At 40.6% G+C, this 272,461-nt stretch overlaps 2 protein-coding genes and 1 long non-coding RNA gene across 3 annotated transcripts; 1 reads left to right on the plus strand and 2 right to left on the minus strand.

The window, feature by feature from the left end:
* Positions 1–29,467: 29,467 nt before the first annotated feature.
* On the minus strand, positions 29,468–48,870 carry ETNPPL (ethanolamine-phosphate phospho-lyase). Its single transcript, XM_074950732.1, has 13 exons — positions 48,648–48,870; positions 44,675–44,793; positions 44,348–44,507; positions 41,386–41,460; positions 40,123–40,216; positions 38,864–38,980; positions 36,898–36,980; positions 36,231–36,456; positions 34,689–34,843; positions 34,105–34,194; positions 33,619–33,749; positions 31,916–31,983; positions 29,468–31,268 (listed from the first exon to the last, which is right to left on the minus strand). The coding sequence occupies exons 1-13, from the start codon at positions 48,701–48,703 to the stop codon at positions 31,134–31,136; spliced, it is 1,509 nt and encodes a 502-aa protein (XP_074806833.1). The 5' UTR covers positions 48,704–48,870; the 3' UTR covers positions 29,468–31,133.
* Positions 48,871–80,386: 31,516 nt separating this feature from the next.
* On the minus strand, positions 80,387–243,247 carry COL25A1 (collagen type XXV alpha 1 chain). The gene is made up of 34 exons (XM_074950733.1): positions 243,236–243,247; positions 220,940–220,966; positions 220,748–220,774; positions 205,361–205,432; positions 204,352–204,459; positions 200,846–200,881; positions 185,870–185,896; positions 182,934–182,978; positions 168,188–168,241; positions 166,636–166,662; positions 164,409–164,453; positions 158,813–158,845; positions 158,625–158,660; positions 153,102–153,146; positions 136,720–136,782; positions 135,207–135,275; positions 134,133–134,177; positions 130,826–130,870; positions 129,389–129,466; positions 127,048–127,071; positions 125,499–125,543; positions 122,778–122,822; positions 122,405–122,485; positions 119,919–119,981; positions 117,767–117,817; positions 117,417–117,443; positions 111,822–111,857; positions 110,545–110,598; positions 101,578–101,631; positions 97,463–97,489; positions 96,628–96,681; positions 90,716–90,793; positions 88,095–88,133; positions 80,387–86,336 (listed from the first exon to the last, which is right to left on the minus strand). Exons 4-34 carry the CDS (start codon positions 205,430–205,432, stop codon positions 86,334–86,336), a joined length of 1,509 nt encoding a protein of 502 aa, XP_074806834.1. The 5' UTR covers positions 220,748–220,774; positions 220,940–220,966; positions 243,236–243,247; the 3' UTR covers positions 80,387–86,333.
* Positions 243,248–258,563: 15,316 nt separating this feature from the next.
* Positions 258,564–269,621, plus strand: LOC141985800 (uncharacterized). The gene is made up of 5 exons (XR_012639022.1): positions 258,564–258,753; positions 259,609–259,685; positions 266,044–266,134; positions 267,906–267,938; positions 269,485–269,621. It is a non-coding gene; the product is annotated as an uncharacterized LOC141985800 (long non-coding RNA).
* Positions 269,622–272,461: the final 2,840 nt, after the last annotated feature.

A 272,461-nucleotide genomic window follows, 5' to 3' on the forward strand; every position in this document is an offset into this window, starting at 1 on the left:
CCCACGCTTTTTTGTGGAAACCTGCAATTCTTTTTCATAGTCAAAATCAGCAAAAATCTCTCCCTTTCCTTCCCCAGCCTTCGCAGCGCATGAGAGGCAAAAAACATCTAGCTGATAAACGGCATCAACACTCCAAAAAGCAACATCTAGGTCAATGGTTCTCAAACTTTTGTATTGGTACCCCTTTCAGAAAACCTATGAGTGTGACCCCTGCCTTAGAAATTAAAAACACTTTTAAAAATATTTAATAAATTATATTATAAATGCTGGAGGCGAAGCATGGTTTGGGGGTAGAGGATGACAGCTCACGACCCCCCATGTAATAATCTTGTGACCCCCTAAGGGGTCACAACTCCCAGTTTGAGAACCCCGATCTAGCTGACAAACAACATCAACACTTCAACATTCACTTCACTTCCTCTGTTCTAGTCCTATACAGGTTTTTAAATGGAGCTCGTCAGTGTAGTATCTGAACGCCTTCCAGTACTGCACTAAATGATGAGACTTGTTCTCTCTCTCTCCTGGGCAAGAACTGTGTGTGCAGTGAATTTTGTTTTGGGTTTTTTAATATAAATGCATAGCCATCTGTACGTTTAAAAGAGAGAAGGCAAGCAGTTGGACTTTACAGATGGCCTGATTCCACCCTCCTTTACAAAAACAAACTATCCAGTGAGTTCAACAGGCGTCTTCCAGAAGTAAGGACTGCAGAATTAGGCTCAGCAGGTGAAATTTGCTCTTGTGCAAAAAGGCCCAGCATTGAGTCTGTGCTTCACTTAAGCCCCTATGTAGCCCTCAGAATAGGACTTATGTTAAGTGGCACTAGCCCTTGTGCTGCTCTGTCAACATGGAATGTCCCAACCTAACAATGAGCCATTCTCGACCTGTAGCCATTTAATTGAATGTAAGCCATTTTCCTTCCCTGTTTCTGCTGGAAAGCTCAGAAGACCTTAACTTTGAGTAGTATCTCCTGCCGTGAAATGTTATCAGTGTAACTGAACCTGGAGCTATCGCAGACAGGATAAAACCAGTCAGTTTCAAGAACACAGCTGAAAGGTCAAAGAACTGAAAACTCAGTACTGCCAGGGCCAGCTTAGGTTACAGTACAGGGGAAGGGGAAGAATGATGCGGTAGCTTGGCTCAAAAATAGAAAGTGACTTTGATTCTATTTGGGGGGAAAATCTGAAGATACTATATTGGATATGTACACCTGCCATTATCACTCTCAAATGCCAGGAGATCAGGTTAGAAACCAACTGTCTCCAAATCTCTCAGCTCTTAATCAATTACATTTATTAGTTTAATGAACTGTTGGGCTGGGAGAGAGATGTTGGAATTAGCACAAGCACTACAGAAACACGTAGTTGTCTGTGTGTCTGGTTCTGCTGTCCTCACTCAGGCAAAATTTCCAGGGATTTCAACTGGAGCTTAGTTTAGTATGAACTGTGGAATCAGGTTTTATACCGTTTTTGTTCATAGAAGTAAGAGGTAAGAACACCTTCTCTTCCTGATATAATCTGATCCTAACTCCATTTGAAGTACTCCTTTTGTAAAACTATCACATGCTTCTTTGTACCCAGGATGCCATAAATAACTTCTACCAGAGAGAATCCCCTGATCCTATATTCTTCTCTTCACACTTTTGAGGCAAGCTCCAAAGGGAACATGTGAAACTTTGAATGAAAAAACTGTGCTAGAAAACCAGCAGCTGCTTCCACCCTTGATTCACTTGCAAGGAAATCTAAAACCCAGTATGCTTTCTGTGTCACCACCCAAACTGTCAGCTGCATCCAGTGCTTTTCAGGGCAGCAGTAGAAAAGTCTGTGAATTGCCCTATGCTTGAAACTAAGTGGAAATAATGTTGGGATATGTAGCAGTGAAGTCTCTGTTTACATTTTCCTGGTAGGTAGAAAATACCATTCTGTTTGGCAAACCTGTGTGGTATTAAACCAGTAGTCTGATTTACCATTGCAAACGAGGGTCCTAGTGTACTGCAGCTATGTTTTTGAGTCAGCATAACAGATGAACAGGATTAATCAAGGGATCGAGAGGCTGGAACTCTGCTGAGGAATTCTGCCTTTTGGCACATGTCAACACCACGCTGTCCTGACAGTTCTGACTGGGCTGGGAGGGACTTGGGTGCCCAGGGAGCCATGTCTGCGGAAAGTGCCAATCAGACAAATAAGATTCCCCCACTAAAAGATCCTCTTTGGATTATGGAATCCTGCCTGTGGAGCACCTCAGGGATAAGGCTGTGTCCTTGTCTTCCACACGCAGTCTCCATGTCCTCTGCAGTTGGATATCAGGACAATCCATCAGCCATGTGACTTTATTTTGCCTCTGGCTGTCTTCCACCCTTGGGTGGATCCAGCATGTGTAGAGCCCCTTAGTGATGCACTAGCCCTTTAATTCGGCATAAATGGGCAAAAGTAGGGATGTGGGTCTTATCCACAGACTTGCACATTCAGGGCAGGTTTTGCAGCCATTCAGGTGCTTCACAGCTCCCTTTTGTGAGGAAGAAATTTTCCCTCCTCAGCACTTCACCTCAGCACTTTCCCTCCTCTGCACTGCAGAAACGCCTTAACAACAGTTCAGCCAGTGACTTTGGCTCCCCAAGGACTGGGTCATTTGCCACTATGATAGGGTTACCATACGTTTGTATTTTCCCAGACATGTCCAGCTTTTTGGTTCTTAAATTGCCGTCCAGGTGGAATTTTTAAATATCTAAAAATGTCCAGGATTTTGCCATTATTATTTTTCCCAAAGAAGAGTTGTTCATTCGAGAAAGAAAGTGAATGTTGATCACTCGAGAGAGTGCCCGCTTTTCCCCCCTAGCTGCCAGTGCTTGCGCCGCAAAACAGCTGTTTTGTGCAGCGGGGAGGAGGGGGAATGCGGCACACTCAGGGGAGGAGGTGGGGCTGGGGCAGGGATTTGGGGAAGGGGTCCAATGGGGCAGGGAGGGGGTGGAGACTTTGGGGAAGGGGTTGGAATGGGGGCAGGGAAGGGGTGGAGTTGGGGCAGGGCTGGGGCGGGGGGTGCGAGCAAATACACCCTCCCTCCCCATGGAGTGTCCTCCTTTTTGAATGTTCAAATATGGTAACCCTACAGTATGATGATGTGCTCTTCCCCTATTCCATATTGAACTGATTTAAACAAGTTGATTTTGAGGTTAGCCATGAACTCATGCTCTATTGATAAGTTGTACAAATTTTGAGTGCCCTGAAACAGACTGACTGACACGCAAGTGACATTGATATGCTAACACATACAGTGCTTCTCGGAATATTCTAACTACTAGTTCCTTCATTTTTTTTTCAAGAAGGTTTGTTATGATTCTGAATTCTGGATGAAGCAGCTCTGTTTTTAACTTAATAGGGGCTGTGTAATCATTTTAGTTACCTGAGCCAAATTATAATTTTACCTGTAATGCTTTGGAGTTTGATCATCTCTTCCTAACCCTACTCCAATGTAGCTTGATGCAAGTGCAAACATAATAGATTTTTTGCTTCTGTGCAAGGACAACCCTGCCCCAAAAAACTGATTATTCCCAGTAAATTGTGAAAGATTTTACATAATACAGGCCAATAGGAGACTTTAATGATTGACTTCTTAAATTTCCATTGTAGTCTCCATCACAAAGGCTAGCAGAGTGTTTTACAAGCTTAAACCAATACATAGATTGTATTCCCATTATGTGTATGAAGTAGCATCTAAGAGCTGCATTCATGGACTAGGACCCCCTGGTGCTGGGTGCTGTACAAACACAGAACAAAGGCAGTCCCTGCCCCAAAGAGTTTAAAGTCTAAGTAATGAAAACAACTGCAGCCACCTAATAAAAACATACTACTAAAGAGATTTTAAGGCCAGAAAAGACAACTATAATCTTCTAGTCTGACTTCCTGTACAACACAGGAGGTAGAAGCTAAGTCATGCTGGTTGTTTGCCTTGGTTACTATCAGCTGTATTCCTTGCATCTAAGGCTCTCTGTTGTGACATTGATAGTTAGACTTCACCCTCTCCTTGCTGCTGAGGTAGGGGGTTGGGAAGCAGCAGAAGTTTCCTGAAGCTAGTCAGATCTAATCTTTCTGGAGACTGTAGAACAGCTTGTTAGATAGTGGGCTCAATTGGTGTTGCAGGAATGGTGCCAACAGGGCATTCTGGGGCCCAGGGCACACCATCACATGGTGCTCCATGCCTCTATCACCCACTTGGGGTTGTGATGGCAAAAAGCCCTCTCATTTTTAAAGGCAGGTGGCAGGATGTGTGTGGGTGGGTGGGGGGAGGAGGGGGCTTCTTCTCACAGGGAGCAGTGGGAGAGGTGCAGCAGGGCCTCTATCACCCCAGCTCCACCTCTCCTTCAGGTGAATGTTTAGGTGGGTGTGTGGAGCCCACTGCACTCTTCTGCCACACACAATTCTTTGCTGGGATATTGTCAGCAGGGTCTCCCAGAGCAGTGAGGCTTGGACTTAATTGTTCTGTAGCTGTTGGTTCAGGCTCTCTGTAGACTCAAGCAGATGTCACTGCATTGGTCACACCCATCTTACGTTTTCAAGGTTTTCTTCATAAATCTTATTTTATTTTGTAAATGAAAGCTGGGATTGTAACAAACATGACTTCAGGAGTCGGGAGGCCTTAGGCAAATGCTTATAGTGCCTATGCTTTAATGTAGCCCTGTTCCTGATTCTTCCTTGCTCCTTGTGTAGTCATTTACACCTGTGCAGAAGTGAGTGTAAAACACTACTACTCTGATCTGGTAGCTGTTTACACCTGTTTGGCCCATTGACTTCAATGAAATTGCTCCTGACTTCGCCTAGTGTAGGTGAGACCAGAAGCAGGCTCCAGATTGCCAACTGCAGGGATGCAATTCAATATGAATTACTGCTGGGGAGAGACAGTCCCTAATTCTTCTAGCAAATTATTTTCCATGTCTCTGCTCCATCCCTCCAAAAAGCTATTCTAGTCTAAAGGAGTTTTATGGACTTGTGCCTATTTCTCTCCTTAAAACGTCCCCAAGTATAACTTTCAGTGGTTGGCAGGTATTTGTCTGGTTAAACAACCATAGACTTCAGAACACACAAGGCCATGAGTTCTTATGTAAGAATGTTACATGAGCATTTTGAACAGTATTAGGAGGCTAGACTACTATGACAGCAAGACCTCTATGTAAAGTGCCCAGGTCTGCAACTGCTCCTGCAGTGAATTTCCACTGAAACCAACAGGATCTCTGTGAAGTTACAGAATCGTGGACAATATCAGGAAAGAGCTAACCATGAAAAACAGCCTTACGCTGCCTCTGTCAACTTAATTTTACTTCAGTGCAGTTTCAAATCTTTTTAACAGATGAAACAGGAATGGATCAGAGCTGCTCCAGCCTTGTGGATAATTAGTACATATTTTAGACCAAATCCTTCTCACCTTACTCATACATATGTCTCACTGAAACCATGGGATTTCTCATATAGCTACGGTGAGCAGTATTTGGTCAGTTATCACCAAATATGCCATTTCTTCCTGGGGCGGGGGGCGGGGGGGAGGGCTTGCCTTCACTAGACTGAAGTACCTTAAGTTAGTTGGCAATCATTTAACCAAAGATACATAACACATTTGTAAAAGTTAGTGTGGACACTCCTACGCATTTGGTCCAGCTACAAAAGAGTACTTTACACTAGCCTGATCCCTAGGTTAGTGGATAGAACACTGGACTGGGACTCCGATGATATCGGTTATATTACCGTCCCTGTCCCTGGCTGCTGGGTGACCTTGGACAAGTCACTTAACTCTCTCTGTGTCTCAGTTTGCCCTTCTGTAAGCCAGAGTATGATATTTGCCTTCTTTGTAGAATACTTTGAGATCTACTGATGAAAAGTGCTATATAAAAGCTAGGTGGTATTAGGTTAAATTCAAAAGTAAAGCTCACATCTCCTACAAGTTTTACAATGTGACTGACCCAGTGTGAAATAAAAATCAGGCCTGTCCTGTTTTTTTAAATTTACACCATCTTACATTTATTCCATGAAGACCAGTTGTAACATAGGTTGTTCACAGAATGCACCTACTCTTCTTGCTTTATACAGTTTGCACTGTGCTCTCTGTACAGAAAGCTAGTGAGCATGAACTTAATGCCTTATTTCGATGCATTTTAAAATGAATCTTGTTATGACTCAGGAGGAGAAACATTTCCTGGACTGAAGCTCCGAGGAAGGAAACAATGCGTTGTCCTACAACACAGGACATGGGCTTCAAAGATTAAAAAAGTAATCGGACAGATGGACAGCTTTTTGCAGCTAGGAATGGGGTGGACAGCAATGCCCTTCGGGAGATGGATCACGGCTCCCGTTTCTTCTACGCCCTGGAGAAAACGAGGGGGGCCAAGAAACACGTCACCTGCCTTCTAGCAGAAGACGGCACCCCCCTCACGGATCCGGTGGAGATGTGTGGGAGGGCCCGTGACTTCTACACAAGCCTTTTCTCCCTGGATCCGACCGATCCTGGCGCTTGCAGGGTGCTCTAGGAGGAACTCCCCACGGTCAGCGTGGGCGACCGAGACCGACTAGAGCTGCCTCTCACCCTGGCCGAGTTCTCGGAAGCCCTCCGTCGCATGCCCACCAATAAATCTCCGGGCATGGACGGGCTGACCGTGGAGTTCTACTGCGCGTTCTGGGACATCCTTGGCCCAGACCTAGCCACTGTCTGGGCTGAGTCTTTGCAGGGCGGGGTCCTCCCTCTTTCGTGCAGGCGAGCAGTGCTCGCCTTGTTGCCGAAGAAGGGGGACCTCCGCGATTTACGAAACTGGCGTCCCATCTCGCTCCTTAGCACGGACTACAAAATCATAGTGAAAGCAATCTCACTGTGGCTAAGGTCCGTGATGGCGGACATGATCCACCCAGACCAGACCTATACTGTCCCGGGTCGCAGCATTTTTGACAACCTATTTCTAGTCCGAGATCTTTTGGAACTCGGGCGTAGAGACGGTCTGTCGTTCACCCTCCTGTCTCTTGATCAGGAGAAGGTGTTCGATAGAGTGGACCATGGGTACCTCCTGGGCACTCTGCAGGCGTTTGGATTCGGACCTCAGTTTGTGAGTTTTCTCCGGTGCTGTACGCTTCCGCGGAGTGTCTGGTTAGGCTCAACTCGACCCTGACCAAACCGGTCAGCTTCGGGCGAGGAGTACGGCAGGGGTGCCCCCTCTCGGGCCAGCTGTACGCTCTGGTGATCGAGCCCTTCCTCTGTCTCCTCCGCAGGAGGTTCATGGGGTTGGTGCTGCGGGAGCCGGAGCTGCGGCTGGTCCTGTCGGCGTACGCCGATGACGTGCTCCTCATGGTCCAGGACCCAGGGGACTTGGCGCGGGTGGAGGCTTGCCAGGCCATCTATTCAGCAGCCTCCTCCGCCCGAGTCAACTGGGTCAAGAGCTCTGGCTTGGCGGTGGGGGACTGGCGGCAGGTGAGCTCCCTCCCACCCGTGCTTCAGACCATCCGGTGGAGCGTGGGTCCACTGCTCTATCTCGGCGTTTACCTTTCTGCCACGCACCCTTCTCCGCTGGAGAACTGGCAAAATTTAGAAGGCGGGGTGATAGAGCGGCTCCGGAAATGGACGAGGCTACTCCGATGTCTCTCCCTGCGAGGGAGAGCACTGGTGCTTAACAAACTAGTCCTGTCCACACTCTGGTACCGGCTCAACACCCTGGTCCCGGCCCCGGGTTTCCTGACCAACCTCCGGACATCGATTCTAGAGTTCTTTTGGTCAGGACTGCACTGGGCCCCTGTTGGGGTTCTTCATCTACCCCTGAAGGAAGGAGGGCAGGGCCTGAAGTGTCTGCACACTCAGGTCCGTGTCTTCCACCTCCAGGCCCTGCAGAGGCTCCTCCATAGTGCAGGTAGTTCGACGTGGAGCATATTGGCGCACGCCTTCCTGTGCCGCTTCCAAGGGCTCCGATACGACCGGCAGCTCTTTTATCTTTGTCCGAGAGGTTTTTCACAAGACCTCTCCGGGCTGCCGGTCTTCTACCAGGACCTCCTCCGGACCTGGAAACTGTTTTCAACAACCAGGTCCGTGGCGGCCACTGTGGGAGCAGATCTCCTTGCGGAGCCCCTGCTACACAACCCCCAGCTCCGTGTGCAGGCGGCGGAGTCCCGCTCGATGTGCCAGAGTTTGGTCCTGGCAGAAGTCACGAGAGTCGGAGACCTCCTGGACTACGACCGGGGAGACTGGCTGGATCCCCTGACGCTCGCTCGGCGCATGGGGTTCTCCAGACCTCATACCCCCCGGCGCGTACTTCAGGAGGTGAAGGCCGCCTTGACGCCCGCTGCTCGGGCTTATTTCAACCGAGGCCTGCGCGAGGGTGCACCCCGCCCACCCTCTACCCCAGGCCCGCCGGACCTTTCAATTGGGCCCCTACCCCGTAGATCCCAACAAACCCCTCACCCTTTCACTGCGAGCCGGCTGCATGAACTGCAGCCAGTGAGCTTCCAAATCGCGCCACGGAAATATCTATACACACTCACGCTTCTCACCCTTCACGCCCACACCCTGGTGTCCCGCCCCGATACAAAGTGGCGGGACCTCCTGCCACCTTTGGAGGGTGAGCAACCCCGGTGGGCCAGCCTGATATTCCACTTTGGTCCTGAGGCCCGTCGGGGACATTAGTTGGCGGCTCCTTCACGGAGCTGTGAGCACGGGCGTGTTTTTGACACAGTTCACCCCCATCCCGGATACTTGCCCTTTTTGCAACATGAGGGAAACCCTGGCGCACGTATATTTAGAGTGTGCCAGGCTGCAGCCCCTTTTCCGGCTCCTCACGAATATTTTATTACGCTTTTGGCTACACTTTTCCCCTCACCTTTTTATCTACACACTCCCAATCCGTGGCCCCACAAACTTGCGAGATCTCCTGGTTAACCTCCTCCTAGCCCTAGCTAAAACAGCCATTTATAAAACCAGAGAGGGGAGGTTGGCTAATGAAGCGTCCTGCGATTGTAGGGCCATTTTCCGATCCTCAGTACATTCACGTATCCGGGCGGAGTTCCTTTGGGCGGCATCCACCGACTCCCTTGACACCTTCGAGGAGCGGTGGGCGCTGTCCAAGGTTCTCTGCTCGGTGACCCCGTCTGGTTCCCTCCGTCTGACCCTTTGATTGAGGGGAAGAGCGAGAGACCCCAGCCCCAGCCATTGCCGCTGTGGATACCATCATCACTGTCACCTAGGAGGGGTCCTATCACACGTGGTGTACGTTCTCCCCACCCCCAAACCGCCCACCCCGCAGCCGTGCCCATCTTGTCGGGCACTCTCAGGAGAGGAATAATCGGTGACACTGGGCATGGCACTAGGTAACTCGAAGGGGTGGAAGACCATGAGTGTCGAGGAAGCCCCCCCGCTCTAGGCCACCAGGTAACTCAGGAGGGTGGAAGACCACGAGTGTCGAGGAAGCCCCCCCACTCTGGGCCCAGGCTAGCCTGAACACTTCCCCCTCCTGAAGGCTGCTGTGTTATACCTTGTGTTTGCTTTTGTTTTGTTGCATAGTTTTGCTTTATCCTTTTTGGTGATTTCTTGTAAGTGTTACACAAATAAAATTCTTTTCTGCTTCAAAAAAAAAACATACAAATAAAACACTCTCCTGCTGCCCTTTGGCTATGCTGTATCACAGTGGTTTTGGATGAGGTGGGAGACCAGAATATCGCTGTGGTGCTGACCATGTGGATATTGCTGGAGGAGGCTAAAACTGAGCAGTTATTTTCATGATTTCCTGGGATGGCTTTATAGACGCTCCCCGGGTTATGCAAGACCCAATTTACGCAAATCCGCACTTACGGAAAAAGTTCCATAAGCTAGAAATAGGAGGTGTTGTTTTGGGGTTTTTTGCGTAGCGGTAGGGTAGACATTTCCAACTTATGCAAAATTCAAGTTATGCAAGGCATTCTGGAACAGAACAATTGCGTAAGTCGGGGAGCATCTGTATTTGATTTCTCCACAACCATGTGGGTTAGAAAAGCTTGGACGTTTGACCTGAGTGGACCCTGAAGGCTCAAAAAACAGATGGCAAATAAACACATTTATTTTTTATAAAAACCTGATTTTTAACTGAAGTCCCAATTTTTGGGACCTAACTCATGACCTTTGGGATTCACAGTACTGTGAAAGAGAAACTACGGTTGGCTTTTTATATAGTGGCCATTTAACAGAAACAGTTATAAATAACTGAGGGCTTATCTTCATCTACAGCAGCAGAGCTATACCAGCGCAGCTACATTGCTGTAACGCCTAGTGAAGATGCTCCTACGCCGATGGGAGAGCTTCTCCTGTCAGCGTAGTTAATCCACATCCCCAAGAGGTAGTATCTATGTCAATGGGAGAAGCTCTCTCGTCAGTAGAGCTCTGTCTACACGGGGGTAGGGGGAGGGTTAAGTTGGTATAACTATGTCAGCCAGGGATAGGAATTTTTCACGCCCCTGAGTGATGTAGTTATACTGATATAGACCATTAGTGTAGACCTGGCCTGAGAAATATAACATAGGCCTGGTCTACACTAGAAAATTAGGTTGATTTAACTGTTGGTTAGGGGTGTATAAAATCCACACCCCTGAGTGGCATTAAGTCCACCTTAAAAGTCACAATGTAGACAACACTGGACTGACGGAAGAATTCTTTTATCACCCTAGCTGTTGCTTCTCAGGGAGGTGGATTACCTACCCTGCTGCTGATGGGAAAAGTTAAGTAGACATACCCTCAGGAAAGTTAAGACTAATCAAGTACTGGGGTGAAGTTAAAAACTCAAATGAATGCTATTCTTCAGAAATAAAGAGGCCTTATTTTGATTTAGCTTAACACCCTTCACAGGGTGAACGAAGGCCACTTTACTTCTGAATGAGAGCATTCAGACAGGTGTTGAATGCACTTTAAAAGGATATGACATTGGAACGCATTAGTTATTGTCTTAATTTTCCTGAGCGTCGCCGTGTGGACAAGCTCACAGGCTCAGTGCTTAAATCCTATTGACGTCACCGGGATTTAAGCATATGCTTTAAGTATGTATGTGCTTCCCTGACATGAGGCCTCCAGGGGTTGGAGAAAATGTAGGTTTGTATAAGGTTTCAGTCACTTCCTGGAAAAAGTGAAGCTGGTCTGTAATGTGTGCACGCAGGACAGATCTGGTTTTGCAATGGAACCTGGGTGTGACTCTTATTGTAATGACTTATATGAAGAGAGAAGCTTCAAAGTGGTTATTATAAAATAGCCATGAGCAACAATGGTCATGAGTTCACACAGGCAGCATTTGCTTCTGTTTTTTTTAACACTTTCAGTCAGTACAGCTAACTGAAGTAGACTATCAGGTATGAATACTGCTCCCAAACCTCTCATCCAGGGTTGCAGAGGTGTCCAGATTCAGTGGAGGCAGTCAGACTCTGTTCCAAGGGGGAGGCTGGATTTGGGGAGCACTTGTTGGACCTTCCACTATGCTGCTGTGCACAAAGGGCTTGTAAGGAGGGCTAACGCAGACTGGGGAAGATCTAATGGATCCGTTGCTATGAAGATCCATGAGCCATGGCCATCAGCAGAGGGGGAGAATAGGAGCAGTGAGTTGGTGTAGCCTCAGAGCTGTAATAGGAGCCATGGATCAATTGTTGGGGAAAAGGAATCCTTTATACCAAGGGTGGCCAATAGGTGGACCGCGGGGCCAAATCCGGACCTCCAGATGCTTTTGAACGGACCCCAAAATCTTTTTATTTACTTCTTATTATCAGTGTTTTTGTTTTTTTAAATTTTCTCTGGAGTCTGGACCTTGACCAAGAAATCTGGACCTTGACAAAAAATAGACTACTCCTGCTTTATACCCTACAGCACATGCGACCCACCCCTCCCACCACCACCACAGAACCCAACCACTTAAACTAGATGGAGACTGAAGCTAGGTGTGAAGTGGGGCAGGATGTAGCTTGTACACAAGTTCTCCACCCCCTCACTGTGCTAACTTGATTCATTTTTGTTTGTACTGGTACCGAGTCTGATGTATTTTAGTCATTGGCCTAGAGCCTCAGCTAGTATAACTTGACATGCTTCTACTGAAGTCAGTTGAACTATACTGATTTACACCAGCTTTGAACATCTGGCTCATTGTAGCTGGTTTAAGGCCTGTGTGTTTTATTGGATTGGATTCATTATTTCACGTGGAAACCACTAGGAAGCTCAGTTGTTTTGTCTGAATGGTAGGGGCTCCTCTTTCTGCTAGGTTGTTCCAAACTTAAAACCTCTGGGGAGGCAGACATTCCTCAGGAATCACTTCAACACAGGTCTATCCCAATGCATATACACAAGCCTGTCATTGGAAAGAACAGTCGGGGAGTACTGACTATATGCAAATGCCTAAAAGAAACACTACCTGCTTTAGTTAAACGGGCTGAATGGTCCCAACCAGACTGTCCCTTCTGGCCAAATATTCAAAGGCATTTTGGCACCTTACTTTCATCAATCATGTTTCAAATAACACTAAATTAACTAGGGAATTCTTGTGTGTACTAGCAGAGGCCACATGGGCCAGCTAGTGTGAAACATACTAGTCCACACTGTAGGGTTGTGCACTGATGCACCATGTAGACAAGGTCTTAGGTAAACCCAGATGAGATCTAAGATTGCAAATCAGTTTCCTAGCCTAAAGAGCAAGAGATTAGGAATCAAAACCAGGCTGTGCACATAGTGGTGTAGAAAACAACTTCTTAGGCCAGTCAAAGCCACAAGTGGGAAAAATGAATACAGATTGTTTTGATTGGCCTCCCAGAGTCAGGCATCGCACCTGCTCTTTCCTTGTATATCAGTTGTCACACAGCCTAAACATTAAGAGTGACCACCTATGCATGTGACTTCATTATTTCTTCTTTGAGTTTATGAACTGTCTGGATTTACCACTTTGCTATAGAAGTTTCACAGTTCTGTACTGTCTGGATTTGTAACTAAGGATGTAAGAAATTAAGAAAATAAGTCTCTTAGCAAGAGATAAAAATTGTAATCTGTTTTGCTAGACTCAGTCCCTCTCCCAGGGAGAGCTATTCTTTAGCTGCCAGCCTCGAGAGCTACTGAATGTGTCTGTCATCTGTGTACTGAATCGCTGCTGGAGTTTGTTCCTGAACGATGACACAGCTGTTGTGTAAGACTACAGGCCTATATTAATGTTATCAACTGCTTGACTCAGTTGTTTGTTACACTTTTATAGGCCAGTGCTAATCTGCCTCTTGCCCCCTGCAGAGCTATTTGTTCAGTGCTGGTTATGCAAGTTACATAGCTCTTTGCCTTCTGTGGTTCTGAAGTTGTATATGTAAAAATAATCAGAAACCCTAGTTTTTCTGGAATCATTGGTTGCAACATATATCACGGTATTCAAGGACAGCAGTAGAAATTATTTAATGAAAGGGTTTCCCTGCTGAGCTCCCTTGTCTTCTCTGCTGTCTCACTTTTGTTCTCACTGGAGATCCTTATTAAACAAATGTTAAGACCTCTGAAAAGAACAGAAAAGAGAGGGCTGAGTAAGGGAAACAGAAAACCAAGCAAAGGGGGATGATAAGACAGTTCAGGCTTTTAAAATTATTTATGTAAGGTGCAGGATTAATAATATGGGAGAACACTGCAAAAATTCAACGAATAGGACATGCCAATTCACCTTGATGGCTTTCATGACTCCCCCCCCCCCTTGATGTGATTTCCACAAACATTTATGTGAACAAATGAAGAGAGAGAAAGTGTTGGGAATATTCATGAGTACCCTGTGTATTTGCACAAGTATTTGTTGTGACTAGTGTGTTGGTATGACCATCCTGAAAGCTCATTTTGGATGTGGGAGTTATCAAATCAAAGAGCAAAAGCAACATCATAGATCTTACAAAACTGAATACAGCTAAGGGGTACTCAGAGCAATAGTTATCCCTGACCAGCCCATAGGGTGAAAATTAGGACTGTCAAGCGATTAAAAAAATTAATCCCTATTAATCGCACTGTTAAACAAAAAGAGAATACCATTTATTTAAATATTTTGGATGTTTTCTACATTTTCAAATATATTGATTTCAATTTCAACACAGAATACAAAGTGTACAGTGCTCACTTTATATTTATTTTTATTATAAATATTTGCACTGTAAAAAAACCCAAAAGAAATAGAATTTTTCAATTCACCTAATACAAGTATTGTAGTGCAATCTCTTTATCATGAAAGTTGAATTTATAAATGTAGAATTATGTACAAAAAAACCTGCATTCAAAAATAAAACAATGTAAACTCTTAGAGCCTGCATGTCCACTCAGTCCTACTTCTTGTTCAGCCAATCGCTCAGACAAACAAGTTTGTTTACATTTGCAGGACATAATGCTGTCCGCTTCTTGTTTACAATGTTGCTTAAACTGCAGCAAGGGAGGTTTAGGTTGGACATTAGGTCAGGGTAGTTAAGCACTGGAATAAATTGCCTAAGGAAGTTGTGGAATCTCCATCATTGGAGAGCAGGTTGGACAAACACCTGCCAGGAATCACCTAGATAATACTTAATCCTGCCACGAGTGCAGGGGACTGGACTAGATGACCTCTCGAGGTCCCTTCCAGTTTTATGATTCTAATAGGTTTCAGAGTGGTAGCCGAATTAGTCTGTATCAGCAAAAACAAACAAACAAAAAAACAAACAAAAAAACCGAGGAGTACTTGTGGCACCTTGAAGACTAACAAATTTATTTGGGCATAAGCTTTTGTGGGCTAAAACCCACTTCATTGGATGCATGCAGTGGAAAATACAGTAGAAGATATATATACACAGAGAACATGAAAAAATGCATGTTGCCATACCAACTGTAATGAGACTAATCAATTAAGGTGGGCTATTATCAGCAGGAGAAAAAAAACCTTTTGTAGTGATAATCAGGATGGCCCATTTCAAATAGTTGACAAGAAGGTTTGAGTAACAGTAGGGGAAAAATTAGCATGGGGAAATAGTTTTTACTTTGTGTAATGACCCATCCACTCCCAGTCTTTATTCAAGCCTAATTTAATGGTGTCCAGTTTGCAAATTAATTCCACTTCAGCAGTCTATCGTTGGAGTCCGTTTTTAAAGTTTATTTGTTGGAGAATTGTGACTTTTAGGTCTGAAATTGAGTGACCAGGGAGGTTGAAGTGTTCTCCGACTGGTTTTTAAATGTTATAATTCTTGACATCTAATTTGTGTCCATTTATTCTTTTGCGTAGAGACTGTCCAGTTTGGCCAATGTACATGGCAGAGGGGCATTGCTGGCACATGATGGCATATATCACATTGGTAGATGTGCAGGTGAATGAGCCTCTGATGGTGTGGCTGATGTGATTTGGCCCTATGATGGTGTTCCTTGAATAGATATGTGGACAGAGTTGGCAACGGGCTTTGTTGCAAGGATAGGTTCCTGGGTTAGTGGTTCTGTTGTGTGGTATGTGGTTGCTGGTGAGTATTTGCTTCAGGTTGTGGGGCTGTCTGTAAGCGAGGACTGGCCTGTCTCCCAAGATCTGTGAGAGTGAGGGGTTGTCCTTCAGGATTGGTTGTAGATCCTTGATGATGCGCTGGAAAGGTTTTAGTTGGGGGCTGTAGGTGACGGCTAGTAGCATTCTGTTACTTTCTTTGTTGGGCCTGTCCTGGAGTAGGTGACTTATGGGTATTCTTCTGGCTCTGTCAATCTGTTTCTTCACTTCCGCAGGTGGGTATTGTAGTTTTAAGAATGCTTGATGGAGATCTTGTAGGTGTTTGTCTCTGTCTGAGGGATTGGAGCAAATGTGGTTTATCTTAGAGCTTGGCTGTAGACAATGGATCGTGTGATGTGGTCTGGATGAAAGCTGGAGGCATGTAGGAAAGTATAGGGGTCAGTAGGTTTCCGGCATAGGGTGGTGTTTATATGCACTGTAGTGTCCAGGAAGTGGATCTCTTCTGTGGACTGGTCCAGGCTGAGGTTGATGGTGGGATGGAAATTGTTGAAATCATGGTGGAATTTCTCGAGGGCTTCTTTTCCATAGGTCCAGATGATGAAGGTGTCATCAATGAAGGGTAAGTAGAGTAGGGGCATTAGGGGACGAGAGCTGAGGAAGCGTTGTTCTAAGTCAGCCATAAGAATGTTGGCATACTGTGGGGCCACGTGGGTACCCATAGCAGTCAACTAAAAGTGAGAAAAGGCATTCTCATGGCACTGTTGTAGCTGGTGTCACAAGATATTTATGTGCCAAATGCGTTAAAGATTCATATGTCCCTTCATGCTTCAACCACCATTCCAGGGGACATGCATCCATGATGATGAGTGCTTCTGCTCGATAACAATCCAAAGCAGTGCGGACTGATGCATGTTCATTTTCATTATCTGAGTCAGATGCCACCAACAGAAGGTTGATTTTCTTTTTGGTGGTTCGGGTTCTGTAGTTTCCGCATCAAAGTGTTGCTCTTTTAAGACTTCTGAAGGCATGCTCCACACCTCGTCTCTCTCAGATTTTGGAAGGCACTTCAGATTCTTAAACCTTGGGTCGAGTGCTGTAGTTATCTTTACAAATCCCACATTCATACCTTCTTTACGTTTTGTGAAAGTGTTCTTAAAATGAACAACATGTGCTGGGTCATCATCCGAGACTGCTATAACATGAAATATATGGCAGAATTCAAGTAAACCAGATCACGGGACATGCAATTTCCCCCAAGGAGTTCAGTCACAAATTTAATTAACGTATTATTTTTTTAACAAGCGTCGTCAGCATGGAAGCATGTCCTCTGGAATGGTGGCCGAAGCATGAAGGGACATATGAATATTTAGCATATCTGGCAGGTAAATATTTTGCAATGCCAGCTACAAAAGTTGAATGCAAATGCCTGTTCTCGCTTTCTGGTGACATTGTAAATAAGAAGCGGGTGGCATTATCTCCCGCAAATGTAAACAAACTTGTTTGTCTTAGTGATTGGCTGAACAAGGAGTAGGACTGAATGAATTTTTAGGCTCTAAAGTTTTGCATTATTTTGTTTTTGAGTGCAGTTATGTAACAAAAAAAATCTACATTTGTAAGTTGCACTTTCACGACAAAGATTGCACTACAGTACTTGTATGAGGTGAATTAAAAAAGGCTATTTCTTTTATACACTTTGATTTCAATTACAACACAGACTACAAAATATATGAAAATGTAGAAAAACATTCAAAATATTGAATAAATTTCAATTGATATTTTGTTATTTAACAGTGTGATTAAAACCACGATTAATTGCGATTAATTTTTTTGAGTTAATCACATGAGTTAACTGTGGTTAATCAACAGCTCTAGTGAAAATACATTTGCCAATAAGCCACTCATGGTATAATTAAATACAAATATACCCATGGCTAATCTTCACCCAGGAAAAGGAATCAGATACAACAAAGAAATAGCCCAGATCTATCTTCCATTTATGTACAGAACAGGTACAGCATAAGTAGGAGTAGAAAAGCTTCCCCTCCAAAGTGCTTTAACCCTGAGCTGTAGGGTGGCGAAAGAATCGGGTCCCGTAGGTAACTTGCACCACTGTTCAAGTCACTTCCAAATTTATCCTAGAGGTTTTCATGGGAATTTCACCTCCTTATGCAAGGGATGAATCTGGCATCTTATCATTTGGCTAATCCAAATGAAAATGTTTAAGCATAAATGGAGACAGCAGTGTTTTACCCTACATGCATTATTTCTCGGTATCTGTTCAAAACTTGGTAAGCAAAACCTTTTCTTTGTAATCATCCACTACACGTATATAATTGAACTAATAACACTAAAGACTGAAGAGGTTTTTTCCATTGGAAAAATGGGCTCACACTTAGTTTTGCAATTTAGGAAGATGTAGGACTAAATTCACTATTGGTATAAGCAGGTGTATCTATCAGTTCAATGGGAGCCGTATCCACTTGTAGCATTAGTAAATTTGGCTCTTTTTATGTAAAATAAGTTGTCATGAGTTTGAAAATTAAAGTCATTTAGACATACTGGGCCCAAGCCAGGCAAAATGCAAAGTTTTTTGTACTGAGTTTTGCCCTGTGAAATTTTGACTTAAAATCTGAAAGTACAACAGACTAAACCAAAGGAAAAGCTTATATGGAAACCTCTGCAAAGCAGGATTGTTGAGTTTTTGCCCTCTTCTATTAATGATCATATTGAAATGCTAGAAATAGAGGTCAAGGACCTGATCAGAATACAACTCAGGAAAAATGAACTGATTGTAACAAGTTCTTAAGCCAAAATATACAGGCCTCACCTATCCATTATCTGTGGTGTCTATTATGTTTGTATAATATTGTCCATTTTGGGTCAGATCCTCAACTAGTATAAATGTAGATTAACTTGGACAGAATGGGGTTCTACATTAGCTGAACATCAGGTCATTTCAGCCTAATCCTACCATTGAGTCACTCTTCCATTGATTCCAGTGGGAGAATCACAGGTAGAACAATGAAAGGATTGGGTCGTTTTTTGTTTGTTTGTTTTTAAGAGCTGCACTTCATCTCTTGATTATTTGAAGTTGCTAGCTGGGCACACGACTTCCTAAAAGGAATAACTGAGAAGAAAAGGGCTATCTATAACATACAAAAACCCATGCTGCAAAAGTTCTTTAGCTGTTAACATTTTACTAACTATTGTTTTTCTTACAATGTATATCTGGTATATGTAATTTAATATAGGCTGGTGATATTCTGTTACTTCTGTAAATAGGAATCCTTTTAATATTGTTGATTGACAGGTAGAGATCAAGGAAGTCATAGATTGAACAGTATGGGCCAGATCCTTATCTGGTGTAAAACCGGATAGTTCCACAATGGATCAATGAGGATATATACCAGCAGAGGACCAAATTTTTTTTACAAAAAACGCAAGCATTCAGTGCAAATACATTTTTTACTACTTTCTTGTAAAATGCTCCTAATTGTATGGCTTCACACTGGCAATGTTAGAGCAAAATCCTGCTTGGCTTACTGATGTAAGTAGTCTTGCCTTTTTAGGTCTGGTCTATAATGGGAAAGTTCTCCCCCGCCCCCAGTATCTCTTTAGGTTAGGTTGGAAGCAACATAACTCCACTGTGGAATGAATTATATCACTGTAAGGTTCATGTGGATGCACCCCCATTTTGATGGAACTATACTGCTTCATACAGTCTTCCCACAATGCATTTACTTCATATCTGGACTGTGGCAGAGACCAGGACGTGGACAGTCATGCCTGGTGGTTGGAGCAGGGATCAGGCAGCCAGAAATAGGACCGCAGGGTTAGAGTCCGAGGCGAGACACCAGAGCCAATGGCCACAGCCCAAGTCAGGAGTCCAAGCCAGGTTACCTGGAGTGAGGCAAAGCTGTGTCCAGGACAGAAAAAGGGCTGGGTCCAGAACAGGGGCAGGAATTAACACAGCTGTTGAAATGCTTTGAACAACCACCAAACTGCTGTTGCTGCTGGTCTTAAGAGGTGTCTCGTGACTCTTCCCACCAATCAGGCAGCCTACTACAGGCCAGCCATGCTCATTAGGTGCCCAGAGATTGTCTCTGCTGCAGGCCCTCATTCCCGACTGGCTTGTGTGGTTACCTGTGTGCTCTCCACTGCTCTGAGGTAATCTTGATCAATGTTCTCTTGTTAAATGCTGGGGCATGCTTATGTGCATCTGTTTGTGACTGCAGTTCAGACACCAAGTCCATTACAGCTACCATGCCCCATGTTTCCACACGGTCATATCAGCAGATGTTGGACTTCCTAGCCTTCTAGGGAGAAGCGCATGTCCAGTCTCATCTTTCCAGCAGTAACTAATGCAAAGATCTACCAGCAGCTAGCAGAGCCAATGCAGAACAAGGGGTGCTCCTGGGGATGCATGCCAGAGCTGCACCAAAGCCAAATAGCTGTGGCAGAATTACAAAAATGCCAAAGACAAAAAACAAGCCCGCTGGTAATGCTCCTAGTACATGTGCTTACTTCGAGGAGCTAAAACCCTATTTCCTGAAGCCATTACAGAATCTCAATACATGTTGAACAATTTCATGACAAACCACAATGAGGCAGATGCACCTTCAGAAGCCATAATGGACACCACAGACCCTGACCAGGAGGAAATTCCCTAGACAACCAAGATCTTGCAGCCAGCCAGAAACCTATCTGGAGATGCTGCCAGGTTCTTGGTCAGAGAAACACCTGAATCTGAGCCGGAAAGCCAGAGTGACACAGCTGAAGAGGGGCTTCATCCAGTAAATATTATGTGCTATTTTATAATCTGTCATTGGTACCTGTTATGGGGAACTTGGAAAACTTTCTTCTGGGTATCATTATCTGGCAGATATTGCTCAGGCAGATGTGTCCATCCCTGTGCATTACCATTACTCCTCTGTTGTTCCACTTTTCTCTGACCTTCAGGGCATGCTCCAAATGTTGCTGAGGACAGAAAATTAAACTGTCAAATGCAGCTTTGTTCCCACCAAAAACATAGGCATCCCCATCCCCATACACCAACATATACCATCCCACCCTTCTCTCCAAGTTACTTGATGTTCCCTATCCTTCAGTTGCCATTCCCCACCACCACCACCCAACCAGTACAATGCATGATATGGTGGTCCAGCAGCAGAGGAGAAAAATCTATAAGGACAAGGACAATGCAAATGAGGCAACTTTATTATAATGAAAGAAAAAGCAATGATATACCAGTAGAAAAAGCATGTTATGGATTTGGAGCTGCTCTGTAACTTATGAGTACTGCACATTGGCCTGATTATTTGGATGTTTACTGTGAATATATGGGCTTTATTCAATGGAGGACTAACCAGAGAAACAGGCAGGAAGGAACAGAATGGCTCAAGATAAGCTGCCTCTCAGAAAGCACTTAAGGAACGTTAAGCAACAATGCCAGGACTATTACCCTCGATTTTTTGTGTTGTTTCCGGCCAACCTGGTTTGGAACAGGGCAGGAAAAGGTCTGCGACCACAGAAGAAGAAATGAACCCTGTCAGGAATAAAAGGGACCCTTTCTCAAGAGAGGTGAGTAGTTGTTTGGGGGAATCACGCAACCCCGGCCACCAGAGATGTCTAAGCAAGTTAGGTCTGCCTAGCATCAAGGGATTGTTAGACCTTAAGCAAAAGAGTGTGTAGACTGTTTGCTTTTAAAATTATTTTTCTCTATATGCTCTGTTCCTATGGTTAAAATAAACAATACTTTGGCTTAAGAAGACCATGGCCACTTTTCACCACTCCAAAGGGAAAAAACAGAGGAGTTCAATCTCAGACTTGTTGGGTAAGACAGATGGATGTGCAGGATACTATATCCAGGGCCTGGTCAAGGAGTGGAAGAAGAGTGAAATTCCACCCCAGGTAGGTACTCATATTCCCATGGCAGGGGACAGACAGCTCCCATGTACACCCAGTACAAGGAAAATAGCTACAATCCCACCTATGCATATTTGTGACCTCCTCCTGCACAAAAATGGCGGCGGTGGGGATGGTATTATATCTCATCCATAGCCACCAGTCTTCATGATTGCCACTACATCTGGATCACTGTTGGAATTAATGACTCCAGAGTGCGATGCCTGCCAGTGTTCCTTCCATGCTGCCTGACAGCACTTTGGGTTTGTTTGGTTTCTTTTTATAAATTGAAGCAGTTTGGAAATGGTGTTGGCTAGCAAAAACAGATTGTTATAAGATACCATGGTAGGAAGCAGGGGAGGTTTTTTAGCTCAAGTCTCAGAATTCCAGTAGATCCTAGTAACCTACCCCACAATCCACTGCAAAAAACAACCCAGAACGCACAAGCTGGCAGTAGAACTTACTGAGAGAGCTGTGCTGTGTGGGCCCTAGCCTTTGCAAGGGAAGGCACTTCCGCCACTTTAGACAAGCGTGGATGCACTCTTTCAGTTTAGTGTACCTGTATACTTATAGCTCTTCTTCCCCCCGGCCTCCCCAATACCTTTCCCATCTTGATAAAGCTTTAGACTGAAGGCCATTATTGGCTTCATGGGCATGATTCGCGACTGCCTGTCACTGAGTAGTCATTTACACCTCCACAAAGAGTGCAATGTGGGCCTAACATGCCACTATGTACTTTCCACAGGTGTGCAAGGCAACGGAGAAACAGGACCCATCTGAACAGAGCGCAGAAAGCTTTGCTCCCAAGAACAGCATTATGGAGTGTGAAGGAACATTATATGTACACGTTTCCAGATGAACTAGTTTCCTTCCTCATGTCGTGACTAGAGTGAAGAAGCTGAGTAATCAAGGATAAGCCTTGGCTTTATTTTTGCTAGATAAATGCTCTGTGCCAGCTGAAAACATGTTTACAGAACTTTCTGGACAGCCCGCCTTTTGATCTGTGGGTGTGCTTTATCATTCGTGTCATTTAATACAGTCGTGGACTGACTTTATGCAAACCAAAGTCAGGCTTTATGTCCTAATGATGATGGCTTTTTCAGATAGCAAAACCTCGTGAATAGATGTGGCACATGAGAAGCAACAGCAGGGAAAGTGACTGCATCATCTGCAAATTTAGTAATCAGTACTATCTGTACTTTGTTAGTGTGTGACTTATTACCAGGAATAATAATTTACATTTCTCGTTAGTGCTTGTCATCCAATAATTCCAAAGTACTGTACATTCATTAACTGAACCTTCCCTATACCAATCCCATGCAGTGGTTATTACAGCTCTCTTACAGATGGGAAGCTCAGACACAAAGGCCCAGGCTCCTAGCTTCTACTGAACTCAGTGGAAATTAGGACCCTGAATACCTCTGAGGATCTGGGCCAAAGACATTAAGTCATTTGGCAAAGGCTACACAATGAATCAATGGCTAAACTGACCCCAGGAATCATATCCTCCAGTTCCTTATTCTAACCACAAGACTACACTTCTTGCCTATATCTAATAAGATACTCACAAGCAGACTCTTACTGACCCATTCTGGAGTATTTCTCATCAATCATCTCCTTCTGTCTTTCTCTCTCGGCCTCACCCATTTTAAAATGCTTTACCGGGGGTCAGAATGTTGCTTGCCCCAACTTTGTGTTTCAGGGAACTGAAGTGTGAAAGACTGTTTTTGCTTATTAGAGATTTGTCCTGAGCCTGTGAAGTGCTGATCCTGCTCCAAGCTTCTCAAATGTTTGAATCCAGGATTTTCATTCAGGCCCCTCTCTAGTTCTTTGATTGTCCATCCTGATATTCCACTAGGTTCTCATAATGCATCCATGTGGCATCTGATAAATAATCTTGAAATGGAGGTACTGAGAGGTGAAGGCCCAGATCCTCAAAGGTATTTAGGCACCTAACTTCCTGGGGGTGACTTGTTCAAATAAACACAGTGATTCAGTGGTAAAGTCAAGAATAGAACCCTGGCCATCTCATTCTCAATTTGATGCCTCTTTTACTGGACCACACTGCTTGGTAAAATTAAGAGCTTCAGCTGGGAGGATAAAACTGGATACAAGAGCTGTAAGAGACAAGGGAGTGCTATTACTGATCTGGCCTTGCTTTCTTTTGGTGGGGGAGAGAAGGGAAGGTGTTTGGTTTAAACCACGTTAGCTAACACATGATAAACTCCTAGTGTGAACAAGGGACTTGCTAACACATGACATATATATCTGCCATGTCCACCTTAGGAGTTTACTATGTGTTAGCGAAAACAGCTCTCAAACACACCCTTTTTTCCTGCTCTGGACACACCCACAATGCAGGGTGGGATAGTGTGAGGTGTGTACACACAGGATCCCTGAATGAGTGGAGTCCTATGCATATGGACCAGGCCTCTGCACTACTATTTCTCCCTACCCCAACTTTTAACTGCCAAAGCCACTGAGGCCTCTGGGGTTTGAGTTTCTGCCTGGTGTTCTCATGCTTTTTGCAATGCTGACAATTCAAACCTGGTTTTCTATAATGTTTGACAACTGAGTGTATTCATACTGCAGTGTTTCAGAGCTAATGCCAAGGCATTTTGTATTTTTCAAAGGTGTAAATGCTTGTTGTATATTTTTCTTTCAGCTCAGTATTGCCGTGTACAGGGATGTCTTTTGTAACAGGCTTTTTCAAGTCAGTTGTGCTTGTATGGGCCCTCAATGGGTCTGTCTATGCAGCGAGCAGGAGCCCACGGCAGTAAGTCTCTGAGCCCAGGTATACAGCCCCTCGCTTGCAGGGCTTCTGCTGCAGTGTTAAAAATAGCTGTGTTGGCTCAGGCCCTAAGTCCAGGCCCCAGTCTGAGACTGAATGGCTACACGGCTATTTTTAGCATCATAGTGAAGCTGAGTTTGTAAACCGGGGCTCTGAGGTGATGCATGATCCTGCTTGCTATGTGGATGTACCTGCTGTGTACAATGGTCTTTTATAACCATTCTCAGCAAGCGCTGGGCTGTTATTTCTCACCTTTCCAACTTGCCTGTCTAATAAATGGAGCCTATATCATGATATGAGGATATTAGTCAGGTGACAAATGCAGGGGAACAGGACTCCGGAAATCTGGGTTCCCAGTTTCCTATATAAGTTAGGGCAAGTCATTTAGCTTCAGCTGCCCACCTGTACTTCCTTTTTCCCATCCGTTAATCTGACATGTCTATTTATATTGTAAGCTTTTCAGCATGGAGACGCTCTCAGCACAGTGGGGCCCCGATCTCAGTTGAGGCCCAAAAGTACTAGCAGAATATAAACAAGAATAGTGGCAATGCAGATAGGTCTAACCCAAGTCCTGCTAGCTCTTGGATTTTTTGTGCCCTAAAACCATTCAGATTGTAGGGGTTTCTTACAGGGAAACTGAAAAGGCACCAAACTTCTTTGTTGGAAAAATAAGTATGTCTGCTGCTTGCAGTTTAAACAACTTACTAGCAAAAGCCTTATTCTCCACACCTCATGGTCATGGGTGTAGCACAATGTGGGTGTAAACCCTTGCCAACTCAGAATAATAGTGTTTTCACCCACTGTGCATGTGTGTGAATGATGACTACACACAGTGCAAGGCAGCAGCGAAGTAGGCCCACTGGGTTTATACGATTGTTAATCACTTTCAAAATCAAATTAGCCTTGGGAAAATGTGTTGTTTGAAGTGTACTTTGAAATTCAAGATTCATGACATGGCTCTGCAGTAGAGTGCGGGGTACGGTATAGCTTGCTGGGTTATGCTTCTGAAAATAAGTTTCCTAATAAATACCACTGGACTTTTCTCATTGGGAACTATGTACTACTTTTGCCTCACTTGTAATGTGTGGAACAATACACTAGCCCATGGCCCATGCAAGTAGAGGGCTAAATTGGGTCTCAGTAGGGAGTAGGACAGCGACATAGTGTCTCAGCAGGCTCTCCAGAGGCATTCTACATGGGCCAGACAATACTTTATGCAGTGTAAGGGGAGGACAGTTACCGCTAAATCCATTAGGGTATGTCTTCCCACAATTAGACACCCACGACTGGCCAGTGCCAGCTGACAAAGGCTGAAGGTGCTCAGGCAGCCCTTTAGCTTGAGCCCTACAAACTGGAGTCAGCTGGCACGGGCCAGTTGTGGATGTCTAATTGCAGAGAAGATGGACTCTAAAGGCAGAGAATGTACTCCATCCCCCTTCCTCCCTCTCGGCATTTTTATCTGGATGGATTCAATTTATCGCCAGTTAATTTGAAGTAGTTAGCACACTTATAACAGGTTTCAGAGTAGCAGCCGTGTTAGTCTGTATCCGCAAAAAGAACAGAAGTACTTATGGCACCTTAGAGACTAACAAATTTATTAGAGCATAAGCTTTCATGGGCTACAGCCCACTTCATCGGATGCACAGAATGGAACATATAGTAAGAAGATATATACATACATACAGAGAAGGTGGAAGTTGCCACACAAACAGTAAGAGGCTAATTAGTTAAGATGAGCTATTATCAGCAGGAGAAAAAAACTTTTGTAGTGATAATCAGGATGGCCAATTTAGATAGTTGACAAGAAGATGTGAGGATATTTAACTTAGGGAAATAGATTCAATATGTGTAATGATCCAGCCACTCCCAGTCTCTATTCAAACCCAAGTTAATGGTATCTAGTTTGCATATTAATTCAAGTTCAGCAGTTTCTCGTTGGAGTCTGCTTTTGAAGCTTTTCTGTTGCAAAATTGCCACCGTTAAATCTTTTACTGAGTGGCCAGAGAGGCTGAAGTGTTCTCCTACCGTTTTTTGAATGTTATGATTTCTAATGTCAGATTTCTGTCCATTTATTCTTTTGCGTAGAGACTATCTGGTTTCGCCAATCTACATGAGTCATAAATATAAAGGGAAGGGTAACCACCTTTCTGTATACAGTGCTATAAAATCCCTCCTGGCCAGAGGCAAAACCCTTTCATCTGTAAAGGGTTAAGAAGCTAAGATAACCTCGCTGGCACCTGACCCAAAATGACCAATGAGGGGACAAGATACTTTCAAATCTGGACTGGGGGGAACAAAGGGTTGTCTGTCTGTGTGATGCTTTTGCCGGGAACAGATCAGGAATGCAGCCTTACAACTCCTGTTAAGTTAGTAGGTAATCTAGCTAGAAATGCGTTAGATTTCCTTTTGTTTAATGGCTGGTAAAATAAGTTGTGCTGAATGGGATGTATATTCCTGTTTTTGTGTCTTTTTGTAACTTAAGGTTTTGCCTAGAGGGATTCTCTATGTTTTGAATCTGATTACCCTGTAAGCTATTTACCACCCTGATTTTACAGAGGTGATTCTTTTACCTTTTCTTTAATTAAAATTCTTCTTTTAAGAACCTGATTGATTTTTCATTGTTCTTAAGATCCAAGGGTTTGGGTCTGTGTTCACCTGTACAAATTGGTGAGGATTCTTATCAAGCCTTCCCCAGGAAAGGGGGTATAGGGCTTGGGGGAATATTTTGGGGGAAGATGTCTCCAAGTGGGCTCTTCCCCTGTTCTTTGTTTAAAACGCTTGGTGGTGGCCACATACGGTTCAAGGACAAGGCAAAGTTTGTACCTTGGGGAAGTTTTTAACCTAAGATGGTAAGAATAAGCTTAGGGGGTCTTTCATGCAGGTGCCCACATCTGTACCCTAGAGTTCAGAGTGGGGAAGGAACCTTGACAACATTGCAGAGGGGCATTGCTGGCACATGATGGCATATATCACATTGGTAGATGTGCAGGTAAACGAGCCTCCCTGATGGTGTGGCTAATGTGATTAGGTCCTATGATGGTGTCACTTAAATAAATATGTGGACAGAGTTGGCATCGGGCTTTGTTGCAAGGACAGGTTACTGGGTTAGTGGTTTTGTTGTGTGGTGTGTGGTTGGTTGCTGGAGAGTATTTGCTTCAGGTTGGGGGGCTGTCTGTAAGCGAGGACTGGTCTGTCTCCCAAGATCTGTGAGAATGAGGGATCATTTTTCAGGATAGGTTGTAAATCTTTGATGATGCGCTGGAGAGGTTTTAGTTGGGGCAGAAGTTGACAGCTAGTGGTGTTCTGTTATTTTCTTTGTTGGTCCTGTCCTGTAGTAGGTGACTTCAGGGTATTTTTCTGGCTTTGTCAATCTGTTTCTTCACTTCAGCAGGTGGGTATTGTAGTTTTAAGAATGCTTGATGGAGATCTTATAGGTGTTTGTCTCTGTCTGAGGGATTGGAGCAAATGCGGTTGTATCTTAGAGCTTGGCTGTAGACAATGGATCGTGTGGTGTGTCCTGGATCGAAGCTGGAGGCATGTAGGTAAGTATAGCGGCCAGTAGGTTTCTGGTATAGCATGGTGTTGATGTGACCATCGGTTATTAGCACTGTAGTGTCCAGGAAATGGACAGTTAGTGTGGACACTCCTCACACATTTGTGCTTTACGGAGTAGCCTAGAACAGGTGTTTTCAACCTTTTTCTTTCCGAGACCCTTCAACTTGCTATAAAAACTCCACGGCTCACTGTGCCACAACTGTTTTTCTGCATATAAAAGCCAGGGCCGGCATTAGGGGGTAGCAAGCAGGGCAGTTGCCCAGGGCCCCACATCACAAGGGGACCCGTGAAGCTAAGCTGCTCAGGCATTAGCTTCAGCCCCGGGTAGTGGGGCTCAGGGTGGAGGGGCTCCAGCTTTCTACCCTGAGTCCCATGGCGTCTGATGCCAACCCTGCTTGGGGACCACCTGAAACCTGCTTGAGGCCCCTCAGGGGGTCTCAGACCCCTGGTTGAGAACTGCTGGCCTAGAACAAGTCTGCATGGACTATCCACAGTAGCCTTTACAACATGTTAAGCACCTTGAGTTGCAAACAAACCTTATAAGGGAATGTAAATATGTCTGGTAGCAAAACACTGAGTGCACAAGCACTGGCATTTTGCCTGGCCCTTCCCCCACATTCAAGAGAGGGAAGAAGTCTTCTTGCACCATTTCCCCCTTGTGCACTCACACAGGGCTGGGTGCAGTTTGACCTAGAATGTGTATCCTTCCATCTCCAACCCATGTCCAAATCTTCAGCAGCTGACACCATACTTCCTCAACAGAAGTCTTCAGCCACCTCTGAATCCCACTAGCTTCTGCCCCTCTTCCCCCACCCATCAGTAGATGTGGCCCTCATGGCTCCATCATTCAGGATAACGATTGTCAGTAGCTAAAGCTACACTTGTTCTTCTGTCCTTCCCTATTGATCCTTGTTGTCTATTCTTTTACCTGTCCTCTACGTTGATATTCTGGTGGCCAGGGATGGGTCACCTGCAGCTGCAGCAGAGTAGCTGTTGTTCTTCTGCTTTTGTCTTACCCACCTTGAGGTCATGCCATTGGCTGAATGTGGTGAAAGCCTAGGCGGGAGCCTAGACGTTAACTCAACCAGTTTAGCACATAGTGAATTAAAACGTGCCTAGTTTAGAAGTGTTAGCTAGCGCAATCTTTAAATCCTTGTCAGGAGAAAGCCCAGATGGAGGAAGGGAGGAGGCTGGCTATAAACTGAAGGGATAATCATCCCAACGCTTGAGTTTATATTTGCAATGGAAGGCAACTGAGGGCTAGATTTGTAGTGGTATTTAGGCATCTAAAGGTGCAGGTAGGTACCCAGTGGGATTTTCAGAAGTGCCTGGGTACCTAACTCCCAGGGGCACCAGATTAATGAAATGAGTTTAAAAGAAAACTGACTTATACCAGTCTAACATTCTCATGCAGACAAGGCCTACATCTTGAGGATCTGTACTCTGTTAATCAGCTGCATGGGGACATATGCCATGTTAAAATGAGACGGCCACAGATAGAGAATGAAGATCTTCTGTTGCTTCTAAATGAGAGGCTTTTTTCAGAAGTGTTTAAAAACTGTTCTAGAAAGGTGCTAAAGGCCATTTTAGATTCCAGTATAGACAAAACCTGACTAGTTTATAATCTGTGCAATAAAGCCATGTATATAACAATAAAGCAATAAAGCTATGCCTGTATATAACTCAATTTGAAGCCAACCCTTGGCTAGGGGGAGGTAGACAGGAGTAAGCACCAGAACACTACTTTCCTCATTAACTGAGTGTTTAAAAGAGTAAATGGTTAAATTCAAAACAAAGTGCACAAGGTCTTTGTGTTTACAAATAACTTTAATTTTTGAAATAACCAAGGATCGCTGAACAGTTAATGAGCTGGCTTGATGCTACCAGAAGAGTTCATACAGAAAATACCAATAAAACATAATGGTTAAAGGTATAAAACTAGATAAGACTGACTAGAAATAGCAGAACCTCTTAGTTTTCAGTCATCATATGCAATTAATGAAAAGTCATTAACAAGTATAAAGCAGCAAAACTTAGTAAATGAAAATTATAAAGCCATATTGTCTTTGTTAAAGTAAATATAACTCATTTTTAAAAGCCCTCAATTAGTTCCATAAAGCCTACTTGTGCATGCATTAAAATTGTGACACTTGAAAGCCCTGATCCAACTTTAACACTCACACCTGCAATGCAAGGTCCATGTTACTGCTAGCGGCAGAAAAACAAGTCCAAAGTGCTTAAGCTGGGGTGAGCAAGGGGAACAGCTAAGCTCCTCTGGATTCTGCTCCCACCCAAACCCATCTGGGAAGCTGGAGTAAGAATACCGTCTGATCCTTGTGTTAGTTTGTTCTGTGTCTCACGCTCTATTCTGTGGACCTCCCCTTTTAGTAATGTAACAAATGTTATATGTTTGAGGTCCCAATCCTGCCAGGTGCAGAGCACCCTCAAGGTTTGTTGACTATCTTTCATGGGAATTGACAGGCATTCAGCACTTCAAAGGATCAGACCCGATTTTGTATGAGGCTAGTACAACAATTAAAAATGTCTAATATCATAAGAATTCAAATTGGGGTTACCCCTGGAAATCTCATTTTCATGCTAGCCTGAGGTTAAAGTAATTGATTTTTAAAATCTTCCTGCATTTGTTGTGCATGGAAAGATGTCTTTTGTTTTAAACAGAGTCTCTTTACAGTAATTTTTACTATAGATAATTTTTGAGTAGATTGCCACTTACCCATAACAAAAAGTTTAATAAATTATAGTCACTTGCTATGCAAAAAACTATAATCCAAACTCTTTTAATCTCTAAATATTAAGTGGGAATCTTGCACACATGTTGTGTTCATATAATTGTACACACCAACCCTAATCCTTAGTGGGTATAAAGTTGGCAGAGCTCTATTTTCTTCACTACAGTAATACCAATTTATATCAGCTGAGGACCTGGTCCATAGGCCCTAAATCTTTTCCCAGTGTGAATTGTCTCTCAAGCTTTGTGTTGTAAACTGAGCCATTAAAACATGGAAAGTAATTAACATCTCAATACTGCATACTGAAATTTCAAATACATTAAAAGGTGTAATGCTTTGCAAACAAGGATTTAATAGGATTGGTCCTGTGGTTCCATGGTTATTAAGCACAATGGCCCAAATTCTGACATTACGTAAGCAGGAGCAACTCCATGAATTTCAGTGGAGATGCAGCCACTTATACCAGACCTAAATATCATGACCCAAGAGGGTTAAAAATCAGAACTTTATTTAGCACACCCCTATCTGGTTAAGTTCAAGGGCTGACCCTGCAGTCCTTATGTGGGTGAAAATGTATTTTAAACTACCAATAAAGCTACATGGAGTCTTGCTCACGTAAGAAGGCAGGATTGGACCCTGAATAATCAGTATGATACTTGCACACATCCACTCATCCTTTTTTTGTTTTTTTTTAAATACACTGATCTAAAGAAAACGTCTCCTTTCATGTTCTGATCCTTTTACAAGGCACTGTACGGTTATCAGTGTACAAGCCATTTTTTTGTCTGCAGGCAGTACCGTTGATATGGTTGATGCTTTCACCGATACAGTCTGACTGGGAATTCCCTTCATTAGTCATCTGAAACGCAAAAAGTTTTAATGAATAAGCCTGCGTTTGTATCAATCTCTAATCCCATACTTTGGCTGTAGGGTTAGGAAGCTGTCTGCCTGATTTTCCTCTTTCAGTGAAGCTATTCCATTCAGATCAATGGAGTTACTCCACTTTCACACAGGTGTATGCGAAAGGAAGCGTAGGCCCCATTTATGGTATTTCTAGAGTAGCCATTAGTATAAGATCTCTGCCTTAATAGTCATCCTACTGGGAGATTCAATTATTGCTCTCCAGCCCTTCAGGACATCATCAGAAAACACATACAGCATATGCTCTTTAGGGAACCTTGCAGGGCTATCTGTAATATGCCTATTTTTAGTGTCCAAGGCTAACACTGCAATCTATGGGGTCCAATCATGTAGGCTACTCACACTCAAAGGTATAAGATGGAAGTGAAATCCTTGAAACTTTTTGAAAATAATATTTAAAGAATATAGTCAGTTACTCAGCTCTTCATATTTGTTCAGTAACAGGAATCATAACAGATTGTTTTCTGTCTTCTCTTATCATAGATCAGATTCTGATCTCAGTTACATCAGTCTAGATCACTCACACCTCTGGGTTTATGCTATACCTCCAGTCAAGTCATTTGTATGTGCTTCCCCAACCCTTACTTTTCTTTTATGTTGTGCGGTTGTAGATCTTCCATTTCCTGTCCTGGCTCCAGTTGCTTCTTCCAAAGCTAAAACAAGCAAAAGTATTCAATGATCATGTTTTCATTGCCAAGCATTATCACCGTTACAAAATTGCACCCATAAAAAGGTGTAATGTCTATTACCTTGACAATACTGCACTTGAGCTACTAGCCACATGTTCACTGTACAGAAAGATAATAAGCTTAACTGAAGAACTAATTAACCCTTTCTAACACACTGCATTGGAGAATGATGAATTTATCATGATTAGTAGCCTGAGGATGGTAGGCATTTAGAGCAGAGGTGAAATTTGCAAGCTTAGCACTTCTGTACAGATCTGCCTTCAGGTTGGCACATAAATAAAGGGCCTAATTTTGACTTAATTTACACTATTGTAACTCCAGGATGGTGGAACAAGCCAGGAGATCTGGAACAAAATCAATAAAGCCAGGAATACCTTCAGGATCTTAAATACAGTCTGGAAATAATCAACACCAAAACCAAACTCCAGATTTATCAGAGCTGCGTACTTTCAACACTACTTTATAGTGCAGAATGCTGGGGAATGAGAAAGTATGAGATGTCCAAACTGTCTTCATTCCATGCAACCTGCCTCAGAAAAATCCTCCATATCTTTTGTCCCAGAACAATCTCAAACCAAGATCTATTGACATAGTGCACCCAAGAAGATCTGAGCACCATCATTGCAGGAGGCGTTGGAGATGGATTGGTCATGTGCTTTGGATGGAAACTGATTCCACCACCAGAGTGGCAATAAGATGGACACGTGAAGGCAAGCGAAAAAGAGGTCGTCCAAAAACAACATGGCGAAGAGCTGTGGAAGCCGAGCTAAAAAACCTCAGGCACAGCTGGGGAACCATTGAAAGACTTGCCAGAAACAGACAGGAGTGGAGGAGCTTCGTCACTGCCCTAAACACCAGAGGCGTAATAGGAACATGATGATGAACACCACTGAGCCAGATCCTCAGTTGTGGCCAAGAAGTACTCGATACAGATGAGGAATAGAGAATGTAAAGGTGCCTTTATGTGCCCACATTTTGGGGGTCATTTGGCATTGGGCCAATTGCCTGTCACAGAACAGAGGAGTCTGCAGGATTGCAGGGATGTAAAGGAGAGCAGAATTTGACCCATCACGTTGAAAGTTGTGCAAGGAAAAACTGATGAATCCAATATTAGAGGTCACTTTGAAAAGTTTAGCCATTTACTGATCTATCCAACACCTGTGCAACCTCTTTAAAGTCAGTGGGCCAAATCCTGTGATGAGTTACATCTTCTGCAACCCCATTAACTTCAAAACCCTTGAGGGTAGGAATTCTGCTGTCTACCATGTTAGGGGTATCACCAGAAACAAACAGACAATAATAAATAATGGGGATGTGGCAGAGGTAAGTGCAGGATTTGGCCTGACAGGTTCGCATCAATGTAAATAAAGGGCCCTATACATAATTTATAAAAAACTGCATTAAGAAAGTGTGTTAGGATAGAGCCAGGGGAACAGCTCTGTCAAGGAAAGGGAAATAAAATTTTAAAAGCCAGCTTTCCTGTGAATCTTTGCTGTGATTTTCTGCACGTAATGGTATAGATTTCAGTGGTTTTAGGGGGTGTTTCCGGCATATCATTTGGAAACAAACAAGGAGGGACATTCTGTAATGCATGCATACCTGTGAGGAGTTCATCAATCTGGTCCACTACAAGCTTTGCATCTTCCATAGTGAAGCACATGGGTGGTTTAAATTTCAGAATGTTTCTATGGGGTCCATCCGCACTCAGAAGGATCCGCTGTTCTTTCAGTCTGTGTAGAAAACAAATGATGCACATGTAAAAAGGCATCTAAGTGCACAATGTAACTTGCATATGTCAGGATTCAGAGAGGTCCATCAGACCAAACGCCAGACGGTTGTATGTAGATGTAACAATGCTGAAGGTTAGGGAATTACATCTGCTTACACCAGGTCAGGGGTTGGGCCACTGTCTGCGTCTTCTAATGCTAAATCAAAGGTTATATTAATTTCCAGTTAAAGTGGTGTGTGTATATCTGCTGGAGAAAAATCAAGGTTTTCAACCTCCTTAAGAAAAGGCCGGTAAAGGGTCAGATTGAGATTGCCCCCAGTGTACTTTATGCATGCACACAGAGGATAAATATTTACTTGTAGATAATATGCTGGGCTTCAGCTGTGGCAGGTGTTCTCGTCAGTTGATCCTTCACCAGATCTACTCCAACAAACAAGCCAATACCCCTAGAACATAAAGGGAGGAAGAAAGATAAGATCCACTGTCCAATAGCAAAGCCCCTCTCTTGCACAGATAGTAACACTGCTCCAACAATTCCAGCAAGTGAGTTAAATATATAGAGAAAGATACTACGCTTTCATCTACTAAGTTTTTCAATGCTATTTGTAAAGATATACACATTGCTGGCTTAATAAAGTTGCTTTGTCAGTTAAAGAGAAAAGCCTCTCATTACCTCCTGTAGGTCCAAACTACCTGTAACTTGATTCGTTGTTATTTATACTTACAGCTTGGATTGGGATTTTAACCCATGACATGAATAAAAACAAAAACCAGGAAATTTGAGTGGATCCATTTTTTTGGATAATTTACAAGACATAATCATCACTTATAATTTCCTCATTTTTGTCCTATATTCTTCGCCTATTGGGCTACCAGAATAACCACTTCTCTGTCCCACCTTCTGCCTGGGAACTTCTTGATTGTACCCTGAGGTACCTACCTGACATCTCCTATTAAAGGATGTTTTTCCTTTTGTTTGTTCAGCAGCTCTGTTAGATAATTCCCTACTCGTATGGCATTTCCTTGGAGATCATCTTTTTCAATTACATCGAGCACAGCCAGGCCAATAGCACAGGACACTGGATTGCCTCCAAACTGAAGGCAAAGACAAATGGGAAAACAGTGGTTGAAATTCTGTTCTGCCTCCATCCTTGGGGGCTTCACTAACATTTCCCACGTCAGTAAAATGTGAACAAAGCTTAAAGAAAGGGACTTTAGGCAACATTGTGCTTAGTCCCTGCTTGGTTGCTCAGGAAGAAAATGGGATACTGGATCCTCCCTCCCTTGCCCCTCTCCCCCCAACCATGCAGTGCAGTGGGGTGCACCCAAGATGTCCCTCCCCAGTTGTTCCTCAGCCTCAGGTTGCAAAAAACATAGGACCACAGGAATTGCCATGCTATATCAGCCCTGAGGTCCATATAGTCCAGTATGCTGTTATAGACAATGGCCAGAATTGGATGCTTCAGAGGCAGCTGCAATAAACCCTGCAGTAGACAGGGGTGGGGTAATCTGTCCCATTTCCCCTCCCCACATACACCCCGAAGGTCTCACCCTAACTCTTAATAGTTAAAGAGCTGTTTAAGCCCCAAAACATGAGGTTTTATCTCCCTTCCAATACTCAATTATTACAGCTCTGGATATTCGTGTGATCCATACAACTGTCTAATCCTGCCCCCCCCCCCCACTTTTTTTGTAGATTCAGAAGCTTGGACAACTACTGGCATTTTCTTGGTCCAGCAACTGTATGAGAGAGAAAGGGATGATGCTGTTGAGGCAGTTGACCAGCCTTCCATACGGAAAAGGTAAGATCCATTTTGAGTGTCCCCTCCATATGTGAGCTCAGAGGGACAATGTGAGCCATTATCTTCTGCTGGATAGGGTGTAACATTACAATCATTCATTCTTTTAAAGATGTTGATGAAATAAATTGACCCTGATGGTGTTTTTTCCAAAGTTCTTAGTGAATAGCATTTACGGCATTCCAGTCATATGGTTCCACAGCCACCTCTCAGAATCTCTGCCATCTAAAGCTTAAAGGGACTCCGACTAAGTAATGGAACTTGGTTGCAGTTAGTGACAAGACTCAGTCACAATGGAAAAGATGGCAGACATCTGACTGAACAGGCGAGACGAAATCAAAGTAGTGGCTTTGCAATATTTGCACAGCTCCAGTGTTTCCTGATACAGGGAGAGTGTTTAGCTGCCCCTGAGAGGTAAAGAAAATAAGGGCCCCATGGAATTCGGGTTCTCAATGGGAGCTGTTGATGCTGAGCACTTTTGAAAACCTGACCACTTCCTTTTAGGAGTCTACATGGGAGCAGAGCTCTTTTGAAAATCTGGCTCCAAAGTTGGATACTGAGTTTTTTGAAACTTAGGCCCTTACAGTTCTCCAGCTCTATGAACCCAGCGTCTTCTGCAAGCACTGAATACAGACTAAAGCTATTGTAGGAGTAAAAAGGAAGACTTTCATCTGGAACGTTACCGTGTTGAAATACTCCAATCCAGAGGCACCGAAGGCTTCAGCAATCTCTCTTGTTGTAACCACACAAGACATTGGATGGCCATTGCCAATTGGCTTTCCCATGGTGACAATATCGGGTACGAAGTCTTTGCCTTGCAACTGGAAACCCCAAAAATGTTTCCCAACTCGACCAAAACCAACCTGGACTTCATCAGCTATGAATACGCCACCTGCCTTATGCACATATCTGAAAACAAAAGGAACAGTCCAAATGCCACACCACATAATAGGATTCTAGTGTCCAGGCCTAATTTTAGCGCAAAGGAGGGTGTGTTACAGAAGTTTACAATTTGACTAAGTCCCTGTTCCCGATGAGCATACAATTAATTTAGAAGATTTCAGACAAAACCCCACAACTGCATTTTATGGTTGATGTTTAAATCACTCCATTTCAAGCTACTTGTTTGCTTTTTAATGATACACATATGGATTGTATTTTTTAAAGTGATTGATAACTGAAAATTCCATTGGACATGAGTTACATAATGGTATTTAAAAGGTGGAACAAAAATGAAGGACAAAAACCCCCCTAAGGGCACCCCTAAGGGATTAATAGAATAAGCCTGTAGCCTCAACCTATTACTCTGCGTAACTTCTCAGCTATGCCCATTCCAAGTATTGTACATACTCTGCCACTTTCTGGAAGTAGCCTGCAGGTGGAATTATTTGGCCTCCGCAACTCTGCATGGATTCAGCAATAAAGGCCGCAATCTACATAAAAGAAGATGAAGTAAGAGCAATGTTCCTCTATCTAGCCTTTGCAAATAAGCTAACGCTCACAGAAAGAAATTGTAAAGATCTGGGTGACTTTAATAACATGCTGGGATGGACAGCTGTGGTTTGTTGTCAATGTCTAAGGCATAACATTTCCATTAGGGGTGCCCAAATTTGCAACACCGAGGGCCACGCTGGCAGCCTGCCAGAAATCAAAGGGCCACATCCAGGACCTAAACCACCAGCCACTGATGTCCCACTGGCCTCAGTGGGAGTTGGATCAGGTTTATAAGGTCCATGTAAGTTTACATAGAAATTTCAATTAAAAAAATACATACTTACTGGTACTTGTGATTTCCCTGATAGATGAATAGAAATTGCTTAGTGTCAGGGAACACCAGCAGTAGAAACCTGTGGTGGCCAGGGACAGGGCAGACAGAGTTTGCATTTTTAGAACACCCTGGCTTTGCTTTGGGCACCCCTGCCTCAGGCAAATGACTAAACAAGCAATATATTAGGGCAAGGCACTTCACAAAAGAGAATCTATAGGTGAAGTAATTCCAGTTGCTAGGAATGAAAAAAAGTAGTTATTCCAAATCAGGAAGGGCAACAGCAGCAGATCAGATACACTGGAACATCAAGTTTTACATTCCTTGTCAACATTAAGTCTGTGCAGCACAGACAGTGTTACCCCAAATCTCCCAGGAGCGTCACCACAAGTCTGCTATGTAACAGATTGCCTCCCACACCGCTTGTGCAACCCTCCCTGAGCATCAACAGGTGCACGCGAGCTGGCCAGCAATGCAGTCTTCCTGGAAACAAGGTCGAGCAGTAACGTGTAAAGAAGTGTACACTATATTCGAAGAGGCACACTACTGCCAAACAGTACGAGGGTCCCCATAGCATGTGAGACTTTAGCCTTTATCACAACTTGCTCTGTCACAGGTCTACGGCACCAAAACCTAAGAAGATATGCAAAAGGAGGGAAAAAAGGAAGACAAGAAAAGAAAAAAAAACTGTCAGTTAGTCAAAAAAAGAAAAAAAAATTGATGAAGAAATTAAAGACAGGTGATGTAACCCTTTGGACTAAAAGGGGACTGTTTGATCCAATATCCATTGCGGTCTTTCTATTGGCTTCAGCAGGCTTTAGATCAATCCCTAGCAGTCTTCAAAAAAATTAGAATTGTCCCAGGAAGCACTGGGTAACAGACATTCAAATCAAATTTTATAGGATTTTGAAAGGATGCAGAATTGCTGGGAGTCAGTACATCTTGGCCACAACCCCTCCCATCTCCAGCCTTCCATGTCCCACCTCTGTTCCAGCTATCACCTGCCAGCTGCCACATGCATCCACGATTGCAGCACAGGTTATCACCAGCTTGTACTTGGATTCCAAGTTATGAGGCGTAAAAGTGCAATACATTTATCTCAATGTGCTTGAATGCAATGGTGAATTTAGAAACGTGATTTTCCTCATTTATCTGTTCTCCAGGCAGTGGTTTTCTAGATGTCCTGTCTAAGACTTTCACCATAATCTCTCAAACAGGACTTGAAAGCTTGACTGTGTTTCAAAGGCTCACGAAATAGTGAATTAAACAACTTTTGATTTATTTGCTCCTTTATGAGTCTATTCTCCTCTTGATCCTTGCATATAACTTTCATGGATGTTAATGAGAGTTATGAAAGTGCATCAAGGGGAAAATGGAAGCCTTGGAATATAAAACCCATAACAGAAGAGTGAAGGCAGAAAAGGAGAAGAAATTGCACTGTGTAGATGCTGATCTTTTGTCTCCTTTCCCCCCTATTATTTTGCCAACAGATGTAGTTTCATTACTAAACATGAACAGGGTTACAGTGTTTCTACAGCTCATGCTACAAACCTTGCGCCCACTCTTCTCAGCTTCTTCAATAATCTTTTTCACATCATCTGCATAAGCATTTGCTGGATCTGGATGATCTTCCCTGTATTTTCCTCTGTAGATATCTGGAGAATGAGCCTGAAAGCAGCAGAGTTTATTTCAAATGCATGCCTTCTTGCAATATTCATTTTCTATTGGACAGTTCCCAGTGTTTTTCATTAGGGATGTAACTGTATCGGAAAAAATACCACCTTCTCTCATACATATCACAAAGTTTGGATATTCTGAATTTCTGCCTTGAACTTCATGTACACTATTAGGAGTTGAAGCTTGTACCATGTATTACAGGAAAGATACTTTCCTCTAGATGTGAAATAAGTATTTGACTAATGTCTTCTTTTCCAGGGCTTAGCTCTGTTTATAGGAAATACAGAGATGAGTAAATGTGTGAGGGCAGGACTATTCCCCTTGTTTAAGTTTAACTTATTTAGGGAAGAGCCATGAAGTCATTATTCAGAGCAATATCAATGCACTTTCCCGAGTGGCAGCCTTAGCCACTTAGCGCTAGCAACCTTCCAGGCCTCCATTCTTCAAAGAGCCTTCCACCATATGCATCCATTCAGCCCATAGCCACCGCCAGTTCCTGGTCTATAGTACTGACTGACTCCAGTTCTTACAGACTGCAAGAATAGTTGATGCCCCTTCCTTCCACGGGAAACCTGTGCTTCATTTGTACCGCTTGGCTTCCTATTTTGTGAGAGAAGGTGGGCCTGCCACAGGCTTGCCAACCCCTACGAACAGTGTGGGGAGGGTTCAAAGGGCCAGGGAGGGGTCATTGGAAGGTAGAAACCAGCCTGGGGAATGTCATTGTCACAAGAGCTGTAGCACCAGTTCTAGAGTGGGAGATAGCTGGATGGAGGCCTACATATGACTTAGGGCTGGAGATTTGCAGTGGGAGGCTCACTCGAGCTTTAACCAGGTGAGTGCTAATCAGCTGTTTACTGATTTCCTTACCCATAAATTAATATATCATTACATTGTATTGCAATTCAGCATCAAAGCTAGTAATAAGCCACTTGTTACAAATCCAGCAGCAAACATTTCTGCTGAATTTAATCCTTTGTTATAAAATGACAGGAGTGTGTAGTATGACAGGTTAGGAATAATTTTATCTGGGGAAATAAAGCTAGCACACAGGCAGATTTTGAAATGACTCTAGAGGAAAGGGAAAAAACACCTACAAAGGACAGTAATTTATATGCAATTGAAAAAATACTCACCACATGCACAAACTCTTTTTTGCCCTCCTTCCCCAGCTGATTAAATTTATATGGACTAATGTCAATCAGAGAAGAAACATGACCATGGTAAGCACTGCAATGGGAGTTAAATGCAAAATCACTATCATTAAGGTTTTAGAAAAGCTAAAATTCACAACTGCACACACACACAACCCAGAATTAAAAAAAGTACCCAGAAACATGGGGGTGGTGTTTGTGAGGGCTGCTCAAGTTAATTGGACCACTCCTGGACCTAATGAAGGCAGTGGGAGTTTTATTATTCACTTCAGTGGAGCAGGATTGGAATCAATAAGCCAAATTCATCCCTGCCAGTGAAAGGACAGAAAATGTTGGTGTCTTCCTAAGTCTACCTGTAACAATGGCCCACAGGATTTTGAAAGGATGCAGAATTGCTGGGAGCCAGTACACCTTGGCCACATCCCCTCCCATCTCCAGCCTTCCATGTCCCACCTCTGCTCCAGCCATCACCTGCCAGCTGCCACATGCATCCACGATTGTAGCACAGGCAGGGCACAGCTGCCACTGCACTTGGGTGTTGGGATCCTCTCCCCTGAGGTATTCCACAAGGGCCCTTAACCTGGGATTTAGTAAATGTTGTCTGATTTTGGCAGACTCTAAAAGAGGGCTGCAAATCAGATAGTCGGGTACACAAACACTCAGATTTGCTCCAGTTAATTATGGAGGCACAAATTTTATAGCATGTCAAAAGGGAGGCTGGGCACCTGCCCTTTTGAAAAGTTAGTTCTTAATGTTGTAGCACCAGTTTGGCCACTGTGACAGTATGAGTCTAGGATTTACAACAACAACAACAACAACAAAACAGCATAGATCCACTAAACCCCCCTGTCCCCACCGCAAACCCACATATATAGAACTGTAAGTTTTCTAGTCCTGTAGTTGTCACATAGGTAAAACATTAATTGAGTGTAGCTCTGTGGATATTTTTCCTGCATAAGTGTGTGAGACCAGGCCTAGTTTAGGACATCTATCATGGTAGCTCAGCTTTCAGACCCACCAAACTTTAGTGTCCCTTCAGATCTCAGTTTACTTCTTGTTGTCAGATTGTGTCTCAAAACCTAGTTAGCATCGCTTTAAATGGAGCTGTCTATATTTAATTATAATGTTTGTATGAAGGCAACATTGATCTTTCACTGAAATATACCATACAACTGTATAGAGTTGACCTCTGAAGATACTGCGGAAATGGCTAGTTGCATTCTATATGCTATTCTGCAAACTTACTGGTCAAGGGTGATCACATCTTGGTGTCCGCGATACTGCCGAGCCAGTCGTAAGGCGAGGTCATTGGCTTCAGATCTACAAAATAATAAACACATTAGGGGACTATACACACACTACAAAATGGTTTATTGCAACACCAGGGCTAGATGGTTAGCAAGCACTTATCAGTCATTTTAATTTAAAACAGAAAAAGGGTATGGAATTGATTAATACAAACAATCAACACAGCAGGCTCTGTTATTCAGATTAGAATGCTATGATTCAGAACATAAATACCACATAAGAGGGAAAACAGCTCTTTGTATATGTATCAAACAAAGAGATGCTTTATTCCTCTAGCCCTGTTTGCTTGTGGGCACTTTACAGCTTTCATCCAGACCGCATCACATGATCCATTGTCTACAGCCAAGCTCTAAGATACAACCGCATTTGCCCTGATCCCTCAGAGACAAACACCTACAAGATCTCCATCAAGCATTCTTAAAACTGCAGTACACACCTGCTGAAGTGAAGAAACAGATTGACAGAGCCAGAAGGGTACCAAGAAGTCACCTACTACAGGACAGGCCCAACAAAGAAAGTAACAGAAGGCCACTAGCTGTCACCTACAGCCCCCAACTAAAACCTCTCCAGCACATCATCAAGGATCTACAACCTATCCTGAAGGACAACTCCTCACTCTCACAGACCTTGGGAGACAGGCCAGTCCTCGCTTACAGATAGCCCCCCAGCCTGAAGCAAATACTCTCCAGCAACTACACACCACACAACAAAAACACCAACCCAGGGACCAAACCCTGCTACAAACCCTGGTGCCAACTCTGTCCACATATCTATTCAAGGGACACCATCATAGGACCTAACCACATCAGCCACACCATCCGGGGCTCGTTCACCTGCACATCTACCAATGTGATATATGCCATCATGTGCCAGCAATGCCCCTCTGCCATCTACATTGGCCAAACCGGACGCAAAAGAATAAATGGACACAAATCTGACATCAGGAATCATAACATTCAAAATCCAGTAGGAAAACACTTCAATCTCTCTGGTCACTCACTAACAGACCTCAAAGTGGCAATTCTTCAACAAAAAAACTTCAAAATCAGACTCCAACGTGAAGCTGCAGAACTGGAATTAATTTGCAAACTAGATACCATCAGATTAGGCCTGAATAAAGACTGGGAGTGGTTGGGTCATTATAAAACCTAAACTTAATTTCCCCAATACTAATTTCTCCCTACTGTTACTCACACCTTCTTGTCAACTGTCTCTCTTACCACTTTAAAAGTTATTTCTCCTCCCTTGGTATCCTGCTGTTAATTGATTTATCTCGTTAGACTGACCTAACACTTGGTAAAGCAACCCACATCCTTTCATGTATTTATACCTGCTCCTGTATCTTTTACTTCATACATCTGATGAAGTGGGTTCTAGCCCATGAAAGCTTATGCCCAAATAAATATGTTAGTCTCTAAGGTGCCACAGGGACTCCTCGTTTTTTAACCTCCCCTTTGTACAGATAACACCACTTCATACAGCAGCCAGCAGCTGGGAGAACAATGCAACTGCCACTCATATTAAAGTTACAAAATTCGCAGCAGCTTCCCAGCCTCCACATGGACCAGATCCTGCTCAGCACCTTATAGCAGCAGGCCCAGATGAAGACCCAAGTTTACTCTGAAAGTCAGGGCTCTCACTCAGCACCAAACCACACTACTCTCTAACCATCAACCTACAGTACATCAGACTATCTTGTAGAAAGATTTAGATAGGCTTCAGTCAGTAAGACATCCCAAACAAAATAAATCATCTTTATTGCAATATTGCCCCCTTTAAAATATAGTACAACCCACATACCCCAATGATCCATTTGCTGGAACAAGAAGAAGCAACAAGACTTGTGATGGGGAATACAAGTCACTCTGAGGCTATGTTATAGCAATGACTGAATAAGGATTTTAGGTAGTACTGATATGTACAAGCTTGGCTATGCTAAATAAAAAGATCCACTCCCTTTAGGGATATTGGGTTATAAATCTATTTGGACTGAAGAATAACAGCATTTAGCATTTCGTATTAGAATGTGGACTGTTGATTAAAACAGACACACATAATGCCTCTACAGAGATCAACCAAAGAGAATTGAGTAAATTTCTCTGCTGAATTTTAATTTTGTGTTTTCTTTCTTTTGAGCCCTCTTGTTTCTAAATACACAGATCTATTTTCAGAAAATACATGGTATCAGCTCTTTCTGCTGTAGTCTCCTCTAGTTGTTATAGAAAAGGATCATCACTGCTTCAAAGTTTCCATATTGTGGGTCAAATCTGGTCCTAACAAAGTAAATGAGAAAATTGCCATAGATTCCAATCACAGCTGGATCTTCCCTGCTAAGGACCAATCCTCAGAGTTCAGGGCCTGTCCACAAAGCTTGTGATTTCTCTGGGGATCTATGCCAGAAACGAATATGGTGCTGCATATTCATGTTTGGCGGGGATCTGGGATTAGAATACATTTGAACATGTAATTTCTTTCAGTGAAGCCAAGAACGTTGACTAAAAAGGTTGTTAAACATTCTAGTTTAGTTTAACCAAATTATGTATTTTCCTATTATTTACATGCTGTTTGTTTCCTTTTCGCATAAGCTTGGCATAGACCATGAAAACAGACTAGTCCATTTCTCTTTGCTGAGGGTCACTTTCACTTTCTGGTTTTCATGGACTAAGACAATACAGCAAAGGTGAGGGTCACAAACACTGCACAGGATATTTTTGAGTCCGACCAAAACAAAATACAAGTTTTCCTAGAGTTATTTAGAAATAAATTTCCATGGAAACATTTGTATTAGTTTTGTTAAACCCTGTTTTTTCACAGTTTAAAATTTGGGCCTAAACTGACCTGACAAAGTCCTTTTTAAACAGCAACAAAATAGTGTCAATGAAAAATCCTTCAGACATACCCAGAGTTAACAAAATAGCAAATGGAGAGTTTCTCTGGCAGGGTAGTTGTGAGGCGCTTAGCATACTGGACAAGGTTGTCATGCAGGAATCGGGAATTGGTGTTGAGCAGTTCCATTTGTTTCACTGCAGCCTTTATCACATCTGGATGGCTGTGGCCAACTAAACGAGAAATTATGAATAATTACTGACGTGATCGGTTACTGAATCACAATAAGAGAGTCAGGGAGCTCTCTTGAATCTAGCACTGTCAGCTTGCCTTGAAAAAAGGATCTTCTGATTTCTAGTGGGAATGACGTAAACTTAGTCAATGGAGCTTTTGTACTTACCATGTGCGACGTTGTTGATGCAATCCAGGTATTTTTCTCCGTTCTCATCATACATATACTGCCCCTGAGCACGCACTATCTTGATAGGGTCTTTTGCAAAGAAAACTTTGCATGAAGGTCTAAAAAGTATAGAATAACATTATTTCAGCTTGCTCAGTTGTTGCCCTGCCTCAGAATCTTGAGAGTTGATGATCTCAGGGCTCAGGAAAACAAAAACTAAATCCCATGTACTCCTGCAGTCACAGCACAGGCAAAGCTGCCACTGACTTCAAAGGCACCTTCACCATCATATGGACAGCTGCTGAAGTCCAGGGAATACGCTATTTTATATCAGTGAAGTGGCAAAGCTTGAAATACTAAAATCACAAAAGCCATTCAGTAGATTATAGGTAAATGAGGCCATCTCTTCTATGAAGTGCCTGTGAAGCAAATATGATTTTTTTGTATACTATGTTGTAGTTTAACTGATGGCCAAGTGAGGCCTGAACCAACTCATTAAAATGAATGGAAAGGCTCCCATTGACTTCAATGGGAACAAGAGCAGGTCCTTAATGAGGTTATTTTCAAACCCCTGCTTTTGTATCTACGGGCTTGAACATGGGAACATAGAGAAAAATTAATCAAAATTAACTAAAGGAGTGATTTAAAAGTACATTAACCTCCTGTTTGGATATACACACACTCAGAATTGCAGTGGTGAAACTTAATTAAGGCCACTTGGATTCTGAATAAAAGCGTCCACACAGGAGTTTAATATGATTTAACTCATCCAATTTAAAACATAGTTTGGATTAACATTGCTGAGTGTCCCTGTGTACAAAAGTCCTGTGTATGGTTTCCTGTGAGCACAATGGAATGTGCACCGTATTGCATCCTTGGAAGTCTGGCTATGTTTGTCTGACACAGTCTTATTAATTTACACATAATATGAAAGTTTATAAAAAATTAACTCTCTGGAAATAGGATTAATTTTTAAGAACTTTTAAAAAATATATGGCCCCAAATTGATTGCACAGTGGAAGACTATGCTGAATTTGATGTCTGAGATTTATAGAGTTCATATGTTAGAACAAAATGCCAACATATGATGGGCTTAATTTTCAGAGGTGCTCAGCGCTTCTGAAAAATCAGGCTTAGGGTACTGAGATTTTCTGGGCAAAATTTTCAAAAGCGGCTAAGCCTTGTTTTCAAAAGCACCCAAATCCCACTGACTAAATGAGATTCAGGCTTCTAAAGTCACTTAGGCACGTCTGAAAATTTTCCCCTCTTTTTTCTGTTCTGAGCATGCAACACTGACACATATTCCTACTATACAGTTATATTCAGAAATATTACTGAACAGGGAGAAAACATTTAGAAACCTTTCATAGTACTTATTTAACCGAAGAGGGATGCGATTGTTTCCAAATAATAACACTGCTTTCCTAAAAGCATCCTTATTGTCCATTTTGTATGGTGACCTGATGCAATACAATTAATTGTATACATGGACCCTAACTGTTACTCATAAGATGTAATCTATAGTGTTTGAAATATTTTAGTGTCTGAATTTCTGCCTGATTAAGCAGTTACCTAGGGGCATCTTTCAGAGCTATTTCCCCTTTATTTACTCTTACAAATCTACTGCCATAAGACAATTCAAAAGTGAAATGGAGGTAAAGCAACAGACTGAACATTATCAAATATCATTTCTTTGGTACAGTTTTTCAGTTAGTAGTTGTAACTTCTTTCCATGAGATTTCCATTACTGTTTGCCTTACAGAGCCTGATCCTGCAATGTGTACTCAAGCAAGACTCCCAGATCACAAGATCTGGCCCTTAGAGATGACTGGCTCTACATGCTATGATGGCATTGATTTTTAAGCATATTAAAACAATTGATGGCACAATATGACTCTATACACCTAGGAGTCTAAACAAGTGAGTATTTTAGCAGTAGCATAATATTAGAAAGTCAGTGAGCAACTTTGTACTTTCATATCTAATGGTGATGAATTAGCTTTTCACTTGGCATGACCTAGTGAAATATTAATCAAGACCACACGCTCTGGAGAAAACCATATTATTTAACTTGTGGTAAATGATAAACAGGTATCGGATACACACCGTGACAAGGCTATAGTTCACATTTTCTTTCAATCCTGGCTCAGGTCACAAGAAAGAAAATAGTATTTGATGGCCTCACCCTACTTCCCATTATATCACAGTTGCACAGTCTTGACTAAGAAGAGGCTTTTAAGAGTGGCACAATAGGGAGCACTACAGAGTTGGTGTGGAAAATCTGCACCATAGCTGTCTGTGCGAGGTTACGCTCAAGACAAACCCTTTAGACCCCCCTTTTATGTTTGCTAAATTCGCCCATGAATTAACCAAACAATAGCATTTTAAAAATTTACTTTGGGCATTCTATTCTGTTTCATAGTTTTATGGTGCTCACTTTTGTGCAATCTGCCATCAAGTACAGTATATTAAATAAGTACCAGTAAGTTTTTGAGACTGCATTTGTCAGGAAGAGGCAAAGTCTTAAATATCGGAATTACAAACTAAAAAACTGACCTTCCTCTTGCTTGCTTTGTATTTCTTTCACCAGTTATCTACAATGAGGAGGTACTACCTATGTATGATGACTTAAATTTGATATAAGTAAACTCAACATTGTTTTGCCACACAAATGGAAGGTACCAAAGGAAGATGATTTACTACTTTAAGCACCAACTATGACATGTCAAAATTCCCTGAAGCCACAGGTTACCAACAGGATGACTCAGCCCTTCATATGTCTGAGGTAGGTGAACTAAATTCTATGCAATTTCCACTGTGGGTAAGAGACCTTTAAAACCAAGATCACATGCTAGGGTCTGCAGTTGCAGTGATAAACCAATTAACTTCAGTGCAGCTACTGTGAATTTGCCTGGGTGCAACGGAGGGCAGGCTTTGCTTGGTCTGCTCCAGCTTGAAGCTTTATGTAAGAGCAGGTGTTTACCAATTTTTCCCCTCTACATGACTATTCAATGCACTATCTGCTGGTTGCTGCCCTCCCCACTGGTAGCTCTGTATAACTTATGGGTTATGTAATTTTTCGAGCACGTTGATGGTCTTTGTGAAGGTTCTATAGAATTGTAAATGATTATTATAATGGCTCCCTGGATCACAAGGCTCTCTGTGGGAAAGCAGTATTACCATGTGCTCTTAACAATATTAATAACTCTCAATTCTTTTGGTCATTTTTATAGGTCTAGTATGTATTTAAATATGCAGCCCATTCGCTGATGCCCATTCCATTTATTATACAGGGCTCGTGGATTTCAGCTAGAATTGAGTCTATTTAAAACAAACTGTTAGAAAAACAACCTTAGAAGCAAAAAGCTACCTATTATTCTGGCTGCAAAATTCGTTTAATTCTCTAGTCCAGCTCTCCTGGCAGAAGAAGCACTTAAACTTGGGGATAAAATATGTAAAATGTAGCAGCCTCTGATCGCGGCTTCTGCTCAGCCTGTGCCGAAGGGAGGAAGACAAACCTCCTCGTTTTACGTAACCTCAGTGGAGGCTGGTTTATGTAACCGAGCGCAGGGCACTGACTGTCACACCCTGGTCGCCGCTCTGCCCCCGCAGCCTCCTGTTTGTCTCGGGTTTAGCCGAGGGCAGACGCAGCGTGTGTGCAGCGCTGGTGGAAGGGAGGGACCCCAGCAAGAGGAGGGGCCAGGCAGGAGGGATGCGCTGCGCGGAGAAGCTCAGGGGGCTGCGGGCTCAGCTGCCGGCCGGGTGGCCACAGAGGGGGCCGCTCCCGCCAGCCCCTTGCTGGGACTGTGCCCAGCTCGGTCCGCGGGGCTCGCCAGAAGCAAAGCCGGGAGCTCTGCGCCCGAGGAGGCAGCTCCCCCTGCCCCGCGCCTGGGGCCACAGCTCGCCCCCCCTCAGCAGCCTGGCCCGGCCCGGCAGTGCCGCGGGAGCTCTCCCGCGCCCTGGCCCTGCTCACCCGATGTGCTTTCGCCTCAGCTCCAGGGTCTCCGCCTTGCTGTACAGCTCGCTCATGCCGGCGCTGCTCTCCCGCGGGGCGCGGGGCGCTGGCCAGCTGTGCCTCTCTCGCCTCTTCTCCTGCCGCCTTGCGCTGCCCTTGTCCCAAGAGGCTGGTGATGGGGCGGGGAGCCGGGTTGTCTCATCTTCCTTTTATCCCGTCTTCTGCTCTGCCTCCTGCCAAACCCCTCCTCCTGCGCTATGCTCTGCGCGGCCCCCGCCCTGCCCAGGGGAGAGCCAGCCTCCCTCCCCTCTGGCCCAGCTCTCCTGGCCGCGCTGCTGGAAATGGGGGCGCGGGGCGCCGCACCCCCTGGCTTGGAGTGCTTTCCATCATAAACAGCGGTGTTCAATGGTGTTCACCCCCCCACACACACACTCTAAACATTGTTCCAACGGCCACTGCCTCCCCCTCTGGGCCACTGCTTCTCTGCTTTTCTCCTTTCACCCCATGGAGGACCTTCCTCAAGGGGGCTCAACAATTCCCTCTTCTTCACTACCTGGCTCCTCTTCACTGCCGTCGCCCGCGTTCCATGGAATAGGCCCATACAAATACTGTCGAATGTTAAGCCCTACTACTTCTACTGCTTTTCTATTTTATCCCCTGGATGATTTACTTCTATGACTTATTTACCTGCCTCACTGGGGTGCTGTGGGGATTACTTACCTCATGCTTATAGAAAGCTTATGTTAATTTGGCATCTAGGTTGCAGTTCTTTCCCTCCTGAGCTTTCAAAGCATTGTCCTGAAGGACAGAGTATTTTAGTTTTCTGGCCAAATTTCCTAATATTACACAGGGTTTAGCCAAAAGTGACCAATAAATAGTTTGGCTTCTGTCTGACTGAGAGGATAGGTCATTCTGCCCAATTGCTTAAACCCACAGTAGCCTAGCAAGACATATCTGAGCTATGTTTTTCAATGTACTGATCGAGGGTTCATAAAAAACATAAACAGCATAATCTTGCAAACATCTGAACTGCATTTTTACAAAACGGCTTTACTTTTACAAGGGACTAGGTCCAAAATTACTTTGCAGGGGACCCTTTAAAATATACACAGGACATTTGTACATAGCACACCACCTACACATCATAAATACTTCAGTGAGCTATGAACATCATTGCCTTTATTTTGATACCCAGTGTACACCTTTTTGAAAATTCCGCTTATCAAATTACTTTTGTTATGTATATCATCTTAGCTATAGACTCAATTGATGGGCAACCTAGGGTAGTTAAGTTAACCAAACCATAATTTAAGGTCTATAATATTTCATCTACATACTTCCTAGAATCCATCCATTATTACAGATCTAATATCTGTCAAAGTTCTAGCTGTAAGGCCAGGCAAATATATAAGAACCATCTTTGTTGTTCTGTGTTTGTACAGTGCCTAAGCACAATGGGGCCCTGATCCTTGACTGGGTGCCCTCTGTGCTTCTGCAATCCAAATAAATCATCATCATCTAGAAAACAGATTGCAGCCATCACTAATATTTTTGAATTCTTAAAGTGTTTTACAAACATCAGTGAATTTACCCTTATCCTTTACAACATCTTTGGAAGGCAAAGATCAGGACTTGAACTAGGTCAAATCATTGTCAGCTCTATGAGCGAATATTCTTTTCTTTTCTTTGTTAGGGTGCTATCAGTTACTCCAGAATCTAAATTTTAATTTAAAATAGCATGGCTATGCCTGCTCTTAAAACTCGACAGTGGCACAGCTGCAGAGTTGCAACAGCACTGCTGTAGCACTTCACTGTAGACACTACAGCAACCAGAGGGGTTCTCCTGTCACTGTAATAAAACTACCTCTCTGAGAGCTGGTAGTTAGGTAGATGGAAGAATTCTGCTGTCAACCTAGCACGGTCTACATGGGAACTCAGGTCAGCTTAACTACATTTCTCAGGGGTGTGGATTTTTCACACATCTGAGTGACATAGCTGGGTCAATCTAGTTTGCTAGTGAAGACCAGCCCTAAGACTCACTCTCTAGCTGTTATAGTGATAGGAAAAACTTTCAAAACCTAAGGTGTAACTGATGCAGTGATGTCTCCCGAAGGGCTTGTCCACACTGGAAACTTACACCGGCACAGCTACAGCTCTTGGCGTGTGAAAAATCCAATCCCCTGAGAGATGTACCTATCCCAGGTGTAGACAGCTCTAGGTCAACAGAAGAATTCTTCCGTTGACCTAGCTACCACCTTTCAGGGAGGTGAATTACCTACACCGAGGGGACAGCACACATAGGTAGAGTGTACGCTGAAGTGGTATAGCAGTGCAGCAGCTGTGTGGCTGTAGTCGTTTAAGTGTAGACATACCTAGGTAAGCAGGATTCCTGAAATGATAATTCTGAAGTGTGCTAACATTTGTCAGCAGACAAATTCCTTACTACTCCCTGCATCAGCTTGAGTAGCTGCTCTTCATCTCCATATTCGAGGGTCCTGGCCCTTGTAGGAGAGACATCAGAGAAACTATGCAACCTCACAAACAGGTGAGGTTGTTGCCAATCTGTGGGTCAGCGGATACACGGAGATAGGGGAATTCACCCAAATAGAGGAAGAGAGACTGGGCCCCACGTACATTTGCATAGGGCCTTGCTGCATGCCAGGATGCTGTGTTAAGTCTGAACCTGGCTTAGGTCTTGATCCAAGCCAATTTGTACTGCCTTTTTCTCTTACCTCCTTTTCTAAAAGCTGCAAAACAATGATGTGACAGACAAAATTCAGGACATGCACATTTTATACTGACCTAGTTACAATCCCTTTATTAAACTAATATAAACTAGAGGCAGCCCAGCCCAGACATTGTTTCCCTGCTTTATCATGAAAATTAGTGTGAAGGAATCTGAAAGGACGATGTAAGGGCATTTAAGGACAAGCCACTTTCCTTCACTGTCTGCATCTGCCCTCTGTTGGTAGGAAAAGCACATTAATCTCTGTCCATTAGAATTGTGCAATGAGTTTCACAAAATACCAATGGTGAGAGAGGGAAGATTATCACTAGAAATTCCATTTGGTATGGGAACAATAAGCTCCCGCAGCAAACGGCAGGTATAAACTAGAAATAGATTGTTAGAGAACAGCTTGAAAAAGGCCTTTACATGGCCAAGCAGGGGCAGAAAGGCAATCAAGAAGCCTCCCAAGGCCCACTGGCTCATAGTCTTTGCATTCCTTCTTCCAGAATCAATGCACTCGAGAGAGTAATCTGCTCCTAATGGATGGAACAAATTATGCATATCTCCCTCGCATTAACGCAGCTCCAGAAAGCTTGTGGTTCAGGCAGGCACAATCTCTCCAGTGCGCTTGCTGGGATGGTGGGCTCTGCATTCCTCCACCATCTCCACAGGGATGCGGTATAAATGCCATAAACTAGCCCCTAGTGATTCAGTGGATTGATAAGAGTTTTAAAAAATTAACCAGATATGCTCCATTTTGGCACACCTTTTTCATCAATATCTTTGTTTTTTCTTCATTCATTTTTCGAGGAATATGCAAAAACAAATTATCACAATGTGATGAGAAAGACATTTGAATAAATATTACTGTTGTTACTACTGACTTCAGGAGAGAAACAAATGCAAACATACAAGTCCATTCCATACCAAAAGTCAGAGCCCAGCTATGGGAAAGCATCAAAGTAAGGATGAGCTCTCACCACGACGCATGACATAACTGTGACCCTGTAGCAGCTTCTGAGTGCCACAAGGTATGAAAACAGTAACTAGCCAAGCAGAGTTCACCAGACTTAAGGAAATAATTGGTTAGGGTTTGTCTACACATGGAATTATTCCAGACCAGATTAGCTCTTCCCATCCATGTATAAATTCTTATTCTGGAATAGTTAATCTCATACCTTATTTTATTCCAGAACAGCTCTCCTGTGTAGACAAGCCCTTATAAAATATATTAGGTAAATAATAGACCATATATATCCTAAATGGAGGAGGAGCTGGGTGGTGAGGAAGCCCAGATGAGAAGGGAGTACTAGGAGAAAGAACTGTGTAGGCTGGCTGCTAGAGAATGGTGGAAAGGCTTAGAGAGTGAGGCAGATATACAGCAAGCTCAGAGACGGGCTGTTGAAAAGGAAGGAAGGCCAAGGTAAGAAGAAATGCAGAGAGGCAATGAGCAGTCTGAGGTAGCAGACCTTAAGTGCTCATCACAGGGTCCCTGTACTGGAACTCAGAAGAGAAGGAGGGACTGAGCTCCCCTGCTAGCTTCTGGGAAAGGTGATGTGGAAACTGTTACCTCTGTTCCCCTAAAAAAACAACTCAGGGTCACACTTGTATTAATTTTATTACAATGCCACTGTTAGGTCAGACAGAAAAGGGAAGGAGCTTATTTACACACCGCATTCATATTCACATTCACCGCATTCATACCCCCATGCACCCACACACTTACACAAAAGGAGGGTTACCGAAGACAGCATGGGAAGAAGCCAAGAAGCTGAAGCGTGATAGATTTGGTGTGTCCACCTGCGGTCACGGATCTGGGCTAGTGAGCAGGTCAAGGAGCCGCAGCTTGTGTGCATGGTTGTTTCCTTTTATTTTGGAGCTGGGCGCTCCTGTCATGTACACTGAGTTTTTCTTCTGTGTCCGTCACCGAGAAGCAGTCCCAGTCCCTGTTCCTTTCATGCGTCTTTTCTTTACAGCACTCCGTGATTGCCTTCTCAGGGCAGATTATATCAGACACACCTGGCTCCTGGCTCTGGGCTCTTTTCTCCTTGCAGTTCCTCTCCGCCCAGACCCCCATACACTCCCGTGGTTCACACCTCCTTATCTTCCGCACACACACTCCCTTGTTCACACTCTCTCTCTGATTGCGTGATGGGATATTACAAAGCTTGGCAGTTCATACAAGTGGTAACTTGAAAAGGTTACAGAGCTTGCAAAGGTTACAAAACTTAAAAGGCTATGCTAACAGTAACTGAAGTTACAAAGTCTGCAACAAGGTTGCAGAACTTAATGATACAAGGTTGCAGAACTTAATGATACAAGTTACAGATCTTACAATCGCATTTGAGTGGAGGCTTCACACAACAGAAACACCCTGACATGATGGGGAGAAGGACTACTGAGTTTGGAACTGGGCATCCAGGGAGGAAGCCCAGGGAGGTCTTGTTCTGCACAAAAGTGGAAGGACAACCCTGCAGAGCCTCAGAAGGGGCATCCAATGAAGTGAGCTGTAGCTCACGAAAGCTTATGCTCAAATAAATTTGTTAGTCTCTAAGGTGTCACAAGTCCTCCTTTTCTTTTTTCAGAAGGGGTGGTTTCAGAGTAGCAGCAGTGTTAGTCTGTATCCACAAAAAGAACAGGAGTACTTGTGGCATCTTAGAGACTAACAAATTTATTAGAGCATAAGCTTTCGTGGGCTACAGCTCACTTCGTCAGATGCATAGAATGGAACATATAGGAAGAAGATATATATACACACACATACAGAGGAGGTGGAAGTTGCCATACAAACTGTAAGAGGCTAATTAGTTAAGATGAGCTATTATCAGCAGGAGAAAAAACTTTTGTAGTGATAATCAAGATGGCCCATTTAGACAGTTGACAAGAAGGTGTGAGGATATTTAACTTAGGGAAATAGATTCAATATGTGTAATGACCCAGCCACTCCAAGTCTCTATTCAAACCCAAGTTAATGGTATCTAGTTTGCATATTAATTCAAGCTCAGCAGTTTCTCTTTGGAGTCTGTTTTTGAAGCTTTTCTGTTGCAAAATTGTCACCCTTAAATCTTTTACTGAGTGGCCACAGAGGTTGAAGTGTTCTCCTACTGTTTTTTGAATGTTATGATTCCTGATGTCAGATTTGTGTCCATTTATTCTTTTGCATAGAGACTATTCGGTTTGGCCAATATACATGGCAGAGGGGCATTGCTGGCACATGATGGCATATATCACATTGGTAGGTAGATGTGCAGGTGTGGTTAGGTCCTATGATGGTGTCCCTTGAATAGATATGTGCACAGAGTTGGCACCAGGGTTTGTAGCAGGGTTTGGTCCCTGGGTTGGTGTTTTTGTTGTGTGGCGTGTAGTTGCTGGTGAGTATTTGCTTCAGGTTGGGGGGCTGTCTGTAAGTGTGGACTGGTCTGTCTCCCAAGATCTGTGAGAGTGAGGGACAGTCTCTAAGCAAAAGAATAAATGGACACAAATCTGACATGAAGCTTATGCTCTAATAAATTTGTCAGCCTCTAGGGTGCCACAAGTACTCCTGTTCTTTTTTCAGAAGGGGTGAAGAGTCTGCAGAGGATCCAGCCTAGGAAGGAGTGAAGAGGTATGTTAATTTGAATTTAATGTATTGTACTTCTTGTTTACCTTGGAAAGGGTAGAACTAAAGGTCACCTGGCTGGGGGGTGGAATCATGAAAAGAGGCAGACTACTGCCAGGGCCAGAGTGGCTCTCTTCAGAGAGTGCTGGAGGAAAGTGCTGTTATAACAATAAATCTCGCTATGAGGGGGTGTGCCAGGAGTGAGTCAACTCTTTCACACCTAGAAAAGGTTGAGGTTTACTTAGGGCCTTTTCTATATGGGAAGTTTATGGTTTAATTTAAATCCATTTTTAAATCAATTTAGTCAAAGCAGTGCAAATCCTTGTGTGGACACTCTTTTTCCAGTTTAAGAGGCTTATTTAGGGTTATCTTAAACCTGCTCCCAATTGACTTTCCCTATACTGTAAAAATCCCCTCTTAACTGGAAATAAGTGTCCACAGAGAGGTTTGTAGTGGTTTAAAAACTGAATTAAATTAAACTGATGTAATTTCTTCATGAAAACAAGCCCTAGGGTTGGTGTGTGACCTTAAGTATGGTCCATGCTTTTACAAGCTTGCAGGCCTATTCTCAATCAGATAATTTGGGCTCATTTGAGACATCAAATTGTATCCCTCCAGCAAGGCTGGTTGTGTGTGGAGGGTCCATGTCCCAAACCTGGAGAGAGTCAGGATTGGAGAGCAGCTTTAGTTTTTATAAGGGGTTGTTTAGGATCTCTGTCAGCATAAGCTTCTGAGGAAATGTGCTGGATGAGTTCACCCCAGGAGGTACTGACCATATCCCTGCTCTGACCAATGCTGCCCCGTTTTCAGGCTGTGCACTTTTCCGGCAACACTTCACACAATGGCAAGGACATCGGGTGAGACTTCTCCCCAGCAGATGTGCTGCCTTTCTTGTTTGTAAATCACACAGGAGGTGTTGGTGCAGACACACATTCAAGGAAAATGAAAATCCTGGTGCCAGAGCCTGACAACATCTAGTGAATCAGAGAAAGATCTTTGAAGATCTGCCAAAAGCAGAACCATTTCATGGAGCTGATAGTGCCCCATCCAACAGCATGTGCCTGTTTGGGTATCTTTGCATTTACTACAACTGGACAACAGCCATAGATGGGCAAAAAGGAGAAGGTGCCAGAGAAGGGTAAAGGAACATGCAGCAGTTTTGTGGGAGTGCTGCACAGCAATGGAGAGATGGAAATTTGCAAGGGTAGAGATGAAACATTATCATTATTTGCGGGGAACGTGTGCTACAATGTTCTGACCAACATTATTAAAATGTTGTTTGGTCTTGCAGTGTACTGGAGCCAAACAATTTTGCCCATGTTCCTGAACTGTGCTATACCGGTGCCGAAGATTCATAGATACTAAGGTCAGAAGGGACCATTATGATCATCTAGTCTGACCTCCTGCACAACGCAGGCCGCAGAATCTCACCCACCCACTCCTGCGAAAAACCTCTCACCTATGTCTGAGCTATTGAAGTCCTCAAATCGTGGTTTAAAGACTTCAAGGAGCAGAGAATCCTCCAGCAAGTGACCCGTGCCCCATGCTACAGAGGAAGGTGAAAAACCTCCAGGGCCTCTTCCAATCTGCCGTGGAGGAATGAGCTAAATCATCGGCCCCCTTAAGCAATGGTAAAAATCTCATTTTTGAGGCAAGGCAAGACAAAACCATAGCTTATCTGTATTGAAGCACCACTGTTTATTATTTGTTTATGGTAGCATCTACTATGTGGTAGGAGTCTTCCAGTCAGACCTTTGCAATGTTTGCTCAGTGTTCCCCATTCGGGTTGATACAGGTGTGTTTCAGATTAAGGAGCACTCCACTGATCAGTTCTTCACTTGATTTTCTTGGGACCAGGTTGAGTGAACAGAGTGATGAATAGATAGTATGGACTCTGCAAGAGCCATCGATAGCCTTGATGCTTGGCTTGCGGCTCAAGAATCCCAGCTTGAAAATCACTCCTCTAAATTCTCATTTAACAACCAAGAACTGTGGCCTGATCTAAAAGCCTGAAGGGACAGTTTCTTTCAAACCATGAATTCTCATGAAGGTCGAGACTAGTCACCCTGCTGCCATTGACTCCTCCAAAAATTTTGCCAAACAGTTGATTTGGAAACAATGGCTAAAATGTTCAAATTTTAAAAAACAAGTGACTTCAGGTGCCTAACTTTAGGCACTCATTTATGTTTAAAAAAAGAGCCTGAAATTGCAATATCCTATCTGTAACCAAAAACTGTGGCTCCTTTAAAATACCAAAGAGGGTAAAATACATGAGTCAGGATCAATATAAGTAAACCCAAGTCAGGAGAAATGCATTGCTAGTAGAAGGTATTGCATCTAAACTCTGATGTAGTGAATTACCTTTATAGTCGCTGTTAAGCTATTGATTTTTCTCTGGCCAAAGGAAAAAGGTGTTAACCTGTGAATACATCTGAATATTTTTAAACTATTTATGGCAGGGCAGATGCACAATATAGTTACCCTGTTTAGACCAGTGGTTAGCCAAGATTGGGAGTCCTGGGGGTTGTTTCCATGAGGAGGGGAAAGTGATGATGGAGCTGAGTTCATTGTGGCAATCCTGTTTGTTTATAAAGGATAACAAAATCTTCTTTCCCTCAACATAGGGGGAAATCAAGCAACAGAGGAGTTTCTTTGCTCACAGTTCCAAGCCTCTTTCAGCCAGCACTCAGTCTGAATAGCTCTCTAGGCCTTTTCTTAGGGCCATGCTCTCAGTACTTGCTCAGCTGTCTCCTTGGCTTTCTGCTTCTCTTCTGTGATGATGGTTCTTGCTGCTTCACTCTCACTGACAGACCGCTGTGATCCAATCAATACCCGGCCCTTGAGTTTATCGAATCACAGTGGAACCCCTCCTTGGGCTGCCTGGCTAAATCCTACTCCAGCTCTGCATGTGGCTTTGTTTTTGGTGGATGCCCTAATTTTCAACTATCTATTCCATGATAGAGCTCAATTGCTTTTTACGTTTATACTGAATGAAAGGTGGCTATTTCACCCACCCATTTCAAAGACATCTTACCCACCCCATAACAGTATAAAGAAATAGGGCCTGATCCGAAGTTCAAATAGGGCTCTGGAATCAGGCCCATAGTGAAGTAGACATATATGTTCCCAAAACAAGTGAAAGGAAAGTGCAGAAAGCAGGCAACTTAATAACACATGTCCTAGAATGCTGCTTGAGGAAAGGAATCAAACATACAGGTTTAAATATAGTAAAATTAAGAACAATTTTATAATAAAGGAAAAGCATGACATCTGCTAAATGAAAGCTCATGTGACAGCCCCTGCATGTGGTCTGCACACTAACATGTTTCACAAGGTTGTCTTTTCTGGCTCTTGCAGCCCCTTTGTTTTTTTTTTTTTTTTTTTTTAAATAAACTATTTGTCTTGTTAAGTCAGGAAGTACTGAGGAGTGATTGCATGCTACCTATGACTAGAGAGTATTACCATGTCCTTCAGAATGGCCTACAGTTGCCTGGGAGCTTTCATGAAAGCTCCCAGGCAACTGTTTTTTAAGCTTGTCTAACCAGTTAATTATTTAGTCGACACTTACAAGGTTTTTTTTGTGTGCTTCTGCTATGCCAGTATGGTTGAAGTTTGGTCAATCTTATCTGGTTATTCAGACTCATGCAGTGGCTCCCATCTGATGCTCCAGTGGGAAGCTGCAGCTCTCATGTCTCATGGTGAACCTACTCAGTTACAGAATTCTATCTTTTTAACCCTCATAAAAAAGCCACTCAGTTTTTGTGCCTTTGTAACATAGCAAGCCAGTCTGTAAATGCTATCATTGCTCATCAATATCTTTTGACGCACTTGTAAACATACTTGCATAAGTGACGTTTTACAGCAGTGAATTCCACAGGTTCCTGCTTATGTACTCCTCATTTACGAGCTCTGGGGACTGTTTTCCCATCAAAGCATTGATGTTCTGAGGGACACCGTTGGAACTTCTTTATTTTCCCTTTCTTTCCCAGGTGTGGTGGTGCTGAATCACCCGAGAAGGCTTAATGAGCTGACGCCACTGTAGAAGCAAAGCCTTCAGGAATGCATTAATGCTGCTGCTGCTGGATAAGTAGGGAGTGGAAAATAAATATATAGGATTGGAAGCTGCAGGCTGGCAGGAGCTAGTGAACATAGTTAAATAGCAGGAAAACAACACATTTACACGCCATAAATGACACCCTCATTTACTCGTTAGTGGAGTACAGAGTAGTATGTTGATTCTGAGGATGATTTGAAACTGATAATATTACCAAGTCGCTTATGAGCTTGGCATCTTTTACTGGATATGTGGAGGTATTTTTCCATGCATTCATGTGGGGAAAAATAGGCCAGTGACACAAGAGTACTCTGTTTCCAAAGGGAATCTGTGGCCTGCTGTTGCTTGTTACCAAGGTGTTAGCCTCTTTCTGTTTTTTCTTAGCTTAGTATTGATTAAAGATTTCAGCTATTAGTGCTGTCAGTCGGACGTCTTCTACTGATTATAATAACAGCAACACAAGCAAAATATAAAGGGGATCAAGATAACAAGAAACACAGGCAGAATAGTAAAGTGGAAAGTCCATGCTAATCCATAAGGAGAGAAAATAACCTGCCATTATACCTGAAACCCAGATATTCAAAGAGAAGGAGACAGTTGGGGAGCAGTAATACTGAGAGGTTTGGGGTGATAGTAGACAGTAGGTGAGAAATTAATTTGCCATGGAATAAATATTTACAGGGATATTTTCTCTGTTCAGGGTTTTAAATTGTTCTATAACAAAGTACAATTTCACTCTGGACAATGACTATGTAAAAACAGGCCCTTCCACTCTGCTGTTCTACTCAAAATCATCCCTGTTGCCTCCTAGACAAGAGCAAGTTTTAGTTATGCAAGGATGACAGAAGCAGACACACAGCTTTGGGGAGAGAACTGGATTCTCTTTTGGCTGGATCCTTATCAAGATTAACTTAAATATTGTCTACATGGGGGAAAATGACTAGCATAGCTATTTCAGAATAACTATTCTGGTATAATGTAAGTATTCTGGAAAAACTCTCCTGCATGCAGACTCTATTCTGGAATTTAAATGATTTTTTTCTGGAATAATTACTCGGCTTCTGAAGTCACTTTTATTTCGGAGAAGTGTGTCCACACAGGAGAGTTATTCTGCAATAGCTACGCTAATCAATTTCCCCACATAGAGAAGATGTAAGGTCCAATTGCAAGACCATCTTCGCAACCCTATTGTCTTCAAATTATTCCCTCATTTACACCAGTGTCATTTCTCTGAGGGCAATAAGGTTGCATAGACAATGACCATGGGTTTATTGGTAGTAGCACCTAGATATTATGGAAATGGGCAGCCTAAGACTATGAGATTTGGTCTACACACAATTATTTTAGTAATATAACTGTTGAAGTTAGAGGTGTGATTTTTTTCTATTGAAATAGCTAAATTGGTCCAGCCTCTAAGCCAGATGTAGTTGTACTGGTATAAAGGTGCCTTATAGTTGACTCCTCTTCCCAAACATGAATAGCTATATAGGTAAAGACACCTCTTTTTCTATATAGTTGTCTACAGTAGTGAGATTGTACTGCCTAAACTATACCAGTATAACCAAAGCAGTACAATTCTTGTTTGTAAGTAAGGTCTGATCATTAGATTTTTGGGACAATGGGATTACATAAATGTAACTGAAGGCAGCTTTTGGCCTGTAGAACCTTGATAGTGCACAAATAAAAAGTAATACCTAGCTCTTATATAGTGTGTTTTTTCTTCAGTAGCTCTCAGTGCATTTTACAAAGGCAGTCAGTATTACTATTCCCATTTTACAGATGGGGAAACTGATGCACAGGGAAGAGAAGTGTCTTGCCTCAAGTACCCAGCAGGCCAGAGGCAGAGCCAAGAATAGAACCCGAATCACCAGAATCTTAGTCTAGTGCTCAAGCCACTAAAATAATGTAGCTTAACTATCAGATCTCAAGCTAGCCCCATGGTAGCGGGGTTAGAAAAAAAACCACCTTTGTCTTACCTGTAAATTCAGCAAATGTGATCTGGAAATCATTGAGACAAAATACAAGGAGCTACATAGAACCATTTTTATGAAGTCACTTCCACGGGACAACCACAATTTAACTTAAAAAACAAACAAACAAACCAACCTGGCTATTTTACACATGTTCTGCTGTCCGCCAGAGTCCACAAACAGCCTGAAACAGTAACTTAAAGAAAGGTGTGAATTGTTCCCATTCATCCCAAAGAGGGGATGATTCTGAAGTTTAACAATGACTACAGATGTTAACTTTTTTACTGCTGATCACTTTAGCAGAAATATCCGACTAATGTGATTTCCCAGTGTGGTTGGATGCCTGGTAGATATGGGGCAGAGCAGAGGGGGAGAGCAGGGGCAACCTGAACTATTTAACAGTAGTGCACAGCTATAAGTGGTAGAACTCCAGTGCTTAATTTATAAGGAAAGAGGTGCTGGGGCTCAAGCAATGATTTTTGTATTCAAGATGTTAAGTCTATTTATAGTTTTTCACCGTGTTTCTACAATAAAACACTTTACCTTTGCTGAAGATGTTAAAGTTCTATTTACATTTTCCAGATGCCTTAGTCTTTCACCATTCAACATCAGGTAGGCACAGAAGATAAGGAATTCTCAGAGACATCAAGAACATTTGTTACCTTTAAAGCAACAGCCTTCAGCAATCAATGAATAGATTATGCTAATCCATTGATGTGGTTTCTTTTTAAAATTTGTGACAGATGTGTCAATAATATTTTTTTCAGAATATGCTGTGTGATACAATATGTTGCAACCCTACTACAAATTATATCAGTATATGTTGATGTATAGGTAGAAGTATTGTGTATTTAGCTATCACAGTTAGGATATAAACGTGACAGACTTTACCCTTATGTTCACCACTTTTACAAAACTATGATGATTTTTTTTCAAAGTATGCCTTGTGAGGTATCATTTGAAAACTCATAATTCACTGACCTTTATTGTCCTGGTAAAATGTGTGGCAACTCTGTATGTAAATTAAGATTCTACTGTATGATGTTACTAAGGCATATTCCAAACATGGGGAAGCAGCCACAAACCTGTTCCTCAGAGACAAAAGACAAATGGACGCTGTGACGTTATTGACATGAACTGTGACCGTACAGATCATTGTTGAAACCAGGGTCTTATGGTTGCACCATATCTTGTACAGAGGAGATCAAGTGGGGTGTCTATGGAAAGGTTGTAGTTTGCTGGTTATGATTATGCTGTCTGCATGTGTGTATCATTTTTGTATTTGATGTTATGAACATTAGCTATGTACTTGTATCTCAATGTGTTTGATTCTAAGTAGCCTTAGACTTGCGTGTTTTGTTTCATTTTGCTCGGTAACTTACTTTGTTCTGTCTGTTATTACTTGGAACCACTTAAATCCTACTTTTTATACTTAATAAAATCACTTTTGCTTATTATTGAACCCACAGTTAGTGACTAATACCTGGGGGAGCAAACAGCATGCATATCTCTCTATCAGTGTTATAGAGGGCAGACAGTTTTATGAGTTTACCCTGTATAAGCGTTATACAGACTAAAATGAATTCATTTGGGGTTTGGACCCCATAGGGAGCTGGGTGTCTGGAGCTGGTGCTGGAACAGGAGTACTTCTTAAGCTGTTTTCAGTTAAGTCTGCAGCTTTGGGGCACATGGTTCAGATCCTGGGTCTGTGTTGGAGCAGACTGGTGTGTCTGGTTTGACAAGGCAGGGTTCTGAAGGCCCAAACTGGCAGAGAAAACAGGCTCAGAGGTAGTCTCAGCACATCAGGTGACAGTCCCACGGGGATTTCTGTGATCGAACCCATCACAGATGCCTCAGCCAAGTGTCAACAAAATCAGTTGGACAATCACCTGGGAAAGCAGCCATTCTTTGGCAGAAAGAAGGGCATGAGTGAGATATTTACATCTTAGCAAACAGACTTGCTATTACCTGAACCCCAGCTGGAGATGATTCTCAATGAAGAGAAATGCTATAAGAAGGGAGAACAGAGGACACAAATTACCTCTCTCCCCTCATCTCTACTCACAGCATCAACAGTATTTGAAAGACAAAGAAAGCATCAGGGAACTAGGGGAGGGAAACTAGCTGAGAAATCCAGTCAGACTGCTATGAGCATATAATGAGAGAAACCTTTTTGTTTTAAGTTAACTTAGCTTGTTACGTTAGGTATTAGTTTGCATTTTATCTTTTATTTCTTTGTACCCAATTCTGACTTTTATGCCTCATTACTTGTAACCACTTAACATCTATCTTTCTGTAGTTAATAAACTTTTTTTATCTATGCCAGTGTATATTTGGATTGAAGTGTTTGGGAAACTTAATTTGAGATAACAGGGTTTGTGCATATCATTTTCTATTAATGAAATGACAGACTTCCTATGAGCTTGTACTGCACAGAAGGAAAGAGCTGGGCAATACAAGATGCGCATTTCTGGGGACGAGTCTGTGACTGGGAATTTGTTGTAATATTTGTTGCCCTGTAATATAATTCAGGAGTGGCTGGCTAGAAGCACTCATAATTCAGCTGGGAGTGATTTTGCATGCTAGAGGCTGTGTGTGAACAGACGAGGAGTGGTTATTCTCACCGTGAAGTAATGTGAAAGGCACCCCAGGTTGGAGAACTTGGGGGACACAGCTGTTCAGCAGTCCAGATTGTACCATAGGGAATCTCACAATAAGAAAAGAGGTAAACTGTCTATCTAATTGTCAGAAATTTCTTAGTAATACACAATAAACTAAACAATTTATTAGGACCCCACTGATTCAAGCATTGTTGATGTAATCTATTTTCGTCTGATTAAATAAAGTCTGAGGCTTATGACAGATATAAAAAAGGATAAGTTGAGATTCTCAGGTGCAGAAAGGTCTGGGTAAACACTGGCCATATTTGGCGGAAGTACGTATCTGGAAACTCCACTCATAATTACATCTGTTCTGCCATAAATATAGATGAAAACCAAAGAGCAAAATACTAGTAGCTCTGCTGCTTAGCACTCATGCAAAGAGCCACAAATACTCAGTGTTTGATTTTCAGTGAGGCTTCAATCTGAGCTCTGCTTGTGCAGAAGCAGCTCTGCCTGCACACCAGCCTACAGACTTGCTTTTCCAGTGCTAAACCTGCCTGCTCAAGGTGATGAAATCTATATCACCTATCTACCCAGGTGTTTGTGTAAGCTTGGGCATTCACAAAGTTGCAAGTATAAGAGAAGAAGCAGGGGTCAAGGACCAGGCCCTTAGCATGTAAGTGATGATCTTCATATAAGTAGGAGTTTGGTCTTTGGATTCCAGGATGCATTTCTCTGTATATTATAGCAATTTTAAAGTGGGTCACAGTTAGAGCCAAAGCTGTTTCACATTCTCAATTTTAAAGTAGTCATCTTTAAATTGAAGGCAGTTTATATTGAAACTAGCACAACAGATATTACTGTGCTTTTTGCATCAACATTGTCCTTTCACATTGTACAGTACATTGTGAGAGTGGAAGCAATGTCAGAAATGAACAGGAAAAGTTTCTTCTCACCGTTTTGCAAATGGACATGAGTTTGGATTAGGGTTAGCACTTAACAGGAGCTAGCAGAAGGACATGAGCATAATGAGGTTTAGAAGTGTTTTATTCAGCTTTAGGACTAACACACAAAAAATCCTGAGGTTGTTTTCAGGTATTACAGTGGATCTTCACCGCAAGGGAAGTAAGTGCCAATACATCATCAAATCACAGGATTTGGAGGTGTAAATGGTTTTGCACTCATCTTCACAGCATTCTGGTCCAATTACAGCAATGTTCTGCCTCTCAGAATAGAATGAGAATACTGATTTAGCCTTAGCAGGATGCTGGGCAGATATCCTCCAAAATGCATACATCAACACCTCCTCACCATCATTAGGAATATTCTAGTGAGAAGCAATTTCATGTTTTCTCTATACCTCTTTAATCACCAGCAAAATGAATGCCTCTAAGTGCAAGCTTTGATAGGGCCTAATCAGAACCCTGTTAGAGTCAATGGATCAACTCCCATTGATATTAATGGAGAGTGGCTCATGCCCTTGGAAAGGATGTGTGCAAGGGTACCACACTCCTGTTGTCTTTGGCAGCCCACAGATCCAGCCATGTTGGTCAGGTGAACATAAAAGTGTAAAGAAAACCTTTGACATGTATTTTGTTAAAGCTTACCTACTCTAGGGGACAACCTCTCTAAAACCACACAGCAAGTAAGAAAGATATTGATTGAAGAGTATTAATGACAGCATGAAGGTAAATCTCAGCCAGTGGGAGTAAATATCTCAGGATTTTGTCCTCAGAGACTATTGTAACTGACCCAGGTAGGCTATAGCCTCACGCTGCATGAGCAGTGTTGCAAAGAAATCACTACTGCTGGTAGCCTGCCTCTAAGGACTTGGGGACTAGAACCTGGGGATGCAGGGGTTTTGACACATTGATCTTTTTTTTTTTTTTTAATCCCTCCCATAATCTGAGTTGGCATCATGTCTTCCTTTAAAGTCAAAAGGAGTTTACCATTTACTTCAACGGGAGCAGAGTTAGGTCAACACTGAGCACTTTTCAAAGTCACATGGTACCTTTTTGTGTTTTCTATCATATCAGCATATTTTCTAACTGATGTAGCACTCTCCTACTTGTCACTCATGCTATCCCTGCAGAACCAACACAGCTAGAAAGACTCTATCCTGACTCCTGCACTATCAAACAGAGTAGTTACCTATGTATGTGCTGATGAAAGAATCTTTACTGCTGGTGGGGTTGCACAAGCCAAACCCCTCCACTGCCAAACCATCACCCCCCTACAAAAAAAAAGAAAAAGAAAAAACAAAAACCACTAAATCTAGTTTGAGTTCCAGATCTCAGTCAAGTTTGCTGGAGGTGGCAGTTTAGTTAGCCATATTCTTACTTGAAAACTGAACAAGTTTAGTCAGGAAATCATTGAGAGACAGCAAATAAAGAACCCAAAGTGCCATATTTATAGCGTCACTTTTTAGAATATAATCACATTCTTTATTTTATGATAATTTAGGGCAAATCAGTTTCTCTCTGTGCATCAGGTCCACATCTGCAAGAAGGGATATGCCACTGCCGCCTGCCTACCTCATGGAACATCATGCTGAGAAATATAATGAGATTGTGAAACACTCATGTCCTGCTTCATTCATTAGGGAATGTTCCCAATATCTCTTTTGTGTGATCCTTTTTTAGGACACTAGGGTGATGGGGGCCATATAAACACCATGGATTAGACTGATAGATAATTTAGCACTTTGAGTTGGCCTTGTATGTCCTGTTTTAATTAAACGATACAGAAATCATGATAAATATAGCATCGTAGAAACTTTCCCCTTTCTTTGGGTGCACAGGGGGAATCCCATGAAGCTAATACTTTCTTCTGAGGTGGAGGTTGTCACTTTTGTCTCAGTGTGCCTCTGCCTCTCCTCAGAGGTAGCATAACCTAGCAGGGTCACCACCCAGGCCTTGATCCCATCTCCGCTTGTATGCTAAGCAACGACTCTACCATTTAAATTACTCCCTTGACCAAAATTGATACCTGACCCATCCATGCCATGCCAGAGGCTGCAAGGTCCCTGAGGTAGCATGTTGCTCCTTCCTGAAGTGGCTATGGGAGGTGTTCTTCTTGTGGGTTGGCTAACTCAGTTGGTTAGTGTGTGATGCTACTATTACCATGGTTATGGGTTTGGATCCCTTAGTAGACACAGGCCTTTGGAAAGTGGCTTTTCTCTCACTGCTCTGAGCACAGAGGCCAAAAATAGGAAAGGAGGCAGGCTCGATGCCTCACATGGAGCTGGCGAGAGGCCTCACCCCAGTGCCTGGAGAACACTATGTCTTGAGCTAATCCCCACCTTCAGCTGACTTCTCTCATGCCAGTGATACAAAGAGATGGTCCCAGGGTCTTGAGCAAAGCAAAGGCATGGCTCCCCCTGCCACAGCAGAGCAAGCTGGAGAATGCAGGCATCAATCTCATTACCATTCATACGCAAAAGGAGCCCTCTACCATTTCAGCTAATCCACCTGACCAAAAAATAGGGCCCCACTCTGATGGTATCCCATTGCAGCCTATTTCATGTACCTGAACTGGCTGTGGGAAGGGTCTTTGACATAGGCAGGCTAGCTTGCTTGGTAAACATCACCACTGCAGGTTTGAGTCTCTGTGCTGGTTACTAGCTTCCCTGTAGGTGGGCCTTGCCCTGTAGCTTTTGCTATTTTCCTTGACTGCTACGGGTAAAGGGCCAAAGGAAGCGAGAGGGTGGTGGGCAAAGTGCTTCTTCCACCCCCAGTAAATGGGAGAGCCATTGCCCAGCATCTGGAGAATGCAGGCACCAATCCTACTATGTCTTGCATGTGAAATGAGCACTAATCCCCCTATGAGGAATTGGACCCCAACCAGCCCACGTTGTGGCAGGGGTCACAAAGACCCCACAAAAACCTGTTGCTCCTGTCAGAAGAACCAAGAGAGATGTACTGCTTGTGGGCTGGCGAACTCAAGTGGTTAGAGAGTGGTGATAGTGACCCCTGCATGACCCCACGGCATCCAGACTCACCCTCACTGCATCCCACTAGACCCACTAGATCTAAATTAATGCTCATTGACCCCTGCATCACCCCTAGTACTTCCAGCATTGCTCTCAGTGTCCTCATTTGACCCCACTAGATCTAGATTAAAGCTCTTTGACCCCTGCATAACCCCACTACTTCCTGCCTTGTTCTCAGTGTCCTCATTTGACCCCATTAGATACAGATTAATGCAAAGTGACCCCTGCATAACCCCCTACTACTTCCAGCCTTGCTCTCAGTGTCCTCATTAGACCCCACTACATCCAGATTAACACTCATTGACACCACAAGACCCCTAATACTTCCAGCCTTCCTCTCTGTGTCCTCATTTAACCCCTGCATGACCCCGAGTAATTCCAGTCTTGCTCCGTGTCCTCGTTTGAAACCACTAGTTCCAGATTAATCCTCATTGACCCCTGCATGACCAGCAGTACTTCCAGCCTTGCTCTCAGTGTCCTCATTTGACCCCACTAGATCTAGATTAAAGCTCATTGACCCCTGCATGACCCCTAGTACTTCCAGCTTTGCTCTCAGTGTCCTCATTTGACCCCACTAGATCCAGATTAATGTTCATTGACCCCTACATGACCCCTACTACTTCCAGCATTGCTCTCAATGTCCTCATTTGACCCCACTACCTCCATAATAATCCTCATTGACCCCTGCATCACCCCAGTACTTCCAGCCTTGCTCTCAGTGTCCTCATTCGACCCCACTAGATTAAAGCTCATTGACCCCTGCATGATGCATACTACTTCCAGCCTTGCTCTCACTGTCCTCATTTGACCCCAGTAGATCCAGATTAATGCTCATTGACCCCTGCATGAACCCTACTACTTCCACCCTTGCTCTCAGTGTCCTCAGTTGACCTCACTTGATCTAGATTAAAGCTCATTGACCCCTGCATGACCCCTAGTACTTCCAGCTTTGCTCTCAGTGTCCTCATTTGACCCCACTACCTTCATAATAATCCTCATTGACCCCTCCATGACCCCTAGTACTTCCAGCTTTGCTCTCAGTGTCCTCATTTGACCCCACTAGATCCAAATTAGTGCTCATTGACCCCGCATGGCCCCTACTACTTCCAGCATTGCTCTGAGTGTCCTCATTTGACCCCACTACCTCCATAATACTCCCCATTGACCCCTGCATGACCCCCAGGACTTCCAGCCTTGCTCTCATTGTCCTCATTTGACCCGACTAGATCCAGATTTTTCCTCATTGACCCCCTGCATGACCCCCTGGTACTTCCAGCCTTGGTCTCAGTGTCCTCATTTGACCCCAATAGATCCAGATTAATGCTCATTGACCCCTACATGACCCCTACTACTTCCTGCCTTGCTCTCACTATCCTCATTTGACCCCAGTACATCCAGAATAATCCTCTTTGACCCCTCCATGACCCCTAATAATTCCAGCCTTGCTCTCAGTGTCCTCATTTGACCCCTGCATCACCCCTAGTACTTCCAGCCTTGGTCTCAGTGTCCTCATTTGACCTCACTTGATCTAGATTAAAGCTCATTGCCCCCTAGTACTTCCAGCTTTGCTCTCAGTGTCCTCATTTGACCCCACTACCTCCATAATAATCCTCATTGACCCCTCCATGACCCCTACTAATTCCAGCGTTGCTCTCAGTGTCCTCATTTGACCACACTAGATCCAGATTAATGCTCATTGACCTCTGCATGACCCCTACTACTTTCAGCCTTGCTCTCACTGTCCTCATTTGACCCCAGTAGATCCAGATTAATGCTTATTGACCCCTGCATGACCCCTACTACTTCCAGGATTGCTCTCAGTGTCCTCATTTGATGCCATTTGATCCAGATTAATGCTCATTGACCCCTGCCTGACCCCTAGTACTTCCAGCATTGCTCTCAGTGTCCTCATTTGACCCCACTAGATCCAGATTAAAGCTCATTGACCCCTGCATGAACCCTATGACTTCCATCCTTGCTCTCAGTGTCCTCATTTGACCCCACTAGATCCAGATTAATGCTTATTGACCCCTGCATGACCCCTACTACTTCCAGCCTTGCTCTCAGTGTCCTCATTTAACCCCACTAGATCTAAATTAATGCTCATTGACCCCCTGCATGACCCTTAGTATGTCCAGCCTTGTTCTCAGTGTCCTCATTTAACCCCACTAGATCCACATTAAAGCTCATTGAACCCTGCATAACCCCTAGTACTTCCAGCCTTGCTCTCAGTCTCCCCATTGATCCATGCATGACCCACAGGACTTCCAGCCCTGCTCTCAGTGTCCTCATTTGACCCCACTAGATCTAGATTAAAGCTCATTGACCCTTGCATGACCCCTAGTACTTCCAGCTTTGCTCTCAGTGTCCTCATTTGACTCCACTAGATCCAGATTAATGCTCATTCACCCCGCATGACCCCTACTAGTTCCAGCCTCACTCTCAGTGTCCCCATTGACCCCTGCATGAGCCCCAGAACTTCCAGCCTTGCTCTCATTGTCCTCATTTGACCCGACTAGAGCCAGATTTTTCCTCATTGACCCCCTGCATGACCCCCTGGTACATCCAGACTTGCTCTCAGTGTCCTTATTTGACCCCACTAGCTACCAACTATCCTCATTGACCCCTGCGTGACCCCTACTACTTTCAGAATTGCTCCCCATGTCCTCATTTGATCTCCAGTATGTCCAGATTAATCCTCATTGATCCCTGTATGACCTCTGTTCCTTCCAGCCCTGCTCCCCAAGTCCTCTTTTTGACCCCCACTACCTCCAAAATTATCCTCATTGACCCCTGCTATTTCCAGTGTTACTCTGTGTTTGACCTCACAGCATCCACATTAGGCCTCATTGACCCACTTCTTGACCCCATTGTTTTGATACTGGCTCTCACTGACCCCTGTTTGACTTTGATTGCCTCCCAATTGATACCAATCAACCTGTGTGTGACTTCTAGCCTTGTTCTCTGTGTCCTCATTTGACCCCACTATCTCCAAAATAATCCTCTGTGACCCCCTGCAGGATGTCGAATGCTTCCAGCCTTGCTCGCCATGTCCTCATTTGACCCCCATTAACCCATACTAATAGTCATTGACCCTTGCATGACCTTTTCTTTGTGTAGTCTTCCTCTCTGTGTCCCCGTTTGACCCCATTGCCTCCAAATTGAGCCTCATTGATGCGTGTGTGACCCTGATTGCCTCCATATGGATCTCAATTCAATTGTGTGTGAGAGCCCTGCTATGGCCAGTCTTGTGCTCTGTGTCCCTTTTGGACAACATAAGTTCCAAATCAATACTCTTTGAGCCCTGCCTGATCCCTACTACCTCTTGTCATGCTCTCTGTGACCCCCATGTGACACCCCCAGAATCAGAATCAGCCATTAAGTAGGATGATTTGCATGAAAGTGGGTTTATATTTACAGTGTTTTCTGCACATTTTAAAATGCTCACTGGTTACTGAATTTTTTCTATTTAGTTGCCAGCACTAGATCTGCATTGCAATCAAGTTGTATTAGGGGTCAATTTGAGTCCGTATGCTCACATCACAAATTCGCCACACTATTTAGCAGGACTTCTAGGGGCCTCTGGCCCAGGACATGTCACCACACTTGTACAGGGTTGGGGCCACTATGTACATTATAAAAAGATGTTTAAAAATAGCCAGAATGGTTTCAGAATGTCCTCGCATCTAGTCTTGGCCCTGGAGGCTGCCACTTTAATGATAATTCCAACAGGAGAGGCAGATGGTGGGATATTAAGTCAAAGCTTCCTGGAGTGAGACACGGAACAGGAGTTGAATCCCTATTTTGTGGAGGGAAGAGGAAAAGGTTATGGTGTCTTTTCTCAGTTTCTCTTCTCCCTGTCCCTGCCCATGTTTGGTTATGTGTGTCACTTCCTTTCTCTGCATTTTTTTCTTTCTCTCCTCTATCTGCTCTCTAGGAAACGAGCTAACAAAATATTTTTTTTGGTGGGGGGGGGGGGGAGGCACTGCAACTCCTATTCTCACCACCCATCTGCCAGCAACTCCCGTTTGTCTCCTGGCAGGCTTCACTCCTACTCTCTTACCAAAGAGAATTCGGTCATGGGGCTCTTAAAGCAGCAGCTCCTCTGTGTTTGTACAAACATAGATCTTCAGCCACTGATCAAGATCCTGCCCTGTTCTTGACTCTGTGTCCCAGTTTCTCTGACTTCTGCTATACTATGCTATGTAGGTAACAATCAGCAGTTGGGAGCACAAAGAAGTCAGAGAGTTCAGTCACAATAGCAGTGGTTCTGTGAAAAAAAGTAACACTGGGCAGGGGAGGCTTTTGAAAAAAAAATCACGCTGGGGCAGGGAAACCCCATGATAGCTCATTCCCCTCTGCCACCCCAACTGACAACCTTTCCCCACTCATTTGGTAGTCTCCATGTGGATCTATGCAGAGAGCATCAGGGAGCGACAGGATGGCACTACAGAGTGCTACGATTTATAGTTGTGCACTCCTTTTAAATAGGCTGCCCCTGCTCTCCCCCCATATTGCTTTTCCTGGCACCATGAGATTCACAAAGACTGCAGGGCTAGTTACTACTCCAGGATAAATATCCCGTATATGTCTTGCATCTAATGGGCTTGTATCATACCAGTCTTACAGGCAAAGTCCAAAGATTCCTCCACACTCCATCTGGTAGAATTATGTAATCCTATATTTAAACCAATGGAATAGGGTCTTCTAGAATTCACATGGTATTTACATAATAAACATGGAAGCGTTTGTGATCAGGGACATATTGTACCAGCTTTCCCATGAACAGGTTACATGTGATGGAAAGACTCTTTCTCATTGATTCCAGTGGGAAAAGTACTCAATTTTGAATACTGCATTTAGGTAAGTGCCACAAACTGACTGGCCCTTTAAGGGGAGTCAGACTCAGCTTTACCTGGGAAGTAGCAGTTGTCCTCCAGCTGATCCTGATCCTGTGGCTTAATTACCATTAGTAACCCCAGATGTGAAAGGGTTAGGGCACAATACATAGAGAGGGGAACTCAACTGAAGGGAGAAAACATAGGCATATGGAGGAAGGAAATTTCTTGTTGTTTGGGAAAGCAGGCTGGAGAGAACTGCAGAGAGCTGGTCAGGCTTGTGTGTGAGGTCTGGAGCTAGGCCTGTAAACATGGGGCTTTGAATCCTTGAGAGTAGCCACCAGAGTCCCCTGGGAGGGGAGGCAGTGGGGAAGCCTGCTTGGAAGAAGCAGCATTGCAGAACTCTGCAGGATATAGAAGTAAGAGATAAAGAGCAGAGAATTTCCCTCGAGCCCAAGAATAGCAGAAGAATTGTTGGTTTGGATATTTATTTGGCTCTTCAGCTGGGCTTTCCTTCTGTCAGGAGGAGACAGACCTGGAAAAGTGACCTGACCACCAGACTAGAGCTAAGGATGCCTGTGCCATGACCTGACATTAAAGGGTGCTGTGGCTGTGAGTGGAACTGTTTATGGTAAGATTTAATGTCTAGTTAAATCTAACTCTGGATAAATGCAGTTTTTCTTTAAATGCATTGGTTTTGATGTACTGCATAGGCTGATGTGATATGTACCCCTGGGGAACCAGTATTCCTAATGTTTCTCCCCATAATACCTACCCACAGACAGCCTGATTTTGCAGTACAGTGAGGCCTCTTTATACCACTCTGGCAGTGTAAAGAGGACAAATCCAGCCAGTGGACAACACCACTGCATTAGGGGCTTCCCTGGGTGGTGTAGAGTTGCTGCAGTGATTCTGGGGGGAGCACTAGAGGCATTGTGGGTGAAATCCTGGACCTATTGAAGACATCTAGAGATTTGCCATTGACTTCAGTAGGGGCAGGCTTTTACCTGGTGTCTCTGGGAGGCTGAATATCTGCTAGAGATCCTTTGTGTGCCCTTCTCTGAACAAACTACCCCACTGCTTAGGGGGTGCAGCCTACCTCTCCCTGTGTGCTGCTAGCCAGCATGGGTGGTAGGGGGTGGAACTACAGTTCTACCCACTTACTGCCCCTTTCTGCCTCCCTGCAGGGAGCATCCTGATACCAGATCTGAGCTCTTCCTTAGGGCTTCCCCTCACACTCCACACCCACACCTAGGTTAACCAGAATCTTGTCTGTAGGGAGCAGGTCTCTTGAGTAAGAGGGGACTATTTTTACATAGCTTCTTGGTGGGTGATCTGCCTGGGGATCAGGGTACAGTTGGGGTTCCAAGTATAGGAGGGGGGTGGGGGGTTTTGGACAGAGAGCAAGGGAGCAGCTGAAATGCTGCCCAATCACCCCAGTACCTAGCTATTCACTGCCAGCATCCCAGATGCCATAACAGCCACTCCAGCCCCTCTGGGTCCTGCTCTTGCCTTCACCCCCTGAGCTCTGCCAGGCCTGAGCATGTGAAACAACTTACTTAAGAACAATGTGCAGGGTGGAAACATGGAGCAGACCCACAATAATTCCATTGTGGGAGCTCTGTGTCCTTGGTTCTGCCCAGTTGCTGTTGACAACCTGATATGTGGGCGCACATGGTGTCCCTGCCTTTCCGGCTGTGCTGATGGCTTTATAAAAGATTGCACTGTTGTAACAGTTGACTAAGTTCTGAGCCATATGGACATTAAAAATGTTTGCCTGCCACTCCCAATCCTCTATCAGATTTCTTTTTTTATGCCCACCTTTCTGATTAGAACCTTCCTGGCCTTGGGGACTTGGAGCCAACTGGAATCTTGGGCCAGCTGGCAATTGTCAAAAGGCATTACTAAGGTGCCACAAGTACTCCTTTTCTTTTTGCGGATACAGACTAACACTGAAAACTAACTAGAGGGTGGCTAGTAAGCTATGTGATCTTGTTTCAGTTCCTAACAAAGAGCTGTCACCATCACAAGAACTAAGAGCCTCCGCCAAGCCTTGGGAAGGCCGGGCAATTGCAATATTCTCTCACCCCTAGATTGTAAAGATTTACTCTTCAATAGAATAAGGTGTTACTAACACAGGTAATGAAAAGGGTTTTTTAAATACATAGGGCCAGGTTAATCACTGGTATAAATCAATAGTTTCACCAGAAATGAATTGCTGTGATTTTTCAGCTGGCAGTGTCACTAAGTTCTATAGTCCCCTAAAGGACAGCCTGTGGCCCTAAGATGAGAGTGATAAAATTCCCCTCAATAGAGTGAAGTTTTATTTCTAAGCTTCATTGTTTATAGTAGCAACCAGATCTTACGCTTGATTACCTGAACACATTCCAACAAACATAAAAGGCCCTATCCTGCAGAGATCTAAGCACCTGCTTTGCTTAACTTTATGCCATTGAAATCAGTGAGAAGACTGGTATGTGTATAAAGGTTTTTGCAGGATAGGGGCCTAGACTGTCATTTCGAACTAGTAGTAATGTGGAACCAACATAAGCACTTGATAAACTACTGACAATTTTAAAAATCAATATTTCACTAATAATTCTACTGCTAGTGAACTCCAAATTCATATAAAACCAAGGCAATGGATACTCAGTTCTGAAACAGAAGTGATGGTGGTGTCTCTCTCAAAAAATGTAACTGATCTTAAACTCAAAGCTAAGAATATTCTCACTCTGCAAAACTTAAGTGGTTAATTTTAAAGCTACGAAGGAGGGGTTAGTTTCAATGTCCTGTGTCAAATTCATCCACTGACACTTTACTCAGGCAAAACCCCATTTCTCTTCAGTGGGAGCTTTGGATGAATTTGGCCCATGGCTGCCTTTAATACTCAATAACACTATATCCTGCAGTGCTTATTTAAAAGATCCTATTGAAGTCAAGTTAAGAGAAAAATTAATAATAAACTATGGTACCAAAGACTGATATTTTCATTCTCATTAGATTAATGCAGCTTAGCACGTTCTGGTCCAATTCTGATCTTGCATCAGTGCTAATTGGAAATAATTCCATTGAGGTAAATGATGTAAAACCAATGCGAATTCAGAATTGACCCCATTTGGCTGTTGGTTAGCACACACAGGAAAGAACCAGGATGCCTGGGTTTTATTCCTGATCATGAACCTATTCCTGCACCATCGAAGTCCACGGGAGTTTTGCTATTTACTTCAGTGAAGCAGGATCAGGCCCTTAGCTGAGTCTGCGGCAATCTACAAAATGGGTAGAATAAAATTTACCAACATACCATGTCTGTAGAGGCATTTGAGGTCCTTATGTGAAAGGCAAGCAAGAGCAGAGTATTAAAGATTAGTTTTCAACCAGAAGTAGACAAACTAAACTTCACCTTATTTCCTACGCAGTATGCAAAAAGGTGGACACAGAACCTGTCAACAAGCTTTTTTGTGTGCGCGCGAAGATATAAAAGATGGACTCAAGGAAAGAGCCTTCATCTCTCAACTTCATGGACACTCACAGGGAAGCATTCCAGGTGCAAGACAGACATCCCAAAAGTTATTTTGGGTAGTCCTGAGAGATTTATGGAAAAGTGGCAGATTACTACATCTCTGCTATCATTTTGGACTTAGAAACTTTGACTCACCTGTTAATGTATTTTACCTGCTTTAACCTCTCAAATGATTTTTTCTTCACTAATAAACTTAGCTTATTAGAGAAATTGGCTGTCAGCATTGTCTTTGGTGTGAGACTGAGTATCTATTGACCTGGGGTAAGTACCTGACCCCTTTGGGGTTGGGAGTAACCTGAAATGGTGTGATTTTTGGTTTTAATAACCTCTTATCACTAAGTTCAGTTTTTCTGGGTGGCAAGACAGGTTGGAGGGTCGTAAGGAGATTGTCTGTCTGTGACTCCATGGTAATACTGGTATGGTGATCCAGGAATGCACATTTGTTACTGGCTTGGTGAAATTTAATTATAGTATTATTCCTGGGTGAATTCTATACCAAAAAATCAAATTCTTCACAAAATATTTTAAAATTCTGCATATCTTGTCAAAACACAACATAATCTGACAGTTTCAATTATTTTGGTAACTTATGTCAAAATACCTGTCAGCAAGTATGTCAATACAGACAAAGATTCAAGAAACTTTTTTTTTTTAGAAATAGATCCCATGCTAGGCATATTAAAATGGATCTTTAAGTAAGTCCTTTAAACTACAATACAGAAACTTATTTCCCACACCCCTCAGAAGCAGTGCAAAGGAGGAGCTAAGGGAGAGGGAAGTAATTGCTGGGCAGGAGCCTGTGAGTGAACCTGGAGGGTTGTTGGGTGTGGGTGGGAGAAGTATGGAAGATATGGGGTTTTTTTGGGAGGGGAGAATTGTTAGAGATGGGGAGCCTCTCCTATGCAGACCCTGGTTGACTGCTGCTCTCCCATTCAGTCGGGTATATCTATACCCATTCCCATGTAGCCCTGCATTCCTGCCCCATTCAGTCCCTGGCTCAGTGCTATCACCTCACTAGCTCTTCTGAACTAGTCTGTGACCTCTTCTCTTCTCCCCCCACACTCCCCATCCCATGCCTCCTCACTTGGCCCCATGGGCAGGGTACAGTGAGGGAAAGCAGCCTTTCCTCAGCTGGCTGCTCTAGCTGCCCTCTCTTCTGGCACCACTGCAGCCCCTGGTGGGCAAAAGGTGCAATTGCAATTGTAGTATTCTGCAAGGGGCAGGGGCCATAAATTCTACACATGCACAGTGGCGCAGAATGCCCCCATGAGGATAGAATATACCACCAGTTTGGGGTGTCTAACCTTTTGTCTGACAGTCTGGTCTGAGACTACCACTCTGAGTTGTAAACCACTCCAGACAGCATGACACTGACATTTGGCACAATCCCAAAAGTAGGTTGTCCTAAATTGATCCGGTTAGTTGCACATGGGCTCACATGTATGACTTACAGGGCATTATGTGAAGTCCCAATCCATCCAGTGACAAGACACACCCCTTTTTTCAATATATGTGCATTATATCCAAGACCACCTTTTGCATGTGCCCTTTCAGGTTGTGATGATACCCATACCCTCTCTTGCCTGTTTGAGAGACCTGACAGGGTACAGGGAAACTACATTTATAGCCCTGGTTAGGAATGCCTTAGCTTGGTCTGGCTCCCACTCCAACAGTGAGGAGTGTGGTGGACTACAGCTCAGTTTGCTAATTCTGAGGGTGGGGCAGCAGCAACATAGTAAAAGCTATCCTTCACCATTGCAGAAGGGAGACTGAGCAGGTCCAAATGCAGGCACAGTGGGGTACCTACTTTGCCTTTCTTTCATTCTGGCTCCTGCTCTGGCAACTGTTTGGCTTATACACCTCATCTGGCCAAAAACCAGGGGGTGGAGCATTAACGTGACTGAGCAGTGCATGGGGGAGTTCACTTCACTCTGCAAGAGGTTCTCAGTTGATCCAACAGACTTTAGTTTGTTAATGTCTAGGGCACACAAAGCCCAATTGCTTCATCCACTTTGCCTGAGGCTGTGAAGGGTAGGGTTATAGTCCTGAAAGTCCCGGTATTACCTCATATTTATGAACTTGTTTTAACAGATACACATGCCCAAATAACTTGTGATGGGAGCACACTCCAAATTAGAAAAGAAATACAATAAGCAGCTAGAACCCAGGTCTTCCCCAAGTACTCACCCCTCCTGCTGTTGCAAATAAAACTGGCACTCTTAGGTCTGCACACCCACACAAATCCTGCCAGGTGCTCCTGGAGGGAGTGAGGTGCACCTATTCCTGCACTCAAAAGTATAGGTTGCTCAGCAGGTCTTTAACAGCATTAGGGGAAGATCAGCCCTGACAACAGCACCAGGGCCCCAATCAGTTCCTTGGGCCAGAATAAAGATAAAACTTGAGAGCAGGAAAAGTCTCTGGTCTCTTTACCAAGCACTTGTTTGCTTTGTAGCAGTAGGGCTATACTCTGTGTGTGCGCGTGTCTGCGCGCGCACGTGAGATCCTTCCACTCCCCTTTGGGACTGCCTTATTTTGCATGTTGGCTAGCTGTTACATGCCCTGAGATTGCCTGTAGTGGACAGGAAAGAGGCTCTTGGTCTCATTGGTGCATTACCCTTTCCAGTTGTTTAGCTATTCACTGGTCGGTATGTACTACTTTCATGTTTGATTGTATTCTTTCTTTTGTCTCAACTCTTGTCCAGTGTAGTGGACAATGCTGGTCAGCGTGTTGACTAGGCTGTAGCACTCCCAGTACTTTGCAAGGGCGGCTAAAGCATTATGCCGTGTGCAAAATGAGGACTGAACTTTAAAGCCGTATGCCTGAGAAACATTTTGGTTTATTACATACAGCACAGGATGAGCACACAAAAGGGTCGGAGTGCTGGGCTCAGACCTGCCTTACGCCTCCTGTGTAACAGTGGGCAAGTCACTTAACGGCCCCGTGCTAAATTACCCTTATCTGTGAAAGGGACCAGCATTTTTTTTTATTCCCTTTAGGAGTATGTGGTGTCACTCAATTAGATTGAGAACAGAGATTTAGAGTTGACAAAGAAGTGAGAACAGAAGTCATGACCTCACCACTCAGCCCTGTATTAATTCCCCTGAGCCAAGCAGGGATTCTGGTGAGGAAAGCAAAGAGAGAACAAGTCCTTTAATTAGATCTTGGGTTTTCCAAAAACATCTGGAAAGTTGTCTCAGCCAGTATGAGTAGTTTCCTACACACACACACACACACACACACACACAGTGCTTTGTTCCTTAGGTGTACACTTAACCAACTCAGCAACACTCTATTCTGCATGGTGCAATTTTTGAATGTTCATAATTCAGTCAAATCAAACCAACTGCTGCCAGAACAAGACTCTGTGTCTCACTGAGGACTACTGTCCATGCAAAATTGCAACGTTCAAACGATCATTTTGGCTGCAGGGCTGTTAAAAACAGGATCCAAAATGTTATAAATGGAAATGCATTTTTTTTCAGTCACCTCTCTCTCAAAGGGTTGAAATGTTTTTGCTTGAACTTTTCACAACCAAAAGTTATCCTTTAGGAAGAGGAGAAGCATGGAAAATCTTGAACACCCAAACCCTCCAAGAGCGTGTGTTACAAAGCTCTGTCTGTCCAAGAACAGGGCTCTAGACCAGAAACCGTTTTACAACTTTAACTATCGTGACTGCTGCTGCTCTAACTACAATATCTGTTTAACAAAACTGCAGCTGTTTCACCACAGACCACATCTCTCTCTCCTGTTTATGGTGCGCCATAAACAGCTTAATGTAAGACTATTTCTCAAACTCAAATTTTTCTCAAATTTTCAGGTTGGCAACCCTTTATTTGAAGTCAAATTTTTGCAACCCCCTAAATCAGTGATACTCAGAACTCAGAGTTTCAGGAGCCAAATTAGTGATCAGCATTACCCAAAAGAGCCACAGGTGTGTGAATTCATTCTTTCATTTACTATAGCGCTATATATTCAATCACAGTGTTTTAATATGATGTGCAGCAAAGAGCCGCAGGAAATACATTATAGAGCCACTTGCAGCTTGAAAGCCTTAGTCTGAGTATCACTGCCCTAAATTTTCTGTAAAAGTTAAAAAAAAATAATAATCTATTAAGGATAAACCCATATACCATAATTCATTTGTGTTTTGAGGGAGTGACAGGGAATATTTGATCTTGAAAAGTAACGGTGTGGGAGAACAAGATTTTTGGTTTAGACTGTTATAAATTTTTCAACACCTCATGGATCCCTGTGGGTCACAACCCCTAGCTGAGAAACACTGATGTAAGAGGAATCGGAGCTAGTATGAATATTAACTGGAGGAAGTGGCACTGTATTTCATGCTACAATTAGTCACAACACCGTACATACATTTTTGAATCCAGACACACTAGAACAAATTTTTGCATCAACACTGAGAACTTTATAACTATGGAAATCAGCATGAATGGTTGGATTAATATTTTAATAATTACACACTTTTTACATTATGAAAATAAGTCATAAATAGTGTAAAAATAATTCTGAAGATCAACTTCTCACAAGCTAGGACCAAAAACCCAAGTACAAAACTCAAAACAAAACAATATTAAAAACTGAAAACCAAGGAGAAACTTTCAAAACAAAACCAAAACCATGCTGTTTGAACCAGAGGCCACAATAAAGTGGAAATAACAAATTAAAATGGATTATTTAAACATTGCAATTATTTACACTACTGGGCAAAACAGGTTTTGTGCCATTATTTACAGTGATAAGACACTCCAAAGAGTTGTAACAGAACTGATTACATGAGACTGACCCAATGTTTTCCCAAAAGCAGTGTAACTCTTGCCAAATTACTTTTCATTGCATTTTCATGTCCTCTACTGTACTTACAAGAGACCATTTGCAATACAAAAATAACTGCACTTATAGATGAAAAAAGTAAAAAATACAAATAAAAATATATAATATTTTCCAAAGGAAAAAAAGTCAGATACATACATCTTTAAAAAATGTTATTAGGCAGTATGATATTATATTTTCCCAAACATGTACAATAATATAAGAATATTCACATAAATGTTAACAATATGTAAACATTCTTCTTCTACAAACCAACCTCTTCAATAATACTTCAGAGAAGTGTGCAAGTACCAATGGTATCTGGGAAATTCATATAACTTCTTGGTTAAACAAATAAAACACTAAAGGTCCCAGGTTGGGTAAGGCCCCCATTCTCCAAAGAAAGACAACTGTTTCTAAGCAGCATTAACTTGATATATTTAAAATTACAAAACAAACAACACTCCAGAAGGTTATTTTTAATATGTTACTCCACAAAAGAAGTGGAATCTATGTTCAAATTCTATCAGAAATGAAGGTGGCAGACACTTGTTTGCAACGTCATTTAATTAATGCAACCACCACGTAAAATACTTCAATAACAGAAGGTTTGAGAGAACCTTTGTTTTCACATTACTGTAACATCGATTCATAAAAACAACAAGTTGCCATATGAAAGAAAACAATCAGATGATAGGCTTATTATTTTAATGGCCCCAGGAAAATGAATCAGAATGCAGAACCACCATACTCCATGCTTGCTTCTGACGTGTCTCTTTGCAAAGATCAGAACTTCTGCGAGATATTTTTTTTTTTTCCCTTTGTAAAAACTGAAGTGTTCTCCTCAGGTAAAATGTAAAGATAGAGATTTACCAATACATTTGTATGATGGACAAGTAATGGAGGTAAGGAAGTTTGAAAGAAAATGTCAACTTCTGCATGTCCTGTAGGACCTTATTTGCTTTCAGAAAAGTGATATTGTTCCTGCATCCACAGTCCCATTGAAGTCAATGGATTTTCTCTCATGATTAATCATGCTTAGCTCTTCTATAGCACTTGTAATTAGTTGATCTCAAAACACTTTATAAAGGAGGTAAGTAGTATCATTATCCCCATTTTACATGTGGGGAAACTGAGGCACACAGTGATGTGACTTGCTCAGCATGGCAGTGGCACAGCTGGGAACAGAATCCAGGGAATGAACCCATGGTGTAAGTCGATGGAACAACCCCCATTCTCTTCAGTGGGGCCAGGATTTCACCCCATTTCCTCTGACTCCCAGCCCAGTGCTCTAGCCATTAGACCACACTGTCTGCTCTTAAGCAGTTAAGGACTGCCAGAGGCAGGGTTGTAGTATGTCCCACTGTCATCATCAGACAACAAATACACAGAGGTACCTAATTTGTGTGTATTCAATATTATAAAGCTTCAATTTTTCACACTGTACATAACACTGACTCTTGAAGATAACCCGTTTTAAGCTATTAGAGCACATATGCTTCTTTTTATGGATGCAGACATGCTGATTTGACCTCTTTCAAACTTTCCAAAAATAGTTCTATGGTATACAGAGAACACACATATAACAACAGCTGGATGCACAGAGTCATTCTGCCTCACCAGATTGTCAGACAGTGACATCAAAATCACCAATACATTAAAAAAATATTAAAAGAAAAATAACTTATCAATATAGTGAATGAATGTTTCAGGCTTTACTTTGTAAAAATGAGGTTTAAAAGCATCCTGTAAGAAAGTTCTCCCCCCCTCCCTCCGTAACTAACTTATGAAAATAAAGACAAAAGGCCACTGTTCAATGTGACTGCAATACACTTAAGTTAAAGAAACATAAGAAGATTGGTACCAAACAAATACTGAAAACCCTAAACAAAGGAACAAGAAATAATCACAAAAACAAAGCGAAGGATACAAAACCTAAGTAAATTCATGTCCTCTACACATTTTTACAACTGAAAAGGTTGGTAGATGAACCACTGTTTCTGCATATTCACAAAATTAAACAAAGCAAATGAGGAATGCTACTAAAAATGTAATAATAATAAAAAGGTGGTTCGAACCAAAGCTGCACTGCCAAACAAACAATACCAGTAATAGCACCAAAACCAATTGTCTTTAAACTAAACAAATATGTTGCAAGTCTTCAGAGGGTGCTTTTCGTTATGAAATATTCAACTTGAGCTATTTTGTCTATACTACACATCAACCTTTTCTAGATTCCCCCCCTGCTTTGCATGCTGTAGGCACCTTTTCAATACCACTTAATAGGTATATATTACTATTCTAATCTGACTGGTTACATTAATAACACTGCATGTCTACCCTGTCATTTCAGTGGAATGATCCTTTCCTGACATTAGCCAAAATCCAAGACACCATTAACAGACAGCAGAAGCATTCTTACCTGGAGGGAGCAAAAATAAGCAATTTATGTTACTTATTTTTGTTTTTAAGTTTACACATACACGTATTCTGTGGGTCATCGTGTTACTGACTATCGCACACTTACACCAGAGCTGAATGTTGCCCTGTGTTGAAGTCACCAAGTACTATCACCAGAACTGTATGTACGGTGATATTCCACACGAGTGGAGCCTCAACACAAGTATCGGAACGAAGGCTCATGCTTTTCTTGTTTACAAAAGAGGATTTATAAAGTTGATGTCAAGTAAGGTACAGCAAAAAATATTGGGGTGATAAGGGACAGCACGCATTTAATAGTGCGTTAGCTTGGTGCGAACGCCTTAAAATGACTCACTTTCATGGGCAATTCCAAGTTTTTGCGACCATATTCAGCATGCTAACACCGTAGTAACCTTCCTCATTTATTCTGCAAGCACAGAATGTGAGGGAGAACATGCACGTATCCTGATTTTTTCACTAAAACTAGCGGACTCCATGCTATTATTACCTTTTATCTTAATGTCTTAGCTAACGGGGCAATTTTTCTCATTAGAAGATCGGAATTACCATATTGCACTGGACAATAGACCATCTAATCCAGTAACTTGCTGCTGGTGGTTCCCAGAAATTGGTGTGCCACAGAAAGATGCTACTTCCAGTCCCCATATGCATAATGCACTTAATCATTATGTGTCATTTTAGGACATGGACAGCAGGATTCTCTCCTGTTCAGAGGACAGCTTGAAGGTTTCCCAAGAAACCAGAATAAAACTCGGAGGTGGCAGGGTGCAATGCTGATTTTGCCCTGATCCTGTAATCCCCTTCATGGGTGAAACTTCCATACTGGAACACTCAGACTTAAAACAGTACATAACAAGCCTGTGCAAGGGTTGCAAGATCAAGCTGTTGGTGGTGGTTGTTACTACTTTTTAAGTAGAGTAAAACATCCATTTCTAGCAAAGCATCACTGGGCCTTTTAAAAAACAATTGCACCTGGAACAGGCTCTCTCTAGGAAACTAAAATGGAGACTTATGAAAGAAGCCATCTTTATAGAAGTAAAAAAATTAATTCTTTCTCCTTGAAAAGCTATTTTCTTGACATGGTTTTGATATATTGAAACAGCATTAAAAATATTATGCAGAATGAAAGAAATGCCTACAGTGTAGGTTCTACTGACTTGAGATTCTAATGTAGTAGTAACTATCCACTTGAGAGTGAAATCATGAAAGGTCCCCACTTCCAGATGATCTACAAACCCACTGAGCAGCAAATTATGCGTATTTCCAGGAATGGCAGGGTGCCTACACATTGATGGAGAAATACTCTTTTTCTGCAACTCTGTTTTTGGTCTGCCTATAAAATGAACTCTCAGAAATGAACATTAAAAGTTTGTGATCATCTCAATATGCACAATTATTTGAATAGATCTAAAAAGGATTTGCATCTACCAAATACAGAACTGTTTCATGCAAATTAATCTCTTAATCTGACCACAAATACACCATATGAAGACTCAAAACTGTAACTGAAACAAACAAATTTTCAGGGAGGCTCAAACTACAAACTATGCACCAATTCAACGTTTCCAGTAATCAAAATGCAGCGAAACAAAACAGTCTCTGCTTCTTTTGTGTACTAGTCACTTGATCAGAAATGGAAAAATAATTACACCTTATAGAGTGTATTGTGACTACCATATCATGATAATCACTTGGGCTCACTCCTTTTCTACATTCTTTGGGTAACCATGTTCAGAAAGATCATTGCAATTGCAGAAAAAGAACTATGTGAATAAATCAGCTTGTGAAAGTAAAATGAAATAACTTCTTTTCCAATTTAGAGGCTTCAGAGACTCTAAAAATAGATAATACTGAAACAAGAGGAACACATGGTGTGAAGTACTTCCTTCAAAGCCTAAATATTTGTCACAACAAATCTGAAAGAGGCTACTGAAATTAATCTTCTGCAAGTTTTGAAAGCTATGGTTAATTTTGTTTCATTTCCCCCCCACAAAATACAAGAGTTGTGTAATTTAAATTGGATAATCCAAAGCACACACTACAGTACATACAGATCCCATCAGTTTCATTAGTCCATAGGAGAGCGTTCTAAGACTCCCCATTGCCAAGAATGCTTTCCTTTAGCAACCCAAAAATACAATATGTGCTGCAATCCTTGAATCAGACTGAGAAGTTTCTAATCTCAAATGGGGCCTGCGGTCAAACGATCCACTTGGCATCTTTTCAACCTTTTCAAACTGCCCACAGAGGAAGTCTGGTTTCTCCTTCAAACTTCTTTCCTTCTTGGTTAAACAGTTGACAGCACTTGGCATCTAAACCCATCTATCTTGAATGTCTTCGTGACAGTGAGCAGTGCAAGAAAAACCAATGCTGATCAACAGGCATGACCCCTTTTTGACCAAGGGGGTGTGTGGTCACATGACCCACACAACTGGAAGCCATCCACCTGCAGTTGGAACTGTGTTCCCCAAAAATTCAAGACCTTTTTCTAATCTCCTCTCCTTTATCTCTTTTTGGCAATAAGCCACGGTGTGACTCCCTTGAGATAACAAAAGGAAATAATTCAGAACTTTGGATCAAAGGTCACAGTGAGCAGCCATTTAGCATGTGAAGTGATCACACAACAAGCAGGTTTGGCACACAATTCATGCTTTTTTTTTTTTTTAGTCTGTACAAGCAGGGATGATGGCATGAATCAGTGATGGTGTTTAAGATGAACATGGAAGCAAAGTCAGTAAATTCCAATGACAGTTGGTACAGTGCATTTCATAGCATTTAGCTCATATTTGGTCACAATTTCATGTAAACTAGTTAATGGCACTCATTGTCCATGCAGGTCCACAAGCCAAAAATAAGAGAACTTGCAGAAAAAACTAAATCTCCATGATTTATCTCTGTATAGATATCTCTATAGAGAGACTAATCTTTATTTTTGCAGATTTCTCCTGTGGTTATATATATTGCCTAACTGCAGATGTAAGTGAAGAAAATGTACACATGGACTACTGCAAACAAGTAGAAGCAGCTACATGTAAACATATCTCAGACTTGTAAAATAAAATTTCTGTTTTCAACTATAAATACAAAAAGTGGAGTATTATACACAACTTCATGCTTCTAAGGTTAGATTCATCACTGCAAAGAGACAAAAAGAGATAAATTGGCCAGGTTAGTAATCTAGTAGCCAAACTTCTATTCCAAGTATATAAAGATAGGGCAGAACCCCAAACATCTTTTATTCTCTAAGCCACAAATGTGCTTCCAAAATGCCTATAATACTTTTGTGGGTTTTTTTAATTATTGTTCAGAGATGCCTCTGAATAACTCTTTCTGGGAAACTAAGAATCACTGATTTAATGTGCATACCTACTTCAGTTGTCAGTTACCTAAAGAATTATAGGCAGATACTGACCTCTTTTGAGAAGAAAAACAATGCTTATTATCCTGGGAAGCAAATAGTGGCTCCTGTTTACCTCTCGCAACAAGATGGGTAGCTGTGTAAACACCACCATCCATTTTAGATCTGGTCGTCTTCAGATATGAGTAACAAATAGCTTCAAGTACTACAGCAGCTCCTGAGTTGCTTTGCCTGTTTCGAGAGCCACAGCTGAAACAGTGCCTCTAAATTGTCAAGGGAGGCCCTAGTTAAAGGGAAGCTGCAGGTGTATTGACCTTCTCTACAAATACAGCTACACTTCCGCACACGTTTTCCCAGCTTAGAAGTAGAATTTTTATTTTCAGTCTAACCTACACCTTGTTTCGGCTTTGCACATAGGGCTAACCCTGCTCTGCTCTGCAGTAGCTGTCTTGGGGGTGGGCAGGTTGGGAAAAGGTAGAGCAGCTCACTGTTGGTGATGTATGACGTCCCGCTCTATAAAGCAGGACAACTCAGTGCAAGCTGCCACAGTATGCTGCTGCCCACTGAGTGGTGTTTATAGCTCCTCTTAGCTGAATCACTTTATACCTGTAACCTGTTGCCAGTCAGCACGCCTGCTACTGGCAGCATACCTGCTTCCTGGCTTGAGGGCTACACTCCCTCCTGATCCACTGCTCCACCTGCTAACTGGTGTCTTTCAAATAACATATTCAACAGTCTTCATTATTAGCCAGACTCTATTATGTGACCATAACTATCCAGAATCATCTTTTGAAAAATGCCTGGGGTGAAATCCTGGCTCCTCTGAAGTCAATGAGAGTTCTTCCATACCCAGCCAGGATTTCACACATGGTTTATTCTTTCAAGTGAATTCATGCATCAGTATTCAGAGAGGAATAAATATCTGTTCACGGATACATTTGCTCTGAATGCTGATGCTTTTAAATCTAGCATTGTCAGGGTTTGACCATTCAATAGCAGAAATCTTTACCAAGTAACAAGGTTATTACTTAGCATTGCTGAAAAATCAGCAGCAAGCAGTAATAAAATGCAACAGCAGACTTTGGGGGGTGGGAAAGAGACAAACAGGAAGCAAGATGCATTGTCCCTTTGGATAACCTAGAAAACCCAAAGCTTGATAGGTCAATATGAACATTTTGGTAAGACTCTGCCACACCCCTGATGGGCAGATCTGATACTGTCTCCCAGCTCATGTGCAGGGGCTGAAGGAGATGTAGCTCTCGCTGTGAGGAAGAATGATGGTCTTTGACTTCTTAGCAACTCAGGTGCCAATTGTTTTCAAATACTGCATAAATCAGTTGCTGTTATAACCCCTACATATTACAAATTCACCATGCAAATAATATTTGAGAAGAGGTTATAACTTGGACTGCTGTGTATTCCAAAATCTGTAAGCTATTCTTACTGAAATCAGAGTGTCAAAAGGTCAAAAGGGTTCTCCTATGCCAAAGAAAAGGGATGGTGCCTCTGTGGAGAAATAATTTGGCACGTCTTACCTTTTGCCAACAGCCAGGCATTGGTAATCCATCCGGCCCCTGTTCCAAGGAAAAAGATAAAAAGTGCATAGATGAGCCGGACAGTATATCTGATGAAGCAACCATGCCTTCTTAGCTAATGAATAGCTCCCACTTCCTAACTAATAATTCTGTCAGTTAAGATGAGGAAAATTCCAACATCCAATACAGGCTGAGTGCGTTCACATTGTAAATACATACAATCCGGCCTCTCCGAAAAATTCAAATCCCAAACTATAGTGTGCCTAATCATGGTAAGAACTTTAAATCATAACTGCTTTATTTTTGCTGTCATGGCAACATTATCAGGGGTCAAATCAGCAGAGCTGGATTCATTGCCAGCAGACTATATGTTAATCTAAAGTGTATCTATTATTCATAAGTCAGGGACATTTAGCCACAGATCAGTCAGCAATAGTGTATCGCTTACTGTTTTTATGATCCTGGTACAAAGTTAACCCACTGATAGGATATTTATATCCAAACTGCACATGGGAATATTTTCATACACGTTAATTCTTACCTTTATAAAATGAAAACTAAAGGACTGAACCTACTCATACTAAAATTGGTGGGGAAAATTTCCATGAGAGCAAGGCACTAAGGTAGAAGCTGACTATTCTGTAGCATGCATAACATATGGCTGTCAAGCTATTTGTAACTTGGACTGTGCTAGTTACGAGCACTTAAATACACTCCCAGCACTGTATTCTGTTCTTGCACATCTGTGTCCCCAGTTTAGCTCATGGGACAGATTCTGATCTTGGATACACAGGTTATAATGTTTTATAATACACAGGTTATAATGTTTTTCCACTGAATGCATCCAATGAAGTGAGCTGTAGCTCACGAAAGTTTATGCTCAAATAAATTTTTTAGTGTCTAAGGTGCCACAAATCCTCCTTTTCTTTTTGCGAATACAGACTAACACAGCTGCTACTCTGAAACAGGTTATAATGAAGTTATTCCTGATTTACACTGGTGTAGAGGCCCGATCTTGTAATGTGATGAGTGCACAGAGTCGAGGGAATTCAGCACCTCACCGAATTGGACTATAAATGAGAGGAGAATCAGGCCCCAACCATTTATTAGGTTAAGGGCAATACTACTTTATACTTGGATTTCTTATTTGCTAACAATTCTGAGAAACAGTGTTTGTGTGTGGGGTGGCTTTATTTATTTATTCATTCATTTATTTATTTATTTTCTGGCAAAAACTACCTGCTTTCTAGAACACGAAACAGTGCTGTTTGTTTAAAAGCTTATTCTGATAACTGTCTATCTATCCCACCAATAGAAGAACATTTTCACAACAGTGGTGTAAGGATTCTCCAGATATAAATGATACTACAAAGACAAACGCATTTTTTAATTATGAAGGCATGCTTGATTACCCCCCAACAAAATATGAGATATGGTTATCATTAATCAGAAGCAAACAAAATATAACATGGACTATGTACTTCAGATTAAAATTCCATTGACAATTTAGATTAGAAACTTTGTACTTGATATAAAACCTACTTAATTTTAACATTCATCTTTAGATAATCGTGCTTAGCTAACAAACAATATCAGAACATGCAGACCAAATTTAACTGCCAACAATTAAAAACACCTATATCTTGAGCCTTTCGGAAATGTGTATGTACGGTTCAATTTTAATTGGAAAAAATAAAACATACTTAGATTTAAAAAAAAAAAATCTGTGTTGCCAGATTGGTACAAGGGAGAGGGTCAACAAGTAGAATTTTAGTATAGGGGGGAACTTGAATTCATGCTAACACAGAGTGGGGGAGTATTGTGTGTATTGCAGGGAGGTAAGTTCCAAAGGAAAGACCATTAAATTGAAAACGTTAAATAACGAAGACAGTGAGGGTTTGGGCTGCAGACCATTATCTTCTTACAAAGCTCAGCTAAGTTTTGTGTTTCAAATTTAAATACTATTCTGATTTATGGGCCCGATCCCCAAATCTTTGTTCATAGGGCCTCATCCTGCAGATCTTACTCATATCTTTGCTTATTGCAAAGCTCTATGATTTAACTTTGACAGATTGATATTTATCTCATTCTCTGCATAAATGTCATCTTGGCTCAATCCTGAAAAAAAGATGCACTCAAAACTCCCATTGATGTCAGCTGGAGTCAAGTGTGCAGAATCGTTTCAGGTGCAGGTTAGGGTGAAACTAACTCCTATGCAGAGAGCCAGCATGAGGTCCCCACACCATTTACGTTGTGGGACTTAAATACCGTATGGTCCTTGTGCTGGCTCTCCGCAAAGAGGTGTATTTCATTCTTAGTGAGGAAGGAAAAAGGCATTTGTTGGGGGAAAAAAACAAACAGTGCTGAGGGAAAAATTATGTTGGAAGAGCACACTCAAACTACCATGTGATGTGGGAGCAAAATGCTGGGTGTTAGGTTCCAGGTGTTGACAGAATGTGTCTTCTCGATACAGTTATGATTGCTGAAGCAGCTGATTTGTTCATGCACATGCATGTATTAGTGGATAATGTAAAGTCTGCAAACACCACTTTACACTGAGAATGACTGACTATATACAAAGGAATCGCATGCAGGGTTGGTAGGAAAGAGAAATACTGTACCAATTGGCAAGGGGCATCCAGCCCATCCAGGCCTGGCTGGCCTGGCTCCCCTTTTTCCCCCTTAATTCCACGGAATCCCTGTTTGTAAAGATTAACTTGCAATGTTACTGACAAAGAAGTGTCTTTGGTATTTGATTTAACTGGAGCAAAAAAAAAAAAAAAAAAAAAAAAAAGAGAGAGATCAAGAGGAGCAAGCTTACAGCAGCAGTGATTAAAACCCACGTGGAAATGACCCAGGTGCAGTCTCACAGCTAAGACCTTAGCCTTTAAATGACCCTCCAATCAAGAAAGAACTATTTAGCACAACAGGTTTCCAATTTGAATAGAACACTGACAGGTAAGTACAAGGAACCAGAATGTCTACGCAGTGCATTCCATGAAAAATATTCCACAAGTGATATTCATTTTTAAGACCGTCAAACTGTTAATTTAAACCAAATTAGGAGGACAAAAAATAGTCCAGGCTGGAATTTTCAGACTAGGAGAGGAAACCCTTTGAATGATATCAGGTTACACTATAGCTGTGGCTTGTTCCTCTTCTCTCACTTTATCCCGTTATAATCTACAGCAGGAGGAGCGATTTCCAATACATGAGTGAGACATACCAATGGGCAAGGTGCATCTAATCCAGGGGCACCCTGTTCTCCTTTCTCCCCTTTAGGCCCCTTTTTGCCTTTCTTTCCCTTTTCCCCCTGTGGACACAATGGTTTGGATAAAACAAATGTTTCATTCTTTTGGGTAAAAAAATATAAATGAAAGAGATTGGTTTTAAAGATGTTCTTTTTGCCAGTGGAGGGCTGAAAGGACACTTACCACTGTGTTCTGGTTTGGATGGTGCATTATGTGGAAAAATAAATGATATGATCATAAGCAAGACCTGCATCAGTTGGCATTATTGAGCTTTTGTATGAATGTCGGTATTATGAATTATTTGAATCATAAAGTAGGGTTTGAAATTACAGGCTGATTTCCTGATTCAAACTGTGGCGAAGGACAGAAATGGCAAGCGGATTGTGGCCCTTTCTTTGGGAGCTACAGAGGAAGAGGAATTTCTAGTCAGAGGTGTCTTTGGAACAACTAAACAGATCAATCTCATTTCTACCAGTAGGGGGCGGGAGGGGAAAATAGTGGGAACAACTGATTCCCGGTGTGATTCAGTGGAGTCACAGCAGGGATGACTATGTCCCAAAATGTCCTTTACTGAATGGACCTTGCATGCATCAGTCCCAGTAGCGTATGGGCCAAATTGTGCCCTCAGTTACCCCCATGCAAACCCACTGAAGTCAATGGGATGGCATGGATACCACTCAGAACAGAATTTGGCCCTTCATTTCAAACCCTGCTAAAGGACTCAGAAGATCCAAACTGCTTGATGTTGAGGTGCTATACAATTTTCCAGTGATCCCTATCTTTCTGTAATTAGAAAAAAAATTAGAAATGCTAATGAATATTTTCATTTAAATTTCATGTTCAAAACATGATTTCCAAACATCTCTCCACTGCAGGTAAAATTTCATTGGTTTATCATTATTCACTCTTTTAAGCAGGTGACTGAGTTTGCACTGAGTTGCTTTTTAAAAAAGCAAACGATTAAGACTTCTGAAAGAGAGGTTTACAGCAAATTTCACAGCTTTTGATAATCCATAGAAATGAGACACGGAAGAAGAATCTTCTTTTTCCTAACAGGCCTACCGTGAAAGGATGACTCCCCTCCAGCAGTATGTGATATTTGGAGAGTCAATTGTATAATTGATTTCACACCATTTGATCACAATGGTAAATGAGTTTCAGGCTCACTTGCAGTTTAATAAAACCAAAACTGCTTCTATTAAAAAACAAAAAAATGGAGTTGGACAATAAAAAAAGAGGTGGGTGCACCATGTATATTACAAAGAAATAGGAAAACAGCGAAAGGAAAATTAGTATGACACTGGAGAACAACCAAGGGAGGGCTTTCAAGGGTTGTGGCTGTGGAAAGGATTCAGTTTGTAAGGAAAAGGGTAAAAAGGACAAAGGAAATTGTAAGGAAGGAAGGTAAAAGGAGAAGGAAAGAATGCACCTCTGGAAAGGCAGACATGTTTAGGGTGAAGTACAGTAAATGGACTTTCAACCAGTTTCACAACAACACAAAGATTAAATCCATTTAGAAAATGATTTTGTTTTTACAAAAACTTGATAAATTTAAGAAGCAAACTGTCTTACTGAAATGCATTTACAAAAGGGAAAACACATAATATACATGAAATACTACAGAATACAGTACCATTCAAATGTAAACAAGAGTTTTCCACAGACAGATATACCGTATTTATGGCACCATGAGAACAGAATTCCTCATTTATCTTTCCTGTGTGCCAAAAAGCATTCTTCCATCAACCTAGCTGTGTCTACAAAGGGTTAGATCAGCATCCTTGGTGCTTAAGGGGTGTGGATTTTTCACACACCTGAGCACCATAGCTATGTCGACCTACATTTTAAATGTAAACCAGGCCTCTGTCGGTTTTAACTCGCTGAGCCTCCTATTAATTCTTCAATGAACTGGGGGAGGGTGGGAAAAATGGGGGGGATTGTTGCTGCTCCCTTAACCTGCCACTCCCCACTTCCCTGAGTTACAGGCAGATTTCAAGGGATCCCCAGAAGTCCAGGAGCATCTGTGTGCATGTCCCATGTATCACTACTGCTGTCCAGCACTGATGGATGCTGAGGAGCACAGCTCCTGCAGCAGCCATGCTTCAAGGGATCAGTCTATATGTCCTGACTCTGGGCTCTTTCCCCAGTGGGACGATCAGCATCTGGGGGAGGGAGGAGCAGCACAAATGACAACAGAATAAGAGCTGTTATAACTTGTGCTGTGTGTTCCCCATGTGATTAAAGATGGAGAATCAACAGAATTCTACCTGGCTTCCCTACCCCACTCTCCCTCCTGTTCTCTCCAGAACTGTGCAGCCCAAAACCTGTGGAGGGACTGCTATGTGATTAGGGGAAGGACACAGGCTCCTCCCTCCCCTGGAGACAGACTCCCCTCAGCACACAGAAGAGAGCATGAGGCCCTTAGAGTGCAGTCCAGTGGGGTTCTGGACTTCCCCCCACTCTCTTAACATCAATGGGAGTGGAGGGTGCTAAGCACTTTGTGAGATTGAATTTTAACCTGGGTTGAGAAAAATCAATCTTTGTCCTTTTTTAAACTGTTAATGTAATATCTTTTAAAAAGGTGGGTTTTAAAAAAGAAAAGGTAAAACTACTGGCCTCTTATTTAGTAAGGTTTTTAAAACCCATTTTAATGACCCAAAATACCACATTATTTAAGTGCAGACTTTTGAGGATTCATTTTTTTGATTAATACAATTTAAACAAACAACCCCCCCCCCCCAAACCCAGTCAAACTAACAACAAACCAATCAAACCACTTTAAAAAACCTATTTCTCAAAAAGTGCTCCTGGAATATAACCTTGTATGTCAATTTGCAGCTTTGAAAAATTATATTTTTACAGCCAAGTTATGAAGAAATTATGATGCAAACACTGACTCACTTTCACTGTAGCAGAGCTAGTGAGCACCTGTAGGAGAAATTACCAGTCTATGATTTAATCCAGAACCAAGGGGCTGCAGATTTATGCGCTGCCCAACATTATTCGGAGCACACGTGAAAGAAGAGATGTCACTGGTTGCTAAAAAACGTCATGTTGTTTATGAGAGAAATTTCTGCAGTGTAAATGAACCTTAGGTTTTCGGTGTAGTAATTTAATAATCTGAATCTCTGTGACATCAGCCTAGCAGTCAATATCATTCAGCAATATTTAAAGTGACACTATCCAGAAAAAAATCATGGTAAATTGGCACATAGCTGAATTGAAATCAGTGCAGCTATGCTAATTTACACTAGCTAAGGACCTGGCCTCAGCTCTCTTGACTTTTTTTTCTTACCCTAACTATTACAGCTGAGAAAATAAGTTACAATGAATGATTTATCAGTTTAATTTAGCCCTTATTGAAAAATGTATTGGATAAAATTAGCCTCTTTGTTCTGATCTTGGAAGAATGACAAGCAGATTGTGATTTCCTCATATCCATTTTCCAAAAACATATTGTTTTTGGGGAGGGGGGTTAAATTTCTTTAATTCTATGAATCGATTATGCATGAACATTTCTCTCCAAGTTTTGGCTGTTTGCTCTGAAAGTTGTGCTAATCAAGGGTGGTTGGGCAGATAAGTCACACGGTATTGTTTCCCCTTGCCAAGCAATAGCAGATCTTGAGACCTGGTGGGTCCGTTTCCCACTAGGAGCAGAAATCAGTGTTGCAGAGCAAGGATGTTTTCTAGTATAATTTATTTCCAAGATGTATACACCTCCTATTTCCTTGAACACAAGTAGTCAAAAACTGCAAAAAACCTCAGCTTAGACACCACTGCCTTTTTATCAAGAAGCACCTGTCTTGGACCACTCTTTCTCTTGGAATGTCAGTGCTTAATATATTGTTTCCCCTTCCTACCTCAGCCCCTTGGCTTTCTGGGAAATCCCTTGCCTAGGATCACATGGTTTCCAAAGGTGGCATGGCTATCCCTGCTGCTACTCTACAAAACAAAAGAACTCTAAAACAAATTTAATCAGAAAGAAGAGCACTTTAACCTACCCAATCCTCTTAAGAAATGTCTGGGTGCAGTACTGTACAGATCCCTTTCTATGGAGGGTTTAATCCTCCTGAATGCTTATACCTCAATGACTCACAACAGACGTCATATTAGCACTTGTTGCCATAACAGTATTGTTTCTGTGCCCTGACTCGTAATATACGCAGGCACTTCTGGAGCGAATACTCATCATGCGTGTAATATTTATAGTTCTGTGTCTGCCAATACTTGCTCATGTGACTCTGAGGTTCACTTTCTGTGAACATTCATGCCAATGAAACTTGATCACATGAATGTCCATGGAACAGGAACACAAAAGTGGTACGGGTATAGTTAAAGTGAAGCCATTTAAAAACTCAAGCTAATATTCTTTGACACCATTTGCAGTGTCTTCCTTTAGGATGATGTAGTCTGCTCCCCAGCACAAGTGGCTTGCTCTGTAGGCTGGTACAAGGCCAAGGTCATACCTTCTTGTAGGCCCCCTTTGAAGGAGCAGCCCTCTCCTCCTGTGGGCATAGAGAGACTACACTTGTTGTAAGCCCCTGTGTGGGCAGCATGAAAGGAGTCTCTTCGCAAACTCTCCCTGTGGCCCCAGGGAGAATCACAATCTGGCCCTAGAATATTAATTGCTTTTCACTGTGTTTATTATTTGCATATCACTCAGCTTGGGTTGTGAAATGAGGCTAATTATTTCACTTTATGGTTCTCATGCACTAGAGAAATATTGCATTGTTTGGTTTACAAAAACTATAGGGAAGAGCTTTAATCCATAAAAGCAACTGAATGCAAATAATTAAGGTAATTATCTTAATTGTAAACTTTGTAATTTTTTTAAAACAATCCCTAGAATACTTTCTAAGGAACCAGATCCTCAGCTGGTACCAATCTGTCTTGACCCACTCGAGTTACATTGATTTATAACAGCTGAGGATCTGAGTCAGCATCCCCCTCACAAAAAATTACTACCCCAGTGACACGTGCATTGAGAATCACAGACTGAGAAGGACTTTCATCAGGCATGGCATGGGTTACAGAAAAGGAGCCTGATCCTAGGGTGAGAGTGGACAAACTGTTCCCTTCCTGTCTTGGCAAGTGTTGTATTACTGGTTCTGCATGGAGGTTTTGGTTCTCCTGACTGATGACTTCGCCTAACAAATACACGTGACCTGCCTTTTGGCACACAGTAGGAAGAAAGATCAGGTTTAATGGACAAACAATAGGGTTGGGACAGCAAAATGGACTGGGCTGAGGAATCAAACAACAGATAACAGCACTGAGGTCACCTTTTCTCCCTTTTCGCCTAGGTCACCCTTTTCTCCTCGAGGACCAGGGAAACCCTATAAAAAAAAAACGAACAAAGATATCTATTGGCTTCTCTATCAATGTTGGTTAGGTTTTAAAATAGTGCTGGAAATAATGTATACAGAAAAAGAATACTGCACTCCATGCTATTTGTCAGAAACGTGGCTCATATTCAGCAAGGACATTTTCCGGCAATGGAAGTAAAATGTGATTCAAAGTGACTCCTACTGTTGTACGTACTAAATGACATTACTGGGCTCCGAAGGGGGTTGCTGCAATTTGGGGCCTTTGACAGTAGGGAAGGTGGGAATGGGATGAGAGTGGGGAAGGTGGGAATGGGATCACAACAGGCTCTCACCTGCATGCCGTAAGAAATCCTAAATTGTGAAAAACGCGTCATTTGTAGAGCGCAGGATTTTTTTTTTTTAAGAGGGTTGAAGTTACTTAACGAAATGTCGGTGGCTCCTTGTTCTGCTCCTAGTGAGGGGCACTAGTTAGAGTTTGACCCTGCAAACTCTTCTTACCAGGTGTAGTAGTTACTACTGTGATTAGTCCCACGCAGGTCAATGGGACTCCTTTGGGTAGTAAGCACTGTGCCTTGTGGGCTTTGCAGGGTTGGGCTGTACTTTCTCAAAATACCATCGTTCAGTCTGTCCCTCTCACCTCTCTTTATCATATGCAAACAGCAGCAATGCTATGTTTAGTATGTTCTCTGCAGGTTCAGCATGCACAGAAAATGGGAAATAAATGTGCTGCACCCAGTGAAGGAATCATTTACCTACCATTATGAGTAAACTGGTCATAAATATTACTTACATCAAGGCCAGGCTCGCCATCTTTGCCCTGCCAAAGAACCATATAAACTATGTTAGCATCCCTAAGCCTCATGACTAGCTGATGTCTTACCTGCTAATCACACCTATGAAGGCTGTCTAGATATGCAAGCCCCTGCCTTCTCCCTACAGGAGAGCAATAGCATTCTTTTTGTACAGCAGCAACACACATTTCTAGGGTTACACAAATAGCATTGCCATTAGTGAAGGGTCTTTCTGTCAGTGTTTAACATTTCCCCTGTTTCCAGGAACTGATAACTTGACTGTAAAATTTTGCTACAGATTGAAGCTTATTGTTCCAGGAGCAAGTTAAAATAACACAATCACTAGGCTTTCACCAGTTTCAATTCACAAAAGGAGCAGGAAAAGGTGAAGATTTTAATTTATGGAAGTGGCCAGCAAATAAGCATACACTGCAAACCAATACTCATCCGGTATTTCACAGAGATGTTTAGTACACAGATAGAGCTGAAAGCCCTCACTACCCATTGGCCTTCTCCTGTTCCGGGGGAAGTCTATGGAACTTTTGCCATGGACTTGTCAGAGCAGGACTAGGTGCACTGACTTCAATGGGAGTTGAGGGCGCTCAGCTCCTCAGAGGATAAGACCCACAGCATGCACAGATTCAGAGATAAGCCTCATTCTGACACAACGTCTGCTAGTGATCTGTTCCACTTTCAGTAGGACAGCCACGCTGGTTGCACGGAAGTCATGCCAGGTCACTGATCCCAAAGGCATGGTTTTATACGCTTCCTTTCAATGTAAATTATTTAATTTCTCCAAGGCTCAGACAAAACAGCTCTGGGAAATCTGGCTCAGGCAACAAGGCCTCAGAGCTGTAGGGCGTGCATGCAAAATAAAGCTGCTGTGTCATCTTCCCTCTAGTGGGGACAGCTGTGCTAGCTGATACCGGGGTAAGAGTAACTTATCAGTACGCAGGGCCAGGGTCCTGAGCTGGGGGGGCAGAAGGGGTGGTGCCTTTAAATCCCCGGGCCCTTTAAATCACCACTGCTACCCCGGGGCTCCGGTAGCAATTTAAAGGGCCAGGGGCTCCGGCTGCGGTAGCAGAGGCTGGGAACCCTGGGCCCTTTAAATCACTATTGGTAGCAATAGCTGCGGGCAGCTCTGGGCCCTTTAAATTGCCACCGGAGCATTGGGGCTCCCGGCCGCTGCCACTACCCCAGGACTCCAGCAGCGGGGCTCTGGTGGTGATTTAAAGGGCCCAGGGCTCCAGCAGTAGTGGCCGGGAGCCCCAGGACCTTTAAATCACCGCTGGAGCCCCATGGTAGCAATGGCTGCGGCGGTGGACGGGAGCCCTGGGGCTCTGGGGGTGATTTAAAGGGCCAGGGGCTCTGGCCACTGCCGGGAGCCCAGGGCCCTTTTAAATTGCCCACCTGGGGAAGCTGCCCCCTGCCGGTATAGTTGGCTGTGTACCAGCTCTTGCCGGTATGCCGTACCATACTGGCTTACTTTCACCTCTGGCTGATACACAGAGAAAATGGGGTTAGGTTCTGTCACAGAGTGGCTGGCTCTTTAAGGGGAATTGGGCCCAGCCTCACATGTGATGGACCAGCTATCTTCCAGCTGAGTCTGATCAGCTAGGGATCAGGTAATTATAAAAGCCAGCAAGTGGCTCAGTTAGGGGTAGAGAGCTCCCAGGAATAGAGAGGCTCTAACAGGTAGCCCCTGGGTCACGGTGGGAGAACTGTAGGAAGTAGGTTGATTCTTGTGGGAGGCCCTAGAATGACGTATGACTGTCAGGCAAGTGATTTATAGAGCAGAAATAGATAGGCTCCTGCAGAAGATCCTGGGTTAGGGGGAAGGGATAATTGATGTATGTGCTATACTAGTTTAATATGGAAGAAATAAACCTAAACATCGGAGAAAAGGGTCTGGACCAGACTTCCTGGGCTGAGAAGACAGACCCACAGCCCCTCACTCTCTTTTCGGGAAAGATAATGCTGCTGTGAGTGCTAGCCTTGCAGACTCCTTGTGATCTCTGTGCTCAAGAAATCTGATCATGTCTGGGCCCTGCACAAGGCCTGGTGATCAGGAGTGTTCCACTGAGGGCTGGAGGCAGTTGAGCTTTGAGTAACGAGTAGCCCTGTGATTACAACAACCAGAAAACGAATACATAATAGGTCTAACTTTCAGATCAGCCCCATCCTGGCATCCCTTTTTGTGCCTGCAGTTTTGTGGGTGCACATAACTGTGTGTGAGATGTCACTTTGATGTCTAATACCCAATGTGCAGGTGCTATTAGATATCCAAGTGACATTAATTGTATCTGCAAACTGTGGACAGAAAAAAAAAGGGAGGGCAGAATTTTTAAAATGATCTAGTTCAGTGGCCCAATTCTGCAACACTTACACTTTTGGGGCCTTATTCTCCACTATCTTGCACTTTACTTATCTTTTACGCTTGTAAAAAGTGAGTGTTATATGCTAGCACTGGTACAAATGAGTAGAGAATCCTGGTTTGTTCTCACTTTGCACAGGTGTGAATCACTACACAATGGGCAAGTCAGTGGAGAATCTGGTCCTGTGTCTTGGGAGTTTTGCTGGACTAAGAACTGTGGGCCTGGGCCTGTGATGCACTTGATTGCTGGTTTTGTACTCTGTGTTCCTTCATCTTTTGGAAACATAAATATGGGTCAGATTTGGCCCAGGTTTACCTGACCTGCTCACAGCCCAGAGGGAGAAAGTCCACTACCAGTGGAGAGATTGTGGTGTAAAAGGTAGTTAACACTCGCTGGTGTTGAGGAAACTATCAGAATCCAACTCACCTCTCAAAGGGGCAGCGGTAGCTAGGAAAGGGGCATGGCCAGGGGGTGCACTGTCTTAGCACATTCCCTCAGCAACCTCTCACAAGGGCTCCTATGGAACTTCCAGATGAAAATAAAACTGCCCTACTGTGGCAAACTGTCAAAGGAATATGGTGGCAACACCACCACCTGCTCTCATACTGGGAGACTCTCTAGTGCAGGGTGATGTAAATTACAACTCCCTGTTCCGTCTTGAGAGAATCCAGTTCAAACAAATGAAACTGGAGAGGAGATGTATAAAGCTCTGCCTTTGTAAATAATGACCGAATATAATTGCAGTGGAACCATTGTGATCTTACCAAAGCTGGAACAGATCTGTGTTCGTAACACACCACAGCCTTTGTGTCAATGCACACAGTAGATATACATGTGCACACACACTGAGCTAGATCCTCAGCTGGGATAAACCAGGGTAGTTCAATTGACTTCCCTGGAGCTATGCTGATTTACATCAACTGAAGCCCTGGTCTACATATGTTAGGGATGGGTAAACTAGTTAACTAACTTATAGAGAAAAGGATCCCGCCTCCAGCCCAACCCTGCCTTGAAGTTGCTTGCTCTGGTATATTCAGATAAAACTTTTATCACTTCTGGTTTCTGATCAGGAAACAAGTACCAAAATACTATAAGAAAATCAGTGAGACTTCTAAGCCAAATGTGCAAACTTGAGAGGTTTGGATAAGCTTTAGGTAATCATCTGAACTTCTAAATATTTATCCAAACCAAACCCAAACTATGAACCTTTTAAAGTTCTCCCATCCCAAGCACACAGAAATGCAAAAAATCAAAGCAAACCAAAATCTTCCACACACAAACAACACAAAAAATAGTAACAGCAAAATATTGTTGCATCAAAGAAATCTGAATAAGACATTAAGAAAATCACAAAAACTTCCATGGCTACACTCTGTCCTGAGCTCTTTGCCAGTCTATTTTGGTGGTCTCAGGGCATCTAACAACATGTGTCGACCATACATAATCAAAATGGCATGAATTGCAGAATAAGGGGCACTTAACTCTAGATTTTCTCTTTCTTGTTGGTTTGTTAGCTCCATTCCATTACTTTTGCACAGATGTATGTATGTTTAGGAATCTGTGTAAGTTTGTGATACGGACCTGCTTCAAGCTCAGGACTTTGCATTGTCAGGGATTATCATCTGCTCTCACCACTCTCAACTAATTACACTGCTGGATGGAAAATGGTCATAAAATACAGCAAAGTTTAATCAAGGAGTGGTGAAAGTTGCAATGTGTACAAGTTCCATGCAACTTACAGGCAAACCATATGGTCCTCTGGGTCCAGGGTCACCAACAGCTCCCTTTTCACCCTAGGAAAAAGATTAAAAACACACATCTGATTCAATCACAAACAGTCTCTTCGTGTTAAAATAATCCCTCTTGCTCAAAAGTGGAAGCCTATTTATCTCTAATCCTTTGTCTGGATAATATCTGCAAATCTGATTTTCAGTAAATAGTTAAATGAAAATGACAGGGCTGTATATTCCCATGTTCAGACACACTGATTGTATCTCTTTCTGGGCAACTAAAGATAAGCCAGTACAGTATGATAAATGACAACTGTGATAAAGGTAAACATTATCATGTATTAATACTATTTTGTGTAGTTTGTTTAGTTCCAAAAATGTATGTAGTCGCTAAACATCCAGTTTCAGAGTAGCAGCCGTGTTAGTCTGTATCCGCAAAAAGAAAAGGAGGACTTGTGGCACCTCAGAGACTAACAAATTTATTTGACCATAAGCTTTTGTGAGCGACAGCTCACTTCATTGGATGCATTCAGTGTTATTAACTTATTCAGTGTTATTAACTTCCAGCCAGCGCTGTGAGCTCGTAACAGCTGGAGTACTGGGCCTTCACGAGGAGCCCAATACTGTAATGAAAGCTGTGGGTGCTCAACACCTTGCATCCCACTCTGGCTGAACAGCTGAGATTTGCTATGATGAACCACAAAATTACTGTCAACCAAGGCTTGTGAGTAACAGGCAATATTATTAACAGTAATATCGTGAAGACCATACCATATGTAGAGCCATACATTTAGCTGCTCAGATACATTAAATAAAAATTCTAACCCGCGGTGAGACAAACGAAAGTGATTCTCACCGAGAGTCCGATCCCGGTCCCCACTGAAGTCAATGGAAGAATAAAGAGTTTCCAAAGAGGGGTGCTGTTAAAGCAACTATGCACATCACTTTTTACAAGCCAGTTCAGAGGAAGCATTTCCAGAATGAAACGAAATCTCTAGAAAACAAATGTAAGGTCGGAATCCATACTGGGCTTAGTGTTTTTCAAGGTGACTGACAGAAAAAAAACACCTTTCAAATTAGCTGACACATGGCTCTTCATCAGTGCTGCTGCAGGACCTCTGGTGGTGATCATGTTAAATCGTGTATGCTAAACATAGATGTGCCTGGGGAGCAACGAGATGGGAGACTCTGAGAAACATCAAGCCTGCTGCAGTAAATAATGAAAGGTTTGCTTTCCATGGTATTCTTCCCTCTCACTAAGTATTGAACCAACACTCCAGCATAGCCTTTTGGTGGGACTGTGCTTCTGGAGGTGTTGTGTTTTGCATGAGACAGAAAAGAGAGGTCCTGGTCACATATGGTTTTCAAGGCTGCTTGTTTGACTAGGTTCCCCCTGGAGTGTCGTTTGGGTATCTTTTTCACTTCTTTTCCTTAATACAAACAAAGCTTTCGTGTAATGTTCCCGGCATGGAAAGACACCATGTTCCATCCCAGATGTTACTACAGTTCAGTGGTAGATGAACTGTCTGCCTCTTGGTGAAATGTACTCTAAAAATCTAGATTATTTATTATCCATTATTAATAGAAAGGGTACATTTTAAAAGCACAGATTTAGATGTGTGTGTTATCTTTGGGAGTCATGGATGAATCCCTGTGCACTGCTCTGAGAATGTACCACTGAAGTGTAAATTATATTGCTTGGATAGTAACAGCAAGGAAGCTTCAAAAAAAAAATAGCTGAAAGAATCTCTTGTTTAATAATCCCAGCAACAAAGGATGCACTGGGGGACTGACATTTGATCAAGTTTAGATACTTTACTTTTTGATGAAGATTATAGCTCCTTATATGTGCCGCAGTTTGGATGAGACTAAGTGTCCGATTAAGGTCTTTCTTGATTCCGTTGATCTCCCAACTGTTTCTGACTAGGCAGCGAGACTAGATACCCTTGTAAAACAACAGGAGGTACTAGAAGTAACAGCTGATTTACAAAATTAATCCCCTGGGGCCTCAGCACTTTCTGCCAGAAGAAGCTAAGAGATTTGCTAACCTACTTAATATAACAGCTACAAAGTTCTCTGATCCATATTTGAGATTCATCAAGACTAGTTAATGTCCTTTTGATCTAGACCATATGGAGTCCTCTCAAAATAGGCCCATATCATTGCTAAACATATGGTAGACATAAAAATACTGGCAAAGGGTTTGGCAAATCAGTTCAGGGAAGTCATCCCATCTATTATACACAAGGATCGGACTGGATACGTACCCTACAGATTTTCTACCTCCAATGTGAAGCACCTGCAGAAAGGTGTTTGGAACATGGGCTCATGCCATCAGTGGCTATGGATTAGGATGGATTAAGGATGGGGGGGAAGACTTTGGGGATTGCTGCCCCGAACAGTGAAATAAACTACTTGCTTCACGGAAACAGACTTTCACAGTCTAGTTTTAAGAAACTCTTAATCTTTTATTTTCAGAATCTTGCCAGTGCAAAAGTAACAATTTGTCGCTCTTCAGTGTTATTTCCTGCCATTTTAGTTCCAGTGTCCTGAATTATGTTGTTCTGTGTTGTGCTGAAGTACAGTATTTGCAGGAACAACACTATATTTGGTGTCTCCCTAGAACCTGCACACAAACTAGATGGAGATCTCATGAGACCACCCCACTGAGAAGATTTTTAAATAAATAAATGTGTTGTCAGAAACACTAACATATTTTGAATGTCTTTAGTGACAGAAGTTTTAGGCAAGACCACATGTTTGAGGTCCTGAAAAGAGCTAAGTTCAGAGACAAAACTTTGCCACACAGGTGAGAATCCCTTGCAATTCCTATTTCATTAAGTGTGAATCTTTCAAGACCTTTTGAACTAACAAGAGACTGGAGAAGCCGTTTTGTCTGACAACATTATCGCTGAAATTTACATTAGCTATTGGATGATTAGCCATAGGGAATATATAAAATACAAATACTCCAAAATGTTTGATTGTCCAGAGGGAAAATAGGGCAAACAGACAATGTAAATTAGATGTTGCTGGGCTTCCAGCCAGCCTTTATACCTATTATTAAACAATCAATTCCATTTTTGGTTAGAAAAATCATTAAAATATAAGCAGAGATGGCTGTAGTAAAAACTCCTGCAGTTCCTGGTGAAATGGCAATGCTGATATTTTCAGTGTACTAATAAAAATGTGAATGTATGCAGCACCTTTCATACCAGAATATCAAAGTGTTTTACAAATTTTAATTCATTGTCATATCTCTTTTACAACAAGAAGCATCACATACAAATATATCATTGTGCACAAAGTGTCATCCTGAAATGCTGCCCATGGTCATCTGAGAGCATTATATTCCCATATAACAGATAATAATAATTTGCAAAGCTTATACAGCATCTTTCATTTTTAAAGCACTATTCTCACAATAACCATATAGGGTGGTTAGGCAATTATCACGATCCCAGTTTTACAGAAGGAGAAACTTAGACAAAGAGCATCAAATTCAGCTCTGGATTAAATAGGTGCAACTCTGACTGGAGTCAGTGGGAGTTGTATTCCCTTATGCCAGAATTGAATTGGGCTAAGAGAAATTAAATGACTTTACCAAGACTATGCAGTGAATTATTGCCAGATCCAGCATTAGATAATTTCCTGTCTTGGAGTCCCCTGAACCAGTTCTTTAGATCACACTGCCTCCATCTAAATAGGAGTAGTCAGTGTTTGATATTCTAGTGAAATAGCTAAACTCGAAAAAATTCAGATCTGGACAATGTTCCTTCTGCCACATGCCACAGAATGGTAAATGTTATTAGATCAAGGGACTCCATCACTGCCCAAAATCTGTATGTACAAAAATGAATCCATATAGTTAAGGAATTTTATTTTAATTTGGAATTATATTTTAATTTGATTTTCCTTGCTCCCTGAAACGTTAAAGGAGTCCTAAATCTGCACTCAACTACAGTGTCTTTTAAAAAGCGAGATTAGCTTTCAAAATTATAAGTATAATATGTGGATTTACAATTTACTTTGTATTTGCAACTGACCCTTCCTCAACATTTCACCTTGAGACATCTGCATAGCCTTCCAACTTAACACTAGCTTCTGTTCCTGAACCAAAGATTTAGTTGTCATCATGGACAAAATTTGATCCTGTACCATGATATCCAGCAGCCATACTATGGCCCATTATTTTGAAATGTAGAAGTTGAGGTCCAAGGACAAAATGTTTGTGCTCCTGTTTTTGCATACAGAAGCTCAATAAGTGCATGTGCAAATTGTAACGATGCATTAAAATAGCTGACAGTGCATTCATTATTTTTTTCAATTTAAATAGTTTAAAAAGACATTTTTACAAAAGTCTAGGCACGCCGACTCATAACAAATGCCACAGCAAAACCCCAACAGCATTAAATAATTATTCAGGCAGGAGCTCTGCAAGCCTGTCACCTACAAAAAAACTTCTTTCCACCCCCCATCATTTAATTGATTTATTATTAGTTTTATTTGTTATTTATATTACTGTAGTGCATAGGAGCCCTAATCATGGACCAGGACCCCATTATGTTGGGAACTTCACAAACAGAGAACAAAAAAACATGGTTTATAATTTAAGTTTTAATCTTTTCACTCTTCTTTAAAAAAGGTTTGGAGTGGTTACAGAATTCTTGGTCCTCCACAGTTTACCAGAGAAGACCAGGATGTGTCACAGCAAGGAGCTTAATAAACATAGGAACTTCTTGATTAGGGAGTTCTCTAGTTGCTGCTTAACGCGTGGCTCTTCATGTTTATGTTCTTACACTACACAGAGATGTCTCTCTTTCAAAGAAGACTTGAGTAATGTAATCCCCTACAAAAAATAAGCTAGGGCCCTCAAGACCATTAAACCAAACTGAGTGGCAACATTAGCTACTGTACCTGCTTTGGACTACAGGACATGTCTACATCTTATATCTCACCACATATTTTTGCAAAAATGAATCCTCAAGTCATGCAGATCTGTCTCGGATGAGCTGCTGTTAAAGCGAATTGGATCCAGGCCATATAGCAATGACTTCAGTATGGCAGGTCTGAAATAGTGTTACCACAGCTGTTTGTTAGAAATCCAAACAGACGTAATTCTGGGTTTGCGACTCCTAGGAGATTTTAGTCAGTATCAAGTATCATCTTTTGTTTTTTTCTGCAAATATAAAGTGGCGTTAAGGTTGACAGGCTCATAGTTAAAATGCCTGGCCCCCATCTTATTTAGACTGAAATCGATAGGAAATTTCCTACGGATTTTCAATGGGAACAGGCTCAGTTCCTAGCTTCTATCTTAAAAAATAGTGATAATTAAATGATGCTTTCCAGATTTTGAGGACACCCCTCAGCTCCTCTAAGAACAAGAACTGTAAAAATCCCTGTTCCTCGCTGGATGACTCAGCAGTCATAAATATGGAGCACTGAGCTTTTTGATATTGTGCATGTACACAATCAAATCACACTGTCTTCTGCTTTCTCCGTTTTCTCCATCATTCTAGGCACACAAGACAATGAAACTGACCAAAAACCTGTTCTGTGCAACATTCAGAATGCAGGAGTCTTACTAGTTTCTTCCTGATCTGTGATTGCAAAATACCCATTACCCTGGATTCCTCTTTGTTAGTGAACAACAGAAGCATCTCCTACAACCTAAGCAGATGAATGTGTGGTCAGCAAGAATACTGTGGGAGACCATGTCAAAAGCTTTGCTAAAGTCAAGGAACAACACGTCCACTGCTTTTCCCTCATCCACAGAGCCAGTTATCTCGTCATAGAAGGCAATTAGATTAGTGAGGCATGACTTGCCCTTGGTGAATCCATGCTGACTGTTCCTGATCACTTTCCTCTCCTCCAAGTGCTTCAGAATTGATTCCTTGAGGACCTGCTTCATGATTTTTCCAGGGACTGAGGTGAGGCTGACTGGACTGTAGTTCCCAGGGTCCTCCTCCTTCCCTTTTTTTAAAGGTGGGTGCTACATTAGCCTTTTTCCAGTCATCCGGGACCTCCCCCGATTGCCATGAGTTTTCAAAGATAATGGCCAATGGCTCTGCAATCACATCCGCCAACTCCTTTAACACTCTCGGATGCAGTGCATCCGGCCCCATGGACTTGTGCTCCTCCAGCTTTTCTAAATAGTCCCAAACCACTTCTTTCTCCACAGAGGGCTGGTCACCTCTTCCCCATGCTGTGCTGCCCAGTGCAGTAGTCTGGGAGCTGACCTTGTTCGTGAAGACAGAGGCAAAAAAAGCATTGAGTACATTAGCTTTTTCCACATCCTCTGTCACTAGGTTGCCTCCCTCATTCAGTAAGGGGCACACACTTTCCTTGACTTTCTTCTTGTTGCTAACAAGAAACTGTTCTTGTTACTCTTAACATCTCTTGCTAGTTGCAACTCCAAGTGTGATTTGGCCTTCCTGATTTCACTCCTGCATGCATGAGCAATATTTTTATACTCTTCCCTGGTCATTTGTCCAATCTTCCACTTCTTGTAAGCTTCTTTTTTGTGTTTAAGATCAGCAAGGATTTCACTGTTCAGCCAAGCTGGTTGCCTGCCATATTTACTATTCTTTCTACACATCAGGATGGGTTTGTCCCTGTAACCTCAATAAAGATTCTCTAAAATACAGCCAGCTCTCCTGGACTCCTTTCCCCCTCATGTTATTCTCCCAGGGGATCCTGCCCATCAGTTCCCTGAGGTCGTCAAAATCTGCTTTTCTGAAGTCCAGGGTCCATATTCTGCTGCTCTTCTTTCTTCCCTGTGTCAGGATCCTGAACTCAACCATCTCATGGTCACTGCCTCCCAGGTTCCCATCCACTTTTGCTTCCCCTACTAATTCTTCCCAGTTTGTGAGCAGAAGGTCAAGAAGAGCTCTGCCCCTAATTGGGTCCTCCAGCACTTGCACCAGGAAATTGTCCCCTACGCTTTCCAAAAACTTCCTGGATTGTCTCTGCACCGCTGTATTGCTCTCCCAGCAGATATCAGGGTGACTGAAGTCTCCCATGAGAACCAGGGACTGTGATCTAGTAACTTCCGTGAGTTGCCGGAAGAAAGCCTCGTCCACCTCATTCCCCTGGTCCGGTGGTCTATAGCAAACTCCCACCACGACATCACCCTTGTTGCTCACACTTCTAAACTTAATCCAGAAACTCTCAGGTTTTTCCTGCAGTTTCATACAGAGCTCTGAGCAGTCATACTGCTCTCTTACATACAATGCAACTCCCCCACCTTTTCTGCTCTGCCTGTCCTTCCTGAACTGTTTATATCCAACCATGACAGTACTCCAGTCATGTGAGTTATCCCACCAAGTCTCTGTTATTCCAATCACATCATAATTCCTTGACTGTGCCAGGACTTCCAGTTCTCCGTGCTTGTTTCCCAGGCTTCTTGCATTTGTGTATAGGCACTTGAGATAACTTGCTGTTTGTCCTGCTTTCTTAGGATGAGGCAGGAGCCCACCCCTTTCGTGCTCTCCTGCTCGTGCTTCCTCCCAGTATCCCAGGTCCCCACTTACCTCAGGGCTTTGGTCTCCTTCCCCCGGTGAACCTAGTTTAAAGCCCTCCTCACTGATGCGGTCACTGATGTAGTGTGGCACTAACAAATGGTCACTCATCCTGCAGTAACTGTAGTTCTTTGAGATGTCTCCCCAAGGGTGCTCCACTTTAGGTGCGCTAGAGATTTCTCATAGCAGTGTCCATCTGGCCTGCACGTGTATGCTTGTCAGTCTCCTGCCCTGTGCCATTGCTTTATAGCACTGCACTGGCAAACCACCCTCAGTTCCTTCTCTACAGTGAAGCCTTATAGCAGAGAACTCCAAAGCAGTGGGGAAGGCAGGCAGGTAGTGGAGCACCCATAGGGACACACATCTTGTAGAACTACAGTTACTGCACAGGGTGAGTAACTATTTCTTCTTCAAGTAGTGTCCCTTCAGGTGCTCCACACTAGGTGACTACCAAGCAATTCCCCTTAAGGCGGAGGGGGCTTCAGTGTTGAGTCCAGTATGGAAGAAAGTACAGCCAAGCCGAACACAGTATCAGAAGCTGAGTCGTGAGCTATTGCGTAGTGTTCAGCAAATGTATGCAGACAAGCCACGTAGTGGCCTCACATATTCCAATAATGGGTATGTTTTTGAGAAATGCCATAGAGGTGGAAATGGACCTCATAGAGTAAGTGTGTATGTCCGTAGGTGCTTGAATATTACCAGATTCATAGCAAGAATTAATGCAGTCAGATATTCACGTAGAAAGTCTTTGATTAGAGACTGTAGGCCCTTTCAATCTATCTGCAAGCAAGACAATCAATTTGGAGGTCTTTCTGAAGGGTTTAGTCCTATCCAGACAGAAGGCCCTGGACAGTGATTGGTAAGCAAATGGCAAAGTACATCAGAAAAGGAAACCATCTTTGTCTGGGCCAGGTTGCAACTATTAGGATGACTCTGGATTTGTCCTTCTTTATTTTGAGCAGTTACCCTCACCCCCAAACATTTCTGTGTGCCCCCCCCCGGGGGGGTGCACCCCACAGATTGGAGACCTCTGTTTTAGATCATACCCTTAGCGATGCATATTGTCAATATCTTTGCCTTGTTGTAACTGACTGAAACACAGGAAACAATTCTCCTGCTGCTGCACAAGAAGGACTAGCATACAGCTCCCTTCCTCTCATCTTTGTGACCGTGGCAGGTTTTAACAGGAATGAAAAACAATAAAAACTTATTTGAGTAACTAAATTAAGCAGATATGACTGAATACACTCAGGGAGTAGATCATATGAGTAAGAAGGTGCTATTTTTACATGTTTCAGATTAAAAATGCACTTTAAACTATTTTAGGAAATCTGACCCTTAAACACAGGAGGTACTATTCTGCTCAATAACATTTGTGCGTGTCATTAGTTTTAGAACAACATTTTGCCACGATGTTTTCTTCATAAGGAGAAACATCTGAATAATGTGTACTTACTCTATCTCCTTTAGGACCTGCTGGGCCATGTGGACCGACTGGGCCATCCACACCCTAAAAGATTAAACAAACAAGTAGTGAAAAACAAATGCCCTGAAATCTGTTAGCGGTTCTTAATTGCAGATTTATTCTGGTCAGGAACTACCTTAGGATCAATTCAGCTCCCACTGGCTGAAAATATAGGTTGAGATTGTCAAATCTTAATGATGCTGGGAATTGGGCATCCATATCCACTAGGGGGTTTGAAAATCCCATCTATAAACTATTAGCTGTGATGTATGTAGCTCATCTTTCATCTAATTGGTTTGTACTTTATTGCTTTAAATCAACAGATTAATAGAGGTTTTAAAATGTAGAGTGAATTTCTGCCACTAGGAGTTAAAGGGTTAAACAAGGAAGTTTATACTAAGAATTGTGTAGATTAAATATAAAAGGCCATAATGATGAATGACAGGCTTAACAAGGCCTTTAAATACACAGCTATGTTGTTCCTTCACTTTTCCCCTTCCTTCTTCATCATTATAAATGCCACAGCAGTTAACATTTGTTGTAAATATCAGAAGGCTCAACATCGAGTTGCAGAAGTTTTGCACCACTCTCACAGACTCCGTATTACCTGGTCTTGTGAAGGTAGTACAAAACTCATCAGGGCTTCAGATTATATAGGGAAGCCTAATCTTACCAAGTAGAACAAGCACTAGTGAAACTATTGCTTTTGACACTTTTTGTTGTTGTTGTTGCTTTCTAAGCTCAGAATTGATGTTCCAAGCATTGCATGGTTTCCATTGCTGAAGTCAGAGGGAAGAGTACAAATAAAAGACAGGAAAAGGAAGATATACAGCATGCTTCATTCAAATGGCAGTTCTCCTTACATGGGATTTGAAAGCTAGTCTCAGTGACAAAGCTACAATTTCCAAGGCCAATGTAAATCCAAGATGAACATAAAGCTCAGAAAGAAGATGAATATACTTAGATATACTGAGCCATGTCCCCGTTTTAACAGATTTTCCTGTACAGCTATATAAACTAGGCCAGCTCCAACCAAAATTTCACCCCATAATACATTAAGATTCAGAGCCCCATCTATAGAGCATGGCACTACCTGTCCCCCATTGCTAACCAGTACCAAGACTTTCTTCAGATTCAGCATCATGTAAGTTGCTTGATAAATTTTGCCTCATTCCATGTAAGTCACATGTATAAACTAGGCAAATAGGACCACTGTGAAACACATAGACTCAGTAGCAAAGCATGATACAGGAATGCAAGGGACTCACCCGGGGTCCTGGCTTTCCGTCTAAGCCAGATGCTCCCTGTATGATTAGGTGGAAGCATGGATGATGGGTATAACATGAATGACAAGAATGTGAGATTAGTAAGTGGTGTTGATGAATAAACATAACTTAAACACAGAATATAAGCTGTTACGGGGTTCTGGAATGAGGATTACATTATTACAATATGTTAGTTAAAAAAATTACATACAACATTAAGAGCCGGATTCTGATCTCAGTTACATTGGTTTTACACTGATGTAACATCACAGACCTGATGGAATTACTCCCGATTTACACCAGCGTACCTGAGATCAGAATGAGGCCCTAGATATATTAGTGTTACAAACATCAGACATTATGGTGTTTCTTGTGCTTTAATATGCATATACTTAATTTATAAATTAACTAACAAGTTGTCTAACGTGAATTATAAAATACTGACAATACTGACTACTCTACTTTGCAATGAAATTAAAATATACATTTTAACATCAATAAGAAGAGTTTAAGCTGAAGAAAATTGTGTGACATCACCAACAAAATCTTGGCCCTCATTACAATGGTTTTATTCATTTTCAAAAGCCCAGGAGACAATGACGTTTCCTGTTTTTACCAGCAAATTACAATTGTAGCGCATGTTCACGAACAATGAATCTAATTCCAGGCTGGAAGTGCAGATATGCATTGCACTTTGGGCTATTCAGTTTAACATCCTCAGGGACTGGCTGACCCCTGGTGGATTTTATATGAATAACATAAGACTGGTACACTGGAAACTATTTGCTGGATTATCAAAGGGACTTTTTGTCAACTTGAAAATTGCTAGTTTCACTGAAAGAAACTAAAATCTTTCTGATAAAGGTGACATTCCTCAGAGTCTCTCTGCAAATCTTTAAAAACTTTTGACCAGATTTTTTCTGATCATTTTTTAAATGCTGCTGTGCACAATATCTACGCAACAACAGGGGAAGCAGATTGACTATAAAGTGGAAAACAGTTAAATTGACTTTTCACAAACTGCTGTCAAATGCACAAAGGAAACATAAAATATATTGTTTTTCTTCTAGTCACTTTCAGCTCTGGTGTCTCTTGGGACAAAATTTTCAAATGGAAATGTGATTTTTAAGTCAATTATGTCCCTTTAAGATCAATCTATGCCAAGTACCTATAATGAAAACTGTTCTGAACAGTACAAGGCAAAAGTACAAACAACGAATCAAACAAAAAATCCAGCATCTCTGGCTGAATGGGGAATGTTTTAAAATTCTAGAAGTCAATTCCCAAGGTCTTTACTCAAATTTTACTCAGTCCTGACTCAGGCAAACCTCCCACTTTAGTGGCAGTTCTTCAATGAAATATCACTGAGGATACATCGAAATTAAAACACAACGTGTTTGATAAAACCACGTTTTTAAAGCAAACACCACACAACACTGAAATCACAACATGATTAATGTAATGGGGCTGACAGCATCCTCGTGAGGCTATTAACACTGTCCACTGACACGTGACAAAAAGAAACTGACAGCACTGTGTGTTACAGGATGTGACTTTGGACAATGGTACAGACTCTAGATACAACAAAACAAGACTGATGTTCTGCTCCAACATGATAGAGGTTTATAAATGCTGTTGAGTAAACCAGATTTGTTGGTTGAAAGTAGAGAGAAAAAGTCTGTGATTTGCACTGAAATTGAATAGTTTTTTTTACTTACTGGAAGACCAAGGGGCCCTCTGTCACCCTTTTGACCTGGTTCACCCTTCAATCCTTTAAGACCATTTAACCCTGGTTCACCCTAAATGTAAAAGTATAAATGCCAATTTTTTGGTGCTATAATGGGTAGTTAAGCTGGGACAGAAGAGAGCCAGTCTTAGATGTAGCTGCAAATTCCAGTTCAAAACAAAAGCAAGTTCTTTTCAGTGTAAGGTACTAATGCAGCATTCACAGATTATTGGCAATTTACATGGAGATATTGTACTGACCTATGCTAAAATATACAATAGACAATGACTGGTCATTTTAAATACAATTGTGTGTTGAAATAATACAAGAAACTGCTGTGTAAAACTTTCCTGACTCACTTCTAAATAATTATTGAAGTATTTGTCTCATGTGGGGTCAATTATAATTTTCCTGCCTCTTGAGTTTCCTCTATGCCCACACGTTTCTGTCATAGACTGATAATTCAAAAGAAAAGAAAAACCTTAGACAAGAATATTAGAGATTGTATTTTGTTCAGATTAGTAATAATTGATTTCTGCAGTGAGATCTGCAGAAAGGTGCATTTTGTGTGGAAGTACATTCTCTTCCAATGACAAACTGGAATTTGCAATACAGTCTTATGTAAAGATACTTTAAACCTTTAAGCGCTCATAGTTAAACAGGAAATTAAGAGGAGCAGTGTGTTGTACGGGACAATGCATTTTGGGGGTCCATCCTTCACTGATCTCACAAAAAAGCTATTTATAGTAGAACAAAAGATATTGTGAAAAGATTGAGATTATCTAGTTATTTGGACATCGCTCTATTAAAAATGGTGAAGCGAATAATGGTGAACCTAGGGTACGTGTAAAGGCATCTTCACACTATGTAAAACTACCACAGCATGGTGGCTCTATAGACAACTCAGGGTGCTAACAATACCTGCTTCCAGTGAGAAATGGAAATGCATAGGATTTTCTCTGTGCCCAGGACGGTGCCCTGCTCCCAGGGTTTCTCACAAACAAACAAACAAACCATAAAAGAATTTAATCTATGCTTCTGCTTTCAGTGATGTCTCTTTTGTCCCTGCCTTAAAACAGGAGCCATTTCTCTATTCTTCCTCCATTTGAGTGAATGGATGTCTCTACAATGGAGCTAGAAATTGTAATTTCCAGTTTAAATAGACATATCCATGCTTTGTCCCTTTCCTGACATTTGGAAGCAGAAATCTTACAAAAACTTGACTCTCAGATCAAAAGTCTGAGGTAAGACAGATGCTAAGCTGGAATAGAACTAGGGTTGTCAATTAATCACAGTTAAATCACGCGATTAACTCAATAACCTTAACTGCGATTAAAAAAATTAATCGTGACTAATCGCAGTTTTTAATCGCACTGTTAAACAACAGAATACCAATTAAAATTTACTAAACATTTTGGATGTTTTTCTATATTTTCATATATATATTTTAGCCTGTGTTGTAACTGAAATCAAAGGGTATATTATTTGTCATTACAAATATTTGCGCTGTAAAAATTATAAACAAAAGAAACAGTATTTTTCAATTCACCTCATACAAGTACTGTAGTGCAATCTCTTTGTCGTGAAAGTGAAACTTACAAATGTAGATTTTTTTTGTTACATAACTGCACTCAAAAACAATGGAAAACTTTAGAGCCTACAAGTCCACTCAGTCCTACTTCTTGTTCAGCCAATCGCGAAGACAAACAAGTTTGTTTACATTTACAGGAGATAATGCTGCCCTCTTCTTATTTACAATGTCACCAGAAAGTGAGAACAGGCATTTGCATGGCACTTTTGTAGCCGGCACTGCAAGTCATTCACATGCCAGATATGCTAAACATTCGGAGGCCCCTTCATACTTCGGCCACCGTTCCAGAGGACATGCCTCCATGCTGATGACACTCGTTAATAAAATAATGCATTAATTAAATTTGTGACTGAACTCCTTTGGGGAGAATTGTATGTCCCTTGCTCTGTTTTATCCATATTCTGCCTTATATTTCACGTTATAGCAGTCTCGGATGATGACCCAGCACATGTTGTTAGTTTTAAGAACACTTTCACTGCAGATTTCACAAAACGCAAAGAACATACTGATGTCAGATTTCTAAAGATAGCTGCAGCACTCAACCTAAGGTTTAAGAATCTGAAGTGCCTTCCAAAATCTGATCAGGACAGGGTGTGGAGCATGCTTTCAGAAATCTTAAAAGAGCAACACTCCAGTGCTGAAACTACAGAACCCAAACCACCAAAAAAGAAAATCAACCTTCTGCTGGTGGCATCTGACTCAGATAATGAAAATGAACATGTGTCGGTTCATACTGCTTTGGATTGTTATCGAGCAGAACCCGTCTTCAGCATGGACATATGTCCCTTAGAATGGTGGTTGAAGGATGAAGGGACATATGAATCTTTGGCACATCTGGCACATAAATTACTTGCGACGCCGGTTACAACAGTGCCATGGGAACACCTGTTCTCACTTTCAAGTGACTTTGTAAACAAGAAGCGGGCAGCATTATCTCCTGCAAATGTAAACAAACTTGCTTGTCTTAGCGATTGGCTGAATAAGAAGTAGGACTGAGCGGACTTGCAGGCTCTAAAATTTTACATTGTTTTATTTCTGAATGCACGGTTTTTTGTACATAATTCTATATCTGTAAGTTCAAGTTTCATGATAAGGAGATTGCACTACAGTACGCGTATTAGATGAATTGAAAATACAATTTCTTTTGTTTTTTTACAGTGCAAATACTTGTAATCAAAAATAAATATAAAGTGAGCACTGTACACTTTGTATTCTATGTTGTAATTGAAATCAATATATTTGAAAATGTAGAAAACATACAAAATATTTAAATAAATGGTATTCTATTCTTGTTTAACAGTGCGATTAATCATGATTAATTTTTTTAATCGCTTGATAGCCCTAAATAGAACTGATTTCAGAAGATCATTACTGAACCAAGCCTCCAATGCCAGGCAAAGTTTGACATAGTCTAACTGTGACTCAAATCTTTAAAAAGGGATATTTCTATCTCATCCCCTGTACCTCAAAAACCAAATAATCCTTTTTTTAGAAAGCTGAATATGAAAAGAGAAATGTAATGATTAAAATGGTTGTTACAGGATTCATTATGCTTGAATGTGATACTAAATTTTTGAATTAATGTGTTAATTTAATTAAAATACAAATTAAACCATGGTTTCTTTTAATCTTTCCAAAATCATCCATGTTTTCAGGAAACTGGCTGTTGTCTAAAACTTTTGCAGGGTTTCTGGGGTACGTGTCATGCGCACATGTTATGCTAGGGATGAGGGAGTGTTTCTAGCAGCACTAAGATATATACTGATGCCTGGTGTGGGACTCCTGGTGGGGACTGTGGGAAGTAAGGTGAACTTGTGTTGGAAGGCGTAGGAGATGGGAGAGAGAGCAGAGGAAGAGGAAAAGAGGCATATCTGGAAACGAGTTTATTTGATTTCTCCTCCTCCATGTACAACACACTCATCCTCTGTGTTCTAAAGCGTAATTTAAGGCAATTGCAAATCACTAATTAGAATAGCATGAAACTCTCACCAGCAAACAGGAGGCTAGGTAATTTTAATACCAGTTCATAATCATAATTATAAAAATCTAGTCCAATTTATGCTCATGTGTAACACACACAAGCAATCATCATAAATTATTACAATTCAAAAATATCCTTTAACTTTTACTTTAGTATCTGCTTAAAGGCTTAAGAGTATCAGAAATATTTCACAAATAAATGAGACAAAGGACACAACATAGATGCATGCTTCACTATGGTTAACAAAGAACATAGCATGGCAATTACAGATTTAAGGAATCCAGGCAATTATTCATTTACCTTTGGGCCAGGCAGTCCATGGGGTCCCTGAAAATAAAGATTCCATCTTTAATGAAGAAAATAAAGGTTTGTTGCCTTTTCTAGGTACAAGTTGCACCTGCATTTTTCTTTTTACAAAATAAATTGCAAGTGCCAATATAAATAATTGCACGGTTAAGTACCCCATTGGGGGAACAAAACAGGGAAACACATTTATACCCACAATTAATTTCTCCACTTCCTAAGAACTTTGGGTTAGGATCCAAATACAGACCCAAAATCCAGGGCTTGGGTCCATCTCTAATAGTCATGTACTCTCAGCACTTTTATTAAGCAAGCATTACAATGGGGAGAGGGAAAGAAAGACTTACCATAGGGCCTGGTGACCCATGCGGCCCTGGTGGTCCTGAGGGTCCTATGATCTACATATAGAAAATGAGGTCATTAGCTCATGTAGTGAAGGGAATCTCCCTTGTAAATACAGGAAGTCAAACTCTTTCTCCCCAGCTCTCTGCTAACATCGTTTGTCACCATTCAGATGAAGAATACTGCAGAGTGCTGCAGTTGCTGGAGAGCACTTTAAAAAGTAACAGCATAACTTGCACATATATATGGCATCTTTAGCTTTGTACTTGGAGTGCTTCTCAGACTTGGCTATTATTCGCACTTAATGGATGGGGTATCTGAGGTACAGAGAGAAAAAACATGTCCAAGGTCATACTTCAAGTCAGATGCGGAGCTACAAACAGAATACAGGGTCTTCTGACTCCCAGTCCTCCACTCAAACCATTAGATAACTTTAAAACACTAGCTAGTAGTAAACTTCTTCAAATGCTGTTGGCTCTTTTATTTTCTGGTACATATTCCCTGCTATACTTGCAATCTATATACTACAGGAATAGCGAAGAATGCTGTGATGCCATTCCCTGGTTCCTTTCCAATCCTGATCAATGGAAATAAAACTAAACAATTGACCTTAAGTCTTGGGACATATCTAGATTGCCCTCTTCCTCCCTTTTTATTTGGTTTAGTCCAACAAGCACTACTTGCACAAATGTTCAGGCTTAATCCCAATGATGAAGTTATTACAACAGGTAATCAGGTTATTCAGTTTTCAGCATGTGTTCATTACATGCTGGTTTACTTTACTGATCCCACCAAATCCAGAAACAAGAATTTCATTCTGGTATTTATAATGTTTAACACCACTTCTCACACTGGGCTCAATCCAAAATAGCTATGAATTGTGACTTATGAGAGCAGTACCGAGCTACCAGGAGGGCTGCCGAGCAGCACAGCCAGTTCTAGGGATTAACATATAGCACTAATCACTTTTCTAGCCAAACCTCTGAGGTTAAGTGTGGTGTCAACAAAGCAGGTTTTAAAATATAAAATAGGACGAAGAGAGAAGGGTTGATAATGGATGGTGGGAATCTGTCCTGGGAGTGGAGAGGAGTGGGATGGAAAAGAAAACAAGGACGATTGCCATGGCTGTTTTCTCGGGGGGATAAGCCTTTTACAAAAACACTACTAGGAAATTCAGCAAGATCTTTGAGTTCCACACACTCATAATGTTGGAAAGAAACTAATTGATTTTCCCTTCAGAGCTAGATTGAGACATTTGTGCTCTGTAGTGAGAAATGGGATCTAGAGATGCCAGGACAGGGAGCCAGCAACTCTTGAATTCTTATCCTAGCTCTAACATTGGCTGCCTGTTGTCTTGGGCAAGATGCTTAACCTCTTTGCTTCAGTTTCATGATCTATAATATTGAGCTAATGGTACTTACCTATATCACAGGAGCCTTGCGTGCGGTTTTTATTTATGTTTGTAAAATGTTTTGAAGAGCCACATACATGTCTGATACTGCAAACACTTACTCATGTGAGTAATCCTGAATATTTCCATGGGACTATTCATGCCAGTAAAGATGCACCCCTGAAGCCATTAAGGACCGGGTATAATGCTCAACCAAATCAATGGGAGTCCTTCATTTGACTTTAGTGGGCTTTGCATTGGGCCCTACTATCATTATAGCCCTTTGGAGATCTGGTACTCACTGTACAAGGCTGACAGATAGATAAACAGATTGCTGAGACAAGAAATTCCCATCAATCTTATCTCTCTGTCTTATCTCTCTATGATTCAACACAAGAAGGGATGGTTTCTATTCTCAGTGAAGCCAATGGGAGTTTTGTCAATGACTTATGTAGGGGGTCTGGATTCTTATATAGTTTTTAAAACATAGTATAGGGCTAAGTTAGTAAACTAGTGACCTGCTTTCCAGAAGTCTGTATAGAGCAGTGATTCTCAAATTATTGTCCATCAGTGGTCTCCCTTGCCCACCGCGGTTGATCATAGAGTGAAACATTTAAAAAACCCCAAAGTAGGAAACTTTTGGGGTTGGTAGGAGAGATCATCCATGAAGGTCCCTCTTTCTCTCATATGAAGTGTCCCTCAGAATGAAAAGGTGGAGAACCACTGCTACAATAATGAGCACATCACAATAGCATGGCAAGACTTACAGAAGGACCTTGAGGACCAGGCAAACCAACATCTCCTTTTTCTCCTTTCATACCATTGGCTCCCTACAAAATCATTATAAAGAGTTATTAAACAATTTCTGTCTTATTAACAATTGAATTCACTGTAGAGAAAAGAACATTTTTGTAATTAAATATTTATGCTTTTCATAATAAAAGTTTTGCTTGTAACGGAATTGTATCTCTAACTGTCATGACTTTCATACTTGACACCATGTATTATAAATGTATGCTTATTGCAAAAACCCATGATAATAGCCAGTAAGCACTAGACTATCAAACAATTACAAATATTAATTTTAACATGCATGGTTAAAAATATAGATAGAGCAGACAGCAAGGAGTTTATTAAAAGTTCTTTGTATTGTAATTATACTGATTTCATTATACATTGTGGAGGCGTGTGTGTGTGTGTGTGTGTGTATACACACTCATTATTCATGATTAATGAATTATCGAAAAAATTAATCATGATTAATCGCAGTTTTAATTCACAGTTAAACAATAGACTACCAATTGAAATTTATTAAATATTTTGGATGTTTTTCTACATTTTCATATATATTATAGTCAGTGTTGTAATTGAAATCAAAGTGTGTATTATTTTTTATTATAAATATTTGCACTCTAAAAATGATAAAAGAAATAGTATTTTTCAATTCACCTCATACAAGTACTTAGTGCAATCTCTTTGTCTTGAAAGCGAAACTTACAAATGTAGATATTTTTTGTTATATAACTGCACTCAAAAACAAAACAATGGAAAACTTCAGAGCCTACAAGTCCACTCAGTCCTATTTCTTGTTCAGCCAATAGCTAAGACAAGCAAGTTTGTTTACATTTACAGGAGATAATGCTGCCCTCTTCTTATTTACAATGTCACCAGAAAGTGAGAACAGGTGTTCGCATGGCACTTTTGTAGCTGGCATTGCAAGATATTTACATGCCAGATATGCTAAACAATCGTGTGGCCCTTCCTGCTTTGGCCACCATTCCAGAGGACATGCTTCCATGATGATGACACTCATTAAAAAAATGTGTTAATTAAATTTGTCACTGAACTCCTTGGGGGAGAATTGTATGTCCCCTGCTCTGTTTTACCTGCATTCTGCATATATTTCATGTTATAGCATTCTCAGATGATGACCCAGTACATGTTCATTTTAAGAACACTTTCACGGTAGATTTCAGAAAAGGCAAAGAAGGTACCAATGTGAGATTTCTAACTGGACCAAGGCTTAAGAATCTGAAGTGCCTTCCAAAATCTGATCAGGACAGGGTGTGGAGCATGCTTTCAGAAGTCTTAAAAAAGCAACACTCCGATGTGGAAACTACAGAACCCGAACCACCAAAAAAGAAAATCAACCTTCTGCTGGTGGCATCTGACTTAGATGATGAAAATGAACATGTGTCAGACCGTACAGCTTTGGATTGTTATTGAGCAGAACCCATCATCAGTATTGATGCATGTCCCCTGGAATGGTGGTTGAAGCATTAAACAAGAAGCGGGCAGCGTTGTCTCCTGAAAATGTAAACAAACTTGTTTGTCTTAGCAATTGGCTGAATAAGAAGTAGGACTGAGTGGACTGCAGACTCTAAAATTTTACACTGTTTTATTTTTGAATGCAAGTTTTTTGTACCTCATTCTATATTTGTAAGTGCAACTTTCATGATAAAGAGATTGCACTGCAGTACTTGTATTAAGTGAATTGAAAAATACTATTTCTTTTGTTTTTTTACAGTGCGAATACTTGTAATCAAAAATAAATATAAAGTGAGCACTGTACACTTTTTATTCTATGTTGTAATTGAAATCTACATTTTCAAATATATTGAAAACATCCAAAAATATTTAAATAAATGGTATTCTATTACTGTTTAAGTACGATTTATTACGTGATTAATCACGATTAATTTTTTTAATCGCTTGACAGCCCTAGTATCTGTATGTATATATATACATATATATACACACACACTCACATACACCCCCCCAAACAAATATACATAGCATATATTATATAGATTTAAAATCCTTCTATAAACACAAAAATAGACTTTCTCTCCTTCAAGAATATGAGTCAGCCACTGAGATTCCCGGTATCAAGCTATTTCTTGTGTAATCAAGCAGCTCATTTCTCCTGAATGTTACCACATTTATTTTTGTCAAAGCACTGCTGTGATTGATGACTCTTACAATGGACAAATAAATTTGTTCAGCATACCAGTTAATCTACATCTTTCCACATTTTATTTGCCCATAAATAGAATGAAAAGTTCTGGCAAACAACTTTTGGTCTATTATTCATGCCTCCTCCTAGTCTAGAAATGGAACTACTAACACTTTCATTTTATGTTTTCTGCTACTTCTGAAACGTACAAACACTTAAGAATTACCAAAAGTGGAAGATATCATTAAAAAACCCAAATTAGCTTTCAGCTAAATTAAATTGATTTTGCAAACTTACTGGTAAGCCTGGGAGTCCAATTCCTCCCTTTTCTCCTGGCATGCCAGACTCACCCACGTCCCCCTTTGAGCCTTTAGGACCCTGAAAAATCATATCTTTGTCATGAAAATGACTTATACAATGCTCACATGTCAATAAAATCCTGGATTTGTTCAAGGATAAACCAGTAAAACATAGAGTGACTTTTTGCCTCTGATAGGTATGAATTTATTATTACGTCACTGCATAGTCACTGCATGTGTCACATATGGCCATGTCATGTGACTATGAATTCTAAAGCCCACCCCTTCCACAATGTACAATAACATTATTTCTAAAAAAAAGCCATAATTGTTCATAGGGTCTGGCCCTAGGTGATGTACTCATGATGTACCTGCTCCCCTTCAGCTCCTGGAGTTCCTTGGGATCCTGGTTCACCCTGTAAGACACAAGGTGGAATTGCGTTATCTTCCCTTATTACTCCAATTATTGGAGAGATTATGCTGTGCTAAGTAAATTATGTTGGTCAGTAATACCCCAAACCCCACACCTTAGCAGTGCACGACAGCACAATGAATGACGTAGCTGCATATTACACTGCAGAGAATAGGAGAGAGTCATGTCATCTTGTTAAATATGTTGTGGAAGTTTATCTGCTACAGTATCTACATACACAGAATACTTACAATGGGCCCTGCCAACTAGATTGTGTAAGGCCCAGAAAGGGGTATAAATTGACTGCACACTGGCTGACTTACACAGGAGAAAAATTCCACCATCCTCCCCAAAAACACCCACTCTGCACCATTAAAGTCAAATGGGAGTTTGTCATTCACATCAATGAACATAAGATTAAGCTCATGATCAGTGGTTTAGGATGCTCAACAATGTTGTAGACAGCCTGGGTGAATAAATATGGACGACTCAGACCCTTTACATTTTCTTGCCTGGCTAATTTGATTGTGTCAGTAAACCAGGGAAGAGCCTCCCTGCCCCAGTAGAATGTGGGAAGATGCCCTGATTCCTGAATGTCATTCCCAAGGGAGGAGATGACATATAGGGGAGTTGGGGTCGGATCTTTGGTTCCAACCTCTTTAAGGCTGAATTCTGGTTTACCTTGGCTATTTCTGTGGGGGAAAGTATCCTCTTTGACAAGGAAGCCACGTTCTTCAACTGTAGCCCCAGAGTTTCAGAAACCCACCCCTGACTGGGAGCTGCAGAGACTCTGTAGGCTACACAGATCCTACTGAAATGTCTTTCTATGCCCTCACATATACTGTCCCTCACCAGTTTGTGAAAACCAGAAAGACAGTATTTTCTCACAAATGCTTGCATTGACTCACTTACATCTATACTGGCATTTGGTGAAAAACCTTTAAATGCAAGAACAATTTTTGATAAACCAAAAATAATGCATTTTCCCATGATATCATGGGATGGGATGCATCATAAATTTAAAACAAATGGCATTGTTTCCAGTGTGGGCTGCACAAGAGAGTATTTACTCTTCACGAGAGCTCATAATCACTGAGAGAGTTTGCTGCTATCCAAACAGGATATTCTGGAGGATACATTATATGATAAGCTCTTAAGAACTACAATAATTATCTCTTATTTAATCAGTTAGCTATCCTGCACCAGCTTCGGGAGGATCCACTGTTCACTCAACATATTCTGCTTTAAAAAAAAACAACCCCTTTGTAAGTGTAAGCAATTCATGATTTAGATTGTATAAACAGAGCCCCATTTGGAAAATGCATAGCATACAGCTCCTATATGCTGCACTTTAATGTGTGCATCATCATACAGAAAATATAGAGACTATTCGAATTTAACCAAATTTTGAATTGCAATTAATAAATGTTAGCTAATAAGACATCTTCTATATGAAAAATACATGTAGACAGAGAAACAGACAGCTAGACTCTGTTCTATTTTGTGTGGGTTTACTGGAGTGGAAGAGGGAACTTCCTCCACTCTTGTATTTCCCTGCAAATACAAGGCAGAATATAGTCTTAGTTGTCTTGAATGCCATATATGGTGTTGGCCTGATAATGCTCCACAGCACCAAAGAGATGGGATCAGTTGGCTTGGGGTTGCAGCCAGTCTCCTGGCACCCTGTGCACATATTGATCTTGATGGCAAGTCAGGGGAGTAGAATATGCTGTTCCTTTTTGGAGCAGCAGTATAGCATGCTGCAGGAATCAGTGTTTTTCTCTTTCTGGTGCATATATATGATATAAAAGCTGCATTAATCTGTCCCCATATTTTGGCAAGCACTTCCATGTACAGCCCCCAGTGCAGATTATTCCTGCCAGCCAAGAGTGTGAACAATCTAGATGTTGCTGTGTGCATGGGAGCCATTGTCTGGTGAAGTAGCTACTTCTAAAAGTATGTGGATCACCCTCCCTGAACACTAGGCCATACCTTGGGACCCTTGTCCACAGCAGAAGGCCTACAGAGCAACCTCAATGCAGAGTTGGGAGGGAACACCAGCACTGCACCACATCGGCTGAGCATGGGTGATTTTCTGTTGGGCATCCATGCACAACACCCAACCAAAAGTGTACATATATTGAAATAAACATTTTATACTAACTAAGATGCATATCATGATATTAGTCCCATCATGTAATATTTCAAGTGTATATGCTCGTCTATACACTATATTTTATATATAAATGAACCACGTATGTAAGCAAATAAATAAGCAGAAAATTGGACTGTACATATAACATTTTTTGGTTCACTGGCAATTTTGAAAAATTGGAAAAAATCATTTTGGATTAAATAAAACGTTTTGTTTCATTTTTGAGCATTTTTTTCATTAAAAAAATTAAAGGAAATTTTGAGAGGAAAAGTAATTTGAATAAAAAAGTTGAAACATTTCATTTAGAAAATCTCAAAATGAAACATTTCAATTTTTATAGAATTTTGTTTAGCTTCTTTTCTGACCAAAACAATTCGGTAAAATCAACATGCATTTGCAAAATGTTACAGTGTCATCCAATCTAGATTTTTCACCGGAAAAAAGTTTCAGTCAAAAAATTTCACCCAGCTCTGCTAGTGAATTCCTGGACTTTTATAAGAGGATGTGTTAACTAAGAAAGATCACCTTTGGTCCTTGTGCTCCTTGAGGTCCGGGTGGCCCTGGTGGACCCTAGACACAGAAACAGAAAAATCTGTTAGCTTTGAACCATCTAAGTTCTTGCAGAACATATCGGATACACGTAAGTGTGAACGTCACCATTGTTAATAACACAACCAGTCTTTTTAAGAAAACTTTATTAACACGGGAAGAACCAACACCAGCTACAAACACGTTGTTAATTTATGACAACTCTCAACAGACAATATGGAGTCACAAAAACCTGTGTTAAAATAACATTGCATGGTTATGGTTTTGAACTTATGAAGGGGCTGCTGCTCCTATTGATGGCAATGGCAAAGCTTCCATTGATTTCAGTGGGAACAAGACTGAATCCCAAAGTACGAAAAATGTAAAGCTGGCATCAGAGCCTACTGAAATCAATGGACAAACTCCTACTGACTGCAATGGACCTGGGATCAGGTCTGTTACTGCCTATTTCTACAAGGTACTGACCATCTCCCGAAAGGTGCTGAGCGTCTTTGAGCATGTTCAGTGCTTTGTGGGATGAGGTCATGAGTCATTAACTCATCCCCTTTTGTCTAGCAACTGTAGCAGAAACAGCCTATATGATTGCTTACTGTTCTGAAAAGCTGCACAATGGGGGGATGCATTAAAAACACACAAATTCCATCACTATTATAACAACACTTACAAAGATGGCAAAACAGGCCTAATGAAAACGTTAGAGATAAACAATTAAACAAAAAAGGGAATAAATTAATTTGATCAAATCTGCAGCTCCTTTGGAGCCTAATTCTGCAAAATTCTAAGTGTGTCCTGTGATCCACTGGGTCCCCTAAGTTTCTAGTGAAGTCAAAAACTCTGGCCCAATGTGTATAAACCTCCAGTGGGAGTCAGTGAGAGTGCAGGGCACAGAAAATACTCAGCACTCTGCAGGACGTGAGCTGTAGGTACTGGAAAAATTTCAGTATTTCATATGACAAGTTCTTTTAATAGTGTCTGACAAGAAAGAGAAGGAGAAATCCTCACACTAAATCCCTCTCCTATATTCCTGCTTATAAACTGAAATAGGCTACTTTTTAGGGGGAGGGGGGAAGGTGAACTCCTGTGTAAAGTTTTCACCCAATATGATTTAAAATAACTGAACTGTCTACCCTGAAAAATAAGGCTGACAACAGAAAGTTAACTGGTGCCCAATCCTACACTTCTTGCACATTCAGAACGCCCATTTAAATTAATGAGAGATTTGAGAACAGAGCAAATGAAGGATCTGGTGCACAGAGACAGCAACACTAAGAACCTTACATGTCTAATCTGTCTTGCACTTCTATCAATGGAGTTTTGTCATTATTCGATAGGAAAAGAATCTGGCCCTAGTTTTCAACAATATGTTCATTGTAAGGAAAAATGTAGCGAACAGACACATACATGATGATGAACAGGGTCAACAACAGATGAATGAAGATACATCCTAAATCAGCTGAATTATGAACATGCAACTACACAGAATAAAATAGCTACAAAGCACAATAAGTCATGCAGTAAGAATTACCGTGACAGTTAGGGTGGTAATCCTCTGTTGGCAAAATATATTAACAAAAGACAATGTTATCAGATGTGAATACTGAAATAAAATATTTCACTTGTTTAATAATGAACTTCACAGAATCTGTGCTGTGTCTGGGAGATCTGTATCTTACATGGGAGTTTTATATAAGTGAAGACTACAGGCTCTGGCTATAAAATTTTCAGGTCCAAATAAGATGTACCTTAACAACAGTAGAATTTGATGGGGGAAAACTTTTGGCTCCTATACATAGCTATATATTAATCTTCCACACCTCTCCTGTTCTAAGAGCTGTTATTTTGCCCAATATTTTGAGGTCTCTGCTGGTTCTGTGTCATTAACAAATACAATTCCCAGAGCTGTGATGCAGGTAGTAATAACGGTACACAAACCAAGTTGCTGATCCACAATATCAGCCATCTTAACTTCAGCTCCATTTAAAACATTTGGAGGAGGGCCAGATCAGTATTTTCATAATGGAAAAAGGGAAAATAGTTAGATTGGTAATTTTTTGTGTTTCAAAGAAGATAGAATAAAACAAAAAGTAGTGAAAATTCTCAAAAGGCAATACAAAATTACTTGGTTGTATTGTTTAAACATAGTCAGGGCTGAACTCTGTTTAATTTACTCATACAGGTTTTTTCATTGACAGCAATGTGACCACTTGCACAAATAAGGTAGGCAGTATTTAGTCATGAAAATGCTTTTACTATGTGTCAGCAAAGATGTTTATACATCTAATGTGTCTATCTAAATGTAAGATTTAGTCTTATTCAGTTTAATAGGCATATAATCATACACTATTTTATAGAGAATTGCACAATAGAACATTTTTTTTATAAAACTAGAATCATATCAACACAAGCTAACTTTGGAACCAAAATCTCTAGCAGATGGCATTTTATATGGTAGTGCATTTGCATTCACCCTATATATGGAAGTATTTAAAGAATTTTAAAATGGAAGAAAAATTCAGTTCTGCTAATTTACAGGACAAATAACTAAATTAATTATACCAAATGCAGTAATTTACAGTTTTCACATTCATTTCTAGCTACATATTTAATTTAATTTTCAATGTTCATTTCTAACTATATATTTAAAATTTTAATACGTAAAGCACCTGATCCTGCAGTTCCTCCAAAGGTAAAATTTCCACTTCAGCTATTCGCTTTTGTCTCTGTGAGGACTAGGAGCAGACCCAAAGAGAGACTCACTTATGTATTTTGTGTCTGGTCCTCTAAGTCAAAGATACATAAACTCTGCAGGGTTCTTGCTTGAACTGTGGTGATAATTTCTATATCATCGTTTTCTGTGTTGATGGACTAAGATGTCTCATTTTCCAGTGACACATGAAAAGCAATGGGAGGCACGAACTCGAACAACTGTAAATTGGTCTGAGTCCTCCAGGCTTCTTTATGATGTCTTCCCAAATTGTATAAAAATTCATTCAGACAGAGGGACTGGATCCTGTGAACTCTGTCAACTTCTACTTACATTCTGAGAGGTACTGAGAACCCACTGAACACTGAAAATTCCTACAAACTCCTATTTAAGTTAAAAGTCCCAGAACCTCCAAGAATTTGGCACAATGAAAATTGCGGGTGAGTGCTTCCATCTCATAGGACTGAACTGGTAGTTAGCAAGACCACCAAATACTGTTCTCATAGCTTGCAAGTCACCCTGGTACACTTGGCTTTCATGTGAACATTCACTCACCCTTTTTGTAAAACACTTATTTTTCTAGGGCTGAGTAAATAAGGTGGCCAATGCTTAAGTCTATTTAATATATTTACTGCTAAGGATCCTAATTCAAGATGCTGATTGAATCCACAGCTTGCTAATGGAGTCAAGTGAGTTGGTTTCCAAACCTCAAAGTTTCTGCTCTTTACATTTTGTGGAAAGAGTAAGAGGAGGAGGAGGAGAAGAAAAAGAAAAAGACAAAGAGAGACGGTCAATATTATTCTACTTGAACTGAAAAGCAGACACTTCTGTGGGATCTGTGTAAGTGGTTTATTAGATGAATTCAGCACTAAAAGCTGTGGAGCCAGCAATGAATCAGTTCTGTCCTCATCAGATGATGTCAATACAGTCCAAGGAATATATACAGCTAATTCCCTCACCACTGCATCAAGGAAACTCTTTGTCTAACACCAGCAAGAAAATCTAGCTTCCAAGCACAAGAGATTCCTAATTAATATTTCCAGCAAATCTTTAAGATACTATGGTGGAGTAATTTCATGTCCTGTGCAAAACAAAAGTATAATTATGCCAAAGAGTTGTTCTTTCAGTATTTAATTATTTGAGCTTCTTTATGCTCACATACCTGCAGAGCTTCATGGATATTGCCATTGTAGTCAATTATCTCTGTTGCACCTTGATCTCCCTTTTGTCCAGGCGGGCCCTGTAACATATCCCCCAAACACTACATTATTTGAATCAAGCACACAAACTCTTAGTGACTGATTGTTCTATCCTAGTCTCTCTTAGTCTGTCTGAGACTGTTTCATTCTATAATCAGCATTTGTTTGAAAGATCTCCCTGAGCTGAAAAGTTCAGGGTTGCTAAGATCCAGGTTTTGGTTGGCCCACGATAGAGATTAGAACCAGAAGCAAAGTTTAGATCTGAATCTTGTGTCTCCATTTGGGCCCCATAACTCATTAGTTTCTTTCTCATATTTTTATATTTTAATTAAAGAGGTTTTCAGAAGCATGAAACTCATTCTATGAAAAGAAATATTGACCCAAGCCTCTTTCACATTGCAGCTGAGTCTGTGCTAGCAACAATGTTATTTAAACACAATTATCGTAAGCATGTTTTCTGTACGGTTTCCATGACGTACTGTAGAGAAGGGTTGTTTTCTGACACTTGCACTATTTATTCATTCACATTTGTTCCCTGAACTTTTTTGTAGATCTTGGTACAGTACATTTTATCATTTTATAGCATTTTCAATAAATCACAGACTGCAAAAGTTAGTCTAAAGCCAAAGGTTGTTTTAAGAGGAACAAACATTTTAAAAAACATGAATATGAATGAGTAAATCATAACACAGTGAATTGTGCTCCAAACAGTAACACCGATATATAAAACTATTTAGATAAAACACTGAAAGAAGGTGCTGTGTCAGGCCTACTCTCTTGGATCATTCAAGTAAAAACCACATCCCATCTATGAAATTTTGCAAATCTCAAACATCATCGTCCAATCCAGAATCCCGCTATCCTCTCAGGCAGCTTCCCAATCGACTCTCTCCCTTCCTTAGAGAAAGTCTGGGGGAGAGGGGATCTTCCAGAAAGGTGGGATCCAGACAATTTAGGGATTTTATAGGCTAGATCCATACCAACACTTTAAACTTCACCTGGAAATCAAGTGATTGCCACAGCAGAGCACATATTTGCCAAACAGCATTGAAGGCTGACTCATCTTCTATGCAGTGTTGTAGCTGTGTCGATTCCAGGATACTAGAGTGACAAGGTGGGTGAGCTCACACAGAGCTCAAAAACTTGCCTCTCTCACCAACAGAAGTTGGTCCAGTAAAAGATATTACTGATCTTCTAGGCATCTAGAGTATGATTTATAATATAGATTTCCCTGTTGACACTGAACTCCTGTTAGAAACCCTCTTCATGCCACACCTATGTCAGCAACAATCATGTTTAACCATAGCTGGTGCTAACTCACTTTCACCTGTAGCTGTTGACGTGGCCTGCGTGTAACAATTGAGATTCCCATTGGACAGGTTAAAATGAAGTACACTTACCCTAGGACCTATTGCTCCTGAATCACCTTTGTCTCCAGGATGACCCTATGGAAAAGTAATATTCGTAAGCAAAAAAATATAAACAATCCGTCCAATAGTTTTTATTGTTGGTAGTTTAAATATTTTTATTACTGTCCAAGTTGAGCATATACTTTATTTTAAAAAACAAAACAAAAAAACTTGACCTGGGTTTATAAACCAATAGAATATGGGTTTTAGTTACATAGGGATAATTCCACTGAAGTCAGTGGAACGTAAGGATTGAGACTGTTGCAACTGAGAACAGAGTTCGGCTCTTTGTATGTAGCATTTACTATATAATGCATTACCGGGGTTGCTTTGGAAATAACAAAGGATCAAATAAAAGGCAGACTGCAAATTCAGTCATTTAAACAACTTCCCCATTCTTGATAGCATGGATACCCCACTATCAGAAGCTTTACAAGAAAGCTCAAGGGGTAAGTCACTCAGGGTATGTCTACACAGCAATTAAACACTTGTGGCTGGTCTGTGTTGCTGACTCAGGCTCACAGGGCTTGAGCTGCAGGGCTGTAAAATTATGGTGTAGATGTTTGGGACCCTCTCCCCTCACAGAGTCCCAGTGTCCAAATTTCGACAATGCAATTTTACAGCCCCACAGCCCAAGCCCTGTGAGCCTGAGTCAGCTGACATGGACCAGCCACGTGTGTTTAACTGCTGTGTAGACATACCCTCAGCAATTGCCACACAACTTCTTCAAAAGGGATTTTTCAAACCACACATGCATTTCTTTCTGTGCTCATTATTCCCATTGGGGTTGCAGAACTTCTTTCCTCAGCCACTGCCTCTCTTACCACCACATCATCGTTGTCAACATGTAATGATTTCTTTGCCCTAGTATCCCAGATGGAATAAAGATCTTTATCATCTCACTCATCTTTTTCCTCCTGGCTGTCACTAATAAGCTCAGAGGGGTGGAGAAAACTTTATCCATAAGGGCAAACTCTGTGAGTGAACCTTGTCTTCATAACCTGAAATCTAGTGCTTGGGACTTATTTCACATTCATGGTCACTTTCACAACAAGCTTTCTTGTTTGTCAGTAGTGTCAGTAAATTCAATTAAATACTGCTACTCTTACTCCTGTTTGGATCTATACTTGCTTTTGCAATTCTGGTATGGACAAGGATTATTAATTCACTGATGATACGAGAAGGGTGCATATGAGAAAAAAAGAGAGGTGCATAGTGGGAGGAGATACTAACATTTCTGCCATCTGGCTCTATATCCCATGTCATCTTCTCTGCAGCAGGAGAGGACTGGTGGACATGTGGCTAGGGCACTGGCGTATTGCTTAAAAATCTGAGTTCATTTCCCTGTTCTTCCACACGGTTCCTGTGTAACTCTGGGCAGTCACGTAGCCCCTCTGGGCCAGATTTCCAAAGGTATTTAGATGCCTAAAAATGCAGATGGGTCCCTCGATAGATTTTCAAAAGTGCTCAGGTGACTAAGTCCCATTGGGAATTAGGTGACTAATCTGCTCAGGCACTTTTGAAAATCCCACTGTGCACCTTTCTGCATCTTTAGGTGCCTCAAAACCTTTGAAAACTGGTCAGCTGTGCCTCGGTGGCCTTTCTCTGAAAGGGGAACAAAAATAATACTTCTCTATCTCATTGCGATGTTGTGTGGATACCGACCAGAATATCAGGGAGGTGATCAGATACTACAATGATGGAGGTCTCAGAAATAGTGCTTATCATCTCTCTCTCTCTCTCTCTCTCTCTTTTGACAAGCTAACACCTTTATCAACCTCCCGCCCCTCCCAAGGGCTCCCTTTTGTAAAAGTCAATGCTGACAACCTATGGGTGAAAAGTGCTACTAAGATCATCCTGCACACACTGAATTTAGTGGTGAAAATTCCATTGACTTGGTATAGGATCAGGCACTAAGGCCAGGTCTACACTACAAAGTAAAGTTGACCTAACTTACGTCAGCATACAGCTGCCACAGTAATTACATTCCCTGCGCGTGTCTACACTTTGCTTCTTGTGTCGGCGGTGCACGTCCTCAACAGGAGTGCCTGTTTTGATTGTGGGATGGCTCCTGAAAGCCAGTAACAGCCAACGGAAACAATGTGTTCTACACTCACGCTGTGTGATCTAATTACATTGACCTTGACTCCACACTGCTTGTGGAAGTGGTGTTATTAAGTTGGTGTGGCAGGCGAGTTACATCAGTGGGAGCAAAAATTAAGCGTAGACACTTCCATAGTTACATTGACCTAACTCTGTAGTGTAGACAAGACCTAATAAACCACATTATTCTGTGAATAATGTTCCAATGGAGACCAAGTTCCTCAGCACAAGGAGGAAAAGAAATCAGGAGTATTTAATTGTTGTTTACACCACCTTGGTTCTGTGAACCACTTTTTATATTTTATTATTCACTATGAGCATATGCTTAACTTTGTGAAGTCAATGGGACTGAAGCACTTACTTAACTTTAATTGTGTGCTTATGTGTTTTGCCAAATGGAGATATACTGCCAATTGAGGGTTGACATTGCAAGCAATATAGAAATGATTCTCAGCACAGCTTTGTTCTCTCAAAGTCATTTGATTAAACAAAAGAATAAATATTCCAGTTTTATTTTGTGTGGACCCCATAGTATAAACTGGCAGACACTAGTAAGATTTTGCAAAAAATATTGCAAATCCATTGAAAATTTTTACTTTCACTGATTTTGTATACACTATGGTATTGAAGCTTTAACTTTTTGCCAAGGTCCTTGGTAGTTTTTCAACTATCTAGAAGACAAATCTGAGAGACCCAAGCCCGGTACATCTCATTGCCCAAGATTCAAAATAAACATCCACGAACCCCCCTACAAAACATCAGCAGAATAACAATAAGAAATTATATTTAAATCAAATACTTTTCAATGGCTATTGGATCAGCAAAAAGTAGAAAGTACCAATTTTAACAGCTTTTTCCTCCAATCCCAAAGAAAATGGATTAAAACACAACCATCAAACAGAGAGAGATAAAGCAGGTACATGAAAAAAGAGAACAGACAAAAAAGAGACTAATCATTTTAAGATGTTACAACAGAGAAAGAAAGAGCACAATCATGGTGTACAAAATATATAGCACTTGATTCTGCAGACCTTACAGTTAAAAAGCCCAGTGAAATCCCTGGGAGTTTTGCTTGTATGAAGACTGCAGGATCAGTTATCATTTCTTTCTACATCAAAGTTGATGTGATATTACTAATAATTTGCCCTGGAAATCTTCATGTCACACCAAAAGAGGCAATTCAGTTGACACTGACCTTTGACCCCTTTGGGCCTCTAGTTCCAGATTCGCCTGATTTCCCCTGCGTGAGGAAGACATAGAAGATGGGCAGAAGAAAAATGAGAGAGAAAGGAAAGAGCAGAGGAAAAGAGAAATTAGTTCTGGCTATTAGTAGTAGAGAGCAGTGGAAACACTTTATTTTCTATGAACAACCTCATGAATCCATCTAGTTTAGCACCCAGAATAATGAATTAGTATCAATGCGCTCACACTGTCGGTTCCCTTCTTCCACAGGAATTCCACCAACTATTCTCTTACTGATTCTTGCAGACGGCTGGCACAAATAATTTTGCCTTGCAGGGGGTGCCAACTGTACTGCTAGGCCCACCAAGAACTGAGAGGTTAATAGACCCGCTAAGTGTTTACAGGATAGTACTGCTAAAACAAAGTGTTACCACAACAGTTTTCCCAGGAAGTATAGATGAATAAAAATCTACCTGACAGAGAAGCCGGACTACCATTTAAAGATATGCTAAGAGTAGAAAACTCAATCACCAATCCAGTAGAAAATGCTCGGAAGATATTAAAATGTATTGAGGATTATTTCTTTATTTTTTCTTACAAAATTAGAAAACAAGAAGCAAAATGGATTTTCTCTGAACTTGAAAGGTCACAGTGTTCAAAAAGCTCAAACTATGGTGCTTATAGACACATCAGGGCAGAGCTTCATCTTTTGTCAATTGCCATAGCTCCATCACAATTTATACCATCTGAGGATCTGTTTCCTTCAGTCCAAATAATGGATTCCACTAAGGGCCTAATTCTGCAGTTCTGAACCTTATCCTACCACTGACTTCTGGACTAAACTGTAGGTATGTCTACACTGCAGCAGGAGATATAATTTCCAGCTCAGGCAGATGTCCACACACTAGCTGTGATTGATCTAACACACTAAAAATAGCAGTATAGCCATGGTGGCAGAGGCTAGCTGCCTGACTAGTAGCAGTGTACAGGGATGAATTTACCTTGTTCTCCTTTAAAGCTCATTTGCAAAGTTTTGTTCTGGTTATTTGAAGCAATTATTGAAATGCCAGTGTTAAATCAGGCTGACCTTTGGCCCAGGAACTCCAGGTTCACCTCGCTCACCCTTTCCAGGAGGCCCTGCTTCTCCTCTTTCACCCTGTCAAAGATTACAACACACATGTATGTACGCATCACAAACCACAGGCAGCCTTTAGTATAGAACAAAGTCAGTTCAGAAAAACTAAATAGGATGTACTTTCAAGCTCATCTGAGAGCTATAATGAGATGGAGAACATTTTTCCTAGGTAAATTTACAGCATTCCTGAAAGCAGAAGTGGATGTTTTCTGTAACTTAATCTGAGTCATTTTCTGTTGAACAAGACTGTATTATCTGAGAAACAGTATGTAACAAAAGACCAGAATAAGACAGACCGAAGGGAGCAAAGTTAAAGTAGTGCTGCCTCTTACTTCCCTTCTCACAATCCTGGGGTGAGTTAGTTCCAGTGATCTAAATGAGTGTAGGTCATGTGATGGGTAAGAAATGAAGAGGTGGCTTTTTAGGAGCCTATTGGCAGCCGGTGTAGCAAACAAATCACTTTTGCTGGCTCACCCTGGTTAGGTGAGCAGCTGTATTCTGCACAAGTGAGAGCTGTGGAGTGCTTTTCACACTTCGCCCAAGGTAAAGTTCATTGTAGTAGTCACATCTAGAAGTAATACAGGTGTAGAATACTGAGTTGGGGTCTGCATTTAAGGGGTGGGGATGGCTAATGAAGCAATTAGGGACTCTAGAAGCCTAGGAATAAATCATGTCCTCTCGTAGAAAAGGACAGAAACAGCACCACTCCATAGTTAAGATTGAAACTTTCCATTCAAAGCTTGTTTTGCATTCTCCAGCATTACCTTAAAACACATACATTTTAAAAATGGAAAGCTGGCTTCAGAATTGGTCTGGAGTTCTGTTTTTTTCTTCCAAATCTGAAGTGAATGGGACAATAGGTTCACTAAATTTGGCTCTCAATTGGTGAGTCCACAAGACTTCAAAAATTCTTTTAACTTTATTTCCCACTCAGTTGCAAAAGAACAGACAGAAGGAGAGAGGAAGAACAATGTTTTTATTAATGGATTTATATATTCAAGATCTAGTGCACAGGATCAAAGGTTCATTGCTTGGAGTCCATTTCTTAATAGTTATTAAGATAGATTGTCCATCCTGGCATGTTGGCTCTCATGGCCTAATTTAGGCATTTGGTAGCTTTAGAGAGGCTACGTTGACTAAGGCAGCTAAGGAGCTTGAGACGGCTATGAATGATTAAGTACTCTGACTTTCTGGTTTTCTCAGGGCACGCTGCAGGCCAATTTAAAGTAACCTGGGTACCCAAAGCATTAATTTTAATATTTCCAAATTTGGGGCATACTTTAAAGTTTTAACCTGAACTCTAAACTTTTTGGCAGTTTTTTTTTTACAAGTACCACATTCTTATAAGGATTTTCATCCTTAAATGACTGATTATAGACCCTCAACTTCACTAACTTTTTTTTGGTCATTAACACAAAAGAATCCAATATAATATGGACGAGTGTGTGGGAGAAGCTAAACTTACCTTTGTTCCTGGTAACCCTGGTAATCCAGGTTCTCCCTGTGGACCAATGAAACCTGGTTCACCCTATAACAGATGAAAGCATATTAGATTATTCTTCATTTAATTGAAATTTATTACAATAAAATCAGTTTACTTTTAATAGTATTTTCCCTGATCCTTCGGGCTTTCCAGCTGTGATCCAACAACTATAGAGAGATTAATTAGGGATGATTAATTAATCAGGGATTATTTCCATCAGCATACTTCTTGGAGCAAAGCTTCATGTAGTTTGAGAAAAACAAACTTGAAAGCTGCAAATCTTGTTTTTATGAAGCTAAGGACTGTTAACATGACCCTAGATTATGCTGCAATTTATCAAACAAAAATCCACCATGGCAAGACTAACATCATGGTGGATTCAGGGAGTAGATGGGGTGGAGTAGGTGGGCTTTCATTCCCTGTACCCTCCCTGCCCATTTATCTGCAGACCGGAATAACAGGTAAGTAGCCCCTGCTCTCTCCCATCATGGTCAGTCGCAATCTGAACACAGCTGAGTAGGGAGTAAGGAGGGTCTTGACCCCTCTCACTCCCCTGCATGTCTAAGGAACAGCAGTGACAATCACGTCCTAGATTAGCAACTACACAAAGTTTTAAATAACTCTGTATGGTCTGTAAGGGACAAACCATATGTTTTTCTTTACAGGCTCTTCCTGAAGGAGGCCTCATGGTTCCTAGCATTACATTTTCCCCCATGAATCTGAATCAAGAAGAGGTTTAGCTACCAGCCATCATGAGTGCCGGTGGCCAAAACACTACTGAGCTAACAATCGCTTTTTAAAAAAATGTTCACATATAAGTTTCAGTGGTATCCCCGGAATCTAAGAACGAAAATTCTACTTGGCTCTATGCAGACTGATTCTTCTGGGCGCTGAGCACCCTCAGCCCCTGCTGAAGTCAGTGGGAGTTGAGGAAGAACAGCACCTCACAGCAGCAGATCATTAATGGCTTCATTTAAAAGAAATCACAAACACTTGCTATTTTAAATACCTAGAATGACAGACACATCCATATTCCTTGTTTACAAAATTATTTACATTGATAAAGGGAGACATATAGTTGAATAACATTTAATTCCAATTAGAAAATAAAGGGAAGTATCAACTTGCTCATCGGCATGGAATTACAGGTATGGTGCACTGGTGAGAAAAACAGTGCAGGTTATGAACTCAGGGAGGTTTCTTGCATCTTTACATATGAAAATCACTGCTATCATTGATCAATGTACCACTGGTGGTATGAAATAAAGGCCAGCATATCTGCTAAAGGACAAAAACAGAGAGAGGGGAAGCGAGGAAATTAGTAGGAAATAAATAATGCAGAAGCATGTATTTCTTAATGAGGTTAGAGGGTATGTTATAACAATAAAAATAATCCTATAGTTCACATGCTGTCTTTGTAATGTAACTGTGTTAGTGCATACCAGTGAGAGTAACCTTTGGGTATTCACTGTGGAAGGAGGCATTCCCTTTTAATGAAAAAAGCACTTCGCCTCCACAGCCATGGAATTTCAATAATTTATTTTAAAATGAGGAAGGAGCTTGACAGCTCAAAATTATTTTACAGCACACCAACACAAACTATCACCTGGTCAATTCGGCAGATTTATTACTTGACTTGTTAATTATGATTTCTAGGGGAAGAAACAAGTACTGATTCCATGACCCAACTTCTGTCTATCAGTGGCCAGGCTTAGAAATGTTATACAAAGATCTTAACAAAAAAGCTTTTGGGTTGAATTCTGGCAGAGCATTGTGCATAGGCTCATACCAGAAACTTCATACACTGTAAAAGGAGTGCTGGCAAAATCTTTCCACTGCAGTCCCAGCCTTCCCCCAAGCCTGGAGAGAGATTGCTCTACAGGTGCTTTGTACCAGAAAACATGGAGGACATTGTCAGAGGTCTGTGGTTTTACTTCCATGATCTGAGAGTGCAGGGTTTATATTGAGACCTGCTTTAATATTTTATCAAAATAGTTTTCTATAAATTGTGTAATATCCTTGGGCCTGGGATAGTTGTAGTGGGAAAATCGAAGTACATAAAAGGCTTCCACTTTCTCTCTTTATCTGCAAAGCTCAGCCCATCATATTCCTACTTTCCTTCTGGAGCAAGGCATAGGGGTGAGGCATTAATCTGTACAGATACAGAACTATAACCCTGACCTGGGAATGACCCCTAAATATAACCCATCTGAGTGGTTTATTTGTGCTCATAAGGGGGTTCAGGGAAGCTCTGGATGGGCCTTCTGCCAGCCAGCATTCTGGCACCTACTATAACTGCTTTTGGACCACAGATAGGAGTGTGTTTGGCAAATCATATGCTCATAGAATTATTCTTTTGTCTTTTACTTTTTCTTATGTTCAGAAAAAAGTCCACATCTGTTAATGTTCCTGGATGATAAGTCACCTCAGCTCGTTTCAGTGATATTGTACTACATTTCTCAATGTAATAATGTCACTGATGCAAACTGCTGGGGTGAGGGGGCTACAGTTTACAGACAGAAATATGGTTTATAAATACCTGTTGTGCCATTTTAAATAGAAAAAAATACTTGTTGCCCTCAAAAATACATAGGTTGATGTGCTTAGTGCCACATCTATGCGTGTTCATATACTTTACTGTGCTGCCACCTGCCAGGGCCATGCCCCTTGTGGCTGTTCTCCGCCCCTTCCCCCCACTCCCCAATATCTTAAGGCCTCCTGTGGAGATTGGGTTGATACTTGCAAATGCCCTAAAAACTCCTGCAGCTAAAAAAAGGGAGGAATTAGGACATCAGCGGATGTTCTCACAGATTTCTGCTTCTCCAGAAGAGCAATCTGGCTTCTGGTGGCACTTCTGAATGTCTCAGCAGATTCAGATTTGGTGTGGGGTCCAATCTTCACAGACTTATGAGCAACTTGACATGAAGGACAAAGTACCTTACCTCAAGCTTTTTGTCTAGTGTAGACATGTCTGAAATGTATAAAGACAAGGGCCAAATTCCAAACTCACATTATGCCCCGTAGGGAAGTGGCAGATGTGCAGTACTAGTAGTGAGGGAAAATAAATCACATCCGATGAAGTGAGCTGTAGCTCACGAAAGCTTATGCTCAAATAAATTTATTAGTCTCTAAGGTGCCACAAGTACTCCTTTTCTTTTTGCGAATACAGACTAACACGGCTGCTACTCTGAATCCAAGCTACTGTACTTGAGCCAAGAGGGAAGTGATAGATAGACAAAATGGAAAATTGATCTAATCACTGCAGTTCCCAGGGGCCACAAAGCAGGGGAAGGAAAAAAAAAACGAACACAGCTCTGCTTATAGTCTTCCTAGATCATTGCTGGAGCATGGTTATATCTCTGTACTCAAGCACCAAAACCAGGAAGGGCACTGTGAACCCGGGACCTGTTGGTTCCAAATGGCAGATGGCATAGGGATGCATAAGGGTTACCGGGATCCCATTGGTCTGGTATCTACATACTATTTTGCCAGTGAGTGTCACATAGGTCTCTACTGAAAGCCTGTGTCACACTGGTCCTCATAATAATTGTGAATCTTATGTATGGATAATATTAAAAGAGTTATGTATATCTACATTGATAATTATGTCCTTAAGGTCTGTGACTTGGGACTGGTCACCAAAAGGTGAGAAACAGATTTTTTTCAGGCAGAAGATGTTTATCTATCCGTCTACATGTACATTGATTATTGTATGTGTCACGCCTAATTTTATGGTCTGAGCAAAATGCTTATCAAGTGACTGCAAAGTCTCCAGGGTAGATCCTAGACAGGAAAACAGACGCAGCAAGGATTATCCTGTTTGCAAGTGAAGACAATGGATTTTTGGACTACAACTGCAGAGACACAGACAAACTCCGGATCTTTCCACTGAGGAGTCAACATGACAGTGTGCTTGCCTCATGAATGGAAGATCACAGCCACACCTGGCTCTAATGTGCTGGAAGGATTTTGGGTGACCTTTTGCTCTGTATGAAATGACAATGTCTCGGAAGTTAAGTTTAGGCTCTAGCATGCGTGCTATGATTTTATTTTATATGTAACCCTTCGTTTCCAACATTTCAACTTGCTATAATTGAATCCCTGTTCTTTGTTACAGAAACTTATACTTGCTTTCTCAATAAACAAATCTAAGTGCTGTGTGTTAAGCGAAGCTGTGTTCTATGGTGTAACTGATAAGCTGTGGTGTACTGTTTCTTTGGGAACAGAGGACCTGGGAAGGCACAAATGGAGTATAATGTATTTTCAAGGAAATTCGCATGACCAAATAGGTAGCTTTAGTGTTCAAATATAAGAGTGATTTGCAAACAGAACTAAGTTTCAAACTTTAAAAAAATCATTTTTTAACAATATAATTTATACATTGGCTGTGTATCTCTAACATCTGCCAGCTCTTCAATGTAACTACAGCATGTTTACTGACAGAAAATATCCATAAAGAGTACTTATGTGCCATTCACAATACTTGCAGGTAACTCTAGGAAGCCCATTCCCTGGCTTTTCTGTCAGCTACTCATAAAGGAAACGTTTGCTTTGCAAACAATATATGTTCATCATACCTACTGTATAGTGCTAATATTGCCAGATTTCTGCTTTATCATAATCTACGCTGCTCAGATAACAAAGCAAATGACTTATAGGTGTGTGAAACATAATGAAAACAAACAGTTTTATCTCAGTAACGTACGCTGATGCTCCTGCAATGCAGAGGAAAAGGGAAAATCATTTTGATTAGTCCCTGCTACAGACTTGACATAGAAGCCATACAGGATTATAGCTAGAAAATCAAGGACTATGATTTTTTAAAAATAATACTTGACAGTAAAAATCTAACCCAGCATATTGCCACAGGAATACAACAGTAAGGGTTGGTTCTGATCACACTTGCACAGATCTTTTACACTGGTGTAACAATTGACTTCATTGCGGTTACTTCTGATCTCCATTGGTTAAGTAAGATGAGAATCAGGCTCTAACTACTGTGGGATGCAGTATCCTTTAATGTAAGGACATAATGCCACTAGGATTCACGGTACCTGCTGTCACACACACTCATCTATTTTAGTTTAGTAAAGAATTTTTCTAGTAGGTATGATAGGTGAAAAATTCACCGCAGTGCAGAGCACTCATGCCAAGCCCTCTACCCCCAACTAGGGCCCACATGAAAGGCTCAAATAGACCCTCCAAACTGGGGTTAATGTCATCATAGATGATTAATCATCATTTGCTCTTGTGTTATTCTGTTTAAAATGTATCCTCAAAAAACTAAATTCACCTTGCATCACTGATTAAGTAAGCAGTAGGTATCTTTCACATCTGCATTTAGTCATCTTTACTTCAGCATCAATAGGCATAAGGTGCTGGGGACAAAAGCTGTGGTCCTGGAAACCGATTCTAGATATAAGCTAATGCAGCTTGCAGTCGGGTAGCAGATAAGTGTCATGTCACCATCCAGACAATCCACAGATTCTCAGACCCTGAGATGCTGAAGTGAACACTGCTGTCTATAAAATCAAGATGACCTTTAACCTTGACTTATCTAAACACCTGGTGCAGTTTCTTAAAGCAAAACAGAAGTTTTATCTTTGAAGGATCTATTATAAGCAGATCGGGCTGCAGGAAACTGATCTGGGGGCATGAAATATTGAAGGTGACATGTTAGGCAGGCTGGCAGGATTGTGGTAGGAGATTGGCCATTGGTATTTTCTAGAGGATCAACAATTCCTCTACTAATAGTACTGCCAGGAAGCTTAAAAAACCCCCACAGAGAATTGCTTGTTTGTATTTTAGCTTAAGATTTTTGTGTTCATTAGTTATGAAACACTCGCTTAGCAACTGTCATCCCAAAGACAGCCCAGGTTTTCCAACTTTTCAGACCAAGATGTTATTGATTTGTCGGGATTGAGGCAAGTTCCATCAGTTTACTTGATATCAAGATACATTCCAAAAATTATTAATTACTTCCATTATGCAAAAGGACCTATATCATTTGTTGTTATTTGTTACACTGGTAGACCAGATGTCTGCTCATGCCAAGGTCCCAAAGCCTCAAGTGAACACGATCAAATGTGTAGCTGGAAACCAGTCTGACTCACCTATGTGTTAGTATTGCTAAAATAGGTATTAGACTTGTACCAATGTGTTTAGACTTTATGAAATACTTGTAAGTTGCTGCGTCCATTAATCTCACTTATAATATCTCTAATCCATGCAGTAAGGTAATATTGAAGTGTTTGTTCTGTAACGTACAAATGTGCTCTCTGAAACTGTAAATCCAGCCAAGAAAGAAACATCACCAAGTGAAATACTGGTTTCCACCCATGAGGAGGGGCTATCTCTGTCCCATCAGGAGTACCTACTGAATCCAAATGGGCCATTCTAAGCCATTAAAGAGCAAGAACTTTGTTGATTGCTCTCAACACAACCATGAAGAGGGGGACATGCCGAAGCACTCGTCCTATCATCTTGGCCTCAAGACAGATGGGGACAAAAATTCCTGGCCAGAAGGAATTAGAGTTAATTTTTATGCAGTTCAGACTCTAAGAGGCAAAGATTCCTAAACATAAGCAAGAGATCCCCAGGATTAACCTGAGTTAGCCCTAAAGGACTTAAAGAGATGGCATATTTCAGCATTCTACCACCATCTGAAACCTAAGACTGCAACTCGTGTGTGTGTGTATGTTTACCTGTTTCAACCACATAAATAACTCTCATTTCTTTTTCTTAGGCTTTGTCTACACTAGAGACCTTACAGTGGCACAGCTGTACTGAGGCAGCTGAGCTGCTGTCAGTTCTCTCGTGTAGCTGCTCTATGCCGACGGGAGAGCGCTCTCACGTCGACATAATTAAATCATACCCAAGGAGCGGAGGTAGCTATATCGGTGGGAGAAGCTCTCCCGCCAACACAGTGCTGTGCACATTACCACTTATGCAGGTGAAACACTGCTCAGGGGAGCGTTTTTTCACGCCTCTGAGTGACATTAGTTTTGCTGACATAAGTGGTGGTGTTGACATGGCGTCTGTTAATAAACCTTTAATTAATTTACTAGAGGTTTGTCTACAAGTGTTGTCTGTGGTGTGAGATCTAAGATGCAAATTGACCTGGGGTAAGTGACTGGTCCTTTGGGACTTGGAGTACCCTGAATATTTTGTGATCTTTGGTGTAAAATGACCATCTATCACAGTGTCAAGCTTGCCTGGGTGGCAAGATAGTTCAGAATGCCCCAGGGGACTGCCTGTGAGTCCATGTTAAGGCTGCATAGTGCCTGAGGAGTTTACACTTGTTAGTTGGTTGAATGTGATCACATCAAACCACCAGAAACAATAATCCATACCTCTTTGTTTTCACTATGAGTGTTCATGCAATGCAGAGTTGCTATCTTGGCAAATGACAAATTACAAAGATACTTTTTGCAAACCTCGTTAGTATTATTTTAGCTCCTAATCAGGTAAACACGGGACATCAAAATGAAAAAATGTGTTAGTCCATTAAAACAAATGGTGTGTCGGACATCTAACAGAATGTAAGCTAGATAGATATTTAGCTAATATTTTATACTTAAAAGGGCTTCCAGATTCAGCAATAGGGAAGCTTGTAATTATGTTAAACTTTTTTTTGAAGACAGTCTACTTTTTTTACGAAGATTATTATCTAGACAAATTCTTCAGTGGCTGTTTCACATTTATCAAAACTTTTATGGGAGGAAGTGGAGACAAGCTTTAATATGAAGGCTAAGGGTAAGAGCAACACCATTTACTGTGGGTATCTTGCTTGCCATACCTTGCAAATTTGTACTTTACTTTTAGCCCCCTAATGGTGAAAACACCACCTGTTGTGCTAACGGCATTTTAATCACCAGTAATTTGTTGAAGGATTTACACTGCAACTTATTAGCTGTAGATTTCTAACCACTTACTGACTTAGGTTGTGTCGTCATCTCACAGTTCATATGCAGATCAACAGAATTATTTAACACTTAACACTTTAAATAGGTCTACTCTGCATCAAGTGCCTGGAAAATATTTCTGTAGCATATGGACTTTAAAAATAATATAAATATGCTGCTTAGAATAACACAAACTAAATATATATGCAACAACTGTTGGTAAGTAGTATACATTTGGTTGCAAAGGAGTAACTAGGGCTTTGCTTTTATCATAAATGTTCTAATGACATAATTTCTTTCTCAGTCAGAACTATGTATGCACAAATAAACTGAACCTTAAAAACAAAAATTGTATCAAAGAGCCTGACAACTTTTTAAAAATTTGCTGACACCTTTGACCTTCTGTTGGTGGTGAGAGAGATGCTTAAGCTTGAAAGCTTGAAATTGTCTCTCTCACCAACAAATGTTGGTCCAATAAAAGATATTACCTCACCCACCTTGTCTCTCTAATACCCCGGGACCAATGCAGCCACAACAACACTGCATATTTTTGACCTCCAGCATTCAGTGATGCAGAAATTATATTATTACGGAATTTAAAGATATTTTAATTCTCTCATTGAAATACTTATGTAAGGCAATAAAAAAAATATGGACCCAATTCTCCCTGCCATAGAAAAAAATCTTGCCAGGGCAAAGACCCTCCCAGAACACCATGTGAAGCTGTGTTATAGTGATCAGAGGTTCCTCGGTCTGAAGCGTTTATGGTAGTTACCTGGAAGTGGGAGGGCAAAGGACATTTAGACCAGGAATCTCCAAGGAATACAGGCTTAAGCCTTACAGACCCCCAGTCAAACCTGCCAAGCACTTGTCCTTCCCATTTGACAAACCACTCACTCTACCACCCCAGTGCTTTACTGCAAACCCCTCTTTAAAGTTAATATTGCTCCCAGCATGAACCTCTGTAGCTATATGCTTTGGAGTTCTCTGCTAATGGCTGCATATGGCGGATCCTCCACGACCCACCAGCCCCTTGCTCAGCAACGTACCACCCGCCCCGCCCCCATGCACACTGCAGAGCCCCAGACCCAAGATAGCCCACTGCAGAGAGGGTCCAATCCATTTTTTCAATGCCCTCTTCCATTTGTGCTCCTATTAGCAGGGAGAGCTATGGACTGTGCAAACGGAATATCCTCATTTTATCCAGTCGACCAGATATATAGTTAGCCCATCATACATAGGGATGTGCCAGCCCTAAAAGACTCTCATGACTCATGCCTAGGCATATTTAAAATAGAAACAATATGAGCTGTATTCCTTCCTTTATGCTATTAAGAGATTTAGAGGCAGATTGAGATTAAAAAGAACAAAATAAAGCAACTTCAGTGAAAGCATCAGGCCTGAATTTGAGCCACTGCCTCCTCTGTTGAGTCTCAGACACTGGCATCTGCTGTCCTTTAGTTCCTATTTTGCTTTCAGAAGGACTACAATAGTGAGCTTACGGTAAGGAAATGAAGGGGGTAAAGGTAAACTCCATAAACAATGATCCACGTTTTCTTAGACCTCTGTTTTGATTTCTGACACTAATTCAGAATTGGCTCCATAGGTGCCCATTGCACAGGCTCCCCGGCTCCCTCATCACCCATGAAACCATATTTTGATTTTCTGATCAACCCAGTTGCCTAATCAACTTCTTAACTTGGAAAAATATCTCTGGTTTTGTATTTATGACCATTTGTTCAGTTTTTATGATTCGTTAGAGGCAAAATGTATTATTCTTTAACCTCCCTAAAAACCCAAAGCTTCAGCTTATAACCAGACTCCGTTTTCTACAACATTTATTGCCTTTTAGTGAGTCCAATTTTCATTTTAAGAAAAGTGCAGTGGTGCTTGAAAAATATGTGCTGATTTGCAAGGGTGCTAAAAGTATCAGCAATAATTCTGACGAATGTGTCATGATTCTGCATGCATTAGTCATACAGAATACTTCTTACTTAAAGGCTAATTAGAATTCAAGTCAGCACGATACCTGCTTTTGAGGATTACAGTAAAAACATTTGTTGTAATAAGAGCTTTGTTTTTTCCTAAAGGCAGCCAACTTTTGCAATGATTGATCTGCTAAATTATTAGAAGAAAAGAATGAGACTCTATAGTCTGTCCAAAAAATTGTTTTCCTCTAGAACCAAGTTAGATGATAAATTTAAGGGGCTTTTGTTGCTAATATTAAAAATGAACTGCAACTGTTTTTACTCATTTATGACTATATAAAATCAAGAAAACATTTTCTATGGTGGCATTACATCATAAGAGTGTTTTCAGTTTACTATTTGAGGTCTCCATTATGGCTGATAAAATCCCTGATTTCTGAATACATGGGTCCGCTAATTGGACTCTCAGATTATAACTGGATTCTAAATTTGGACTGACTTTATCCGGCACAAAGAAGCAAATTAAAAGACACTGTAAACCAGTTTCACTCTACCAAATCCATCTTTTAACCTGTAACAGCTTTTGGGGAAACAGAATTCACATCCTGTGTTTCAGTTACTTATGTTTTACCCTTTTCTCACTTCCCTAGTACGTTAGTGTCTTTTCCAGGAAAGAAATCCTAGCTTTTGTGGATTTAGAGGATATTGTTTCTGATGGATTGCAAAGAATTGCATATATCCTGAGGAATGCCATAGCAAATGCTCTTGCCACCTGCAACAGTTAGTCGTTCATTCACAGTCCACTGTCAATGAGGAGTTCATATTCTGGGCTTGATTTTCAAAATTAGGTCTGGGCAATTACATGCCTAATTTGTGCAATTGCCATAGTGACATAAGGAAATTAGATAAGTGGGCATGCAAATGTACAGTTAGTTGTGCAACTACTTTCTGTGCATCCAACTATCTGATTTATGCATCTATTACAATCCTGGTAACGGCATATTCAAATTAGGTGTACAACTGTGTATTATTTTTGTACATATAATTCCATGTACCTACTTTTGAAAGCAGGTCTATAAATCAATGTAACAAACAGTATAAACCCTCCTGATATTACTTCCTCCCACTGTCCATTTTTATCACGACACACATTTCATTGAACTCTACTCTCCAGCATTTGACCTGCATGCACTATCTACTTTTTCTACTCCCAGAGATATCCTACCCCCAGGACATCATTATTTGGATGAGGAAAGGGTAGGAGTTAACCAACCTGCATGTTTCACCAGGGATTTCAAATGTGGGCACATGCATATTAGGAAGCTGTGCAAGTGTTCACAAAAGATAGTTTGGGGATGAATTTCTTCAGTTTTCAGTGACTTCAGTGAGCTGTTCAGCACTTCTGAAAATCAAAGGATTTTTATTTAGATGCCAGTCACAAGGTGAACTGCTCTGTTTAGAGGGGTTCAAGATCCAGCCCTGATCTTTTTTCTGATTTCTGCCCAGAAAGAAGGAATTTTTGGAATGATGGTCTCTAGGACTAATAAAAGTTGTAGCTTGGCAGCCACGCATGCGTGAAACGGGAGCAGAGATATAAGAGTTCCCTTCTTCCCAGTAAGGGAGACACCATGGTAAACGTAAGACCTGTTGTGAATTTTTTTAAAGAGAGAAAGGAAAACCTGAAGAACACAGGAATGGCTTGTGGATTCCTCTCTAAAGAGAACCAGGCAAAGGATCTACCATGCCTTGGAAACCTGTCAGCCCCTCTAATGCCAAAAAACAGAGCAAGGACTAAACAGACCAGGCCAAAGAAAAAGAGAATAGAGAGTAAGCATCTCCATGGCAAGCCAGTTCAATAGCATCTAAATAAGGGATTTAGGATCCTAACTCTAGGCACCCAGGTTTGAAAATTTTGGCTTTTGTTTTTAAAGTTTTGTCTGCATGGGAGTCACTTTTCTATTGGATGCAAAGTTTATTTGACTCTTCCAGAACTTAAAACTTTGGTTCTGAAAAGTTTTAAGTATTTCAAACAGGATTCTTAGGCCACTAAGTCCTACTGTGCAAGCAAGGAACAAGATCCTGGGATATAGTAAGAGAGAGAAAAAATGAAATTCAAATACAAAATATAAATGAAGGTTGGAATTGTCTTTGCTTTCGATAAAGCGAATATGGGACAGACCCTGAGGTCCTTAGCCAGTTTTTACTGAGTCCTTACTCAGGCAAAATTTCTAATGATGTCATGCAGCTGGGAACAGAGTATGTTGGCTTGGATCGAAATCACATGGCCTGTATAAGCAACGATGTAGAAAGATGTAGGTGACTGAGCTGGCAACTCTATAGTCTCTCTCAGTGTTGAGAATAGAGCAAACTCTTATATGTAGATCTTTCCCTGTCACAAAACAAGTAGGGCAGAGAAGCCAAATCCTTCAATGAGAGTTTGCTTGAATAAGGGCTGATTTAAAAACTCAGCTGGGACCTCAAGATTTGCCCCAGTATTTGTCTCATAAAATGAGAGGAACAAGAAGACAGATCATGTCTACTGTTGATGGAAAGCCTGTTCTCGCACAATATACGATATTGGGCCAACTATTGCAAACAGCTCATCTTCTGGTAAAGGTAAAGCTGGGATAATGTAAAATTTAATGACTGTATTGATTAAATGCCACAAAATTGAACCAGGCTAATAGAATACCTTGAGAGAAGGTCTAGAGATCACAACTGAATGAAATTACAAATGCCTCCGATTTCAATAGGTGAGCCATTTTGTATGTACTTTTTATGACTTCTTGAAGAGTAGGATAAAACAAAGTTACTACATTTTTGTCGTACTGAAAGTATTCTGCATCCTTTTGGCATCAGTAATAGGGTCTTACTAAAGGCTAACATGAGATGTCACAGAGATGAGTCAATATTCTGTGTTTAGGTGCTTTACTCATTTTCCTGAATGACATGGTGGAAAACATTCAGATGCTCATTAAGTTTCCAGCCATTCCTAAACAGCAACAGATGGTCAAGAAAAGTTTCTACAATATGTCACAGCTGGCTTCACCACAGTCCTGGAAATAACTGACTGAAGTTCTGTACTCTCTGTGGCACCTTTGATAATGAAAGGGATGAAAGAGATCAGGAAGCACTCCCAAAAGATCCATATGCATACAGTGAATGAGCCAAGGAATATAATTAATAACGTCTTTGTCACATATACTGAATTCACACAAGATACTAATGTGCCTTTCAGATGCTGCCACTCATTCAGAGTGAAATCATGTTCAACCAATCTCTAACTGGCTATCTGGAAGGTATACTGAACTGCTGCATTAAATAACTAATTGAATAATTGCACATTATGAAGTTGAAACTTTTCTACTGACTGATGCTTATTAATGTTGTAAGTGACTTTGGCTACTCTTTCCAAATGATCTTAATGGATCCCTTTACAAATGTACCGCAGCCAGCACAAGAAAGATAAGAGGCAGTTTGAAAGATTCACTGATTGAAATGACCTTTGAGTTTAAAAGTTTACACAAAGATTGCTTTCAAACTTATACCATAAACAGTGTACTTGCTATTTACAGTTGCATACTGTGTTTTATTATACAGCCTGCCACAGCGGACAGGTTCAGAGGAGATTAGCTGAGAAGAATTTGTAGATGAAATGACACATTTAAGGAACAGAAAAGGTTATACCTCATATTTATCACATGATATCCATAAAACAGGAGAATGCCTAGGTGTTGTGTACTTCTCTTCTCCATCAGAGTTACAAGAATGGAAGACATTAAGTTAAGCTTTCTTAGAATTTGGTGGCACAAGAGAAAGCCTCCCCTGCCCTGCTTCTCATATGCCATGAAGAAGCCTATGTGTATCAGTTCGTAGACTACCAGCCAATTCCAAGGGGATTTGTAACACATGCTCCTCAGTCATCTGCACCCTTCTCCATAATATACACTGATGTAGGCCATGTTACTGTAAATTTGATCAAAGGCAATATACATGTACCTTTATTATTTCTTCATTCACCTGACTAGCTCATCCAAGGTAGCTTCCTATGACTTAATGCTGTCTTGATCCTCTCTTGGGGATTCAGTTTTCCACTGATAGTGCCATGCTCCTCTGAGGGTTTGGTCAGGGAATGTAACTTTAAATGGCATCCAATGCTCCATAAGAATCTGTGCATTTTAGATACAATGCCAGTACCTGTCCTACCACTGCTTCCCACCTTTGGGGTGGCAATGGCTGTCTGCAGGCTCCCCAGTGAAACAGCATTCAAAGGCATCTCAAACAATGCCACACACATCCAGGCAGGCTTTTCACCACCAGGGGCCTGGTCTGTTCTACATAGATCCTTATACCATAGTATCTGAACACCTAGAGTTCAGTGTTGAACTGGCTGGGAATTGAACCTGGGCCTCCTATGTGGCAGGTATGAATTCTACCACTGAACCCTACGTTATTCCAGCAGAAGTCAGCATCACCCCAGAGGCTTAATGCTGGAAAACATCTATTCCACAATATCCAGAACTTCATGCTTCCCCCATTTCTCACATCATTAATCTTTTGTCTCTCAAGTGGACCTATCAACCACTCTCTTTGTGCTGCCATCATCTCCAAAATGATAGTATGTGAAGAGACAAAAGCACAAATAAAGGCTGAAGGTGACTGCTTTCTCATAAGTTTGAAACAGCCGTATACAAAGTGCACTAGGGAATTTTTAGTGTGCTGCAGCAGGGTCCACACAGGCAGTGCACGGCAGGCTGCAGCACTGTAGATTCACACCCCAGCTTGCCGCACACTAAATGTTCAACTAGACATTCCCTGAGAGACATGTTTAAATTAGTTTTAGATTTTTTGGGGTCCAGCTGTCAGCGACAGTCACTGGAGTCTTTGCAGATCACCTGTCATAGTATAGTATCAATAACCACGAGTCAAAGGGTGCTCGAAAGAGAATTCATTATTGTGGATGGTCCCCTTTAGAAATCTAGAAAAAAAAGAAAAGAAAATTCCTTTCTAGGAACTGAATCCTTACTAGGAGATGTGACTCTGATTTTTTCCAACGAGCTTCATCTTTCTTCTCATTAAAATGTATATGTTGCAATGGGAACTATCTCAAAAGTGCTCATTCTGCTAGCCCCCAGAAGATGTTACCGTAATAAGATCTTCTAGCTTGGTTGCCTCAATCTCAGGTTTTTCAGTGCCCAAAGCCAGTTTTGATAATTGCTCTTAATCTGCTGGCAGTGACCTCCAACTGAACTATATTAAGGACACACTACAAAACAAATGTTATTTCTATACTGACTTTCCAAAGTAGATAGAGACAATCACTAAAAGTGTTTCTTTGTTTATATTAAGGTCCCATCTACACTATAAATTTAACCATTCTGAAGGATCCATTTGCAACATGATCTTTCACGACACAGTAAACCATGGTTCTTTCTTACAGAATAGACAGGACCTAACATAATTTCTATCTCCAGGTCCTGCACCTTTCAGTATTAAGACACGTAAGTCCACACTTTAAAATAAGCACACATGCTCTTGCATGTGTAAGATGTCCAATCAACTCCTCTTATTATTTTCCACAAATGAAAAATGGACACTAAGTTAAAACATTGTGGCACTTGACAACTGTCACTGAGGAAGCTACTGCAAATGTTATACACTTTGAAGGAAAGCCTGGTCCCACTGGTCAAAGGGTGTTTTTACTTTGATGGAGGCAGGATTTCATCCCCTGTATTCAGTGGGGAGAAAATAAAAGCTCTCCATCAGCTTTTCACAGGCCCATGCTGAAAATGGAATATAAGGAAATTCTAAGAGGTTTCATTGTCTGAAAGAATAACCCCTGCCATGAAAGAGAAGCAATCAACTCAGTCAGCTCTCATTCAGAACATTTCAAATCTGCTCACTTTTTATAGTATAATACAGTATGAATCAAACTGAGTTCCAGTATAATTGGCAGCAACCCCCAATGCAACGCCAGGGCTGAACTGACTCCATGTCTTTTATAATAATTTGCCTAAATATAACAGGCAGACGAAGTCAGCAGATAAACCAGCTATTGGTCCACAGATTGTCTGACTGCTTAATGGTGATATTGGATAAAGTATTCTTATTCAAATATTTTGACTTGTCAGTGGAAATTACTAATAAGCAATGAGAGCAGAGACTATTTTTGCTCATAGCTGGTCCTCCACAATTTGTGGATAATGAAGACAGTTCTTTGGCTGTTAGCTTTGCAGGTTCTGTAGGCTATTGTTACTGGCAAATACTAATTAAACTGCAAACAAACATTGATGACAAGCCTCCTGAATTAAATAAAAATGTAAAAAAGACATTTTTAAAGGAGTCCAGGTTTTTTTTTTCAAAGTAAGCTGACATTTTACTGCACATTAAAGTGTAAGGCATATTGTTCATTCATTCATATATAGATGATCAATTTTCTGTATAAGACCTTCATGTGACAAAATCCTTTTTAAAATAAAAAATGTTTAGGAAGATGTAAGTACCACTATACAGATATTATGGTTGTATTTACCTTTATCCCAGGGAGTCCAGGAAGCCCAGGAAGACCTGGTTCACCCTATACAGGAAAATTACATAACATTACAGAACAATATTCATTTATAATTGGTATCCAGAAAACAACCAGGTATACACTGTAGTAGGTATAGTATGAAATCACACACACACACATGATTGCTATTCATTTCAGGGATCACAGATACTCAGGCCAACACAATGTACATTAAAGGGCTTGCTAACCTAGAAGTATGACTAAAATGTTTAAACGGAATGCCTAAATTTAGTCTCTTAAATCTACATTTAAGTACCTAAACATTTCCTGTGGATTTAGAAGCCTAACTAGACACACAGGTTGAAAATTCTGGCCAGTATTTTTATCAAAAGAAGAGGGAATAAATAGTATTAATTAAATAATATGAATACTGACATTTCCTCATTTGCAATAATTCTGCAAAACTGCAATTGCAGATATTTAATTCTATCCCCTATTCAGTTATTGGCTGGATAGGGTGCTGTGTAACTGTCCAGTTTAGCTACAAATATGGCCAAAAATTTATTTTAATTTGTACATTTTCAGGGGGATTACTCAATTACAATTAACTATCATTTTTATAGACCCATCAACACTCTCCACATTTCAGTGTAAATGCGCACACACGTACACATCCACACCACCACAAAGTACCATAAGCAAATAAACTAGAACTACTTCTAATAAATACCCTGCTTATTTAGCACTGCAATAAAAAAGAACAAAATACTCTACTTTCAAGAAGAAAATGTGAAACAGGAATTGAAGACTGAACACATTCATTCTGGAATGAAGTTGATATTTTTCTATGGGAGAGAAGGACAAGCACAACATTTACACACATACAACCATCCTAAGAAGTTAGTTGAAATGGTGCTGAAATGATGTCCTCTTAGGAGAAGGAAAACGATGAACACCAAAAATCAAAGGGCATTAGGAATATAATGGATGTAATAATTTTGATTTCAAGGACAAAACAATTGGACAGACAGTAGATTTCCAGCTATCATAGAGAGAGACCTGAACCAAAGCCCAGGATCTGAACATCCCTGAATTATAGGGAAGATCAGGTCCAAACTTTGTAGCTGGTCCCTACCTCTGTAATGGGTTGAACTAAACTCTAGATTCATCCATTCCTGAACTTTACAGAAATCCAGATCTCAATTTTGTGGTTTGGGCCAGTGCATGGAGATTACAAGCACACACAAATTCCTCAGCTTACATAACCAACTGCACTATATTTTTAGGTAATAATATTAAAACGTATTTGAAGAATTTCTAGCAAATTTACAATCTGCCACAACAAAACCAAAAAAAGAATAATTGATTTGAAAATTGATTTGCCAAACGAAAGAATTGTGAAACATTTTAGGAGGACCCAAGCCCATCTTCCTTGCAGATTTCAGTCATTCCAGAATTTTAACAAATCTTTCTGACTGAAGCTACTGAAAAGGACAATCCACTTTGGAAATTTTAAATGTGAAATACAATAAAGGAATGGAGGACAGGATATCATTTTCAGCAGATTCTATTACCAGTTGATATACTGCCTACCATTGTCTAACAGACACTGAGCCATTACTCCTGTTTAAAGAGTAATTCTCTGAACAGGATGTATTACATTCACTCTTGATATAGTATTAGCCCAAAAGTTCTACTCCATCTTTTTTTTTCTTGCATGAAGAGTCAGATATGCTAGTGAAACAAAGATATTAATACTATAATCTGTCAATTACTTTCATTGACGTGGACATGACTTTTTCTCCTTTTGTTTTAAAATAAGTAAAATTCAGTTCTAAATATAAACGTTTAATCATTATAATGAATAGATCTTTTATTATTATTTTATTTGTATTGCCATGGCATGCGCAGTCCACGATCAGGGCTCGGGACCTCACTGTACTAGGCACTTCACACACATATAACAAAAAGACAGTCCCTTCCTTGGAGAACTCAAATTCTAAGTACAGTAACTAAAGTGATTAAACTGTACTCTTCAAGGCAAGATTAAAAATACATTTCAATTACTCGTGTTCTATTATGAAGTTCATTGAAGTTGAATGGACAGTATTTTCATTCCTTAACATTTTTCAAAATATACGTTTGATATGATTTATGAGATTAAATGACTCCAAAGACAAACAAAAGCTGAATACAAACTCCAGTCTATCAAACTAAAGCAGTCAAATATTCTAAGTTGTTATAGAACATATATAATGTACGTGGGCTACATCTGTAACGTATATGGCACACCTATCCTTTTTTCATACATTCACACACAGACGTATTTCATTCAGTCATACACAAATATCCTCACATATGAATCAATACATGAATAAATGCACAACATGGACCAAAACTTAATGTCTTTGCTCTGTCCTTTTTATTATTTTATGGTGCACAATGGGAGTTTTTCATGAGTAAAGACTAAGGCTCCAATACTACATTGAGATCTGGAACTTCAGTGGGTTTCCACACATATCTACTCTAGTGAATACTAATGGAGGATCAAATTCTTGGTATTTAATCAGAGAAAACTCCCATTGGGTGCTGTAAAAATAGATGTACATTCTGAAGGTGTCCTCATAATAGGAAAGAACAAAAGTTTGGGAAATTGACATTTGACACAGTTCATGCCTATATAAACGTTTCTCATTGTTAGTTTTTTTGTGTCTTCATTATATTTACACTCAAATAGTGAATCTCATTTAAAGTGTGATATTTAAATGTAGATTGATATGTATTTATCCATTAATCTGTACATGCATGGTATATATATAAGAAATGTCAAACCCTCATTTCATACTTATTACTTATTCAAGAAAAGCTCACATTGTCTGCAATGGGAGTTTTGCCTGAGTAAGAACTATAGAATTTAGCCCATATTCTCTATTCACAGGGAAGTAAAAATATAAGGCAAAATTACCCTCTGATCCATAATACAGGTCTTTTATTCACTGCAGTTCAGATCTCTATCAGACATTCTGCACTTGTTCTACGTACTGAACTCAGACTGGTGTGACTTGGAGTTCCATGTAGGATGGATTACAGACTACACAACAGAGATCTGCACTTCAGTGAATAAAATACCTTTACTGTGGATCAGAGAGGAGAATTTTTCTCACAGGGTCAAATTTTTAAAGACCAGAAGCAGAAGTCCATATATGTGCATTTGTGCAAGAAACCGGTTAATTGCACAAGCAAACAGATATTTTATGAGCAATAACCTGTTTGTTTTGCACATTCAATTGACAGATATGCTCATGTAAATACAAGTGATTATGAACCTCAGCATCAATTCATTAAAACTTTGGCCCATCTTATTTCAGTGAGAGACTGTTTTTATTTACAGTATTATCTTCACATCAATTTCTTGGTATTACATTTACAGTGATCTCGCAGAGAACATATTTTTGCCTCCAGATTGTAAGGTTTGAAAATAATTATATATATGTGTGTGTGTGTGTGTGTGTGTATACACACATAATGAAGGGAAACATATGGGCTAAGTGGCACAACGCATAAATCCACAAGCCTTCTGCGTCTAAAGTACTGAGTCCAAATATGATTTACAGTAGATCACAAGTGAAATATGCTCTGTGGTTTCAAAGTAGCCACTAGACCACATCACAAAACAATCACTCACTTTAGTCTGACTGGCAATATATGCTCAAGTGTGGCCTGATGCTGAAACTGGAGGGTGTACTGAGGTCAAGACTGAGGTGCATTGGAAGGGCAGTGTAAGGAAATGTGCACAGTCCCTTCTGGTACAGCAAGGTGCTGAAGTACGTTTAAGGATCATGCCCCAATTCACTCGTAAGTTTAAAAAAAGAGAACTATAAAATACAGAGAGAGAATGCGTATTCCAAATATTATGGGCAATGTAAATGGTTGAGACAAAAGCCTGGCACTTTCTTTCCATAACATCATATGTAACCACACAAAGACAAGCTCATCACTTATAAAACTCTACATTAATGTGAAGTTCGTGGCTACTGGTTATTTATCTATATTACATCTATTATATCAAACCTGATTGCATTGGGCAGTGAGATCAATATCTTGCTAATAAATCACTGCTAGTTGTTCCCTGCCTGGCAGGTAGCAAATGAGAGTATGGATCTAAACATTTAAAGTGCATTCTGTAGTTTATTATCCAAGTAGAACATGCAGTACATGATGCACAATGATTCCATAGGTTAAAACTGCTTTCGCTAGCTCTCCTACTCGAAACTGAGCTTTACTAACAAATTTAATTTGCATACCATAATAGTCGTATAGAGTCTGTTACAAATCATTCCGATTAAAACCTGCCAAGTAGAGAAACTCAGCTGCAATTTTGTCTTTTACTGATTTAAAAAAAAATGGTTTCTCAGAGTTCCATATGGCCATAAAAAGGAACTGAGTTTTAGAATATAGCTGGCCTGATATTCCCTATATACAGTATATGATTTTACTTGTCCCCTGACCTGAGTACTGGAAAATCTCCAAAGTGTACCTTGCAGATTAAATTTCCAGTTCTCCTGTTGGGATAGGGGAGAGGTTTCTTACTTTACAAGAGGTGGGGATGGTGAAGGGTTGTTCCCAGGAAACACTGTACACTCCAGAGGGAAGCCAAACTGCTACCCCATTCCTCCCAGGATTGTAGTGTTAAAATCCAACCTCTCCTTGGTGTTCTGCTAGCACCTTCAGGCTCCTTGAGGAGACACACAGTCACTAGCTTTCCCATCTGTGCCTGCATCCTATCCTATCCTCTGAAAAAGGGTCAAAGGCATGGAGGGGGCAGGCAATGCTGCTTGGTGCACCATTCACTTCCTATTGGCAATTTCCTAGGCCAAGAGGGCATCATGCCATATTGAGCAGCTGTTCCCCGTTACACCTCCTCCCAACCAAGGAAGCTCTGGCAGCACAGTGTGCAGTGGAAAGGCTTCTCGGGGGGCAGGGGAGGGGTAGCACATAGTGGAGATACTTGCTCCTAACTTTTCAATGCTTGTGTCCGCTTCTACCAGTTTAGCTCCTCACTACCAGCACAAGTGAGAGAGAACATCCAGCCCTAGAGTCAATATTTATTTCATCTTAATGAGGTGTAATAACATACTATAATCTGCAGGTCAATATTTAGTCAAACATGCAAGGGTAAGTTGTCAACATTCAGACAGCAGAGCCATTCTTTGTTAGTTTCAGACAGCTGAGATAGTGCAAACTTTCAGTGTGGAAAAAAGTGCCCTGTAGTTATAAGAGTGGGTGGGTTATTCTATTCTCACTTTTCACTCTAGCCAGTGTCATTCTTATTCAAGTTTTTTTCAAAACTCAAAATCATCATAAACAAAATGTGTATAGACCTTGAGCAATCAGTTAAATTGCACTATCTTGCAATCATTGCTATGACCAAACAAGCAATTTATGTGCAAGACGGAATCTCCAGTACTAATGTTTTGTATAAACAAGATTTGATGGCAAGTCTAATTGTGAGGAAAAAAGGGACTGAATGCTTTCATGTATTACCTTTTGTCCTGGCCGACCAGATTCTCCAGGTTCTCCCTAATTGAAAGATTAAATAAACAAACAAATAAGCAACCAACAAGATCAGACAAAGTGAAAAAAAACCTCAGGGTCGTAGAAGAGGAGAAAAGAGTTGTGGCATAAAGTGACAGGGATTCTGCAAAAAATGACCACTATAAACACGACATTACCTTAATTCCTGCAGCAGAAGATCCAGGATCACCCTGATGTAAAATTCACAAGGAAACAATGATCACACTTATTATGTACATATATTTTCAGGAAAATGATAGTTCAGGAAACTAACAAACACAGGCATGATTATCCTGGAACCTTCTCAAAGTACCTCTCAATTACTGTAGCAAGATTAAATATGTCTTGAGACACTGCATACCAATTTGACCATTGACAATAAGTCAGTATTATTCAAAGAGAAACAATTCTGCTTTCAAAGAAATGCAGATGGGGGATTTGCTTTCCATTTATCCAGACAACATAATAACCTATTCACTTCTTTGAAAAGTTTTACAACCAATAATGTAGCTGCTGTAACAAAAAGGAATTTTAAAGAGATGTGTAGTGGGAAGCTAGAGTATAGTGCTATGCCTCTTCATGTTTTGACATCCCCAAGTCTATGACACATTCAAAATTATTTGCCATATCAAAGAGCATCACTGGTCCTTTGGGTCCATAACTACAGGTGGCAAGTGTCAGGCCTTAATTGACAAAGCTTTTGTGTTAATGACATTCAACCTCAAAGAATCCAGTGACCCATTAGTTTATCTTGTTTAACATGTCAGACTATCCATCTCTTTTCCATAGATTTTCACTGTTTTTATCTTGGTGCTTTAATGCAGCTAAATGTTGTAAGTAACAGAATGTCAGATGAGCTGTAATTTATTTACTCAGGAAAGGTCAGTTCTGATGAAGCAACTAACTTTCAAAGAGGTTCTCCTGTGTTTTGCTCTGAGTATCTGGGTTTGATAGGACTTGCCCAAAGTCACAGAATCAGCCAGTGGCTACGGCAGAGTGCTTCTGGTTCTCAGTTCTTTACCAGCCTTTGTAGACTTCTGAAAATTCTTGTACTTTCATTTCACTGCACCTTGTCTTCAATGGAACACCAAAGTAAAGTGGAGGAAGCTAAATTATTAAATGCTATTTCTCACTTGAAAAGTTTTGCTAGTCAACTTATTCATGTAAATAGGTCAACCCTGTGAAAACAGTAGAAGTTGTTTACAGAACCTGTATTTGGACAGTTTCCTTATTATTCTTATTATGAATTACGATTGATCAAGAAAATTAAGAGATCACTGTGCAGTAAGCTTACCCTGTGTCTTAAAGCAGAATGCTACTGATGCACATACTGAGTAAAATAGCTAATATCTGTAACAGTAACATCTTAACAGATGTTAAGCACAGTATAAATGCTAAGTCTTATTATTATAGTCTTGCACTATACAAAACAATAAAATGTAAACTACTAGTATAAAAACACCAGTTTTTGATTAGCTGTCCTGTGGTTCAGTAAAGCTGAATGAAGAGCCGTGGTGATTTATATTTTAAAAGCCTGGTTTCCTTTTCATAGTTATTGTAACTCTCTCTTCAGAGGGCAAAGAGAAAACAAAAGGCCATTTTCTGAAAGGCTGATTCATGTCTGGAAACCTGAGCGGTCTCATTTTGATAGACATGTATGAGTGATATTGCTGTTGTCCCTCACAGCACGTACAACTGTGAAATCTCAAGGACTTTTTAATAGCTATAAAGTGGCAAAGCAACTGCTGAGAGACAGTCACAAGTTAAACATTTTAAGGGATAACACTGGAAATAGCACAGATAAGACACAAAGTGTTTATGATCCACTTTCATTCAAGAATGAAAACTAATACAGGATAAAGTAAAAACTATGTCGCTAGAGTGTGTTCTCAGTCCCTCACTGAGTCAGCTGGATTGGAAATGAAAGAATTTCAGCAGGAGAAAACACAAATGGAAAAATACTTCAAGGGGATTTTGGCTGCTTGAGAGGCCAATGGCTACAGCAGGAGAATGGAAGCAAGGACTAATGAGTGGGTTCCATTCCCAAGTCTGCCACTGACTCTGTATGTGACCTAAGACAGCTCACTGATGCCAGCGTTGTCAAAATATACGCACCTAAGTCTATGTTTATGTAGTAAGATCAATGGGAGCTGCGGATGTGCGTCATCTGTGGAAAATGACACTACTTTCATTTAGGTGCATAAATATGGGTATATGCTCCTAACTTTAGGCACCCTTGTTTGAAGTTGTTATCTCTTCACCTATCTGTCTCAGTATCCCCATATATAAAATGGGGATAAATAATACTTACCCATGTCACAGGAATTGTGAGTCTTAATGTTTGAGATCTTTGGATGAAGATACTATATAACTGCTTATTATTAATTATTATTATTATTATTTACTGCAATGGTTTATGTATTGTTCATTCAGACAACATTTATGGAGGTTTACTGTATGGGGGCGTGGACAAAGGGAGAGGTCTGGGTGAACTGGCTCTAACCTTCTTTCATCTCTGAACCTTATTTTTGGTTCAGATTAGTCTTGATAAATCATTCCTGCACATCCAAAACGTCCGTAGTTCCCTCTTTTCTCAGGCTCAAAGACCCCTCCCCATGCTACCTTGAAAAACGAGGCTCAGTAAGTCCGTAAGCCTCACTGCCGCTCAAGTACTGCTCCAATGCTTTGCCCTAGTGATGTCCTAGAGTGCATCAAATGTTTCAAAAGCCCAAGAGTCATCCAAATAGCCCATGTTCCGAGACTTCTGAGGCATATGGTGCATCCTGGCTTAGATATAGCATGCATAACTTTGACCAACACCCCAATATTAATGGTGCAGCAGAAAGGACAGTAGAGAGATATTCTGGAACACAGTGCCAACTGCTTCTATCAGGGCAGGGGGAAAAAGAGAGGATTTCCCATACCCCCATCAATGGCTAGAGGAGAGTGTGAAAGGCTTCTCATGGCACTACCCGAAGTTCCTGCAACTATGTTGGAAGAGAAAGCCACAGAGCTCCCGCCTGACTCCTGAAGACGATCCTGCCATTGACGGGGAGAAGTGACTGATGGATTAAGAAAGGGAAGGAAAACAAGAGCTATTTGGTGAGTATGCTACAGTTGGCTGTTCCTATCAGGGGGCAGCAGTCATCGTGATTTTTTTCCTCTGCAACCAACACAATTAACAATCACTGGGTCAAATTCATCTCTGCTATAAGTATAATGACTGTCAAAGATAGTGCAAGTCACTGGAGCACTAGCCACAGGAGCACTGCTCCTAACTACACTGGTGTAACTGTGGAGTAATTACTCTGACTTCAATGCTTATTCACTCCTAAAATTCCACACCAAAAATATATTCTCCTAAACTCCTAACCAAACAGTCCTCCACTGCAGAGTCACTCTGCAGGACATAATCAGAGAAGTTCTGTGGCCTTCTCCTATACCTTCACAGATCTATGGGAAGCCCAACTCCTATCATGCAGCAACTAGCCTGATGCTGGTAAAGTAATGAGACCTGTACAAAAACTATCTATCCATCCCCATTTCACCCCAGTACTCCAGACAATTACATGAAACTTGGAAGTGGTGGGAGCATTATATGTTTCAGAGGTTCAGTCAATTCAGTTAAAGTTTTTCAGATGAACATTCAAAAGGCCATCTGCTGACCTATCTTTTCTAAAAGTTCTTCCCAACTAGAATACCAAACAATTTGAGGTCCACACAGAAACACACACAATGTCTGGCTTTGGAAGGATAAATTCCCAACAGAATGAGGAAGAGATTTTTTTTAGATTTTTTGTTTTCACTTGGACACATGCCAAGTACTTCAGTAGCAGACACAATTGAAGAACAATTACTGAAGCGTCATAGGACTCACATCAGAGATTCTGAACTTCTATTTTAGCTGCTGTTGGACCTTAATATTGTTTCATGAACATATACATGACCTATTTATCTGATCTATTGTACCAATGATTTGGCTAAGCATGACATTCTCAGGACATAAAAAATGTCTCTAGACATGCTACTAGGTCTCTCAGGAAAATAGTTATGAAATCAAACTGCATATATTTTTGAGTAATAGAATAATAATCTAAATATTCAAAAATAGATAGCAATGATTCCTGGCCACTAGAGACCAGACATGCCAAACTCGTGATAAAAATGCAGAAATTGGGCTTGTTTTTGGCTTAATTGACTTGTAAGATGCTTGTTGGCTAGTTTTTGGCTTGTAGCTTGTTGCTTCTTTTTTTTGATCTGCTCCCACCAAGCGGGGGCAAGGGGCAAGCAGAGGCAAGGGGAGGAGAGAGTCAGGGGTGCACAGCAGGCCCACCACAGTCCCATACTACATGATGGGGGGATATAGTTACAGAGTGTTGGGGTTCTTAGGGACTGGCTTATTTTGGCCTTGTTTTGAAATGGGATTAGCTTGATTTTTGGCTTATTGTGGAAGTCGGAGTGCTTATTTACCACGTGAAAGTTGGCAACCGTGCTAGAGACATGGACTGGATTTGAATTCATTACCTGCAGGTATGATTCTCTATTTTTCCCATTCCTCTTAAACCATAAAATCTGTCAGTGGTAACAATCTCAACTTCCCGTTTCTCAGTCATAATGCACATGATATATAAAATCACCCATTCTTTGGAGACTTCTGAAATATGGTACCTGAGGAGACTGAGCTGACGTAAAGGCATGGAAGCCAGATCTTTAGCTGGTGTGAAATAACAAAGATCTGAAACATAATTTTTAACTTTCACTCTGAATTTTCAAACTTTTGGGGGTTTTGGTCAGCCACTTGGATTATGTTTTCAACTGTATGCCAGATTGTCTTGGCCCTTCCTTTGGAAAAGAATGTGGAAGGGGATCAGTTTCCCCTTACAGAATTTTTTTTTCCGATCCAGTCAGAGGGCAGCATTCCCCACTCTGAAAAAGTAAGGGGTTGGTCCTCTCAGAACCCTCAGGTCTCCTGAGATCCCTACTAATCTCAGGGATCTATTGGGGACACTGGGTCTCTGTATGGGGGTGCTGTGCCTTGGCACATCTCCCTTAGCTCCAGCTCTCTAGCAGTGTGGTTAAGTGGATCTACCTGGCATGTAAAGAGGCATGTCCTGGGAGGGAAGTGGAGACTGAAGTACCATCCATAGGGAGACCTAGCTGCTGCTCCATGTCCTGGTTGTAGAATTCTTCCCTCTCAGACTCAGAGGAACTCCCCAATGCACATCCTGAGTACTCAGGCTGTACACTGCAGCTAGGATTTTGGACCCAGATTTTTAAAGGTATTTAGATGTTGCTGCCAAACTATTATTGACTGTTGATATGATTTTGGTTCCTAAGTCTCTTACTGCCTTTTGAAAATAAGATTTACGTTCTTACACCAGTTAGGCATTGCAATGCTGAACGCAGCAACGTCTTTGGCCTTAATACTCAAAACTTGCATCATTTACCAAACAGACATAACAAGAATATCTGATAGCTTGTGATTCAAGTTTCTGTGTAATGCATATTTAGAGGTTTATAAAAGATGCACTGTCAGGTCTCTTGTTTTAACTACTGTAGCATAAGCAGGCCCTCTGTACTTAATTAGAACTGATGAGTTTCTGCTGTTTGTGAGAATGAGTCAAGGTCACACCATTCAACCTTTTAAAAAGTCTCTTTGTATATTTTCTTTTTGGTATCATTCCCCTTTCATCTTCTGGTTATATTTTATGGCCTTTAAAATATCCTTTCATCTCTACTCATTAATAGATGTACCTTTTCACCCATGTCACCTTTGGGTCCGTTTTCTCCAGCATCACCCTAAAATTAAAAAATATATATATTTGCAGTGCTGTTTTGCAATTTTTAAAATAATTTTCATGCATTCACAAAGTATCCAGAAATAACTTGCAACTTGCAAACACTATTACCAGGCTAACAGTTTTAATTCACCAGCCAGAGTCTATAATAAATGACCAAATAAATAAATGTATTTACCTTACCACCTTGTCTCTCAAATAAATGTAATAAGACATTTACAACATGAACTCAGAGTCTTCATTCAACTTAAATCCACATGAGGAGAAAAACATGATTTGATATATTTCATTTGGATTTGTAGTCTTAAATATAACTTACACAACTGTTATATTTGATCACTGATAGGAAAGGTATTTCAAAGTTATAAACCTCTTCACAGTTCCTTGAGTAAATACAAACTGTCATGTCATTTCATCTTCTTGTTCATTTAGTCTACAGACATCCCCAGTTCATTCTGGTTCAGTGACAAAGGAATGATTTTATGATGATTCAGCATTAGGAATAACCAGTAAATATTTTTCACCACAAAGTCATTGATAGACGCATTTGATCAAACAGAGTTGGCAATTACTGGCTTCCAATACATTTTTATTATGATTTTGAAGCAATTCATGATATGCTCTTTGAATTTCAAGTATTTCCCCATGAATCAGTGTGAAGTTAGCAAAACTTAACTAAAATATAGAATAAGCTACCAAAACCATTCATGTCTCCATGTAAATGCTAAGCATTATTCAAAGAGGTAATGTTGAAGTAACACTCTTGTCATTGCCTGGGAGAAAATGTCCCTATTTTAAAAAAGCTATCAACAATTTTTAAGAAATATTTTAAAAGCTTCACCTGCACAGAAAGGCTGAATCCTAATTTACACTGACCCCTTGCTGGCCAGAGAAGTGTAAAAGGTGTAAATGAGAATCAGGCCCAAAGACTTTTGCAGGCTTCTGAGTTCTTAAAAGAGAAGGGGGTTTTTTAAATATTTTTTTCATCAACTAAAATTTGTTGATAAATATTATCTACTATTGGACCAACGAGTGTACCAGTGAACCCATGTCAAACACAAGGAATTCTGATACAAGTAATGGATGGCTGTCATTTATAAAATATTTGTTAAGGAATTCTCATTGCTTTTGAAACCATTTTGGAAATTTTTCTGACTAGGATCATTAAAAAAGTTGCCAAAAAAACACAACAAAAAAAAACCTTTTAAAAAAGGTATGGCCCAATCCTGGCCTCCCACCCCATCTGCTTATGTAGCTAGTTGGGGATGATTCTCTATGCCATTTCCCTCCTGGCCCAAGTATAAGGTGCATTTCAGGATTTTCCTGAGTGCTGGATGGCATGTAGCCAGAGAAATGTACTCCTTGACTAGCCCCATTGTTTTCAATCTATTACACTGCTTCAGGAGAGTAAAGGGAGGCTCGGTTCTATAAGCCTTGCTCATGGAGTAGTACTTTCTTATAGGAGTAGTCCCATTAGAATTCTGCTCTGATAGGACAGAATCAGACCCATAGTTACTAGTACTGTGGGGACGATTCTGATCTGTGATATTATGCTGGTGTAACTCCATTGATTTTTATGGAGTTGTTCCTCATTGATACCAATGCAAGTGAGAACAAGTAGCGCATTTGTGTTCCTGCCCTTTTTCATGCAGTCTAAAGTTGAGATGGATGGGCCATCCATCCCTATTCTCACCCTTATTCTCTCACCCTTATTCAAGTAGAGCTGGGCTGCAACAGAGAACTCAACGTGAGTAAAATGAGATATCACTGTGCTATCCGACTGCCTTTCCAAGAAACTACTGCCCACAGACACTCACAACACCAACACCAAGTAATGAAAACCAGCTTGCTTTTCTGTTCATTCAAAGCAGGAACATTCTTTAAAAATGCTATCGTATCAGAGCCCACCTGTGCAGCCCTAGCATATATTAGTGAGCACATACAGGACTCACATGAGTAGTTTCATTAAGTCAATGAATTGCTTGCATGAGTAAGCGCTACTTTGCCCCAATAAAGGGTTCCACAAGAGGGTCCACAGTTTTGTCAGTTCAGTGACTGAATTCTAGTTAATAATTTTTAACACAGCAGGTTGTTGTTTTTTAACAGATCAGTCCTCGCTGCTGCCTGTGCATTCACAATTCTTCAAAACAAGATAAACACAGGGAAAGTGAAATATGCCTCACCTTTTCTCCTCGTTCTCCAGGGTCACCCTAATCAAAAGAGTAGGAACAAAGAAATCTTGACGTTATTAAGATGGTGTCATTAGATAACTCAACAGAAGAGACATTAGATAACATATTTAATGCAAGACACTGTAGAGCAGCTGAATTTCATTTAATATTACAGATTATTCAATAGAAGAAGCCATGTCAGAAAGGATTCAATACTAAAATCTGATGGGCTGCATCAATACATTACACACAGTGCAATGCAAAAGGCTGGTCAGTTGTGTGGAAGGTTCATCTTGGTTTTTCACTCTGGGATTAAGGGAAGTGAGGAACAACTTCATGGCTCTGTGAAGCCATCCATTAGGACCGAGAGGAACGAGAGGGAGATGTGCCAAGCCCACCTTACTCTGGAGGGACTGAGGGAGAGAAGAAAATGAAAAAGAGAGCGGTCCTGAGGTTTGGAGAGGAGTTTGGAGGACACCTAATGAGAAACAGAAACCCCTTAAATATCTTGTCTAGATTCATAATCTGGTAGAGAGCAAAAAATGCTCCCAGAATTCTATATAAAAAAAGATAGCCATTACTTTTTAATTAGACTTTGTTTGAGAAGCCAGTACAATGGCAAATCCCCTTTCATACACTGAATCTGACCCTGGCAACTCATCTCTGTATTTTTGACCATTCTAGCTTATCCACACCACTTTTGATGGTTGCTTGGCAACTCCAAGAATACTGCTGTGAATATGAATTAAGCAATAACTGCAAATACTTTGCATTCACTGAGTATAAAACAAGAAGAGGGTATGCCCCAAATGGCTTGTTTTCTTTCCTGATGGACAAGCGGCAAGTCAGTACATTTTACAGACTGTCCTGGCTAGCTGTCAATAGCAATGTGATCTGTAAAATCAGCTGAGAGGCATATGTGCCCGCACAGACACACAGACACAGCTGATGGGATTAGAAATTGGTATTATCCTTTCTGAGAGGCCCAACAATCAAAGCATTTTGGATGTGTCTGACTTTTATTCAAACAAAGTTATCAAGTTTTATGTGTTCAATTTCATCTGTTCGGAATCAAGTAAGGAATAATAATCAAAAAAATAAATGCAAGGCAACATTTTTCTTTTTCCAATAACTATGGACTCAAACCTTCTCCCACTGAAGTTTGCTGTTAACTTCCAAAGAAGCAGGATCAGACCTCAAGATTTAACCCTGACATTCATCAAAGAATTGATTGCAGTAGTTCTTGAAAAAGGGTCTGAAATGTATTATGAGAAGCATAAACAACACTATGTAAACAGGTTTCCAAATTCCTAAACGCTTGCAGTATATTTGCCTTGCAGTGCACGTATACTCGTCACTAATGTTGACTGGAACTATGCATGTGCAGCAAAAGAACATGCCCCTTTATGGTGAAATGTTTAAAGTCTCTTAACACCACTTAGCACTGTAGAGAGGCAGAGCCTATTACAAATTAATCATGATATACAAATCAAAAAGCATGACACTATCATCCATATACATACCTGTACTGTGCTTTATTTTTCAGTTGGTTTTCTGCACTAACCTTAAGCCCTGGTGCTCCGCTTTCTCCCACTTCGCCAGGCAAACCTGGCTCACCCTAGAATGACAACAAATAAAGACGTGGTGTTAAGAAAAAGAAGATGAAGAATATCAGCAATATTCTACCTAATGTCTCCTAATGGGTTTGTAGTAGTGATGGAGAAACCTCAAAAAGGGTTCAATTTGGATAAGACCCCAAAAGTTGGGATGCTTATATGAAGCTTGCTGAACCTCTTGGGGCTGATTATGATATCATTTACTCCTGTATAAATCAGGAATAACTCTACCGAAGTCAGTGGAGTTACAATGGTGTCATATTGTCCTCAGAGGAGAATCAGGGCCCTTGAGTCAGCAAAACTGGCCATTATCCTCATACATCTTTCTAAGAAGATTGCTAGCATGTCCTCCTTCTCTTTGGCCTGGAAATAGCACAATAATGGCCTTTTAAAAAAAAGTTATTTTGGTACTTCTGGAGGACAGATGTGCAGAGGCATGTGAAAACCCATGACAACAAATGTTAGCTTTCAAAAAGGTCCAATTCTAGAAATGTGAGAGGTTTTGGGAAGTAGAGTGTTGTTTTTATTTTTGAATATGGACTTGTTTGCCCAACTCTCATGGCCTGAAACTGAGGATGGAGAACCAGGAGGTGCCCATTCAAAGATGCCCAAGTTGGGATAACAGTAATTAACTAATGCTCAATAGTGTTTGTTTATTGTGTAGGCAGTGTAAGGTTATGAAACCCAACCACTTAAAAGCAAGGAAATGTCTGAATGGTAGGTAAGAACATTGTAATTTACAAACTTTAATTGTTTTTTTTAAACACTTTTTTTTCTACTTTATGAATTTCCCATGTTTAACCCCCCTCTGTATAGATAAATAAAGACACCATTTAAAATTTTTTAAATAAATGTGATGGAGAGGTCAACCAATTATTAAAGAAATTAGTGGTGCTGGCCAACCTAATAATGTCTCCTACAGAACCCTGCCTCATTCAATCACCTAATAAGGTATACTTGTTCCTCAGATAACCTTTAACCACATGCATGCATAGCACAGCTTACCTTCACTCGACTGTTGATCAAACATGTTCAAAAGGCATAGAGGACAAGATTTTAAAAACATATGTACAAAGTTAGCTCGTAAATCTATATTTAGGTACCTAAATAAAGTGGTCTGGTTTTAAGAAGTGCTGAACACTCATCAGCTTCCATTGTAGCCAAGCTAGAGACAGACACTAACACAACACAGGGAACTGAGCTGACCAAATAATAATAATAATGAAAAAAAAACTGGGAAAATTTCTTCAGACTTTGCAGAAATATTCTCTTCTGCCTTCAGAGAAAATCTAGCAAAAAACAAACCAGTTTTGCAAGTCAAAGTTAGAGGGCAATTAAAATGGAAGCTGCTTGCAACCACAACTACTATGGAGAGATTCTACTTTTCCAGAACACAATCTTCCATTGCCAGAGGCTTTTTCCATCCCTAACTGCTATGGTCAGTTATAAACCACATCTCTGAAGTACCCATTCCTCACAGTCATGTAGCATTCTATTTCTGAACTAGGTCACAAAAAAGGTGGGATATGTTATGATTATCAAGAGTTGGGTAATTTGAATAATACAAAACAAGAATGTTGAGATTCTCCCAAAAGCATTTGTGACATTAAGGAGGGATGTTTTCCAAGCAGGGGGTGAGGAATTAGCCATCAGAGCACCATGATAGTCACGGAGAGTTATATGGCCAACTTAGGCAATTCATTGTCAATATTTTTAAATGGGTTCAGCTTTAGATTACCAATTTTGGTTGGATGAATTGCTGGAGGTTTCATCACATGACATAATCTTTAATTAAAGATTTATCTTTAATTCCTGGAGACTTCAGGACAATCTTGGAGGCTTGGCAACCCTACAGCCAGCTACTGTAGCAATTAAATCTGATCTATCAGGAAGCTAGGATTTAAATGTACTGGCTATCAAACATCCATGTCCTACAAAGGGACAACCTAAAAAGTCACTTAAAGAGAACTGTCATTTGAGACACTGAGATGGAATGAGCACTTGTATATTTACTCATTTCTCCACCCTTCCAAAATACAAGTCATTGTTCATTTCTGTCCCCTTCACTTTAAAACAGCTGTTGTCTGCTGACACTCGCCAAGGGCTTAAGTCTTTAATCAAAGTATCAGGGTTCCAAGCCTCCACCTTCTTCCTAGGCCTGCACATCAGTGGTATTAATGCCCGTAGTTATTGGTATAGTAAAGAGAGGCTGCATAAGTAGAATAGAAAATTCATCTGATTTTCCTTGAAGTGAAATGAAATGCTGAAGCTTTTATCGAGTTATAATAAATCCCTCCTAAAACAAAACTCCATCTCTGACCCCCCCTGTGGGTTTCTATAATTTACTCTGCCTAAGCCCTGTGCTGGGTTTCCAGGGTGGTCGGTACCAAGTGAGAGAGAGCTATGGGGGAAAGGAGAAACTGAAAATATATCTGGAGGGACAGCACATGAATAACATACATTTGAACGGATTATCCTCCTCTGAATTTAATGGCCAGCATTGCAGGGATTATCTCATGTTCTGATTTTTTTTAATACACACAATACCCCCTCTACAATTTTTCATCGTACTCTTTTCCAGGAGCCCGTTTAGTTTTCTGAGAGTCTTGATGGGTGAATCAGCTATGATATTGCTGATTATTCTTAGCACCATGCACACGTGAGATCTCAAAAACTTGGCAGCAAACTCAGAGCTATCAGTACCCTCACTCAGCTAGTTTGTATCATTGCCCTGTACTAAACTTTCCTAAACATTGGCCCTGTACCCTAGTGCAAGCAACTAGCTACATCTCTCCTGCAAGTGAGAAACTAAAGACCTCCTCTACCCCTGCACCTTTTTACAGATAATAATTCAGTCAAGTATTGGGGTGCTCCAAAGGCTTATTTTACTAAGCTATTCCAAAACTCTTGAGCTGAACGCTGGTGTGACCACACAGGACAGGAGTGCCTTACATCAGCGGGGAGAGAAGGGCATATGAAAATTGTTTCAAAGCCCACCAAACTGAGGGCCAGCCCTGCAAAGAACCTAGTAGAAGCAAAGAGAAGACAACCACAACAGGGGGAAAATGGCAGAAACCTACAGTCTGGCTGTCTCTAAGGAGTATTGGGTAATGCACTACGAAGAGCAGCAGAACACAAGGGAACTTTGCAAGTTGCAACTTTTTTCTAGGGGAAAGTCAAATCTCAAAGTGGGACACTGTCACACAATCCATTACGGCTTGTATGATCTCTCTATACTATGGACCACATTTTGCTCTTCAGTTGCATCACTGGCACCGAGGGTAGGATCTGGCCATATACACTGATGGTTTTTAACGTTTCTGTTTTTCAAAGTCTTTCAAAAAACAAAACAAAAAAAACCCAAACCCCGACAACATTTCAAACACTCAGTTGATTAGGAAATTCCACAGGTAGTTATAAAAGCAAAACAGCAGCTGACATTTTAAATGCAGATAGATTGATGGTGCTTCCTCTGCTATACCTTAAAACACAACATTATTTCGAGTTTATTGGTCCCAACTGACCATTTTAGTAGTTAGGCTGAAAATAATGTTCAATGCCTTTGTTACAAAGTATGGCTTATTACTTTATATTTTTTTTAACCAAAACACATTTTAAAACCATAATGTAAAACACTGCTTGGGTCTTTTTCAACCATTCAGGTAACTGTTTCAAAGAGAAACAAAAGATTTATATCATTTTTAAGGTGGAAAAGTGGTTACACCATTTTTTAAGGAAATGAGGCACCAAAGGAAAAATTGGTCATTCAACAGGGCTATCACATACAATAATTTCAATCAGATTGTTTTCCAACTTGGCATTGGTAAAATGAAGAAAGCTGTGAATTTAAATCTTTAATCACAGATAATTTGACATTCACTATGCTGCAGTGGATGTATTTCCTGACTAGTGCTGAAGTCTATCCTTAGCAATGATGATAACAAAGATGTTAGATTGTGGAAATAGTTGTCTTCTGTATAACATTTAGCTCTATAATTTATTCAGGATTTGGGGGAGGGGGTTCCACCCCCCAAACAGTTACTCTGTTCAGAGCACATTCCAAAGTTTAGGTAATGGCCCACTCTTTTTAAACTTCTGGGGGAAAAAAAGGCACCATCATTCTAAGGGGGGAGCGGGAACCACCAAGCAAACATAACATGTCCTATTATCTTTTAGTGTGTAAAATATAATCCAAGCTCTTAATTAAAGTAAGAATGGGGACTGTATTGTGTCCTCACATGGAAGATGGACATAGGGCCCAGGAAACTCTGTAAAGTCACCCCTGGAGAGTTCCCTTGTAATCCTTTCCCTGCAGGGAGGGGCTCCAGGGATTGCAGAGGAAGCAGTATTGCAGCTTCCCAACCCCGTGTGGATCCAAGGGAATCTCCAGCTCCAGTTCCTCCGCTCTGCTTCTCTGTTCCACACCCAGCTAGATGGCTTCTTTAAAGCTATTCTCCTACTGGCTACTAATGCTATGCCTATTACAGAACCATCCTGTCATATGCAGGAACAGCATCTTAGCAAACACTGCTTCTATTAGCATTAATGTGGGCTGGGATATGCCCTGCCTCTTGAAGTGGGTTTTGCAGCTCTGTGGAGCCCACTTGACACAGTAGTTGGTAGAGAAGCTTCCACAATGTCCAGCAGCAGATGTCATGGTGCTGGTAGCTTCTCTGCTGCGCACACCTCCCAGCTGCTGTCAGTTTTGTTTGATCTGGTGTCCTTGCAGAAGCAATGGTGGCAATCAGGTCCACAGAAAACATGTCCCAAGACTGTAAACATACAAATACTCCTTCTAGAGCAAAAGTGCAGTTTTAATATCCTTTAACTTTTTTTGCTTTACCAACCGTACCACTTCCTAGCCTTTAAGAACACAACATTCACCTCTAAAGAAGGATCATATATTGAAAAAAAAAAGTGACTGCCTATACAAAAGACAATGAAATATCAGAAAAAGTGCATGGGTTGCAGTTATTGTTTTTCAAAAATTAATATCAATGTGGCCAAAGAGCTATAAAACTTGGAACAGTGAGTTACATTGTCCATGTTCGTAAACATGGATAATGGATAAACATTAAATACTGCAGCCACAGGATCACCACATGGCAGTCTGACATCAAGTCATTTTAGCTACACCCAGGGCAAAAGAACATGAAGCTTCCTATAGTCTCTTCCTAACCCAGAGAGAGGTATGTTGTGACCTAGGCAATGGTGACTTTGGACCTTGGTGAACATTGGTAGAAGTTTTAAAGCTACCTTGTCAGCAATAAGAATGGGGATTTTTAGTCACATCACATTGCTCAGTATTACGGAAGTTGCCAAAAATGGACCACTAAGCATATGTGCAGAATGTGCGGGACAGGAGTGGTGAAAAAGGAACATGCTACACCCCATAAAGGACTGAGTTCTGATTTAATTTACACTGGTATTAATCAGGATGAATTCCATCAGTGGATTTATATTGGTATAAAAGAGATGAGAATCAGGCACGTAATTCTTTAGACTCCTACAGTGTCTTTAAACCAAGCATCTCAAAGCATTATCTAAACATGAGTTAAATCACACAAATCCTCTGTAAGGTAGAGAAGCATCATCCTAATTTTACACATGGAGGAAACTGAGACACAGAGAGACAAAGTGACTTCAGTGGAGTTCAGAACTCCATGACAATGTAACACCAGCTCATGAGTTGACCTCAACTTCCTGCTCTGACCTCTAAATAAGTAGTTTATCTGCTGACCACTGACACAGAAAAATAATACTGCTAACCCAGGAGGATTTTTTTGTTGTTTATAATAATATAGAGAGATGGTCCTCATTTGTGCAGTAATGATGGTATATTTTCAAACAAACACACAAATAGGCTGAAACATTCAGAGGCTTTAATATATTACAGGAGTCAGCTTCTGGGCATGTAACCGCCATCAACGCTAAGTGGAGTTCTGCACATTAACTCCAAGTTCACTGATGGGACAATATGCACAGTAATGCAAAATCAGCAGCAACATGCTAACAAGTTAAGCAACCTTCACTACTGCTATAGAGATCACAGGATTGCCACTGTTAACGATAACTGTTGTTTCAGTAAGCTGTGATGCCAATGCGTAACACAGAAACATCATTATATTACATTATCGCTAAGGATGGGTGAACCATTCTGAATAACACCACCTACCACCCAGAACTTCTGAGAATTTCTAGAACTGACAGTAGTGTGAGGATACAAACACAAAGAACCAAGCTTTATGCAGCAACTAAAGAACCCCCTAACCAGGAAGTTCCTACATTCATTAAGCTCCCTGCTGCAACACATCCTGGTCTTCTCTGTGAAAGACCAGGAACTCTATAATCACTTCACATCTCCCTTTCTCTTTCATTAAATATTACAACTTAAATTATAAACCAATGTACAACAAGAAAAGGAGTACTAGTGGCACTTTAGAAACTAACCAATTTATTTGAGCATAAGCTTTCGTGAGCTACAGCTCACTTCATCGGATGCATTCAGTGGAACAGTTCAAAATGAACTTCAATTTTCTTAAAACTATTTACACTACTATGTCCCCTTATCAACTGCATTAAAATAGTCCAGAGTAGTATTCTAAGCATTTCAGGGGCTCTGATCAGTCTTCCAGACCATGTTGTCAGTTCTGTTGAGTTTATGCATGGAGTTTCCTGTCGAGGGGGCTCACTTCCTGACAGAATACCTGTAGGACCCAGATCCTCTCTTTGTTGTGTTGCAAAATATTGAAGATGAACCCGATTCCTCTGAAGAGTCCTTTAGGAGTCTTCACTAGGTGGGATCGGGGAGTTTCTGCCAAATTGGGAACAGCTCCAAGTGTCTGGGAGCTTTTGAGACAAACTTTGTTCCCTGGTGTCAGTTCAGGTAGTGCTTGTCTTCTGTGCTGAATAATGAAGTTTTTTTGTTGCAGAATTTTTATTCCAGCATCCTGTTTTCAAAATTCCTTCAGGTCAGTCCTTAGTCACCTTGACATCAGAAGTTCTACCAGAGATAGTCCAGACACGAGGCATATTGACTGATATGCCAGGAGTCTTCTGTTATGAATCCACTGATTTTTGAAGAAGTCTTTTTAAAGTCTACACTGTTTCTCCCCTTCCCAGTAGCTCTGGGAATAAAGGGGACTACTACAATGAGGTTCAAAATCAAAATCCTGTGCAAATGCTAGCAGTATTTCATAGGTAAATTAAGGCCCATTATCAAATATGAAGACTTTAGGAACTCCATGTCTTGCAAATGCTGACTTTAGTTTCTGGATGACCTGTGCTGATGAAGCGTGTGTAAGTATGTCCAAGTGAATACATCTGGAGAACTACAATAATGTGTGTGAGTCCTTTCCAGAAAACAAATCTGTGGCTACCTGCTGCCAAGGTCTGTCAGGTAGCTTTGTAGAGAGTAATGGTTCTGGCAATTTTTTTTTTACTTGTTACATATCTCATAGCCCTCTACTAAGCTCTGAATTTGCCTACTCAGACAGGGCCACCACATGGGTTGTTGTGCTCATGCCCTGCACTTGTTTATACTTTGGTGTCCCTCATGGATTTTGGAGAGCATCTCTTTCTGAAGTACCATCGGGATCAGAATGAACCGTCCTTTCAGAAACATCAGTCATGTGAAGGTCATTTAGATTCTGCCAATATTGTAGTAGGTCTGGTGGAATTTGGCTCCAGAACTTTGGCAAAGTTGAGTCAGTTTCTGGTAACTCATATCCTTTAGCTGTTCATCTCCAATTTGTTGAAGTCAGCTGGCAGATGCTGGAATTGCTTCCAGAAAAAGGACAATGTAGACTTTGACATCTTTCTCTAAAGCTTTTTCTTCCATTTGTGGCTGCTCAACTGGGGATCTAGAAAGTGTCTGCTGCTATGAGAGCTTTCCCTGCTATATGTTCAATGTAGAAAGCAGCCATAGTCAAAATCTTTGAATCCTAGGTGGAAAGTCATCCAATGGTTTTGGATGACTATTTTAATACTCAAATGCCAGCCAAACAGATATGCACTGAACTGTTCACAGACAAAAGTGACCGCTAGAGCTTCCCTTTTCCACTTGAGAATATTGCTGCTCGCTTTCTGTAAGCCTTCTTGATATGAATGCAACAGCCTCTGGTCTCCTTCTGGGTGGTTTTGTGTGAGCACTGATCCTAAACCATATGAAGATTCATCTGCAGCTGGATATTTTATTGGATATTGTGCAAAAACATGTGGAGACATCAGTAGTTCTTTTATTTTATTAAATGGGTTTTGTTGTGTGCTCCCCCAGATAAATGTATTATGACCATTAAGGAGATCTCTTAAGGGTTTTGTTAGATGAACTAAATTTGTTAAGAATTCTACAAAATGTTTTATCATGCCCAGGAATCTTCCTACAGCAAAAATGTCTTTGGATTAAGGTAAGATGAGTAATGCCTTCAGTTTCTCTGAATCCAGCTGCATTCCCTGTTTACTAATTGTGTGTTCAACAAATTTTGTGTGTTCCTTTTTCCAAATTCACATTTCTCATTCAGAGAGAGGCCAGCTTGTTGGCAGCATCTCAAAACTTCATGTAGTCACTTTTCATGTTCATTTTTATCTCTGCCATACACCAGCACCTCATCTGCATGGCAAAGGATGCCAGGCAGACCTGACACAATCTGAAAGATTCTCTTTTGGAAATGTTCTGGTCCTGAAGATATGCTGAATGGAAGACAATTAAAACAAGGGCTTCCAAACAGCATCATGAATGTCATTAATAGTATAGGTTCTTTAGCAAGGAGGATTTGTAAGCTGTGGGAAAGACATGCAAAGGAACCAAAGGGAGTTGAGAGCCTGTTTCACCTTGCAGGTACTGTGTGCCCTGCAGGACTGGGATCTAAAATCAGGACTGTTCAGCAAAAATTGAGGTGGGTGGCTAACCTAACTTTTGCTGTATGTCTTGAATTTAAAAGAAAAAGGACCAAAAGGGTAAAAAAGCAAGAAAAAAAGCAGCCTCTTTCATGTCAGCATAGTTTTGGTGTGATGAGTACCTCTTGGTATAGCATCTGGTTGATTTTTCCCTGCCCCTGAGAGGAAAGGTTTGTCAGTGCTGCTATATTTTTCAGTCACTAGAATGTAATTAATTTTAAGGAAGAGGAAATACAAGAGGCCCCCAAAACCTAATCCAGGCTAATTTTCCTGTAAAATACATGAACGAGGACAGGGGGAAAAAGTGGTTTCTCAGACATGTTACTGTGATTTTCATTTCAAGCAAAGGTTGAATTACCTCCTTTCAACTTGCTTTTCGTCCCCCCCCCAAAAGGAACTTAAAATTGTTTGTTTAAGGCCTGGAAATCTCTTCTGGCCCACTCACCAAGTGAAATTAAGTGAAAAGACTCTTCAACAAGGCTCAGCTGGCCCACAAACTCGTCTGAGAATTTGTGAATTATACTCAATGATGTTTCCTTTCTTTGTATTTCTTCTTTTAATAAACTGCACTTCATACAACATGGTTTTTATACCTACAAAAATACTTTAAAGAAAATCTTTTAAAATATGTATCCTGTGTAATAAATAGTACTGGAAGAGAAATGTATATGCACAAGAGTAATAATAAATAAGCAATCAAAAGGGTAATAATAAATCTGCACACCCTCAGTCTCTAAATCTACTAGCATATGTAAAAGAAGGAAATTTTTTTCCAGGTTTGCCAAATTGCTATCTGGTAACTTGGTCAAACTACTGAAGCAATTTAAAGTGGAATGATCGACACTGACCACACATTTTGCTTTCAATACATCCTTTTCAAAAAAAAATTCCCAAGTAATGTATAAATAAAAATAGGAGTCTAACATATGTAGGCGGTGAAGAGGGGAGGATTTATGTACTGTAAGAAAGTCCCATTTAAAGCTAATGAGAATTACACAGCTCAAGTAAATCTCCAATCCGCTCATGGGAAAGGGAATTCCTTCAGGCCAAATATACTGCAGTCCTTACTGAGACAAAACTCCCATTGACTTCAAAAGTCCTTCTGACTTGTTGGAGACAACAGGAGTTCTGCCTGAGTAAGGCCCACATAAGGAATAACTGATTTGAGTCATATCCTTGTAGTATCTAAACTTTTCAAGAATCCTTTTGTAGCCAGTTTAATATTAGTGATACAGGGATACACTGTGTAAGTGCAAGAACTCTTCTACTTTCCCTTGAGTCCCCACATAGGCCAGGCACTATCCTGCACCTTGTGTTCCCAGTGCACGCCGATGGGACAGGCTTGTGCTACTGTGAGCGCTTGATTCTGCAAAGAGGGAGGAGAGGAGTGGGGTTAGAGCCCCGCTATCTCTCTGGACTAGCCAGGAGAGCACCAGTGGCACAGGGACAAGTGCCCACTGTGTTTTGTAAAAAGGAAGAGAAGGCCCTGATCAGAGCTACATCCTTTCACTGCTCCAAGAGCTATTGTGCCTGTCTACATTGCTATGTAGCCCGGGCCAGACCTATTGGTCATAAGCAGTAACCGTTTTCCATATTCCACTATTCCAATTAAAGGACGGATGAAAAAAAAAAGGAAGAATATAGAAAAACCTTCTATGACTGAGATAGCTTCGCTGTACATTAAACGGCTCGCATTAAAAGAAAAAGTAACTTCATTGCGGACTTTCAGTTGCTGGGGGTGTTGCTATGGGTAACGGCAACCTTACAAAATTTCCTCAAGGTGAGTGATTATTTCTGAAGGGGGAGTAAAACCGAGGAAAACATTTGAGCACATGCTTAACTTTAAGTCAGCAGGCCTTAAGTGCATGCTTAAAATTAAGTACATGCTTAAGTGCTTTCCTGAACAGAGATACTTTCCTGAATTGGATCCTAAGAAAGAAAATATTAATCCCGTTAATGCCCCTTGCATTCTAATCCAATACATCATTAGACGGAGGGAGTTCACTCATTAAAAGGCTATGATGGCTCTAAGGCTTTTCTAAACCTTTTACCCATATGTCTTCAAGGGAGATGATTTGCATCACATATTTGAGGCTGGTTCAATATTCTGCAAATCACAGTAAATCCATAAGAACGCTGCCAGAATCACCAGCCAGCATCCCACAACAACCTCTAACTTTAATTCATGAAGACTAGCTTCTTCAGCATAAACATTCATTTCTCAAAGGAGTCTATCTCTAGTTTGAGACTACAGAGGAAGAGAAGCCTACAATGGACAATGGAAAAATTAAGCCAGACACTGAAGTTATTATTCCAGTCTTTTTCAACAGTATCTCCTGCATAAAATGGAACTATGGCTTTGCATGCTATCTGAAAGATTTAACCTTTTGACACCAAAATCTGAGCACAGGGATCCACTTGCATAGCTCACTGGCAGGAACAAACCTTATACTGCATGGTGTATTGTACAGTATATTATACGCCTCTTCATATATTATACAATGTTATTTTAATTTAGCTTTTCAATATTCTTTTTTCATTTATTCGCAAACAAATGGAATTTATTAGTCATTTACTGAAAGGAATTGCAACATGCCACCTTTGTCACATTTGTGCTACGTTAAAGTAATTCATTTTCTTTCACAATAAAATATTACATGTCGTCAAGGGCTGTGAAAAACAACTGTAGTATAATGAAAAGAATTTTGTCTACATTTTTATTTTAGATCTCTATAGCTTTGCTCTAGGATTTAGTTTCTTAGTTTAGTAATGTGCACATTCTTTCTTCCAGGCCAAAAGTAAAGCATTCAACCTGAATGAAAATGTGATGACGCCTTTATAGGAAATGTATAACCATTTAAAAGTGTCTTCAAGTTATACAGAGGAAAATGTTTGAAAATGCCACAACTACTGAAGGAAATCAGAACATAAAACAGAAACTGTTAGGCTCTATCTTTGAAGCACAATTTAAATTTGATGAGTAGCATGTAAAGAGCTGTAACATTTTTTCCTTTTTTTCCTATGGAAACTCCATATTTATTTTTTCCTTTGTAAAGTATGAACACCACACCGTATACGTAACTTTCAGAAGGTAGATGTACAAATTGTGAGACCACAGAATCATTTATTTGTACCCGCAGTGAAAGTCCACACTGGTCTCTCCAATGTATTATCTTAAAAAAAAATATTGACCACAATCTGGCAAATCCTAACTCGTATGAGTAGTCCAATTGAAATCAATGCATCTACTCATGTGAGTAAAAACTATTTGCTTGAGTAAATTTGTGTCCTCAAGCCCCTAAAAATAATTTTTTTATAGGAAGTGAATCATCAATCAAATATAGTTCAATTTGCCTGGAATTAATCTTGTCCTTCCTTTACAAGTAAGTAGGCCAAGTTTTCAAAGATGATGTTACTAATTTTGCACCCACACTTTGGTGGGCACACCAGATAACATTTAGGAGGTAGACTACATGGTCACAAACCCGATTTGAACATACAAATAATGCACTGGTAATTAGCGTCTACACTCTACTGTTTTTGCCCATAAGTGATTGTGCCTGCAGAATCGTTCTCTCAACTAAGCACAGTCACAAAAAAGCAGATGCAAAATCTGAGACCCCATGAAAAATTTGGCTGATGATATTTTAACATATCTTAGATCTCACATATGCTGATTCCAAAATATTTTCTCCTATGCTGTCTTACAACAGACAACACTATTTTTTTTGTCTTCCTCGGATATTATGGCAAAATTAGGTTCATGTTTTACTGGCAATAAAATTAAATGACTATTAAATGTTAACTATTATCATCAAATTATACAGATGCAGACCTGCAAATTATAATGTTAAATGCTGTACTTTTTTTTGTTAAGAAAAACTCAATTCAAAATAAATGATCAAACACTTTGGAGTTATGCTTTAAGGTTTTTTTTGTATGTATATCACCATCTTTATATACAATGGTTTGTCATCCAAACACAGTGAATCAATTATATTTTTTTTCCTTTTGGTATTCCCTGCAAGTGTTTTTGAAGTTTGGTAGGAAAGTAAGTGTTCATGAGAAAAACAGATGCATAGTACTGTCTAGAGCCGGGCCAGGCATATTATGTAAACTTCCCCACCCAGCACAGCCAACAGACCTTAGTGCTGATGTGAAACACCCCTGCTGTTTTAGTCAGAGGCCTCTCTTGTAAGCAGAGACCATCAGTCATGCTGAATTGTGAGTCAGTTTGGTGATGGAACTAAAAGATTAGGACTACCAAATTGATTTCACTAGTGACCAAAGATAAATCCCTCCTCCTGTCCCAACTGAATAATTGTTTTGGGGATTATATTCCTCCCAGATGGATTAGTTTGCATTTTTCCACAGTGAATCGAAGTTTATGTTCCCCCTACATTTCTAATCCATTTTATTATTCATTATTTATTGCTAGTAGCACAACAATGAGCCAGGCACTGTAAAAACAGCAGAGAAGACATGGTCTTTTATAGAAAGGCATTAAGCCATGAGAAAGAAAAAAGAAATTGCAAAAAATCTTTTGTATTTTTCTTTTTTTGTAGATACATTGTGTAAAGTTATACACTTCCATCTGACAAACTTCCATTTATCTCTCCCTGAACCTAGCTGCAGAACTTGGCATGATCTATAGAAAGAGCCAAATACAGCCGTGTCTTGTGTATCAGTGAAAGAAGAAGCTTGTTTCTAGGTTCAGATTTCATAGGTGTCTCGCAGGTGGAGGGCATAGCTCACTGGGAGCCTGACCCTCAAAAAACTGAAGCATGAGTCAATTTACTCACATGAGTAGTCCCATTATCTTGAATGGAAGTACTCATGGGAGTAAAATTGCTCTCTGCAGGACTGGGCCCAACAAAAAGCTATAAGGTTGTCTTTTTTTCCCTATGTACATAGTAATTTAAGGCTATTTGTTGTCTTAATTTAATTGTAAGGAGACTTTAAAACTACATGTTCTCATAATACCAACAGGACTGTATTCGTTTCAGCTTAAAAACTTTATCTCGTTCTTTCCATTTAAGGGCCAGATCCCACAGTCTTTATTTACTCTTTATTCAAGCAAAACTCCCACATACTTCAATGGAAATTTTGTCTGAATAACATAAATGACTGGGGACTGCAGTATTTGGCTATATATAAAATGCAAACCCAAAATAAACCCTCCAACACAAACTTCAATTTAAAACTAACAATAACATTGTACGTATTTACCTCAACATCTATTTTTGCAACAATAGTGTTATCATTTTGAACAGAATCTTTGTCTAGCTATCTTTGCTTACCTAATTTATGTGTATTTTTATAGCCAATCATTGATCCTGTTGTATTTCACGACTTTCCCTGGGAGTTCAGAAAACTAAAGTTTCATTGTATGAATTGGGAAATTAAAAATTGTTCCTAATGAGACATAGTGACTGAGGATTTGTCTACATAAGGCATTTCCATTTAAGTTATACGGGTGTCTTTTAAAAGCTGATTTAGTTAAACTAAAACAAACCCGTGTGTGAACACTCTTAGCCCAGTTTCACAGTGGCTTGTTTCAGTTTCAATTAAACTTGTCTCCAGTTGCCTTAAGCTAAATCAGAAAAAGTCCCTCAAACAAAAAAAGAGTGTCCACAGTGTCTTTGGCAGCAAGTTAACAAAATCTGTTAAAAAATCACATCTTTGGTTATATCAGTGCAATTCTTTCATGTAGAAAAACTCTGACTGGCTTTAGAAACTCAAGTAAATAGCATTTTCAGCACTGAAAAAGAAGGCGAAAAAGTTTCATATTGAACTCACCATATGTCCATCTATTCCTGGAACACCAGGCACTCCAACAGAACCCTGGTGAGAACCATAGACTTGGGTTTAGCAAGTTTAACAGACAAACAAATCATAAAACATGTCAGCTCTAAACCCAATACTTTAAAGAATTATGTTGAACACATGCTTGCCATAAGTGCAAAATGTTTTTAAAAATAATCATTGTTGACGATAAGAGCTCTTCCCACTTGACCTTCTGCACTAATCAGAAATGTCCTAGTGTTATAATTATTGCATACTTGATTTCCTACTTCATTAACCAAGTTTCAAATGGCTGATTATATTGTGATGTTCTGAAACCTTCAGTACAAACTAAGGAATTATAATTCAATTCCACTGACCACTCTGCATGAATTTGGAAAACAGAGCCTCCTAAATCTAGTGTTTGGACCTCTGTGATCAAAAATATTCATATCGGGAACCATGCTTTAAAGCTACCAACTGGTAACACTGACCAATCTTTAGTACTTTTAAGGGGTTAGCTGGAATAATTCTGTCTGGCACTGCTTAGTTTTAGTTACTACAATCAAAACGTTAAAAACCACTATAGATCAAACAAGAAGCAGACGTGAAGAAAGAATTAAAAAGAAATCGGCAATGAAATGTAACATTTGAGGGATCTTTTTTTATAAAGCCTTAGAACAAATGTAAACTTCTTTATGATGCATTGTCTTTTTGTACTAACTTGTGCAACTGTCATTATGAATTTTCAGTGACAATTCAGAAGGTGAGGAAAGCAGCAGTACAGTATGTGCTGACATAGCGGGGGGTTTTTTTTAAACAGTAAGTTTCAGTGAAAAAGTACATTGAAACCATCAATTTATCTTTCATTTATAAACACATCCTCAGCTTAGCTCACAAGCGTCTGAGCCTCTTTATACAGGCTAGTTTGTTCTAAAGAGAAGGGAATTGCCAGTGGTGGGGTGTATTGTTGCCCAGGACTCTTTCAAACAAATCTAGAGCCCCTTGTAAAGCCATTCATTTGGGTCCACTTTCTGCAAGACCAAAGAATCAGTGGGGGACCCTCTCCCCTCCATCCAGTTATGCACACCAGTTAGAAAGTTCAGTACAGTGGGAGAAGTCCGGGGACATAGAAGTTATTAGGGAATGTGTCCAATACTGATGCCTGCATTTGTGGATGGATTGGGTTAGGAGAATAATGGATGGAAAATTCCTGCTAAATAGGAAAAGGAGGAAATGTGTCATGTGTCCCAGAATGGGCCACAGTAAAGGGAGACATCCTGAACTCTCAGAAGGCTCCAGCTCTTGTCTCCATAGAGCTGTGAGTCATTCAGAAATTGTTTGTATTCCATACAACGTGGCACTGTAACCTTAGCAAGAGATATCAAATGAGCATTTCACCCTTTTCCCTGCTGGAGGGATGGGGGGAGGCCTTCAGGACCTGGAGGCCCCCGAAGGATGCAGTCTTGGTAGCATTGTCTGTACCAGCCCTGTTGTTGCTTGACGCAAGCAGCCCATGAATGATAACCAGGAATAGGGGGCATTAGTGAACAGTCACATATTCTTGCTCTTCCTCTCAAAAAACAGAGGGCAACACACAGGCTCAGAAGGGAGGTAAGCCATCAGGCTCTTGATAAACTGTTTTTTTTAGTATGGACTGTTCCCTTATTGATATCTGCTGATTTTTCTTATAAGATGCTGACATGCATAAATAAAACAGGTTTAAAATTAGCATATGCTTAATCATGCAAAAGGATCTCAGATTTTCTAACATCCAAAAAAAAAAAAAGAAAAAAAAGAAAGGCTTTGCTGATGTTAAGCATGCTATTAAAGTACCTCCCAAGTCTGAAGGAGTAGTTTTAAAATGGCAACATGGGGACTAGGGCAGCTTTACAATTTCACACACTGTCTATCAGAGGTTATATTGCTAAGCATACAACGCTCCTCTCCTTAGTCCTAGGGCTTGATCCTGCTCCCATTTATGTCAGTGGGAAAACTCCCATTGACTTGAATGGTGCAGGATCAAGCCGTTACATCTTCATAGCTTTTACCTTCTTTTGTTTGAAATGTTTTGTTTTAACCAATGCCAAACAACCCAGATTTCAAAGAATGCTGTGCCTGTGACAGTCTCAGGGACAGAAAAACAGGGGATAATATCATTCCCACCTCTGAAGGATAATTATTCTTTTAGGTTTTCTCTAGATAATTTTAAATCATTAAATGAATTTTCTTAAACATCTTTGACAATATTGTTTATCTTCTGAAATCAATTGTCAAACAATTTGGCCTTCATGATAATTGGGTCACACACTGGCAAAGTGCAGCCTACTAGTTTTTATTACCGATATATTTAGTATTGTTCTAATGGTTCAATCCCATAAATCCTTGGTTCATTCCATCAAACTGCAGCAGTCAGTCCTAATGAGTGTAAATAATGTTGAAAGCATTCACAGGAAGTCAGTTGTCAGGTTACCATAGAAATAGGAAGACACCGGCAGGCCACCTGAATACAGCCAACCAAACACCATTTATCAGCAACACCTACATCCTTTATTTCTTCTGGTCACTTTTTTGGTCATATGGCACTGATCTACTTGAGTAAAGACATGCATTCAATTTGAAACTTTATCCCCCACCTTTCACAGTGTTTTAAGTTTGGTTTCATAGTTATACAGTCCTTGAATAAAGAAAATTATAGTGCCCTTTTAACCTGCAAGTTCAGCAGACAGATTGAAAACAGTCTGCTCTGCATTGCTTGAATTTCCTATAATGGGTGAAATTAGAAATCTTGTGTCTCACATTATGTAGTTGTATTTTCGGAAAACAAAATTCACAGACTAAACTAACTGCTTCAATGTGGTGTACAGTAGCTAATTCCATTCACCTCTCCTGCTTGCAATTTGGCACTAGGAAGTATAATCACTTTCACAGTATTGTTGTTTATACTATACCTTTTGTCCTGGAGGTCCCTGAGGCCCCTGAAAAGGGAAAATAATTTAATTAGCATAATAATGTAGCCGATTTAAGCTTAAATGACCAATTAAAAATGCCCTATTGTGTAAGCATTCTTATGCTGGACTGAAACCAGCTGATGTTTTGGACATCAAGGAAAAGTAAAACTTTCTGCTGGAAATGTACAATGGATCTTTTCTCCTCTTTTTTGGAATAGCATTAACTACACACTGAAAAATTCAGATTTCCCCCCTTTTTTAATCTTTTATATTCCATTCTGTCTGTTTCTTCTTATAGATGCAAATGTGTCAGCATTTAGAAAGCTAAGGCCTTTCTGCTTCTAATACCAGCTAAGAAACAGGTGTGCTTCCACAGTGAAATACCTACATTACATATTCGCTTGCCAACATAAAGAAAAGATTTAAGCAATGAACATTTTTGGGAAAAAAAGATAAATAAACTCCCCCTCCCCTGCAACACACACCTCTCTAAGTCTAGGACTAAGCAAATCTGCATAGCATTTTACAGTGCTTTTACACTGCTTTTATTCTTCAACGCAGTTTAAAAACATTAACCAATTATTCTTAACACCACCCTTGAGAGGTAGGGAAGCATTATTATCCCTATTTTACAGATGATCAGAGAGGTTAATGGGCTGTTGTCTTAAAAAAGCACTTAAACATCTGCTTAACATTAAGCATGTGCTCAAGTCCTGTTGATTTCAATGGGACTTCAATGGCCTGGATTCTCCACTCCACCCAGATGGAGCTTGGCTGCAGAGGTGAGGCATCAGGGAAATCATGCAGCTCCTCGATCCACGTCAGTTGGTCCTGGAGGAAGTCAGACCAGCTCCAACACAAGTCCTTCCTGTATCCCTCTTCCTAGGCAATGGCCAAGGGAAGGTGGGGACAGCTGTTGCAGAAGCTGGTTCTGCCACCCCTGGAGAGATCCACGACGCAGGGGAAATTCTTTACTAGTCAGGTATGTCCATTGTCTGTGCTGCCTGAGTGACACAAAGCGAACAGAAGAGAACACAAAATCCAGCCCTTTGTGACTTGCCCCAAGTCAAAGAGGGGAGCAATACCAGAGCTGGAGTTGTTTAGACACTCAGCTTGCACAATGAAAATGCTGCTCTGAAATATAGGGATGGATTTTGCTTTATGGCATATGCTGTGAAGGCAGGGCAGAGGTTGCTAAGGGACACAATGCCTCCTGGAGTTTCCTGGCACACAGTGGAAGAACAGCCATTACAACATTAATCAAGAGGGTGAAGTGTGATCTTCACCCCATCGCTGGCCAGTGGCGATAGAGGCCATGGGAATGTCCAGGGTGCAGAATGTGTTCTGTTCAACACTCTCTCCCTAACACAATAACCTTCTGCACTTTTCAGCTGTTCATCCCCTGAGGTGTTGGATGACACACCACAGCCACCACCATTGCTAGCATGGATGAGTTCCAACAGTGGTGAATTATGGGTCCTAGAATTGCCAGTACGGATGGAGTTATGTAGGTTTTATATGTGGATTTATGTGACTAACTTTGGGCGTCCAAGTTTGAAAAATTTAGGTTAGTGCCTTTGTCATGCAGGAGAGTGGTCTGATAGGGCCCTAAATGTTTAAGCATCAAACAGAAATAGAATGTTCTCCTGTTTCACCATCAAAAATCCTATCACCTTCAGGCACTAATTCCCTGGACTAATTCATTCCTGGATTGGATTTCTCATGAATAAGGATAGCTCATTATTTAGGTCCAATCCTGCCCCACTGAAGACTATGTGGGTTTTGTCATTGGCATCAATGGGAGCAGGATTAGGGCCTGATTGTGCAATATTCTGAGCATCCTCCTTTCTGTTGACTTCAGTGCCTGATCTTCAGAGATGCGGAAAGCCACTTGTGAGGTGCTGAGTGCTTTCAGCTTCCAATCTGCAGTGGGAATTGAATGTGCTCAGCACTGGGGAGAATCAGGACAGTGGCTGGAACTGCTGTCTGGTTTACTAGGCTGGAGGAGAAGTCCTTCCAGGCCACAGATTTCAAGAAACTGTAGAATAAGTCAGCTCTTATTTCCATTAAGTGGTTGGCGCTTGGTAAGAAGGTCTGTTGGCGGCTGAGGCGTGTGTGTGTGTGTGTGTGGCGGGCGGGGGGGAATGCTGGATGTGGGAATAAAAGAATGCATGTTTCTTGATTGTTAATTGTGGGTGGCACTAAAGTGCAAGAAATTTCAAGGTGAAGTTGAAAAAATACCAGGATGTTGATAGCATGTGTCCTGTTGAGTGCAGTACATTGGGTAAGCAGTCAGGGGCATAAAAACATACAGTGATAATTTACAAGGTGTATTTTTCTCTCTCTCTCCCCAGTGGGAAAAAAGAGAGAAATCTTCTTCTAGTGCCAGTCACCACGACACCCATTAATTTAGAAACACTCAGCCGAATCCCCCACCCGTATCAGATTCCCCTTGTGCTACCTGCAGCAATGCTGCGACTTTCCACACAGCTGTGCTGGTGAGCAAAAGGGCTCCTTGCATTTCTCCTGTATCAAGCATACTTGAGAATTGTTAGCATCCTCTAATAACTGGGATCAAGTAACTCAAATAGTGAGGTGTACTGTGGGTGGTATCATCCTCCCATTACTCCTAATACCTGATAAAAAAGGATAAACTGTGGAATGGTAGGAGCACACCATATTTTTTCCAGTTTGAGCATTATTATTATTGTTTATATAATGACTGTGATGTGTGAGGCTCTTTACATACAAAGTAAAAGTCCTGGTCCCTGCCCTGAAGAAATACAGTTACAATGTAGGGCTCTTAACCATTCTATTGAGGCCAATGGCAATTTTGCACTGACTTCGGTGCATTGGAGCCATGGCGCTACCTTCCTCTCTACTGGCCAGCAGAGCTGCCTGACCACAGAAAGGAGCACACATTGCAGTGCACCCCGTTAGGGGCACAGCAATTTCCACTCCAAGCATACTGGAGCTCCCACTCAGACAGTACAGCTGTAATGCAGGAGTGTGGTCTGAAGGTCTGATAGAGCCCTAAATGCTTAAGCATCAGTCTAGCGGCAGGCAGCACCAGAGCAGGCATTAGCTAGACCGAAGACCTGAATTTTGATTAGGGATCTGAAAAAGGATAGTAAGGTCACTTGGTGTACAAGACGAGGGAGACTAATCCAGGTACATGGGGTGAAGTGGAATAGGCCATCAAAAACAGTGTTACATTAACCATGCCATCAAAAATAGCACCCCCTATAAACCTTGAGACATGCAGTATAATGCCTCATACACCTCCAAAATGAAAACAATAGCATCATACCAATGAGTTCTTTAAAGGAAGCCTTTACCAAGAACCCTTAGTCCAGATTGTAAGGGTGAAAAACAATTTTGGATGACAGCTTAAAAAACCCATGGTACTGTTATAGCAAGGGTTAGGCATGAGATCTCTGGCAAAAATTGCCTTCCCCCAACTGTGCTCCTGTTCTTTGCTGACCTCCATCACAAATGTGGCTGTATTTCAGTGGTGCTCTATGTCTATACTTTTTGAAGTGGTATCTCTCACTGTAGTACTGAAGAGCCATTTGGGATCCTTCAGCGGAAAGTGACTATCTAAATAGAAGTTAATATCATTAATATATTATTGCTATCTCCGAGAATAAACTGTGAAATGTGAGTTTATTAATTATATATGGGACATTTCTGTGTCTAGTGCCAGAGGCTTCTAGTCTGCTGAAAAGTGATATAATCTGTGACCCTGTGGCTGTGCCAAACCAGGCATTTTCCCTAGAATTTCCCACCATCGCTACCACCACTCCAGCTCCACCAGGGGCAGTAGTAGTTGGAGTTCTAGTATAGACAGGGCTACAGGCAGCTGTTGGTGGTTTTAAGTACTGTGTCTAATTCCACTGGTGATTTTCACAGCTGAGCTCCTGACATTGCTATCAGATGGAACTGAACTTGTCAGTGGCAATTGAAAGAAATTTTAGGAAGGAAATCGTAGCACAGATAAAGTCTAAATGCATGCAAGCCCAGTGGAAGAGACAGTAAACTACTTCCTAAAGTGCTTTCTAAATGGGTTAACAGTTGTGCAAAGAAAACAGTGGATGATATTTTAAAATGAAGTATTTTATGTCATTATTAGTGTTCTCTTTATGGTGCTTAAACCCAAACCTGTATTAAATCAGGTTGGAAATTGTTTTCCTGTCTCTTCCATTGAGCTCTTACACTACTTGAGTCAGAGATTATATCACTCTTCAGCAAGATGGCTGCCTCCAGCACTAAAGCTCAGAAATGCCAGTTGTAATTAGAAACTTACCCAGATATTCAGGGTGACAAGTGCTTCTCACCCTGTGAACTTCCAAACTGCTGAGCTCAGTTAAATGGGAGCAGTATTTCTTTGAAGGATTGCCCTGTGGCATTGGGACTGGTGAAGATCTGGCACTCAAAGCTGTGTGGAAACTTTGTGCAGCTGATCCACCAATGATTCCTCCCCCCACCCACCTTCCAGTCATCTCCTAGGTAGAACAATGGAAATGTAGCCATTTATATACCAAAGGAGAGAACTTAGTTAAATACCAAAATTTTAGCATGTTCTGGACTTCTCTTAGATTCTGTTTTTAATGGGTTGTCTACAATTTCTAACAAAGCATGTTGGAAGCCTTCCCTTTTAGAATAATATAGCATTGATACGTGTGTGTGTGTGTGTGTGTATATATTTGCAGTGTTCTTGTGGTCAGGTTGGTCCCAGGGTATTAGAGAGACAAGGTGGGTGAGGCAATATCTTTTATTGGGCCAACTTCTGTTGGTGAAAGATACAAGATTTTGAGCTACAGAGAGCTGAAGAAGTTGGTCCAATAAAAGGTATTACCTCTCCAACCTTGCCTCTCTAATATGGGTCTCTAAGCAAATAAGTAAAATATCTGGTAAAATTTTAATTACCTTTTCTTATTAGGACTGCAATTGGGAGCACTTGCTACCCTACATGATAAACTCCCACTTTCCCCCTGGAATTGGCAGAGGGCTGTGTTGCCCACCTAATGTACTGGACCCCTTTCAGGCCCTGGGATAGCTCCAGAAACATCTACAGAGAGGCTCAGTTTCCACACAGCTCCCTAAGTCTTACTTCTATAGCACGGCTCCCTCAGGAGCCACATTTTGGTCCCTGCTAGTGGCTGCAATGAAGCCCTTCTCAGCGGTGCTTTGCAGCCGCACATTCAACCAGGATAATATCTGGGTAGCTATTTATTGAATTTCTGGCTGAACTTGAAGGGCATATGCTGCATGAGCGCCTTCTCCTCTTCCCCATCCCAGTTCTACCTTTCCCCCAAGCCCTGGAGCCTTTGCAGTGTATGGAGACAGGTGAAACACACAGTAGTCTTCTCTAGCGTAAGGCCCAATCTACACTACTTTGCTACTTTCCACGTCCAGCATAGAGTGGCATCTGGCCTACGGTCACTATCGCCATTAGCAGCAGAAAGGATGTTATTGTAGTTAAGGAACAGAGCTTGGGGACAAGTGGCCTACACCTAATTTTTATTTCCACTAATACCGAAGACGTTCATACGGCTTTAGCCAAATCTCCTACTCTCTTTGTGCCTCAGTCCCCTGTGTAAATTGGGATGATAATACTTATCTATTTTACCGACCTGCTGGGAGGCTTGGGCCAAAATTTTCAAACCTGATACCTCAAGTTAGGCTCCTCAGTCCATGTTTTGTAACCTAAATTAAAGTGGCCTGGCTCTGAGAAGCATTTGAGCTCCCTGAAATCCCACTAAGTCAATGGGAGCTGCAGGTGCTCAGCACATTTGAAGAGTATGCCACTTTTATTTAAATTCTAACGTGGACTGGGATGGCTAACCTGAAGCAGTCAGGTTTCAATGCCTTGGCTGTAATGCCTGCACAAAACAGGGAGCTAAAATAATGCTAAAATACAATAAAAATAAAAGTGTAGCTTCTGCTAATCAGAGGCCATCAAAATCTTTGTAAAGCTACTTCTTTAAACAGTATAATATCTTAAGATACACAGTGAGTAAACATAGCTAATATGTCAGAAGGTAATACAGAGCATTACCAGAGATGAAAGACAGGTTTGGGAATGTCTTCTGGAGGCCTAACCACTGGCACATACGTTCTGAAGAGAGACTGGAGGGAGGCTGTAATTCACAAGAACCTCATATTGCTAATTACAGGTTTCAGAGTAACAGCCGTGTTAGTCTGTATTCGCAAAAAGAAAAGGAGTACTTGTGGCACCTTAGAGACTAACCAATTTATTTGAGCATGAGCTTTCGTGAGCTACAGCTCACTTCATAAAGTGAGCTGTAGCTCACGAAAGCTCATGCTCAAATAAATTGGTTAGTCTCTAAGGTGCCACAAGTACTCCTTTTCATATTGCTAATTGTGTATAATTGCAGCGGGGAAGCTAATTGATTGCTCCAGCTGATTATAAGTGTGTTTACAACACATTGCACATGCATCCATCTGATGCTAGTGAAAAATGGGATATCCTGGGATAAGGTGACCCAACTGGTTTGTGTGACAGTGTGCATGTAAAAGCCAGAAGACTTCTAGATTGGCTTTAATCACTACTTTGTGAATTTAATTGGTCTCTGGACTTCTGTCCCTTTAGGGTTGAGAACAGCAAAGATGAACAAATGGAGGTGTGTCAGATGATTTGATACTTGGGTGTTCTCTGGTTAGTAAACACCTGGAGTAAAATCCCGGCACTACTGAAGTCAATGGCAAAACTATAGACTTCAGTGGGATCAGGATTTTCTTCTGAGCTGCCTTACACAGCCAACTGTTCTATTAAAATGAAAAAGTGGGGGTAAGAACAGAATAATCATTCTACGGTCCATATTTTTAAGCACAATCTGTTAACTGTGTGTGTTTTAGCAAGTTACAGAACAGGAAAAAGTCTTATAGTGATGAGGAAATATATAAATCTGTCCTGAAAATATTATAATGTAGTTTAAAAATATCATAGAATCATAGAATATCAGGGTTGGAAGGGACCTCAAGAGGTCATCTAGTCCAACCCCCTAAAAGTAAAGTAATTTCAGATTGTAATATTTTAGGAAGAGTTACTCAAGGTGTTTTGTATCCAATTTCAAATTACCTAGATGTTTAACGTTCAAGGAAATGTAAGAAATAGGAACTCGGACCATTTTTATTTGTATGATCTGGTACAGCACAGATGATTTGTTTTACAAGATATCAGATTTCATGGATAGCGAATGTAAATGCCAAATGAGAAAACGTAATGAAAAAATAAAGGAGATGTGAGTGCTTTTGCTTATTGAGGCATATTTATATTAGATGCTTTTAATGAAGTAAAACATCTCTCAATGGCCATAAATAATTGTATCAAAGTGTGATACTGTGACTTTGAAAAACTCCTCCATTACCTGCTTGCATGTTGATGTGATGCTCGAGGTTTCAACCCAGACCAGGAAGTGGCTGTGTCACCGTCTGCCCTGTAACCCTTGGTGACTCTATGCTGTGCAGCTTTGGCTCAGAGCCCTGATACCAGCAGCAGCTGGCTCACAGTGCAATGGCCTTCCAATAGCCTAGTTATTACTTTCAAGGTGACACCAAGAGCCCTTCCAGCCCCGAGTTTCCCCCAAACGGTCTCCCCTGCAATGTCCAATCCCTCTCACTGGAACACTCGCAAAAACCTCACAAATTTGCTGTTCCTTTAAAGAGACAGTACACATTTTGTTGCTCCCTGTCTGTTGGCCCTACAAAACTTCCAGCCCCTGCCAGCCTGCGGGCAGAAAAACTGAAATAGAAATCTGAACCAGGGGACAGTGTAAAGCTCTAACCTTATATCAGGGGTGAAATCCAGGCTGCATAGTCAATGAAGGTTTTGTCGTTAACTTCACTGGAGCCAGGATTTCACCCACTGAACATCTAATCCTGTTTTGTATGCATAATGAGCACATGAAGACGTTTTGAAAATATGGTCCTGTATGGCTCCAAAGGAGACTTGCCCCATGCAGCGCTAATTCATTCTTATAGTACGTATTTATGTTTAACTGCATTTGTCTCTAGTACTGGTGAAGTCAACTGGATAAAATAATAGCTAAGTAAGAAACAAACTAATTATCAGATGGGAAACTTCACATAAATTCTGATTAAGCAGTGGCCTCAATGCTATTTGCATTCACTGATGGAAAAAACAACAGCAACAATTAATTAGTTTTCATATAGTGCTTTTCTTCAGCCGATCTCTGTTGCTATGGCATCCCAGAAAATGTAAGTGTCGTTCTATTTGATAATAACACAAGTGCAGAGGAGATAATTAAAAATTGAGCAATATACTCTTGGAACTAAACTATGGGTCACGTCCTGAGCTGAGGCAAATAGCTTCAAGCAAGTCAGTGGAGAAATGCTAGTTTATACCAGCTGAGGATCTGGCTCAGGGATGATAAAATTTTACCATTTAATTTGGTTTGCATTATAACTTCAACATTTCAACTCTGGTTTCTTTTTCGGGTCAGTTTAGGTTCCCCAATGTTTGCAAAACTTCCCTTTGAACAAAGAGTTGATGTTTACGTGCATAGATTTGCATCCATTTATGTCACACAATTTGTGAATTAAAGTAAGACTCAACATTTCTAGAACAAGAGAGTAGTTTATGAATTTAAAGGGTGATGTGCCAAAACTGTTCTCCTAAAACTTTTTTTTAAAAGAACAGTAACTAAAAACACAAACAACAATTCTCCACTGTACCTCTGTGATTTCATGTATATGGCTCAAAATTTTGGTTTGGCAAAGAAAGATATTGTTAACTCATTCTCAGGGTCAGTGGATAAAGAAAGTAAAAATATCCATTGTATTTTAAAAGATGCTTTCAGAATCAGTTAAATGTTAACATACATCATACTTCGTTAACTGCCTCCCACTGGATTTGCTGGTCCATGAGGATAAGAGAATGAGTGAGTTATTGGCAGATCACATAGAGAGAAGTGGGGTGAATTCAGTCCTTCACTGATTGAAGGAAGGGCAAAAGCAGGGACAGCACCAACTGGAGGAGCCAGGGCTGAGCAGCCAGAGGACAGGAGGACTGGTAAGTGAGGACCAAGGATAAAGGGGGAAAGTATGGAACACTAAAGAATTGGGAGGGAAAACGCCAGCAGGAAGGGCAAGATGTCCAACACGTGGTGGGTGGGCGGAGCATGGGTGGAGGCAGCAACAGAAGGAGGAAGTGAAGAGACATGCCTTTCTGCTTTCGTGAACTTGCTCCTCCAGAATAGGTCATGTAGATATAGAAAGAAAGACACGCAGGAAGGAAATATGCCCAAACTGATTTTTTTTTTTAAAACTGAGAGCACTGCAAGAGCTCAGTGATAAATGGTGGAAAAGCTAGAACTAAAAGGATTAGATGCCTCCAATAATGCCACTTCAGGATAGTAAAACCTCCAGAGAAAGTCCTGATACTGCAGAAAGCAGATTTGATAATTCAGTAGTGGCACTTTATCCTCTGAGTAAATACAGAGCAAATACTCCAGTCTGATCCTACACATGCTATTCCATAAGAGGTGCCTATGTTGGGGATGAGATTTGCACCAAGAACAGATTATCTGTGATCGTTAAAGCTATGATGAATTTTTTCACAAGAATAGGGAATTTTGTCTGCCTGAACAAATTGCAATTAAAGCAATTATATTTTGCCTGTTACATGCCTCTTTTGCAACACGCTGTCGCCCAGGCTTCGACCGTGTGTGTGTGTGTGTGTGTGTGTGAGAAAGGACTTTTTCAGTGGACGGAGACCACCTGACTTAAGTTGGCCAGCTGGGCAGCCAGCACTTTTAATCTTCAGCAGTTTTCTTATTTTGGAAAGCTATAGAAAATATCAGCTGGATAGAGCCCCAAATGTTCATTATTTGCTCAACAGACCTTAAATACTCCACTGGAGACATTCTAGTACATCTGTATGACTGTACACTATTCTGTACTAATGTAATGAAAATATACTGCATTTGTAGAGGGCACAATTTGTTAAGCACTTAGCATTTGGGCCACATGAACCATGCAAAATATTTGTACATCTGTTGCTCCTACAAAACTTTTCATTTGCATATTTACACATGCAAACTGATTTCATTTTCTCATTTACTGGCTTACACACACAATTTGTGCACATACGTTTTGTATAGCTCACCTGTTGATGAGATCTTTGAAAATTTGGCCTAACATCTCAGTATCTTAATGAGTTACATGATTTTTGCCTTCCAAAATAGAGAGACAATTATCCTTTCTGAAAAACAACTACATCTAGTCTACTCTCAAATACTAGAGATCCTTGAGGTATATTTAAAACATACAAAAGCATACAAACACATACTATATTTTCATATGAGATGCCAAATTAAAACATGCAGAGACTTGAGGTATAGGAACATTAAAAAGGATGAAAACCAAATGACTGACATTCTTGCTGGCACTAGCACTAGCAACTCCGAACAGCCACCTAGATTTGTGTTGGAGGAAGGAATAATTGCCATAGGATTTATAGGCTGAAAATTTGACTGCCAACTTTTAGCCCCTAAGTTGCAAATTGTAGCCAGCTTAATTCTAAAATAAACTCATCCAGGATTTATATTGACTACACTGCCAGAATGGCACAAATAGCGCACTATAGCTTTGTCTAGATCTTGCATGTATAAAAGCAAAATTATTAAACTCCTCAGCTGGTATAAATTCCCACAGCTCCACTGACTTCAGGGCAGACTTCACTGAAATCAATGGACCTGTGGGAATTTACATCAGCTGAGGATTTACCCCTCAGGATTTCACCAAAGTTTAAACTAACAGCACTTCACAGTCTCCGTTTTGACAACTACTTTAAGCTTATTTCAGAGTTAGATTGCTTTCTTTTTCTCCATATGAAAATTAATAGATTTTCAGTTTCAAGATTTGGCACTTTGAGAATTCAGGGTCCGATCCTGCAGTCTTCTACTATTATTCGAGGGTGACATTTCTTATGAGAGAGGACTCCAGGATCAGGCCCTTGTTTTGCATAGCTGAAAAAAACAGGTAGGTCATGTTTTCTAGAAGACGTGAAAATGGATAAATGCAAAGTTGTTAATCCTACAGACTTTATATGTAGCTTGGGGTGGTTTTGCACTAGGGATGATTATAGTAGCATGAAACTTTTGCATCCCAAAAGCAAAGGTCCATATTTACCACCAGTACACTCTGGCTGCTTTGCACCACTCTAGGGATGCAAAACAGCTGTAAACTTAGCTTACTTGACTGTTAAGCCAGGTGTCCAGTTGCTCTGTACCACTGACGTGGCACAAAGCAGCAGGCACGTACCACTGAACTAGACACAAAATGCTTTAAGAAGTGTTTAAACACTCCAAATGGAGACTGCAAAGTATTCATATAAAACAGTATAAGAACATTAATATTTCAGTGCCAGGAGTTGAAGTTTCTTGTCACAAACCACAAATGAGGCACTCATTAGTTTGCAACCAGAAATTCTAACTCCTGGTACAAAATGATCAGCAATTCAATTTCTTATTCTCAGTTCTGAAAACGAGAAGGAAATAATGGGGACCACTTCTTCGGTATTAAAGATTGTACAGCATATTGGTCGGGACACACAGGCGAATAAAACACAGACAACAAGGATGGATAGTAAGCGGCAGGCTTCAAGTGTGGGGGTTGGAAGGGGCACAATCCACTCACCCCCTCACATACCAGGCATTTCACTTAGTTCAGTATGGAGCTAAATAGCTGTATACCAGCTAACCAATAATTCAGAGCTGACTCACTTTAGCTTAACTCCACAACTCAGCCCATCTCTGAATCTTCTGCCCACCCTACACACACTCGAGGGGAAATGAGGGTTACCTCAGTCTCAGAAGACGTAGTGTTCCTCTCTCCATATACACAAAAATTACAACTAGTTATATCCTGGGCCTTTTACTCAGATTTACCTCCGGGTACTACCTTTAATCTTTATCTGTATTAGACCGAAGACACAAGAGGTGACAAACTAAATACTCCTTTATCACTTCCTAACCTTAAATATTTGTATTCTCACTCCCTTTCACCTAAAACTGGTCTTCCAGGATGCTGCAAGGAAAGGGACCCTTCCATCCTTGTCATCCTGACAATTTGGCCCTAACGGAAAAAACACCTTCCCAATACAGAAGATACAATCAGTCAGAGCCACAGTAGCTAGGAAACGGAGATCAACAGTATCTCAACAATAGGGAGGGAGAGGGGGCAGCAGTAGCCTCAAGATGGCCCCAAGACTTATGGGGCATCTCTACATTGAAATGAGGGTGCCTGTAAGAGCTAATTGGCTCCCTCTATTCCCCCATCAGTCCCACTGGCCAATGAGAAGCAGAGAATCCCTTATCTCCCTAAGGGGCACTCCGCCCTTCATTCTGAGGCACCTGGGAGAGTGGGGACTAAGCTCCTGCATGTATGAGCACAAGCACTTCCTCTCCTGTGCCTCTCTGGAACCAGGGGTTGGCCATCCCCAAGCTGGTCCAACCAAACCTCCTCCAAGTGAGAAGTGGCACTGTAATACCAACTGCCCTACTGATTTCATCTGAAGTATGCATTTCCTTTATCAATCAATGCAACATTGCTATCTGTTCAAGAGCTTTCAGTAAAATGGAGCCAACCACCAGCTGGTGTAAACAGTCATAACTCCATTGAAGTCAGTGGACCTCTCATTTAACTGAAGAAAATTATTCTCAGGAATCCAGCTACATTAAAATGATTTAAGACTATTGTGTACAGAAGCATGAATTGTTTTAAATTTACATATAAGAATTTAATACATCCAGTGACTTGTATGTACATGTGAATAATATTTAAAAAGTCACTGTGCTCACTCTAGGCCCTACACATGTATGCAAATTGTGCCTATATGCTATTATCACATTTTAGTTCCAATCTGTCCTTACTTCAGTATGCCTGAATAACTCTTATTAATGTTAAGCGAAGCTATGCAAGCAAACTGAGGGAAAATGTGTGTGAAGATTTTATTTTAATTGGTGCTTCTAAATAAGAATTATATTTGCTACTATATTAGTCAAGTTTTAAGCCTGTGTGAATTCAGACCTTATATGGTTTTACAGTGTCTCTGTAATATACTTTGAAAGTATAGGGAGGGTTTATTTTAAGAACTATTGTGATGAAACCTCTGCCATAACTACTACATAAGGAGTAACACACAATATGGCGTGCAATTGCTGTGAGATAACTGTACGCTGTGGGTGAACACCGACACACAGGCTGCCAAGACTTGCTATCATCTCATTATCTCCCAACAGTCCCTCTCTATGAAGTGTTATTCCACTTGGAAGGCTGCAAGACTGACTATTTGTGAGAGCAGAAAATAGTTAGCAAAGCTAAGTAGTTCCAAGATGTGCACTGCAGTTGTTGGTCCATAACTGCAAAGATTGGAACCTTAGTTTCCCCCATTCTAATAATACTTCTCACATTTATAGGAAGATGTCAAGGCGCTTTACCAACATTTAGGCCTTATGACATCCTTATGAGGTAGGTGTGCCTATTTCCACAGAAATAGTGTAGGGCCTGATCCTGTAGCATTTATTCACATGAGTAATCCCACTGAACCTAATTTTTGGAATGGTTCGCTCTGTCTCTACCAGTGGCAAGGAGGTTGCAGGCACCGTGCACTGCTGCAGACCTCATCCAGGTAGACTTTGCCTCTGGTGATCCTGTGCCAACGTCTGTACTAGAAGACACTGCTACAGAGCCTGAGCGAATCTGGTCCACAGTGCATTAATGAGAGCACGTACAACAGTATTAAAGCAAATGTAAAACAAACCCGCAGCTATTATACACTTTACAATCAATGGGCAATCAGAAAAAGAGAAGAGGGAAGGAGAAAAGAAATAAACTGATTAGAACATTGGGTGGTACTCTTTTTTCCTTAATCATTATCTTCAAATGAACAAGCCATAGGATTTTCTTTAACTGTTTTCCCAGCAGGACATTTCAGAGCCAAGACATTTCTTAGGTTCATCAGCTTCTAAGAATACGTGCCTATTGCCATTCAAAATAATCTGAAGTTTTTCAAGATAAAACAACACCATTTCTGCTCAAAACCTCAGAAATTCAGACTATAAGCAATCAAATTTGTGTCTGATTACTGATCCTGTTATCTTGCTACCCAGGGCTTCTAGAGATCCACAAATCCAAAAGGGCCATGGGCTGTGATTTGGTCAGCTCTCATAAGAGAATAAGGTTGGGCCTGGCCAGCACTGTGAGAGGAGACCTCAAAGGCCAAAAACCAGTGTATGGACCACATATCATGTGTGCACCAGGCAGCAGTCACTCTTTCACCGGCTCATTGGTTGAAGTGGGGGTTAAAAATGATGGTACTCATTTTATTTCAAATTGAATGGGGTTAGTCTTCTTGATGCAGCAGAACACATCTATTCCCAGATCATTGTACTCATTAAAAATGCATTCCCTTGACTATGGAATTAAGGGCCAGATGCTCCCATATATGGGGAAAAGACTCCTAGGGAGAAGAAGACCCTGTGAATTTCAGTGTGCAGCATTTCCTCTTTATTGTTCCATCAGCGAAAGGGGCTAGGACTGTCACCACAGAGCCAGGTGAGAGTTGGGCTCTCTAAAGAATTGGGCAAGAGGCAACAATTAAGCTTTGAAGGGAGGACATATATGGGGACTCCCTGGGAGTGGAGTATTGTGCAACTTTCTCCTTTCCGTGCTACCAGCTGGTTGGGGTCCCCTCTGCTTCTGTAAGTTGAGAGAAGAATCTGGCCTTAAGAGTCAGCCTGTTGTGCATAGGAGATCTGTCATTCAAGTCTCTCATTACAGAGGAGAATCCATACACTTTTGTAATAAAAAAGGGTTAAGCAGAACAAAATGATAAGACTCTTTGGAGTTATTACTTATGAAGAGAACATAAAGTTACTCTGTATAACTGTTTAGTGAACTGGAAACAGAAGAAATAAAGGTACTTACCATCAACCCTTGTTCACCTGGTTTTCCTGGCTCTCCCTTAAAAACAAATTGGATTTATATCAATAATGTTATTTACATTCACTCCCTACTTAGTAACATTAAAATGTCTATGAACTACATTATACCAAAATACCTACTGAAGCACGTGACAGCTGCAGGGACATATATGTTACTATGATCACTGGCTACTAAAATGGCAAATCCTTCCTGGTAACATGATGGGCTTCAAAGAGTTGCTCGTGGTTTTTCAATCTTTCAATGGGATAATTTTCTTAATTCAAGAGCTCTTAAGTACCAAATATCCTGACTTCCAGTCCCCTGTTCTAATGAACAGACAACATTCCTTCTCAGCAAACTGCAGTTTTAAGGAAAATGAAGTAATGTTGTTTTGCATATGTACCCTAAGACCTGCTTTTTGTGCATTCCAAAGTAATTTACAACTACATATTACATTCTCTGTTAGTAGGCTTATAAATGACTTTGCAAAGTAGGTGTTGTTGTGGCCATGTTGGTTGCAGAATATTAGAAAGACAAGGTGGATGAGGGACTATGTTTTATTGGACCAACTTCTGTTGGTGAAAGAGACAAGCTTTTGATCTTAGCTCGGTGTAAGCTTGAAAGCTTGTCTCTCTCACCAAAAGAAGTTGGTCCAATAAAACATATTCTCTCACCCACCTTGTCTCTTTGCAAATTAATGCTTTGGCACATTACATAAACTGCTAAAAAAATCTAGGCTTGATATTTTCAAAGCCACACTGCTAGTCTCTAAGGTGCCACAAGTCCTCCTTTTCTTTTTGCGGATACAGACTAACACGGCTGCTACTCTGAAAACTGCTCCTATTAATTTCTATGAGAGTTGTGTGGATAAATCCTATAGTTGGCTTTGAAAATCTCAACATAGAACTTTTCCAAATTCTTTCTCACACTGAGTAGGTCAAAAGAAGAATTACTGTTCTGCTGACTGATAGGAACCTTTTCATTTGCTCTTCAGTGGTAAAGAAGGCACTAGCTATTTTGTGTCACAAAACTGATGGGTTATATGTTGCAACAATCCTATTAGATGGAAAGGAAGCAAAGCAGAGCCAGGGTTGCTTCAGACTTTCTCAGAGCATGCTACTGGCACATGATTTAAATGATGCTAGGGTTTCAGAAGCACATTGTTGGATTCTGGGACATAAGTACTGAGAAAGCCCCAGAATAGCTGCAGTGAGACCTGATTTCTCGCTCCATTCCCTTCTGAGGATGCATGCCGTACTGAAACTTAGGTGTTGGTGCAACTGTCCAATACATCCATTTCAGGTGGGAAGATAAGATAAGGCAGCCTCACCATTGGCCAGTTTTCTTTTCAATACGTGGAGTTGCAGAGGAGGGCAGAGTGCCGATCTTATTAATGGTTGCTCTAGTATGGAGTTTGCTGATGATGGAGGGGTCTGTGTCCTCTAGCCGTGGAATTCTGCAGTGTCTCTTCTCTTACACTCTCTAATCACTGCTTTGTTGGATGTGTCAGTCCAGTCCTGCAAGGTGCTGATTCTGCAAAGTCCCACGGACTTCACTGGGAAACCCACTTAGGCTTTTGAAAAATCCCACTAGGTGCCTATCTGCATCTTTTTAGAAACCTGAATACGTTTGAAAATTTGGCCCTCAGGACCCTAAATAAAATATAAGAAAACACTGATGTTATATACACCTGAACTGTAGCTAAATGGTTTATTTACACAGAATGCTAGAAAAGGAAATGGAATAGTTCTCAGACATCCTAGCTTTCTCTGACATTGCCACAATGTCACTAAATTGTTCCATCTTTGGTGACTGCTTTGCCATTGGATAGGAAGCAATTTGTGCATCTGGTAAATAGTTGCTGCAGGTAACTATTCTTAAATGTTATTTTTTTTGTGCATGTCAACTTAGTGTTTGTTAAAAGTGCTGTATTGACTGCCCAAGGAACTGAAGCCTTTATCCACAGGTATAGAGGAGTATAAGTGTAAGGCTTCATAGACTGTCCCATTAAAGTGCCCTCACTATGGCTTGCAAGGACTGTAAAGGTAAAAGGGCAAATCAGTCCCTGTGCCTACTTATTCTCATTCTGCTCCCTTTGCTTGAGAAGCAAACATCAAGTCACATTATAATCAGTCATGCTCTCCATCATTGTTGACCTTCCCCAGCCTCTTGTGCATTATCCAGAAAAAATTATACTATTGGAGTCAGACAGCTGATTCTGATCTCACTTACACAACTGTAACGCAGGAGTAACTCGACTATGTGACTGGAGTTGTACCAGGGTAAGGGATATCAGAATGAGGTCCAAAGTTTTTTTTCCCCCGACAATGCAGGGATGGTGCATCACTGGCAGAAGTGAGTCGGTGGCTGAGATGAACCTTAAAGAATGGAAAGTAGCAGATGTGTACAACCTTTCACAGTGGTCTTCTAATCAAAGGTTTTTCAACCAAGGTTTTTTGGACTCAGACTTCTAAATGCCAGGTCTTGTTGGGTTTTCCAAAGAAGTTTTAACATAATAATAGTTCAGCTCTGTTATGTTCTATAATTTTATACAGTTAATATAGTGTAGGATGAGGCACTCAGAATGAGACCAGAACATGATCTTGGATGTGTTTTCCTTTTGGTTTTACCTTTTACCCAAAAAAGGACTCTTTTGGAAAGGTTTATGTCTTTCTGCCCCGGCCCCACATATGAAATCATGAATTTTCCTTCACAGTGTTGATTTTATGTCCCATTGGACTATGAAAATGGAGGGTGGGGGATCCCCTTAAAATAAACCTAAAGAGTTTAGTACGTCACAAAAATGTAAAATCATGAGCATTTCCAAGACTTGTTAAAAATAGGGCCAAGTGACTTTTGTATTTATGTTTTAATTTAAAAAAGTTTTGGCAGGCTTCCAACAACAAAATGCCAAAAAGCTAAAGGCCTGATTCTTCCTCCCAAACAAATGATGACTGTGAGTAGTGCCATTGAAATGTATGGGACTTTCTGAGGAGCAGTTTACCGCTCGTCTTGAGTATGGATGGCAGAATCAGGCTCTGGGAATAGCGTATAGAGTTTAACAATCTATTTCTTCTAACTTCATTTTTTTAAAATATTAATCATCATTAGGGAACCAGAAGTCAAATCAAACACACAATAACCTAGGTTCAAGTTTAGCTTTAAGTGAGAGGCTGTGTGGAAACATTCTCTTCTTATGTGCAAAGAGGCTGCTCAGCACTGCAATAATTAGAATATCAGGGAACAATTCAGAAAGGTCAGGAACCGGGGGAAACAATTTTCAGGACTGGGAGTCATGAGATCTGGGTGCTGTTCCTAGCCTGGCTACTTACTGACTGTGTTGCCATAAGTATGTCATATAACCTGCCTATGGCTCAGCTTTCTTATTGATAAAATGTGAATAATAATATTTCCTACCCCACAGGAGTGTTTCTGAGTTTAAATTTATTCATGCTTGTAAAACACTCATATACCACAGTGATGCCTCTATATCCTCTAGGCTAACTCACCGGTACTCCAGGCATCCCTCGGGGGCCATCTTTGCCAGTGTCTCCTGGAGGACCTCTGGGTCCTGGTGGCCCTGGAGGACCAGGGGGTCCAGCTTGTCCTTGGTCACCCTGAACAGGAGTCGACAAAATCATAATCAGAAGTTTGTCTTCAGATGTACAAAGCCCCACAAAAAGGCACCGATTTACCTACAATGAGTTCCTGATGGGTTGAAATAGCTGCTATGAGCAGGATGCTTACTTAGATCATGGATGGAGATGGTCTTTAAACTGCTGCTTCATTTCTTATGGCAGAGATTGCACTTTGCCTCAAAAGACTAGTGTGCTGCACCTGTACGGTGCAACCAGCCACGACAGTCACAAAGAGTGAGGTTCAAGTTCCGAACTGCGTGTCCAATAGCAGGATTTACACTGCTGTTTAGTATAGCCTTGCAAAACTCTACTCACTCAGTTTCCCAAAGCAAGTAATTGATTTGGAAGAGCAGGTATAATTTTCACTTTGTGATCATCATCATGATCATAGATTCACAGCAAAGACTGAGTGAGTCGGTTTGTCTGAGAGTTGTTAAATTTTCAAAGTAATTTTGCAAAGCTCAACAATCGAGCACTGATGGAGTTCTAAAATGATGGTGAAAAATAATTGCCTTGCTGAAAAGTTGCATATTATATTTTATTTTTTATGGTTTCGATACATTGATTTTGCAATAACTTAATTTACAAATTGTCAAAACGCATTTCTTTCCTTTAAAAAAATTAGCATTTTTATTCAGTTTCCAGAAGACAAACTACTATAGGAGGCCTCATTGGCTGAATTTTAACTATGAACCTTTTAGCAAAGCTTTGTGTGGTTTCCACTGCTATTTTACACAAACACGTTTCACGAAAAAGGGTTTGGCTCCAAGTCATTTTTCAGATTAATTACCCACTAAAAGAAGGCTAATGACAAAAAGTACAGTATAGAGTAATATTCAAATGTAAAGAAGAACCAGACTCCAGTGAGATTAACCACTACCTTAATGAGGCGGCGTTTAATGAGCTGCTGATCAGCAGAGAGAAACCCATGATTGATTTTAGGAAACACCATCTGATCAGGCAGGTGAGGTCAAAGGTTGAAGTTCAGAGATGAGAGAGTTGAAGAATAGACATCAGAAGGCCCCAAGAAAGAAATAAAGATATATACATTAGATTTATAATAGCTAATATAGTATAAACTGGTGCTTGTGTCTGATAAAATCTGTGCCTTTACTTTTAAAGGAGTTAACATCTCGATTGACAGGATACAAGATAGAAGGTTTGTTACTTATGGATTGATTGAAGGTAACATAACACAAGTTTTCTTCCCAGCAATTCTTCTAGGTGTCTCTGAGTTCATCAACATTTTATAATCCTTGGGGTATAAATCAGCACATTTCTCATATGGTAGTCTTTCAGCAAAGATTCCATAGACAAAGCACCAATTCAATTTTCAGTCAGATTTTCCAACCAGCATATTGCGCCATGAAGAATGGTGCCATTTTAATGATATCTGAAGTCCAGGCATACCTTGATGGTTTAAATCTTTCCTGTTTCATTTACACATTTTTCAAAGTGCATCTGCAAGGGTACAGCTTAAACTACTGGTGCACGACACATAAACAGAAATAGATCATTGAATCTGCTGATGCTCATTAGGTGCCTGATGTACAGTACTTGGACATTTTCCATACTCCTGTATGTCTTAATAAAGCACAATTATAACAAAACTTAATCTAAAAACCAAGAGTATGTGTGATGTGGACGTTAGGGTAGGTACTAACACACACAGAGCTGGATTCTAATCTCACTCACACTGTAGCTCAGGAGTAATTCCACTGGAATAAGTGGAGTTACAGCATGAAACCCATGTGTGGTGTAATCAGAATTAGGCCCATAGTAAGATGGCCCATAGTAAGATGGGCTAATTGGTATCCAATGGCAAGATTAACTATTCATGCGCACTCTTATGCTGATAGAGAGACCTGACTGAACTGGTACATGTCAGCCACAAACCTTGACGGTGAGGATCTGATTACTGTGCAGAGCAGCAACTGTGGGGAAGCCTGGCAGACCCTAGGGACACAACATAACATGGGACCAAAACAACACGACACAAAACATCACACAGACAATTTACTAATGGACAAACAGAACAAACACTGTGTTTAGCACGTCCCACTGCCTATCAACAGCTCTGTCTGTCACATGGGAAACAGAACTAGGTGTAAGCAATGTATCAGAGATTTGACTGATTATTTTGCATAAAGAATATAAAGGAATTTTAAAGAGAAAAGCCACCTAGCAGCATCAAATATTATTATGGATAATTATGAACATTTGACATCTGTTAGGCTACAGTTGGCTGAGGTGGTAAGCCATTTTCAACCAACATATGTTATAGTACTTTTAGAGAGGTATGTGTACAAAGCTCTGCCTGGAGATCACTGCGGAACCTGAAAGACTGAGAGCAGATCCTGAAATGACTTTGAATTATTATGCCTTTAATACTCTGTTCAACATATGACATTCAGCACATACACTGACAGTATATACACAATAATACACATTGAACAATGGTCTCCTGCTAGATCAGGAGTAGTCAGATGGCTGAGTTCAACATTCTTGACATATACAGCAGTATCTCCACCTTCAGGACAAAATTCTCCTCTCAGATCCCCCACGGTGGATCTAGCCTCTCATATTCTACTCTCCCTGCATGTGCAGGACTCCCATCGTATTGAAGGAGGACGAGACAAATACCAGAGTTGGAACCAGCTGAGAGGATGAGAGAGGTGAATTTTGCACCCAATTTATACTTTTCCAGTATTGCACTGAAGGGTGGGAGTTAGACCTGTTAACAAAGGAAAAAGGCCTCTCTCTCTTCTACAGTTGATAGGTATATTTTAAACAAAAACCTCTTCTAGCCTGTAGCACAGTATATTATCTAAAGCATCTCAGGGCACTTTTAGCCTGACAGAGGCTGTAAGCCACAGCAGGATTTTTTAACCATTATGAATAGCTGAATACCACTTCTGTTTCATACCCCGCCCCCCTTTCGATCACAGTGATTTAAGATTTTTCTTTACAAATAAAGTCATAGGAATTTTTCTAATGCATGTGGCATTTCTCCAATGGTACATTTAAATCACATCTTAAGAACTGGGGGTGACCCTCCTCTCACTTTGGTTTCATACCGAGGTACCTCTACTGACTTCAGTGGAGTTACTCCTGATTATAGCAAGCAAGCAGAGACTGACCCTAGTACTGTACTGCAACAGTACAAAGCAAACTTTATTGGCCTTGCTACTTTCTGCTACGTTGAGGGTATATAATTTTTGAAAGAACAGCATCATCCTCTTTTTATGTTTTTTAAACATGCTAAAAACATCTAAACACACACTGCTACCAAACACAGGACTGATGCATAATGTGGAAAACAGATGTATTTAATTTGCGTTTGTCTTATTATGGAATATGAGTTTAAAAAGTTATTAGATGGTAACATGCCAGAATCTTTACATCTGTGACTCATTAGCCCTACTATACACATGGTCCATTCCTTTCCTTGACAAAACTACAATCCTTATGTAAACAGGTACAAACAAAAAGCCAACAAAAGAGCTAAAACCTGAAGAGCAATGATAAATATTAAATCTCACGTATTAGAAAAAGGATAAATTGAAAATCTTCTAACGGCTTCATTTTTACTCTGTAGGCTCTACAATTACAACATGATAATGCACACATTTTCATAGTTAGCTCTGAATATAATAGGCTTGAAATTTGGCAATTTAAAAAATATTAATGGAACCTCAGACCAGTGTTGATTTATTCCCTTCTGAATACGAACCAGACCTGTGGATGAAATAGAAAAGGAGATTTTGCTCTGAAAAGGTGCCATTCTGCTCAACTCAAGAGCTCTGAAAGGCTCAGGCTTGTGAAAATTTTGTACAGCCCTTTAAAAAAGGTTCATCTGGAGCTCTGCACATACCACTCCGGCATACTCAACCCCTCTGAAGCTACATCAGCAAAATAAGGAGTAGTTATCAAGATTGCAGCTATTTGTGTGTACAAACACATGAGGGCATGAGAGAAACTCCCTTTTTAATATTAGTTTAGGACCAGATTCTGATTTGTTCTCATGAAAATGTGCAGTAGTAGGGAAAGGCACAGATGCTTAAAAGCCAGACCTTTCACTCAGGGTAGCACGGAGATTGCTCCCTTCCTACTCCCATAGGGACACAAGGTGCTCCAAAAGGGGGTAGAAGGGAGTGAGGATAATGGTTCATCTCCCACAAAGTGTCCTCTGGAGCTAGCCAACCCTGCAAAGATATTAGGTAGAGCCCCATGAAAGTGAGCAGAAATGGGTACATAGTGTCTGCATGCCTGGGAACTCTGGGAGGCATTCCGCCTTCTGGGGTTCAGGGAAGATGGTGCTAGTGCACGAGTCTCTCAAAATTAAAGGACATAAAAGATCTACCTTTTCCACAGAATGAATTCTCCTCCTTCTTTCATCCTTCTGCTATACATATAACCTTCAAGAGTTCCTAGATCTGTTTGATTTTTTTTTTCTAACTAGAGCTGTTATCAGGGATGGATTCAAAGTTGTTCAGTGATGGATTCTTTTGTTTAAGTTTTAAAACACACATACAAAGAGCACTCATCCCACGCTCTGCGTTCCCCTTCCAATAATTAGGACACCACAATAAGCAACAACTACACTGGACCACTAAGGTTCATCGACAATCACAGTCTGAATTAATTTCCATTCCAGAACTCCAGTAGTTCACAACATCCAAATATGCACACTGTCACACCCCCTCATCCCAACCCCTCCACAATAGCCTAAGCAAAACGAGGAGCTTTGGAGCATGCCCACAGCCATGGAATTGCACAATGCATAGGGCCCTGCTTACCAATTTGGAAACATACATCATGGCTGTACAGTCCCATTTGACACCTATGGAGGAAACTGAAGAATGTTAGAACTTTCTGACGCTTTTCCTCAGAATTTTCACTCCAGTGTAGTAACTGTTCCTCTTATATCCATCATACTGTAGTCTAACTTCTTCAGTGGAGGAATTCCCACCAGCAGTCCCAGGATACACTCTGGTGGGAATACAATACACTCTGCTCAGTGTAGCAGTTTACATAAGGTCACAACTTCTTTAAGATATTTTAAAAAACCCATCATAATTTTACTGCTGTAATATAAATGCAGTAACATTATGAAGTCATTATTACGAGCTTTATATAATGCTGATGCATATACTGTATGTTGACTGTTGGATTTGCTTATTATGGTAAATGTGACAAAGTCTTCATCAGTGAGGCAAGGTGGGTGAGGTAATATCTTTTACTAGACCAACTTTTGTTGGTGAAAGAGACAAGCTTTCAAGCTTACACAGAGCTCTTCTTCAGGTGACCGGAAGTAAGCTTGAAAGCTTGCCTCTCTCACCAACAGAAGTTGGTCCAATAAAAGATATTACCTCACCCACCTGGTCTTGCTACTATCCTGGGACCAAACACAGCTACAACACTGTATACAAAGTCTTGCTTTGGCTTTTCCTTCTGACCTGTCAATAAACCCATGCTGCACAAGCTTACATGTTCCTGTGAAGACATGGTAAATGAGACAGGAATTACCACCTGCTGCTCACTTGCACTTCCTAAGATTACAACCAGCTGCTGCTATTTCACATCAAATCACACAGGCTTCAGGCCAGAGTGATTCTGACACTCTTTATGGCTGACTTCCCTCCCCCACCCACCCCCTCAAATTCTAATTAATCCCTCAGACCAAGTACCAGTCCTGCAGCTAATTATTGTACCTGCCCTGGGGAATACAGTGTCCCGTATCACTCTGTCCTGTGCCACAGACTCTCGGCAGGAGCTCTTTTATACAATCTCTTTCATCACAACTGCTGCTTTCTCCATCACTAGAATTCCGCTAACTTACACAATGCCCTGCAATGAATGACAAGGATGGGGGGGGGGTTCCCATACACAATAATACAACACAGAGCTTTAATTTTAATGTATTATGCCACTGTTAAGAGTTCATATCACCTCAATAGAAACCTGATATTTAGCAACTTGCACAAACTAATTCTGGCTAGAGATGGGTCGTTACAAAATATTATTTTCTATGATCACTATACTTTCATACCAGACTCTGATTGAGCTACTTTGTTTTTAGCATTAGATGAATTTCCTGTAACACAATATCCTCTCCAGAAATAACTCAATTACAAGTATATTCTAAGTGGGAACACGTTAATGTAAATTGCAATCTAATTGCCTACATAGTAACTCTGCCACAGTCAGGCATAATAGGTGTTCCAATGAACAATCTCAACCTGAACTACATGAACTATCCTGTCTAAAGACAATGTCTCAGAGCCAATTCAGCTCCCACTGAAATCAGTGGGAAAGAATCCTATTGACTTCAACAGGGGTTGGACTGGCTCCTGTGTCTGGTTTCATCTGCAACCCTTATCAAATTGCACTCCATTTCTGAGATGTGAACTGAATTGGATAGGCTTCAGAGTGGTAGTCGTGTTAGTCTGTATCAGCAAAAACAGTGAGGAGTCCTTGTGGCACTTTAGAGACTAACAAATTTATTTGGGCAAAAGCTTTTGTGGGCTAAAACCCACTTCACCAGATGCATGATCTGATGAAGTGGATTTTAGCCCACTAAAGCTTATGCCCAAATAAATTTGTTAGTCTCTAAAGTGCCACAAGGACTCCTCACTGTTTTTGCTGAATTGGACAGGATCTTAGTAAGCAGAGGCCTCCTTCCTGGACACTCTGCTCAAAATTTGCAGTCCTGGCTCATTCTGTTTCTATTCGTTTCATACTGTAGTATCTGAACCGAGAAATGGCACAAAGTGCATTTAGAGTATTTATTAGAGCTGGGTGAAATATTCATAATGAGTTTTATTTGATCAAATTTGTGTATTTGAAGTGTGTAGTACTTCATGGTAATTGAAACAATTTTACAAAACATTTTGAGGTGAAATTTTGTGTATAATATTTTTCACAACCTTGAGACTAGCATGGGCGTGTTTGTGCATGCAGTGGCAATCATGTTGAGAGAGCCTTCCTTACTCCTGCCCTCCTTGCCCCACTGGCAAGGAGCCTACTACGAATTGAAGACACTGCCCCCAACCATTAGACCAGACATGCCAGCATTCTAATATAGGGGGGCAAGTACACTGAACACTTCCCCAGGATGTCACAGCTGCAGCTGCTCTCTCCCATGGCACCCCAGGGCCATGACTTAAAAGGCATAGTCTGGCTCTGGGTGGTTGTAAAAAATAAATAATAATAATCAAAAGGCACTTTTGTGAATTTTGAAAGAAGAGATTCCCCAAGCCCACATTTTCTAATGGATGAAACATATGGCGGGCAGTCAGGAGAACTTGAGTTCTGTTCTAACCTCTTCTACTGCTTGCATTCGCTGCGTGATTTTCCACGCTGCTACACTACTTTTATGGGGGTGTAACTCTACTGAAATGAGTGGAGCTACAATGGCATAAAACTGGTGTAGCAGAGTGGATAACTAGCCCTATTTATGTAGGTGGTAAATATTTTTGATCCCATTTTACGGATAGGGGAACTGAGACTCAGAGAAGTTAAATTACTTGCCCCATGTTTTACGGTAAGTCACCATTAGAACCAGAATGGGCCCTAGCCTCTCTGCACTTCACTAGAGCCCAGTGTCTCCCAGACAAGCCATTGAAACTTTCTAAGCTTCAGTATTGACACCTAACAAAGATACTGAAGATAGTTTAAGTTATTCCTTTATTTACATATGATGAGACAATGCAAAGATTAAGGGCTTGTCTACATGGGAAGTTATACCACTATAGAGTAGGGTGTGAATTTAAATTGCTATATAGTTATACCAGTATTACCCCCTGTGTGGACACATTTATTTGGAATAAGAGTGGCTTTTTGTGGTTTAGCCTAAACTACTTTCAAAGAGACATAACCAACACCAGAAAAAAGAACTCTTCCGTAATACAAGCATCCACACAGGGAGTTATACCACTATAAGTATAGTGGTTTAAATTCACACCTTACTTAATACAGTAGAACCTCAGAGTTACAAACACCAGAGTTACGAACTGACCAGTCAACCACAGACCTCGTTTGGAACCAGAAGTACACAATCAGGCAGCATCAGAGACAAGAAAAAGCAATACAGTACAGTACTGTATTAAAGATTAACTACTAAAAAAATAGAGAAAGCATCATTTTTTTTGCAGAGTAAAGTTTCCAAGCTGTATTAAGTCAATGTTCAGTTGTAAACTTTTGAAAGAACACCATCATGTTTTGTTCAGAGTTCCAAACATTTCAGAGTTACGAACAACCTCCATTTCCGAGGTGTTCTTAACTCTGAGGTTCTACTGTACTGATATAACTTTCCATGTAAACAAGCTCTAAAATTACTTAATCTGAAAAGGAGAAGAGCTAGAGGGGACTTGATTTTGACCTGCTAAATTATGGCAAGTGTAATGAAAACTAATCAGTTCCTCTCTTAAACAGACAAAAAAAGAACAAGAGGACACTAGGTGAAATTAATGGCCAGTACATTTAGAACAAATAAAAAAAGAAACACTTCTTTATGTGGCATATAGTCAGTCAGTGAAGTCCAGGAGGTCATCAAGACAAATATTACAATGTGGCTGGATTAGATAATTTTATGTCCATTCATACTGTATAATTTAGAGCTATGATAAGAAAGCTGCATTGGGGCATAAACTAGTTGCAAGCGGGGTTCAGAAAAAATTGCTTCATCTCACCACTAATTACCATACATTCTTGAGAGTTTTCATCATCTCCTAAAGAACTGGGCGCTGGCTACTGACTGAAGCAGGACCCCAGGTTAGATGAACAAAGGGTTTGATACGGTCTGGAAATTCCTACTCTGGGGACTGAGACTGTTCTGACGGAAATTAATGGAACTTCACCACTGACCTCAGAGGGGAGAAGAATCAGGCTGCTGGCTGGAAATACATTACAAGGTGGTTTTGATGCAAGGTAACGACTAGTGATTTATTCTTCAGTCTCTAATTACTATTTTCTGATTTGTCATCAGAGAGTAAAGAGTTGGACTAGACCCTGCACCTATTAAAGTCAACACGGGTTTACTGCTTAAGACCTTGTCTACACATACAGCGCCGCAGCAGCGCAGCTGTACTGATACAGTTGCACCTCTGCAGTGCATTTGGTAAAGATGGTCTATGCCGACGGGAGAGAGCTCTCGTCAGCATAAAAAAACACCCTGTGCATGGCATAAGATATGTCAGCAGGAGAAGTTCTCCCGCCGACAGCACTGTGCACAGTAGCACTGATGTCGGTGTAACTTATTTTGCTCACGGGGGGGGGGGCAATATTTGCGTCCCTAAGTGACGTAAGTTTGCCGACATAGGCGGAACTGTAGACATAGCCTTAATTCAGTGGGAGCAGGATAGACCCAAAGTGTTGTTTTTACTCTGCATTCACTGGAAACATATTAACTAAAGCTACCGTACATGTATTAGTCAATCGGGTTTACAAACAATTTGACTTTTTCCCCAAATACTCCCTCAACAGGCAAAACGTACTGATATATTTAGTTTCCATTAAATATAGAACATTTTATAAAGCTCTTTTCTAACAGAGTCTAAAATGTAATAGGCAAAAAAGTGATTTGATTTTAACATGTAATCAGGACATTTTTTAATTTAATGAGCTTGCTGTCATCATGCCAACTTCTGTCAATATTGGAAGAAATTAAAACAGTTTTCCCACTCTCAAGTATAGAACCTGTAAAGCATCAATTGTAACACAGCAATTTCTTTTCCCTAAGCAATACATACAGCAGCAAATAAGCAGCAAATTCATTAAAGGCAAAGAGGAGGGAGGCAAGGGTTAAGCAAATAGGAACATTGCATTACTATCTGGGCCTAACTGTTTTAACAGAGCAAAAGAATCTGTTTAATCATTCAAGTCAACAAAGGTTAAGATAATAAAATAAACTTCTGAATGCCTTGCTTTTCTGGAACCTAATCTCTCCTGCTTAAGACATTTTAAAGATGCTATCAGTTTTGTGTAGACCCAGCTGCTAGGAAAATTTACTTGAACACACCATGAGGAGAAAATAATTTTATCGAAGTCATTATGTATGGCTCCTGGGTGACTTGCTATTGCACCTAGCTCCCAAAACTAATTTAGAACCAGCTGCTGGCTTACGATTTTTTGATCTGATAAACAAGAAATCTCTCATGTATCAGGAGTGAATGACAGAAGCTGTTTATTATGTCATTTGCAGGAAGATGATAGAAGACTGATTAAGATACTGTGCTATGGCTGATTAGCCTCTGCACATTCACCTCTCAAAGTCTATTTTCATTAATTAGGCTTCAAACTCTGCTTGGACAATAAATCCTTTGCCATCTAAAGGTGGCAGAGTTCCTTCAGTAAAAGTCATTATGAAATCTTCAAAGGCTTTGCTAGTTTCTAATCTAATAATTTTAAATTGAAGTGGAGTTGAGCAACTGGAACTGAGCAGTGGCTCAGTATCAGCACTTATTCTAATAGCCCACAGGCTAAAATACATCAATTTTAATTTTCAATGTCATGACTCAGTATAGCAATGCAGACCTCTACAGTCATGTTGTGAAACAAGCACTTTCATGGAAATTGATTCGGGAGACTTACTAACACTGAGCCTCTTACACTTGTGATTGGAGGAATTCTAATTCTGCAGGTGACCAAAAAATCTGGTTCAAATATACATGGGCAGAAAACAAACTTACTCGGGAAGATCAAACATTTAGGGTAGGACTTTCAAAAGGGCTCAGCACTGGCACATCTCTAGTCCTATTGGCATTAACAAGGCAGGCCAACACTGAGCATTTTTGAAAAATCCAACTCCTAACAAACATTAGCCCCTTTAAAAAAAAAAGTGGAAAAATACCCATAACTCCATGAAAAATGCAAGTCTCTGAACCTCCAAACAATGTTTGCAGGATCTGGATCCTCATTTGCAATACTAAAGGAGTACTTGTGGCACCTTAGAGACTAACCAATTTATTTGAGCATAAGCTTTCGTGAGCTACAGCTCACTTCAACAGATGCATTCAGTGGAAAATACAGTGGGGAGATTTATATACATAGAGAACATGAAACAATGGGTGTTACCATACACACTGTAACCAGAGTGATCACTTAAGGTGAGCTATTACCAGCAGGAGAGCGGGGGGGGGGGCAGGAGGAAGACTTTTGTAGTGATAATCAAGGTGGGCCATTTCCAGCAGTTGACAAGAACGTCTGAGAAACAGTGGGGGGGGGCATAAACATGGGGAAATAGTTTTACTTCGTGTAATGTCCCATCCACTCCCAGTCTCTATTCAAGCCTAAGTTAATCGTATCCAGTTTGCAAATTAATTCCAATTCAGCAGTCTCTCATTGGAGTCTGTTTTTGAAGTTTTTTTCTTGAAGAATTGCCACTTTTAGGTCTGTAATCGAGTGACCAGAGAGACTGAAGTGTTCTCCGACTGGTTTTTGAATGTTATAATTCTTGACATCTGATTTGTGTCCATTGATTCTTTTACCTACAGACTGTCCAGTTTGACCAATGTACATGGCAGAGGGGCATTGCTGGCACATGATGGCATATATCACATTGGTAGATGTGCAGGTGAACGAGCCTCTGATAGTGTGGCTGATGTGATTAGGCCCTATGATGGTGTCCCCTGAATAGATATGTGGACACAGTTGGCAACGGGCTTTGTTGCAAGGATAGGTTCCTGGGTTAGTGGTTCTGTTGTGTGGTTGCTGGTGAGTATTTGCTTCAGGTTGGGGGGCTGTCTGTAAGCAAGGACTGGCCTGTCTCCAAAGATCTGTGAGAGTGATGGGTCACCTTCAGGATAGGTTGTAGATCCTTGATGATGCGTTGGAGAGGTTTTAGTTGTGGGCTGAAGGTTATGGCTAGTGGCGTTCTGTTATTTTCTTTGTTGGGCCTGTCCTGAAGTAGGTGACTTCTGGGTACTCTTCTGGCTCTGGAAATCTGTTTCTTCACTTCAGCAGGTGGGTACTGTAGTTGTAAGAATGCTTGATAGAGATCTTGTAGGTGTTTGTCTCTGTCTGAGAGGTTGGAGCAAATGCGGTTTATCTTAGAGCTTGGCTATAGACAATGGATCGTGTGATGTGGTCTGGATGAAAGCTGGAGGCATGTAGGTAGGAATAGCAGTCAGTAGGTTTCCGGTATAGGGTGGTGTTTATGTGACCATCGCTTATTAGCACTGTAGTGTCCAGGAAGTGGATCTCTTGTGTGGACTGGTCCAGGCTGAGGTTGATGGTGGGATGAAAACTGTTGAAATCATGATGGAATTCCTCAAGGGCTTCTTTTCCATGGGTCCAGATGATAAAGATGTCATCAATGTAGCGCAAGTAGAGTAAAGGCATTAGGGGACGAGAGCTGAGGAAGCGTTATTCTAAGTCAGCCATAAAAATGTTGGCATACTGTGGGGCCATGGGAATAAATGGACACAAATCAGACACCAAGAATTATAACATTCAGAAACCAGTCGGAGAACACTTCAATCTCTCTGGTCACTCGATTACAGACCTAAAAGTGGCAATTCTTCAAGAAAAAAACTTCAAAAAGTTTTTTGAGTGGATGGGTTATTACACAAAGTAAAACTATTTCCCCTTGTTTATTACCCCCCCGCCACTGTTCCTCAGATGTTCTTGTCAACTGCTAGAAATGACCCACCTTGATTATCACTACAAATGGTCCCCCCCCCCCCCCCGCTCTCCCGCTGGTAATAGCTCACCTTAAGTGATCACTCTGGTTACAGTGTGTATGGTAACACCCATTGTTTCATGTTCTCTATGTATATAAATCTCCCCACTGTATTTTCCACTGAATGCATCCAATGAAGTGAGCTGTAGCTCACGAAAGTTTATGCTCAAATAAATTGGTTAGTCTCTAAGGTGCCACAAGTACTCCTTTTCCTTTTGCGAATGCAGACTAACACGGCTGCTACTCTGAAACCTGTCATTTGCAATACTGTATCTCTGTCAATTGGAGATGTGTTATATAGGGCCTTATTTTCAAACCAGTAAGCATCCTATTGTCCACCTATCTTGTGCGTACTGTTGTGTATGCAAATCAAGTAAGGTGAACTTCCACAACTCTGAAATAGTGTATTTAATTTCCCCCCTAATAATTTCAGAGTGATTTAAGCAAGGAGCGTCTTTAAATGTTTAAGATCAAAATAGGAAAATTGAAAAAGGGGTGTGTCTTAGGGTTGCAAGAGATGTTCTTGTCTCAGGTATAAGTTATGAGAGAAGGTGATGATCTACATCTTTCTCTTCATTTCACTGGGGATTTTGCAAGCTTCAGGGTCCCATTTTCACCCTGGCAAATCTCCACTTTTTACTTTGGTTTCTTTTACTAATGAAAGTGCCTGAAAGAAGAAGGTGGCTGTTATAAAGGCTAAGGGGCTCTTTTGAATTTTCAAAGCCATAAAAATGGCTTGGAGCAGTAAAACCTTTGCTATAAGCAAGTCTGAGCTTCAAAAACATTTGTAAAACGTTTCTTATATAACAAAGAAACTGCAGGCTCCATATCTCCAAAAGATGAGCTAGTTTAAAAATGTCCAGGACTTTCAGGTACAGTAACCAGTCTATTTTCAGGCTTTTTGAATGTAAATGTTGATGTCATTCCAGTATCACTTTCAGGCAGAATACTTCTGGGAACAATAGAAAACATGATAGTGGCACCCACCACAAAACCTATGTTACATACGAAATGATACAAAACATACAGAAAAGTAACCAAGGAAGGAACAAGTGGGTATAATTTCATTTTGGTGCATGATGGATTTACACCAAGAACTTCCATTAATTACACATATCTAATCCCCTGGCAATGCAAGTTGAGCATATACATCCTGAAGACAGTAATCAGAAAAGATAACTATTGTAGCATGAAAAATAAAATAGTAAGAAGCACTATCCTAATATTTACACTTGAAAAATCTGAGGAAAAAGAAGGAAAGGCTCCTGTAAAGCATATCCAACGGATATGCTCAAAACTCATTTTGAGAAAGATAAGGACATGAGAAAGGAGACTCTGAAAATTACTCAAATGATATCTACAAAATTTCTTAATGAAACTCTTCAATACAGGGTAAACTAATTAAACCTCTGATGAAGATTCTTATGTTCTTATTCTTATACCCCCATAGGTACAACACCCACCCGCTCTCAAGAAGCATGATCTACAGTACAGGATACCCTCTCCCAACTTTGCATCTCCACTCCTGATCTGTTTTTACTATTCAGTCCTGCATCTGAGCCAGTCTCTCTGACATCTCCTGCAGGTTGCCTCGCTGTCAACTTAACATGTTTAAAGCTGAACTCTTTGGATCTGATTCTTCTGTACCTTCTAGCTGCATTGCACTAGTCTAAAGTCTAACTAGACTTGCTAGCCCCAGGACTGAAGAGCTGTAACAATGGTTTAAAGCCACTTTCTCCCTTTCCCCTCATTCTGGATTTGTGCCAAGACTGCTGGTCCAGTCTACAGAATCTGGGCCCTTTTCTCCACTCCCATGGCCTCTCCAGTCCTCCCATTCCCTGTCACCATAAACACTTCCTCCATTCTCGCATGACTTGGGAGCCATTTTTGACTCTACCCTCTATCCTGCCACACCCAACCATGCCCGTTGCAAATCTTTTCATATTTTACTCAACAGAATTTCCAAGCGCCAGCATGTTCTCTCTTTCCATCCTGCTAAAGCTCTCACCCAGGCCCTGATGATCTCTTGGCTTAACTCCTGCAACCCCCTTTCCTCTGGCCTCACTCACACCTGCTTTTGAATTCCTCCACTGACAACTCCTTCTCCACCACATCAAATTCAAGATCCTTCTCCTCAGCTTGTTAGGGCCTTTCTCAACTCTGCCCTTCCATATATCACTCTCTTGTACCTTCCTGAGATTGTTCCTTGCCACTTTTGCTTTCCTAACAATGCCAAGCTTGAATGCCTGTATGTTCATTTCTCCCACCAGCACGTTTCCACAGTCTTCTGTGCAAAATCTCATGCATAGAATACCTCTCCAAAGTAGTATAGAGACGCTAGCCTGCCCTCCTCCAGATCCCTTCTTAAAGATTCACTTTTGCCACGATGCCTTCAGCAAACAGTCAGCTCAAGTGGATAACCAGTGAGGATTTCTGAGATCTATTTTAGCTACTTCTATCTTATAATTAAAAAAACAACTTTAAATGATTCACAAACATTAAGTTGTGCATATAATCATTCTAGGTAACAATGTGCTGCTTTCACTATTACTCTTGTCATTCTTCTTCATTCTTGCCTTTAGTTTGTTTCCTTCTCTTGTTTGTCTTAAATTAGATTTTAAGCTATTAGGACTGGGACTGCAGCTTTCTAATGTCAGCACATCACCAAGCATAATGGGGCCTGACTGTGGCTTCTAAGCACTACTGTCGTCACAATAATATGGCCAAGTAAATATGTTATGACTTTAAAGATTTCTCACTCACAGTAAAATTAAAATATATTAACTAATTGACAGAAAACGTGCCCTGGCATGAGAAAATGGATAAACATGCAACTGAACTGAGCCTCTGCATCATTAGAACAATATGTCCAAATATTTGTATAATGAAGAACGGATGTAAAGACAATGAACTGGCACTACCAACATAACAATTTGTTCACCATTGTATTCCTGTGATTAAAACAAACACAATACTTAACAACTCAAATAACTCCACAAGGAATGTGTTATGTTTACATCACTAACGCTAAAATTTTCTCTGTTTCTAACTGCTTGGGGAAAAATGCTATGTTTAAGAGACAATAATATTATTCTATTTGGTACATGTATGTAGGCACAAGAACTAGCCCATGAATGTGCCATGTTTTTATAATTCTCTAAATAATGGATATTTTAAGAGAAAATATAGGACCAAATTTATTATAAACCCCACATGCCCTCTGCATTATAGGAGTCCATGCAAGACCTGAAAGATGGCTGGGAAAACTGGAAGGTTTACTCTGGCAAACCAAACCAACTCTTACACAGCAGAGCACATTCACTGTCAAATGCATTTCCCCCCACTAGCAGCAGTTGTATATTTTCATATATAGTAAAGTATGTGTGGCTATTCTTACTCAAATGCTTCCCAGAGACTATTTGGTTATATTTGCTGTCCTGCAGACGCTTACTACAACATGCAGGGTAAATGCAGCTAATAAGCATGATTAGCTAAGACACTATATTTCATTTAGTTTTGCGCTAAGGACTAATAGCCTACTCAGGGAAGGGGAAGTGCAACATTTTTTTTTTTTAAGATGCTTACCCGAGGGCCCTGATCACCTTGATCTCCCTGCAAAGGGGAAAGATGAGATGATAGTTTTAACACAGCATCTGTGTGCTACCCAACTCTCTTACATAATTTCACATCATACTGCGTCAATATAAACTATGTGTTCAGTTAATACCAGGAGGGGTTTCCATTTATTTTGTAAGTGTTGACAATATGTGTACTCACCTTCTCACCTTTTGGACCAGGAGGACCCTGAAAAAAATAGAAAAAAAATTGACAAATTATTGATGCTAATGAAGTTCAGTGATCAGTTACAGGGATACAGTAAGAAGCAGGTCTGAATGATCCAGAGATCTATCCCTAATGTTATGATTTCTTACGGTTTTCATTCCATAAGCTGCAGGTATTTTAGGGACAGGTTCTGCAAAGATTTAGTAGCAGGTGTAGTGGGGTTACTCCTGTTGAGTTGTGCACACCGTCTTCAGTGGGACTACTCACAACAGTAAAAAACATGAGTGAACTCCTGGCAATAGCAAATGGCAATGGCAAAACTCCCACTGACTTCAACAGAGCCAGGATTTCATCCTACATCTGGTAATAAGCGTTTTCTAAAACAGTAAAACTTTTTACCAAATATGGCTAATAAATCTGTCATGTATTTTGGCAGCCTTCTTAAATTAGAAAAGTAAAGGAAAATTAGATTAGGAATTCTAGGAGCATAGCAAGTCATGTTCAGTCCAGTGGCATACTGTGAGTCGTAGAGGAAAGTGAGCTCTTCTTTATCAGAATTCAGTTTGATATGACTTTTCAGAATGAAGGATAATTATTTTAAAAACACCAGACAAACAAAATGGTGTAGTGGTGATATTAGGGTGGCACTATAGGTTCTTTCATTATTCTCTGTTGTCTGAACAAGTTCCCAACTTCTGTGTTGTGCAACTGTTCAGAATCAACTTTCTAGACCCAGTTCTCAAGCTATGATTTGTGGATCACTTGCTGGTAGTCTGCACAGAACTGGCAGATTAAATGGTGCTGACTCTGCCTACAAGTTTCCAGCTCCTTCTGAAGATGTCCAGGTGTTTCAGTGCAAAGAAGAGTATGGGCACTGATAAAAGCATCTGGAAACAAAGAGGACAAGCCCAGTCTAGTTGTGTTCAATAGGGGCCATGGCTACAAGAGAAGAAGAGGAAAAAAGTACCACTATCAGAGAGCGGCACCACTAGCAGCATAGTTAAAACGAACTAAATATCTTCCTAATGCTACTTTTCCATGTAAGCAAGCAGTATAACTGCCAGAAGGATTTTTAATAATCACAAATGGGAGGGGAAGTGGTTTGCATGACTTGCAAATGGAAGAAGTGGCCCATGAAACACTGTCTGTTAGGATGCTGGCTACAGCGAAAAAAGCTTTGAAAATTCCTGTGCTAGCCAGTTGCTGGTGCATGTAGGAGAGCCCCTTCTACTACACCTTTTAAAGAGATGCAATGTATGTTAACTTCTGTAGCAGGCCATCTCTTCTGGCTGGTGCAGGGGGGAAGAATCAAGCCCTGGCCTCCTCCTTTCCTTCCCATTTCTCCTTTGGGGCAGCTAGAGGAGTGGAGCCCTTGCACTCAATTGAATACCATGACTGTCATTGTGGCCCTCTCCCCCTTATATTCCCACACAGAGGCTGGACACTGTCCCCTCCTGAAGTTTAAAAAACAAGTTAAAGCACAGATAAACTTGTGATGAACTTTTGTCTGTGTGCATTCACTTGGTCAGCTTACACACTGAGGTTCACATGACAAACAGTTAAAATTGCATGCAGAATTCTGTATTCTGTGTCAGCAACTGACCCCATGAATGCTTGTACTGATGTGACTCAGAGGGATAATAATGCAGCACGTTTTCAGCCGGCCTGCTTTAAAACATGTGAATATATATATATCAAGCTTGCAAGCTCTCAGACAAACATATATCAACATTTACGAATAGTTACTGCAGAATAGTGTCTGAGAGTATAGCAGGTGTGTAGTAATTGTTGGCAAACACTGACTTTAAAATGGTGACCACTGAACCGAGAATACAATATCGACTGTGGTTACATTCCATTACCTTAAAAAAATAATCCTTTAACTGACCCTTGACGACCCACCAATTGTGCACTATAGCTAAGGGACCAGATTCAGTAACGCTGTATATTACACTCCCTGTGCCAGTGAGGCCTCTGCAACCCAAAGGTATTCAACTCAACTTAAGGAAGGGCAGAGCATTTTACTGCCACTGTACTCTCTTGGGATTTCTGTTGGTGGGGGTGAAATGCAGTTATTCACAGTCTGGTTTCAACAGAAACTCCACTGGCAGAAACTGCTGAAGGCATGGTACAACTGTTGCAGCTACAGCCCTTCCCGACCAGTGCCACCCACTTGTTGGGCTCACAGGCATGTAATTAGTCCACTATGACACAACTAAGGATGCAGTCAATTTGCACCACCACGACCTTCTTCCCAGGAGACATGCTAGAGCTCTGGGAACATGAATGTGAATCCAACCTATGATTTTTAATAGAGCTGGTTCTATTATTTGTTTCAAATAACTTATCCAATGATTTTTGCCCTCTTTTCTCTTTGTAGATTATCCATGAAAAAACCCTGATTTCTGTGAATTAGTTAATTATTTACAATTGTCTGATGGCTCAAATTGGTTGATGTGAGTATTTGCTTTTTGCACAATATGGCTAGTTACCCAAGTCACATGGTATTGTTTCTGTTTATTGATTGGACATTTTATAATTTAAAAGAATGCACCTTTCTGCTTACAAATTATCCAAAAGTATTCGTTAATGTTCAACAAATCTATTGTATGAACAAATAAAAATATCTTTTCAAAATGGCCACAGGGGCATTTTTGGTGTGAATACTCTCACAAACACTTGTACTTTTATTCACAATGCTTTTTACTTTCTGTGAGCTTTCTTGCAAATAAAAATTAGCTCTTGTAAATACCAGTAAAGGGAATCAGTGGCATTTCATTGTAAGAATATTCAAGTAATATTTTATGGCTGTATTCACCCAGCTCTAATTTTTGAGAATACCATTTCCATTGTTTTGGGAACTTTAAGAAGGAAATCTCCAACCCTCGGCCTTTGACATCTTCTTTCCATTTGTGTGGAGAAATTCTCCCATGGTTGTACTGCAGGTTTTATTGATGTGTGTGTTTTCGGGAGAGGGAGGAAAGGCTGTACAGATTTGGTCTGAGGCAAAGAAATGTTTGTGGAGGTGGGGTGAGAGTTGGGGACTGGTTTGTTTAAAGGAGGGCAAGTGTTGCAGGGGGTTTGTTTTTCCCCAAAACTCTATTCTTTCTTCTTAAGAGCATAGATACAAAGAACTGAGTGAGTTAAAAAAATGCTAATTTCGAAGGCTGCAACAGAGATGTCTTGCCCTTTTTCCAAAGGAGCTTTCTGTGCTTTCGTCTGTGAGATGGCAGAGATCAGGCCTCTAACTGCTGCACAAATGTGAAAGCATTTTGTGTCCGTTATGTGAAACGTCTGAGGTCAGAACATTTCTGAAATAACTTTACTATGTTTTTACTGGAAACAGAGGCTCTTTTCTCAAAGAGTAATTATCTACTGCAGACTGCCATACATTTTCAAATACAGTTTATAGCCTCTTTGGCATACGCAAGGCCTCGTAAATCACAAACACATGCAAAATTTGCATTCATAATTAGGTGATAAATACTGCTCTTTTTAAAACAGGGTGTTCCAAAGCAGACTGAAAGGCGTCCAGGCACCTGCCAACTGAGAACAAAGCTGAAGTAAGGGTCAACTATATTTTACAGCTGTTGCTGCCCCTGAGTACAGACACAAGCTTCATTTATACATTCAGGATTAATGGCAGGTGCTTCTTTCTTGCTGTCTTGACTGCAGCCACATTTCCATTCCTTTGTCACATCCTTGTTATTATAAATGGGTATACAAGGAGTGGAAGGCCAGGGCAGTGTGATAATGTACAGCATAAGGCCTAATCTTGTAGTCTGCATTCAGACAAGGTTCCCATTGAAGTTTATGAGAGAATTATCTGAGTAAGGTCTGCAGGATTTAGCCCATAGGCAGTATTTCATGGCACATTATCTAAAAGGTGCTAATTTTTTTACTTTACTCTACCGTGACAGCTATTTCCCACCTGTACAAGTGTTCTGATGATCATAGTAGCAACTTCTTCTCAACAGCCAGTATTTAAATCAAACAATTTAAAAAATATATTTGATTGTGCATTCTGTTATCTTCCAAGCTAGTCCAACTTTTCTTTAAAAGTATAAGTACAGCCACAATCTTCCCCTCATTATAGACCCCAACTTTAATCTGCATAACATGTCTCTGCATTAAGAACTAGTATACTGTATATTCAACAAAAAAGTCTCCCAACTTTACTCTATGGTCTGTCTCTACATATGATCTGTTTCTATACAAATAGTTAAACAGGGCATGAAATAATGAGTGAGGCTCAATAATTTAATAGGGAAGATGTACAGTGTATAATGTAGTGTGACACCTGACAGATCAAGGATACCCAAGAGGAGGCAGTTTAAAGATATAGCAATATGCCCAGATTACAAATAGAAGGCCAGATTCACAGCTGTGGACTCCAAGGTGTGGGTCTCTGGTGACAGTAAGTTCATTCCACTAGGAGCAGTAATGCACATGTGCAAGTTACCGGCAGTCTCCGGAGGCCAGAGGTGATGGGCACAGGCCATGAACTGTGTTCAGTAGCCTGTGATGATACAAGGTCAACACAGGCAGTGCATCCACCAGTGGGGCTTCTAGGGAACCCCAAGTGTAAAACAAAGCTGTTCTCCCCTAGTAGAACTGCTGTGGAAGGGGCTGATAATACTTTTTTCTCCCTTCTCCTCTTTTCTACCCCTCAGCTAACTTCCTCTGTGAGCCCCAGCAGAGGTACTAACTTTCTAATGTGCCGGGGTGTGCTCGACCCCTGCTGTGCCCCAGGTCCCGCCCCCACTCCACCCCTTCCCCCAAGGTCCCACTCCCACCCTGCCTCTTCCTGCCCTGTTCCATCCCCTCCCCCCGAGCGCACCCCACCCTCACTCCTCCTCCCAGAGCCTCTTGCATGCCGTGGAACAGCTGATCGCAGAAGGTGGGAGGCGCTGGCTGGGAGGGGGAAGAGCTGATCGGGGGGCTAGCGGTGGGTGTTCAGGACCCACAATTTTTTCCCCATGGGTGCTCCAGAGCTGGAGCACCCATGGAGTCAGTGCCTATGGGCCCAAGGAGATCCCTGCACACGTAGGACTGAATCTGGCTTGCAGGATTAAAAATATCTACGAATTAATTTTGGACAAAATAACCCCACAATGATTTTGTCACCGAATTACAATGCATACTGGGGCCTAAGGAACGTTTAGAGGTCAACTGTGGTCTTCTGGAGGGTGCCCAGGATGAAACAGAATTAAAGAACTGACTACAAACAAGAGACAGCATCAATGCAATTGCAGAAATGCAACTGATTAGCCAACTAAGAACAAGACACTTTTTAAAAATTGTAATATGCAGGTTAGATTAGCCCAAGCCAAGTCTTACAGTAAACACACAAACCCAGGACATAACCCAAAGTTGTTCCTTAACCTGGAAGACTTATCAGGCAGCTTCTCATTATTGATAAACTGGCATTAAATCATATTTTCAGAATTATATAAAAACATAACATTAACCTAGAATTTTTTGCTGTTTGTTTGTTTTTTTGAGGATTTTATTTCAGTGATGGAAGGTAGTTTCTGTAGGTGAGGAAGAGCCATTTCACTATGAAAGTACTGATACTCCTTCCTTCACAATTTTGCTCAGAACTATCAGCTGTCCTGAATTACAAGAGATTTCCTTGACTTTGAACCTAAAATTTACATAAAACTCAGAAACCCAGCAATTATTGTAAAATACCGTAGGATTGGATATGCTGAATTATGAAATGTGATGTTATAGAAAGTATTAAGAAAAGAGTTACAAAATCATTTTAAGCTTCCTGCCCTATTATTTTTCTCGTTTCCCTTATGAGTCCAGGAATGTTAAGCAGCATGGTTTTGGACTTCATTAAATTTGACCATGTTTGCAGACAAAGTGCTGTGCTAGCGGGCACACAATGCCAACATCTCACCTTGGATCAAATTTACTAATGCTCTCCAAAATTTCCAGTGCATTTGTAGAGCTTCTTCTTCTTCTTAACCAATCCTGCCTCCATCCCCTTTCTTGGACATGTTTCATTCTCCCCTCTGGGATTCTCATAGCTTCTCTTGGATCATAAACAATGTTGTAACAAATTTTGCTTAACTCTCTCCCTCTGCACTGCAGTTTCTTTTTGTGACATCTTTCTTCCAGAAAAGAAGTCTTCAGATTTGACAGTATAATTTGTACCTGACTTAATAATCAAGAAACACTATGAAAGCGTGCAAAAAGTAAGATGTAAAATCATTGTGCATAACATATCTTAGATAAACAATTCAGTCTTGTAATTTACTTGTTGATGTCAATGTTAACCTTAACCTGACATTTATTTACACCACCGTATCCAGAATGCAGTGATATACACTGCTATGCAAATCACACAGGTTCTTAAACTGCAGGTTAGAAAATATGATCTATCCAAGAGGTACCGGGAAAGTGAAGACTTACATTATAATAGCACTGATTTACACATGTATATTCACTTCTCATGCAGTGTTGGGGTTGAGATCAGGATTTGCAGCCTTACAATACTGCCCTTGAAGCTCTCAGAGAACTACAGTGGCCAGTGGCTCACCACAGAACTCTTCCACAGTGCTTCCAGCCACCCCAGTAATCAGGAACCAAGCCAGAGTATGAAGCTCAGATTCCCAGCATGTTAGTGCATTGTGCTATTGTTATATGTCCTTTGAACACATTATCCTTTATCTTGCATGCGTTTTCTTTGGTTAATCAATACAGCTGTCTTCCTTTTCACCACATGCTTTTCTTTGAAAAATCACAAACCTTAGTGCAAATAATACTTAAAAAAAATCCAGCATACTGAAAGAATATGCCTAAGTGTCCACTGCCTGGGTTTTATAGACAAAGGGTCAAATTTACCTCCAGCATAAGTGAATGCAACTCCATTTACTTCAGTAGTATTGAGCCTGCCTATACTAGCAATGCATTTGGCCCAATTTCTCTTCTTAGCAGTCCAACCATATAAACAACCAGTCAAGCATAATGACATTGTCAATCAAATTGTTCAGTCTCTTCTGAACCAGATCTAGATGAGTATCTGCAGGTTACTCCTAGACCCTCTGTGCTAGCATGACACCATGACCAAGAATATAATGGCAGAGAAATGAGGTGCATTAGCAGAACCAGAATACTGAGGTAATTCTCTCATCCAGAATAGTCAGACAGTTCCTGGATGCCATTTGTTGGCTAATACAATATAATGAATGTACTTCCCAGATCAAAAAATCTGAGCCATCACCTCATTGGTCACAATGTGTTTCCCTATGCTCATACTTTGCACCTCTACATAAGCATGAATTTACTGATACTCTTATGTATTCATGCAAATTTTGAGCACTTATGAGGATGGATACAGTGAATTCATAAAGCCATATAAAAGATTATTGTGATAAAATGAAGATATATCTGTATTGTTAAAATTATGACAACTATCGAGTAATTAATTAGTGATGGACAAACCATAGAAGGATTAGTATTTATAGGCCAGTTCAGATATGCACCCAAAACTTTGTACTGCTTAAACATATGAATCTAGTACATAAGAATATAAGAACAGCCATACTGGGTCAGACTAAAGGTCGATCTAGCCCTGTATCCTGTCTTCTGATAGTGGCCAATGCCAGATGCTTCAGAAGGAATGAACAGAACAAGTAATCACCAAATATTGGCAAAAAGTGCTGACTGAGTCCTTTAGAAAAAGTGCAGCAGGGGTGAAGGATGTCCACATGGACCCACCAACATGTCTCAACCTTGACCTGGAGGGAATACCTCACATCAGGATGAAATCTCGGCCTCAATGGCCATTTCACTCCTTGGCATCCTGCTGAGACTGCCATCCATGTTGGTTTTTATTCTGGGGATGTGGAGAACTGTTCCTTGGGAAATGGAATGAAACCACCCAAGTTACACAGGCAGCTGAAAAGCTGTTTGGTGATAACTTTCAATAACAACCTATCTGAGTCATAACTTATCTTTAGAGACTGGCCATTCAGAGACTGAAGCAGCACAGTTGTTAATTTCCTTTTCCCTTCCTCAGACTCATTTTGGTATCTCCTGTTCAGTCCATTCTTCCCCTGCTCTGGGGATGGAGTCCTATTCAATCTATTCTGGAAGATGTCAAGTGGTGCTCTTTTCTTCTTCCTGCCATGTTCTCTCTCAACTGGGATTATATGTGTGTACCCATGCCAGAATTTCAATGTAATACTATATTTCTCACACTAGCGTTCACTCTGCATCTCTGTGTTCATAAGTAACGAGGGAGAGCATAATCAGTTATGTCACACCTCAAGCACGGAAGGGGGAAAATGCTTTCTAACGCCCCTTAACACTAATAGAAAGTATTTGTTGGAAGCCACGGGCACTTGATAGGATTCAATAGCAAGAGAAAGTACAGTTGACTCTGGCATTGTACTTTTGTTAATAAATATTCACTGACGTCAACAGAGATTATTGAAATTCAGGTAGCAGAACAATAAATCAATCAGCTGCAAAAGCTGCATGAACAAAAAAGGAGGAAGAAGAAAGGAATAAAAGGCTACCTTAGAATTTACAATGAAAAGGAACTAGAGACTGGACAAAGAATTATCAAAGCACCTTTCCACCGAAAAATTGTGTTTATTACGGTGTCAAACTCTGTTACGCTGGAAAAGTGAGTTACAGCTATAAACAGATTTATAATTTCAGATTTCACACACCTTTCATTGTACACTAAAGATTAAAGTGGCCACGAAACAAAACAAGAAAAGAAGGAAAAATAAATAGAACTGCTAGATCTTCCAGTCAGCCACCCGTATTAGGACTACCAATGATATTGTACAAGTCTGTATTTTTTGTGGACACTTCTGTGAGGATATCTTTACTACTAAGCTATTTTTCCTCAAAAGATATGATGTTCATTTGAGCCCAGGCCTAAGAGGGCCCACTAGGTACTGACTCTGATCACAAAGCTCTGCCTTATGGAAGCAATTAATGTGGTCTAGAACTGAAAGAACACTTGGGAGAGAAAAAACCTTAAAAGGAAGACTGATATAGTCCAGTGAAATTCAGGGCTTATAAAACTACACAGATCAGAGAAGCATATTCTGGATTTCTTTCCTAGCACAATACAAATTAAACAGCAAAATTATACCTCCTGCCAATCAAAGCCATAAACTCTTTTTTTCCCAAGGTCTTTTGAGATATAAACATACTGTTAAACCTTTTTTATAATTTTAATTTATTTTACATTTCCCTTTGCAGATTTTTCTGAACTGGCATGTTCTTCCATTTACTTCTAAAAGTACAGTATGAAAATAGCTCCTTGATGAGGCCTAGGAAATCTTTATATCATTTTAGGTAACTGTAGTTCACAGTGTGATGTTTTATTCATGTTAGCTTAAACTTGAAAAGCAGCTATTTTAAGGCAAAGGTTGTTGTGGTTTGTCCAATTACCCAGTGGTCTGGTGAATAACCCAGTGTCTTGTGAAAGACTTACTTCGGGGGTGATTTTAAGCGTCTTTTTCTTTTGGATCACAACCTCTAACACCTTGAAGAAAATTACTTCTCCTGAGGGTATGCAAGAGAGGTTCAGAGTCCAGTTGTGCAAAATATTTTGGACAAAACTCTTTTTTGATGAAAAATGCATATTTGGGTACATTGAAATATTTGCAAATCCATGTTCAATTTGTCTACTGCTTCAGCTGGGAAAAAATTCTGAAAAAGTCAAAACAATTTTTCAGTGTGAAATGACTCTTCATTTAGAATTTTTCTTCCATTTTATTTTTTAAAAGGTTAAAAAACTAAAATTAAACTTTTGCTCAACCCAAAATGACATTTTTTCAACTTTTAATTAAAATTTTTTGTTTCCAGTTGATCCAATGCCAATTCTGGCTATGTTTACACTGCAGCTAGGAAGGTGTTTCCCAGCACAGGGAGACAGAAACACACTAGCTCTGCACTAGAAATAGCAGTGTGACCATGGTGACATGGGCAAAGGCACGGGCCACCCATCCAAGTACAATCACACCTGACCCCTGGGTATGTACTCAGGTGGCTGGTCTAAGCCACCTCAGCCACTCTTCTATTTTTAGCACACTAGCTCAAACAGAGCTACCCACCCATACTGGCCACGTCCATACTGGGAAGCACATTTCTAGCTGCAGTGTAGACATACCCTGAGACTAATGTGAACTTGTCACTATTAGTAGTCAGTTCAGGAGCAGCACTGCTGCTTACTGACATCTGTCTTTCAAGCTCTCTTCCCACTTTGGGGGCTCAGTGAAATCTCTCTACTTTCGTCTTTCGGGGAAAAGCATTTAATTATATCCCAAGCAGAGCTTCCTGCAACCAGGAATGGAGAAGAGCAGAACTAAAGTAAATGGTGGATTCTTAGTAACGTGAAGTCCTTAAATCTTGATTTGAGAACTTCAGTAACTCAGCGAGAGGTTATGAGTCTATTACAGGAGTGGGTGGGTGAGGTTCCGTGGCCTGCAATGTGCAGGACGTCAGACTCCATGATAACAATGGTCCCTTCTGGCCTTAAAGTCTAAGAGTCTATGAGCACAAGACTCCTGCAGACCACTAGGGACCTTCCATAGGTGATGGGCAGTATAGAAAACTCTAAAATAAGTTGATAAAAATAAAACTATGAAGCATCTGATTAGTGATGAGGTTCATCTGTCACTAACTAAGCGCTGAGCACTGGCCAAGATTAAAATGTCAATATTTACCAACATTTTCACAGCACAGTATCTACTGAAATAACTACATACTAATCAATGGTATGTCGACTTGATAATTGCAACCACTGCACATTTTGTTCAGATTTGAATGACATTTTTCAAGACTGTTTGGTTTTCCACAACCTGAAAACAAGATTTAGTTATTGAAAATACTAAAAACAATGTCTCATGATATCTGCTATTAAATGTCGGGTGCCTCTTTTGTAGAATTTTGGGCCCAATTCAGCTCTCAGTTACATAGGTGTAAATCCAAATGACATCAATAAAAGTTGCACTTACATAACTGAGCAGAATTGTGAATATGGCGTTAAAAAGTACCGTGAAGGCAATTTGTTGTACAGCCACATTAGCATTTGGCTTTTAACATAAGCATTTAAAAATCTGGGGGCCAAATTCTCCTCTCAGTTTCACCAAGGCAAATCCAGAGTAACTCTATTTACTTCAGTGGAATTACTCTGGATTTATCTTGGCATCAGTGAGAGCAATATTTCAACCTATGCTTGTACTGTATTTTTTTCTTCCAAATTTTACTATAAACTACATTACAACACACATTCATTCTTTCAAGGAAGCAGAAAACCAAAGAAAGAATTAGATTTCCTTTTAGAAATGTCTACAAATACAACCATAAAATGCAATTGTAAAAGAGGTGGCAGGTTATATTATATAAATCATGACTGGTTAGAAGGGCAATAGCAGTAAAATATTAATATGAAGCCATAGCTGTGTAAAATATTGCCCAAGGGATAGAAGAGTTTCTGAGATTGTAATATAATCTCAATACCCTAGGAGTGAAGGAATTATTTCACAGTCTAGGTAACTTTTTAATCCTTAGGGTATGCTAAAGCTTGGGAAAATAACACGCAAAAATGCTGGAGTGAAATTTTGCACCATTGAAATTGCTTTTTAAATTTTCCTGTGGGACTTTATGTTTCCTCCGTTTCCATGCTACCTTGCACATCCTGTAGGTCCTCAAATAGTTTCTCTGTCCGCCAATGTTGTTGCAACCTCAGACGTTGTGTAAACAAATCATAACATCTTTTTAAAACAAAGTACATTATAGCTGTTTATCAACTGTGCGTAATAAGAACTGTAGAACTTTACATAACCTAAATCCATCTGAGGCAAATTACAGTCCAGCAGAACACTACAAGATATCTAAACATCCTATCTGAGTCATGACAAGATAGGCAAAGTCTGGAATTCCTGGGTTTCTATTTCTGGCTCTGACATGGATCCGTCAACCCTTGCTCACACAAGTAAGTCAGCTGAAGTCAATGAGACTACACATATAGTAAAGCCTACTAGTGTGAGTGATGGTTGAAGGATCAGTCCCTTAACATCTCTGCATCAGTTTCCCCATCCACAAAAGGAGATAATAAAGACATACTTTATAGAAGTATTCTGCGAATTAGTTAATATTTATAATGTGCTTTGAAGATGAAACACCCTATAAATGCTACACATTATTGTACATCAGTTATACATATCTACACATATTTAGACTAATGTATATATAAACATGAGGTGACTAGAGAGATTTTTTTGTAACCTCTGAGGCTTGCAACATTTTTTAAAAAGGAAGCAATTTAAAACAACATAAAATTTATTAAAAACAAAACTAAAAATTTTCCTAAGAGTAATATTTTTGTCTGCAAAACTCAGACCATCTTCAGGGGAAATTACACACATATGTATGTGTATATATAAATCAATATTTATTCTTTTGGCAAATGATCACTAGCAGACGTACTGAATAATGCAATTGTATTATATTTCTTCAAAAATATGTGATTCTTTTAAATGTTCCCCAGCAGCTCATGATGCTTAACATTCCTTATGACTGCCAGTGTTTGAGATTATCCAAGAGCCTCTATTATATAGCAGGGCATCCAAATTGTGTTCAGTGGGCAGAATGTGGCCCGTGGAGTTCTGAATTATGGCCTGCTATACACAATGGTGACCTGTAGAGATTACAGGTTGCAGCATGCCATGCTTCATCTTGATGCAAACAGGCAAATTACTGAAACTGCAGAGGACATTTTGACCTGTCCCTATGAATGGAATTACGGTATTTCCTACCACACTGAGTTCTTTTTGCATCATGTTATCCTCATGTAAATGTGACCCATATGCATATAAGCAGAATAATGCATCACCAGAGCTATGCATGCCAGCTCCTCATCAAATGCACATAATGTATTAAATTCCTGAAAGAGAAGGTATGATAACAGTATTGTTATAATACAAAAATATTAGTGTAAGTCTTAAACATTTTGGGGCCTGCTCCTGCAAATGCTTATGTATATAAGTTTACTCACGTGCACAAGTCATTGTAAAGTGGGTCCTTACTGAAAATTTAGGGTAAAACCAGGACCCGCTGAAGTCACTGGCAAAACTCTCACTGACTTCAGTGAAGTCCGGATTTTTCCCATGGTATGCATTACTAATCCAGCCCCTACACACACAACTAATCTTTACACTTGTAAGTAGTCCTGCTGAACTCAACTGCACTACTCAGACTCATAGAGTTTAAGGTCATAAGGGATTAGATCATCTAGTTTGACTTTCTGCATATCACAGACCCTTAAATTTCACCCAGTTATTTCTGTATTGAGCGCAATAACTTGTGTTGGCTAAAGTATATCTTTCAGAAAGGCATCCAGTCTTGATTTGAAGACATCAATAGATGGATAATCCACCACTTCCCCTTGGTAGCTTGTTCCAAAGGTTAATCACCCTCACTGTTAAAAATGTGTCCCTAATTTCCAATTTGAATTTGTCTGGCTTCAGCTTCTAGCCATTGATTCTTGTTAAACCCTTCTCTGCTAGATTAAAGAATCTTTAGTATCTGGTATTTTCTCCACATTAAGCTACTTATACACTGTAATCAAGTCATCTTTCAATCCTCTTTTTGATAAACTAAATAGATTGCGCTCTTAAATCTCTCACTGTAAGGCATTTTCTGCAGCCCTCGAATAATTTCTGTGGCTCTTTCTTTTCAACATACTTTTAAAAGTGTGGACACCAGAACTGTATCCAGTATGAGTCACACCAATTACCAGAGCTAAAATCACCTCCCTACTCCTACTCACTGCTCCCCATTTATATGTCCAAGGAATGCATCAGCCCTTTCTGCCACTGCATCACACTGAGAGCTCATGTTCAGTTGCTCGTCCATGATGACACCTAAATCCTTTTCAGAGTCCTGCTTTCCGATATAGTCCCCCAGCATTCCTTGGGTCTGGCCAGCATTCCTTGTTCCTAGATGTATAACTTTGCATTTGGCTTTATTAATTGGTAAATGGTGAATTCTCTGTAACGCGACGTCTTTAAACCATGGTTTGAGGACTTCTGTAACTCAGCCAGAGTTTATGGGCCTGTTACCAGGGTGGGTGGGTGGATGAGGTTCTGTGGCCTGCAACGTACAGGTATGCGGCTGCGTAGGGCCCCATAATAGCTAGGGACGGCCCTGCTTAAACTCTATGAGTCTGACTGAATCCCATGTGAGCTTTTCTATTATTTTGCCAGGGACTGATGTCAGGCTAACCAGCCTATAGTTACCTGGTCAACCCATCTGCCCTTTTAACATTGGCACAACATTAGCACCTCACATGAATAAGGAGTGCTTTATTCTCACAAAAGATACAGGATCAAGCCCTATATAGTAGAAGTCAGTTCAAATATTTTAAAGCTGCCCAACAGTTTGATAAAGAACAATGCTTCTCAAATTTCTTGATTTTTGTTTTGTTTTGTTTAGCTTCAGTGAAACTATAGGAATCTGCAACAGACTGAGCTGGAATTTAGAACGCAAAGAGAGCATGGGGATCATTAAAAATGCTAGGGTTGTAGGCATTTAATATGGAATACAAAACATATGTAGTAGAATAGTAAAATACCATGTTATATACTTGAATATGGCACAGTATTTTGCTCTGACATAATTCCTAATAAAACACAGAGGACGCTACTACATTTTCACAGCTTTTCGGACTATACCAGTAAAATGTAACTTTAATCTGACTCAAAACTAGGAAATGCTATGGGAATACAAGAGATGTTTCATAGTTCGTTAATTGTTTTTTGACAAGCTGTTTGTAGACTTCAAATGGGAACCACAGTATATGCTTGCAATTGGCCTGTTGTGCTCATGTGTGCTTTGTTGAGTAATACTATACAGAATTAAGGAATGCAAGACATTTTTTCTCTTCTTGCCGTGAGAAGATCTAAGCGCTAAGAATACCGTGGTGATGAGTGTGAAATCAATTCCCGGTTAAAAAGATAGAATGTGCATGGTATGTTTCCACTTAACACTAACGTTAAGTGTGTGAGACGAGGGGAACAGATCCATCCTGGTTTTGTCTTAAAAGAGGTATTGGTGGGTTTCAGAAGCTATGGGCCTATCAAAAGAAACTAGAGATAACACCCTTCAAATAGAAGTAGATGGTTAATTTGTTCTCCCTGCAGCCTCTCCCTCATGCCCCCCATAGTAATTATTTGATTAAAGTGTACCTAGGTCTCCCAGGGCCTAATTCTGCAACTGCTGAGCAACACCTGCAAGGTGCTGAGTGCCCTCAATTCCCATTAATTTAATTGGAGATGGGGGTACTCAGCATGCTGCACAAGGTGCTCAGTGCCCTTAAAGATTGAGCCCCACCTATTCAGAGAATCTATCTCTCCAATTTGTGTTCATCTGCTATATGCAGCTACTCCTGAGGGGGTCCTTCACCGGTAGACGAGGAAGATAAAAACTCCATAGCTGTGGATCAGCACCCTTGGCACTGATGTTAGCCTGCACAGAGCCCTGTTTCTAAACGATGCTGACTCCAATGATTTCTTTCATTTTGATTGTTACATTGGTTTATATTCTTATACATTTTCGGGATGGAAAAAAAAATCTGAAAGCAGCTTTAAAATATTATTGGGATTAACAGATTTGACCAGACATCTTTCTGAACCAGAAGACTACATCTGTACAATATCAGTACCTGGATCTGCTGGCAAGCACTTAAATATTCTGCTATCCAAGCACAAAGTTTTAGTTGGGGATTGGTCCTGCTTTGAGCAGGGGGTTGGACTAGATGACCTCCTGAGGTCCCTTTCAACCCTGATAGTCTATGATTCACAAGATTTCCAAAGCCCATTACCCGAACTGCAACCCTAAGTAGGAAACTGAACAAGCAAAATGCATTTTCTGCACAAAGTAGGTAAATGCAATTGAAAATATATTTTGCATGAGAGCCTCATCCCTGCTCCAGTTCCTTTCCACTGGCAAAAATGGGGAACAGAATGGTGTAAAGGGACTCTAAAATCCCTGAATCTGGTCAGGGAGGATTCATCTGGCACAAGTACTGCAGAAGACAGCCATAAGGTTGCCACCTCACAAGGCCTGGCAAAAGCAGTGGGAGGGGGTGTACTAAGGGTAGGGCTGGGAAGGGTTTTGTTGGGGGTGAATGCCCAGAATGCGGTGCTGTGGAGATTTTGCTCAGTGCTTTCACCCACAGAGCAGGCCTGGGGAGGCTGCCATAAATACCAGGTACCTCTCCAGCCTCCTGAGCAGCCAAGGATCAGGAGGACACAAAGGCTTAAAGCCACCTTAGCCACTCCCCCCTGTGAGTTCCATGTTGTGTTTCTAGCATAGAAGCACACCCTTGGTGTTTACATTATTTGCTCATTTAGTCGCTTGAGTGGGCAGTTAATATTAGGCATTTACAAATACTTGTATGCACAGATGTGTATATTTACCAGGTGCAACTGAAGTACTCATGGTTTAATATGTGCCCCTTACTGTCAAATCTTTTTTTATCAAAAAGCTATTTTACAAGTTATCTTTGCTTTATTATATGCATACCTGAAAAAAAATCAACACACTTTCGAAACTATTATTAAGTTAATTACTTCTGTAAAAGTAAGCCTTAGCGTGGGTTTTGTTTTTTGAAACATCAGACATCAACACAAAGTCTTGAGCCCAATTCTCCAGCTCTCTCTGGTGAAAATCAGGAGCAACCCCACTGAAGTCAATAGCCAGGGAAGACTCCGGTCTGTTGCCTTTTACTGGGCAACTATGGTAAAGAAATTTATAGACCATGGCTATGACATTTGTTTCATTAGTTACACAACTTAATGCTGGCTGAGTGTTTCCTGTAAAGATCGCATTAAATTTCAGTACTGTACAAAGATTACATTATGGCTGTAAAAAGGAAGGAAGGTTACCAAACAGAGACGTAATAGAAAGAGAAGTAATAAAGTGTCCAGAATACTCTCTGAAGCTCTACCAGTCAGATACTTAAGTGACTTTGTTCAGACAAGCTTATTTATGAGATGCACTCAGTTAAGGCTAAATCCTGATCCCACACAAGTTAATGGCAAAACTCCCATTAACTTCAATGGAAGTAAGTTTTGGCCCTTGCTGCTAAAATGCAGACATAACAAATAGAATTTTGCACACACTCTCTCTCTCTCTCTCTAATTCTCTGTCCTATTACATCCATCACCTATATGTGGTTGCTAGAAGTAAGCTGTAATGATTTTATTTCAAAAGCACAACAACAACAACAAAATAAAATAGTTTAAGAGCCCAAATTATCAGAGTCTGGGCCCAACTTTCTTCTCATTTACACTGGTGTAACTCTATTGACTTGATATTCTGAATATAAATGATTGCAACCGAGAGGAGAATCATTGTCTTTATGTATAGACAAAACTACAGATGCTGTAAATACATACATTGTTCTTTATAAAGAACAATGAAAATAAGCAGACCCATTATTTAATTCTGGTTCAATGTCTCCTCTTCCTTATTATAAAAGTCTAGTAAATTTTTAATTCCCATAAAAAGAAAATATTTTTCCCCTTAACTTCCAGCACCTGCCAAGATATGATTTCAGGGTTCTACGTCTTCCAGTCAATGGATGTAGACATCACTAACACCTGATACAGGATAGGGGATATGCAGTAGCTCTCTGTACTGTTTATGTGTTAGTGAAGTCATCTACTGTAGGAGAAACAAAAAAACTGACCCAGTGTCTTTAAAAGTAAAAAGCTTTTTGACTTCATTTTAAATGAAAGATCACAGTAATGAGGATGCACAGTGGGCCTTATACTGAAGTCCTTACTTGGTTGTTACTCAAACTTCAGTTTTTACATTAAAAAAATGCAGTTTTACGCATACAAAGTGAATGTACAAACTTTGTAGCAGAAGTTTCATAGCCCATATATATGCTTGGATTAATTAGATTTAAATACAATTTCAATGAATAATACTGATGTTTATTTTTAACTATTTTTTCCTATTTTTATCAATTCACATTTTCACAGTTGTGAGAAATTACAGGGGAATTAAACAATGGGGAAGAGGGCTAGACAATTATTTAATGACAGAAAAGCTGAGATTCAAAAAGTTAATGTCGGATAGCCATTGAAACACACATTGTCAGTATCACATGTCAAAATATACAAGTAAATAGTCTTAAATCAAACTCTAGTAAGTTCTCAAGAAGCATTTTTCTTACTTTGCCTAACTGTAAATTTCAGTGATCGTCGATGGAAATATTTTTTTAGTTGATTTGTGTGTAGAAGGTGAAATGGACATTCCCAACATTTACTGATAAAAATTGAATCCTTCCAAGCACACCTATATTGAAATTTTGGCTTTAATGATATCATTTAAATTAATCACCACAACTATACCAATTTCACTCCATACTTAACTCAGTCCACTGTGCCTAGAAATGAAGGATTTATGAGACTGTACATAACTTTATGTAACACTGATCAAATTGGTAAAGTTTGGGGCTTAAGTTTGACCTGCATACACTGTGCATCACACGTAATGCATATCTGCACAAACAAATGGAATTTTCACATAATAAATGGGCATATCTCCTTTTATCATTCAGCAGGGGGAGGGACCACTTGATGAAGTGAAGCATCAGCGGCCACTAAAAGGGAAACAGCTGCCAGATTTTTCTGAAGAGTGGAACAGGTGGTGGCCTGTGAGTTTGGGGCTTCTCTCACTCATTATGACAAGGCACTGGATGATCAGCGGTGTGTGCTAGCTGACAAAAATCTCTGGCTCATGGACAGCTAGAAGACAGTGTCATTCAGCTAGCATTGCAGCTGGCTGAGATGCCCATGGGCCAGGAGACAGTAAATGAGGCATCGCTTCTTCTGCATCCGCAGTCATGGACTACTTCTCTGGACCTGGTTTTGATCCTGCACACTGTGAGCTTGTCTTTCCCTCTCCTCCATCCCCTACAATCCATGGTAATGTTGCAAGCACCCAGGTGGAGAAACTGTCAAAGAGTTTAAACCTCAATTTGGAGCAGCTGGAAAAAGGGAAGCCAGTTTGAGGGAATAATGGATATTGTTGTTAGGCTTTGTTGTGATGGTGTTGCACCAGATAACCCAGCCTGTTTTCCAACTCTTCAGTGTACCTACAACATTATTGATTCTTATGACCTGCACGCCACGGGACTATAGCTTTAACATAGCCACCTACACCTAGCAGCCTGGTGTAAACCAGCCTCCCCAAAACTAAATTATATATATATTTATTGAGAAAGGTACCTCAAAAGGCTGAATGTGGATGGCTATCCAACCTGCCTGCACCTATAGAGAAACTCACCAGGCCTTGCAGCCCACTGTCCCCACACAATTGCCTTCCAACTCTACTTGGTGATTGCTTCTTAAGCAAAAAGGACCTGTTGCCTGCTACCCTCCTCTAGTTTCTTTGGCGGATGCACTGCTCTCTCTTCCAGTGTCTTTGCGGGGCCACCAGTCCTGGCCAGTACACCCCTAGAATCCTGGAAATTCTTTAAGGGATGATAAACTGCTTTCCCACACATACTGCAGCACAAGACATCACAGAGCTACTCTCTGTGTGCTGCTGACAATTTTCTTCCTGACTGTCACAGGAAAAAAGTACAATATGAAGGCACTACTCTTAGAAAACACATCAAAGTGTTTTTTCGCCAAACCTGCTGACTACATAGAGTGGCTTCAGCCAATCAGGAAACCAGAGCCAATACTATGGGGTTTTTGGGACCAAATATAACCGAGTACTGTTGTTCGAAGCTCGAAGTTAAGGAAGCTCGAAGTTAAAAAAAATGCAAACATTTGTCACAAAAAGTGTTGCAGTTCCCTTATGACATGTACATAACATTAAATTGGGAAGTATCAAATGGATGTAAAATTCTTTCACAGACATTTCACAAATATGAAAACAGGCAATGTCTGATTAAAACAAATAATTATTAATATTTTGCCCAGTTCTAATAAGGATTTGGAGGGCCACTGAACAGAGGAGAGCAGTCTCTGTAAAGCTGTGATGTCCCATATAAAGTGCAGATTGCAAGTAGTCAGTCTCTTGGCTTGGTCTCTTAAGTAGTTATGCTGGAACACTGGAAGAAGTATACTGCACCAGGAGAAGACCGGGCACAGGGTACTTCCACGTGATGCTGGGGGAAAATGGGAGGTAGACGGTAAAAAAAGCTACAATTAAGCACTTTGACAATATTTTTATTTATTGGTGGTGGGTATGATTTTTATTTATTATTTGTACTACTGTAGTATCCAGGAGCCACAGTCCTGGATCTGGACTCCTTTGTGAAGGCGCTGTACGAATACTCAACTAAAAGAGCTCAGAGTGGGATTTCCTAAGCAAGTATGGTCTTTCCTTTGATTATTGTAGTATGCTCATTGTTTTCTAACATTTATGTGCCTTTCGTTACTAGAGAAAATAACAAAAGTTACTCCTTTTCTCATTAATGTAACCCATCTCCTTTCATTGCCAGGGTATTATATTCTACGCAGGCTTAACGATAACCTATAGGCAATATTCTGTTCTTTGATAAATGTATGTATTTCCATTGTATTCAATAGGAGTTGCATGGTCATGCCTGAGGGGAGAATTTGGACTTATGGATTTCCAGTGGAAATGAACCCCTTTGGTGAGTGTTAATCACGGGATTTCATATCTGAAATAAGACATCCCTGATGCTCTTTGGAATCATTTTAGCACCAGCCTTTTAACTTTAAAAAACCAAAGCCCGGCTTCATGTATTGCCACTATTCCTCAGACTAATTTTGTTAACAGTAGGGTATTCAAAACTGTTTTCTTTTTAAAGGAAAAAAGTAACCATAAAAAGGTGCTGTACTATTTAAAGGCTATGACAAAAAACCTGTAGTTCTGCTTTGGGGTCAATATTGTCAGCACTAGAATAGGAACAGGAGCTTTTATAGAAAGTGCTCGTGGTTTGTAATACAGAGATCATTTTTACTGCGCTGAAGTAGGAAAAACATAAAATTAAATGATCTTTTATATTGTATTATTACGAAAAAGACCCCGTTGATATTGAATCAATAAAAATTTAAATACAACTGTTTTCCAGTTGTGGACTTATTTATGTGCAGTATTTATGTGTGTGTTGCATGGATGTAGTAAATACTTCATACATATCAAGGCTGACCCAAGAATAGGTGTTAATGTAGGACATAGTACTGTAATTTAGCTCTGTTCTTAGTGCAAACAAATAAACCTATAACACAGGAAACTTTCTAAGTGTTCCCTTTGACAGCATAGGAAACTTATTCTTTGGAGCCAGGAAGCCATTTCGTTTAGCCAAGCCGATTAACTTTTTGCACTCCAAATTCCTCATGAGCATAGTTAAGACTGGGAAAATTATTTAGTACCAGGGCTGATCAAAAAATTTTCATCAAAAGTGGGAAGGGGTAGTTTGCTGAAAGTGTCTGCTTTCTGTGAAAAACATTCATTTTTCATTAAAAAACACTTAAACATCAGAAAACCATAAAGTTTTCAGGCAAAAAAAAAATCTAAATATTTCATGATGCATTACAACCATGCAAATGGAAAGAACCTTAATTTTATATTAACTAAAACCCAGTTTAGTTTTGCCTAGTTCTCCTCCTCTTTTACTCTTCCATTTTTCTGAATATAACCCAAGTAATTTATATATCATTTCTGTTATATCTAACACTTCCCCTCTTTTATTTTCTGTGTCTGACCGAGAACTCTGAATGAATTTCCTTTTCACTGAATTCCCATTTCTTTAATTACCCCTCACATGACATGTAGTTGTGTTATCCTTAACCAAAGCAGAACTAATTCAGGGATTGTATATAATTAATCAAAGAAGCCAGTAGTGCAATATCTGAAATAACTGAAGCCTGCCCAGATTACAACAGCATTATTAGAATGTGATTAATAAGCAGTTAATGTGAACCAGCTCCTGCTACACATTTGTGAAGTTATTTCATCTTGCTTTAAAGTTATGTGGCAAAGTTTCAACCCATAGTTAAGTGATCTGCTTTATTTGGTAATACATTGTTAAACCCACCATCTGGTCAAACAGCTGATGGAATTAAAACAACCATATGGGGGCCCCACGTTTCTCTCTTGGGAAATATTTGGTCTACTGTGTTGTGTAACGATTACCAGTTTCTAGCTTTTTTTAAATGCCCGTCCCAAAAAATAAAAAGAAGTTGAAGGTAATCAGAGTTCTGTTGACTCCACAGTTAGGCATAATCTAGTGTAAAAGAACAAGATGACACTTACTTGAGGACCGGGTTGACCCTGCAAAATAAAAGAGAGAGAGAGGGAGAGAGGGCGAGTTACAAAAAGGCATCATTAATCTGAACAGAATCTGACAAAGTTTTCTGATAAGGAGGTGATGAACATTCCAGCAAGAAGCAACCCTGATAAAATTAGATTCTGGAGTCTCATCATTATGTTCAATTAGAACTAAAATTAGTGGCTTTTTGTCATAATTAATTGATCCATGGAAATTATGACAATAATACACCTTCATTTAAGAAACTTTGTAGTTCTACTGATCAGATTAGTGTGATTCAGAAATGATGGAAGGACTTAAATTAACTATACAGGAGTGAGGGAGAAGATACAGATATTGGATTTATTTAGATAAAAACACTGGGCTTTATTTATTTATTTTAAGCAGTTAAACTACAGACATCCGGTTTGATTTATCCCACTGGTGCAGGGAGGTATAAACTACTCTCTACTTGGAATTGGAAAAGGTTAAAAAAGGGAAACAAAAATGATTAGGGGTATGGAACAGCTTCCATAATGAGGAGAGATTAATACGACCGGGACTTTTCAGCTTGGAAAAGAGATGGCTAAGGAGAGATATGATTGAAGTCTATAAAATCATAACTGGTGTAGAGAAAGTAGATAAGGAAGTGTTGTTTACTACTTCTCATAACACAAGAACTAGGGGTCACCAAATGAAATTAATAGGCAGCAGGTTTAAAACAAATACAAGGAAGTATTTCTTCACACAACGCATAGTCAACCTGTGGAACTCCTTGCAAGAGGATTTTGTGAAGGCCAAGACTATAACAGGATTCAAAAAAGAGGTAGATAAATTCATGGAGGATAGGTCCATCAATGGCTATTAACCAGGATGGACAGGAATGATGTCCCAAGCCTCTGTTTGCCAGAAGCTGGGAATGAGAGACATGGAACGGATTACTTGATGATTACTGTTCATTCCCTCTGGGGCACCTGGCACTGGCCACTGTTGGAAGACAGGATACTGGGCTAGATGGACCTTTGGTCTGACCCACTAGGGCCATTCTTATGTTCTTATGTACTGTGCTAATGAGGGCTGCCACATCAGGGAACACACTTATCAGGGAGATTACATGGTCTTTCCACCCCTGCCATAGGGAGGGTAGGTTTAAACTAAGGCTGCAGTACCACAGGAATCCTGCCAGCAGAGGTGGCTTGAGGATACACTGATTCAGTGCATCTCCCATCCATACCCTCCCTGGCAAGCAATCCACTCGCTTCTTGGTTTTTGTTGGGCACTGCTGGTCCGGTCAGCTGAGGGCCCCAAGGCAGACCAAGGAGCTGTAGGAATCTTGTATTGCTGCAATCCCTTTTTGGATGGACTTTCTACCACAGGGGTCCCTGCATCTTGGATTCCTCTGGAAAAAGTTAGCGAGTTCCATGGGTAAATGTGAAGAGGAAATGTACTATGGTACAATATAGTAAGTGTGATTGTGAACTACAACCTCACGGAAGATCAAATCACATTGGAAGACAGAGGAACTTTTACAAGGTGGTAAATGTTTGAGCTTTTAGAACTAGCTAAGATTTTTGGCTTTTCTAGTAACTCAATAATATTTTAGTTTAATGAGAAAAACCTTTCCTTTTGTTAAATGTTACTGCACCTAAAGACATTTTAAAAAGAAATAAAAAATGTCTTCACTTTAGTTTCAGGATACTGTAATTCCTAAAATGGGTCAAAAGGTTTATATGGACTCTAACCATCTCAATCTGTTTTCAACTATTTTTCCCTAGAACTTTAAATAGCATAAATCGAGATGTTTTCTACCCAAGGACTATTACCTACAAACAAAAGTTTCTGAATAATGTCACTTTTTGCTTATAGATGATCAGGTTTTATTACACTAAATAGAGAAGAAAATGTCCCTTTGAGTTATAAATAAGTCACTTTGCCATATGAATTCTATGATCACCACATAGTAAATAGTACTAGAACATTACAGAGATTTCACAGTCCAAGTGTAGCAGAATTGTGGCTATCAGATGTGCACTGAGAGAGAACTGCAAACTCCTACCACTTAGCATGTGGTTGGCATTTTGTATTTCTTCCTTTGGAGGAGTGAGTCTCAGAGCCAGCCACTTCTGAAGATTTCAAAGCTTCATTTTTTTAAGACAAAACAATATTTAAAAGTTGGTAAATGGTTCTACTGTAAAATGAAGCTTCAAAATTTCTCAGCTCTGGCGATGACACCTCAGACTAGGTTAAGCCAAAGCAATGAAAAGAATTACCCAAGTCCCACAGGATTTCCCAAAAGCCTATACTTTGTCCCACCCGGCTGTAACAATTTTAAAGTCAGTGACACTTTACATGTACATGCTGGTCCTGACCCTGAAATCAATGAGAATTTTGCCTAGTAATGACTGCAGGACTGGGCCCCCTATAGATAAACCAAATTTGGAACAATACAAACACACATATATACACACACAGACTCACAAACACATGTAAAGCCATACTATATTCTGAAATATCTATGAAAGACAATTAAAATAATCTCATAAGAACTGAAATGTAAAGGAAAACCAGGCAGAACTTCGAAGTCAGTTGTACACGTTCATCTGTACCTACACTTGCACATATATGTCCATACAAACTTTTGATTTGCACACATACCATAAGCATGTCCCAATCTAACGTAGATGTACGCAATATGAGTACAAATGTGCACATCTAACTGGAAAATTTGGCCCAAATATCAGCAATACACAGATATTTACATACATTCAGAAATATCGACACCAATATTCAAACAATACTAGGGTTTTGATTTAAAGCAATAAATTGATTAAACAAAAAATAGATCTGAAAGCTGCCACTCCTTTCTTATCTCCATATATTGTGCCTACATGCTACAGAGTGTTGCAGTTTAGAGGGTGTTGTGTAGCACACAGCTAAGACTGGAGACGAAATTGTGGTCCCACTGAAGTCACTAAGAGTTCTACCAGTGATGTCAACAGGGCCAGGATTTCTCTTTAACTCTGCTTTTCTTTTATCATGTATACAATGTAGCACTAAGCCCCAGCTATGTACTAGGGGCACAGGGCCGCTTTTGCACCCCACAGAGAGAGTCAAGTGCAACTGTGTCTCATAGAGGCACAGGCCCAGCTTCGCAAAGGGACTTAGATGTTGCCATGCTCAGCATTGCAGTGTTTAATTTTTAGACACCTAAAAAAAAAAAAAAAAAAAAAAGAGTCACAGGAACAACACTGTGATCCACAAAACCTGAGTTAGTTACTTAGGTTCCCTACATAATGAATGGTGGAAGATAGCTGCCTCATAATGTGACCCACAAAAGCCAGCATACTAGGCAGGGAGCTCCACGCCTCTCTCAGAATAGATGCCTATCTCTGCTTAGTGATTCACGAGCGAGAACCCCTGTCCTGGAACCACACAGCTTAGGTAATAAGTACTTTCTTGTGGGAATGAGTTAGATATGTGCCTTGCTCCACACAAAATGGCAGCAGCAAGTCGGGGTGCCCACTGTATAATTTTAAACCCAGTGGTTAGAGCACTCCACCTGAGATGTGGGAGACACAGGTTTAATTCTTCCATCTCTGCCAAAGGGGGAAAGGGGATTTGAACAGAGGTCTCCCACCTCTGAAGTGAGGGCCCTAGCAACTGGGCATGGGATATTCTGTTGAAACTATTCCACTATGGATGAATAATTAAAGAGTGATTGGAGCAGGGGGACTGGACCCCAGGTCTTCCAACTCTCCGGTGAGTGCCCCAACCTCAAGGCTACTAATTCTCTCTCTTGCCCAATGACTATTTAAGTCTTTACTCACAGTGGAATAGCTATTGGGCCAGAAAGAGAGCAAGAGAATGACTCTATAGCCTAGTGCTTAGGGCACCTGCCTGAGAGGTGGGAGACCCATGGCTCAATCCCCCTGCTTCAATCACTCTTTAATTATTTATCCACAGTGGAACAGCTTCAACAGGATAGACTGCGGTTGTTCCTCATCAGAATATCCCATAGCTGAGTAGTTGTGGCACTCTTCTCAGTGGTGCGGGGATCTCCTCTTCAATTCCTTTCTTCTTCTCCAACAGAGGGGGAATTAAACCTGGGTCTCCCACATGCCAGGTGAGTGCTCTAACCACTGAGCTCAAAGTTACAAGATGGATGACACCATCACCTCCTCCTTGGTTGTGAATGCGACCCAATGTGGTAGGCAGCCTCTGAGACCACCTACCCGATCAGGCCCCACAAACAAACACCTATCTTTGCCAGTTCATGAATCTTTGTGGGGCTTAGGCGGGAGATAGTTGTATGGACACCTAGAGGGAGGCAGCAGTGTATATGCTCAGAGGCAGAAACTTAGTTGCCTAAGGAACTTTTACCCTGTAAATTTCAGTGCCAAGTGAGTGTAGGCACCTACAGGGTTCAGCAGAAGTTTTCTGGATTGCAGTGGAGCCTAAAACTGGGACTTAGGTGCCTAAATTGGGGGTTAAGTGCCTAAGTACCTTTGTGGATTGGGGCCATAGTGCTTTGTGGAAATACTTTGGAGCATAAGGGCTGCATCGTCCTTACTAAGGCTGATTTATACTGGCTGTCTCAATCTTAACACCAGAATTATCCAGCATGGAACTGTATATATGGGTAACCAATATAAAAGCACCCCTAGACAGGAAAAGATCTCCAAGTCTGCTCTAATCTAAATACAGAATCTCCTTTCAAATGTGAACATATAATATGGAACCTTGTATCAACCAGGCTAATTATTTCATAGCTATTAACCCTTCTTGATCAATAAATATTTCTGTATACCCTTTATAGGTCAGATATTTTATGTTACACTACCCAATAATTGCAGTTATAGAATTGTTTTTATTATTGCTTCTCTTCATTTGTCTCCCTAATGTATTTGTTGTTTTGTATGTAAAAAAATCAATTTGTTGTACAAGAGATGGTGTAGCAAACCCTCTACTTTGGTGCTGGCCAGGTGCAGATGGAGGGATGGCACCATGAGTCTGACCTCTACCTTTGCACTAGCTGCTATTTGTATTGGCCTGGAGCACAAGAAGGCAAAGGTAGAGGGCATAAAGAAGTTCATGATGTCCTTCTCCTTCCTTATGTAGCTACACAAGGGCCAAGCACAACCAGGTCCTAAATGAGTGGCTTTTGTGTTTATTTTTAAAATTATAATATGAATATGATTTATTTTGAAAACTCTCCTAGGCAGCTCCATTGCAATCATTGCAATAGTACTGTATTTCTAAGGGAATGCTGAAGGACAGTGTCTCTCAATGGTACTGAAATTATTCCTGGTGCATGAGTAGTATGGATCTTTAACACAATGCACTGTATGATGCTGTATATCAGGTTTTAGCTGGGAATTAACTTTAAAATTCTAGATAAAAATCACTGAAAAATTGGCTCCGATGTTGAAAGGTTGGCAGAATCTTAATTATGAAACATTAGTGAGCTCTTCTTTATTAAAATATGCTACATAATGTACAATTAATATTTCTACTGCATATTAAAAAGGGATAACATCAAGGTATGGGGCTGAATTCTGTTTTAACACTTCACTACAGTTATGTGGGATTTATACTGTGGTAGCTGAGCACAGAATTGGTCCTATTTAATTTGCAAAAGAATAACTTCCTTAATTTATATAATTTATAACATTTTAGATGATTAAAGTATCATTTCACTTAGGAAAGTGACTCTAAAAATGACTTTGTGGAGCTTCATATTAATTGTCTCTCAGTGTCTGGCATATCAAATGTTCTCATCTTAAAAGTCTAAAGGTGTTTCTTCTGTCAGATCTGTAAAGTCAACCTGGGTTCTTACTGCCTCTTCCAGCACCACCAGTAATCAGCTGACTATTTTGATTACAATCTCTGAGGCAGGATAAAATCCAGCTTGTTCTTCCATACAAGTAGTGCCTCTTGCAATGCTAACAGGAGCAACTTTTGCGGGTAAAGTAAGCATACATGACTCAGAGATGCACTTTACGCAGGTGGGTTGATCTTAAGAAAGAGTGAATGTTTTAACTGGGAAAATTTGGTGGTTTGTGCCTTAAAAGTGATGGTATGCACCATTTTTTTTTTATTCAACAGGTAGCAGAAGGACACGGGGATGTGGTAGTCACCTGGAACCCAAGTTCAAGCACTGAAAGGTGCCCTGTTTATATTTTCTGACTTCCATAATTTAAAGATGGCTGATTTTAAAAATTGTATTGGTTTTTCCCCATTGAGGTACATATTTTATTCCCTTTTGGCACTTCCCTCAGCTTGGATGGTGAAACTGCAATACAGTGTAGTTTTATTTTCTGTTTCTACTCTGTTTTACTTTCTGCTTTTCATGAACTAGCACAATGCTGTTGAATGTGACCTTACAACTCACTCCCTATGCTGGTAACCAGTCTTGCCATTCTCACTGCAGTAGCTGCTATGAACCAAATGCAGAACTACTTTTGTGACAATTATATTGACAACCTTCTCTCATCTGTTTCATTAGCCATCACCCATTTCTGCCTTTTCTCATATAATACTATGATAAAGATAGCTATGAAGTGCTCCCCATTTTCAGGTGAGTCTTGTGAACAATTTTCCTTCATATGTACTTTTTTTCGGGGCTGGGGGGGCAGATTAATACAATTGGGTTTGAGTTTCACTTGAAAATTTTTGGCTTCAAAATTCTGGAGTTCAATTTGACAGCCTCTTCAAGATTGTCGATCAAAGGGAGTTAGACTGGCTGCTAACTGATCCCCTCCTCCCAGCTAATTTGATATCAGCTACTGACAGGGCAAGTGATACTGAAAGGAGGGGGCAAGGAAGTGAGGGCCAACTTAAGCAGCTGTAGCATCGAAGCCAACACTAAAAGTCTTCCAGACAAGTACCAGAGGTGATAAAAAAGTACAGATGAAGAAGCGTAGTGAGTGGTGGTGGTAGTTGCAGCTGAAGGTTACTTTCCAACAGAACCAGAACCCTGGAGAATAGAGAAAAGACTAACAAAAGGAGGGGGAAGGGAGCTTGGCAGTGGAGAGGAGTAGGTGTGGCCAGCTAAGACTGCGGCTGGCAGCAAACAGAGGGAACGCCAAGAAAGATATGCATTTCTAGTATCAAAACAAAAGAAGAGCCCAACTGGGAAAAGGGAGGGGAGGAAGGGAAAGAGTGATAATGAAAGAGGGAAAGAGCACCTTTTAGACGTTGAGAAAGAGTAAGAGAGGGAGCAGAAACAGGCCTATGAACCACCTACAATATTTATTTTAAATACTTAAAGGATTTGTAAACAAAAAACTTCAAGATCTTCCATCACTTCAACATGCATTTTCTAATTGAGAAACTATTTGTTGTGACAACTGATAACTGAACAGAATGCACTCCACAAAATTAAAACCCACCTCTGATTTAATTAATTAAATTTTAAAAATATCCATCTCCCAAAAGAGTATTTGTGATGTGATACAAACAACTATAAAACCAAAACCAGGCCAACCCAGATACCACCAGCCAACAACACTGGAGAAAGACACAAAATCCGCAGAAGAAAATCCAGTGAAAAAAGGCAGCCAAAAAAGGGTCATAGATGTACTATTACAAATAGGCAGACCCCATGCTAAGTTATGAAGACAATCACCAAGATACTTTGATGGACCTCCTGTGAGTGAGTTCCATGGACAAAGATCCTGAACTGAGATGGCCCTGCCCCAGCACGATCCAGACAAAATGTGATTAGGACATAGAGATAACTTGGCTGTTCTCAGTTGCCTTGGATGAATGCAAAAAGAAGAGGTGGTTGGTAGGTCATCAAGCCTAGGTTACTAAGGGTCATATCGGTTATACTAAGATGAACCAGTCCATGGCTGGCTATAAATTTACTTTAATATACATTTTAGTATAAATGATTCAAAAAAGAAAGAACAGAGGAAAAACATGTGGAAAGACCTAGTTCATACTAGTTTTGAACAAATCACCTACCAGCTTTCCATCCATACCAATCGGACCCTAGGATAATCAAAAGCCAAAACAAAACAAAACAGTTAAATCATAAGAACACTGATGTCAGGGGCAAATATACAGACTTGTGGAGGCTTTAGAGGCTTTAGAGGATGATTTACTGTATGTCAGCAGTTAAATGCAATACCCTAAGGGCATTGCAGGCACCAAAGTCAAGAAAAAGGAACAGCAGGAGAAGCAGACCTAAGAAGGTAGTAATCAGAACAATATGGTGAGAAGTAATCAGGCAGTAGCTGGTGTTTGACAAGAAAGTGTTCAACTTGAAGTGAAAGATTTGTTAGGCTTGCAAACCACAATGGTACAATACGACAGAACATATGAAATAATGCATCTGGCTTATGTATTTTGCTTTAAGCAATTAGGGAACTATATTAGGTAAGCCATTTACTGTATAGCTGTTATCACAATTATGGCTTCAAGCACACCTGAAAAAAGCAAACACTCCTCTCTAAAATCTCTGAAGTAATTTAGCTTTCAGATGAGGTTATTACAATGACTGCTATTAAAAAGGCAGCATTTGCCAACAGTTACTACATTGCGTTAGCTGAGGTACTGAACTTTTTCTCTGTACTTAGCGAAAGAAAACCCCTCTGCTAAATATTGACTTTTTCTTGGTAACAATTGCACCTATGTGATATTTCAGAGAGACAGATTACTTATTATTACCCAATGTCCAGGTTCAGATTTCAGTTATATGGATGTAAACTCAGAGTATCTCCATTCACTTCAATGGAGTTATTTTGATCCATATTGGTGAAACTCAGAATATGCATCAATACTAAGTGTGTTGATACTGTTTTGGGAAATATTATTATTAAAGATTTAAAGCCAGATTTTCAAAAGTTCTCAGCACCCTCAGTTGGAAGCTGTTGGGTACTGAGTTCTTTTGAAAATATGGCCACTTACATAGGTGTCTAAATGGGAGAGGCAGGGTGCTGTACTCTTTTGAAAATTTGTTCTTGAATCGCAACAGTCTTCTGACAAATAGAGCTTATACATTTCAATAATTCTGGTTACTAGTTTGTTTAGTTAGCAGTGGATTTATGTAAGAGTCATTCACTCATTTTGAGAGTTTGTCCAGTAAGACATCGTGCTTCCCAGTATGATGATATTTATGCCTTGATACGATTGTTTATCAGTATATCACTGTACATCATCATATCATGAGTCACAATGCAACATCATGTCATAAAATGACATGACAATGCATCAAACACTAATACAAAATCAATATGCAAAGATTTAATCTACCCACTGAAAGTCACTTTTGGATCCTTTGATGTCCTGCAAACTAGGCTTGAAGTAAAAATTGGACTGATCCAGAGGTGAATTAAGGCAATCTGAAGCCCTATGTAGATTCTACAAGGGACCCCGCATAATCCACTTCTGCATCATGTCCCCACACCTTCTTGCAGGGACAGCAGGTTTCAGAGTTAAGAGGAATGGGGAAATTCACACCTCTTGATGTGTTTGTTTCAGGCTTTTTACGGAGACAAGGAGACATGGCTCCACCAGTTACACTTGGATCAAGTTTTCAAGCTTTTCTTCATATCCACGAGTGCTAGAAGCTTTATTTTTTTCAATGAAAGCTGAGAGACTGACATCATCCTGTGCCACCAGTTGGTGGGGGTCTATGCATGGGTCTATATGCCTATGCTTTAGTCCAGCCATGGATTGAGCAAAACCAACCAAACAAAAACAGAATAGATGGGAAACCTACAAATGGTACTGTATATATCTGATTTCAGATACTGAAAATAAAATGCTATCAGTCCAACAAATATGTCTTAAAGAAAGCAAACACATGGATAGTGTGCAAAGAATTTATACCAAAACAGGACAGAGTAGTCACTTAAAGCATAGCAAAAGTCAATTGCCTCATCAACATTCTCAACACCCGCTACATTACTTCACAGCAGCCATTCTGGAATCACTACTTCTGAGAATGAGATTTTCATCTGCCCTTTGACTTTCATTTATAAAAATATTGGATCACAGCATATATGAGCTGCAACAAAGGCTTAAAACATGGTGGTTTGAATCTCCCTCTTATAAATAACAATTGCATGACGGCGGAAGAAAGTCGACAGCTGCCTCAAGGTCCTACATAGTCTTGTAATTGGTCTCCTAGAAGTAAAATTTGTTCCCCCCATATCAATTTTTATTAATACATAATAAAGAAAAACATGTATGCAATTTATTAAAAGAGCAGTGTTCACTATTCTACTTCCCCAATACCCTCTAACATGTACCACATAGAAAGCACTTAATGATTTCCTAGCAATTATATTGCACTTGAGGCCTATAGTTTTATAAATTATCTTTGTTTTTGCAGGCACAATCTTATATCCTCAAATTCTAACACATGCATTTTTGCTTCCACAATGAACTGTGCACACAAATAGAAGCATTGGGTAAGTGGACATCTAATAGCGAGACATATAACTACTAGTACAGTAGTCAAATATATTAACTGTGAATATTTGTGCTTGCAATTTGTTACAGGTGCGGAAATGAAGGCTGAGTTGAATCCTGACTGTAAATCAGGTTTTAGTTCTACAAAACATTGTATAAACATTAACTAATTAATCCTCCTAACAGTACTATGTGTCGCAGTAAGCAAGTAGGTAGATATACAAACCCTCCCTAAGTTCCCCATGTTGGGCCAGCAGCTGAGTTTAACAATTTGGCCAACTGTAGGTTTAGCATTAAACCCCAGAGGTTTAATTACTTTTACAATGAATGAATAAATAAAGAATTATACAAGTATTTTTAGAAGGAAAACTCATCATAGGATGTAACTGCTGGCTCACAGGGAATGGTCTCAGTGGGTCCCCTAGTCTACTGCAGCTCTTACAATTAAAATAATGTTTCTATTTTCCAGACGAACAGGGAATTTCTTTTGCCTGACTGAGAATAAACATTATACATAATTTATATCACCAGCTGTGTTACCTTACATGATGGGCATTAATTATTCTTATAGCTTTTACCTTCTCTACAGCCATATTTATATCACTACAACCCTAGAATTAAGGGTCTATGTGAAACATATTTTCTATTAGTAAGTCCATGATTCTCAGTGTTTTATAACTTTTGGAAGGGTGGAAAGTGAAATTCCTACTCAGCTGAAAATGAACATAAATGAGGTTGGATCCTGCTCCTATTGATTTCAATAGGAGGTTTCGTTTTGATTCCGTTTGGAGCAGAACTGAGCACATGATCTCAGCCTGGATGAATCTTCTGGGATTTCTTTTAAAAATGTAGGGAAAGGAGAGGGAAACTTAACTGGGGAATACTGAGCTACAGAAAAATAAAAACAAATTAATGGCATAGACTTAAGATGGTGTTTTTATTTTTTGAGGCGATTACTCTACCAGAAGAATTAATAAGATTCTTATTTTATAAAAATATTGAACCTGAACCATCATATTAACTGCTAACTTGTTTTTTTCTCTATTATCTCCTTCTGCTACTGACAGCAAACAAACAATGCACTTTTAAAAAATGGAAACAATCGTTTCCTCTAACAACAATTATTATTACTAATTAGTATATATATTTTTTGACAAGCAGCAACAAAGTATATGGTTTTCTATGAGAGAATCTCTGTCAAATCTCTTTCAAGAACTATCTAGACTAGACAGGATGCACCATGACAGAAGGGACTGATAGTGTTAACTATTTTTTAAAAACCTATTACTCATTCACTTTTTGTGGACATTGTGGAGGGTACAAAGAACAGAATGCTCTCTCCTGATTATACAAAATTCCTTTCTAGGTCTGCACTATTATCTTTAAAATGTGTCCTCTTACTGGGTATCTACTGAATATACTGCTCTATTGGGACCATATTTCCCCAATTCCCACTTATTTCCTTGCATAAAACCCACATATTCTGGTTTTAAGTAGAGAGATTAATTTTACTCAAGAATATTTAGAGCTGCAAAAGCAACAAAATTAGTAAATTACACATGCAAAAGTAAAAAAAACTTTAACAAATCAATTTTTCCTGTTTACAATCAATGCCTCTTTCTTATTTATGGATTAATTTAGAGGCCTATATTTTTTAAATTAATATATTTTTTCAAAATTAGTTTTAACAACGTTGAAAAGACATCAACAAAAATTTTGGGACCTCTGAAATATACATATATCTCTGCTTCCAAAAGATACCAGCTTTATTAGTGTTGTCTTGGTCTCAGTTTGGGCATAACTAGGAGTAATTGGTAAAATTAAGAAAATGAATGCTCAACATCAGGAAATACTTCGTGAGAGCAACTAGACAGTAATAGAGTCTTCCAAGGAAAGCAAAGGCAGAGAAAAAGAGGAAGGATCTAGATGACTTAACATCTTTTCTATCTCTAACGTCTAAGATTCTTTGATCACTTCTTTGTGATCCTTTTAATCTCACCAAAATGAATCATAAAATACATACTCAGTTGAAGGCAGTTATGATCTAATATCTGATATGTGCAGATCTTTCATTGCATTAGACACTTTCTACCTGTTTTGCATACTATGGGATGTATTGTCTTATCATAGCTGGTGTAAGGTTTGAGCCACTTATACTATAATTAGGACAATTCATCTTAACCTTATTGCCGTGAGACAATTTTTCTCTGAAAAGTATCTAAGGAAAATTCTGGACAGTGTAATTTATGTTTACGCATGTAACTAGAAATGAACCAATATGCTAACAAGCTAATATAATAAGCTCCAAATCTGTATTGACGTCCCAAACTTGGCTGAATCATTCATGTTGCTTTTCCAGGCCAATTTATGTTAAATGAAATATTTTGGACCAAAGTATCTTCTCTAGTCTCACCTGTGGATCTCTATTGTATATTCTGCATGCAAGACCAACGCAGAAATCCCACACACATGGGAGATTTGCAAAACATGGAACTGAGATCCCCACTGTGGATCCAAGAGCAGGATTTTGCTCCACACAATTTGGACTCATTTTATGGTACAAATAAGTACCAGAGTCTGCTCCCACATTTTTCATGCAAGATTCTGTGCTCACAAATAGACCCAATGAGACGTGTGTGTCCATCTCACTGCAATAATTTAACAAGTGCACAAGTAATCTTTGGGCTAAGTTCAAGTCCCACTAAATTCAGTGGAAGTTTTATCACTGACCTCAGTGGGATCAAGATTTGGCACTTTATTGTCCAATCACATTTTAATATATACACCAGAGTGATTTTTTTTGTCTCTATGACACTAATTTGACATAGTGTTAAATTATACTAGTTTAAGATTGTCACAGATGCATATTTGAATTCACAGACTCTTAGTCTGATTCATATGACTAGAAGTATGACAATTTTCTAAACACTATGCAGTAAGATAGGTTGTGAAATTGTTACTAGCAGCTGTCTGAATCCTTTTATGTAAATACATATCCACTAGAAGGTTTCCAGCAGAGTTTCAGAAAAATAAAGCAGGAATTCAGCTGTAAAGTAGCTACATGAGTTGCTTACCTTTTATTATTTTCAGTGAGAACTTTAAAATACCTATTTTTAAAAGTTTTTCAGTGTCAAACAGCAATTTAACAAATCATCCACTTTAAATTCAGATTAGGTAAAAGATGGCAAATTTTTCTTTTTGCATTACCTTGGCTAGTTCCAGATTCACACTGGTTAAAAACCTGACTGTTGTCAAATCTGTTCATCATGAAGCCATTAAAAATAATTGATCTCCATTTTCTCTCCCCCAGCTAATTACATGTTTAGCAAGATTGGCATTAAATTAGGTGTTTTAATGCGATATTCCTAGTAGTCTGATGACTGGGTTTTTTTTCTTGTAAAAAATTTTTAGAACATAGGTGGGTGGTAGGTTTTTTTAAGAGGAGCTCCTCCACTAGCTAAATTGCTTCTATTGATGAAAATCTGTTGATTCTTTTTTGTATGAGTCTGAATGATTGCTATTAAAAAGTACAGTGATTGCAAACAGTTTAGCTGCAGAAGCTGTGTGCCCAGTCTCCTGGAGGGAGGGAGCACTTTAAAACATTCTGCAGCAACTCCTTCTGGCCAACAGAACATCACTGACAAGATCAAGGGGTCTAGTCCTCTTTGGCTGGAGTGACGGTCACCCCTTAAACAATGAAATGCAGGGAAAGGAAAAGATCCTTGTTCAAAAAGAAAAAAAAAGTCCACAAAAACAAAAGCCCTGACAGTAGAGATGCATGAAAGCACTATCGGCAGGTTATTCCATAAACATCTATTGTGGAGTTTCTTGTATTTGGTACTGGTCCCTGACAGCAACATGAGAGTAGATTAAATGGACCATTGATTTTATATGGTAAGAGAAATGAATCCCTTTTGAGGTGGGGAATTGATTTATTGCTTTAAATCTCTATTGTAAAAATGATTTTAATATACATTTTTATAGCAGAATTGTGCCTTGCTAGCCTTAATTAGGAGCAATTTATGTAGACCCCAATCCTGTTCCTATTCCAGGTCCTTTTGACAAAGGACATGTTGTCACTCTTAAATCCATTCAAAATGCTGCTGCCAAGATCACCTTCCCAGCTCATTGCTCTGATTTCTCTCTCTCTCTCTCACACACACACACACACACACACACACACACGCTTTGCAACCCTCCACTGGTCGGTCTCTCTCTCTCTCTCTCTCTCTCTCACACACACACACACACACACGCTTTGCAACCCTCCACTGGCCTTCCTATTTCCACCGCAGCAAACATACTGTTTACAATTGTCAAGCCTATAATAGCCTGGCCCGACACCACCTAACATTTCCTACTTTTTTCAAGCCTTCAAACCCTCCCTCCCCTATGCCCACTTTGCCATCGCTTACTACCTATCCATCTAATTTCCCCCTCAAACACCTTTGTGCTTTCTCCCATTCTTTATTCAGGGAAAGAGCAGACCTCCTCCTAAAAAAAAAAAAGCAAAACCATTACATTGTCCTTCAAACACCTCCTGAAAACTCACCTCTGCACAGTGCCTACAAACCATCACTGCCACACCAAACCACCACTGAGCAGGTGTCTGAGCCACCACAGCCCTGGGGAAAGGCACCAAACAATCACCACCACAAGGGATCCCAGGGATGAAAGACTGAACCACTGGTCCAGGTTGGGGGCCCCAAATTGCCAACATCATTGCTACCACTGCACCAGGGCAACAGCTGCTGCTTGGAGTGGGTGAAATAGCAACCGTTGTCTGAAGTGAGGGCTGGCTGCTTAGCAACCAGCCAGCATCACCAAGTCTTACGCACGCTGCTTCCTGACTCAAGAAGATGGGAACAACAGGAACTCAAGATCTTTCCTTTCAGGTGAAGAGGAGGAACAGAAGCAATAATTCAGCTAAAACTGAACAGCAGGAACCTCAGGACACTAAACCAGACCTCATCCGTAGGAACCCTGTACAGGACTCCAGACTGGACCCCAATCAGCTGGAAAGACTTACGAAAAAACCTCAGACCAACTAGTGAAAGCCAGAGGGACCAAGACCTCAAACCAGTCCCCAGCCTTAGTACAAGTAAGTATGTAGCTTTTTGTTTTATTTGCATTTTCCCTTCTTCTTGATTCGTCTCTTCTTTGATTTTTAATACAGAATCTAAAGCTATGAATTTGCTAAAGTAGGTTTAGTGTCCTATTTAGTCTGAGCTAGACAGTAAGGGCATAAGTACAAAAAAAAAAAAAAAGACAGAGAACACCTCTGAAGAGTCCAACAGAAAACATCAGTCCATGAATAGCAAGACCTGAAAGCATGGATGCAGTCACCAGCACTGTTCCTTACAGCAGCATTAGCCAGTGCCTGAAATGCAATCTGACTACCCTGATAGCTCATTTGAAAGAACAAGATGATGGGTGGTTATTATATCTAAAGGCGAGGAGTTTGGAAAATGAAAAATTGCTAGGAGTTTGGCTGTCCATGGTGTGAACTACAAAATCACCTCATATGGTGACAATAAGTCAGTGTGACAGAAAGTCCTGTGGAACAAAAACTACATTCACAAGCTATCAAAAGCAAATCTTGCAGCAGAAAAATACTTGCTGAAGTAATCAAACCTCTCTTGGGCCCCCCCAAAATGGAGCCAGGCATATTTCTGCCCAACAAGAAGCCATCTGTCAGATTTTTCATATAACATAAAAAACTGAAAAGTATCAGAGGGCTTTGACTGATTTTCCTACTCATGCAGATACACAGAATGAACTGGAATGGACCCAACATGGGATGAGTTCTTCAGTAAGGGATATCCTTGAATATATTATGGCCAAAATGAAGGGAAAAAAAACCATTCCAAATATACTGGCGAATAGAGCCAAACACATTGTGAGGGTAGATGAGACGACGGCCAAGCTAACATTCGGACTTGATTGTGTGCATTAGGCAGCAACGGGACCATTTCCAGATGCAGACTACTGTCTTTCTCTTTGAAGCTGGCCCATCTGACTAACTGTCCATTTGTAAGTATAGCTGTCCATTGTAAGTATAGTATTTGTAACTGTAGCTGGTTTTTTTGGAATGTCTTAGGTGCAGTACGTTCACTGAAAACTTCCTGCAGAGTAACTGTAATTCTTTTGCATCTGACAGTGCCTCTAGCATGCTGAAGAAAATCAGTCAGGACTAGCTCACCATCTGCTAACTCAGTATCTCAATCTCTTTGTCTGCCTTGGCTGTTGTCGCAGGCTGGAACTTACTGCTGGAGACACTACCTGAAACATCAATAGTACAGCTGAGCAAAATCAGAAAACTTTCAGTTTGGAGATGTCAAAATCTTTTGCTTTAATATTTTCAGTTGAAATGAAACATTTCAACATGTCTGAAATTGAAATGTTTTGTTTTGGTTTGTTGAAATGACCTGAAATGCTTAATTTCTGGCCAGATCAACTTTAACTAAATTTTCCCAATGTGGCACATTGCCTCTGTTCCCCATTACGGGACAGGCATCCTGGCTGGACTACATCTCCCATGATGCACTCAGAGTTATACGACTTCCATCATGCATCACATCAAGCTCAGTCAGAGGGAGATCAGGTGTTGTCAGTGAGATTGGTCCAAACTACACCTCCCACAAGCCATTGTGAGGACAAGGAAACAGAGTTTAATGTTTTACTGGACTGATTCAAAACAAAACATTTCAGGTCAGTTCAACTAAATGAAACATTCCAATTTTGGTCAAACTGAACATTTCAATTTTACAGAAATTGCAAGTTCCACAGAAAAATCATTGTGATGGGAAATTCCCAACCAACTCTAACAAACAGCATGAATCACTTGCAGGTGATTCTTCAACAAGTCACATACCCACTGAAACCTGTTTCCCAAGGATAAATAATACTTACACATCTGTGCTAAGAGTGTGGTGATAGGTCTACTCATCGTTGGCAAGATCCTGGGTATATATTGGGGGGGGTATCAACTCAGGCATCTATTAAGGAAGTGTGGAATGAGTACCCTTCTCTTTAGAAACATATGTGAAGTTTTCACAGTCAAAGCCAGAGGTGCCAAGCAATGTGCCTAGTACAATAGCATCGGAAACATCCTGATCTCTGTCATGCTCTGACAAAATTTAGGAATTATATTTGATATTTTGTGTGAACTGTGACATTTGTCAAGACAGTTGCAAAGAAAAGATATAACATTGCCAAACACCCCCACAGATCATTTCCCTGTGTCTTCATATGTATGGATGATGCTCAAGGATCATCTGAAGAGATGGAACAAGGCACATCCACAACAGATTCTGTCTTACTGCAATGTCAAATTACGTCATAGAGAATATGTATGGATCCATGGTGGTCAATTTTTGTGCAGCCTGCCTAATGCAAAGGAAAGCCAGTTGATTCTTCCAGGAATGGGAAGGAAATGGGTGGGCTTATATACAGGTGTTCATTGATCCCGTGCTTCTTGGTGGGTGAAGTGTATATTAGTGTATCACTATATATCAGCGCCCTTGACTAATAGGAATGCCAAACATAATTTCCTTCTACCATCAGGGACCATAATTAAACAACATTCAATTACTTTGGTAAATAAAATAAAGACTTTAACGCTACTTAATTTTAATCCTGGAGGACAATACATGATTTGATGCACTAAGAAAGAACAGATTATAAACAGCTGGTTGTAAAAGAACAGCTTGTATCAAAATTGTGGTCTTGAAGTGATTGCCTACTCTCCTCACCCATGCACATGAATACTGAGCATGTGCACAGAACAGATAGGAATCTCTAACCCTCTGTCTAAAAATTCTCATTTCTCTTGAAGAAATTGAAACTCCTGTACCCATAAATAGGAAGCACATGGCTAATTCATCAATGCCAACGTCACTCTGTGAATATATTTGATGTGGCTGGTGTCATGTTGATGAGAAAACAATAAACTGTGAAAAATGTCACTTCTCAAAATCAGCTAGCTAGAGTTCAGCAGAGATGGATTGTTGTAACAGCTGTGGCATTATGACTTTGATTAATTAGATTTTTTTTCTTTCCTGGAATAATTCTGAAGAACCACTTCCCACCCCAAATCAATCCATTTGTTCACATAAGTCATACTAAACAATCATCTGTTCTACTATCTCTGTTGTGACAACTGAAGAGAATCTCCATGGTACGATGAAAATATATTTATTCAATTCTTTTTCAGAGGGCTTCAGTTCATTTTTCAGTTTCTACAAATATTCCCCTCCGGATAGGCAGGCCGCTACCCACCACACGAGAATGTTGGGAATATGACAGAAAGCTGCGCCACCTCACTCCTTCCTTCCAGTCTGCCTCTCCATATGCCTGCAGAACCTGAAATCTGGAGCATCCATGATTGCCCTCCCCCCGGCTCCACAGGCTCGAGAGAAGGGTAGAATTAACACTTCCCGCTTCTGCATCCCCACAAAGGAGATCCACCAGAGTAGACACTTCCACTACATATAGAGGGACAGGGAAAAATCATGGCCAAAGTCTTTAAAAAAAACAAATGTTATGGGAGGTTTCAAAGTAAAACTGAAAAATTGTTCCATCCAAAACCAATTTGTATCTATTCCATGCAACTGTTTGGGGATGTCTACACTGCAATTAGGGTGTGTAACTGCAGCCTACGTAGGCATATCCAAGTTTAAATTTAGCTAGTGTTAGTACCTACAGCAGTGATGCCTGACAGCATTGGCTTCTGCATGAGCTGTACAAGCCCACCAAAAAACCCTGGGTACTTACTCAAGCTTCTAGCCCACACAGAAGTCTGTGCTGCTGTGGCTTTACTGATACTGGTATTTGTGAGAGCTAAATTAAAGCTAGCTTGGTTATGTCCACATAGGGCTGCAATCACACACCCCGATGGCAGTGCAGACATAGCTTGAGATCAGGGAAACAAAGGGTAACTCAAGAGCCAATGTTCATATTTAGTCCTGGTGCATAGGTACAGCAGTTCCATCTGGGCTAGAAATATAGGGAAAGACTGTTCAGATACACCATGTTAAATTTTAATAACAGAACAAATGCTTTCAACCCATCCCCCACAAACACATTGCCACATATGCCCTGATGTTAGAATTTGCAATGGTGCACATGCAGGTCCATTCAGATTCCAGGTATTTGCTTCATGCACGTCCTATATTTAAATGACATTTACTTGTAGTCACTGTAAAGGGGCAATTATATTTATTCAATTATCATCATACTGTGTTTAGCTCCTCCTACCCTAAAATGCACTTATATATCGGTATAATTTCTACAGACAATCAGGCACTGAGTAAGGTACACTGAATACATTATTTTAGAAATGGACTGACTACCAGGTTCCCTGTGTAGATTGTAATGGCACACCACCTGCTGCACCTCATACCTGAACAAAGGGTTATATCTAGTCCTAAAAAAAAAAATTCCCATAAACCTTCTCCATGACAGTTATCAAAACCGGGATTCCAGAAGGAATGACTACTAGAGTGCCCCAGAAATCTAATTTATTGAGCATGCAATAACAAGGATAATAAATCACTAAGTATTTAGAGGAGCCTTTAATATCTTTATTTGTGAGGTATAGGATTTGATTTTAACTAGTTTAGCTAGGGAGTCAAAATCTATCCTCACTTCTACTTATGCAGCCACGCTGACCTCAAATGGGTAAAAGGCTCTGATTCTACAAAATCTGAACACCTCCTGTGAGCACCCTCAACTTAAATCCGGGGTATAAACAATATTTACATGGGCACTCAAGCAAAACTAACAGTGGCTCCAATCTTCTTGCACCACTTCACTAGAAATGTTTGTTCTTTGTCCTTCAGAGATACAGACCTGATCCAAAGCCCAGTGAAGTCAGTGGAAAGATTTCCATTGATGTGGATGTGCTTTACAATCAGGTCCATAGTGAGTATACTGATAATACAGCACAGCATTCAACTCCTAGGTGACTGCGGTGGTGATGACCTTGACAGGAGTATCTTTACCAGGAGCATTGTTTGACAATGCTCGGTGCAACCTCGTCTATTCCAAAGGGAAGGAAAAGTGTGTTCTTTTGAACAAGTCCCAAGGTAACTTATCTCTGGCAGATAACTAGTAGTACCTGAAAAGGGAACGATGGCATCAGAAAGAAATAGGAAATCACTCTGATGGTACTAGAATTTTCACAAAGGACTATTGGGAAACCTCAAGAGCCTTCTACACCTCCAGCAAATCAGGCCAGAGAAAAATAGGGGCAGGCAGTGGTTGGGAAGGGAAGAGCATGAAGGAGACAGCAAACCGCATGAGGGAGAGAAGCCTCAGACATAGGAAGGCAGGCAGTAAGGGGAAAGAGCAAGAAGAAGAGAGTGTGGGGAGACATGAACCCAGTAGGCAGACAGGGTCAGGATGACAGTGTATCTTTTGGAAGCCCTGAACAATGTGTTTTCTTTCTCAATTGCTTTGCTATTAGTTGGCTGCTTTAGGAGCTACTGTGGTGGAACTGGAGAAGGTAGTCTTCCCCAAAACTGCCACTTTTCTTTACCCCCATTTCAGGGAAATAGCAACAATGCTTCTGTGCAAAATCCCTACTCTCTGCTGCTCTTATCCTTCCCCACAAGTTGAAGGCCAATGTAGCCCCATCTTCTACCGCTCCTCCACCAGCTGCTTCTCCCCACATCCTACATCCTGCCAAGCCAAACAAAGGCAGGAGAGGAAGTGGCAGCTCTGAAGCCTCATTTTGGTTCCCATTTCCCCTCCAACAAAGGCTGATCCTTGCTGTGTTTTCCACCCCATTTCTGGATTTGAGCGCATTCTGGATATTCCAGATTGGACCCTAAGTGTAGGCAGAATTTGACCCTAGAAGCTTATATATATATATATATATATATCACAGTGTTCTGTGATTTACTTTCTAGAGAAGGGAAACTCTACTTCTCTTTTTTTTTTAAGCAGAATTCAAGAGACGTATTTGAAAACAGTCAGAACTTCCATGATTTTGGCACTGATGGCCTTCTTCAGGGACCTTAAAAGGGATCAGTGAAGAAGGCTGTTAGTGCTGAAACATGGAAACTTTTATGACTGTTTCCAATTACATCTTCTGAATTGTATTAAATATGAAATGAAACAGAAGTTTCTCTTCGTGTTCGGGAGCAAGAACACAGCTCTTTATCCGTAAATCTGTCTATTGGAGTCACATTTTTTTCAAAGGTTATTTGGAAAGGGCCACTGAGTTCCTCTGTACCTGTGCCCTGATCATTGTGGTTAAAGTAATTTATTGCAGGTTGTGCAGCTGGAATTGAATATACTGATTTTCTTACTATGGTTCTGAAATTTCCACATAATTCAAAATGGTATCATAGCCTTCATGTTTCTGTTTGCATTTGATAAAAGAAGTCCTTCCTTTTCTCCCTACCAGCACTGCTACAAGGATAGTAGCAAACAAGAACAACTAACTAAATTTTGCTGCAGACACTACAGCTGAAAATACTGAAATATCAGCAAGTGAAATAGTACATTGGGGAAGAAAACTTTTCTGTTTGCCCATCAATGTTTTACACCTGTGCTTTTGTGAACAATATTCCAATAGCTAACACATCCCTTTTCTAACAGTCACCAAAATTCTGCCCACAGATGCAACATCCACTGAAGTTCACAGGAATTAAGCAGATGTGCCTGAGGACAGAATGTGGCTCATCAATTTTTTAAAAATCTGATCAAGTTAACAAATTTAACAGTTAGCTTCATCTCCTCATTGGTCTTGCAATCTCTGAACTATACCTTGAATTGTGGCTGGATGGAAGCAAAATTGCACGAAATTAAATAACTGGTCAAGTATGCATTTGAAAGTTGACCCAATACATTATTGCCCATTTGAATGCCAAATTCCTCTCTCTCCCTCTCTCTCTCACACACACAGCTAGAAAAACAAAAACCAGCAATTTTCCTGACTTTTACCTAGTTTTCAAGCTTATAAAGGATTCTTGCAAAAGCCAGTGACAATATGAGGAGCAAAAGTTTGCTCCTTTGCATTCATGGCCAGTGAAGAACAATTTGTATGTATGCATTTGATGGCAATAGCAGATAACACTTTCCACACTTTAAAGGCAAAAACCCAAAATGAGAGATCTCCTATCAAACACAGAATGGGGAAAATATCAAGATAACTGATTCACTCAGCTGGAAGTGGAAATGTTTGGTCTTTTCCTATTTAGGGATATAGTGAGGAATGGCTAAATGGTTAGACTACCTGCCGGAAGACCAGAGCCCGATTAGTGCAACTCAAGGGAACCTTTTTTATAAAAATGTATCTGCACTTACACTTTAGTGTTGATTAGGAGTGTAAGTGCTGCATTATGGATGATGAAAGATACTAAATGGTTACAAATTATCCTAGGTGCCTGCAGTGTACTCTAATCCACTCTTCAGCATTCACTCTCACCTGTGGAAGCCTGCAAAGTTGTTAATAACGCTCTCTGGAACCAACTGTAAGTAGTAGACTAAAGTCATCCTGATAACTGCAAATCAAGAGACATATTATGTGCGTCTACTGTTGAATGAAACTGTATACCCGAACATAAACTGTAATTTCTCAAACTCAGGGATAAGACATGTCTTTCACTTGCTTAGCAAAACCTGTGCCTTCAGAAGTAGAGCATTTTCGTAAACAATTACCATTTTTCTCCTGAAATATGTTTCTGTAAGCCCCAAAGCTGCAGTCCTTTCTTGTGGTAAGTTTTATTTATTCAGGTGAGTAGCATGGCAATATAGGACCACTCTCCTGAGAAAGTGCTGCTCAATGCAAACAAGGATTATAGAACCAAGGACTATCGTAGTATAATTAATATGGTATAAAGGGGACTTTTACAAAAAACTTCTGTGATGTTTATCAAAAATGGCACATGGGAAAAAAAAGAACGTTGGAAATTTCCAAGTTTTTCCTCTATTTCTCTTATAAAAAGCCGCAAATATACAGACCATGAACATACAGTGCACAATATTTGTTAAAAAAATCATGTAACAGCAAGAAACTGATTTTTACATTACAATTGAATACTTCTTTCAATTAATGAGCATTCATGCTTTTCTTCATGCTTGTCTTGAGAGGTAAAAAAAACCGAGGGGACAAATTCTGTTTGGTATACCAGCATTTGCTGGGAATAATTTATTCTGAATGCACCAGTGAAAATGGGAGCAGAACTTAGATCAGTGATTTTATATTATATAGTCTGTACATGATACACACATCTAAATAATAGACAATTATAATAAAAATGCTAATTTTTTTAACTTAAGCAAAAGAGATCAATAAAAAACAAAATTACAATGTCGTTTCAAAGAACCCTTTTGAGAGGCTGATTTATGAGCTGTACAGTATACTGTCATGGGAAACTTTTCAATTGACATTCCATACTGCCTTTATAAGTTGTTCATACTAGACAAGCATTTTAAAAAAGCTTTTAAAAAAGTAACTGCTTTAACTAATCCCCATTTCTGCTGTCCGATATGCACATGTATACCAGTGAACTAATCTGTGCGTGTGAAAAGCTAACAACAGCCTCCACACAAAACTGATGCCGTAAGAGTATCCTTGAAGCAGGAGAGGAGAGAAAAGCATGTTCAATGTGTCTGTGCTTATAGCAAGTTGCATTTAAAGTAGGAGGATTTAGCTCTCCCTACCAGTTATTTGTACAATAAAATAAGATCTATTAGGTCACCCAGTCCAGTCACCTGCCATTGCAGGATTGTTCCTTCAATATATTCTCCACGGGAAGATTTTCAAAGGCATAAATGGGAATTAGGACCCTGATTTCTATTGGGTATCTAAATGCACTTGGAAAATCATCCTCCCATGTGCTTTGTCTAGTCAGGTCATAAAAATACTACCATCTGAAGCGTGCACTTCAGGAACAAATTATTGAGATTAATTTTTTTCTGACTTTTTCTACAATCAACAATGTACATGAGCTTCCTCATATGCATATTAGTTTGGGAACTGTCTGGCTAAATGGGATTTTACACATCTTTCAGCTATATCATAGATCCAGATGGAAAATCTAGCTTTCAAGGATATCATGTTGATTTGTGACACTCCTGGAGAGCTTTGTATCTACAAAGCAGTGAATGGATTACATTCATTCTTATATGTAGGGTTTTTTTCACCCATGACAGATATATGGATAATCTTCATGTTATAAGTAATAAAAATAAATGCAAACCATTAATATAACTATTACATATTTTCTTCTGATCTTTCAGAACCTCATCGTATAAGAAAATGTCATACAAACGGTAAGAAATATTTTAAAACAATGAAATATTTACTGATGAAGTAATTTATCATTGGGTTTTACACACACACACACACACACACACACACACACACACACACGCGCACACTCTTTTAGCTTGTAACTATCACAAATACAATTTGACAAATGAGAGCCGGTATTACATTTCTTGCTTATGTATATGTTGGCTAAAGTGTTTAGAACCTGAAGTTTCACTCAAAGGTTGGTTATTTCCTATATAATGCTATTTTCATTTACTCTGTTGGTCTATATTATCTGTTGTAAGGAAATGATTAGGTTGCCTGCTCAGAATAGGATAGCCAGAACAAGAAAATATAAAAGACACAACTAGAGATCTTTAAATGGTTTTAGGTATGGGTTAAATATGAATCATATTTGCCAAAGCACGGACATGAAAATCCTGTCTTCAGCCTCTTCTGCATATGCTTATTTGCCAAACTAAAGTCAGTGTATCAAGAACAAAGAATAAATCTGTCCAGTGTGACCAGAAACTTACCTACTGTTAATTTTTCAAATAGATGGCAGAACCAAACCTCTAGGTAGCACTAAGTTATACTTTTTCTCTCTTTGCACACAGAACTCCAACAGAGAAGAGAATAAACTTGGTGGGGGGGGGGAACCACTAGTGAAAGAATAAGATTCAGCTGTCTCTTTGCTCCCACTTCATCCATCTGCCATGAGAACATTAGAATGGCCATTCTGGGTCAGACCAATGGTCTATCGAGCCCAGCATCGTGTCCTCCAGCAGTGGCTGGCACCAGATGCCCCAGGGGGAATAAACAGAACAGTGTAACCATCAAACCATCAAGTCACCCAACCCCGGTCATCTATTCCCTGTTTCTGGCGGTCAGAGACTTAGGGAAACCTGGAGCATGTGGTTGTCTCCCTGCCATCAAATATAATCTTCTCTTTATTTTCTTGTGTGCATAGGGCCAGCTCCCCAGCTGACATAAGTCAATATAGCTCCAAATTATGTCAGTGGAATTACATCAATTTACACTAGTTATACCATAACGTCCAATTTTTATTATGCTCAGCTCTTACTATATACAGACGCCTTGCTTGCCAAGTGAACTACTCCATGAAGTTCCATGCACATCTGTTGATTTTACAAAACAAATGGAGTTATCTACCAATGACTAACATCAGAACTGGGCCCCACATGTTAATTTAAAGAAGCTGCATGAGAAGTGAGAAAAATGATAAATGATGGCTGAGTCACTAATGCTGCCTCTTCAGGTGCCTATTACCATTTTAATTTATTATTGTATTCATTGTTATATTTACAAAGTTGTTTACAAAATGAAACAGTAAAAAATGAAAATGAGCTGAATATAATGAGAAAGTTTTATTGAGCTTAAGTCAGGGCACACAAATGGCGTATGTTTATTACATCACAAATCCTTTTCTGAAATCACCACATAAAGTTCCAGATTTAGAGTTGTTTTAATTGTCATTTAATAATTGCACAGAATGAAAATGGTAAAATTCACCTCTGATACAAAATGTGGACTTTTTGCTTACAGCAAGAAGGATGTGAAAAAATTGGAAAGCGTCCAGCGGAGAGCAACAAAAATGATTAGCGGACTGGAACACATGACTTTTGAAGAGAGGCTGAGGGAACTGGGATTGTTTAGTCTGCAGAAGAGAAGAATGAGGGGGGATTTGATAGCTGCTTTCAACTGCCTGAAAGGGGGTTCCAAAGAGGATGGATCTAGACTGTTCTCAGTGGTAGCAGATGACAGAACGAGGAATAATGGTCTCAAGTTGCAGTGGGGGGGGGTTAGGTTGGATATTAGGAAAAAACTTTTTCACTAGGAGGGTGGTGAAGCACTGGAATGCATTACCTAGGGAGGTGGTGGAATCTCCTTCCTTTGAAGTTTTTAAGGTCAGGCTTGACAAAGCCCTGGCTGGGATGATTTAGTTGGGGATTGGTCCTACTTTGAGCAGGAGGTTGGACTAGATGATCTCCTGAGGTCCCTTCCAACCCTGATATTCTATGATTCTATGATTCTAAGAATATATCGCATATCCATTGCATATTCAGCACTCGTCCCGTGTACCAAATTCTCATTGGCCTTACCCAGAGTATAGTAAAGAGGGTGCTATTACAATTATGATGTTTACTACACGATGGTATTCACTTTACCTGTGGCATTTGTATTATGCCTGACACACACATATAACACCAACATTAGCTATAAATTGGTCGCTGTAAATGTAAGTTTGTCATGGTGCCTGCCGTAAGTGGATATGCAACAGAGATCCATAATGTGGATCTGACAGAAGTATTTTGTCAGTATGTAAATACTTATGACACATTTTGCTTCCAAATTCTTGTCTTCAGTTCTGCGAGATTCTAAACCATTTGATTCTTGGGCAATCTGTTCTTACACGATCTTTTCTAGCAACATTACCAGCCTCTTTAAAGAGCATGCATTAAGAAGTCCATATATAAGGAGCAAATTCTGCCTCTACTTTGCATACAGTAGAGCTGTGCTCCATGTGGCTCCTGAAGCAATATGCAGGGTATAACTTCAGGGTGAAATGGATAAGTGTGTAACCAGTGACTGGGACTATGGTTTCTAACAGCCAAACACCCACATACCCAGGGATAGATTTCTCTTTTACATTATTATGTCCTCAGCTACAGTATTTCTTAGAAAATGCATTACCATCATTGATTTCTGATAGCATGACAGTACTGCTTGGTTAGTTAACTTATTAACAGTCTTTTGTGCCTGCTGATAGCATCTGAGAATGTTGTAAAAAGCTGGCACTGATAGTATTGTATTGCTGAGAAATTCTGAATCACTGCATTATAACTTAGGGACAGCTTTCAAGTTCAATCAAAATTATCTGTTGCATAGAGGTATTTTATATTAAGCATATACAGGCCATAAGCCTATCAAGCGTACACCATGGCAGAGTGGCAACTAGAAGAAAGAGAGCTATAGTAAAGCTTTCTCCAGGGCACAGAGTTTATCCCTTATCCATGGGAATGTGGATTTTTCAAGAGCCTGTCTGGAGGTATCTGCCTAAAAACTAATACTCTGGTTGCTTAAGAGAATTGATGGCCACTTCACAACTAATATAATTAGGAAAGCCTTTGAGGCCTTGGACTGAGCCCAAGAACTTAGTTTACCAAGGGTGTCACACATGAGACTGAGCTTTGTTTACAGGACAGTCACATGCCATGGGTCAGGGTTGCAAGCTTATACCCCTATCACAGGGCATGGGTCTGTATCCATTGTCTCTAATGGCTACTGTTGGGCTGGGTGCTGGATAGATATGTGGATGAAAAAGGCAGAAAGCTTCCTTCTTCCACACCTGTGGAATAACTGCCTTGTCCCTAGACATCATGCTACTCGGTGCCACAGACCTGAGCCACATGCCATGCTCCCCCTCCACACTCTCTAATTCCTACAACTCCTTGGGCAGCGAAACCACACCAGTTCTGTTGCCAGAGGACCAATTATAGCAGGACAGTAGCACAAGTGCAAACACAAAAGAGGAAGAAGGTCCATCTAAGCAGTATTAGAATTAAATTTCACCTGGGTCAGGGCAAAGTGTTGGTACATTCACCCTAAGGACTGACTTTTGCTCAGCAGTACATGCGCTGCAGTACAACAATTTGGAGTTTCCTTTTTTGTTGTTTGACTGTGGGCTTGGACCTGTGTTTTAAGGGAATATCTTAATACATAAAAGACCGCAAAGGCTTTCCTATTTATATAAGTTGTGAAGTGGCCATCAGTTCTCAGAAGCTACCAGAGTATTAGCATTATCTTGCAATATTTTGAAGTACTAAGGGCCCAGAGTGCTCAATGCAAAAATGCAAGCATGAGACATAATCTTGGCAGAATGTCAAGAGGGAAGGGTGGTCTTGTGAAGAAGCCTGTTGAGAAGAAATCCTGTAAAGTGGGGAAGGGTCATCAGACAGAAACCCAAAGAGGTAGGTCTGGAAACTGACATAGTGACTGCTGGAACTTAGGCAGCTTTACTGTACAACACCTGTGGGAGACAGAAGCCCTGATTAGGCACTGAAAATACAGCAACTGTTGCAGAGATGAGTAATATTACTGCAGGCTGAGACTGAGCACGCTTGGGAGGAGATGAGAGGGGAATAGATGAGAAGAAATGAGCAGTGGTGAAAAATTAGGGAATCCAGCTTCTTCCCAGGATGTGTGCTGGTGCTACTTGCTCTGGCTACCACGCCACATCAAAGTCATAGAAATGTAGGGCTGGAAGGGAGCTCGAGAGGTCATCAGGTCAAGCCACCTGAACTGAGGCAGGACCAAGTACACCTAGACCACCCCTGACAAGGGCTTGTCTAACCTGTTCTTCAAAACCTATGATGATGAGGATTGCACAACCTCCCGAAGTAAGCTATTCCAGTACTTAAATATCTTTACAGTTAACAAATTTTCCTTAATATCTAACTTAAATCTCCAATACGACAGATCAAGACCATTACTTTTTGTCCTACCTTCAGTGGGCACAGAG

The sequence above is a fragment of the Natator depressus genome, chromosome 4 (genome assembly GCF_965152275.1).
Source record: "Natator depressus isolate rNatDep1 chromosome 4, rNatDep2.hap1, whole genome shotgun sequence".
NCBI classification, from domain to species: domain Eukaryota; kingdom Metazoa; phylum Chordata; order Testudines; family Cheloniidae; genus Natator; species Natator depressus.

Excerpts from the sequence above, each read along its gene's own strand:
- ETNPPL (XM_074950732.1), bottom strand. The coding sequence starts at position 48,703 with ATGAGCGAGCTGTACAGCAAGGCGGAGACCCTGGAGCTGAGGCGAAAG. Across the intron at positions 34,195-34,688 it reads CCTTTAATAGGAGATGTCAG|GGGTATTGGCTTGTTTGTTG; the intron begins GTAGGTACCTCA and ends TTTATGTTCTAG. Across the intron at positions 31,984-33,618 it reads GATTGATGAACTCCTCACAG|CTTTGGAAGAAGCAACTGGA; the intron begins GTATGCATGCAT and ends TGCTTGTTTTAG.
- COL25A1 (XM_074950733.1), bottom strand. The coding sequence starts at position 205,432 with ATGGTGTTTCCTAAAATCAATCATGGGTTTCTCTCTGCTGATCAGCAG. Across the intron at positions 125,544-127,047 it reads TTACCACCCTAACTGTCACG|GGTCCACCAGGGCCACCCGG; the intron begins GTAATTCTTACT and ends TTCTGTGTCTAG. Across the intron at positions 117,444-117,766 it reads ATGGGTCACCAGGCCCTATG|GGACCCCATGGACTGCCTGG; the intron begins GTAAGTCTTTCT and ends CTTTATTTTCAG.